The 288,358-nt window shown below is 43.0% G+C and overlaps 1 protein-coding gene across 1 annotated transcript; it reads right to left on the minus strand.

Moving 5' to 3' along the window:
* Positions 1-54,626: 54,626 nt before the first annotated feature.
* On the minus strand, positions 54,627-200,286 carry LOC134395323 (uncharacterized). The gene is made up of 5 exons (XM_063121482.1): positions 200,177-200,286; positions 199,769-199,997; positions 61,189-61,243; positions 57,902-58,111; positions 54,627-55,001 (listed from the first exon to the last, which is right to left on the minus strand). The coding sequence occupies exons 1-5, from the start codon at positions 200,284-200,286 to the stop codon at positions 54,634-54,636; spliced, it is 972 nt and encodes a 323-aa protein (XP_062977552.1). The 3' UTR covers positions 54,627-54,633.
* Between the last annotated feature and the right edge of the window lie 88,072 nt (positions 200,287-288,358).

The following is a 288,358-nucleotide window of genomic DNA, read 5'->3' on the forward strand; positions in this document are numbered from 1 at the left end:
TGCCAAGATCGGAGGGCTCTTAACAGTACCAATCAAGTTATTCCATTTTCCCCTCCATAACACTTTTTTGTTTGTTTATTTGTTTGTGGTAAGAAAAAGATGGGGAAACAGAGGAGGGTTACAAACGGGAGATGACATCATCTGGACCCCTCCTAGAAATCCATGAAGTCGGGCAATTTCACAATAGCAAACCTTGCCTGGAAATACCCCAATACTATTTGTAGTATTGAGAGGCAGAGAGATGCACAATGTCCAAGTGAAGTGGAACAGTGTGTACTTGAGGGGTGGAGGAGAGCCAGAAAAACCACTGCAAAGGCAAGGAATTGAGGGAAGGAGGAGAAAGTGAGTCTGGGGGGGACGGAAACCAGAAACTTCTGTCCAGGAAGGTGAATACGCTCTTAAGCAGGAATGAATTGGACAGGTGAAGGAGCATTGTGCTTTCCAGGAATTGGTTAATTACAACATTTATACGCCACCTTTCCTAAGTTCAAGGCAGTTTAGAAATGCCATAAAACAATGTGGACTAGTGGTCATAGGGTTGCCAAATCCACGCATCCTGAACAATCTCCTCTCCTATACTTCATTCATTTCTAAACTATCCTGCTCTTAAATCCAAAGGATTCCCAGAGCAGCTCACAGAGCAGCTCAAAATTAAAATGTAAAGGCAAGAGAATTCTGACAACATATTTCCTCTCAGTACCACAGCATTGTGGAGTGGAAATTTTAAGCAGCTCCTTCATATATTTTGGCATGTGTTTCTGCAGCAACAATGTGATATCTGGAGGTAGATACCTCTTGGAAAGCCAGTACTACAGGTGCTTAAGAGATTCCTCCAACCTAGGTTTCTGGGCAAGATATATATCCCATTGATTGCTTCATTGAATTTAAAGTAAGCACTGGACCACAGTATTGTTCTCTCATTCAATCATATAATACATTCAGTCTGGAATGAGGGCTATCTCTATCTTGTTCTACATATTAGATCTAATATGTAGAACATACTTTTTGAAATGCCAAATCTATAAACCATTCACCACTTCTTCTTCTTCATCATCATCATCATCATCATCATCATCATCATTTCAGGAAGGTAAGTCATCTTACCAATAACTTGCTGACTTTCTAATCCAGGACGTCCCCTCTGTGTAGATCTGGCCTCATTATATTTGCAAGTTATTCTGAGGGTTTGGTACTGCTAATTAACACCAGCCTCTGAGCAGTCCTACATGCTCAACAAAAGTGCATGCTCAGCTAAACTGCCCTCAATATATATATATATATATATATATATATATATATATTCGAACCAAGTCGCCCACCTTCCTCTCGGCCTCCCATTCTGTGGGATGGGTTTCAAGTAAAACACCAAGTAGGCGTACAATAATCTACTAGCTTGTCAAACTCATGTGGCTACAGATTCCGATGAATGCATTCACATGCATATATTTTTAAATAAAATTAGTTCTTCTTTATCTGGGAGAATAATACAGGAGAGTCTTTTTAGGTAGAACAGGATCACAAGATCTATGGATTCCCTGTACGTTCTACAGCATTTTCAGATGGCGGGTCCAAGAAGGTCATTGCCAGAACCTTGAAAGTGATTTGTGATGTGACAGACACACTCTTCAGCTGTGGTGACATCTTAAATTAGGGGTGGGCAACTTGTGATCCTTCAGAGGTTTGGCCTACAACTCCTATCAGCCCTAGCCAGGATAGCCAATGGTGAGAGATCATGGGAGTTATAGGCAAAAACTTTTAGAGAGCTACAAGTTGCCTAGTTTTTCTAATGGTGTTTTCAAGACTTCTTAAGGGTCAAACACACTCAAAACTGCTTAACAAATAAAAGACTACAACTCAATAGAGATAAGTATGAAAGAACATAAGATGAGCCCTGCTGGACCAGACCATGGGTCCATCTAGCCCAGCATTCTGTTCACACAGTGGACAACCAGCTGCCAAGCAGAAACCGATAAGCAGGACATGGGTGCAACAGCACCCACCAACCACGTTCCCCAGCAGCTGGTGTATATAGGCTTACTGCCTCCGATTCTAGAGGTAGCACATAGCCATCAGAACTAGGTAGCCGTTACTTCATACCCTTTCTGATCAAGTTCAGTGGCTTATGCCAGAATAAACTTGTTCGTCTTTAAGGTTCTTTTTGTTGCAAGAGGCTTACATGGTAATTGTTACAATGAAAATGGTTCTAGAATATCTTACAATAGGAAAAGGGGCTATTTGAAGGCCAAGAATGGTAGAACAGCTTTCATATCACTTTCATAGTTCTATATCCTGCTTGGTGTAGATCTGGCCACTATAGTCCCCTGGAAGGAATTGAGACTTTGGGGACAATTTCAAGGGTTCAGTTTGAAGTTCACCAACAGAATATGTCCATGTTTCCCATGAACAAAATCCTAGGGATATTTGGGGGTGAGGGGATGATTGAAAGAAACATTAAAAAATAGTGATAAGGATAGATCTCCTCCTGCCCTCCAGCAGAAATAGCTGATAGTTTCCTTGTCTCTTTTAGGGGTGTGCACGGACCCCCCGCTCCGCTTCTCTTCCAGATCCGTGATTTGCAGATCGGCCCGCTTCACTCCACCCCCGCTCCGCCTATGTCCGCTCCGCTCTGCTGCGGAGCTCCGGATCCAGATCTGAGCTCCGTTTCCCCCCCCATAGGCTTGCATTAAGCTAAAAAAGTATACAACTTTTTTTCTGTTAAAGTTAGAAACCTCAAGTTTGGCACCATGACACCTCATGGATGTATACACACGTACACCAAGACTCAAGGCAATCCCATCATCCCCTGATTTTGGGGGAATTTATGAAAATCGGGCACCCCATTCACACCCCTTTCGATAGCTCTGTCAATTTGCACGTTAAAAACCTCAAACTCACCACCATGATAGCTTATCCAGAGATACACATGCACGGCAAGACTCAAGGCAGTCCCATCATCCCCTGATTTTTGGGGAATTTATGAAAATCGGGCACCCCATTCACACCCTTTTCGATAGCTCCGTCAATTTGCACGTTAAAAACCTCAAACTCACCACCATGATAGCTTATCCAGAGATACACATGCACGGCAAGACTCAAGGCAGTCCCATCATCCCCTGATTTTTGGGGAATTTATGAAAATCGGGCACCCCATTCACACCCTTTTCGATAGCTCCGTCAATTTGCACGTTAAAAACCTCAAACTCACCACCATGATAGCTTATCCAGGGATACACATGCACAACAAGACTCCAAGCAGTCCCATCATCCCCTGATTTTTGGGGAATTTATGAAAATCGGGCACCCCATTCACACCCCTTTCGATAGCTCTGTCAATTTGCACGTTAAAAACCTCAAACTCACCACCATGATAGCTTATCCAGAGATACACATGCACGGCAAGACTCAAGGCAGTCCCATCATCCCCTGATTTTTGGGGAATTTATGAAAATCAGGCATCCCATTCACACCCCTTTCGATAGCTCCGTCAATTTGCATGTTAAAAACCTCAAACTTGCCACCATGATAGCTTATCCAGAGATACACATGCACGGCAAGACTCAAGGCAGTCCCATCATCCCCTGATTTTTGGGGAATTTATGAAAATCGGGCACCCCATTTGCAAACATGGACTGTTCTCTGACATTTGGACAGATTAAAAAAAGGGAAGTGGGCACACTCACAGATGCCATCTAGACCCACAATCATGCCAAGGTACAAGGCAATCCCATCATCCCCTGATTTTTGGCGGAGCTTAAACCTGCAGACATCTCAATGGGGCCATTTCAAAGGAAATCCCAAGATGCCATGAACTGGGGAGTAGAGAGATCAACCTAAATATGAATCTTCTTCCACACTGGAAAAATAGATTTGGAACTTCCAAAACTCTAAGTGAGCGCAGGAAGGACTTCTCCCCTGAGTCAAAGCCAGACACAAACCATCCCTGTGATGCGGGCAGGGGAGGAGGGAGGGAAGGCAAGCAGGCAGCAGACATTTCTGGGGGCATAAGGAAGTGAGCCAAGGATAAGCCAGTAATGCATATAAAATGGAATAAATAAATAAATAAACAAAGGAGGGGTGGAATTAAAAGCAGCAGTGTTGCTGAATAAACAACAAGAAGAACTTTTTTTTAAAAAAAAGGCTATATCTGTCTTTTACCAGTAAGAGGGTGGGTGGGTGGACATGCACAAAGGGGGAAGCATCAGCCATTTGACTGGTGCTATACATTGATGGTGCTATATAAATAAATAATAATAATAATAATAATAATAATAATAATAATAATGGTCCTGTCTAGGTATCAGTCTTTTAAGAAGCAGACGCTCACTTCAACTCATGATAGGCATTGCTCCACTGAGTTACTCTTTTGGAGGGCTCTGATGGCCCTCCAAGTGCAGGAGAGAGTGAGGGCACGTCCACATGCCCTAGGGGACCTCATCCCCTTGCACCACATCTATTCAGTTGTTCCCCAAAGTTAGGGTGGGCAGCAGTGCTGTGTTTTTTCTATCTCTTATTATTGGCTTAGTATATGATTTCAGGTTGTGTTTGTGCATTTAGTGGAGCTACTGTTTTAAAAAAAAACACTGGGAAAACTCCGTTCAGACTAAGAAAGAGAAGTTCCCAGAATCCCAAGTTACCCGTTTTGCCTATCCCCTCCTCCAACTTTGGGATCATGTGATCATGACCGGGAGTTGACTCTGCCCCTCAGCAATCGAAAAGGTAATCTTTTTCCCGCCTTTACCCTACTTTTTAAAAAATTCTAGCAAGCGAACTGCACCACGCAGAGAGCTGAGAGTAGGCTCAAAATGACCCCCAGCCATGACTCTCTAAGCACAAGAAGTTTCAGAAAGATAGCTTCAAAAACAACACAGTTATCTCCTTTTCTTTTCCACAATGCAATCCTATGGGCAAAATGTTTCAAAATGGCGATCGGAGCGGTCCGCGGAAAGAGGATCGCTCTGAAAATGGGCGCTTCTCTTCGCCTTGCTTCTAGGGGTCCGCGGTCCGCTTCTACTCCGCCTCTGGGCAAGGCGGAGCAGGCCAATTTGCTTCTGATTCTCCGGTTCTAATCGGAGCGGAGCACATACCTAGTCTCTTTCCCCATCAGTTATCCAGCTGTGAAAAGAAGATTATACTTGCACTTACAAGAATAAGCAAGTGTGTGGTGTTTGTAACCCCTGTATTTGCAGTTCTGGAATGATTCCGCTTTCAACATTCCCCAGAGATTTGTGAGCTGAGTTTGTCTCTTCAGCCTGGTAGACACGAAGGTGGTTTCCCCAGGGTGAGGCTCATCCAATGCACTCAAGGGCCAGATCTACACCAAGCAGGATATCACGGTTTGAAAACAGTAGATGTAATGTGTCCTGGGCCTGAATAGTTGTCAAAACTGCTATAAACCATTATAAATCAGTAGTGTAGATCCTGCCCAGGTGTGCTGACCCCAGCAATTTCCCCAAATGCGTGAAACTTGACTGCAAAATTTGTGTTAGAAAGTCAGAGCAGATGCAGGACTCCTGCTTATCCTGAATCAATTAATGCTTTGGTTATAAAAACAAAACAAAACAGAAGACAATATTGCTAAGTGAAGATTATCTAAAGCCAGTTTCATGTTTGGTAATTTAATCTGGAAATTGTCTTAAAATCCTATTATTTTATATCTTTAGCCATTCTTTACATGTCCTTTTATCTTCAGCCATGTTTTCCATGGATGGTAAGCATGAAAACACTCATGGATGAGCTATTAATATTGTAGCAAAATTGTATCCCCAGGTTGCCAAACATTCCCCGACTGGGTGCCCTCCAGCCAGTATGGCTTCTGCAAGGAAGGTGAGGGAGGCCTCAGTCTTTGCATTGCAGGGTTTCAGGCACCATCTCACGACACCTGAGGTTTGGTCCTGGAGAACTGGAAGAAGAGGTGAGAATGGGCCTTGTCCAAGAGTTAGTGAGGGCAAGCAGGAAGCACAATCCAGTGCCCATCAATGTGTTTGTATTAGGTGGGTTGCTGGTCTAAGTTACCCCAAGCTGTGTCAGGCAGGCAGGAAAATCCCTCTGTCCTAACTGCATGTGGCACTAAATTCGTCACTGCCAATCATATTAGGTTTTTTTGTTTATTTAATAATAAGGGGCCATTTTTATCAGGAATGTAGCACATGGAGAGGTTTCCATTGCTTCCAGAGGAAGCTCTTTCCTATCACTAATTGCCCCTCGGGATGGTGATTTTCCCCAGATTATAGCTGGGGAAAGAAGGGTACCCCCTCTTCCCTTCCTGCAGCAGTCCTGAACAACATTGCCGCCCTTTGCTTACTATTAAATAAGCAAAAAACAAAACAAAACCCCTGACATGATTGGCAGTGATGCATTTAGTTAAGTCCTTAAAAGAAGTCCCTGGTCATCCAAAAATGATTTTTTTAAAAGTTTGGCCTATGCAACAGATTTGGGTGTCTGTAAAGGAGAATCTTATTAGACTCCTGGGAAGCAGAAGCATGGTGCTACAACATAGCTGCAACTCAAGCCGTGTCTCGTACAAGAGGGCCATTTTGATAAACAACTCCAAGCTGCCTACAGCCACCTCCCATTGAGAAACCATAGCCAGAGGAAAGAGCTAAATTGGAAATGGGTCTGCAATTTCCAAAGACTTCAGGCTCCAAGGGAAATTTGCTCCCTAAGGTGAGGAAAAACAACTGCTGTCTTAAAGGCAGGAAAAACACAGCCAACCGTCAGCAAGATGTTTAGAATAGAAACTATTGATGGCCTAATATCACTGACAAGGCACGAAAAAGGTGCATTGGAAAGAGGTCAAGAGGACAAGTAGCAGGCCTCAGATTTGGAATAACATCACTAATAATCGCTCGAGACACTGGTATGTAAACATCAATGGCCATTAAGATCATTAACCTTGTCAGTGCTTGAAAAATGCAATATTTTAATCAAATTAATAAGGATATATGTTTACAGAGAGCCTGATATTTTAAATGTGTGCCTTATGCTGGAGCACGAAGACCCGAATTCTGAAAAGTTATTCTGTATGGAGAAAACAAATAAGGCTCAAGCTGAGAAAGTGCAAAAAATACAGCTCCAACACATACCTTTGGACCAACACATTCATGTATAGTTACACATTTATCACAGAGCCTATAGCAGCTGTGGATCTCCGCCACCGGTCATGACATCACTGTAACCAGACAACTCCCCCTAGCAACTGCACAGGGGATACACCATCCAGTAACAATCAGCCCTGTGTCCTTGGAAACACTTAAGCCATTCCATTCCTCTCTACATCCCTATCACAGCCAGTGAAAGCTGCACCCTTCCCTCATCAGCCTTGATCCAGGCCAGGGCTACACCTTGTGTCAAATGCTAACAATCCCATCATGGTAATGTTACATCCCTCTTGCACTTTATTTATTTATTTATTTATTACATTTCTATACTGCCCAATAGCCGAAGCTCTCTGGGCGGTTCACAAAAATTAAAATCATAGTAAAACAATCAACAGGTTAAAAGCACAAATACACAATACAATATAAAAAGCACAACCAGAATAAAAACCACACAGCAAAATTGATATAAGATTAAAATACAGAGTTAAAACAGTAAAATTTAAATTTAAGTTAAAATTAAGTGTTAAAATACTGGGAGAATATTTCTCTTCAGCTGAAATATTTCAGTCTTCAGCTGGCGACGAAAGGAGTACAGTGTAGGCGCCAGGCGGACTTCTCTGGGGAGCTCATTCCACAACCGGAGTGCCACAGCGGAGAAAGCCCTCCTCCTAGTAGCCACCTGCCTCACTTCCTTTGGCAGGGGCTCACGGAGAAGGGCCCCTGAAGATGATGTTAAGGTCCAGGCAGATACATATGGGAGGATGCGTTCCTTCAAATAACCTGGCCCCAAACCGTTTAGGGCTTTAAATGTCAATACCAGCACTTTGAATCGGGCCCGGACCTGGACTGGCAGCCAATGAAGTTGTAAAAGGACTGGCGTAATATGATCTCGCAGGCCAGTCCCCGTTAGTAAACGGGCTGCCCTGTTTTGTACCAGCTGAAGCTTCCGGACCGTTTTCAAAGGCAGCCCCACGTATAACGCATTGCAGTAATCCAAACGAGAGGTTATCAGAGCATGGATAACTGTAGCTAGGCTACATACCTCATTTATACCTCATAAGACATACAATGAGCTTCTTCAGACGAGCGTTTTTATCTAAAACACCACAAGAAATGGCATTGAGCTTTCAACAGGGGGGGGGTAGAGGGGATCGTGTTCCCTTACCGTTGGCTCTGAAGCTGCAACTCTTCTGCTTCTGCAGTGAGTTGTAATTACACAGAGGAAGAGAGCAGGAAGAGAAGCGACCATGTGGCCCATTCAGTGTAGTGGGATAGCACCCTCTAGTGGGTGTTTTATAGCAAAACTTCTCCTGCAGACAGCAGGAAATAGCAACAAATGTCGCTATAGCTCAGAAGAGTTGCATTTTTGGAGGATTCTTCATGGGCCATTTTGACAATGATGCATTCCTCCTGCTGATCTCCTGCTCCTTCTGCCAAACTTTTCATTGTAAAATAATCCTCCAAAAATGTGACTAGGGTTGGGGGAGGAAAAATAGCAATTGGGCTTTTTGAGTGGCCGTATCAAACACTCAGAAAACTCCTTCATGTCTTCTGTGTTTGACTGAAACATTACTTCATTTCTTATATTTGAGATGTCCACTTCATTTGAGGGGAAAGCCAGAGGACAACACCAAATATCTGCTCCTCTTTCAACAGGACTCATTTGCCTGTGGTAAAGAATCAAGGAGACAGAGAAGGAGGAATAAACAAGACCAGAATCTGGTCCTCTTTCATTAACTACCCCACCCCACAGGGCCATTTACCATCAATATCAGATGCTCCTGCTCAAGTGGAGCTGGCTGGTTTTGTCTTGTTTTCATTTTAAATGTGTGGTTCTTTGTATAGCCACTTTGTGTTTGTACATGTGAGTTGCTTTAAAGACAGTAGTAAAAAAGTGGGATATAAATCTACTAAATAAAAATAAATAAACCACATTCCTATTTCAGAACGCAGACAAATGCTTTCCTTGCATATAAAACTACTTCTGAAAACTGCACAGCACAGCACAGGACAGGTAGAACCTTCCTCCCTGATGTTTTTTTTTTACTCGCATGTAGTTTTAAAATGGCAGCCACCACCTGCGGCTTCCACTAGTATAATGTACTCTGCCACTTCAGAATTCTACTGCTGCATTTTCCTGCATGAAGATGGGCCATTAGTGTCACTACTGTCTTGCAGTTTCAGCCAGCTAGCATTTTCCTATCAATCTGTACTGAGGAAAACTGTTATCATAGATTTGATTGGCTATTTGGTGATGTCACTGTTCCTAGGGAGGAGAAGACAACGTTAAGAAGCAATGGTGCTGAAGCAGCAGCTGAGAAACATACAGTCTACGAACAGCATGTGAGCACAGTAAGCAAAGAATTTTAAAGGAACATGCATTTTGGGGATTCCAAAAACACCACGGTTCACCCTAAGAACCTTTGAGAGCAAACATTCAGCACATCTCCACTTGTGATATCTGTGCAGGCCCATAAAGGAGTGCCAGGACCTGTGGCCATTCTACCTAAGCAGGATCTACACTACTGCTTATAACGGTTTATAATGGTTATGACAACTGTTCAGGCCCAGGACACATTACATATACCATTTTCATAATGTTTTTAAAGTGTTATATCCTGCTTGGTGTAGATCGGGCCCACGTTTGGGAGAAGCAATCGTGTAGTGATAGAACACAAGAAACTTGAAAGTGCATGTTCCAGATCTCTGCCCACCCATATTCCACCTAGCGAACAAGGGAGTGAAGCATAGGATGGCAGGGAGCAAGAATAAGTTGCCCACTCCATGCCAGCCAGGTCCGGTCCGGCCCTACCACAAGGCAAAGTCATCTCAGGCAGTAGATGCTGAGAAACAGCAACAGGGTCTTGTAGGACACCTCTGTACACCATGTGACCTGCTCTGCATATCCCTTAAGTTAGTGTGCTCTCTTCTGGTACAGTGGGGGTCACTATCCTGTGTCAGTGTTGAATACCGATTTGTCTGCCAGTCCAATCAGTTTCGTACATGGAAAGGAAATGAGGTACAAGGGAAGGAAATCATTACACCAAGTCGCTTGGCCACTGAGTCCTTCCAGAATAAAGTGGGCAAAAAGTAAATAGTGATTCACTGAAAATGGGAATACCGTCCAAAATAAGGGAATGATTTTCATTAAAGGTGTGGTAGTCTAGTTTTTAGTGCCAGAATGAAATGAGCTGAGAATTCTTCAGTATTAATGAAAACCCGCTCAAACTTGGCAAGAACTGATAACCCTTTCCATCCCCCGCCACCCCCCAACTTGTTCTGGCTTCCTAATTATATTCAGCTGGCCCTTAAATATTCCAGTTTAGGCTTGGACTGTGTGCCCTTCTTGTCCCCTTGAATTAGGAATGCATTGTGTCAAAAGAAAAACAGTAACCAGGCTTTGTAAGAAGGAAAAGTGGCCAAGTGGGCAGGTTCTCCCAAACTCTGTGTGGGAGATGCTGATGGAGGGAGTTTTCAATTGGAAGAAGATACAAAATGAATAAGCTTATGCATCAGGCGTAGGCAGAAGGTAGATTGGGATCTACTGGGAGATCTCTGGATGATTTGCAGGAGATCTCCATAGGTTTCTCACTCCCAGTACTTAAAGAAGCAGAAGTAAAATTGCAAGGGGGAATCTGCCATGGCTGGCCTTGTGCTTCTGTCTCAGCCTGAGTGTTCCCCATCTGTTAAAACAGGAGCTTTTGAGCCAGGTCATTATCTACTGGTCAGTTTTAGACTGTTGTGTCAGAATCCTTGATCTAACTCACATGCAGATTTCTATATCTCCCAGTGTATGGTTCATGGGGTGGAGTAAATAATGAGCCACAATTTTGTGTCTGGTTCTGGTTTGTAGACTAGTGCGTCAGTAAAATAAATTAAAAAATGTACCCCATGCCTTAAATTTGACCACCCCTGGTATACATGTGAATGACTCTTATTCTTGGTCATTTTAGTCCAACTGCAATACTTTAGAAGGAGTTGTAGAAATCACCTTGGAGTTTGATATGCAGCCTGATTGTATTGTAATGTAATGTATTCCATAGTGAGGTTTGGGCTCCTTATTATGTATTTCATTTATTAATCAGATTTATATATCACTTTCCACAAAGTTTCAAAGTAATGAACATACAATGTCATACTATCAAAACAATACACTATGACAATGAAACTGCAAAATAATTTTTAAAAAGTAATCAGTAAAACTGCACTTTCCACTGTCTAATGACAATTTGTAATGCATTCCAGAGGGTGGGTGCTATGACACTAAATGCTCCCCTGCAAGTGACCCTGATGCAAATCTCTGGAGCATGTCAGAAGTGCTCCATCTTATGAGATGGAGATTGGCCAGGAACGTAAGGGGTGACATGCTCCCTACGATCTTCATGACCTTCAAGTTCCTTAAGATCTTTATGGTCTTCAGTGGCTGGTTGGCCACTGTGTGAACAGAATGTTGGACTTGATGGGCCCTTGGTCTAATCTAGCAGGGCTCTTCTTATGTTGATATGTTCTTATGTCATTGATTCCTTCTCTGCTGATGTTTCGACAGCATTTTTTTCACTTCTATAATTCGTTGGATCTGCAGCTCATTAATCCTATAAATCATGGATGGAGACTGTATTTAATATGTGAACTATTGACACTTTTTCCAAATACAAGCTTAAGATTCACTCCATTGATTTATATTTGATTGGGAACAACTCAAAGGTTTTATAACTTCAGATGCATTTATTTATTATTACATTTATATCTCACCTTTCCCCTCTCTTGCAACAAACTCAAGGATGCTTACGCGATCCTCCTCCTCTCCATTCTACAAGTGCATTGAAGAAGAGAACCAATTAAGTCAAAATCCTCTTTTGTTCACTTCTACATATGGTAGGGCTATTTCTTTCAGCAGATGTGAGTAATAATAAAAAATAGACATATTTACAATTATAGTTGGGCAAAGAACGGTGCACAGAAAATATACATACATGGAGCAGCCGTTTTCATCAGTGCTATTGCCATAATCATCTGGATTATGCACTGTGTTCTTGCTGCAATAACATTCATTTGCTGTCAGCGCTCCTGTGTGAAAACAAATTAGCCTGATGATTAATGAATATCAAAAACAGCATGTGGATTCTCCACAGCGATGCCTCAGCCCTGGGAGAAATGTGTTGCCGTGGGAGCTCTCTGAGCTTTTTTTTTTTTTTTGGCACCAAAATGTCTCCTCCGCACATGTTGCTAGAAGAGGTGTTATCTGTTCTTGCACTCCTGACTTGCAGGAATCTTATTTATTAGGGATGTCAACCAATTTACTCTAGTCAGTTAACAGCTTTAACTGATCAATCATACCAGTTATTTTATTAAAACTCAATACAGTTGAAACAGAAATTGATACTCCCACAAAGGGGGGCTTCCATAGACTTCCACTCCCCACTTCACCCCATCCAGCACAAACTCACTCACTGCAGGAGACTTTCTCTTCTGCTCCAGCTCGGGAAAAATAACACACAAGGGTGTTCTTACCAACATTTTTCATTACTGGGGGGGGGGGGGGGAAATGAAGGAAACTGTTGCCTGGGTGCAAGTAATTATCGCATTCACAGAGTTGTCATGGGGCAGAGAAGGACACAGCTTTTGGCACTGGAAAGATACAAGAAAGAATCAGGTGTGGGGCTAGGAGAGGCAGAGATCGAATCTAATTGGCATTAGAACCTTGGGGAAGTCAGGGTATAACCTTTAGAGAAGGGTTAAAATAATTTCATGGAAGAACTGTGATTGCAAGAATATTCATTTTTTTTTGTTAAAAAAAAAAACCCCAAACATCTGCTTGATGTGATCCACAGATGGAACAGATCCACAGGGATCTGTATTGGGACCAATACTTTTCTACTTCTTTGTAAATGCTCTGGAATTTGGAGTGAGCACTGAGGTCAGCAAATTTGGTGACTCTAAATTATTTCGGGTGGTCAAAACAAAAAGTCAAGCATGCTGGGGCAAAAAAAAAAAAAATCCAACATCACATATACACTGGTGGGAACTGAGCTCATGGTGACTGATCAAGAAAGAGGTCTTGGGATTGTGGTAGACAGCTCAGTGAAAACGGTAGCCCAATGTGTGGTTCCTGCAAAAAAGGCAAATTCCATGTTATGCATAATTAGAAAAGGAATTGAAAATTAAACTGCCATATCATACTTCCCTTATACAAATCTATGGAGCAACCACACTTGGAATACTGTGTACAGTTCTGGTCACTGCACCTGAAAAAGGATAGCGTAGAGTTGGAAAACGTGCAGGAAAAAAGCAACTAAAATGGTCAGGAGCAACTCCCCTATGAGGAAACGTTACACTATCTAGGACTGTTTAGCTTAGAGAAAAGCTGAGTGATGGGAGACATGGTAAAATTCTGCATATTGTGGAGAAACTGGATAGGGAGACATTTTTTTCTCCCTCCCTCACAATACTAGAGCCTGTGGTCATCCCATGAAGTTAATTGGTGGGAGATTCAGGACAGATAAAAGAAAGTGCATCATACAGTGCATAGTTAAACTATGGAATTCACTACCACAAGATGTACTGATGGGCACCAATTTGGATAGCTTTAAAAGGGGATTAAACAAATTCATAGAGGATAATGGCTACTAGTCCTGATGGCTAGATCCTGCCTCCTGGATCAACTGTATACCAGTTGCTGGGGAACACAAGCGGGAAGATACTCTTGCACTCATGTCCTGCTTGTGAGTCCCTGGTCAACAGCTGGTTGGCCACTGTGTGAACAAAATGATGGACTAGATGGACCCTTGGTCTGATCCAACATGGCTCTTCTTATGTTGGTATGTTCTTATGTCACTGATTGCTTCTCTGCTGATGGTCCAGAAGCATTTTTCACTTCTATTCATTGTTTCTTCTTCCTGGAGCAGTCACCTGACTGATCCCAAGTAATCAAGGATCACACGGTGTATAGGATGTAACTACTATATGTAGCCAATCAGATTTGACTGATTGACAAAATCAACTGAAAGAGAGAATAAATAATAATAATAATAATAATAATAATAATAATAATGGAGAGTAAGATGAATAGCTGAACATTTTCACAGGGACTGTCAAAAAAAAGCATGTCTGGTGATGAAACACTGCCAAAAAGTCCCCCCCTCCTCAACCCTCCCCCAAAATCTTCCAACCAATTAGTAGTTTAACCCTAAAAATAATGTATTTATTTTAAATAGCTTCACTGTACTAAATGTAATTTCAGCCGAACCTTCAGCTTCTTTCTATGTACCCTTGAATGCACTGATAGCCAATACCAAGGTGGCACAGAATCAGTGATGAAGCTGGGATGGGAAATAGACGATACGGTTTTGAATTAATTTACTTCAATTATATGATTTTGCATTAATTTTGCATCAATTGCTGCACTGGCTGGGGGTGATGGGAGTTGCAGTCCAACACATCTGGAGGGCACTAGGTTGGGGAAGGATGTTTTAGATCACCTTCAGACTTTTAGAAAATGAAAAGTGTAGACTAGCAGATAGAATGGGAAGAAGGGAATCTTCCATTTGTGCCCAGCTCTATAACTGGCAGGCAAATATACATGGGAAGTAAAACACTCCTTTTCCTATCTGTATGTATTTGTGGTTATTCTCACAGTAGCAAAGTCGTGCTTCCTTGATTTGCTCACTTATCCTGCTGTTAAAGGAGATCCTGGCCTCTGCCACTGGGAACTATTTCTCTCTCCTCACTCTTTTACTGGTGCTGGAATCCCCAATCATCAAAACTATTTGTCAGAAAGTTAAAACATGTCTCTACTTCTTCCTTCCCATTTTGTCTTGTGCAAATACCCTACAGTCAAAAAACGTGCTCATATACTTTATGCTTGAGGGAAGGTGACTATTGATGTCAGAAACTGTAATGTAAAAAGGTGGGGAGGTAGGGATCATCTCCAGAATTGCTTGGACTTTGGGGAATAATCTTGAAGCTAAAGATGGTCTTTTAGCTAGGTGTTTTTTTTTTAAGAGATACTATTTCTTATATACTCAGCAACACAAGGAAAACTTTTCCTCAGCAGGCAAGAGTGTGTTTCCCTAATGTATGTACAAAATAGTTGCTCAACATTGTTCCACTATGGGCTCCTTCATGGATTACAGATGGCAAATATGTGTTTGGCACTGCCGCCTGCATGAATACATTATGTATTGTATATGCATACATTAAAAAAAAAATGTAATGAGTGAAGCAGCCCTTTCCTAACATCTGGGAGGGAAGGACAGGAAAGGAAATCTCTAGATAGGATAGTATTCAGGAAAAAAGGATTTTACTAAAAGTGAATTTTCAAGGTGAATTGAACAATCAAGGGGATATAATAATCCAGATTAGCTATCACTAGGACATTTCTTTTCCAGAACAGTTTCACACATTCTTATTTTCAAATTTTGTATCATCAAGGTCTATCTTCAGTAGACTAGAACAGTTTCAACATATTGCTGAAAAATCTTGTGTTTATTTTTTTTAAAAAAATGACTAGTTTCACGCAATACACTAATCCATACTTAGTGGATGAGTGTGGGTTGTTTGTTGAACCATGGGCATGTTGTTTGAACCCAAGCAGTGTGGCTTATTTTTCTCGGACAAGCCACCTTGAACCCATGGTTTGTTGTTGGATTGTTCAGGGTGGTTAACAAGCCACACTGCATGGTTAACAAGCCACTCTGAGGGAAATGTCCTGGGCGCACGTAATACACCAACCCACGGTTCAACAAACAACACATGGTTCAACAACAACCACTGAGTGTGGGTTAGGACATTGTGTGAAGAGCCCTAATGTGGAGTGCAGTGAATCTTAGCAATGGAATCAAGCAGCTAGTATTCCTGTTGGCCAGTATTGTTCATTTATTTATTTATTGCACTTATATACCGCTCCCATAGCCAGGGCTCTCTGGGCGGTTTACAGAAATTCTAAAATTGAGATAAAAACAAGTATACAAAATTTAAAATTCTAAAACATAGAACATACACACATAAAGCATTACAAACCGTTAAAAAAAAACTAAACATGTGGGTGATTAAGATGTGCCGCCATACGCCTGGGCAACGAGGAAAGTCTTAACCTGGCGCTGGAAAGATTGCAGTGTTGGTGCCAGGCGAGCCTCATCAGGGAGATCATTCCATAGCCTGGGGGCCACCACCGAAAAGGCCCTGTCCCTCGTTGCCACACACCGAGCCTCTCTCGGAGTAGGCACCCGGAGGAGGACCTTAGATGTTGAACGTAGTGACCAGGTATATTCACGTCGGGTATATTTATAGGCCGAGGCATCCTGGGAACACAGGAAGCAGCCTTATACTGAGTCATCTAGCCCAGTCTTGTCCATACTGACTGGGAAGCAGCTCTCCAGGGGTCCAGGCAGGATGTTTTCCAGCCCTGCTGGGAGATGCTAGGAATTGAACCTAAGACCTTCTGTATGCAAAGCAGGTTCTCCACCACTGAGCTCTGCCCCCTCATTATGCCCTAAATTCCAATATTTTCCTCTCTACGGGTGAGCGAACTCCCCCACGCATGCCTTGGCAGGTGCTCACCCCGTCGCTGCGGCCACCACTGTCACCCCCCTCTTCTGATGACCCGTATATGGAAGGGTAAAGGTGCAAATGCTTCATTTGTGCTTTTACTCGTGAGTCAATGGGACCTTTATGGCTGCCATTGATGCAGCGGGAGGGAAGTGTGCAATTACGGTGCAAAGGGGCAGGTGGCAGCCACACACCTGCTTTGCCTTGCGGGTGTTCGAGAGAGGTCAGCGTTCATGTCAGGAGTACCCAACTAGGTCCAGTGGGGCGGATGTGGGGGACTGCCAGATTCGAGACAAGCCTACTCTCCAGTCTCTCTTGATGACCTTAAACTTCTTTATCTCTCATCGTCAATTCTCCATCTACCCAAGGTAAATACTAAAGATCTAACTCACAAAGTTGCAAAGTATGTAAAGCTCTTGAAGAGAGTTCAATGAACAAGTAATCAGAATAACTTCCAATGAAGACACAGTTGGAGTTAGTACAAGATCTGTCCTAATGAACATTGAAAGACTGTAAAGCTCTGTATCAGTTTCTTACCAGTCTTCCTGGTATCAAGTCTAGCTAATGATCAGCCAAAGTCCTGAAACCCGAAACCTCATCCATGAATATTCGGTTAGAAGCCAACCTTGGCAAACGACCACATCTCTTTTACTTCATCTTTGCTCTGCCTGGTTTCCTTCTCTCTCCCCCATCCATTGAAGAGTTTCCAAGCTTTCTGGTGGAAATACCCCCCTGGCTGGTTTTCCACCACAGGTTAATACCGGATTTGAGCTTGTTATTTTTTTCCCCCTGACATGTCGCCCTTCAAATTAAAATTATTAGAATTTTCTTTTGAAGAGTTACCTGAGGTGAAGTCTAATTGGACTTCAGGCCATTTCAGGAGGACGCCAGAGGATGGGAGGACTGCCAGCAGAAACTGAAGTGGCTCACGCATCGAGAGTAATCAGAGAAAAGAGCTTGATTTCATGCCATGATTCCAAATAAAGCTAGATATCAATCTATTGGGGGGGGGAGTGCTGGAGCCTGTTAAACAATTTAAAATTAGGAAATCTGCCTCATTGGTGAGGAGAGGGCAATGACATTAAGTATTATACATTTTAAGGTATAGCACGGACCCATATCAAATGGCAACATGTAACAAAGGAAAGACTGAACTGCTAGGTTTAGCTGAGCCCCTTTATCTCACGCATTATGGAAATTCAGGGGTTGCCAACAAATGTTGCAAAGCTCATCTATTCACTGTCTAAATCAAATTATGTGTTGCAAACTGGCGGTTAGATGATGCCGAGAAATGAAGTCGGTCCAATCTTGCCGCCGTGGACCAGCCAGTGTATTCTATGCACTGCCATGTTCATTTAGTCTTTTTATGGGGGCGGAATGCATCCCACTGCAGAATATATGCACATGTATGCTACATTTATTTAACATGGGATAAAAGGATACCTAGTGGTTACTGCATCAGCCTGAAAATGAGAACAGATAATCCGATTGACCTGCTAAGATTCAGGTTCAGTAAAAGAATGGCTTTGCATGTTGATGGAGTCATAACGTTCCTTCTTCGCACATAAAGTGCAGCGTAAAGTCACACTTCCTTTTCTGTGAACTTAGGAATCTGCGACCTGTGTATGTTTTGCACTGTGTTTCTTAAATTACAGGTTATGGGAATGATTGTCTCACTAGCACATGGTGGGATATCTGTATAGCTGTGTTTATTTATTTATTGTAATTTCAAACTGCCCAATAACTGAAGTTCTTTGGGTGGTGTACAAGTTACTATATGACTCTGTTTTCTGAAGCCATGTTTACATTGTTATTTCCTCACGACGTTTGAACTGCTGCATGAACACAATTTTTGTTCACCAAAGTTATGACACGTGTCCACAGCTCAGAGGAAGATGTCAAATTTACTTCTACTGCTGAAACCCCTTTGAAAACAAAACAGCACTACCACATATCTCATAATTACCCCCCTCTTTCTGTCTACTTCCCTCGAAAGGAGACGTTGCCCTCCCCAGTTTCTTTCTTTCTTTTTTCTTTTTGCTGTTTCCTTCCTCCCCCTGACTTTGTCCCTCTGTTCCTCTTGACTGGACTCAGCAAAAAATAATCATCAGATTACAAGTGGGACAAAACAGGCTGACAATATATGAGGACTCAGAATGTGCAAACTCCCCCCACTAACACACTGTTGAGTTATGCTTGGAAATTAAACCACAAACAACAACAACCCAAATTTACCTAGGAACAAGATAGGATTTTAAATCTGAATTGGGGACAGCAAAAGCACTGGCCCAAGACTTTTTGCTGTCTGAAGCAATGCCCAAATTGTGCCCTCCCTGCTAGGGCCAACACTTTAAAAAGTCTTGCTGCACTGCTCAGATATTAATTCCTGCAAGTATCTACTCTCGCCCTACTCTATAGTGCTGTCTCAAGCAAAAATAAATAAATGCCAGTTCTGGACAGCAAGCACACAAGATATTTTTCAGAAAGAGTTGGGAGAATTGACTCTGTTTGACAAGATATTCATCAAATAAAAAGCTGCTAAGTCAGGTGGTCACATAGTCTACAACATTCAGCTAATGCTTCATTGATACTACTAACTGGTTAACATTAAAGATGTGCCTACAAAGCAGTGGGCTTTTTATTTCATGTCTCTTCACAGAAGGCAATGCCTGGGTTCACACAACACACTAACTTATAATGGGTTATCATGTTGTTTGAATGCAGCACATTTTTCTGCAGGGTGGCTTGTTAGCCATGCCGTGTGGTTTATTTTTCTTCAACAAGCCGTCTTGAGAATCCATGGCTTGTTGTTGGGTTGTTTAGAGTAGTTAGCAAGCCACACTGCATGGTTAACAAACAACCCCATGGAAAATGCACTGTGTTCAGACAACATGTTAACTCCGCTCTATGGAAAAAGCACTGCACTTGGACAACACAATAATCCACCCTGCAAAAAATAATAATAATATGCATTGCATTCAGACAACATAATAACCCATAGTTGAACAGCAACCCACACAGTTGTGTAAACCCAGCAGCTCATTTAATCAAGAGGAAGGTGCTAACATGAAACAACGTTTGTGGATGACTCTAGAAAGCCACAGCCAGCCTGAATGTTGACTGTTCATGTGCAGGTTTTCCTTTAACATGCCAAGCCAGAGAAAAACATGTAAGGGAAATTATGCTTATTTAGTAATACATCCAAAAATTAAGTGCTACAGATGGACAAATGCACATTCCAAACCAAGTATGTGATAATGAAAACTGATGATAGCATTAATGTCTGTTGAAGTGCCTAATGTTACTTCTCTTGAATTCATTCAGCTGATGCCAACAAAGAGCATTCACATATTGGGCAGAAAATGGACAGGAAGAAAACAGAATTCCAGAACCCTCGTAATACAAGAACCTGGGATCAACCAATGAAGCTAAGTGATGGGAAATTCAAGATTGATCAAAGGAAGCACTTCTTCACTTAATATACAGCTACACAAAACACTATTGAATGCACTACCACAAGATGGCTACCAACTTGGATGGCGTTGAATGGGAATTAGACAAATGTACCCTCCTTGTGACCTGTCTTCTTATTTTGAGCAGCTTCTCCTTCCCCCATCTATAGTCCTAGCATGCTACCATGGGGGCTGTCTACACCAAGCAGGATATTGCACTATGAAATCGGCATGAAAACGGTATATGGTATGTGTCAATGGGCCCCAACAGTTGTCAGTGCACTTCAATACCGCTATAAAGCAATAGTGTGGCTCCTGCCTTTCATATACCGCTTTCATACTGTTTTCATAGTGCAATATCCTGCTTGGTGTAGATTAGGCCAAAGTCACATTATCCTCTCTAGACCCACTTATCATGGAGCAGTCCATTTAAAATTATCAGTTTGAATTGTCTTAACATGAAACAACTTGCAATTGACTAAACTTCATGGTACATTTTCTTTTCCCACAGAGGTGAAATTATTATTTTTAAATCCAATGTTACATTATTATTATTATTATTATTATTATTATTATTATTTATTTATTTATTTATTAGTAAGATGCTTAGTTATCTCATATAAATGTGGAAGGTGGGGAATCAACACTGCTTATTTTTCTGATGTCCAATCAGATGTTTTAGAGATTAAGGGAGAACTGTACGAGAGAGAAAAGAAAAGCAGAGCCACATTTACCCTCCTTTGTCTTCCCCCTTTTTTCCACCCCATTTCCAGCATCATGTAGTGAGTTTGACAAATGATGGTGTGTAGAGAGAATGTATTCTGGGTCTCAGACCATTAGCACATTATCACGAGAAAAACAGAAACTCGGTCGAGTCACTGGAGACCCATTCAAAATTCTTTGAAAGTGATGCATGGGTGAAGGTCCATCTCCAAAAAGAACTGTGGCATGAGTCTGGGTTAAAAACCCTGAGAGACCCAGGTGAAGACACTGAGCTTTGCATGAGAAATGGTTAGAAACAGCCCATTCTGGAAAGGAAAGAGGGGCTGGGATCTCTCCCCTGAGACATGCACACTAAATGATTTAATGGCTACCTGTAGGAAATGCCTTTTGCTTTATTGCTTTCTTTCCGTTTTATGAAAAAGAAATAAGATGTTGGCTCTTCCCCCTTTTCACCTTGCTTTCCCAACTCAGCAGGCTCCGCTCAGTCACAGCTTGAGCCCTGTCATCTTGCTGGAGACCTACCAAAGCCACCTTGCTAGCAAATGGTCTTGCAGATTAAACTACTGCAATATGACTGACTCCACATTCAAATAAAAAATAATAATAATAACTTCCCCCCCCGCCCCCAGTTCTCTATTCCTGCTTCCGTGTGCCTTCATCTCTGACGCTAGTTCAAGCAAAACCAGCAGGTTAAAAGCTGGGAATTGACTTCTGACTTTTTAAATACGTGTCAAAAAACATGGATCAGTTTCCCAAGAGGATTTAGCAATGGCCTGACTTGTTCGCATTTATGATATTTGAATGACAGCGGAAGTCAATGCTGACCTCTAGTGAAACGGCTCCTATTGCTTCCCAAACAGGCACAATCTCTAGATCAGCACAGAAAACATTAGGGGTGTGCACGGACCCCCCGCTCCGCAGGCTGATCCGAAAATTTCGGATCGGCCCGCTCCACTTCGCCCATAGTCCGCTCCTCTTCGCCACGGAGCTCTGGCTCCGAATCGGAGCTCCGCAGTGGAGGGGAGTGGTGCCAGGTAAGGCCGGGAGAGGAGGGTGGGGAGGTTTACCAGGCCCTGCCGCCGTCGCCGCCCGTGCGGCGACGGCGGCAGAGCCCGGTAAGGGACCAAGGGGTGGGGGGGCTTACCTGCCTCCATCCGCGGTCCATCAGCTTCAGGGACCGCGGACGGAGGCAGGTAAGGGAGAGGAGGGGGGGTTACCGGGCCCTGCCGCTGTCGCCGCATGGGAAAAGCGACAGCGGCAGGGCCCGGTAAACCCCATTTACCTTTCTGGCGGAGCTCTGGATCGAGGCGAAGGATCCGCCTTCACCTCGATCCTCTTCGCCACGCTCTGCCGGCCCCCCAATCCTCTTCGCCTCCGCCTTAAGGGGAGGCGAAGCACCCCGCTTCGCTTCTAATTCGCCGGTCCGATTAGAAGCGGAGCACATCCCTAGAAAACATGTATTTTCAGATGCTGATTCCCCCCCCCCCCTCATATGTGTTATAAAGGCATCTTCACTAGAGCTGTGTGTCACTATTTTTGGTCAGAGAAATTGGTTGGACAATTTCACTGATTTTTTCCCCACAGGGAGGGGAAATTCTCCAACAGCTTCTCACAGGTGGAACTCACCATTGGCAGGGGGTGTACACAGCTCCCTGAAAACATTTTCAGGGTTTTGTGCTGTTAATTATTGCAAATGGCGATAACATCAACTGTAATGGCAGCCTGTCCCCCATTTTGCATGCTTTACAATGCCCCATAGGTAGCATTATTCTGGGGGCATTGTGTGTTTGGGGGAGATGGAAGGCCACCACCAAGTAAAAAAATGTTGAATGTTTTTGGAGAAAATTCTGGCCTTTTTAGTTCAGGTTTGAGGGTAAGAAAAGGAAAACTTCACAATTCTTTGGAGAAAAAAATGTATTCTCAGAAATTTTGGCTCTGCTCTAGTTGTCGTTCTTCAGGGTTCAGCACCTTCCCTGGAGTCTTCTGAACATTAAATATCTGAGGGCTGACTGTGGATGCAGATGCATATAATAGCACTACTTCCCAGAAAGCTGTTAAGCAAGTGTGTGTGTGTGTGTGTGGGCAATGTTATGACCAGCTCCAGAGAAGTGGTGGAGGCGAAGCTTGTGCTATGCCACAACCTTCCCTTCAATTTCCTTCTGCCATGAAAGGGACTCTCAATTTTCTGTCTCATTCTCAAGGAATTTGATAATTTATCTTGAATTTCTTTTGGTCATGTTTTTGAGCTTACTTAACCACTGATAGATGGCTGAGGATGCTGTGGGTGTTTTTTCTTTCTATTACAAATCTACTCACTGCCCTACAGCCTCCCAAGCTGCCAGTGTTTCCTGAGCTGAAAAAGCGGTATGGGGGACTTCATGGCATCTTCCTCTGGGCTTTGATTGATGTGTGGGAAGCCAAGGAAGATGCAAGCTGCCAGAAAGTTGATTGTACATTGAAAGACAGGGCACTCATGCACACCCTTCAGCCGCCTCAAGTAAGGTAAGCACAAGAACCCTGAACACAACCCATGATAATTTCTCCTTTCAATTTCTTTTCAAAAGCACTTCCTTTTCCTTCAGATTGAATGCAAATGGTCAGGGAAAACGTGAAAGGATTTTTTGCCACAGCACTAATCTTCACCATACTATCCTATGGTAATCAAATTGAGAACAACTTAGGCCAGAGGTGCAGGAGTTCTGATATACAGCATTGGTACACCAGTGTGTTCTCTGCTGTTGCCATACATTAGTGCTACTAATGCCCACAAACACACCCATGAAAGACTGCAATCCTATATAGCACTGATAGAGAGTAAACCCCATTGAACACACTGGGAGTAATACATGAATAGGATGGCACTATAAATGCTGTTTGAAGAAGCCAATTCTAATGTTCTTCTGAAGTATGGAACAAGGAGCAGTTAATCTGGATGCAAGAAGGGCTGTTTCCAGAAATAAGTGACATAGAAGGTCCATTACACATGTGGAGTCAGTGCATCGTTCTTTCAGTGGAGGACTATGCCATTTTAAAAGATAGATCCTGCTGTATATCATAGGGCCACAATTGTCTCTCTATGTTAAGGGTGAGTCATATGAACTGCATTGCACCAGAAACATCACATTATTGATTTATTTTATTTTATTTTATTACGTTTTTATAGTGCCCCATAGCCGAAGCTCTCTGGGTGGTTTATATTATAACTAGAAATCATGGAGGCAGTAGGTTCTATGACTTATACTAATAAAATGGTTCAATGGATTGATCTGAAACTTAGCAGTGCAGGAGAGATCCTATGCTTATTTTAAGGTAGGAAGTGCACACAATTGCTTATTTATAGAAATTTAAAATATGATGAGTGACCTCCAACAGGTGTTGCTTTCTCATATACTTTTGGGTTAAATCAGCCAATTTCTCCATTAGTACAGCATCATCCTGGAAACAGTTTGTTGCATCAAGTTTGGGAGGAAGGTCTAGTATGCACTGTGCCCTAGTAGTAGCATAACATGTTTGTAGTGTTAATTTAAAATGTGGTTCCCTCCACCCCTGGCCCATTTTATCTTATGGGCACATACTCAGAATGACCCTGAAGGTGAGAGGGAATAGAATGGGAGTGAGTATGCCTATTTACCAAGGAAACGGAATAGAAGGGGAGGAGGGGTGTAAGGAGTTATAATGTCAGTTAAAGTTAGGCAGTTGGGAGAAAGTGAAGTTTTGGGTAAAATAGGAGCTGTGGAGCTAATTCTACTTTAAACATGTAAGTTATTTATTCTGCTATACTGCAGTGGAGGAGAGTCTTTTCTCTGGGCAGGTACATATATGCAGTGTCCCACTGCTGACATTGGACCCCCAGTCTGATTTTCCAGTTCTCATTCACACACACACACACACACACACACACACACACACACACACATTTCCCCACAACCTTCCATAGACAACATGAATACACACACACACACACACACAAATCTGAACTCACAAATGTACACATACACACCCAATGTACAGCCAGATAGCAGAATCACCACATTTAGGGCAGTTTATTACTGAAAACATTTTTGTATAGCAGACTGTGAGTAAAGTGAACATGGAGGTTCTTTTTTTTCTATCTTCCTTTCATGACTTCTCTCTTGAGGATACTTTTTCTCCCCTGAGAGGGGAAAAAACACAATGATGAAATGGGATTCACAGTAATCTCTCTCTCTCTCTCTCTCTCTCTCTCTCTCTCTCTCTCTCTCTCTCTCTGTGTGTGTGTGTGTGTGTGAATAGTGCTGGTATACCTGACAATTAGGTATCTAACAGTAAAATCACCATCAAGCACTACAGAATATAACTAAATCTAAGGCAACTACTTTTAGAAAGGCCACTAGTAATAACCAGCATTGGGTGTTTCTACTATGGTGATATTTAAAATAGTGAAGTTCTGGGGGTTGCTATGGCTGCAATTATATCTATCTTCTAGGATTTATGTCCATTTGGGGCTAAATTATTTACCCTACTGTGACTTTTGAATGCATTGCCAATGTCCTGTGGCTTCATCCCATTCTGCTATAGTACTGTACAAACCAGAGACGTTACCTGGGGTGGGCTGTGTGAAATGTCACTGTGAGCTTTTCTACACAAGTTTGTGAATTGGCTGTCAACCCACTGCATCCACTTAACAGAATGGAGATGGGAGACTGCATGAGGTGCATTTTGTTTCCTGCTTTTCCTCTAGGTGGCATTGTTGTGTAGTTGAATAGCGCAAATACACAAGAGGGAAACTTGCTTGCTTTCATTTTCAAAAGGAAATACCATATTTTCCCTGCTCTAAAATATCTCACCGGAAGTGCTGGTTAGACACAGAAGCAAAACAGGAGGTCCACGATATTGTCTAAAGAACCGATAAGCAACTGTGAGTAGGGAATGGCAAGTGCACGATAAATGCCTCATGCAGAAAAGCCCTGTGCCAATGTTGCTAGCTCCCAGAAGTGTGCTACACTGAGGTGTTGATGTCCCATGGGATCTGCCTCTTCCTCATGATTTTTCTATTCATATGTTACTACAGCAACATGTGTTTGAGCCACAGGGAAGCAAGAACTACTCCATGCAGGTAATGCATGAATTAAGTGTCTATGTTCATAGATACCTACAAAAAATCCTCTACATAAGCACTTTATTATCATTGTGTAAATTCCTCAGGATTACTGGCATGTACTGATAGCACAGTCAAACACATATGTAATTCTATTTACCTTTCTTGTTCTGTTTACCAAGACTGTATTTGGTGATTGCTCTTATAGGAAGCTGAATGAAAAGAAGCTGTTCTGTCCTTTCTCTCCCTGCTCATAGGTGTTCCATTTCAGGAGCACACCATAGTCACAAATTTCAAAGGCTCATTCACAGATACATTCAAAATTAATTTACAATAAAAGATAAAAATTAAAACAATAATGTATTCTGTGTGTTTATGAGAGAGGGGCAGTGGGGGCTTTATACCGATTTATTTAAGACATTTCTATAGTGCTTTTCCCTTCCAGAAAAGGAGTAGCTCAAAGCAGCTTACAAAATAGAAAAAAATGTCAAAATAATAACTAATAATTAAAACACATTTACAAACTAAAATCAGCAGCAAAGACAAAAATCACGAAGAACCGAGACATTTAATGACAAGAACTATGAGTGCCCCTGAGAAATAGTGTGATGTGCTTTGAAACCTGTAGGGAAGGGCTAATCCTGCCTCCTAAAGGATCACCCCATTGCTCTCCCCCTTACATAGTGAAACTGAGCAGGTGTCCAAAATTGCAAACAGTCCAACTCAGCAGATGTTTTTCAGAAGAAACTAGGGCTGTGCACGGACACCCACACACCCACGATCCGCTCCACACCCGATCCGCAAATTCCGGATCAGGTCCGCTCCGCTCTGTGTCGATCCGCCTATGGTCCGTTCTGCTCTGCTGCGGAGCGCCGGATCCAAATCGGAGCTCTGCAGCGGTGGCAGCAGCAGGTAAGGCCCCCTCCCTCCTCCCCCCTTACCTGCATCCGTCGCGTTCTGGCGGCTGCTTCAACTGAACCTGAGGACTCAAACAGGAAGCCCAAGCCACAGCCGCAGCCTGGTCTTCCTGTTTGAGTCCTTGGGCTCAGTTGAAGCCGCTGCCGGAACGCGACGGACTCAGGTAAGACCCTTCCCCCCTGTCCCCTTAAATGGCTCCGCCGCCGTCACCGCACGGACTGCAGTGGCGGCGGCGGTGACACCAGGTAAGGCCCCCTCCCTCCTCCCCCCTTACCTGCGTCCATTGCGTTCTGGCAGCGGCTTCACCTGAGGCTGAGGCTCAAAGCGGAAGGGCAGGCCGCTGTTGCGACCTGGTCTTCCAGTTTGAGTCCTCAGGCTCAGGTGAAGCCGCTGCCGGAACGCGACGGACTCAGGTAAGACCCTTCCCCCTGCCCCCTTACCTTGCTCTGCCGCCATTGCCACACAGACTGTGGCAGCGGCAGATAAGCCCCCACTTACCTTTTTTTCTGTGCTCCTGATCGATCCTCTTTGCCCCGATCCTCAGCCCCCCGACCCGCTTCATCTCTGCCTTTTTCAGAGGCGAATCAGGCTGCCTTGCTATTGCTTCTACACTCTGAAGCGGAGCAGAGCACAGCCCTAGAAGAAACTACTGTCCATTCAAGGAAGGTGCATTCCCCTCTAACAGTCTGTCATTATTTCAAATGTCTAAGATGATTTAAACCAGAGATAGGTAACATGGGAGGGGGGGTGTCTGGTAGCCACTTTCTCCCACACCCCCATATGGGTCACACACCTGCTGCCACCACCATGAAACAAACTAAATTTGTCACTTCAAACCTTCTCTATCAGTTTGCCACCAAAGTCTAGCACAAAATAAAAGAATACTGAGTGGTATTCTTTTATTTTTCTACATCTATGAGTAGGCCTGCAAAACATACCGAGTCAAGCCTCTAGCATCTCCAGGTAGAGTGGGGAAGACTCCTCTCCACCTGAAATGCTGAAGAGCTGCCACTGGTCAGGACAGACATAAAATTAAGACGTCTTCCTATGTTCCTAAAATTGGAAAAGATATTCCTGCCTGCTATTGTGAGAGGCAACGAAATGAATAAATTCAAATAAGGAATGCATATGATGTTCAGGTCAGTTTTTTAGCAGAATGGTCTCTTGCTCTCCTCTGCCTGGACAAAACAAGCCTGTGTTTTGACAGACACAGTTGTAATTGTGGACTGTTATATGGAAGGGAAAATAATGTGGTTTGTCATCAATCTCTTGGTGGTGCACACAAGGCCTGACTTGTTGAAATTTTGTAGCTCTGTATTTACAGAGAAAACAGAGGCCTGATGCTGTTCAGAGTCCTATCAGTCCCAAGGTAGAAAAGCGTTGCATTGGGGAGGGGGGAAAGAGCCTTGGATTGTAACCTTTTGAAATAATCTAATCCATAAGGGAATTCATATTAAGCACATGCAAGGAAGGACAAAATCCAATGAATTCAATTATTGAGGAATTATTCATGAAGCAATGTATAAACTGGCTTAAGGCAACCACTAGGATGCAACAGCGTTTACTGGCTCTAATTCGTGGTGCCATTAAGCACAATGGCTGCTCAGATAGAAGCAGATAATGGAAACTCACCAGCAACCCTCTACCCCCACCCACCCTTGGAACAATGCCAAATGGCACAAGCCAACTGTTTTCAAGGTAACTCACAAGGGATACTCACAGAATTAGGGGCTGGACATACTATAAACCAAGAAAATACATTCAGGGAAAACTTCGGGACAAAACATGAAGATGACAAAGGTCTTAGCAGCCCTCTTTCTTGACCAGACCTCCTTCCTGGTCAAGAAAGAGGCATTGTGTTTTATATCACCAGCACACTGATCAAGAAAAGAACTAAAATTCCACATACAAATAGAATGGAGCCTCCCTCTTATGGAAGGGTGGCAATGACTATGTTCACCAGATCTCGCTCCTCCTTGCAGCACCCTTTGCTTCCCTGAACTCAGCTCTGGAAGTCTGGCGGACCATCCGACACATCATGGGAGCTGAAGAAGCCTGCAAAGAGAAGGAGCAACAAACAAACAAAAATTCATCTTTTCCCCTTCCACGAGCAGCAGCCTCCAGCCTTTCCATGAACCAAAGAAGCCCTTCTATTTGCAGAAGGGCTACTCTGGATTTCAACTATGCAGTTGTACATGTTTAGGTACTCGAACTCAAACAGATATTTGTGTCATCAGAGACCATTGGTTTAGGGGAAAGGATCATGTCCAGTAGAGTGCCTTCTAAGCCAGAGTTTTCAAGCATGGATCTGTTGTCCACTTTGTTCTCACACTTCGTTTCTCCTAACTCCTTTAGAAGGAGGGTATATTTTGTATGTGCAATCATAGCGGCAAAAGCAGAGAGTTCCTGAAATGCCTCGCAGGGTCCGCAAATCAGCCAAATCTGTTTCCACCCCATCTCCACTCATTCATCCCAAAGGGCCTCCTGGGTCAATTGGCCGATGAAACTTCTTCGGTAGACTACGTTGCCCTAAGAAGGGCTGAGCTCCAACACCAGTGTAAGAAGTTGGGTCTCCGAGCCACAGGGAAGAATGCTGAACTTGTGGAAAGACTGAAAGCTTATCATGGAGAGCCCCAACAGAAAACAGCAGGTGATTGTGGTGCAAAGGAAGAAGCAAACAAAAATGAAGAGTGTCAGTACAATCCCAAGGCCCTTCCAGAAATCCCCTATTTGGATGTGACCAAAGATGTAAAAACTGGGCCCTCTGAAGAGAAAACCCCCCATCTAGCTGGGCTCCTCTGCTGCTCCAAAGAGGCTTGCTTTGCATCCAGGATGGAAAAGAACTTGTCCCCTTTCAACTGCCCCCACTCAACATCTCTGTCCCGGAGGGCCTGTCGGACAACTACATCTGCATAGACTGTGTGATCAGGAACCAAACCCAAGCAATGTCTCCTGTGCCAGCAAGTACAAGGGAAAGATAATGGGACCCGCTTGTCCCAGATTGCCTTAAGGAGCCTGAGCCCTGTTCAGAATGGTGCGTCTCAGCCATCGCTCCTTGCAACTGGTGCCTCTAAAGACAAAACACAGTCGACAGAGATTAGGAAATTGTACCAGCCCCAAGAAGACCAGGCTTATGCCCAACAGGTAGATGGGATCCTTTCCCAGATGGCCCATGGAGAGGTCAGAATGGACCGAGCTTTGCGTCCCCTCCAGCCCCTAGTTTTCCATTCCCCCGCTCCTTTCGATAGATGAGATTTGCATGTAGAAGGTGGTTAGGAACTGGCAAAAGGACTGAAAGCAAAGAGCCAAGAGAAATGCTGTCTCATGTTTTAAATGGATGTTGTTGCTTTTTTATACTTTTGGTGGTTTTTAAATTTTGTATATCTGTTTTTAATGTTCATTGTTTTTAACTTTTGTAAACCGCCCAGGGAGCTTCGGCTATGGGGTGGTATATAAATGTAATAAATAAATAATATAAATAGCTGCTTTAACACCTCTTGACCTATGCTGTTAAGTGGAGCAGGATGCAAGGAGTTCATAAGCCAAAACAAAAGACTAATATTGTTGCTCTTTCTTCTTGCTGCCTTTTTTGTCCTATCACTGTCTTTTCTCTCCTTCTATCCTACCCTTTTGATTTGTTTTTACACCCATCCAAGAAGCAATGCATCCACATGAAGTAGCTACCATGTAAACCTGTTCAGTTATTGAAGACATGGAAAATAATTGCCTTATTGCTTGTTGCAATGACCTGGACAGCTTGGCTACAAATGATAATGGAGAACAAAATAATTCATATCTTTCAAGTTGATTGTAACAACAGGAAGCATTTTGATCACTCATGAAAAATACCTGTGGTGGTTATAGCTTCCTTGCATCTACCTTTTTATGGGAGATGGGGGGTATTTATTTTTTTATTTATTGCAATGTTTATACTACCCAATAGCAAAAGCTCTTTGGGCGTTTTACAGAAATTAAAACCATATGAAATTTAGTTCAGTTTAATTTATGTTGTTTTTGCTATACCAAGATTGAATCTACTTAAGTGGCAGAATTTTCTGTCTCCTAACACACAGAACAATTAGTTGCTCTTGGGAAGTGGAAGTATTAAAATAACTGAACAACCAGAATACGAAAGAGTACGGGGTAAACCTGACCAGCTGAAAAAGTGCAGGTTGGGTGTTTGGTATCATCCAAACCTAACTCCTTTGACATGAATAGTGCCTTTCATGGGAAGCAGAGTGCATAGCTTTGCCAGCCATTAACAAGACTTCCAGCTCACTTACACTGGTCACTGGCTTCACCACGTCCGCTCAGGCTAAGGATGCTGTGCCCACTCCAATGCCAGCATTTAGCCATTTTGGATTAACAGTTGGCACACAATGGCATTTCAGCTCCCACCTTAATTTGAAATGACAATTCAAAACAGATATTTTTTTTATTTTCAAAGGAATTAATTTTTGTCCTAATGTTTTTTGAAATGTTCAGTTTTGGAGCCAAAATACATATCAGTGTTTCCAAATAAGTATGGCTTAAAACTCTTAATGTTATGAATATTTCCAGCATTTAAAGGTGGGCTTGTGACAAGTAAGGATGAAAACCTAGGCAAAGTGCAGGATTTTCTTCAGGATGGAAACCATCTTTACTGAACAGTTTGACTCTACCTATTTATACTGAAACACTTCTTTATATAAAGCAGAAAATAGGAAGGTAATGTAAGCGAAAGAATGGTATCAAAACTGCATAAGAACTGAAAAAGGCAAGAGGTGGACCAGAAATAAAAGTGAGAGATCACTGATATTATCAAAATTGAAAATTCCATATACTCTTTCAAAATCCCCAAGATTTTCATGCAGCTAATGTAATGATAGCATATTTTAACAATTGCTTACATTTCTGATGTGGAATAAGAATTAATGATTTATAGTTTAAGAGAATTAAATTAATAAATTCTTGGTCCTATAGGCATCATTTATTTGATAAATGATACTTTGAGTGAGCAGACTATACTGTAACTCATTGATTCCTGGAATCTTCAAGAAAGGAGATCTTTTTGTCCCACCGAGCATGCTCCATCTTGGGGCCTGTTGTTTCTCAGGTCTGCCTCTATTCTGTTTTCCTTTTGGAGCATATTTGGATACAGGATATTTAGAGATGATGGGGAAATAGGAAACACAAATGTATCATGCTTATCCTTATCATCTATAGCGTAATTTGCACAGCTCCTCACCATGAGTTGTATACATGAGTTGTATACATGAATTGTATATATATGGGCTTGCATATCTCACCATGAGGAAATTGAGAAAGCTCCACTTTAGTGTTTCCTGTTTTCCACTTATCTCTACAGCTTTGAAACTGCTTCATACAGAGATGGCATAGCCATGGAGTATACATGGTCAGAGATCTACATATCTTAATGATTATTAGTTCATGGAGATCAGAGCTCAATGCATCACCACTTCCATTTCATCCAGATTCCCTTTCATCCACATTTCTAGAAGATAACAGAAGCATATCCATAATTAAATCAACACATGGGACATGTAAAGGATGTGTGTGTTTATATAATCATACATATTGGCAGAAAATATTAACATTTCAATGCATTTTATTGCAGAACTATGTGTGCAAATTGTTGCCACCATAATTCTCAAATCTATGCCTGTTACTGAATGAGTGTTCAGAGGAGGGCAACCAGGATGATCAGGGGTCTGGAAATAACGCCCTATGAAGAGAGATTGAAAGAACTGGGCATATTTAGCCTGGAGAAGAGAAGATTGAGGGGAAACATGATAGCACTCTTCAAATACTTAAAAGGTTGTCACACAGAGGAGGGCCAGGATCTCTTCTCAATCATCCCAGAGTGCAGGACACGGAATAACGGGCTCAAGTTACAGGAAGCCAGATTCCGACTGGACATCAGGAAAAACTTCCTGACTGTTACAGCAGTATGACAATGGGACCAGTTACCTAGGGAGATCATGGGCTCCTCCACACTAGAGGCATTCAAGAGGCAGCTGGACAAACATCTGTCAGGGCTGCTTTAGGGTGGATTCCTGCATTGAGCAGGGGGTTGGACTCGATGGCCTTATAGGCCCTTTCCAACTCTACTATTCAACGATTCTATGATGCTCACACCATATTATATTACATTGTGGTTGTAGGTCATCATTGGTACCACATTTTATTTTCCCTATTCCACATCTTTTTCCCTTATGAATAGTTTCTATTTAGATTCTAACTCATTACGAAAGAGATTCATCTATTGCACTCCTTGCACAGTACTTTTAAGTACAATCATGATCATAGTAGTATTAATAATAATTCTCATTTATATTAGGCAAATTTCCTCATGAGAAGTTTATGCTACTTGATTCCAAAAAAAAAAATGTATTTGAAAGAAATGAGGACTTGAAACTTTATAGCTAGTCTCACGCTGATGTTCTTGAGTCAGAAGTAGACTTTCCAAATATCTGGCCTATAGAGTTTCATGGTGGTAAAATAACACATGTCCCACAACATCTGGATCTCATGCCAACAGATGATAACTTTGCTCGTTATATATGCCCCAGGAGACTAAAGCAAAATCCTGTGGAACAGTCAATATACTATAGGATTAGAAAAATGTAACTCATCCTTCATCCAGATTATATGTCTATCTAATCCTCTATCCTTTCTGCATGTTTCCTAAATTCTCTTTGCTCACTCCTTCCATCTAACAAATACCGCCCCCCCTTTTTTTTATAGACTGAGAGACATAATAGTTTCAACTCAGCAGAATAGCTCTTCCTTACTGGTGCCATTAGAAATGACTTCCACTATACCTGTCCCAACAGACTCATTCACTCACTGAAGTAAAGGATTGTATTTTTCTCCCTCCATCTCTCTGTATTTAAGAAGGTGATGAGATCATTTATTGTTCTTAACTTTTAATGGAGCCTGTCAATGATTTTTTGGGGGTTGGTTTTTCCGCTTGCTGCTGCTGCTGCAAGATCGGTAACAGCTCCAAGCCTACATGATGCTAAATCAGACCACACTTCACAGGAGAAAAAAGAAAGAAAGAAAAACTTACCACAAACGAAGAAGCAGTTTAAGCTGGTTTGGGTAATGGTGGTGGGGGGGGGGGGGGCGCAGGGGAATAACTTTGGATAGAAATTAGAAAATAACAAACTTCTACTCCCTGTGTCTTTCGTATATATTGAAAAGACAGTTTGGAAAGGAAATTAGTAAAAACAAACAGAAAGTGCCAGGGTTTCTTTATCATACCTGGAGTAGGATATGCTAAATTCCACAAGCTTTCGTACTGGCGCCAGGTGCTGTGTTTTGAAAAAGAGTGGCACCCATGTCTCTATAAAATGTTCTGTTGGGGCTTCAAAGCCATGGCAACCCTATGTGGCACAGGATGTACTCAATTAATTATGTGATTTTTAAATGACATGCGTGAGGAAAAGTAAAAATAAAAAAGTTAAAGAAGAAAAAATACATTAAAAATAAGAGAGAGGGAGAGAGAGAGACGTAAACTGAAAGGCCTTGTTGTCTGTCTGCCAAACAGCAGTAGCAGATAAGGCCTGGAGTTGCTGTGGAAACACAGGCCTGTAGGAGCCAGAATCCAATTTCAAAAACCACAAAATCAACATAAACGTGTGCAAAAATAAAAAGGGTTGTTTGGCAAGTAATAAGGAGAAGGCTACCAATGTAAAAAACAGATGAACCAGGGTGACCTTAGCCAACTTTAAGCCATAATAATGACAGCGTCCCACATAGATTTGGCACCTCCAAAATGAGCAGTAATGAGACACAGTCCACGTTGCCTACAGTTATCATATAATTGCTACCTTTTTAAACAGTGAACACCAGAGTGAAGTAGTGTAGAAACTTCATTAAAGCAACATTAGGAGATTTTATTTATGGCTCTAAGATTAGGGAAATCAGAGCAAAACTTTTCAAGCTTGTCATTACATTTTTGTCATTATAACTTTTTACTAATGACACACTTATATTTGCTAACTTTGCAATACCTTGATTATAACTGAGCCATACAGGAAAACTGATTTAGGTTCAACATAGAAAGCTTCTTAAATTCAAGAGAAGCTCACAGATTATTAAATAAGCCTCCTAGGAATGTTTGAAGATCCCCTTTCCTATGGTGATAGTGGCAAAGTCCCCCTTCCATCAGCGATATGGGGTATCCAGCGTTATGGCCGTGTATTGGACATGTGAGATCTTACTTGCCTTTCAACTCTTTGCTTTGGCTAAGAATTGCGACCACTCTCAACTCATCAGGAAAGTTGCCTGGCAACTTGTATATTATGCTGATGTTCTGTGAACCTTTGTAATCTTAACTTAAGGTTTAGGCAGGCATTGCTTGAAAGCTCTGCAAGTGGGAAGCCTGATTCTCACTTGCGGAAAGAACTATAAGGCCGCCAGGCACCCTGGTATTGTTGGAGGGCTGGGACCGTGTGCACAACCATGTCCCCGTAGCTCAGGTTTACTTGTGTTGCAGGTGATTGCCTAAATATACTTAGAGTTATTGTACCTGTGAGATGGAAATTGAAATATGAATCCACCTTCCTCGAGTGAAAACATAAGTAGGTTATTTAATAGACATTAACAGAATTTCTTTAAGAATGTTCATGTACTCTTAACATCTTAAATAGTATGAGTCTCTGTTCCTTAGAAAGGTACACAACAGGGCCATGGTTTGTTGTTGGCTTAACTCTGGATTGTTTGACCTATGAACAATCCAGAGTTCCTGGGTTCAGTCATCACAAATGGGTTGTAAATTGAAACCAGAAATCACTTGTGCACTGCTCACACACTCCACATGTTCCTGGTAATTCCTGGGTTAAACAACCCAGGAATTGACACCATGACATGTTAATCGTGAGTTTGCCTTGATGCTAAGGAGAGCTTTTTCTGTTGCTTTTGTCCTTCTCATATACCTACTAAAGGCAGAGAACACAAAAAGTGGTTTCCCTCTAAATTTGAATAGGTGAAATTAAGCGTAAACAACATATTTGTAGGGATGTTGAGGGAAGGTAAACATAATTTTGAAAAGATAAGCAAAAAAAAAATCAGGAGAATTGTGCTCATCTCTAGATGCCAAATTTTTATTTTATTTTAATTTAATTTCATGTGACATGATATGGAGTGAGAGAAATCATCTGTTTTTGCTACATAAACACAACACATTTTGAACACAAAGCCCTTGATTATAAAACTGCTTGACAAAACTGACATAATCCTAATTACATGATAAGTGCCGACCCAGCAAAATGAAGGAAAATAGGAAAATGAGTCTTGTTATGATGATTTTCCATTAACAAATGAAGTTACTGAGACACTTCAAAATGAGCAAACTTTCTGGAACCTGCTTGTGTATGTATACAGAAGTTTTCATTCCAAGCAATCTAACTTATAATAACACTCTTCAATTTATTCCTTGGTCATTGCTATGCTGGAACTGCATTGACCTCCCCACACCGCCTGCCCCACACCCTTGATAATTGAGGCTAAGTCTGATCCTGTCCTAAGACTGAAACAGTATATTACCTGTTTCACCACATTTCCAGTACTGTGGGAAGTTGTCATAAGGGAACCTGTCACGATCCCCTCCAAACCCCACATTTCTGGGTGTGTGATCTAAGCAAAGGCTAAAGGGGTTCATTTCCTGGTCCCAAAGCTCCAATTGGAAAAAAACTACAGAATCCCATTCTCCATACTGGTGACTGGCTCTGGGTGCTCCTACTCCCTAGTGATGCCATTTTTAATTCACATTCCCAAACTGCTGTGCCACTGTGACCAACCACCATAAGTAAGTAGGTGCTACCACCCTGCACTAGTTGTCAATCTCCCCGAGAATCCGGGTAAATTAGGCCAAGACATATATTTTTGCCCTTCTTTTGCCCTTCTTGTCAACAGGCAAAACATTCCAACTCAGGCCAGAAATCACTGGCTGGTGGGCCCTAAGGTGACCCAAACACCCCCATGCCTATTAGTTCTTTCTTGGTTTCACTCCATGTGGATGCAACATAAATCTGTATACTGTTTCTCTCCTGCACCCCATTTCCCACCTGGGCTGGACACAATGCTTTGGAGTTGGGTGAAGGAGCAGAATTCTCTGCAAAGATCATTCTTACATCATCATAAATCTTGAAGGGACTGGGTAGTATCGTAACCTAATAATCCCCCCTTCCGTACCTGCCCCAAAGTAGCATCACACCCATAGGCCATAGCTAGACAGTGCGAAATCCCAGGGTGATCCCCAGGATCATCCCTGTGCATCCACATGATGCATAGGGGATCCCGGGATCAGGGAGGGATGATCCCTCCCTTGCCCCGAGATCTCGCCCTCCCCTTTAGCCCCAGTTTTTCTGTGGTCTTGGGCTGAGCCCGAGACCGCAGAACGTGTGGTTGGGCACCGCGGGTTGACCCAGCTCTTCGCGATTCCTCGTGAGGAGCCGGGAGCCACACATGGGGCGCAGTGCTTCCCTCCTCCGTTGCGGGCTAACCAGTAGTTCTAGCTAAGGCCATAGATGTCTTTAGTGATTTGCTTACAAAATTCCATGCAGAATTTCCATCTCATTATTAAAATACACCAGGTACTACAGTACGTATTTGTTGCACCTTTGCTTCTGAGGAACACCTTCCTTCTGGCATTGTTTGCGCCATCCAATGTGTGGGTGATATCAGAGATGAATTTGAAGTCTTCTCCCTGATTCAGTTTGAGGAGAAATTAACACCTTGCCTGCCCATCCACCATCTGGCAATCCAGCCCATGAATCCAAAAATGTTCCCCACCCCTACTCCAGCACCAGCAAAGTCTGGTGCAAATCTGTATCTAACTCAATGGATGCAGGGGAGATAGTTGGTAAACTTCACCCATTTTCCAGGTTTTTCTTTATTCCTTCTCATGGCAACCGTTACCCAGGCCAGATCTACACTTTGTGTCAAATAATTACGAATGTGGAATAAATTGTATACCTGCCGAACAGCGCGGTTCATTGGTAAGACAAATGCCAAAACGCATAACTTTTGCTTCAAATTGTTTTTGGCTTTGCTAAGTAAAGACTCCATGTTTAAGGATTGAAAAAGCAAAGGAGAAGACTAAAAAGAAGATGAAAAATCCTGACAAGAGAAAATACAAGCAGCTGCTTGGTTCCTGCCAGACTAATCTGAGCCACTGTCTGGCTCTGCAGTTTATTTCATGAGCACTACTAATGTAAAGTCATTTTCTATTTCACTGGGCAAGCTTAATAAAAGATGACTATGTGGGACTAACCTACCGTGCTGGATGTACACTATATACGCTTTTGTGTGTTTCTGTATTGTCTAAATTGAAGAAAGCTGTTGGGGCTCAGCAGTCCTCAATGAGAAGCTGCATGGTTTTCATCTCAGACGTCCAAAGGAACTGCTGTGCCAGTTAAATCCAAAAGCGAGGTGGCCCACTTACAGTGTGATGGCCAGATTTATCCTTTATCCTGTGAGAGGCTCACGTGTTAATCATGTGCTTCTGCTATGGTACAGATCCAAAAGCTGAAGTGTCAATTCAGATGCATAGAGGGATGTGAGAATCAGAAAAACTCAAGGTTGTTGAGGTTCTCCAAATTCTACCTCAAAGCTCATTGTGACTCATGTCTGTATCAATTCTTTTTGCACAAAAATTCATGTGCATTTTAATGTGTCTTTCCCTAAATGTACGCAGCAACTGTGTGCATTTTTGAAATGTACATATTTTTCGAACACATTGTTTTTCTGTTCTGTGAACTGCATTGAAAGCTCAGAAATGTATGGATTTTAACTGCAGATTGCATTTGGGTCTATGTTCAGTTCTAGAAGGAGCAAGAAAGATAAATACTGATAAAAATGAACTGAAATAAATTTCTCATGCATGAAGCATACTGATTACAGATTGCAGTTTGCGCTTTTGGCTACTTTACTTGTGATATGTTTGCAAGGTTGGAGGAACGTAATTATGCGATCAGTGCTGTTGTTGTATTCTTCCTGTCACAACCTTTTCAAATTCATTGAGGTGGATATATATATATATATATATATATATATATATATATATATATATGAGAACATTCTCAGCCAGTGGAGATCAGGAGAGCGATGCTTGGAAGAAGAGGCCACACCAGATGAAATATTAACAACTAACACAGCTCTCTATGCAACTGGACAGGAACCCTCTTGCACCGCTTCAGGTATAAATTACTAACAGTGTATCCCATATACATGTCTACATGGAAGTCCCAATGAGTTCAATGGAGTTATTCCTAGCTAAATAGATAGGCCTGCGCAGTTAGTCCCACTGATTTCAATAGGACTTAAAATACATACTGTATTTGAAAATATAACAAGAACAGCAAGAGCAACAAAAACAAAAAGGCTGGGGGAGATAATTATATCATAAAACAGATCCATACACAGTAAATCATTTACATCACCCTTGATATAGAAAACAAAACAGAAAGGTGGTGAAAAAAGAATTTGTATGTGTCTTATATATATATGTATTAGGGCATAGCTAGACAGGGCAATATATCCCGGGGATCGCCCCGGGATCTTCCCTGTGCATTCACATGACGCACAGGGGATCCTAGGAGCAGGGAGGGATGATCCCTCCCTTGGCCCGTGATATCGCCCTACACTTTTAGCCCACTTTTTCCACGGTCTTGGGATGATCCCAAGACCGCAGAATGTGTGGCTGGGTGTCGTGGGTTGTCCCGTCTCCTCACAAGTAACCACAAGGAGCCAGGACCAGGGAAAGGAGCACAGAACTTCTCATGAACTCTGTGCCCATTGGAAGCGGGGTGGGGGGAGCAGGGATTTTTTTAAAAAAAAAATCCAACAACTTACAGTTTGCGCACGAACACTTGGTCTCCTTTTTAAAAAATGCCGGGCGCGATGTCCTCTTCCTACTGGGACGTCCCATGCCGCATGTAAACAGAGGGGGAGATCTCGCAATACCCATATTGCGAGATCCTCCGCCCTCCGTTGCGCTAGACCCGATAGATCTAGCCATGGCCTTAGATTCATTGTGCTGTCTTTTAGCCTTGCTAATTTGCTTTCTGGGAAATGGGTGCTTTGAGACTGGCCACACTTAACATGGCAACCATTTTGTGAATGGGCAAGCGCCTCCCGCTCTGATGATAGCCGTTGTTTGAGAGCATCTGTGGCATTCTCTCAAAATTCTACATGTGTCCACTGCCCCCAAAGGTTTGGAGAACTCTGGTCTGTCATAAGGCAAATAGAAAGAAAAGGTCTGTATTTTACTTTCCTGAAGTGTTACAATCAAGCTCACATTCTGGTTCGTGTGTGTGTGTGTGTGTGTGTGTGTGTGTGTGTGTGTGTGAGAGAGAGAGAGAGAGAGAGAGAGAGAGAGAGAGAGAGAGAGAGAGAGAGAGGCAGATAGCAAACCTAACTGTAGGCAATTATCCCCACATTCCAAATGAGGAGGGATGTGATCATCCATTTTGGTTATGTATCTTGCTAATGAGGGATGGAGAAATTTTAGCCTTGGGGGGATCTGCTTTGTTTTTGCAAGAAGTGAAAGGCCCACCAAATAGAACATAAGAAGAGCCCTGCTGGATCAGACCGAGGGTCCATCTAGTCCAGCACTGTGTTTACACAGTGGTCAACCAGCTGTTGACCAGGGACCAACAAAACAGGACATGGTGCAACTGCACCCTCCCACCCATGTGCCCCATCAACTGGAGCACACAGGTTCTTCCTACTTGACCCTCACCGTCTAGGTGCAAGTAGTAGCTTGAAGCAGGGTGTGTGGTGGGGGAAACATACACTTAAAAATATGGGACAGGGTGCCTCTGAGCACATGCTCAGCCCTGGAATTTATTTTTAAAAATAAAAAAACCCTGAGCTCATAGCCCTTCAACACAAATATCAATTCCTTTTTTTTTTCTCTCAAGCTTCCCTTCCACCCCTTTCATGTTAGAAAATTATTGGCCAGTGGGGATCAGCTTGAGATAGCTGTTGTTAGACAACTGGTAATTGAAGCTTGCAGATCTACTGCAAAACATTCAAGGATCTACTAGTAGATCTCAGTATACTTTTTGCCTACCCTGGTTGTAAGTGTATACTTGGCAAATGGATTTCAAGTTGTTGTTGTCCTTTCTAATTCCTTATCTCTACAGTAATGCCATAAGAATCCAGCTAATGATACGCAGCAACAGCTGGCAGCTCCTGATGTTTCAATATATTTCACTGTCATTATTTGGAACAGAGAATGCCACTATTTACACAAGTGCCTTGGTGAGCAGAAATGATGGGAAAGGAAGTAAAGAGAAAAACTAGAAAGAAAATAAATGGGGATTTGGTAAAATATGTTTCAAAGTTAGACCATGCATGACAAAAGCTCTTTAAACCTATCTGGATATATTGTTTTATGTAATGTGTCTTTCTCTTTCTAAGTAGTTTACCAGTCTATCTGCGGCTGATGGCAACACAGCTGCATTTAAAATGATAAATATTTTTAAATAGACCAATAAATCTTTCCAGACTTATGGCCTGTTTCTTACTCTCTCTCTCTCTCCTTTTTTAAAAAAATGTCTTTAGTAAGTTGATCGTGGACAGGAGAATTTTGCAGCCCTCAAGAGAACTAGCAATGTTAGCCCCTAGTCATTATCCTGCAAATACTTAGGCATTTGATTCTGCAAATACTTAGACAAAAGTAGCAGTCAGTCCTATTTATTTAATCTACAGTATATGGAAAGAATAGGCATTTTTGTGGCTTTCTGGGATGGGCCTAACTGTTGGCCAATGCCATAAGCTAGTGGGCAGAAGAACCCAACAGTCATTCAGGCCAAAGCTTCCAGACAACTCTTATGGACCCCAAATGCCCACAGACTGGCACATACGATGGAACTGGAGTGAACCAGTTGACTCCTCACAGAGGTTCCATTAATGCAAACAAATAACTTTGCCTGGTATTTTTTACCATGCAGTTGTAGGACAGGAAGCAAATGTACAGGACTGTAATCACAATTTGCAAGGTCCAGGTTCAGTCCTTGGTTTCTCCACAAAGTCTCCCAAGAAAGTTCTCCCTGAGAAGCACACAATACTTAGCTAGATGGATAAATAGCTTGACCTGACGCAGAAGGCAGCATCCTGTGTTGCATATGTACTGAAACTGGGGCAGAATCTACTTTACTGTTTTGTAATAGTTTATATTACAAAACAAGGTAGATCTGGCCTGGCTTTCACTGCATTCTTGGGCCAGAGTGGGATCCTTACATCCAGTCCAAATGTCCACAGGGCTTCTTGTATCAGCAGGCTACAAACTATCAGCCCTGGGTTGCTCTCACATTGAGAAGTGGGCAGTTTGTTCAAAGGCAGAGGAAGTCTTGCAAGAGCTGTGTAAACTGAACTGCTTGTATCCATCCCATGCCAGAATTGAGAGAGATAGCTCTATCTAACAGTCTTACTTGGACTTTGGTCAGGGTTACCTGGCAAGTGAGACAGATTAAATAGCTATGTCACTGTTTGTGCTACTATAGCTGAAGAGTACCTACCTAGAGGATTGTGATGAAAAACTAAAAGTGCACACCCTCCTCTGTTTCTTCCAAATATATTAATAAATGCAAGTTAGGGACCTAGAATAACAGAACGTCCCCTAAATTATAACTACGTAAACTAAAGAGAAATTGAAATGACCTATTCTGTGATTTATCCTTCCTCCCTTATTCTTATGTACATGAAGAATGTTTTATTATTTTTACATTAAATCTTATCTTGACACCAAGCACAAGAAAGAAAGAAAAATGTTTGAAAGCCACATTTTAAAACACTGGTACAAGCCTGAAAGTTTGCTTTTTTAACGTTTCGTGCGTATAATATACCCAGGCTCTGCAAAGTCATTTGAGGTCTCCCCATAACACATTTTGAGGCCCATAAAGCTATATATTTATATAATATATAGTGGAATCTCACCTTTCAGCACAGAGCCTTGGCTTCTTGCAGTTTTAATCAGATTTTGGCCCACAAGTGCTTTGGTGATTCCCACCCCCACCCTTCAATGTGTGTGTTTTCTTTCCATTCTATCACCCAATGCCAGAAACGCGGCTGAGAAAGCAGTCAGCATAAACGGGCTCTGCTTCTTGCAGCACTGATTAAGCAAGACAAAATCAATTAGCATTGGAGACCTCACAGGATCCTCAAGGTGAACTGTTCAAATTAGCCAGCTCCAGAGAGGCAAATTAGGAGGCAATTAAAAGGAGCAGCTGTGATTTTGCTGACACAGTCTTGCCACTGTGGTTGCCTCATACACTCCCGAAAAGAGTGTTTGGCTAGAAATTCTGTCTTTGTAATTATAAATGTGTGTAGTATGTGTGTGTGTACATACCTGTCTACGTATCTGTCTATTTACCTTCTGCAACCAAGCTGATGTCTGAAAAAAAAAATTGCCAGATATGTTACATAGGATTATAGCTGTTTATGGCACATGTATCTTCAGCAAAGCTAGGTATAGAAGTCCCTGCTGCTCTGTATATTATTGTAACATTCTGGATTATAGGGAATACACAAACAAACCAAGTTTACTAATGGGAGCCTAAAAGCAATTCAAATGCTACCAGGTAAAAGATGGAAAGGTTGTTTTACCTCACATAAAACCAAACAAAAATTCACCTAACCTAAACCAAAGACAGACATATTATTGAATATTTTAAAAATAAATAAAGAGAGAGAAACAGAAATAGAGAGAAAGATAAAAATCTATCAGGGTGCTACGAGAAACCTTCGAGTTCTAAGGTGAGGTCTGCCTATTATGTAAAATAAATAAATAAATGGTGAGTTGTGGCTGTTACATGGCAAAATTCCAAGTGAATTTAGCCCAGCAAATACCTGATCTTGTTACCCTTTATTAATGCTGTTTCTGTGTTTATTCCAGCTCAATTGTCCCATTCTCCCAAAGAAGCCTGTTGTACCTTCTGCCAACTAATTTGCAGTCAAATATGCTCTGTCATGCTTGGGACACAAGAAGGAAAGGAAAACCAGCACGCTCCAGCCTTAATAATTTTCATTACTCATCTTCTGAAGCAACAGAAGCCGTTGGGCTGGTGACGATGGGGTCATACTGCGTAGGGATGAGAAACACTCTCAGTAAACATGTCCCCACCTTTCTCCCCTAAACATTTACCTCTTACAAATAACAAGTCACAGATTCCACCCAGCAGCAGTCAGCTGGGTTAGTTGCTTGCTAACTCAGTTGTTCCCTTGACACGTATGTCCTACAAATTCTGCTCCTGAATGGGCAAATGGCTCCACTGAGAAGTTATATTTATCGATGGAGAGATGTACACATGCAAACAGAAACATATAGCGACACTGGGTTACATGCCTAGTAATCTGGATGCAAAAGGCTATTTTTTTATTATTATTTTTAGAAAAAGGGACTAAGCCACGGCACCTTGCCAAGTAAGCGGAGCTCAGCGGCGCGTTCCATTTGAGGTGTTGACAGTGCATAATAAATCCCGGCCCTACCTAGCATTTACAGGAACGTTATAAAATGAGTGAAACGGCGTGAGCTGGTTCCCCAGGCAACCAGACAAACATAATAAACAGTCAGCAGTGGCAAAAGTAACTTACACTGTGCACAAGTCGCAGGCCTGAAATATATCACTTAACCATTGCCCCTTCTCTGCTGTTGCAGTTCTTGAAAGATCTTTGTATTATTGTTTCTCTGTCATTTGGGGGAAGGACGCTTAGCCAAAAAAAGTATGTGTAGGTGGGTGGGGGAGGTCAGAATCTCATCTGAGTATACCCCAGACTTTATTGTTCTGACTTCTGTGAGTACTAATAAGAATAGTTATTTTCATTATTGGCCTATTGGACTTCCACCATTAGGGGCATCAGAGTAGCAATATGTTTCTTAGAAAGAAATTGTCATCATGTTAAGATTATGGATTCCATTCAAAAGGCAGCACTGAGTTACTCACCGATGTTTTGGTTAAAGATAAATATAACAAGTGTGATTGTGATTCTCAACAGATTCTAATTTTGTTTATTTATTAAAAATATGTATATACCATTCTGCATTGTCAAATCAAAAAATACAAAGATAAAACAAACAACCAATATATATATATATATATATATATATATATATATATACACACACACACACACACACACACAAACACACACACACACACACACACACACATACTAAGCTAGGAATGAAAATCATTAAATGCCTGGGTAAACAGAGGCCTTTTCAATAAGTACTGAAACACAGCCAAAGAAGGTGCCTGTTACCCTGCAATGGGGAGAGAATTCCAGAGGGGACAAATCACAACGGAAAAGGCCCTTCCTCCTGGTTTTCCAAGGTTCTAGATCTCACAGGGAGACCCCATGGCTCCAAAAAGGCCCCATCCCTTCTGCAGAAGTTATCCTGGGAGCTGGGAGGAGCCAAGTGGCTGGGGGGGGGGCAGTCATGTGGCCCATTTATATTTATTTATTATTATTGCATTTATATCCCGCCTTTTTTTCCTCCAATGAACCCAAGGCAGCATACCTCCTCCTCCTCCTCTCCATTTTATCCTCAAAACAACAACCCTGTGAGGTAGGTTGGGCTGAGAGTCTGCAACTGGCCCAAAGTCACCCAGCGGTTTTCCATGGCCGAGTGGAGACTAGAACCCGGATCTCCCAACTCCCAGTTCAACACCTTAGCCACTACACCACACTGGCTCATCACTATACTCACTCTTTCACTTGAGTCATGATTGCACAGGGAACCTGTGAGCCTGTGCATGCAATGCAGAAAGAGCTTTGAGGTGGGAGCCTCCTTCCCTGTGTGGATTATTCTTGTGTAATTGGGAGCTTACATTTGAGATTATTTCTTCTTCAGTTAATAATGACCTCCTAGGTGCTGAGAAAGAGGGTTAAAGTAAGTTGCAGAGCAGCAGCCATGCTTTTTCAAGTCAATGAGAAAGATTTTTTTTAAAAAAAAATCAAACATTTTTGCTAGTTTGGTGCTGGCCTTCCCCTTCCTTTCCCCCTCTTGTTTAGGTTCCCCCAACATCTGAGGTGAGATGGGGGATGACCAGACAGAAGGCCTTCTTGGTTGTGCTGCCCTGTTTATGAGCTGGGTTTCACCTGGTACCAACATTGTTCACAGAGGTGGAGAATAATGTGTATATCGACACCACAAACCTAGTTTGAGTTTTATCCAAAGAATCCTGAAACTGTAATTTGACCATTTTATTAGAGATCTCCCTTCCTAGAACTATAGTTGCAGCATTCCCTGTACATATCTACTAGGGCTGTGCAGAGACCCCCCGATTCAGCTCAGAGGCCAATTTGGATCCCCAAAACAGCCACAATTTGCCTCTGGGTGCTTCGGGGGTTGCCTGCCTCGCCTTGGTGCCGATGCCAAGGTGAGATTCGGGCCCTCTGAGGTGACTTGGCCTTTTCTGAGTGCCGGCTGTGGAGCCAGCATCTAGAAAAGCCTCCCTTTCCCCGCTCTCTCTGCTTACCTACTGCCATTGTCACAGCCTCCTCCTCCTCGCTCCTGCCACCATTGATGACACCGACGACGCCAACAAGAAGAACCAGGCCATGATTTTAAGATATTGCAGGGGCTCTGATTAGTACCTCTACGGTCACCATAGTTTTGACCATAGAGGTACTAACTAAACAGTTTACTACCTCTATGGCCACAAACTAGGGTGGCCATAGGGGGACTAAACTTAAAATTGTGGTGTGGTTCTTCTCAGATGCAGCATTGGCATTGATGACAGCAGCTGGCAGGAGCAAGGCGGCGGCAATGACAGCAGGTAAGCGGCCCAGTGCCACTCTGAAGTGGCCCGAGGTGCTCCAAAGCTTCAGAGCTAATCAGCTTCGGCTTAGGGGAGCCTCAGGCTGAATCAGAACCACCTCAGAACCGAGGCGAGCCAAATCAGCCTGCCTCAGCTCAGATTCGGACATTTATCCAAGGCGCTGTACAGCCCTAATATCTACTCAGCCCCATTGAGTGTGAATGGCTTTGAGCTCCTTGGGTGCTCAGAGGCCAGGGGACTGATACAGAATGAGAGGGGCAGAATTGGGCCAGATCTACACCTTGTGTCAAATCATTAAAAATATGGAATAAGAAGCAGGAAATAATGCTTTGAAAATAGTATATGGAATGTGTCCTGAGCCACAACCTTTATCAGTGTACTTCCATGCCACTATAAAGCAGTCGTGTAGATCTAGCCTCAGTCAAACTAGGGATCTCTTTGTTTCGGGTTTACAGATTCCAGGAAAGAGTGTGGATTAGCTTGGAAGAATACAATGGGGCTACTCTCACAAAAATGGATAGAGGATTACTAACTCAATTTAAGTCCGTCGTGTGCCTATGCCTGATGCATTTCCACCACACAATGTTCATCTCAAATGCAAGGTGGTAAAAGTGGTGATCAGGAGGCATGGCTTGGGGTTAATAGAGCTAGAACTTACTAAGCTTTCCAAGAAAAGCTGCACTACATGGAACACCTTCTTGCAAATTTCCTCCTTTGTTGTTTTCCTAGCCTCATAAATATTTCCTTTTCTGGAAGACTTAACACCCAGTCACAATGAAGGGGTGGGGTGTGTCACATGCCTCTTGCTTCTTGGCGGTATAGATGGGAAACTATTCCAGCCTGTTCTGGTTTATGGGCTTTGGCTCAGCGGCCCTGCCAAGTAATAAGTTGCTGGCCTGTGTGAGCTTCTGAGTGGACAGCTGTTATATAGGAACATGTCTATTCTCCATGGTATGAAAGCAGAGTCGTGAGGCCTCAGAATTCTCATGTTGAAAAGGGAGAGCTCAGTGAATAAGATGAAGGTTCTCACTAATAGCAGGGGGAAACCTTGCCTGGAGCATGACTAATTGGACCAAGTGGGGTCTAGAGAGCAGGTGGTCTCAAATGATGCCAATAAGGGATCCAAAAGTTTTCATGCAATATTCTTTTCCTAGAATGTCTGGGAAACACCAGGGCCTGGCACCCTTCTTATTCACACTCAGGTCAACTTGGTGATCACAGGAACATGACTATACACAGAGAATGTAAAGAAGGAAAGTGATGCACATCCATAAAGACGAACATGGTTAAAAATAAACTTAAAAAACTTCCTTCACAAATATTTCAAGGATGACATTATACTGTACAGTTGAGGTTAAAGGAATCATAGAGTTAGAATGGGCTATTGAGGAAGCGTTGCAAAGAGTAAAGTATTCAAAGTATGACTTGTGTGTGGAATATCTGTTTTCAGGGTATGGTCAACATTGTCCGAGTTGGGAATATGGATATATGAATCAGTCTATATCTGGTCTATATCAGTTTCATACATGTGTATTTAATCATAAGGTGGTTCCATCCAATTTTCACATCATGTTGTGAATTCTTAAAATAACTACATAAATAAATAAATAAATAAATAAATAAATAAATATGCATATTTATTTTCATAAAATGTTCCATAACATACATTTGTATGCACCATTCCCTAATATATGTATCATATGTATTTTCATGTATCTTTCCCTAATATATGGATTTTTTTGTACAGAATTGGGTAAGGTGCTTGCAAAAAATATGTATAAGGAAAGATTGTGTACAAAAAATGTATATGTTGGGGAAAATGCACAGAAAAATAACTATGAATTTTTGCATAGACTTATTTTTAAAATTCACAAACTGATACAAATATGGGATGAAACATATGTAAAGTTGAAAAATGAGAAATGGAGTGAAAATCAAATTGACAGATTCATCCATCATTGCCTACAGCTGTATCATGATTCTATTTCTATGATCTTTTACCCTTGTGCAGGATCAGTAACATAGAAGGGAAAATATACACATGAACTGAAGGAACTGAAAAACGTGGGCAGTTGTGGATGGTCCAATTCTGGAATTAAATTGTAGAATTGTTCCTAGTTAAACTGTAATTCAGGATGAGTGGAACATGGGTCAGAGTGAACAGAAAGAATGAGGAAAATATGCTCATTCCAAAAGATAAATCCTTTTCCTGATTACATAATGGGCAGTGTCACTCAGTTTTTCTTTTTCTTAATATTGGATATGTTTTGCTTCTCAATTGTATCTCTGTTCTTACTGTGGTGTCCACAACAAAAACATGTCCTTGTTCCAGGAGCCATCTATATGGTTATATACTATCTCTAGTATCAGAGGGAGTATGTCTCTGGGCCAGAACAGAAGTTGCATAGCTAGCAGCTATGCCAGCTTTTCATTTTTACTCTAGAGTAGGCATGGGGGTGAGGCTTGAACTGCATCTTAAAAGGTATCCCCCCTTCCATACACACACTATATATATTCTCAATCTGCACCTACTCTGTGGTACAAATAAGAATAAAAAAGCTATAGCAGCTAGACACACATTTAAAGTAAAGTTTGGGTCGTTGTCTCAACCCCCCTACTCCGCCCCCCAGTATACCAGTTGACTGGGAACATAAACAGGATGATGCTATTGTCCAAATTGTGGCCATCGCACAAGAGGTTGGTTGTGAACAGAATGCTGGACTAGGTGGAACCTTGGTCTGATTCAGTATGGCTCTTCCTACGATCTTTTCTGTGCGCATTTTAAACCTTGAGATCTGTGAACACTGCATTTGGGAATCAGTGTTGACTGATTGAGCAAAGCATAGCATGATCATATATCCACCAGCCTGATCCTATATATGTTCATCCTGAAGTAATTCTCTTAATGGGATTTACTCCCAAGGAAGGATGCACAAAATTGGAACCATAAGGTACAAGCCTTCTTTCTCCCTTAGTGAATTAAGGGGCTTGTCAGCATGTGCACTCCACATCTGTGCATCACTGTATTCTTCTCCCAAACTTCAAATGGAGGAAAAGAGCCACATGTCTATTTTCTCTCACTCCTAGTTAGTGATGGGCAAACTTACCATGGGTGAATTCATTATTTTCTTGGATAATAATGAACTCACCCATAAAAGCACAGACAAGATGAACTCTTGTCATCTTGTTAAAATGAACTCTTGTTCCATGTAAATGAACTTTTGCAAATGCACAATATCAAAGTGCATCTTGGGAGCTGTAATTTGGAAATATCTAGTGCATCATGGCATCATCACATTATGTACCCCCTTCTCAATTGGTTGTTTTTATGTGGTATGCCTATCTATGTGATGTGGTTGCTGGTATATGGAGAAGATGGACCACAGAATGCTCCTCCTTGCAGAGGCAGAGATGTAACAATGTCGAGAGAAGCCGTGACGGGCGGACCGGTTCAGTCAAGGGTTAAATTAAGCAGCTCAGCGCATGTGGAGAGATGCCATTGGTTAGATACAGACTGTACATGCTTAGAAGCTTGTGTTCCATTTCCAACTAGGGATATGGCAAGCATCCACTTGGGTCTGCAAGGGCAGCGGATGCCCCCACATCTGGCCTTCATGGACCCAAGCGGATGGACCCAGCACAAGGACAGACCCGTGCCCATGTGCTTATGAGCCCCCTAGAGCTCTCCTGCTTGGATCCTCCCTGGTATCCAGGATTACGCCGTTTCTCCCTGCTGTGTTAATGGCTAGGGAAATTATGCATTTTCCAGAGGCTCCGGAAAGTGCTCTTTGTCCCCCCTACACCCATGGGAGCCTTAAAAGCCCCATTAACACAAGGGTATCTGACATTACGCCACAATTTAGTATCTTGTACATGTCTAGATAAGTATGTCTGGTAAGTATGGAATGTTAGAACTGAGTGGGTGTGGTTTATAATGTAATAGGTGGGGGAGGAGTATATAAGGAGAGTGTTGGCATTTTGTGGGGGGGTGAGTTTGAAGAGTGAGTGAGAGAGAGTTGTTTATCTAAGTGTTTGGATTTTAGGGATTTAAGATTGGTGTGAAGACAGTGAGGTGGTTGGTGTGTGGAGAGTTTAGATTAGACAGGATTGAAAATATATTTTTATTTAAAGCTTTTAAAAAACAAACTTATTATTATTTTGTTAGCTACCAAATACCACGTGTCAGCTTGGCATTATTTACCTACCTTACAGTTATTAAACACCTACACCAGATTAAACCCACAGTATATTCAGAGAGATCCAATATTAAACTTGTTTCCCTCATAGCTAAGAGAAAAGTGTTATTTAACCTTCCCTCAGTTTTTCAAGTGGTGGTGCTTAGCCTGAGAAGAGTTTATGCGACGAGCCTAGTATAAGGGTCAGTGACGTCACAGTACCCTTAATTAATGGAGACTTTATGGCCTCCATTGGTGCAGGGCGGGCAGCCTCCGGAAAGTGCTCATTTTCCCCACTGCGATAATGGCGGTCGCCACTAACACTGCGGGGAAAGGGGCCAAAGTCAGGGCAGGCGGCTGCCAAGCACTGGTGAGCCTTGCCTGTGCTCACAGAGCCCAGTTCATTGGGTGGGCTGCAGCGGTGGCGGGGCAAATGCTCCCCAAGCTCACCCACCACTATTTCCAACTTAACAGCAAAATTGTAAAATGTTGTTCCAGGCTCATTAAAACAGTGAGCATTCAGCAAACTGACCAATTACAAAAATTGGCAGCATCACTACTCCTAGCCTGAGCACTGAACTGCTATATCCTGATTTGTTGTAGGAATACATTTTGTCTGACCAGACTTGAGACAGAAGACAACTGCAAACTTTAAACAGGGTCTTTACCCAATATTAACATGCATCTTCTTGTTATAGCTAAAATGGGCAATGTAAAGTAGGCCAAAATGTGAAACCAAGAGCAGCACCCCATCTCCGTACATGCATCAACCATTTAGGCTGCAATCTATGGGTTGTGCCCTCATGACATAGAAGCCACCGAACTCGGAGTGTATCCAATGCCCTGCTGACTTGTTGTTGACATGCATTTTTCAAAGCATGAGTAGCAAAACTCACTACATGTCAGTTCTCCCATGCAAGCACCCATTCTGGCAAACTGACACAGAATGCCCAAATCAGTGAGACTGCTTTATTGCAGGAAATCTTACGGCAAATGATTAATGGTTGCACACTTCAGAAACCATATAGCTGATGGTCAGTAGCTACAGGCTCCAAGAAATTTCAGAACAGTCAAAAGCTAATCGCTACTACCATGATGACATCCCATCAATGTGGTTTCCCCCTTGCTATCTCCACAGTTCTGAACACAAGGGAAGGTCAATCCATACATGGGTTCCAAACCTGGACAAGAAAGGGGAATGATTCCTACAGGAACAAGTAGACATACTTTAACTGGAGGTGAATGGATGAAGCCGAAGTATCATGCTCTATTGCTCTACATTTAGGTCTAAGAATAGTTTGTTCCTCAAAGAAACCCAGAATGGGAATGTCAATCCTTTCTGTGATGTATATACTGTACATTTAGAAAGGTCTGGGTGCCCTGGACTGAGTCAAACACATAATGAGGTTTGTGGTGTGTCTGTGTGTAATTACAGACTTCGTTGGCTATGTGAAAATTCTCAGACATTGAAGACTAATAGTTTCCCATTAAATGTATTGTATTTACATGTAAGTACTACTATGCATTCCCTAGCCAGCTACCTAGCATTCTGTGTGGCTTGGAGAAGAAAAGGCAGCTACTGTCATAAAATGGCTGTAGCTAAGAGCCATGTTTCTCTATGCTGTTGTGTGCCTGCTACATATGCTATCATATGGAATTACGGGTGAAATCCAATGCATGTTTATATACCTCTTACATACTACTTTCATACCGATTTCATAGTGCAATATCCTGCTTGGTGTAGACAGCCCCCATGGTGGCATGCTAGGACTGTAGATGGGGGAAGGAGAAGCTGCTCAAAATAAGAAGACAGGAGGGCACAAGGGTTTGGATAGACATGGGAAGCTGCCTTAGTGTTGACACTGGCAGTGGCTCTCCAGCATTTCAGGCAGCATTCTTTCCTAGCCCTACCTGGAAATGCCAGGGATTGAACCTCAAACCAAGCACAGGCAAAGCCTGTGCTCTATCACTCAGCTACAGCATGAGGGGCTTGTTGGAGATGGCAACAGGGGATTTGAATGTGGTTAACTAGACTCTCGGAGACCTGTGGAAACCTTCTTGGAGTGAGGAGAAGGAAGAAAAAATGGAAGAGAGAAAAGGTTGAAATGCAAATGTTACAAAGTGAAGATGATAAAGCGGAACTTTTCCTTTGATATCTGCAGTATTGTTTGCAGACCAGAATGCCAGAGTTACATATAGGGCTTGTTCTTTAAAAGACTGTGGATCACAAAGAATCCTGGCCCTCAATGTATACTCTCTTAAAGCACAGAAAGGCAAAGATAGGCAAACAACAACAACAACAAGATATTTATTTATTTGTTACCCACCTCTCTCTCTGGATCGAGGTGGGGTACAACACAAATGCAAACACCATAAAATACATATAACTAATTAAAACATTTAAAACTAATACATTATTAAAAGCAGCACATTATTTTAAAAAGGCATCTTAAAATTCAAGTGGGTAGGCCTGCTGAAAGAGATCAGTCTTCATGGCTTTCTTAAATTCCGGAAGACTGTTAAGGCTGGTGAAGCCTTGTTAGGTATTTTCTGACTACAAAATGATAAAAAAAATGTAGCTGGAGGAAAATAGGAAAGAGGATGCAGGTGTGTGGGGTTCTGGGAGACAAACTCATTCAAAAGGCTAGCATGATCTAACTCTTAGTGGGAAAGAATTCCTTTTTAAGACCTTGGTATAGGGAATGTGTTTTCCCTGAAGTGGGCAAGAGGATAACTAGAGTATTAGTGTTTTTGCCATTTGTGGATAGTAGAGGGCGATGTCCATGTACAAATTCTGGATGTAGGTTTTCAGCTGTAACATAACCTAGTGAGTGTTGCAATTACATTGCTGGCAGAGGCTTGGAATGGAACTTTCCCTCTTTAGGGCTCTGGATGGCAGATCAGGAATAAGCCCTGGATGGCTTGATTGAATTCGAAACTTGACAGGAGGAAGGCCTCTACATATTTTGGAGGTCCCATGCCTTCATCCACTGTATGCACCAAATGAGGTCAGCCCATGTACATTCACCAAGTTTGCACATAGTTTTAATTGGTTTTTACCACTTTTAAATGCTATGCTGGTTTTAGCTTAATGGTTTTATTTGTTTTTAGCTCTGTATATTTATTGTTTTATATTGTTAGTATGGGATACTAATGTTTTAATAAAATAAATAAATAAATTTGCTTTATTGCTTTAATGCAGTACAACCTTTTACTTGTCATATCTTACCCAGGCAATGTAGACATTTCTGAAGCCAAGGTGCTAGGAGCATATTTACAATGGCAGTTAGGCTGAGCTCCTTGGTAACAGTCCTTATGGGCACAAGCCTCTCTGTTCCCAAGATGGCACTATGTGGGGAGGTATCTTAATGGGCCCAATAAGGTAAGAAGGATTATGCTGACCATCTCTTGTAAATTCAGAGCAATCTGTGGAAAAACAACTGCAGAGCAAACTATGGTAAAAAGATTTCCCCTTTCCAAAGATGGATATAAGAAGGAAAGTGACATCTGTCTAGAGGCAATGACACTTTGTCACCACATAGAGCATTTAAATTCATAGGCATCACGTGAGAACTCTCTGGGATATCTCTAATTATTTTCTGGTACCTGATTCCATCAGCTTGATTTCTCAGAAATCTTGGGATCAGCTTTAATTTCTATGTAACTTTTGTAGCTAAACCAGATTTCCCTCCAGGATGGCCAATGGTCAGGAATGCTGGGAGCTGTGGTTCAAACCATCTGGAACAGGTTGGGGGAGGTTGAGCTAGGTTATAACCAACAGGGCTTTCTGTCATGTGCACTTTAATTCACCTTTGTGGAAAGGCAAGTTCCATTTTTATTTTTATTTTACAATGTCAAGTTTGCTGACTTGGACATTTCTGTCAACACATGATTGGCTTCTTCTATATACTGCTTCGAGAACTCTTTGGCCAGACGTGTTTTCTTGATATTTTCTCTCAGGTTTCCTTCTAGCCGGATCCATTCTAGGTGCTCAGGGTTTGTGAGTTTCACTGTCTCCATCAAGTTATCCTGGCTCTGAAGAACCAGGCAGATCATTTCCTGGAGTTTTGTTCCCATACTGATGACTCCTTTAGTAGCACGGTTCAGCTCTCCCACCTGCTTGTGAACCCGCTCCAGTTTCTCCGGAACCTCTTTCTCCCTTGCACTTAGCCAAAACCTGTATCCCTCCATATGCACCTGCACATTGCAAGCCCCTGAAAGACAAAGGAAATGATTAAGCTCAAATTGGTTTGAGTCCAAAGGGAAGCCTAATTGTTTTAGTCCTAAGAAAGCTGAACCTATGAAGCAACAAAGCTTCTAACAATGACCAGCTGTCAAAGATATTGCAGTGCCATGAAATCTGATTATTTCCACTTTACTTATCAGTGACATAGTTGTGCACATAAATATATGGCAGTGTGTGAGAGAGCTGTAATACAGTCATTTGGCAATATTATAAGCCAAGATTATCCATGCCATTTGCTTGTAAGAAACAAATACCTGGCATATCCCCACAAGCCACTCTGGTGAATTTCACGCATAATCCCATGGCTTTCCCCCCAGTACTCATTCAGCACAGAACTATCAGGTATTGGATAAGTCTCTCTAATGAATTCTGATCTAATCTGTTCACTTTGCCCTCTTGCCTGTCTTATTCTTGGTTTCACAAATGCTTGGCTCTTCTTTCTGAAGAGGGCATTGTTGGGCTTTTGGCATTAGTTTAGAAGGCTGGCATTACATCGGAAAGATTGGATTTAAAGGCACGTGAAGAGGTAATACACAGGAAGGCAAATTCTAAAGAGTGTGGAAAGTGTATAAGGCCCAGTGGATACTACATTCCACTATAATGTGCAATCCAATCAGGAGACTATTCAATGGAAAAGGAAGTCTGAAATCCTTTGCATTTTGATAACTTACTGAGACAAAAGCCCAGGAAGCTGAATCAATTAATCCAGCCATTTTTTTTTCTCACCAGTAACCTTAAAGCTAAATTACATGAGTGAATTACACTCATGTAATTCATCAAGCCTAAACAATAGCAGTGGCACGTCTGCCTAGGAGCTGTCAAAGCACACAGCAGTATTATCACAATGCCTGTTTTGAATTCCCCGATACAGGGCACTGGTTTGCAGGTGCAGTAAATTACAAACATGTCTGCCATCTTTGCTCACACTTTTCATTGCTACCTGAGAACAGCACACATAATATGTTCAAACCAAATATGTGCAGCATTCAAAATATGTCAGACAGCAAGTGATTCTAATCAAATGACCATGAAAAGGACAGCAACTTCTCTTTCTTTGAATGTTGTGGAAAGGGAGGCATTACACTGGATGAAGATTTTATCTTAACCAAATACAACTTGATGACAGATATAAAATATCTCCCATGTTCTGATGTCAACAAAAACAACAATGACAACAACAATGTCCTTCATTGTTTATTTATTTCATTTGTATCCCACCATTTTTCCTCCAAGGAACCCAAGGCGGCGTACTTAATCCTCCTCCTCTCCATTTTATCCTCACAACTAGGGTGACCATATGAAAAGGAGGACAGGGCTCCTGTATCTTTAACAGTTGTATTGAAAAGGAAATTTCAGCAGGTGTCATTTGTATATATGGGGAATCTGGTGAAATTTCCTCTTCTTCACAACAGTTAAAGCTGCAGGAGCCCTGCCCTCTTTTAAATCTGGTCACTCTAGTATAGCTCCTGCACCTTTAACTGTTGTGATGAAGAGGGAATTTCACCAGGTTCTCCATATATACAAATGACACCTGCTGAAATTCCCTTTTCTATGCAACTGTTAAAGATACAGGAGCCCTGTCCTCCTTTTCATATGGTCACCCTACTCCCAACAACCCTGTGTGGTAGGTTGGGCTGGGAGTCTGTGAGTGGCCCAAAGTCACCCAGTGGGATTCCATGGCCGAGTGGGGACTAGAACTTGGATCTCCCAACTCCCAGTCCAGCACCTTAGCCACTACACCACACATTATGATGGGCTAGATGTACATATAGCATATACAAGTAGCTGTTTCCTGCATGACCCCACTTCTTTATGAACATATTCCCCATCCCCTGCATCCCCAGCTCCATTTGTAGACAGTGCTCGGAAATGGTGGAACTCTAGAAACTACTATAGGCGCTAGAAACATGCCTACAGTTATTATAGCTGTGATATGTGTATTATAGGGATTATGAGAATTTTGTTTTTGCACACAAAACATGTGAGCATGCCTGATTCGAAGCTCTGAACATGAGCACATGCTCACTGAAAATACTCAAATTGCTGAATGTGTGCTTGCGTTCGTCTCATTCCTGGTTCGATTTGCACAAATTTCCTAATTTGCACAAATTTCTTCAGTGGACTGAATCATTAGACTGAAATACCTTTAGTAAAACGAATAGCTTACGGTGGAACTCTCTTGTTCAATCACTGCTCGATTTGCACAGGTTTCCAGTTCGCACAGAGCGAGCAGCAAAAGCAAGCAGCAAGATGATGTTCAGAGAATCCTGTTTGTTTGCTAATTCATACTGTATTATGGTGTGCATGTATCCTGCCAAGACCCTTGTAGTGTACTGTGTGTCCCTGTGCAACTGAGACACTGGTAGCCCTACTACAATCACTATGCAATCTTTGTTGTTGAAGCCAGGCCAACTAGTCCTGGGACATGTTTTGCTCTCACAACAACAGTGCCACCAAGTGCACTGCATTAGTTTTGTACGCAGCACTGAATGTCAACTATTCACTTACATAGGAGACAGCATAGAAATGACACTGAGGAATCCCACTAAGATACAGGTAAAGCCTGTCCTTGGTAACCCAGCCATTGAGAATCAAATCTGGTTCATTCTGCACAGCCTCTTGTTCTGTGAAGTCTCAGCCTGATATCCTGGTTTTGGTCACATCTGAAAGTTATGGAATGTGGTGTGAATGTAGAAAGGTAATGATGATGCCCATTTCTATTTTATTAACTTCGAGTTCCTGAGCACTCCAAGAACAAATAGGCTCAACCAGATTCCCACTTGCTGTCATGTGTGCACAGGAATGGAGCCTTCAACCTATTCTATTTTCAGACAAGCTGTTCTTCGCTTTCTTTCCCCACCAACTTACTATGTTCCTGCTGTATCTTCTCAATGCATACAGAAAGACTGCTTGCGGGTGAACAGTAATAGGTCTCTTTCAGGCCCTCGATGGCTTCCTGGAGAGCCAAGCAATCATCTTGCTGCTTGTTGAAAGCCTCAGCAATGTTGGCAAACAGCGTGTCAATCTCAGGCACATTGACCCGTTTCACAATGAGGGGTTTCTCTTTGCTGAAGTGAACTAGAAAGATGGAAGTTAATTAGCAAAGGAGAAAAGGAACTCAGAAACCACAACAGTAGTTACAGTATGGGCCTTGTTAGACAGAGGTTTAGCCCGGTGCTCGCCCCGGGCTTGATCCTGTGCGTCCAGATGATGCACAGGGGATCCTGGGGTCAGGCAGGGGTGAAACCTCCCTGGATGCGGGGTAAGTGAAACCCCATTTAGCCCGTTTTTTCCCTCGGGCTCAGCCCAAGACTGTGGGCGTGTAGCCGATTCCGCTGCTGTTCCTGGCTACAGTACTTACACATGAGTAGCTAGGAACAGCAGCGGACAGGCCGCAATGCTCCCACCACCACTGATGTCCCCCAGCCTGGGGGACATCGGCGGCGGCCATCACAGGCCGGTGGACATCGTCGTCATTGTGAAATGGAGGCTAGGGACAAGGGGGTGCGATAGGCGGCCGGCGACATGGGGTGGGTGGGAGGGAATTGGTGGCCAGGGGGGAATGGGAGATTGCGGGGGGGATTCGCGGTCAGTGTGGGGAACTTGGGGGCAGTGAGGGGTGGGAAACCCCCTTTTTTTTAAAAAAAAAAACACCTTACCTTTCCGGGTGCACGTGGCCCCTTTAACAAAAAACAAAAAAAATGGCGGATGCGACGGGGCTTCGTCACGTCTGACGTGTAGATAGGCGTGATGGCCCATGCTAATTGTAGCACAGCCTCACTGCGCCTGAAGCACCGATTTTCAGGTAGGTCTAGCAAGGCCCTATGATACCCAAAACTAACTAGCATAAAAAGAGGAAGTGCAAATTAGTGTTAAGATTTACAGAAATTCCCTTATTATTAGGCCCCCTCTCCCTGATTCGACTCGGAGGCCAATTTGGAGCTTCTAAATCAGCACTGATTCAACTTGGGGCACCTTGACACTGCCCTGGCCCAATTCAGATTCTCTTCCAAATCTGAAGCAGGCTGGAGGTTGCAGTTTCCTGGGCACCTGTGGGCATCTAGAAAAGCCAGGCGTGAGGCTGACTAGGAGTCCATTGAACTCCCCTTCCCTTCCACCTGCCTCCAGCCCTCCTACAGTAGATCTACAGCAGGCTAGAGTGGCTCTCATAGAGGATGGCCGGCTCACTGGTGCACATGGAGCTTCAGGTAAGTCCAGTGTGCAGGCTGAGTAGGCCAGAGCATTTTATCTGCTTCAGGCTGAGGCAGCCCAATCTGGTCCTGAACTGGATTCAGCATGAGGCAGGCCAAACCGGCCCACTTTGACTTAGATTCGGGGGTCGGGACTAAGGTGAAGCACTTATTATCTTATTTCCCTACTTATTATCATTTCCTTTGTACTGAAGTAGATGTTTTTGAAATACTATACCAGTTTAAAAATTTTCCCTTGGGGGCGGGGGGGGGGGGAAACTTGTATCCAAATTTAAATATTGAAGGCAGAGTCCTCCCCAAATTATTTTCATGGGGCTTGGCATTCATGCAATATGCTTCACGAATGAGGATTATGATCATGCTTTGCTGGTAAATGGGTCAAATGGTAGCCAATAAGGAATGGTACACTCTATTAGTGCTCTCTCTCTCTCTCTCTCTCTCTCTCTCTCTCTGTGTGTGTGTGTGTGTGTGTGTGTGTGTGTGTGTGTGGTTCTAGCCCATGTCAGAGATGTTGAATAGAATGAACCATCCGTCTGACCAAGTAGAATTGTTCTTCTTGTGCATTAACTATGTAGACTGAGACTTTCAAGTACCTCCCAGAAAGCTTCAGTGTCCAGCTGCCACTATTTTTTAATGGAAACTGCATTCCAAAACCCTTAAGCTGGCATTGAAAAAACACAACTATCATATCCAGAAAGCAGTTTCACCAGAAAAAGCACAGGAGCCATAATTAAATCTTGAATTATCCAACTGAAAATCAGACCAGTGGTTCCATGACAACATAGTTTAGACTAGAATTTGTTTTTCAAAACGGTAGAACCTAATTGCATCTTTCCAAGAGATGGAATACATGATCCATTTGCCGGTAGTATTTCCAGCAGATGTCACAGAGATTTAAAAAAGAAACAAAGAGAGAGTGAGAGAGAATGAAAAGGGGTAGAGAGGACAACTCTAGTCAGATTTTGCTCTACTGAACTTGGTTTTAGTATGGCTCTCTACTAGCAAATTAATTCTGAGAGCATTAATCAGTATCTCATTCCTTGGGGACAATCTTTCACAAAGTGTATGTGGGAGAGGGACATTTAATTCTACACAATTTTAGAAGGAAATGAACCATTTCATCCTGTTTTCTAAAATTATCATGTACATCATCTAAATGATCTCTACTGGGTTCAGTGCAGCATGCACATTAGAAGTGGATTTTTGAACTTATTTATGGTTCAAAAAGTAATCTCACAAATAAAAGAAAAGAAATACCAAATTTTAAGGGAGAGCTTTGAACAATTAAAGTTGCAAGATATATTGAAGATGTGGCTACTTATTCATGATTTCTGTAAATTTCACTTTACTTTCACATTACATTTGCCTGAATAATGGCACCAAACAGGTGTAACACCAAATTGAATAGTCATTCCCATAGTATTGGTTGTGGGTGTTGCTTTTGGGTTTTTGCTTTTTTGTTGGTTGTTTGCAAAAAAAAGAAGTCTACTCTTCCAAAATGGCTTCTTTATATAGCCTTATGTATTTGTGATTATTTTAGTAGTTGTTTATGTTGTGATGTAGTTTGTATAGTTTGTATTGTTGTTTTACTTTTCCTTATGTGTTCTGTTTATGTGGAAAATTAATAAAAGTATTAATACTGAAAAAACAAAATGGCTTCTTTCTACCAGAAAATTGAAGGCAGAGAATGTTTGTTGCAACTCTAATTGTAATTCGAGTACAGAATAATATTTATTTATTTATTTATTTATTTATTTATTACATTTCTATACCGCCCAATAGCCGGAGCTCTCTGGGTGGTTCACTTAAATTAAAAACATTCAAAGAATAAAACAACAGTATAAAACCATAGTATAAAATACAATATAAAAGCTCAACCAGATTGAAAACATTTGTAATACAAAAGAAAAGAAGACATTCAAGAAAGGTGATTTAGAGTTTTACCACTTCTGGTGTCTTGACTACGTCTTCTTGAGTGCTGTGAATTGAGGGGCTCCCTCTGTGAACAGAGCAAGGTACTTATAAATGAACGCATAATCTTTTCCAGTTTACCCCTCCTCCATCCCCACCCCCATTCCTGTGGCATTATAGATTGCAAGCCCCTCGGGGCAGATACCTGTCTTCTCATATGTTGTAAAATTGCCATGGATGTTAGGGATGATGTGAGTAGAACAGCTAATGAGTGAAACAACTGAACTTATTATTATTGTTATTATTATTATTATTTATTTATTTATATAGCACCATCAATGTACATGGTGCTGTACAGAGTAAAACAGTAAATAGCAAGACCCTGCTGCATAGGCTTACATTCTAATAAAATCATAATAAAACAATAAGGAGGGGAAGAGAATGCACCAAACAGGCACAGGGTAGGGTAAAACTAGCAGTATAAAGTCAGAACAAAATCAAGTTTTAAAAGCTTTAGGAAAAAGAAAAGTTTTTAGCTGAGCTTTAAAAGCTGCGATTGAACTTGTAGTTCTCAAATGTTCTGGAAGAGCGTTCCAGGTGTAAGGGGCAGCAGAAGAAAATAGACGAAGCCGAGCAAGGGAAGTAGAGACCCTTGGGCAGGTGAGAAACATGGCATCAGAGGAGCGAAGAGCACGAGCGGGGGAATAGTGTGAGATGAGAGAGGAGAGATAAGAAGGAGCTAGACAGTGAAAAGCTTTGTAGAACTGAGCACATTCCACAGTCTCATGGAGAATATGAAGATAATCTGTCCATGAAGAGTGAATTCTGGCTATTTCATGGGTCAATATATGTACTCTCCAACGGGACTAGGGGAATGTGCATATCGTGACCGGATTATTTAAATTCTCCAAGTGTTATGCACATTCTCCATGCAACATACATGCTTCCAAAGAAATATGCCTTTAGTCAGAAGTGGACATCCCGCTATCTATTTTTATGCAACCAGTGGCACCCCGTCTCTCAAGTCCACAGGAAAAATGCCTCCTTTTCTTTGTGAATGTCCTGTTCTGTGTTGATCGCTTTCATAATTCTTCAGCTCTTATAATTCAAGGCAAACGCTCTCTCCCAGGTCCTCCTCGGCAAGGTAGTTTCTTCCTCTCCTACATTGCTTAGGTCATAGGCCTTATCAGCAGCCACTGCTGGTGGCATTGTGCACTGCTTTCCTGCTGGACTCCTCCTCTACCCTCACTCTCTTCCCCAACATTGTTTGCAGCCAGTCTTTAAATGTTGCTCCTCCCACCTGTCCCTAGCCTTGCACCCATTTCCTCGCTAGGATGCTGAGGCTTATTCAGCTTCTGGGTCAGGTGGAAGCAGCTTGCCCAAGAGGATCGTGACTGTGACCTCCGAGCACTACCGCCAGTCCATGAGCAGCTTCTCGTTGGCTAGATTATCCTGACCTTCAGCCAAGCCTCTACCTCATTAGCTGAATTGAGGTGCTTTGCTCAAAGAATGTTGTGTGAGCTGGGGCAACATGTTCGCTTTTATGAACTGGAGGAAATTCCACACAACAGGAGCTCTTTACTGCATGCAAGTATATAACATTCCCCAATGCACAAGGAAAATAGGAAGCTTCTGCCTGTATATAGTAGTGTCCATTCCATTCCAGTGATGTTACTTAAGTCCATAATTGCTTGGTTTGGAATACCAAACTTCACCAAACTCATAAATACTTGTCTAGTATGCCAGAGAAAAAACATTAGAACAGAAGAGTTCTTCTCTAATTTGAATTGCAATCCAAGCAGGAGCACTTTTCCCTGCTGCCCCAGTGAAGGCAGATGGCTCTGATTTTGGTGGGGCTGTGAATTCACACTCTGATTCTGATTTCAGTCAGAATCAGCCAGAATGTTAAAGTAGCTTTACAAGGTGCTGAAGCTATGTTGCCGTAGGTTTCAGAACATTAGATAGCTCCCTTAGAGTTCTGGTTGGTTCTGACTGAAACCTAGAATGGATACACAGTCCCACTGAACTCAGAGTCACCAGCCTCCACTCACTTTCCTGGTGGGGTCAAGTGGATCCTATATCCTTGAGGAACAGGCAGCCAATACTATCCCTTCTCCCTGGTTTCTTCTGGAATGCTGTGTCAGTAGCATCCCTGCCACCAGGGAGCATGATGAATTTAATTTTATCAAGGGCAACTGATGACCAAGGGTACTGATGACAGGAGTTTTCACACATGTAGTTCATTAAAAGGATACCTGGTACCCTGGGGAAAGTAACATTTCCCAGGCTTCTGGTGGCAGGGATGCTACTAGTACAGTAACACTCTAGCAGGCACCAGCAATAAACTGAGGAGGGGAGATCCCTTCGGGAAGGCCTGCTGCTGTAGCCTGTTGCTGGCTACTACTACCATTGTCAATGGTGCCATAAGTGGGAAAAGGGGCCAATGCATGAATTTTTCCAGGGGGTGGGGCAAAGCTACACAGCAGTTTGTAGTTGTAATTCACGCACACGGTGTACACCACTACAACACACCTGTACACTTTCCTTGGGTGCGCTCTTTGTGCTTTAGCGTCACATGCTATAACATATAGAATAGCAGTGTGCCAAATTTTGGGCCTATTTATTTTCGACCATTCAGTGGTGGTGGGGAGGAGCAAAGCAAAAGAATTGTGGGAAGGGGCGAGAACTTCTGAGAAATTTCTCAGGGTGCAGCGCGTCAGTGGTTACCTTACTGTAAGGAGGGGCCTAAGAGAACAACATGTGCTCTTTCTTATACCACCACCACCACCCACATGCCCATTTATCCGCACAGCCTTTATGGCACCCTGAGCTTCATGGAAAGCCCCCTGGAGAGCTTAGCCAGAACTTCCTCCCTTGGGGCTTTCCAGTGCTGCTTCCTGCTCCGTGCCTGGAAGCTGAAAGAGACATTTTGTTTTTGCTTTGTTGTAATTAAAAGTCCTTTTCATAACAATAACAACAACAGCAGCAGCAAAAACTCCTCTCAGTGCTTTCAGGCATTGAGCAGGAACCAGTATTAGAAAGCTCCAAAACAGTGGTTATTGTTGTTGTTGTCGTTGTTGTTGTTGTTGTTGTTGTTGTTATTATTATTATTATTATTAATTGCATTTATATACTGCCCCTTAGGTGAAGCTCTCTGGGCAGTTTTCAAAGATTAAAAAACTGAACATTAAAAATCAATACTTTTCTGGCCTCCTCTGACTGGGCACTGCTTGCTTGTGTTGCAGGGAACTGAAGAGTAGAAATAAGATGGGGCAGGTGTGTCCAGCATGAGTTGCTGTTGCCACATAGGGTGACCAACTGTCAGGATTTCCCCGGATTTGTCCTGGTTTTTGTTCTTTCCATGGTGTCAGGGGGGATTTTCTATAATTTTCAATAATGTCCTGGAATGACACACCTTCCCCTTTAAGGCTGCCATTAGCATGGCAGGAGGGAATGACATGCTTTCTTGAGGCACATCATTCCCCCACCCCGAGCTCCAATTGAGGTCTTAAAGGGGAAAGTGGGTCATTCGTGGACATTATAGAAAAGGCCCCAATTGGAGTGGATGGTGGTGGTGCAGAATGAAATCCTTTCCCCTCCTCCACTCCAATCGGGTTCTTTAAGGTGGCGGGGGAATAACGTACTTTCTGCGGGACTCAGAAAGCTGCTTCCCCACACACACACTAGGTGTCCTCTTTTTTGGTTTCCCAAATATGGTCACCCTATTGCCACATGCAGAATGGAGTTACTTTGGCATGGAGGAGCCATTCTGCTGATGCCTGCTATTACCTCTGTGCCTTACAAGGAAGCACTCCCCCATTTTTACTTTACTGACCTCCTGTCCTCTCCTGAGCCTTGCCTATATTGCTGGGAAATGAAAGTACAGATAGATGGCACATGGGCAGCTGCTGTTGCTACTGTCAGAATGATGGCATGACTGGACTTGGAGCAGGGGGCAGTTGCATCCCCTTGCCTCTATCAGCAGATGCCCATGGCAAGTGGGTGTTTGGGACTCATATAGGACTGGAGAAAATGCAAGGACCTCACTGTGCTCCCAATGATTTCCTAGAGAGCGTAATTGGATCTGAAGGGGGATTGTAATAAACTGAGACATTTTCCATTTTTCCCCCTAAGGTTTTTAATCCTAAGGTTAGCTGAGCTCAATTTTGAAACAAACTGGGGCTGGGTTGAACCCTATTACTTGCCTGTCCTGTTTATAGCTCTAGCCATGTCTACATTTAACATGGTCAGTGCAATTTTAAACTTAACATTCATGATTTTATTGTTCTAACTCTGTATTTCAATCTTATATCAATTTCTGCTGTGTGGTTTTATCCTGGTTGTGCTTTTTATACTGTATTTTGAAATTGTGCTTTTAACCTGTTGGTTGTTTTATTGTGGTTTTAATTTTTGTGAACCGCCCAGAGAGCTTCGGCTATTGGGCAGTATAAAAATGTATTAAATAAATAAATAAATAAATAATGATTATTCACATACTATTGATTCTTAATTTTAATGGAAATGTTTCCACAATGCAAAATTTCATGCAGAAAGATCACGCCTCCCCGAAAACAGATTTTAGACTGGCAGAGCAACACCTTCAACAATGACCCCTGTCTAAGCATGTGCAGAGTGCCATTCCATCCATCATTCCTGAGGCAGAATCATGGCAGAAGTGCACTTTTAGATTCACCTCCAATAAAGCTAAACCTCTGTGGAGCAGGACTTCATTTCTGTAAATATGTTAGGAATTAACCAGCCTTACAACGGTATTTTAAAAGTAAGCAGTCCTTTTTGCAGTCAAATGGACATACTGAATCATGCGGCATTCATGTGATGAAACGCTTTAACCTTTCTTGAGCTTTAAAAACTCATGAACAATTATCTGGTTAGGATTTTAAAGTATTAATTCTTACATAAGGGTCCTGCAACCAAATGTTTCCTATATCTTCCATTCCTTGGACTAATACTGCCTCTCTTTGAAATCTGAAGAGTTCAGCCAATGGCATCCAGTCCAGAAACTCTTACAATCGAAGATGCTCAGCCAATTGCAAGCAGAGATTCTTCTGTCTGCCTCTCTCTAGATGCTTCATTGTAGCCATCAGCACAAAAGCCATCATTATGAACAATATAAATTAAAGAGTGCAAATTTAATTTATTATTTTATTTATTTATTACATTTTTATACCGCCCAACAGCCGAAGCTCTCTGGGCGGGTCACAAAAATTAGAACCATGAAAAGCATAATAAAATGACCAACAGTCTAAAAACACAAATTTAAATGTAGTTGCTAAAGGGTATGCCTCACTGAACACTGCAGGGCTTACTTCTGAACACATATGTATACAATTGCACCATAATTGTATGGTAATGAGATTTGGGGTTGGTCTAAATTGCCTTTCAGTAATCCCTTGCAACCTAGTGATTCTGATTGCAAAAAATTCAGAGTCAGTGGGAAGTCAAAACTGGTTGAATTACTTTAGCTTGGCATATCCCCATTGCTCTAGGCCTAGACCTGAGTCATATTCACCCAAAATGTGGGGTCTCTATAATCCTAACGTGGTTTGACTTACCCATGATGATTTTATATTGGCTTGTGTGGGGCTTGCTGTGGTATTATGATTTTATATTAAATTGTGTTTATTGATTGTATCCCACTCTGTGATCTATTGCTATAGGGTGAGTTAGAAAGATTATAAATAATAAATAAATAAATAAATAAATGGCTCTTTAGGGCTAGCAAATATTTGAAGGGATGCCTCTTCCCCCACGTTCTCTCCCCTCCCCATGGAACGTGCTAATCATTTATTTATTATTTATTTATTTATTACATTTCAATACCGCCCAATAGCCGCAGCTCTCTGGGCGGTTCAAAAAATTAAAACCATTCAAAGTATAAAACAACAGTATAAAACCATAATATAAAACACAATATAAAAGCTCAACCAGATAAAAACAGCAGCAATGCAAAATTACAAATTTAAAATACCAAGTTAAAATGTATTTATACACTGTTAAAATGCTGGGAGAATAAAAAGGTCTTCACCTGGCGTCTAAAAGCATATAATGTAGGTGCCGAGCGAACCTCCTTAGGGAGCTCATTCCACACCTGGGGTGCCACAGCAGAGAAGGCCCTCCTCCTGGTAGCCACCTGCCTCACTTCCTTTGGCAGGGGCTCGTGGAGAAGGACCCCTGAGGATGGCCTTAGGTACATATCGTCTGCGAAAATGCAAGCCACTTTTTGTGGAGTTGCAATTGAAAGAAACCGAGACAAGAACAGGCTGAAAGTGACTGAGCTTAGTTGGAGCTCTGAAAGCATTTGTTTGGTGCTCACCCCACAATCTAACGGGGAAACAGAAATCTCTTTGAGTATTAATGCTGTGAATCTCTACTTATTCACAACATATTTGTAAGCCATACATGATAAACATACCATAAGCCTTCTGTGACCTCATTCTACAGAAAAGAAAACTCTGGGTAATATTTGCACCCGTGGAGTTCTCACCGCTTGGAAAAAAAATTGAGTGCAAGGCATAACAGTATTCATTGATGACCTGCCGTAGCTATTATTCTTGTGTTCTTTTTAAAAACACATATACAGCCTTCTGGGCCTACTTGACCCTAATGAACTACTATTATCTTGAGTATGTAGTTCAATTAGATTATGAATGAAAAAAAAGCACTGCTTGTTTCTCTGTCCTTGTTAATTGTGGAATATTTGCAAGATACATGGTATTCCTTAAACCTGACCCACTTTCCAGTTCAGAATTCTCCAGGTATCTTCACGGATATTTAAGATGACCGTGCTTGCTTGACATCTCTGCCAGCAATCCAGGCTCTCTCAGCTTCTTTTACTCTCTAGATTTGCTAACAAGAGCTATTAACTTCAGGTACTTTTGCTTTTCCCGTCACAGTACAATAATGGATCTCTTACCTCTCTTGAAGTCACTGAGACACAGGGGCAGCAGCAGCAGCAGCAGAAGGAGAAGGCCATGCTTATCAAGAAAAACAAGACGAAGAAAAGACAGCACTTTTTTTTTGAAGGCAACAAATGTTTATGAGCCCCTGGCCTTTTAATGCCCCTGCACACCAACTTTGCTAGAATGAAAACAACAAAACAAGTGGAACCCTTTTCAAAATCATTGCTAGTGGCACTGCAAACGTGGAGGTATATAGGCATAACTCACACTCCTGTCTAGGGATAAGGCTCTTTCCGCATGTTTCTGGTTAAGGGCATAATTGTCTCAGGCAGGTCAGACTTGTTTCCTCAGCAAACAAACTCAGCATTGTCAAACAATTCCTCCTAGAATGTACCATTATGCCCAGTGGGGGTGAAAGGCAAAGAAGAGAGTGACAGCAGAAGTTGGCATGTACCAATATGCTGGCAAAACGAACCATACCATCTAGCTAAGCAATTCCTCAGTGCAAGAAAACAAATCAGCTCCTGATTTTAATAGTATCCATGTATTGTTTTATGTTAGCTGGATGGACTGATAACATGTCATAACAACATCATTGATATTTAAAAGTGTGCATAATAATTATTACTGTGGTCTGATTCACAAATATGGATGTTGCTGTTTTTATACTGTTGTTTTATGTCTCTGATGGTTTTTAAATTTTGTATATTTTTAATGTTTACTGTTTTTGGCTTTTGTAAACTGCCCAGAGAGCTTTGGCTGTGGGGCAGTATATAAATGTAATAAATAAAATAATAAATAAATAAATATTTGAAAGGACAGATTCTGCAAATCCCTCCCTAAATTTGTCTCAGGCATGATAATTACAATATTTTCATTCTGTTCTCAAAATTTTCTCTTTTACCAACATTTATTAAAAGTGAAAAACACATGCACAAACCCCCACCATTATAAGCCTCCAAATGCTATTGCTTGTAAATATGACAGCTGTTGATCTAGTAACTTGACTCATGGCTTCCATGATCTATTCAGCAAAGTCTACAAATGTGCCAAATTTAAAGTTTAGTTGAGAAAAGTGGCCATACATGCAGTATGTAGGGATGGGCGAACAAGCAATGTTTGAGATTGATATGATTCCCCGAACATTATCTTGCTGCTGATCTCATGACCATTCCTGTTTACATTTGCGATTGCTGCTTGCTTTGTGCAAACAGGAAACGAGCAAATCAAGCAGCGTTCAAACAGGAAATTTGCGCAAATCTCCCAAAATGTCTACAAATCTTTCCCAAATTGTGCAAATGTCCTAATATGCCAGGGGAAGGGGTTCAGGTCTCTGACTTCCCCTTCTGTGGTTGGAATGATGTCTTCAACCTTGGAAGGGGAAATCCCCAATATCCTACCCCCACCCCGACAATACCTAGGGCCATAGGATTACTCCCTTATTGAACTCTGCCTCTCCTAGTTGTTGTGAAGATGATAATGATGTTGATGATTTTTGTTGGAGAGAGAACAACTTACACTCTATGCAACCACACTTTTCTCTTGTTTGATTTGTGGTTTGATTTTGATTTTTTAGATTTGTTTTTTAATTTTTAATTTTAATTGAGAGTGTTATCTGCCTTGGATTTTTTTTCAAAAGGAAGGGCAGGATTCAAAACATCTGCTTATGCCCCGTGTCTTTCTTCTTCATTCTTTTCTTATTTATTTATTTATTTATTTATTTATTTTATTTATTTAAAATATTTCTTAAATATTTATTTCTGACTTTTTCAAACATGGGCCCTGATATACATTAACAGTTGCATTTCATTCACAGTTCTTGGTTAGCCCTCTTGGCCATATAAATGGGACAATTCATTTATTGCAGCCTCAACACAGTTGCATTGTTCATATTCTATCTTTAAGGCCACTAAAAAGTAGCCCCCAGAGATAATATCTTTATTATGAATGTCAGGAGAGAAGAGAACTCTGAATATTGGAGGGAGGACAGATGGAAGAGTATTGCTACAAACGTATTTATTTAGTTGTTATGAAATGGCCGAAAGAGTTCATAACATGCTCCAGTAAAGAATAGGGAATCTAAATAGAAGAGGGGGAGTTACCCTCAAATGAAATTGTCATTTATGGGCAAAAGTAATCCCCACCCATGTTTCTGAATTTTTTCAAAACAAGGCTGTGGGAAGAGCTGGATCATCTCCCAATATAATATCCAAACTCCCTCTGGCCACTGCTGGGACTCCTCAGATTTTATTTTCCTTGAACCTTTTCTGACTTCATTTATAAAAGGAAATATATTAGTAAAATATATACATATTCTCCTTCTGTCATCAATCATTATTCCACCTCTCCTGCTGTCCCCCTTCTTAAACCCTCAGATTTTATTTAGAAAGAGGCAAAAACCACTGCTCAAATTCAGAAGAAAGCACTACTGGGAAAGTATACGTGTGCAGTCATTCACGGAGGCCGAGTAGCATGATTATTTCTCTAATATGTTTAACTTCTATATTCTACATGCCGGTGCTGTAGAGTGGTAGCGTTAACTCATGTTAATGCACATACAAGTAATCAGTGTATTTTGTATTATTGTTTTTGAAAATCACTCCAAGACCTTAACTAGATGAAAAGTGATTGATAGAACTATTAAATAGAAATGAATAAGTCCCCTGCTATAGACAGCCTATCTATAGCAAGGGTGGGCAATCTTTTGTGGCCATGGGCACATTTGACAATTTGAGAAACTGTCCTGGGCACCACCACAAAATGGCTGCCATGAGACAAGTAACCTGTCCAAAAGACTGAATACAAGGCAAAGATGGGGGCTGAGCTCCAACACACCAAACAACTTCTTTGAACCACAGTTTTCAGCACCAACAGAAACCTATTTCACAGCAATCCCAGCTGCCAGTTAGTAAAGCTGTTAAAGTGGGAAGGGTAGGACACTTTGGTACGCATCAAGAAAGGTATCCAGGAGTGTATTGGTGTCCATCGTCTCCACATTTCCTACCCCAAATTTATAGGCTCTGGTTTTTCCATTCAATACTCATACTTTACTTCCAGTGGTATGCATCCTCCTGTTATCTAGGAGGCAAACTACTGAAAGATGCAGTATGCTAGGGGACATGAACCATGGAATGTGTACATGAAACAAACAGAGATGCATTTTTTTCTGCTCATCCTCCAAAATTGTCGTCCACCACAGAGAAAGTGAGAGGGCTCCATGGCGATGCCATCAACCTAGCAGAGCAAGGACCTTCCCTCCCCACACCACTCCCCATTTACGTTGATACTTCCCACCCAAGGAACAGGCCCTCATCTTCACCAATTTAATAATAAATTTTAAAAAAACTACCTCTTCCTAGGCAACTCTGAGTTTCCCACTTTACCAGAATTACAAACAAGTGTCTAGCAACCCATCCCTATTATCAATTATTGTTCACTGTAATTCATTTGAAATGTCCACATATACTGCCAAGGGAGTGGGGGAGGGGGAAGTAGCATCTGTGTGGAAAACCAAGTTGACATACAGAACTAGACTGTCGAACCAAAAGGTGCCAAAAGGTTGCCAGACTGTCATTAGAAAATATAGCTTGTGAGGAAAATGCTGCTGCCAAGCTGTGCCAGGAGATCCTGAATCCTTGCCCTCTTGGCACTGCCTCTGTTTACCACAATGGCATCAGCTTCATGAGCTGGGGACCATTTTGTTTGGGTAGCCCCAGCCAAGGTCATCATTGCGTAGAGCATCGGCCCACGAATAGCCGTTCCTTGCTATTTCTGAGGTGAATTGCTGGTTTCTGTTTGCATCAAAAGCTGTGAGGAATCCCTGCTACACTTGGGACGTGGCAGAACTGACTTAGTCAGAGTTTCTTGGATAAGGCGCTTAAAAGAAATTAAAAGAGGGGGGAAATCAGCCAGAAAGATGAGTCACTACTATATAAAACTCACTCTGTAATATCTCACAGAAGGCAAAGATTACCCACGATGCAGATCAAAGGCGAGCAAATTGTGGCCATGTAGCACCTCAGCCTTCATCTAGGGAGCCCCCAACATGCCCCATATCTGGGCTGCTGCCACTGTAAGGAAAAAGGCCCCATTGCAAAGAGAAAATTCACCAAAATTGTGCTGCTTCTCAGCCCTGTTTTAGATGTTCAGGGAAATGGGAAAGTCAATTCCCAGCAGTCAGGTGCTGATGCGACCCAGCTACAGATCATGGCTGCTGGAGCACCCTTTGGAATGATGCTGTAGGTGCTGCGTTCTGTGGTTTCTTCTCCGGGCTCATGCGTGTGCTGGAGAGCGAGGAGTTGAACTTCTCTGTTTCGCTGGCCACCCGATACAAAGACAAGAGAGAGATTTTGGCGAGCCTGCAACTGTAAGACCAGTTTGTGTGGCTGTTTGTTTGAATGCACAGTTACAAGATGAGGGATACTTGGCTCAGCAATACTACAAACGAGTATCTTGGAATTATTGTAGATTGCAAGCTGAATATGAGCCAACAGTGCGATATGGCTGCAAGAAAGGCAAATGCTATTTTGGACTGCATTAATAGAAGTACAGCTTCCAAATCACGTGAGGTACTGGTTCCTCTCTATTCGGCCCTGGTTAGGCCTCATCTAGAGTATTGCATCCAGTTCTGGGCTCCACAATTCAAGAAGGACGCAGACAAGCTGGAGCATGTTCAGAGGAGGGCAACCAGGATGATCAGGGGTCTGGAAACAAAGCCCTATGAAGAGAGACTGAAAGAACTGGGCATGTTTAGCCTGGAGAAGAGAAGATTGAGGGGAGACATGATAGCACTCTTCAAATACTTAAAAGGTTGTCACACAGAGGAGGGCCAGGATCTCTTCTCGATCCTCCCAGAGTGCAGGACACGGAATAATGGGCTCAAGTTAAAGGAAGCCAGATTCCAGCTAGACATCAGGAAAAACTTCCTGACTGTTAGAGCAGTACGACAATGGAATCAGTTACCTAGGGAGGTTGTGGGCTCTCCCACACTAGAGGCATTCAAGAGGCAGCTGGACAACCATCTGTCAGGGATGCTTTAGGATGGATTCCTGCATTGAGAAGGGAGTTGGACTCGATGGCCTTGTTGGCCCCTTCCAACTCTGCTATTCTATGATTCTATGATTCCTACACTGAACTGAGGAGAGATGTACATCTCTTTCCTTAAAGATGGTCAATGTAAAAGCTGAAGAAAGTTTCCCTGTGTGGACAGAGTGTGTGTGTGTGTGTGTGTGTGTGTGTGTGTGTGTGTGAGAGAGAGAGAGAGAGAGAGAGAGAGAGAGAGAGAGAGAGTGGATGGATGGATGGATGGATAGAAAGAGGGAAAGAAAGTGTGGCAGAAGATTTACAAGCAACAGCAAGCATGGGTAAATTCACAAGGAGATTCCTTTAGAAATACAGTAAGGTTCAGATGTTTCATAAAGCAGTATAGGAACTGCCATCTTGGCCCTGTGGGGAAGAAGAAGGACCGAGGGGACAGGAGCAGGCAGAAGTAACATCGGGGCCTGCTCCTGCTGGACTCTCTCTCTCTCTCTCTTTTTCTCTCTCCTCCCTCCCTCCCTCCTTGACTCCTTTTCCTTGTGTGTCATGTCTTTATTAGATTGTAAGCCTGAGGGCAGGGACTGTCTTTTTTTGCGAAATGTAAGCCGCTCCGAGAGCCTTTTTTGGCTGAGGAGCGGGGTATAAGTATGATAAATAAATAAATAAATAAATAAACATGGGGCATCTTTGCTGGTCCCAGGCATTCCCTCCTTCTCATCTGGAGTTGGGCCTGAAAGATCTAGGAACGGTAGGATGTATGGAGGGTAAATTGTAACCAATCACAATTTGTGACATTGCACAATATCATTACTGATTGTGGGCTCTTTCTGTTAAGGTGTCACTTTCCTGGTTTTGTGGCAGGTTTTTTTAATCATTGAATTCATATGATGGTTTATGTCATTATTTTTTGTTGTTTATTCGTTCAGTCGCTTCCGACTCTTTGTGACTTCATGGATCAGCCCACGCCAGAGCTTTCTGTCTGCCGTTGCCATCCCCAGCTCCCCCAAGGTCAAGTCTGTCACCTCCAGAATATCATCCATCCATCTTGCCCTTGGTCGGCCCCTCTTCCTTTTGCCTTCCACTTTCCCTAGCATCAGCCTCTTCTCCAGGGTATCCTGTCTTCTCATTATGTGGCCAAAGTACTTCAGTTTTGCCTTTAATACCATTCCCTCAAGTGAGCAGTCTGGCTTTATTTCCTGGAGTATGGACTGGTTTGATCTTCTTGCAGTCCAAGGCACTCTCAGAATTTTCTTCCAACACCACAGTTCAAAAGCATCTATCTTCCTTCGCTCAGCTTTCCTTATGGTCCAGTTCTCGCAGCCATAGGTTACTACGGGGAATACCACTGCTTTAACTATGCGGACCTTTGTTGTCAGTGTGGTGTCTCTGCTCTTAACTATTTTATCAAGATCTGTCATTGCTCTCCTCCCAAGAAGCAAACGTCTTCTGATTTCCTGGCTGCAGTCAGCGTCTGCAGTAATCTTTGTGCCCAGAAATACAAAGTCTGTCACTGCCTCCATGTTTTCTCCCTCTATTTGCCAGTTATCAATCAAGCTGGTTGCCATAATCTTGGTTTTTTTGAGGTTTAACTGCAACCTCCCTTGCATTCTTTTAAAAAAGTCTTAACTACTTTGATAGATTATAATTAGAGAGAAGGAGCATTAAATGCATAGGCAATGATCAAGCTATAGGGGCAGAGAAGTGGGTATTGGGGTCTCTGACAAAGTACTTGTGGGCCTTCTGGTGTGGATCTACACTTTTGCTTATATCAATTTTTTGAGCCTTTGTAACATTGTAACTTGTATCGCTACCTTGTATACTGTTGCTCAGTAGAGTTACTTACCTTTTCTTGTAACGTTGTTGCGGAGCACACTGTTCGTTCCCCTGTTGTCTGTGTTGTTTCTTCTTGTTGTTTCTGTGATCCTTGCAATTCCCAGACTGTCCTTTCTCTGCGCCTCCCACTTCCTTGTTTTTTTTATTTTCTGTGCCTCTCTAGCTAACATTCCTTTATGCGCATGCTTAAAGGAATTCACTTCAGAATCCAATATAAACTTCTCCTATTGACCTACAAAGCTTTTCACTGTCTAGCTCCTTCCTATCTTTCCTCTCTCATCTCACACTATTGCCCCGCTCGTGCTCTTCGCTCCTCTGATGCCATGTTTCTCACCTGCCCAAGGGTCTCTACTTCCCTTGCTCGGCTTCGTCCATTTTCTTCTGCTGCCCCTTACGCCTGGAACGCTCTTCCAGAACATTTGAGAACTACAAATTCAATCGCAGCTTTTAAAGCTCAGCTAAAAACTTTTCTTTTTCCTAAAGCTTTTAAAACTTGATTTTGTTCTGACTTTTATACTGTTAGTTTTACTCTACCCTGTGCCTGTTTGGTGCATTCTCTTCCCCTCCTTATTGTTTTATTATGATTTTATTAGAATGTAAGCCTATGTGGCAGGGTCTTGCTATTTTATTGTTATACTCTGTACAGCACCATGTATATTGATGGTGCTATATAAATAAATAAATAAATAATGCTCTTAATTTCAAATCTTTGTGGCGGGAGTTCTTCAGAGAGAGTGGTTTGTGGATTGTCGGAGTTGTCTGTCTCTTGAGTAAAGTGTAGGAATGCCTGGTGAACGGAACGTGTTAAATCTTTCTCATTTTTAAACATTATTTCCGTGGAATTACATGCAACCTACCTCGGGTAAATACTTTTTTAAAAAAAATTATTAAAGGATGCGCATAGCCAATTTCTAATTTAATTAATTTTTTAAAAAAAATTAAATTAAGGATGAGCATAGTATAGTTCTAACAAAGAAAAGGTTACTGAAGGAGCGTAGAGGAAGTTACATCAGACAGGAAGCCCGGTGAGGGATCATGTGACATTAGTTTCGCAATGCAACACAGAAAACATCATAACAACGGAGCACATTGAAAGAAGTCTAACGACGCAGAAGTGTTACAACGAAAGGTAGAACAGTACAAACCTTTTCTGTATAATGTTATAAGGAACACATCACATGATCACTGACGTCATCCAGCGCTATCTATAACATTACAGCTACAGTAATGTAGATTCGGCCCTGGTCTAGAGACCCAATTGTTCTGTTTTAATGTGCTAAGTATTGAACTGAGGCTGTCCTTATTAGGAGCGTGAGATAATGTTTTTGTTTCACCATTCCATTTTTATTGTTATTACAACTAAATTTCTTCATTTTCTTTTGTTTAAATAATAATAATAATAATAATAATAATAATAATATAATATTTATTTATTTCTTACCCGCCCCTCCCTCTGGATCAAGGCGGGGTACAACACAAATACAAAACACAATAGAATACATATAATTGATTAAAAACATATAAAACACATCATTTGTTTCAATACTTTCTGTAGCCTTTCTCCTCTGTACATCATCATCATCATTAGTATTATTATCAGCAGAAGCCACCACTTTTGGTGACAGAGGCCCAATCTACACAGGTGATTTAGGGCAGAGAGACAGCACACCAGAATCATTCATGCAGTAACAACACAGTTTCCCTTTCTCAAAGGCACATTTTTGCAAAGTCCTTTGAGTGCATCTTTTTTCCTTAAATGTGGCTCCCACACTATTCTGCTACTGTGTGCCCCATTCCCCCGAATTAAATCCTGCATACTGGACATGCCTAGGGATGTAGCTGTGACCTGGTCAAGGAGTGGGGCTGGTCAGGGGGTGGGGCTTTTCCCACCATTGGCAGTAGCCACTTTGGACACCTTTCCTGTTTATTTTTATTCTGCAGTATTTCTCAGTTGTGTGGTTTCATTTCTGCGTAGAAAGGAGGCATCAGCATCACTAGTTCACAGTCCTGTATTTGCACAATTGTGTAAATGTTGCATTTACACAATAGTCATAACTGAGTTGTACTGGGTGAGTAACTCATTCTCCACACTTACAATGACCATTGTCCACTCAGAATGGGAGGAAACTCCTCAAGTCGCAGTCACCAAAATCAAGTCATTGCCATTGCCAGAGAAAGGTAGCCACCCTCCCATGAATGCATGATGTTGGGTATGATCAGAGTAACGAACTCATTCATATCCATTCATTCTCCTTGACATATATTCTGAAACAAATGAAAATTGCATCAAATCAGCCCCATTACAAAATAATGCACATCCCTAGTCCACATGTTTTCATGATCCTCCTCCCAATTGTACTCCACTTTTCAACAACAAGCCCCTAAGGCAGCTTAGAGCAATTTAAAAAGACAACATGCAATAAAATCACATCAATAAAATACAATGAATAGCAGAGAGCTTTTAAAAAACACACACTAGAGCAGCAAAAAATACAAACCACAAATCCACGAGGAGGACTAGTTTTATAGGAATCTGTGGTTGACTTCTAAAGACTCAAAATCATATTCATAATCTCCACAGCATGGTTAAATCAATATAGGCTTAGTTGCCAGTGCCCACCCTATATAGAAAGAACCACACAGGCCCTTTGTACACCTAAGGGTTATCCCAGGAAAATCGAGGGATCATCCTTGCCTGCTCCCAGGATCTAGGGTGACCATATGAAAAGGAGGACAGGGCTCCTGTATCTTTAACAGTTGTATTGAAAAGGAAATTTCAGCAGGTGTCATTTGTATATATGGAGAACCTGGTGAAATTCCGTCTTCATCACAACAGGTAAAACTGCAGGTGCCCTGTCCTCTTTTAAAACTGGTCACTCTAGTATAGCTCCTGCACCTTTAACTGTTGTGATGAAGAGGAAATTTCACCAGATTCCCCATATATACAAACGACACCTGCTGAAATTCCCTTTTCTATGCAGCTGTTAAAGGTACAGGAGCCCTGTCCTCCTTATCATATGGTCACCCTACCAGGATCCCCTGTGTGTCATTTGGATGCACAGGGATGATCCCAGGAAAAAAGCGAGGTGTAGAAATGGCCTCAGGCAGCAAGTTCCCACAAAACTGGGAGAATTTACACAACTGTTGAAATGGGGTACAAGTGGGTTACTGATTTTATTTTACTAAAGTAGCATTTTATTAGCAATATGTGCTTAAAACATGTTGTATTTATGCTAAAGGACCTTGACTAATGGAAAGTGAATAATATGTCAAATATATTCAGAAAAAAAGTTTATTATTCCCTTATTCCCTTTCCCAATTCTGTAATATTATAACAGCTTTTTTTTTCACTAGTAAGTTTGTGGAATCTGAAGTATATATGATGGATAGATAGATTTCACAGCTACATTATGAGATTTAAAAGATTGACCAAAGTATTTCCTTCTGATCCTTCATATTGTTTGATAAAAGTTTATTGTCATGTGTGCGGAAGCCCTCACTTTACTGAAGGAGACACATATTCTCTCTCTCTCTCTCTCTCTCTCTCTCTCACACACACACACACACACACACACACACACAAACACACACACACACACACACACACACACACACACACACACACACACACACACACACACTTTCCTGCAGGGTCACTGCAGTATAGAAGAGACACCTCTATATAAAACACAGCTGCAAGCCATACAGACAATTTACAAGTCTCAATGTTCTTATTTAGGTAGAAGCCCCACAGCACAGATATTCTTAATGGTGGACCCCGATGGTGGAATGTCATTAATCAGATGGTAATGGACAGGAAGGTGGGTGGCTGCTGATAGTTTTGGACCATTTCAGATGGTTTTGGGAAGCTGCCAGCTTTTGTGTTAAAAAAATAATACTCTGACATGCTTCAAACAATATGGGCTTTACAATGTTATAAAATATGGCATGGTTGGAGCTGTTTTTAAACTGGACTGATGCCAGCAAGACCTTGGGATTCCAGTCAGCTGTAACCTAGAGTCAAATGTTTGTCTGAGTGTTTCAGGGTCATCTGTTTCTCCTGATTTGTTGCCCTGAAACTTATACTGTGCCCTAAATAAGATCTTACCTCTGTGCAGGAGATAGTAGTCATCGCTACCCCCCCTTTCTTTTCACCTCCCCAAATGCAAAATTGCAGGCTTCTGAACTGAACTGTGTATACAATCCTTGATATAAACTAGAGCACCCTGTACCAGTAACTGACAGTCTAGATTATACTCCCAATGACCTATTGTGAATGGGGATCAAAAGTACAGCTCTACATGCTGGACAATAGATAATCTCAGAATAGTGAGACTGGAAGATAGTCCAAAAGTCAAGAAATATGTGGAATGCACTGAGCGAAGTGGTGATACCTCATTAGTACAACTCACAACTATAGTAGGCATATCAGAGTGGAGAAAGAAGATGAAGAAGAAGTGTTGAAATTGGATATTACTGACAATCAGAGCAGTAAGTGAGGAGTCTCGGGCCTAATCTACACCTGCAGCCCTTTTGCAACAGAACAGGGCTCCTTCCGAATGTTCCCCGCTTCCGTGATATGTGATGACTGTGATACAAATCCTGCAATAAACGGCTGGTGTAGACTCCCCCAGGAGTGAGTAAGGTGTAAAATCTGAAGCCATTGCACACGCGACCAATGTTTACTGCAATTACAAGAGTGCCATTGTGGGAGCACGTGTGCCACGTTACGGTGCTTGTGCATGTATATCGGTAGAAGTGGGTGGGGCTAGGGAGATGGGTACGGGGTAGAGGCTTTTGTAATAACTTATGGGGGATGCTCACGAGTGTAGACATGTGGCAACACATGGGGGGATATGAACTCTTGTTGAATATGCGCTCCTGCGCTGAGATATGTTTGTATTTAAAAACAAGCACACTCGGCAGTAAAACACACCAATACCCATCTAAAACGTATAGTGAAAATGGCAGAAAGGTCCACTCCCACCCACCTTTGATTCCCATGCACATGCCCCTCACAGCTGATTGGCTGTTTGCTGAGCCCAGCTCATGGCGAACAGCAACGGCCTCGCAAAGGGGAGGGCACACCACACATGTTCTTTAGAATGGACGAGAGAGAGTCGGAAAACTTGTGACAGAAGCACTCAGAGATATCCCAGGAAAACTGAGAGGTGAAGCTGAGATCACCACAGGAGCAGGTGAACGTCATGCGGCCCATTAGTGATGACTGCGATACAAATCCTGCAATAAACGGCTGGTGTAGACTCCCCCAGGAGTGAGTAAGGTGTAAAATCTGAACCCATTGCACCTTAAATCAGAGCTATATGCAGCCTGGCTTGTTTAAGATACTGGGTTTGTTTGGTTGGTTGGTTGGTTTTTAATTGTTGAACCTTCTCCTTCAGTCAAACCAGAGATCCTTGTCATCATATTGCAGTAACATCTAATGCAGTGCACATGTATGGCACTGGATGCCAGTATGCTACTGGGCCAAGTTTAAAATTTTGCTATTGACCTATAAAGCCCTAAATAGCTTGGGACCTGAGAGAATGCTTTTCCCCTTATAGATCTGTCTGGGTGCTGCAGCCATCATCAGAGGACCTCTTGCTTTTCCCACATCATGCAGAAGTCCATCTGGCAACAACCGGGAAGAGGGCCTTTTCTGTGGTGGTGCCCAGCCTTTGGAATACCCTCTTCCTAGAAATAAAATATGTGGCGACCCTGTTACAGGTTAAGTGAGTGTTGAAAACATTGTTATTCACTTTGGCATATCTTGATTTATGACACCTGTCCTTTAATCTTTTAATTCAGAGCCACTGGTTTATTGTATAGTTTATTATTTTCATTATAATTGAAATCTGTATTGCAGTTTTGCTATTATAAACCACCTGGCTATGTTGAATATGACCAGCAGTCTAGAAATACTTCTAAATAAATAAACCTTTATGATGGGTATTACAGTTGGTGATCATTTTGACTGCATCAACACAAAGGTTTTATTTTTTAAATTATGCCATACTTTTTCCTGAGTGTATACTGAAATTATCATTATTATCATTAGTAGCAGCAGCAGCAGCAAATAAGAATTCCCCCCACATGTAATAACAGCCATGTAACTTGATTTGTAAGATACGTAAAATCTAATACCTGATTTTTCCCCTCCTAGATATAATTTGTCACAGCTGTTAAATCCCAGTAGAAATAGCCAATTGAAGAAAAATACTCATCAAAAGACAGATGATAATCCCAAACATCTGAAGCTGTGCTTCCAACTTGAACATGCTAATGGAAACAGAACATTCTGAGACTTCGTCCAGTTTGGTTTTCCTTTTCTCCCTGATGTTTCAGAAAGGAAGTGTCATGATTTGAAACTCATGATTCATGATGATTGCAATGTTTGACCACAGCACAATAAAGACAAGATGGGAGTTAACCATGGTGTGACTGAAATATCCATGTTTCCATTGCTTTTAGAACAAATGGTAATATTCACAATATGAACAGGGTGTTAGAAATTTTATTGCTATGGCCTTTGCTGTCTTCAATCAACTGAACCTAACTTTAAAGGACTGTTGAACCTACTTCTGCCTAGATATTAAGGCACACTAAATTGGCTGCAGTCCTATGAATCCACTCTCATTGCAGCTAATGTTAAGCCAGTTCACACTGAGAGGCTTTGAGGACTGAAACCAGGATGTGTTTGGTCCAATCCACATGGCAGTTTCCTGCTCTACGCTACTGGAAGTGGGTACTGCCTGCAGGAGCCCACACTTCTCCTATGACATTGCCTTGCTTCAGCCAGTCCAAGCTGCTGCTAGGAGCCATTGTCCATCATATTATCTCCCCAAGTGCAACAGTGGGAGCAAGCTGGGCCAATCAGACACTGCTTGGCATGCACACCCAATAATGGCACTGGAGTAGAGAGGAGGCAGCTAGCTAAGAGCCATCCAATGAGCTTCATGGCTGAGCAGGAGTTGAACATCCTGGTGTCCTTGGCAGGTCAAGGCTCACCACCTTGGCTATCACACTACTGTATATAGTACATTTCTCTTTCTATCTGGGTACTGGGCTGCTTCGAATGGAGCCCTAGAATAAGCTCCACTTACTCCCAAACACAATGCACTTCCTCCCCAGGGCTTAATTTGTGCCAATGCTCACCAGAGCTCAGCTCCAGCATCTGTTTCCAATTCTAAGGTTCAACCCCAGAGAGCATATAAATTAAGAATATATGCATATACCCAAAGCAGGTGAATGCATTTCTGTCATCACTGAGTAACTATACAGAATTGTCCCAGCCCATCAAGGATTGGTGGAATTGGATTTCAAGCCAGGGTGCATTGATTCCAGGCAGATTGGAGCCATAGCATTGTAGAAATGAATCACCATTTCTCTCCTGCCTTATATGACCTTGCCTGCCCAAACTGTGGCAGAGGTAGTAGCACCAAGGCACAGAACTTCTCAGGGCTACTTGTGAAGCCCATGTCTTATGGCAGGCCTGTTGGACCTCAGGCCATGAGCCAAATTGCACCCACCTGGCATCCCAATCTGACCCTCCAGGGTTCCACAGCTGGCCACACCTCCTTCCCCTAGCGCCACCAATCATTTGGTAGTTTCCTGTCTTTGCAGTTTTCCCCTCCATTATTAAAGCGTCTCCTATGGTTTAGTGGGCTTTCCCACACTAGAGGCCTTCAAGATACAGCTGGACAACCATCTGTCAGGGATGCTATAAGGTGGATTCCTGCATTGAGCAGGGGGTTGGACTCGCTGGCCTTAAAGGCCCCCTCCCAACTCTACTATTATAGGATTCTAGTTATCAGCAGTAAGAGCTTTAAGCTCAAATACGCTGGTATTATTACTCCCACCCAGCACTGGAATGTGACCCCTGAGAGTTTTTTTGGAAATTGAATTCAGGATGAAGGAAGTTCGATACCCCTGTCTTATGACATAGGCTGCCTCTGAGAAGTTTCTGCTTGGGATGAATTAATGCACAACCACTTCATTCACTGGTGATGTTTGAGAAGCAAAGGATGGGCATTTTGAATGGAATTTGTCAGACAGAAATGATAACTAGGACACTGAAGCACGTGTGCCCACTTTTGTACTTTTTGAATGTATTGTGTGACTCAGCTGACTTTGTAACTCCAGTGAACAGCTTAGCAGAACTCAATTCTTGATATTGAGCCAAGTGCCTTAAATAAGAGAAGTTAAAGGAGAAGGAGGAAGAGGAGGAGAGAGGGGTGGACTCTGAACTTCCATTCAGCTGAGAGGTTGCCAAGGCAGTTTCCCCCCAATTCTGTGCCTTGCCTGTATCCTGCCCCTCGATGTCTCATACTCACTTCATTAACTTTCCGACTACTACTGTGGGTCTCAGAAGTTATGGACTCTTTTCGTTAATATAAATTATGCTGCGATTATATAGGAGTTTAAGGGGCAGTAACATTAGAAGCCTCTTCAATTTTCCCATAAAAGTAAAATAAAAGTAAGATTCTTTATAAAGGAAAAAGAAATGTGGAATCTTTGCCGGGAAGGAAACACATGGCATATAATCGTATGGCTACTTCTCCACCCTTTCACTCCTCCTCTCCTTCGCATTTATGCTGTGAGTGACGTTTTAATGACAGAATAGGGGAATATATTGTGGTTTCACACATATACCGATTTTACGGTCACTTGTTCCTAACTAGGAGATAGAGAGATGTAGCAGAGAAGGATTCATTCTTCACCCCTTAGCACATTGGATACATTAAATAGTTCCATTAAACTTATTTTAAAGTATTTGTGGGTGAGTGTTTCTATCTTTCTTTCCTTTCTACAATCCCCCTCTGCCCCCCCAAACAGTAGCAAACAATTCATAAATTAAAAACAACCCTAGGACCTCAGTAGCAATAACACCATTGAACGTAATAGTAATTGGCAAGAAACTAAAACTGAGATTATCAGATTGGCCCATTCCTACATGCAACCAATAGAGCTTCACCCAGGCTATGCAGCATGGCTATATATACTCAGCTTTAGGTTAGACCTAAATTTGGCCAATTCAGGTTTTAGATCTGAATCCCTCTATCTCTCACAAAGTAAATTTAGGATGCAATCCTATGCATGTTTAGACAGAAAAAAAAAAGCCCTACAACTTTTTGCCTGGCTGGAGAATGTTGGGAGTTATAGGACTTTTCCCCCCTGATGTACATAGGATTGCACTCTTAGAAATGTACATATCCCCACCTGCTGATCTCTATCTTAGGGGTGATGTCATAGATGTTTCAGTAGCCAGTTCCTGAAACACACCTTTCTTAGTAGAGGTGTCAATTTCCATATTATCTGCCGAAGTCTAGTAGGAATCACGTCTCATTTTGGTGCAATATTGTTTTAAGAAAAGACATTTCAGTGTGCAATCACATGCACAGTTATCTGAGTAAGTCCCATTGAAGTCAGTAAGACTCACTTCTGTAATATAAATTATAGGTTGAATCCAGTTTCCTTGTTATGCTTGTGGAATAGATACCGCTGGGATAATAGGGCGTCTTTGGCCTCTCCTCCTAGCAGCCCACTGTGTGCCCTCCAAATTGGCTTCAGAGGATGGGGACCCTGTAGAGGAGACTTGGGGGGCATATGTGTACAGAGGAGAGGACATGGAAGTCTCATTCCAATGGCAGTATCCATTCTGTGGGCACAGCGAGAAAGCTGGATCCAACTCACGAGACCTGAACATAGACCACTGTAGGTCTGTGACCACAAATCAGTGCAGGATATAGGTAATTATCTGTGACATGAGAAAGCTGAGATGGGGACATAAAGAATGGGAAGACATTGGAATGAGTGTTAGTTTCCTGGATCGTCTTGATCAAACACTAGCCTCATTGGATGTGTGTGTGTGTGTGTGTGTGTGTGTGTGTGTGTGTGTATATATATATATATATATATATATATATATGCGAGAGGGGGGCGGGGAGGAGTTATTTATAGAAGGCAGTCAGAAGTCCTGAACATATTTGGGATGTGTGAGCAGAGAGTGTATTGCATTGTTAGGTAACAGGTTTGGGATTGACCATATAAGAGAGCAAAATTTTGGTTTAAAAAACAGACAGACATTAGGGAAATTATTTATTTCTAGACTGTGTGTAGTATACAGGATTTCAACGAAGCATGCAAAAAATAAAAAAGAGGGCGGGGGAAATCTTCATCACCTCCTGGCCACATTTTCAGCCTTAATGTGGCAAGGGGGTGATCTGTGTAGTTTGTATATACTTTAGGAGAGAGTTGGGTTACTCTTCCAAACAAAATCAAAAGCTAATGGTATTCCCCAGCACTCACGCCAGAGTGCGTTTCTGCCCTGCCCCTCCCCATTGGGAGAAAGACATAAGCAAGAATGGGGGGGCATGTGATGGGGTCAGACCAATGGGGAGGCAGATCCCTGAACCTCACCCAAGGCCTCTTTTTCCTGGTGCGGAAATGGGAGTCGAAGAGTTGGAAGGGGCCTATAAGGCCACCGAGTCCAACCCCCTGCTCAGTGCAGGAATCCCCCATAAAGCATACCTGACAGATGGCTGTCCAGCTGCCTCTTGCGTGGGAGAGCCCACGACCTCCATTGCTGTCAGGCTGTTCTCTCAAACGCCAGCACCAATCTGCTACTCTACATCCTCCATTCAGGTATTTGAGGGCAAAGCATTTCTGTTATACAGAGCAAACAGCAACATCCACAGAAATAAGACCAAATAGACTTGCTGCTGTTTTTCAGGGGTGGGAAAATAACTAAGAATTTAGGGAGGGCTTCCAAGTACTAGCCAAAATATTCTGGCAGTCACACTTGCATGAATGTGCATTATGTAATCTTGTGATATTTGCATTCCTGTCATATTTCAACTTATTTACACCCAACCTGAGCAAAACATAATACGTGCAAAACCACACAGGGTCCTGAATGGAATCAAAGTCTCTCATACTGTTGCTACTATAGCAGTGAAGCCTTACCACAAATAGCACATTTGTCTCCTTGGGAGGAGGAGGGGGGAAGAGAGACAATGTGACTGTCAGTGACTGAGAGACAGATTTAGTTACAGCCCAGCAACCACTCAGAAGTAAGTCCCATTGAGTTCATTGTTGTAGAAATCTGGCCAGGAAAGTGGAAGTGTGGCTGCAGGTTTTTCCTGAACAGAAACTATATTCTGGGCTTCTTCACAAGAGTGAAATAAGGCACAGTCATGACTGGCCACTCATGGAAGTTCACAGGTATTTTTGATAAGGTTGGCAACCTCCTGCACGTCTCCCACACCTTCCTCCTGGTAATTCCATATTTATTTATTTAAAAAACCTATGATGTCCCGGTTCTGCTGAAATACCTCAGGATTTCCTACCATATACAGGGGAAATTGCACTACAGATAACCCACTAGAGGCCGCTGTCCCATTCAGGGCTATGGGCAGCAAGAGGAGGGGAAGTTTTCCATTATAGGCCATGTGGTCGCCCCTCTCCAGCTGTGTAATGTAGCTCCATTATGACTGCACAAGAGAAGCAGGAAGCAAAGCCCTGGTAAGGAAACATGATTTTCCCTTAATCTAAAGAAGCCTTCTGTAAGCCATGTGCTTTTGTTTTGTCTCTCCTGGGAATTTAGACACATTGCATGAGTGATTCTATGAATATGTCTCTAATGAATAGTGTGTGTGAGAGAGAGAGAGAGAATGAATGGATGGATGGATGGACGAATATATCTGTTAACACAAAATGATCTGATCAACACGTTATCCTGTTTGGAAAAACAAGGTACAACATTAGTAATATGCATTCTTGTTCCCTCTGATGCTTATTTTTGCCAATAAAAATATGAGCCACGTATTCAGTGGCTTTAGAGACAATGGCTGCTTCCTCCCTTCTGCTTCTGGTACATATTCCACAGTGATCCTAAAGCTGCATCTGCATTTGAAACCATGAAAAAATGCCCAAGCTCTTCATAACTAACATTGCATAATGTATAAAAGCCAATAATTGCATGATATGTTTTTTTTCTAGAATCATAGGAACAGGAGTACCCTGAGCCAGTATCTGGACTATATGCAGAGCATTAGGGGATTTGTAAGAGTTGAGTGGGAGAATGTATTGTTTTGAATTACAGATTTTCAATTTTTCGAGGTCTCCAGAATTCAGGAAAAACGCACAGACAGGCAGCAGAAGTCTGTCAAGCCTAAAAGGGGCTGATTTTCTAAGTGACGGACATTCCTGTGTATGTGTAGAATGCACTGCGAGCTCAAAAGTTTATGGATTTCTGACCACAAGTTGCAATTGAGTAAATACACTTGGGGGGCGGGACCCCTTGATGGAGCAAATTTCTCACACATCCTGACCTAGAGCTTAAAAGTATGTACATAACACCATGGCTTTTCAGGTCTCTATTCCCACCATCATTGCTTGTATCCACTGAAAATAGACCTACTGAAAGCTGCTTGCATCTCTGACAGTCAGGGATCCTTCCAGAGGAACATTTCATGTGGGTTGAGAAGCTGCTGTCAGGAGGGCAACTGGATGTACCTCCATGTGTGCATGGGAGTACCGTACGCATGCACAAGGCTCATTGGATCCTATCCACTGTTCTTTGAACAAGCTTCGTGCAACTCAGCGTGGCATAAGTGTGATTAAGTTTCTATTGTAAAAGTAGTTCCAGACTTTTTAGGTATATGTACAGCTGTATGCTCTGGTGGACTATGAAGATCTGGCTGCCATTCAAAGGAGACATTTGGGGAGCAATCTAGAGAAAGCTACAGCCCCTAATAACCTTCTGATAGGCCCAAATTGGTGCAAATTGTACATAGATGTATTTGATTCAAGGCAAATGTAACCCCTGTGCAACAGACCACTTGAGGGTAGAGCAGAACTGAATCAGACATTTTAGTGAAAGTGGATAGTTTTAAGTCATTTCATAAGGACAGGATGTGGCTGTGGGGTACTTTCTGCGTTGCAAACAATTTAAGCAAAAGTGTGCTTAAAGTGAGTTGCTATTAAGATTGGACAGATAATAAGTCTATTTAGTGAAGGCCAAAAGGGCTTTTATGGCAGACACAATTGTTGGACAAGAGCTGTCAAGGAGAATTTCTATTGTTTTGCTGTGCAAAGCCAATAACTATATCAAAGAATGATAGCAAAGAATTAGCACCCATTTGCAGCTGTTCTCCAGCATGAAGTGTTAAGGGCATAGCTCTTTGGCATTTATCTCATTCGCAAGAACTGCACGGCAACAGCTGCTGTGTACAATGACAGCATCAGTGCCTTAGGACCGTTTGGGGGGCAGGAATCTTTCAATGTCTTGCAGCCTGTGGTTGAGTGGGCTTAGAATAAGGGCAGCCATAATAAGCTTGCAGAGAGCCCAGGCTTGTCAAAGAGCTATATCTGCTAGTTAGCATGCAATAGTATTTAACATTAGAAAGTGTTTGATTGTTGAAACACATAACATTTTCAAAATCCTATATATTTTTTTAAGTTAGCATGCAATAGTGTTTAGCATCTGACAGTATTATCTAGGTAACAAGTAATAATGTTTAATATCTGAAATTAAGAGATGTATTATGAGTCTGCCAAAAGATGTGAATAATAAAAAAAATCAATCAAAGGGATGTCAATAAATTGGAATTTTGCTCATTCAAAAATCTAAATGGTAAAACTTAGGGTGCAATCCTATGCATGTTTAGGCAGAAAAAAGCCGTATAACTCCCAACATTCCCTAGCCAGCCATGGTTAGGGGAAATACTTTTTTCTACGTAAATATGCATTGGGTTGCACCCTTAGGCCGTAACCCTCCACTCACTTACCCAGGAGTAAACACCATTGAATTTAATGGGATTTACTTTTATGTAAATATGTATAGTATTGCATGAATTTATCACCCAATAAATTCATCATGATTTATCCTACTCTTCTCCCCCACCCCACCCCAACCGAATTCTTTGATTGTGAATACTGTTGAAGACAAAATACTGGAGATTACTAGTTTGAACTGAGTCTTGTAGCCGTGTTGAGTTAGTTTTTGACATCTAAAAGCCATGCAAGAACATATGATTATTTAGGTCCTTACAGGTATCCTCATCTTAAAATCATGTCAACGAAGCCAGAATCTGACCCCACAAATGTTTACATTTAAATGGAAATACTTTTTTCTAACTCTTTCCCTCAGGTTATATGATCTCCTACTTAAGTTGCATGCAAGCCGGGATGCCCTAAACTTCCTCAGGGGTTCCTCAAATATGCCTATTAGGTTAGACAGACTTCTCTACCTTTTGTTTCTTGTGCAGTTGTGTGTATGTGTGTGTGATATATATATATATATATATATATATATATATATATATATATATATTCCCTCCTTCCCATCTTTTTCAACTTGCCAAAAAACCTCCTGAAGAGAAAATAGAGATTGTTTTACTTTTGCCTTAAAGGCTTCCTTGTCTTCATTGCCTTATTAAATAACCACCAGAATATCTAATAATCCGTGGACAGATCTGATGGAAATGAAGCATAACATTGGTGGAAGGAACAGGTTTCATGTGTGGTGTTGTCCCTAATTTGGTACTCAGCCAATGAAAATTTTCCATTGACCAATATGAGGGCTGCCACAGAGTTCACTGCATTTTAAGAAGATGTTATACCATAAAATAACTGGCCATTCTTCTTCCCAATGTGAGTGTACCCCATTAATATGAAATCCAATGACCCAAAATAGATATCTTTCACAACAACTACTGTTCCGTATATGTCATTCACACTAAATCATGCTATCTGAATGGTGGCTGGTATTTTAAGCCTGCCTGCGAAATGGATTATGGGTCCTTCCAATATTCACGAGAATAAGGGCATCTTTTTCAAATGCTGTTTAGGTCAAAATGCTGTTTAGGTCAAAATGTTTACTTTCACTGGTGAGCATCATGTGTAACCAGCAGACAGAGAAGACATCCTTCTATAGAAATCAGGTTGCATGTCAATTTCAAACGCATTTCAATCAACCTTAGATTTTGCACAATACAGTAAAAATGACACACAGATCCTATTCACATAGGCTGCTGCCATCATGAACACACTGAAGTTAAATCTAGTGGGATTTAAGCGGCCTGCCTGTATGCCAGATTGCAGACATAGAGATCAATGGAGAAACATTGGCAAAAAGGCTGACAACCCACGCTACACTCATTTTTACAGAAATTTACAGATGTCTTTCTAAGATATTACTAGGTTGCCTGGGAATCAACAGATCTCCAAAGTAGATCTGTCCATGATACATGTCAGGGAAGAGGGTTGCATGGGATGGTGGGGGAAATGAACAGGATTTATGGGGGAACCAATATTGATACTGCATCAGGTTTAGGACTGAGTGTAAAGACTATCTATCCAATAAAATAGATAGATAGACAGACAGACAGACAGACAGACAGACAGACAGACAGACAGACAGACAGATAGATACGTATGTATTGCAGAGTTAAAATGTATTTATTTTAAATCGTTTTAAATAGTTTAAAGGGCGGAGTTTTTCCATCCATGAAAGGCAGATCCTGGACCCAATCTATAGTTATAAATATTTTGATGGCATTTTACTAGTTAATAATTATAGTTCTCTTAGGACACAATCCTGTGCATATTTAGAGGAAAAGACCTACAACTCCAAGCATTACCTAGCCAGCCATGCTGGCTGGTGAATGCTAGAAGTAGGGATGTGCAGACTGCAAAATCTGTTCCGTCTGTGTCTCACAGATTTTGAGGCACCTATCATTCCATCATCCGCCCATCAATGGAATCAGGGTTTTGTTTATTTTCTAAATTTGTGCATGTGTGAATTTGTGTGGTTTCTCATGTGCATGAATGCCCCTAAATGCACATTTTCATGCTTTATGGGGGAAATGGACATTTTGGGCTGGGTGTTTTTTTAAAAAATTACATATCTTCCTACAACAAAATTTGCATGAAATTCCTGAAGGTTAGGGAAATGGTCCACAAGTCCACAGACTGACACCCAACAAGGGGAAATTTGGTCCATAGTGGGATCCTCAGCTCAGATTCATAAAAATCCGAATTCATTTGGTTCCGTTGTGGATTCCTCCGACATCCCTAGCTAGGACTTCAGGACGTTTCTTCTGTCTCCACATGCATAGGATTGTATCGATAAGTTACAATTCTATGCATGTGGAGACAGAAGAAAGGTCCTACTACTCCTAGCATGCCTTAGGACTTTTTTTCCTGTCTAAATATACATAGGACTGCAACCCCTCTAGTCAAATGACTTCTTTTCCTGACATTTAGGCAGTCCAACTATGTTGGCTTGTTCTCGAACACCTTTCCCTTAGATGGTTTATTTATTTATTTATTCATTTGTATAGACTCATTTGTATATCCACCTTTAGCACATATAGCTCATAAAACAACTGACTTGGTTAAAAAAAAACATTAAAAATATAATACAATTTTAACCACCACCTCCCCAAAAAGCAACATCCTGAGCGGCTGTTCAGATTTGCGAAAGGTGTAGAAGAGGGAATCAAATGGTTAAGGTGTTGGAGCATCCTGCTTACAAGGGAAATTTTGTGTGAATTTTGAGTTGAGGGTAAAAATTTATATAAAATGCTGAGAGTTTATAAAGGTGAGCATGGTATGAATAAAGTAAATACAGAGGAAACCACCCCACTTCCCCACCCCCACTCCCGGCCCTAGACAATGACCTTGATTGGCAGTAGATTTTGGACAGAGAGGAAGAGGAAGTGATTCATCACACGACACACAAAGAGTTGTTTGAGGAATCTGATCGTCATGTGAATTCTAATATGAACTTACTTGATCTGCATCTTCCAGACTAGTGTGCGGGTCAAAACATAGCTATCCAAAGATAATGTACCTCCCAAATTTTCCAGTGCAGTCCTTGATTCTGGAAATGTTTAGAAATGTGTACTTTGAGAGAAAATACTTTTGCACTTAGAGTGGCCACTTACACGTCACCCAAAGCTAGGTTATGCATCAACAAAAAAGAGGACACAGATTTGCATTAAAACTAACATGGGATAATGTGTATGTTTAGATGCAAATTTAGAAATAATTAAAAAAAAATACATCTCAGCACAGTACGGTAAGCTATGTCCTGTATACCTGGCTGCTCAGTCTGCCATGATGTATGTTGGACAACTTCATGGATGCTACTCTTCTTTCTTATGCTTCCTTATCTTTAAACCAGACACCCCTTCAAACAGAGGACTGTACTCAGTAAAGTAGGGAACCTGGTCTATATATTTACAGTGCAATCCAATACATGTTGACTCAGAAGTAAGTCCCACTAGGTTCAATAGGTCTTACTCCCAAGTAAGTGGAAGTAAGATTGCATTATTATTATTATTATTATTATTATTATTATTATTATTATTATTTATTTCATTTCTAGACCACCCAGTAATTGAAGTTCTCTGGCCGGTTTACAACAATTCATAAAATAAAATAAAATATAAAAATATAGCTTTAAAAAAACAGCGTAAAATTTACATATACAAAATTTAAAAGAATTTGATCAGCTTAAAACAGTTTTAATAAAATCCTAGGCCTGTTTAGATGAGTGGCATAAATGCACCATCATATGCCACTAAATGCCATTAAATGCCTGGGAGTGGAGGGCAATCTTAACCTGGTGCCAAAAAGACGACAGTGTTGGTGCCAGGTAGGCAGGCCTGAGTAGGGAGCTCATTCCATAGTCAGAGGGCCACCACAGAGAAGGCCCTCTCTCTTGTCGCTAGGAGTTTAAATATGTATTTAAATATGACTTTTGTGAGGGATTTTTTTTATAAAAAATTGCAAATGAGAACATTAAATGTAATTGACTAGGGGGTGCACTCATGCAAAAGTGACACAGAACTGAAACAACATGATTAATTTGCTTCTAAACATGCACACACACACAGCTAATGCAATTCATTGAGAGAAGATGTGGTGATGGTCAATGACTTAGATGGCATTGAATGGGGATTGGACAAATGAATTGGAATAGATTTTTCATTGGTCCCTGACTTGTTTTGACTTAGGGGTGGGGTGGGGGACAGTAGGGAAGGCTGCCGTCCTAGTGCTCTACTCGAGTTTTTCTAGAGGCATCTGATTGGCAACTGTTGGGATCAGGATGCATGGTTAGATACACCTTGGGTCTGGTCCAGCAGGGATATTATGTAGTAGATTATCATATTGTACCAATCCAATTGTACCAAAATCTAGTGGTGCAGTTCGGATAAGGCTTTGGGGCAGATGTTCAGGGCCCCACTCACCAGAATGAGCAGGAGGTTCCCCAAACAGTATATTGCCATCTAAAGATCCTTCCACCTAAACATGTCATTAAGGCCTTAGCTAGACCTAAGGTTTATCCCGGGATCAGCCCGGGGTCATCCCTGTTCATGTAAATGACACACAGGGGATCCTGGCAGGGGCGACCCCGGGATGATCCCGCGATAAACCTTAGGTCTAGCTAAGGCCTCAGTTGACTGTCTAAAATTGCCTACCAATTGACACAATCTTTCCCACCATATTAGTGAAGGAATATTAACCTATCAGTTCGTTACCCCGAATCATCAATGTACACTTCTCAGATGTCATACTTAGACTTTGGCTGCCTGGGTTAATTTCATTTTCCCACCATGTAAGCCCCTGAGCTCTAGAGACATCTGACAAGTCTACTTTGTGCCCATCTGACAAAGCCGCCCGGTGTTGCAGGCTCGCCAAGTCTCTTGGCTACGAAATTCTCCTTCTGGAAGGGAAGGGTTTTGGAGCGTGCAGGGGGAGGGGAGGTTACTTCCTTTCTGTTAAAACATCTCCTACCTGAGGCACCAGCATCCTGTTCAGCTCTCTGATCCAGAAACAGCAAACTCAATCTAGCTGTGGCAGGCAAAGGCTGGACTGGAATGCCAGCAGCAGACTGGGACTCCCAAACCACATTCTCCTGGAAATGAGACGAGACTTGGAGAAACGACACCAGCCTGAAGCCAAGCATTTTCACCCAGTTTGTTTAAAAGTGCTTTCAATTTGTCTGTGCATATTGCCAATCCTTAATATATCATCTTACTTTGCGCCAGACCCTCTCTAAACCTTAAATAAAAAAGATGTAGGTGGTATCCGTAGATTCTCTTTTTCGGTGTCCTACTTATGTCATCTGCTAGGAGGAATGTGGAGTACAACCAAACCTCAATTTTGCTCGACATGGTTGAGATTGAGCTTTTATCCATTATGTGATTTGTTCGTAATGGTAGAAAGAAAAGGGGGTGCACTTCAGTGAAAGAGGGCAGAAAATCTCATTCAAATAGAAGGCACTTAACATTTTAAAGGCAAATTATCAAGGGAGGAGCATGTAGTACTTAGGGACATAGATCCATAAAAGTAGGGTGACCATATGAAAAGGAGGACAGGGCTCCTGTATTTTTAACAGTTGCATAGAAAAGGGAATTTCAGCAGGTGTCATTTGCATATATGGAGAACCTGGTGAAATTCCCTCTTCATCACAACAATTAAAGTGCAGGAGCTATACGAGAGTGACCAGATTTAAAAGAGGGCAGGGCATCTGCAGCTTTAACTGTTGTGATGAAGAGGAAATTTCACCAGGTTCTTCATATATATAAATGACACCTGCTGAAATTCCCTTTTCAATACAACTGTTAAAGATAAAGGAGCCCTGTCCTCCTTTCCATATATGGTCACTGTACATAAAAGTGACAAGCAGGTTGGCTACTTGGCCGACACTATCCGTAGAAGCCAAGAGAAGGAAAGTCTGGAAAAAGTTGTTTATGACTGAATATAAGAACATAGGAAACTCCCTCATACTGAGTCAGACCTTTTGTCCATCTACCCTAGTATTTTCGACACTGACTGGCAGCAGCTCTCTAGGGTTTCAGACAGGACTTTTTCCAGCCCTATCTGGAGATGCCAGGAATCGAACCTGGAACCTTCTGCATGCAAAGCAAGTGCTCTCCCTTAATATGTAATACTTATCTAATCTATGTTTACGTATATAAAGAGCAGGCAGTTCTTTGTTGTTTTGCGACAAAGCAACTTTCATGTACTCTGGAACAGAATTAAAATGTAAAGAAAATGTGCAACAGCAAGTAATTCTGCCTGATATACGCATAAAATGTTAAGGAAGGAACATTCAAGAAAATAATGATTTCAGAAATTCAAAGCAAAATAATATATATCTTATATTTGCATGGCTATGCAGCAAGCATATAAAGATGAGAGTAATGCATTAAACATGTTGCCTGAACTTGAAGAAATAACATGGTAATAGTCTGTTGTTGTTGTTTACACCACCTGTCAAAAAAATCAAGGAGAATCAAATGTATCTGATTTTGTAACAGAAAGCACTCAGGAAGGGCCATCAATGGAGGCTGGTGACTCCAATGTCATTGGGGCAGTGAATCCGCTCTGGGTTTCAGTCAGAAGCTTGGATAGCTCCTTTAGAGTTCTGGCTGGTTCTGACTGAAACCCGGAGTGGATTCACCACTCCACAGACATTGGAGGCACTAGCCTCCTCCACTAGGGACAATGGCTCAGTGGCAGAGACCACATGTCTTCCATGCAATGCCTTGCATTTCCAGTTAAAATGAAGACAGCTCTGAGGTAGGAGAGATGGGGAAAAGCCATGACCCTAAATAACTTTTGCCAATTAGCATAGGCAACGCCAAGTTAATAGGCTGCATGTTGCCATAGGTTCAGCCTTTGCCCTTGGAAAAGCTATAGCAGAGTGGTAGGCCACATGTTTTTCATCTTCACTGAAAAGTTTCTCGGTCCCCTCCCTAAAACCCCAGTGAGTTGCTGCTAGTCAAAATGAATGGTTCCAAGTCCCTATCTGTAGGCAGAGAAATTGCGTGGGACTATTTAACTGAACTTCTTCTGGGGGAGATGGAATTCTTCAACAATTTCTCTAGGGTGGGGCTCACCATTAGCAGTGACAGTAACACAGCACAACAACAACTTTGCTGGCATCACAGCTAGCATTTTTCATCCTCCACAATGACCCCATCCTAGCATTGTTCCAGGGCATGGCCAGGCAGGGTGGGGCGGGGGGGATGGTGAAGAGAAAATTCTACGAAGGAGCCTTTTTTTTCCCAAGAGGATGAGAAAAAGACAATCTCAGCCCTTTTTTCTCAGAAAAATGTATTCTGAAACACGTTGGCTCAACTCTAGCTGGCACAAGGTAACATTTGTAAAACATGATTTCCAAGAGCTAATCTCTCAATGTAGGGAAATCGTAAAATCTTGCATGTGGTTAACACATGGCAATCACACATCTGCAACAAAAATGTGATTTGAAGCATTGACCATGCAGATACATTCATCCACATTCCGGAATTAGTCACAAATCCTAGCTGAATTTACACTGAGTTGCGAGGATGCATGTGCCACCATTTTGGTCCCAAAGCTGATAAAGCTTGTAATAACTAGGGTGACCACATGAAAAGGAGGACAGGGCTCCTGTATCTTTAACAGTTGCATAGAAAAGGGAATTTCAGCAGGTGTCATTTGTTTATATGGAGAACCTGTGAAATTACCTCTTCCTCACAACAGTTAAAGCTGCAGGAGCCCTGCCCTCTTTTAAATCTGGTCACTCTAGTATAGCTCCACAATTAAAGGTGCAGGAGATATGCTAGAGTGACCAGATTATCCTGAATTGTGGGCAATGTGTAAAATAGCTCTTTCTTGCATTCTAAGATTTGATCCAGGATCTGCTTTTCCCAAGAGGAGGGGCTTCTCTCATGAAAGGTCCCTCTGCTCAATGTTTGGAGATCCCCCTTCCCCCTTCCACAATTTGGCAGGGTCTCCTGACTCTGTGCATGGCATTGGCATGACAAGGAAGTCCACTTCTGCCACTGCAGTTGTTGCAGCTTAAATCTGGATTCAACCCTAGCTGTTCCGATGAATGGATTTCACTGTTAAACCCTCCATTTATTTATGTGTCCTGGGCCAGCGTCAAGGGTAGGTATGGTTGGGTACCTGCTAAAGTAGGGTGACCATATGACAAGGAGGACAGGGCTCCTGTATCTTTAACAGTTTAAGTGAAAAGGGAATTTCAGCAGGTGTCGTTTGTATATATGGGGAACCTGGGAGAAATTTCCTCTTCATCACAACAGTTAAAGCTGCAGGTGCCCTGGCCTCTTTTAAATATGGTCACTCTAGTATAGCTCCTGCAGGTTTAACTGTTGTGATGAAGAGGAAATTTCACCAGGTTCTCCATATATACAAATGACACCAGCTGAAATTCCCTTTTCTATGCAACTGTTAAAGATACAGGAGCCCTGTCCTCCTTTTCATATGGTCGCCCTAGCTAAAGGTTCACATCACATCTCATTAGGGATCCACTGACAAGAGCCCCCTGGCCTTCCTCTTCACCATTGCAACCTACCTCTCAGTCTAGCCCAGACACCAATGGTAGTGAGAAGGAGGAGTTACAGCAGATGCTACAGCCTATTTGTTCATTGGCTCTCTGCCTCCCAATCAAGCAAGTAGCAATGCTGAGTAAAGGGATGAGGAGAAATAGCAGCTGGTGACAATGGTGGTGAGAGGGTAGATGCACTGAGGGAGCCCCCCACCCCACCCCATTGAGGGTTTCTTGCCCAAGGGCCCTCATAAACCTGCAGCCAGCACTGTACGTGTTTGTACCATTGGAGGCCTGCCCTCAACCCATGCATTACGGTGCAGATTTCAGCTAGGTTTAATATTGATGGCGTCTGTCTGAGTGCTTTTTCTCATTGGCAATCTCAGGAGAGTTAACTCATGAGACTAGAAGAAATGAGATTGCCAAAAAACATGGACAAGTTGATGAACCTTGACACTTGATGTATTTGGGGAGCCTGAAATGGGTCCGACTGTGAGGTTTGGAAAATTACATTTATATCACACATGGAGGTTGCTGGTTGTGTGTGTTTTCCAGCAATGGTACAGCTTAAATGTACTTTTAAAAAACATTTTAAAAAAACCCTTCTGTTCATGGGAAGTGTTTTAAGACATTTTGTACACCTGCTAGTTCCATTTCCTTTGTTTAAACACATTTGTAGAAGCAGAGTTTATATATTTTCCCAAGAAAATTATATATGGTATTTGAGAGAATGTTTACAAGTAGATAGGTTGGGGACTGAATGATCAAGTGATTTCACACAGGTGTACGTTGCACTTTATGCCAACTATTGCACATCCATAATTAACATGCTACATAGGGATTACATCTCTGCACACACAGCTTTCTCCTCCACCCCTGTAAACACAGGCATAGACTCACATGCAGTGGCTATGTTACTATGGGCCTTCCTAGACCTGCTGGCTTACGTTAGCGCGCCTCCCCCACGCTTCCAGACGGCGGAGCCGCAGGGAGGACGCAAGCCCTGCGGCGTCCGCCATTTTTTGTTTGTTTGTTTAAAGGGGCCGTGGGTGGCCCGAAGACTCCGGGAAGGTAAGTGGCTTTTTATTTTTTATTTTAAAACGGGGGGGGGGGGGTGAAGGATGGGAGGGTGGGTGGCACGGGGGGAGGGTGGGTGCGATCGCGTCGCCGCCGCCCGAGCAAGCAGCCGAGCGGCGCTTGCCCGAGCAATGCCTGGGATGGGGCAGCATTGCCCGGGCAAGCGCCGCTCGGCTGCTTGCTCGGGCGGCGCACGGCGCGATCGCACCCGCCCTCCCCCCGTGCCACCCACCCTCCCATCCTTCGCCCTCCCCTCTCTTCCCCACCCCCCCGCCGATGGGCACAGCGCTCCGCGGCTTTTCACGGCTCCTCGCGAGTAAGCGAGGAGCCACAAAAAGCCGCGGAAGTCTCCACACTTCCTCCAGCCCCGGCCTGAGGCCGGAGCTGGGGAAAAAGCACGCTATATGACGCGCTAGACCAGGCCTCACTGCGGCCTGCCGCCGGATTCCCCTGTGCGTCATCTGGACGCACAGCAGGGAAACCGGGTTGGAAGGCGCGCTAAGGCCTGGTCTAGGAAGGCCCTATGTGTCTGACTGAAAGAGAGATCATACAGGGGTGTACAAGAGGCCCACCAGGCACAAGTGCCGCTTTATTGCTAATTACAATGTTTTCTTCGGCAAGGTGTTACCGCTATTAGCCTTGAAACAATTTTATGCTCCATTGGTAGGATATGCCTCAGCCATTCTTGGTGTAGTCATTGCTTTGGAATATGGCCAACAAAGCTAATTTCCACACAGAACACTCTCCGTTATTCACTGCCTCAGAAAAGTCCTCTGAGGTGGGCCCAGATAGAATTTGGTGAAAGAGAAAAACCTTCATATCATCTGCCATTTTAGTAACAAAGCATGCATTCCTTACTAATATCTACTTGACATGGCTGCATGATCGTACAGTATCAACAGCCATAGGTCATAAGGGTTGTCTGCATCCAGGGGTGGGGGTGGGCAGTGTTTTTCTTCTTCCTTTTCCATTGCAGAGCTTCTCTCTCTGTGTGTGTGTGTGTGTCTGTCTCTGTCTCTCTCTCTCTCCCTTTCAATTTTGTGCAGTTTCAAACTCGTTTTGTCCAGATGCTCTGGTATTTATTTATTTATTTATTTTAAAAAATCCTAAATCACAAAACTGTGGAAAGCTGACACATAGGCCTAATCTACACCTGCCACACAGAGGCCTAATCTAGACCTGCCACTTATCCTGGGCCACATGACGCACTGTTGATCCCGTGATGATCCAGAAATGACCACTCTGTTTTCCCGGGATATTGCTGGCTGCTTTTTTTCCTGTTCCCCCCACCACCTCTCTCTTGGGACAATCCAGAGGTCTGCGGGCGGTGTGCACCTCCCTCCTGATGTCATTGCTGTTCCTTGTGAGTAGCGGGGATCAGTGAACAGGTGCAGTGTGAGCCCATGGGTATTGCGAGTGAAGGGGAGAGCATTTTCACCATGTTTCAGGTGGATCTAGGTGTCTTCCAGTGCTGAGTGTTTTTTTTTTAAAAAAAAAACAGCTTTGCAACTCTGCTCTTGCGCAAGCATCAGAAGTAGTAAAAAACCCCACAAAAACACTTCACCTGGGGCGGCTCTCCTTTACTTCCAGGAGAGAACTTCCTCGTGTGTGGCCCCTGAGGGACAATCTCGGAAGCTGGAAACCCTGTGATCATCCCTCCCCACTCCCCAAAGGGCTGCAGGTGTAGATTAGGGGTTCATCTACACCAAGCAGGATATTCCGCTATGAAAGCGGTATGAAAGCAGTATGTAAAAGGCAGGAGCCACACTACTGCTTCATAGCGGTATTGAAGTGCACTGACAACTGTTGCAGCCCATTGACACAAACCATATACCACTTTCATACCTACTTGGTGTGGCTCCTGCCTTTTATATACCAATTTCATTCTGCAATATCCTGCTTGGTGTAGATGAGGCCTATAGTCACCATGACAGAATTGTATCCCTATAACCCGAGGTGTAGATCTGGCCCAGGACTAATATGCTGGTTGGAACACAGTTATCCTTTGGAATTACACTTGTATTTTAAGGGGAGATTCATAAGAAGCATGTATTTCTGGAGAAATACATATTTTAGGATAAAGTGTGTATAAAATGCACATTTTAGGCCCTAGAATGTATTGGAAGATGTGTATAAAATGTGTACTTCAGGGGAAAATGTGCTGAAGGGTTGGGTGCTGGTTATTTCCTTTATTTTTGTGTTTATAACTGTGTTTTTAATTCACTTGTTTTTATTTTATGTTTTAATTAAATCTTTGACTTTATTATTGACTTTATTATTTTTAGCCATCATGAGCATCATTTTGGGTGGGAAAGTAGGATATAAATCTAATAAATAACTAATGGTGTTCAATGAAAGCAGAAATGTTGTGGTTTTTTTAAATTTACAGACGGATGCAGGAACAGGGTGGAAAGGACTTGCAATTGAACACATGTGAAAGTGCCAGAGATACAGACCAAAACAGAGATTGTTTTGCCCATTTCGACCCTTTAGGCATTTGTTCCTCTTCAGTTCTTTAAAAGAAAACACAAGATAAATTAGCTGATATAATTTTATTTTATTTTTAAATCCCACACAAATTGGAACCAAACGAGAACATCTTTGCCTTTTCAACTGAAAGAGGGGAAAAAGTAGCCTGAAGACAAGGAGCCTCCCTGACAGCCAAAATGACTGACAAATTCTTGTGGTTTTCTCCAAAAGTCAAACCAAAATCCAGCCACCAGCCAAGCTCAGCTCTGGCAATTCTGCATTGCCTGGAAATGAGTGCAATCATATCCTAATAGCTATTTGGATAATTGTTCATAAGAGCAATCTGCCAACCCATGCTGCTGGACACGAGTCTTTATTACAAATATAGCATGTCGCTTAATCTGGAATATATTAAGATGTTATTTCTGTAGCTGCTTTTTCCCAACCTTTCAAGAATGGTGAAACCATTTATCAGTGATCGAGGAGAAAGGTTATGCGTATTGTATTTCTAGGCCAGATTTGGAGGGTGGAGAGATTAAACAATTTTAAGAGAAAATGTCCACTGAAGCTACACAGTAATTTTGGTTCTCCATTACACCATCTAGAAAGCAGTTCAGAAAGAAACCATCCAGAAAGAAATTACCCCCCACCCTTTCCTGCCAAGATGACTATGTTGCTTTAGCTGTGTTCCTTGAGGATTCCTGTAGATGAAAGGGGAATGAGGATCTAGAATAGCCTTCCACAACCTGGTGCACTTCAGATGTCTTGGATTTCAATTTCCCATCAGCCTCAACCATGATGGTCAATGGTCAGGAATGCTGGAAGGTGACATCCAATTTTTCCTAATTTCTTTGGTGCACATGTTTGTGTGCATTTTTTATTTTATTTTTTTGTATAAGAACTGCACTTCTTTTTAAAATCAGAACTGCAAAATTCAGAAGAATGGAAGAACCATTATGTTCAGATTCACAGATTAGCTTTGGAAGCACATATTAGGTCAGTTCATATGAAAATGCAATCCCAATGAATTTCTTTCTTTTTTTCCTTTGCCCCATGCCTAATCACAACCAGCTGGAGTATTGGGAAAACCTATGAGCACAGGTCTTAAACAAAAGGTCTGATCGGTGCGTGGAAATCAGGAGTGGGGCCAGTGAGGAGATCTCACTTTTTTATTCCCAATAATCCCAGAATTAAGGTCACCAGAGCCAGAGAATTTTCCAGAAGTGATGATCATGTAAGTCATTTTTATTCAGACACCTATTTTGAGTCTAGTGAGGAGTTAAAAAATATGTCAGTGATAATAGGTTGTGCTTTCCTGTGGAGAACCTCCTGCACCATAGTTAGTTGAGTGCCTTCATTTTTGCATTTAGCTTTTTCTTTTCTTCCCTTCTTCTTTTTAACTGCAAAAGCACCACACACACACACACACACAAAGTTGACATGTATTTGACAGAAATGAATTGTCTTTGGCTGCTACCTGAGCAAACAGGTACAAGGTGCAAGCTTTGCTTTGCTCTTACGTCTCTTGTATTCCCCGCGGAAGTCGTGCCAGTGAATCAATAAACCCAGTGTTTTCTGACTATGCCTACCAAAGGTGGCGCACAGAGAAAATACTCTTCTATTTATATCTAGAACTTAATGAAGTGAAATTATCACAGCCCGACAGGCACTTGGTGGTGTAACTCACAGGCACAGCATCGTTAAGTGAGATTTGCAGGCTGTTTTTATTCTATTTTTGTTGTAAAAATAATAATAATTAAAAAGTGAAATCCCAAATCCTTTAATCACTTCCAGTTTATATATTCATCATACTCATGGTCTTAACTCATCTAACTTGTGCTAAAAGATGGTTGATTTAATAAAAATTACCCCCTAAGGCCTCCAATTAATTACAAATAAGTGAAACAAACCAACCAGCCACCTTAATGCTAACCTGTAGACGCAAAACTGGCAAATGTATTTTTACCTGCAGCCCGATGGAGGTGTTCTGTTCCCTCTGGTCTTCCCATTGTGGGAGCGAAGGTTGAGAATAAGGAGACGTGACAATAAATAAGAGACGAGACAACTTTATAGCTGGATTTAAACAGGGCCACATTTTATTAAATGATCTGCAAGAGGGAATGAATCCTAACGGGCATCCAGTATGGCCTGTTGCCAGGCCCCTGAAGTTGGGCGAGCCATTCTCGGCCCAAGGGTAGGTGCTGCATCTTTTGCCTTCCCCCGGGCCTTCCCCTTGTGGGATTGGGGAACCTTCCTTTGTCACGCCCTAACTCACGCTGTCCAGCTCTGAGTGGATGAGTAGAGTCGGCCCCAAAGGTAAGTCGCATCTCCAAGGTAAGCCGTGGGGCTCGAAGCTGGGAGCCTCGGACTTACCAGTCACTGTGAACAGTGCCAAGTGAATGCTCACCATTCCCACACCACTCTGGATGCCCGTACCTAGCGCCAAATAGCAAAATGTGACCTAATTAGAACAAATTAGAACATTGTTATCTTTTCGGCGCCAGGTCAAGACTTTTCTCTTCTCCCAGGCATTTTTAACAGCATTTTAACAGCATTTAACAACGTTAAGTTTGTTTTTAATGGACCCCACAATTGTTGTTTTTAAATGGATACTGTTGTTTTTATACTGTTTTTATGTGTGTGTGTGTGTGTGTTTTTAAATTGTATACTTTTAATGTTTACTATTTTTAAATGTTGTAAACCGCCCAGAGAGCTTCGGCTGTGGGGCGGTATATAAATGTAATTAAATAAATAAATAAAATAAATAAATTAACCTATTAATACACCCAAGCTGTCTCACAGTGTGGAGTAGGCAAAAAAACTCCTGCACAATTCAGTACAGGAGTAAAAAATTCCTACTCAGCTCCGAACGGCAACCAGCAAGCCCACACTGTCTACAGGGAGGGAGGGGGGAGCCTCGCAGCAAAGAGGGGGAAGGGAGAGAGAGCCCCTTATTTATGAGCTCTCGGACCCCTCACCTCATGTGGCACCATACCAGCCCCAGCCACTCAAGGCTGGGTGCGTCTTCTCTGACCACGACCATAAACGCCTCCCCACGCCCAGGCTATGCTGGGCATGGCAGAATAGCCATTCTGCTTATAAGGGGCTCATATGTTAAATGAAGCATTGTAAATTTGAATTTTATTTTGAAGTTCTAAAGGGTAAACCTATTTTTCCTCCTCAGGCTGGAAATTCACCTTGCTGTTCATTTTATTGCTCAGGTAAAAGTGGTTGCAAACAGCAACAATAAAATGTTTCTAACCTGAACATACATGACATTAGTTGCATTCTGTTTATATTCTAAAATCCTTTCAGTGGGATAAAACTTGACATTTTCCAAAAGAGCTGAGACACACATTTAACTATAATATTTGCTTTTCAACAAAACAGGAAAAAAATGGAGGCATGAGCATTGATTTAATAGCAGCCATATGGGTAAATGTTGCCCAGTTTCTTTGGTTCCTGCTTTTTTTTAAAAAAAAAATACCATATTAATTTGCTAAAATGTATTTCACAATTTGGTGCAGGTGTACTGAACATTTTGCTATAAGTAAAACATTTTTTACCTTTTTGCTCTTTAGAAATCAACAGACTAAGGATAGACAGACAGACAGACAGATAGATGGCTCAAGGAATAGGTCATTAATAATAAACAGGGTTTGTTTATTTATTTATTTATTTAATTAATTCTGACCAGTCAGGTCCAAAACCAGGCAAGTGGCAACCCTTCCTGAAAAGACTGTTTTGGAAGATTTTTATATCTATATCATCCACTAAATCATACCTTTCCTTTGGTCACCAGGGAGGGCCTCAACCAACAAGGGACAACTTGCATTTGCCAATAACATTTCCTGTGTGTGAAATCTTGAACTTGAATGCACTCTGTCTAATTTCCATATGCAAAGTCAGGAGACCATTTTCTCCCAGGCGAGTAACCCTGTTTTATTTTGGTTTTGCCTCACCTTGCAGCATGTGGCTTGGCTCATGAGTTATCCAGAACGGTTTGTTCTTCGGGCAGCTTTCCGTGGTGTACCTGACATCTCTTTTTAGCACGTTATGATCCAGATTGCCTCGCTGGTGTGGTCCTGCCTTTTGGCAGGTTGGATGCTTAAACTGGAGGACCTTTTTTCTGTTTTCCAGCTCGGTTATTCTATGGCTGGGTTTCAAAGAGCTACTTTGGACTTATGCATGTCCAGTGGGCTTTTCCCTTCTCCTTTTTGAATGGCAGTTGGTCATGCCACATCACAAAAAGCATTTGAAACTCAGCATTCAAGCTTGTCATGCAGCAATGGCAGGGAATGCTGTCCAGAAAGCCCCCTTGACTGCACAGACCCATTTGTGTGGTTCTTTGGATCGAGGCCACGTATTTTACTCTACTTCATCACTTCACCCCTGACTACACTGAGTTTTATTGAGCCCTAATATGATTAAATACACAGGGAATAAAACCCAGACTTTTAAGAGTGAACCATTCAAATCCCTGAGCCTGGATGGACAAATCTTGTCAGCCATGGTTTTTCCTACATTTGGTGGTTTTTTTTTTTTTAATGTATCTCAAATTCTTTTTGTCTTGCATATTAAAATCATTATGAATTTTGGTAAATTCTTATCAAAACTGATCAGTAATGAAATACTCTCCCATTCTTACAGGGTAGGGTGACCATATTTTGGAAACCAAAAAGGAGGACAACATGGTCGCCCCCCAAGGGGGCGTGCCCAATACCAAGGGGGCGTGCCCACCCGAACATAGCCTTGGTCACATGTCTGATTTTACAGCACACATTTAAGACAAATCTGTTCTACATAGCATCTTAATGTTAAAATCACTGAAATAAAGAACAAATGAGAGATTCAGTGTATCTGAAATTAACTTCATTCACTCCTACTTTTGTAGGTTTTGCTGTACTTTGAAGCTTTTGCTATACTCTGTGTGTTACATTCTCCCCTTCCCTCAAATATCTTTTCTGACTGTATCTTCACTCATTGCAAGCTGGTGTTGTTGTTAACATTGTTTGCTACTGCCCCCAGATCTATTTCAAATTTGGTACGGCTAAAGCTCTACATAAAAGCTTTCATGGTGCCAACTTTCAGCTCTTTATCTTTAAAAGTGACAGTTTAAAAAATAATAATTTTAAAACCTCATTTTTTAAAAAATTCCTAAAAAAATCAATGGATGAACAGATCTGTTTCAAATTTGATGTGGCTAAAGCTCTACCTAAATCCTATCATGGTACAAAGTTTCATCTCTTTATCTTTAAAAATGACGATTTTAAAAATAATAATTTAAAAACCTCAATTTTAAAAAAATTCCTAAAAAATCAATGGATGAACGGATCTGTTTCAAATTTGGTGTGGCTAAAGTGCTACCTAAATCTTTTCATGGTGCAAATTTCATCTCTTTATCTTTAAAAATGACGATTTAAAAAATAATTTTAAAACCTCAATTTTTAAAAAATCCCTTAAAAATCAACGGATGAACGGATCTGTTTCAAATTTGGGATGACTAAAGCCCTTCCTAAGAGCTACCATTGTACCTAGTTTCATGTCTTTATCTTAAAAAATGACGGAGTTATAAGCATTTTTGTTAATTCCCATTAGAGCTGCTCTTTGAAAAAACATCCGGATTTCCCCTCCCAGATTTGCCATCAAAAACCCGGACAAATCCGGTCATATGGTCACCCTATTACAGGGGCCTTGTCATTCAGGCAACCTTTTACAGATATGGAAATTGAGCAAAGGGGAGCGGCTACTTGGATACTTTAACAATGGGCTCATCTACACCAAGCAGGCTATTCCACTATGAAAGCGGCATATGAAAGGCAGGAGCCACACTACTGCTTTATAGTGGTATTGAAGTGCATTGTCAACTGTTGGGGCTCATTGAGACATACCATATACTGTCTTCATATTTCTATATGCTGCTTGGTGTGGCTCCTGCCTTTTATATACCGCTTTCATAGTGGAATATCCTGCCTGGTGTAGATGAGCCAAAAAGGTGGCCTTTCTGTTCCATATGTATCTGAAAACCTTGTCTTCTAAACTAGGGCAAGACCTACACTACTGCTTTATTACAGTTTATTATGGTTTTGACAACTGTTCAGGCCCAGGACATATTCATTATACCATTTTCAAAACATTTTTAAAGTGTTATATCCTGCTGGGTGCCGATCTGGTGGATTCAAATCATGCTACTTGGAACTTCACCTTCAAAAATCTGAGTTCCTGAGGACAACATGTTAGTGTAAGAGAGAAATGCAGAAATCTTAATGCCTAGCCTCTTAATTCCGCACCGCACCCCACATATCCTTTTAACTACTTCTGTTTCTTTTACTTTCTAAAAAGGAGGATAAACTTTTCATTAGTTTATGGGTTTGACTGAAATGCCCGTAATTAGGTTCCTCTTCCTTCACTGCTTTCAGTGGCACATTGAGCTCCCCCAATGCACACAAAATTTAGTGCTTCTGCAGTAGCACTTCTCAAAACAAACAAAAGATTTGAGAACCAGCCATCAAGCCTTCAATGTAATAAAAAGGCATTTGCTTCTTCTTTTTACCATTTACACACAATCAGGGCCTTGTAGCAAGAAAGGTCTCTCTCTCACTTTCCTCTTCCTCCCTCCCTCCCTCCTTCTCTCTCTCTCTCTCTCTCTCTCTCTCTCTCTCACACACACACACACACACCACTTTAGTGATCATTTCTCATTTGAAGGGACTTGTACCAGCAACTACCATTCCAAATAACAGAAGCGCTTAATAAGCAGCAAATGGACAGTTGGAATCAGAATATTGTACGTTGGATTACAGGTAGATGGAATCTGTCAATTTTGTCATCTCTCCATTTCTATTTCCCCCCCCCCCCCAATCTTACATTTGGTTCATCTCAAACTCAGATTTTTTTTTAACTCCACATGAAAATGTCTACGCATTTTTTAATGCATTCTTCCTAATATATGCATTTTTATGCAAAAGTTGTACACCAATGGTCGGAATCCTTGGAGTTGTAGACCCAAACATCTGGAGGACATGTGGTTGGGAAAGGATGCTCTAGAGTGTCTTGATGTGCCATGTGGAGGATGGAAAATCTGGTGACTTAGAGCAGAGTTGCTTTATATAAATGAAGTGTGGTAACACAGCATTTAATATTAGAGGCAATAAACACAAGCTAGAGCCAGTTTAGAAGAAGTTCAAAACAACTTACTTTATTAATGCTTTTATATACATCGTCAAAGAAGACTATGGCCCTTTCTACACCTCCTGGCCTTCCAGGAAGGAACGGGGAGAATCTTACAATATTCTGCTTGCAACATCGTCCCCCTGGATTCACAACATCCTGGGAGGAAGGAGGGATGTTGCATCTGCCATATTTTTTTAAAGGGGAGATGAGCGCAACTGCGCTCCAACAAAAATGTATTTTTTAAAAAAAACATGACCCTGCTCTCTCCCCCCACCCACCCCGATGGGCACAGAGTGTCCAAAGAGCTTCATGCCTGTTTCCCACCTCCTCACGTTTACTCGCAAGGAAGCAGGATGAAGCAGGGGCAGGTGGCTACACATCTCTCACAGTCCCAGGATGGTCCCAGGACCGCAGAAAAACCAGGAAATATCCATTTTCTGGTTTCCCAGGGTCATCCCCAGTTGACCCTGGGATCCCCTGTGCATCATTTGGATGCACAGGGCCAACCCTGGGACAACCCTGGGAAAAACCAACAGTGTAGAAAAGGCCTATCTAACACCTTTCAACTAAAAGTGCTCCATAAAGCTGGGTGTGTGAGTGTAAGTAAGTGAAGGCATGAGATATGGGGCTGATCTACACCAAGCAGGATATAACACTTTTAAAACGGTGTGAAAACAGTATTTGTTATGTGTCCTGGGCCTGAACAGTTGTCATAACCATTATAAACCATTAAAAGCAGTAGTGTAGATCCTGCCACGGTTCCTTGCTTCCCTCGGGGAGACAACACAAGTTGTCCATTGCAGAGGCAAAGAGGAAAAGGAAGGGGAGGGAGTAGGAAAAAGGTGCCAATCAAGTTAAGGACAACAAGGTGGATGAACAAGACAAGCGGCTTTTCATGAATACGTTTTCAATTGCCGCCTAGTATCTGGAAGCTGTACCTCTTCAATTCTCATGTGTGGGACCATGTGTTTTCAAGATGGCACCCACCCACCCCCTTTTCATGTCACAATCTGTCTGCATGTGTCACTGGCACATAAGAGATAGGCCTAGGCTAGAAACCCTTTTCCTCAGGGTTTGAATCTGGTGTCACCGCCTCTTTAATAGAGGTTGTTGTTGTTGTTGTTGTTGTTGTTGTTGTTACTGCGGGGTGATGGTGGTGGTGTAGGTTGGTAAAAAAGCTTCCTTTTTAGGAAGACATTTATGTGGTTAACTGGCTGTTTTCCTGCACATGTATTAACTGTGCAGGATTTTGTATATTTCTTTATTTATTGCTGCTGTTTTTGAGTATCTCTTACTGCTATTTGGTGATGTGCATTATAGTCTTCGAATTTAAGTGAGATCTTAAACTATTAGTCTGTGATTTTATCATTGTTGTCAGCTGTCATCTTGAGCTCTTCTGAATGAAAGTGGGGTATAAAGTTGTTGTTGTTTTTAATTTTAAAATGTTTTGGGCTTCTTTTTCAGTGAAACAACCCAGGAAGCCCAACAAAGACATTTCTAGGGGGAGGGGGGAGAGGGATTCCTCAATGCCCCCAAGCTGTCATCAGATTTCACAAAAAGTGAAATTCAAAGTGAATTTTGAGCTTCCTGCTTACAAGAAGAAACATCCAAAGAATTTTGAGGGAAGCCAAAAAGAGTTTTGATAAGACTTGAAAAACATCCAAGGGGAAGTACATTCATATACTACTCTTGAGAAATTTCCTTCACGAAAGATGAGCCATTTGATAAATGCTGCTTGTAATATCCAACTGTACACTGGTCAAAATGGTAATTTAACACAGAGAAGTCTCTGCTGAACTGGAGATAAAGTTTGGGGCTTTCTTTATTTCCCAGGACTATTAACAGGCCAGTATAATGAGAAAAGAAGTGAAAAGAATTCCAAACATGGTGTATTTTCACTAAAAATACTGAATATGTCAGGAGGACAAGCCAAGAGGAGAGTTTAATATCTTATGAAAAGGAAGAATTTTCATAATGGTTCTTGGCAGGATCATTCTCTCCCTCCCTCGCTCCCTCCCTCCCTCTCCCTCTCTCTTTCTCTCTCTGCCACGGAAGCTGGTGATTTTCTCTTGTAAGAGCAGGGATCATTTCTTTTAAGCAAGCACTGAGAGCAGGCTGGGCTCATTTGCTCAAAGAGGAAACCAGGAAATTATTATTTTTAATATTTTCAAACACCAACATATTTAACTGCAAGATAGATGTGATATGTGTGGCTATATATTTAAGAAAGGTAGTCCAGCTAACTTCCTGTCCACCCCCTCCTCTATTTCCTCTGTGTGTGTGTATATGAAAATCAGAAGAGCCATGCTGGATCAGACCAAGGGCTCACCTAGTCCTGCATTCCATTTACAAAGTAGTCAACCAGCTGCCCCTGGGAAACCCTCAGGCAGGACCTGAGTGCAACAACACTCTCCCACCCATGTTCCACAGCAACTGAGGGACATAGGCATACTGCCTCTGATACTGGAAGTAGCATATAGCCATCAGGACTAGTAGCCATTGATAGCCTTCTCCTCCAGGAATTTGTCTAATCCCCTTTTAAAGCCACCCCAATATACCTTGCAGTAGTAACGTTCTTCAATAGTCATGTTGAAGGCTATACTGAAATAAAGGTTGGTATTCCAGTAATACTTCCATGCATCTGCCTGAACCAGGTTGAGAGGACCTGTGACTATGTGTTGACCTGTGGGGGGACCATTATTATTATTATTATTATTATTATTATTATTATTATTATTATTACTATTTGTTTACCTTAAAACAACAACAATTCTGCTGCTCCATTGATCAGGAGATGGTTGGTTGGTTTTCTTTCCAATACGTTGGATGATGAGCCATTCCAGAGTGTTGTGTGTGTGTGATGGAGATGTCCCCTGCCACAAAAAGAAAAAAGAAATTAAATTCTGGGGTGCAGAAGCGGCATCAGTGATGGGGGGTGTTTTGGGGGGTGGGAATTCCCTTTCAGTTTTGGGGTTTAACATGATTTTCATAATATCTTCCTTTTGTAAAATTTGCATCTCTATACAAGTCGATGAAGACAATGGGATCCTTGCTGGGATGGTTCTTGTCTCCCAGAACAGTCATTTTTGGTGCTGCAGCCTTTCCATTCCCATATGCTTTTCAGTGGAGGGACACAGTCTGTGTTGACTTGCGTAGGGGTAAAAAAAAAAAGGCTGCAGCCCTGAGGTTGGTTGGTAGGGAGGGATAAGCTCCCTGCTATCAAGGACCATTGGGGTAACAGAGTAATAGATGCATAAAAGGAAAGGAAAAACTTCAGAACCTTTTCAATGATAATGCTATCTCCAGTATTCGAGGCAGTAAGCCTGTTTGTACCAGTTGCTGGGGAACATGGGTGGGAGGTTGCTGTTGCACCATGTCCTGCCTTGTTGGTCCCTGGCCAATGGCTGGTTGGCCACTGTGTGAACAGAGTGCTGGACTAGATGGACCCTTGGTCTGATCCAGCAGGGCACTTCTTATGTTCTTATAAGGGGGTTAGCTTCATGCTGCCAAGTTGGTGCGTCATTTCCCCAAAACCTCGTACTTTCGCTCCTGCAGGGTTGTGCCAATAATCCCCATGCCAAGGAGTAAGTGTGGGGTTTATGGCTGTCATTCACCCCCTCCCCCATTTCTCCCTGAGACTAGGGTGAGGAGGAGGAGGAGGAGGAGGAGGAGGAGGAGGAGGAGGAGGAGGAGGAGGCAGCAGCTTGTGGGGGAGAAAATAATTTGTTTTAAGAGGAGGAAGCAGTGGTGGCAGCAGCTCGGGGGAAAGAAAATAAAGGCTTCTCCTCACAGCAAGGCTGGACGGGGCGTTCCAGCATCCATTCTGCTCGCCAGCCCACCCCCAGCCCTGTGCTCAAGCGGATAGCGACCAATTAAGGTTTGCCATCTACAAGGAACACTCCCAGAATGGCTCTGGAGTGGTTCTGTAGCGAGGACAGACCAGCGGAAGAACCGGGATGCCATCGCTCTGGCTGGAAAAGTTGGGGTAAGTCCCCGATTTTTCAGCCATGCACTTTCAGGTCTTTGCCCCAGGGTGGCTTCGAATCTGTGGCTGCATCATCTAACTGACACCGCACAGATTTGGAGCCACCCTGGGGCAAAGAAGATGTCAAGACAGCCCCAAGGTCAGTGCAGAAACAACACCAAAATAAATTCTATAGCACCCTGGGAATGAGTCAGAAAACTGCAAGCATCTTTCACAAAATGTTGTTATTTCTTATTTCATTCTACTGAACTATTTCAGAGCTATTAGGAATTGTCATTTGGTAAAGACATATATTTCCATTATGGTTTGCCAATTTGAAACATTGTCAGAGAGGGCAGACAGTTTTCTTTCAAAGAGAATTCACATAGTGGAATTCTTGCTTAGGGCTACAATCTTATACACTCTTGCCTGGGAGTAAGTTCCATTGAACTCAGTGGGGCTTACTTCCAAGTAGGCATGCATAGGATTACACTATATTTGTTTGTTTCATTTATATACCGCCCAATACCCGAGGCTCTCTGGGATTCACAAAAATTAAAACCATAGAATAAAGGTTGAAGTATAAAATATGGAAACTTAAATCACAATAAGTACAACCAGAATAAAACCGAGCAGCAATGCAGAGGTTTTACAGATTTAAAATATAGATTTAAAACATCAGAGTTAAAAGACTAGGATGACAAAATACTAAAATACTGGTGGGAAAGAGTACAATGTAGGTATAGGCACCGGAAAGGGTACAATGTAGGTATAGGCATAAAGCTCAAATTACATTTCTTTCCCATCAAAGTAACAAATTTTGAAACTGAAATAACAGTACAAAAAGGTTGACACACCTGAAATGTGTGTCATGTTTTGTGCTTTGACCCTGTCATATTTTCCCCCTTGTGCAATAAGAGTAACTCCCTGGGTATACAACCAAGTACATGTGGCCAGTCGAAGAAGGGAACCCTCTGTAACTGCACATGAAGGAGAATGTGGGGAAAGGGCTCTTGAGAAAGAGGCTTAAAAGGTTGTGCTTGGCAATGGATCTGGAGGGATGTGCCCTGGAATAACTAAGCTGCCAAAGTACTCACTGTGAAAAAAAGGGGGGGGGACCTGTTGACATTAGCATCATGTTCCCTGATAGTTTGTACTGTACTGGACTAGAGAAAATATATACCCCAGACCATTTGAGAACTTTAACTCTTTACATGAGAAGATAACACAGGACGTCTACATATAGATCTAAACGCATGTCTGTCAATTAAAGAGTCAAAACAAACCAGAACAGGAACTGAAACCTGGACAAAACCTTTATTTTCCCCTGAACTAGAACAGAATTTAAACCATTATTGAAAATCTAATTTCGACCCGAATAGGAACAGAACCTCCATCCCTCAATTTAAGCAAACACCAGGCTACAGATTTTTCAATACCTGTTTGGCTTACTGGTCTATTCACTGAACTCCTGAAACAAAATCTGGCAAGAAACACATCTGCTGATTAAAGGCTGCAGTCTAACATAGCACACTGTACTAAAGTGGTGGAGGAAAACTCAGAAGATAACATTTATGTTTATGAGTGCCTCTCCAGTAGCCCAGGATCTTTTCATGCATTCCTTGGTGGCAAACCTGAGTTTGTGACTGGATGTGCACATGACAGGGAGCTGTAAGCAATCTTGCCCCCTGATGAGTGTGCCTATACAATCCATAGGTTGTTCTCATTTCTTTAGGTATAGAGATATTTGGGTGTTGTTGTTTTTTAAAAAAAACCAACTTAGATGTGAAAGCCTAAAAGCACAACATATTAACCAGCCTTTCGTAGCATTTAACATTGTTCTTTCTCACTTTTTCGTTCTAAATTTCTTAACTTCCAGAGATTTAGATAATGGTCTTGATTTTATCCATAGCCGCACAAAAAGCAGTTTGGGACTTTCATGGATACAACCCATGTGATGCAAACTCTGTTTCTGGCTTTCTACATCCCTTTCCACTACCGAGAAAGAAATATAGGTAGTAAGAGGTTGCTGGTAGTATGATGTAGAACACAATATCAACTTGGCTGTTACTGCATTCCAGCAGCTACATATGTAGGGATAGATGAAGAAAATTTCTAGAACTCCACTGCTGGTTTAGGCCAGACTTTCTGCTCCCCACATGCCGTGACTGTGATGTCTCACCTGAATCCAGTAGCCTCACACACCGGTGAAGTACTTCCTGCACAGAAGAAAAGAGTCAAAGTGCTCCATCACACCACATTTTTCCCCAGGTTGTCCCCACACTATCCGCCTCTGTTTCAACAGCTAGCACATGCATCCTTTCACTAGTGTGGGCTCACATCGCTAACATACTGCCCTGTCTCTTCCCTTCTACTTCCCTTTGCAGTTCATTGGTTGTTGTGGCTGAGAGGGACTTTTAGATGAATGTGGGTTCCTTCCCCTGCCCTAATTCTTATTTTCATTATTATTATTATTATTATTATTATTATTATTATTATTATTATTATTATTATTATTTTCTGCGCAAATGCAATTGAATGCAATTCTGGTAGGCTGAAATGGTGCAATGGTGTATTTAAGGGATTAAGGGATTAGGGAAAATCAACCCCTTGCATGTCCACAGACTGGTCTGCCCATCCTAGTTTCAATGAAGTATTGTTGCAATGTATACTGTTAGTTTTACCCTACCCTGTGCCTGCTTACCCTACCCTGTGCCTGTTGGCATTCTCTTCCCCTCCTTATTGTTTTACTATGATTTTATTAGATTGTAAGCCTATGCAGCAGGGCCTTGCTATTTACTGTTTTACTCTGTACAGCACCATGTACATTGATGGTGCTATATAAATAAATAATAAGAAGAAGAAGAAGAAGAAGAAGGAGGAGGAGGAGGAGGAGGGGTGGGGAGAGAAAACGCATTCTCAATGCTTTCCCTAGGATCCTTAAAAACCGAGTTGGAGGACCGAAAGTACAATGGACCAACACAGTGAACTCCGTACCAATGATCCAGCAGGTGTTCCCAAGGAGAATGATGAGGAAAGGAAATTGAAATGGCATGCTAGAGGAGAACCACCCAGCCCTTTGCTTTACTCAGCGACACTGCCTTACACACATGCCGTTCCACAGACACAACCCCAGCAGAAAAAATCAGGACAATCTGAAATAGCATCAAAAAGAAAATTACACAGGAACAGAACAGTGATGTTATCAAGCGTGGCAAAAAGAACCAGACTTTCTCCGTACAAAAATAAAATGGAAGAGGAGGGAGAAACGACACGATCACAGCAGGATGGGTACGACGTCATGTGAGTGCTGCGCTGCAAAACTGGACACCAGGCATGTCGAGAGTGTGTTAAAATGCTGGTGTGATGGACCTCAAAACCTCTTTTGTAGACTATGGACTTTGCTAGACCTACCTGGGAATCTGGGCCTGTAGAGGGGCCAGACCATGCTAGAAGTAGCACAGGCTGTCACTCCTGTCTACACGTAACACATGACGGGGTAAAGGAAAGCTCCGTCGCATCGGCCATTTTTTGTTTGTTTAAAGGGGCCATGTGCGCAGGAGTGCACCAATGAGAAAGGTAGGTTGTTGTTTTTTAAAAAAGGGTTCCCCGCTCCCCTGCCCCTGATTTCCCCCCTGCGATGTCTAATGCCCCCCGCCCGCCCGCCATGTCTGATCCCCTGCCCGCCATGTCCAATGCCCCCGCTGCCCGCCCACCTGCCCGCCATGTCCAATCCCCCGCCCACCCGCCATGTCCGATCCCCCCACCCGCCATGTCTGACCAAAACAGACATTACTTGAAATCTGTATCAATAAGCCTCATCTTTTCTCTTCATTTTTACTCTAGAATAGGTGCAGGGGGTGCTGATACAGATCCTGAAAGGCGTCTAGCCCCAGACACTAGAGTCCCAATCTGGACTGTGCCCCTGCACACACTCTAGAGTAAAAATGAAAAATGACTGAGAGGACACAGCAGCTCTGTAGCAGGAATGAGTTTTCAAGGGACTGACTGAGAAACGGAACGTGAGGTATGTGAGCTCCTTTGGCTGTGGAAGCAGGACTTCCTTTCCCTGTTTACTGCCTTGGAGGAGGAGGAGGAGGAGGAGGAGGGTGGTTGGGTAAAGGGCTCTGCCTAGGGCTATTTGAAAATGGTTTTGAGATGACTGTTCAGGAAACATTTTTGCTATGGACCACATAGTAGTCAGAGGTTCTGGTTTAAGTTTACCACTTGAACACCACTTGAGACTCTCAGTACATTTATAATACTGGCAAATTTACTGATATAGTTAGTTTTATCCTACTTCGGGAAGGTATGTCTAATGAAATCCTTCCCACTCCCAACCATTGACATTTTACATTTTTTTTTTTTTTTTTTTGGTAATATAGAACACATCTTGTCATCCAAAGCCGCTGAGCCTGCCTGCCTGCCTGCCTGCCTGTGGGCTGCTTCTCCCGTGCAATTCTGTTGTCTCTGTGTCATTCTGACACAGTCCACAGGGTTGTCTCATGAAAATGGCACTATGCGGAGTGGTGGCAGACTTTGTCACAATTTCCAGAATTATTCCAGCAGAATGTTTTGGCACCACCGCAGCTGTGGAAAGCCACTTTAAAGAATACGCTTAGACCAACAGTACACAGCCAAAGATGACTGTGTGAACCGGCTTTGTATGTTGAGTTTTGTTGTATAACCCTGTGTGTGGTACTTTACATCTCGGCTGTCTTTGCTGCTGTAAAAAAACAACAACACCTTAGCTGCTACAGCCCCATGGAGGACTCCATTCCCTGCTTTGTTCACCCAAACCATTGATTCCCGCATTGCCCTGGCCCACCGTTCCCAGAAACAAAATATGTGTCAGAAGGAGGGCTGTGCTGTCTGCAGCCGCTTAGGTGGGAGAGACAGAGGAGTTCTCCGAGTTTTATGGAGTGTGTCACAGGGGAGGCGTCTCAAAATGAAATGAGGAGCCCCAAGGGAAAGGCAGGAGCGCGAGGCAGCCCCACCTGAGTGTGTCTTGGGAGGAAGCCCATTGCCTCGTATTTTTTAAAAGGGAAAAAATAATAATAGTAACTGAACCGAGCCAAGAATATCAAGCAGTTCATAGCTGTTAAAAAGCCAGGGAACGCTGAGTCGCGCCTGTCCAATGTTTTTCTTCCAAACAGGCCTGACCACCCTCCCTACATAACATCTTATTTATTAAAGCTAAGGTTGCTCAACTGGAACAAAACCTATGCATTAGCCAATGCCCAAAGATTTAAATATAACTACTCATGAGTAAGTACCATTAAAGTCAGTGGCACTTGCTAATGAGAGAGTGTATTTTAGGCTCACAGCCCGTATTTTTATTCATCCAAGCAATTTTTTTGGACCTTTAAAGGTAATCCTTTTGGGGGGAGAAACGGGGGAAGTTGGGGAATAAAGCGAAACAAATATTTATACTCTGAGGAGAGAAAATGGTTTTATAAAAAGGGTGAAAAAGTAACATTAGGCTTTCCTTTTCAGAAAGATTGGCATGTAATAGGTTGGAATGCCACTCTGGAAGCCATTTAAACCACCTTTTTAAAAAAAGTACGGAAAATCATACTGCTCCATCTGAGCAATTAGGCGCTGTCGCTAAATTACAGAACATTCTGGAGTATGAATTTAAGACAAAATGGGATGCCCAGGTAAAGGATGGTCCTTTCGTGTAACTCACATTCCTCCCGGTTGAAGCGCCTCCTCGCAGCACTGGCTTAATTCATAAAAATAAAAAACTAAGAAGAGCCCTGCAGGATCCGACCAAGGGTCCATCTAGTCCAGCATTCTATTCACACAGTGGCCAGGCAGCTGCCCCTGGGAAACCCACAAGCAGGACGTGAGTGCAACGTGTCCTTCATCACCATAAGACACGGTGATAATTGCCAGCTCAGCTGGATTTCCAAAATCTGATCTTTTCATGATATACCAATGACTATTAGATGTGATAACTGGACCTGAAAGGTTTATATTGATGGCATACATCTGGTTACCAAATGTTGATGCTTAACAAATGTCCTTGATGCTTATTACTATATTTGTGTGAGCTTCTCAGGGACGTTGGTTTAGCTATGGCCACCACTGGACACAAAAGCTAACATGAGCTAGAGGCCATTGTTTCAACCCTGTATAGCATGTGTGCCAAATCCATACCACTGGTGTTTCCCAGGCCAGATCTACGCCTTGTGTCAGTCATTAGTAATGTGGAATAAAAAGCAAGTTATAATGCTATGAAAGCAGTATATGGAATGTGGGGGGATCATGAGATGAGCGTTTTATCGCACGGTCGTTACTGACCACTCACAGATGTTCATGTGTCCTTTAGACAACGGGGTCCATCCCCCACTCCTTCTGCTCATTCTTCCATTGCAAATTTTTTTTAAAATAATCAGAACTGGAAAATCCAACTTACTTTTTTAAAACGAAACTTGCCCCCATTTCCAGCTGTGTGCAGGAAAAGAGGCACACTAAAAATGCCCACTGAATGGGCCATATGGTTGCTGCTGCTTCCTCTTTCTCTCCCTGTGTAAAGAGATCATCACTATTGTGGAACAGCAGTAGGAGCCCATAGTGTGATGGTAGGGAAATGTGAAAATCCACCCCCCCCCATCTAATGATGCTCTGGATTGTGCCCCAACAGTTATCAGTGCACTTCAATACTGCCATAAAGCAGCAGTGTAGACCTACCCCAGAAAGCTCTACCCTCATCCACTAGCAGCCCCCCCCCATTTCTCCCAACTGCCAATTGGTCATTTTATGGCTTTTGCGTGATTTTTCTCAAATTCTAAAAGGTTGGCTATATGAAGGGCTAGTTATTGGTGGTAGGAGCTTTAAGTTAAAAGACACTGTTATCTTTGGTATTTGGGGTTTTGTGGGGGGTCTGTCTTTTTGCCTTCAGCCCTCCCCACCACTGGAATGCAGCCCCTAAGACTGAATTTGGCCCTTGGGCTAAAAAGAGGAACGGCATCCCTGCTGTGTAGGATTCCGGCTAATGTGTTGGACTAGATGAATGTCTAGTGTAATTCAATAAACTGATTCTTGTACATTTGTGTGGTAGCTGAAAAATGGGTTTTCACCCCCACCTTTCTAAATAACAACCAAAAAAAATGCTTTAAAAAAAGTCAGATTTAGTCCTGACTTTTTTGTTTTGTTTCACTAATTTTGTACCATTTACCATTTTTATAGCTCCATGCTCCATCCTCACCCAAGCAGTGTTGGTGGCATGTCCGACAACCACGAGGGCTTTAGATCCTATTGGGTTTTTTTTCTTTCTCTTCACCCACACTGTTATTGTAAATATCAACAAATCAGAACAGAAAATACATCATGTAAAGAATTTTTTTTTTACATATATAGGGATATCATCATTTTTCATCACGTGTACAGTTCATTTAAAAAAGGGGGGAATCAAGTATCAAGAAAAGCAGACCAGTTATCCAGGTATTCATCCACTCGCAAATTACGCCTATATAACACCCTTTCAGAAATTGAGTGTTATTAGGTCCTCAGTCCAGTGTATTATGGGAGGTATCACCATCTTTCAATGTGATAGTGTTTTTGGCTGTCGTAAGGGCCCTGAAGATCCATCTACACTGACCATGTGTTGACTTCCAAGAAGCTGGTAGGTAATTTAGGAGGACAAAGTGTCCCCCAAAAGGCCCCCCCTTGCTCTACTGATACTGGAGCTACGACATGAGAGAGACAAGGGCCACAGATGTTTCTGCAGGAGCTCGGATGGTCATGTGATGGTGGATCTTCCCCTTTGGTGGATCTTCCCCTTTTATGATGGATCTTTTTCTCTGTCCTTCAAGGGGGTGATCTGAACTATTCTATGGCCCCTGGAATGCAATCCCAGAGACCAGGGGGTTGTCTGTATGTGGGGAAAGCCCCACAGTACCTGCAAATCTGCGCTGTGTCAGTTATATGATGCAGCCACAGATTTGCAGCCACAGCAGGGCTTTTCCACTAAGTTGTGCTTTGAAAAAGTCAGGGACTTACCCCAACTTTTTCAGTGGGAGCGAGGTCAGTACTAGGGGTGTGCATGGACCCCCCAATCCGCTTCGTGGCCCAATCCGGAATATCTGGATCAGGCCCGATCCTCTTCGCGCCGCTCCGCCCGTCTCCACGGAGACGAGATCCGGCTTCGCCGCCGTCACTATATGGGCGGTGGCGGCGACGCAAGATAAGCCACCCACCCACCCCACCTCCTCTCCGTCGCAGGCTTCAATTGAGGCCCCAGTTGAAGCCGGAAGAGGCCTCGGCCTTCACTTCCGGCTTCAACCAGGGCCTCAATTGAAGCCCGCGATGGAGGAAGGTAAGTGTCCCTCCTCCCTGCTCCCTTACCTGGCGCCGCCGCCACCACCGCATGGATGGCGGTGCCGGCGGTGCCAGGTAAGCCAGGGCCCTGCCCCCTTATCTTCCTCCGTCACGGGCTTCAATTGAGGCCCTGGTTGAAGCCGGAAGAGGCCTCGGCCTTCACTTCCGGCTTCAACCGGGGCCTCAATTGAAGCCCGCAACGGAGGAAGGTAAGTGTCCCTCCTCCCTGCTCCCTTACCTGGTGCCGGCGCCGTCGGTGGCGCATGGATGGCGCCGGCGCCAGGTAGACCAGGCCCCCACCCCCTTACCTTCCTCCGTCGCGGGCTTCAATTGAGGCCCCGGTTGAAGCCGGAAGGGGCCTCGGCCTTCACTTCCAGCTTCAACCGGGGCCTCAATTGAAGCCCGTGATGGAGGAAGGTAAGTGTCCCTCCTCCCTGCTCCCTTCCCTGGTGCTGCTGCCGCTGCCGCCACATGGATGGCAGCGCCAGATTAGTCCCCCTCCCCCCCACTTACCTGCAGGCGAAGCTCCGGATTGAGGCGATCCTCTTTGTCTCGATCCGCAGCCCCCCTGACTCTCTTCGCCTCCGCCTTTTTTGGAGGCAAATTAGGCCGCCTCACTCCTGCTTCTCTGAACCGAAGAGAAGCGGAGCACATCCCTAGTCAGTACAGCTGTTCTGACATTTGACCTGGCTCTGGGACCACTCTGGGGGTGATCCGGTGATTGGTAACCTTCCACTAGGAAGGGGCAGCGGTTCTGGTACCCGGATAACTACCAGAAACCTAACGCTCTCACCTCATTGTTGGGATTATGCCACTCCAGGTAAGAAAAATTGCAGGGGTTTGGGGGAAGCCTGCGCCAACTCGGTGCCGTGAAGACAGGGCCCATATGGTTGTGGCCAGAAGTATTCAATCACGAATTAATAGAAGTGAGGAATCAACAACATAAAATGTAAACAAACCAAATTCACAGATGACAGGTTTAGAGATGCAGAAAATGGAAGAGCAAATTGTTTGTTTAAGCATACAATGTCTTCTCCCTTATCAACCTACCTGATCACTGAAGTCATCAGAGGACATGCTTCTGATGGTTCCACATGGCCCAAATGGAGTCCACCTGGAGAAGAGTCTCCTTTCTATGGAACTCCCTACTTCTGGAGGTCAGGCAGGTGCCAACCCCATTTTGTTTATGATGCCTCCTGAAAACATCTTTATTTCAGGAAGCCTTCCTTGAGTGAGCAGCCACGGTTTTTGGTATTTTGTTTTTTAAAAAACTAATATTTTAATATGGAGTTTTATTGTTTAATCTTATCTTTTTATCTTTTATTTTAACTGCTCCAGAATCTATCTAGATGTGGAGCAGTATATAAATGTTGTAAACAAACAAATAAATATATAAAATAAACAAATGCTATATATATATATAAAAGAAATGAGCCAATGTAATGAACCAGTATAGCACCAAGGAGCACATTACCAAACCTAATATATTTTAAGCATTTTTATTCAAGCCTGAGAAACATTTTCTAAATTACTTCTCTAAGATATATATAGATATAGATATACTGTATTTTCTGGCGTATAAGACTACTTTTTAACCCAGGAAAATATTCTCAAAAGTTGGGGGTCGTCTTATACACCCAGTCGTCTTATACGCTGGAAAATACGGTAGATATAGATATAGATATAGATATTATTCCCATAGACAGGTGTGTGTGTGTGTGTGTGTGTGTGGGTGGGTGGGTGGGGGTGGGTGGGTGCGTGGGTGCGTGAGAGAGAGGAAGAGAGAGAGGGAGAGAGAGAGAGAGAAGTCCTTATTGTACAGGAACATAGTTAGAACGGTACATTACTGATGGAATTATGAACACTTATTCCTGTTTCTACAGAATTGAAAACAGCAATTATGGTAGGAATAATTGAATGACTAAATGACATTCTCTTCCATTTTTAGCAATATGGACATATTGCCTTTTCCAATCGTTTCAATAATCTAGAAGAGGTTAAAAAAAAAACCTTAAGAACGCAGTATGTGTCTTGTGATTTTAGTTTTAGGGAAGCCCTTTAAATTCATCACAGTCACGTGATTTATGACTGTGTTTTTTACAACATACAGTTCTGAGACAGACAGAAATGGAAGAAAATGGTGGTGTCAGAGTACTATAAGTGAGCATGTGTGTCTCTGTGTGTACTAATAACACTTTCATTGGGTGATAGGCTCTATGGCTTGGCTTGTATATACCATTTACCTCCTAAACCATTTTTAGCCGTGAACTGTCTAACACAGTTGCAGTTTTTATGGAGTTATTTTTATAGCTTCATCCTGAACTGCTCATTAAAAACAACCCATGCCTACCTGTGGGGATAAAACACATAGTTCATTTAAATAACTGAACAAATGTATTAGAGGATTTAGAAGAGCCCATTTTCATTTATTTCTGTTTTTGCCTAACGCTATTTGAAACAAAAGGACAGACGTGTATCTCTACCAGGAGTGTTCCATGCTCTGCTTTAGAGCAGAGCATGGAACCTCCGGCCCATGGAGCAGAACCAGCCTGTCATGCCACACCACCCAGACCTCCAAAGCCCTGCCCCTTCTCTGAAGTTCCACATAGGTGGCAACAGCTGCTGCCCGAAGGAGTCCCCCTTGCGTTGTGGAGGCTAATTGCGTCTCTCAATCTCTCTCTCTCAGGTAACAGAAGACATGGAAAGGCTCTTAGTGGTTCCTTTTCCTTACTTGCTTTATTATCTCCCCTTTTCCAATTTAATCAGCCCACAACTAGGCCAAAAACAATAAGATTGCTTTCACTAGTGGGTCGATTGTGGAAGGGCAATCTAGATCATTAGTCCTTGTTTTAATTCTTCTCCCTTGAAGAATTAAAACTATGGGTGTCATCAGACATCCGCCTCCCGTGCATCTCCCACTCCTTCTGGTCCTTTTTCTAATAATAATAAAAAAAAGACCTAGTAAATCCAGGTTTTTTTATTGAGTGAAACTTGCCACCATTTTCTGCTGTGTGCAGGAAAAGCGTCACGATAAAAACACCCACTGAATGGGCTACGTGATCATTGCTGCTGCTTCTTTCTTCCCTGTGTGAAGAAAGAGGGAGCTGTTTGTCGCTATTGTGAGCCAGCAGGAGGAGGCCAAAGCGACAGTAGGGAAACACAATTCCTCCCCCCCATTGAGCAGGGGGTTGGACTCGATGGCCTTGTAGGCCCCTTCCAACTCTGCTATTCTATGATTCTATGATCTGATGACACTTTATATTTAATTACATTCACAATCCCATTCTCACATGCTCTTTTGCACAGACTGGGAAGTGTCAAACACGGTAAAGGGGGAAATAGGCAGGCTGCAACTATCTACTCTAGCTTCTCTTTTCATGGAAGCATGGACATGAATGCTGTGTGCGTATAATGTGAGAAAGTGTGTATGCGTCATGTACAAATAGATGAGTCTGTCAATTTCACTTTTACACACATTCAGGGTTTTTAAAAAAATATCAATGACTTTCTATTCTGTTTAAGAAGATATTTGTGGATTACGGTACATTTTTTTTTATCAGAAACTAATTGACCATAATTCGTACCCATCTGCATAGGTTGAATTCAATCAGTAAAATTATTACTAGCATGGAGAAGACAATGTTATAGTTGACTGGCAAATAGCTATCAAAGATTAGGCTTCCAGGAATAAAGCATATCAGACCTGCGGATGGGTGGGAAAGAAAGATGACAAAGGTGTGTTAGCAATTCAGAAGTTAAATAACACTTTATGCATGTAAAAGAAGAAAAGTTTATCAGCGTCTCATTTCTCCTACTTCTCTCTCATGGATTTTTAACTAAAAACCATACTTTCCCCTATCCTTAACTGAAGAGATGCCATACCCACTCCTACTACCCACAGACACACACACACACACTCATCTGCACTATATGAGCAAGCCTTACTTTCAAAATCCCCCAAGTCAAAATGTTCTTTGCCCTATACTGCAGTGTAATACATTTTCTCCTATGTTCTGGAGCATAGAAAATCAGAATTTGAAAAATTACCTGGGTGGGTGGGAGGGGATGAGCTTCAGGTCTCGCCCAAACTCACCTCCCAACCACACAGGAGCAAGCTTTACAAATGTAAATAGACCCACTTGCTGTTGTTCGACTGCCTCTCCAGCTCATTCCATGCTGCTCCTCATCAGTCAAGATGTCACCCATCATATTTTCCTAGCCTACAACGTCGTGTGGTGTCATGTGGCCCTAAATGACTGACTGCTGTGTGTTGATTCTGGATGCCTCAGCAGCACTTCTGGCTGGCACCACAGCGGCTGGACGATGCCGAGGTGTGCCGGGAGACGAAATCCCACCATGGCTCTTCCTTCTGGAGGCTCCAGCCTGCTTCCGTCTAAAAAAGAAATGAATTATGCATAGAAGAGTCTACCTTCCACTACATCTTCTGGAAAACCTCATCCTGGGCTGCCTCTTAATTATTCGCTTTACACATAGCTGTCCTTCCATTCATATTCCTTGCAGAAACAGATCATTGCAATTCCTTCTGAAATACGTCCCTGACTGGGGAGAAGCAGCTGTTCATTTAAAGTTAATCATTTATTTACATCCCCTCAGCATGGCCTATAATGGCATAAAAGACCTTTCCCCTCTGCATTTTAATATATAGATTTAGAAAGCTCAAGAATTTGTAAAGATGCAAACTGACTGGATGACAGACATTGGCAGGATCTACACTCCTGCTTTAAAACAGTTTATACCAGGAGCAGCAACTGTTGGGGCTGAGGACGCACTCCAGATGCAGTTTTCAAATCATTTTCAAAGTGTTATATCCTGCTTGGTATGGATCTGGCCATTGTTGCAAAACCCACCTAGTTATGTGTGATTTTCTCTGGATCAAGGACACCATCTTTGACCTTCATATGGGTCACTGTAATTGATCAAGATAAGTATTCTGATTTTTTTTAAAAAATAATATCAGGATAGTGAACACCAGAAATTGTTACCTTGATAAGTTTAAAGTTCCTTAGACTGACCAAAAGTTCCTTAGACTGACCAAAAGTTCCTTAGACTGACCAAAAGTTCCTTAGACTAACCAAAAGTTCCTTAGACTGACCAAAAGTTCCTTAGACTGACCAAAAGTTCCTTAGACTGACCAAAAGTTCCTTAGACTAACCAAAAGTTCCTTAGACTGACCAAAAGTTCCTTAGACTGACCAAAAGTTCCTTAGACTGACCAAAAGTTCCTTAGACTAACCAAAAGTTCCTTAGACTGACCAAAAGTTCCTTAGACTGACTAAAAGTTCCTTAGACTGACCAAAAGTTCCTTAGACTGACTAAAAGTTCCTTAGACTAACCAAAAGTTCCTTAGACTGACCAAAAGTTCCTTAGACTGACTAAAAGTTCCTTAGACTAACCAAAAGTTCCTTAGACTGACCAAAAGTTCCTTAGACTAACCAAAAGTTCCTTAGACTACCCAAAAGTTCCTTAGACTAATCAAAAATGTACTCTGATACACACAGAGAACAACCCATAGCAGAACAAAAAAACAACACCCTGCAGCACAATAAAATATGGCTAAATCATGAATTGAGAACAGTGCAGTAGTGAACAGAAACGAATATGATGAATTCTAAAATTATATCCAAAGTCCTCTTCATCACAGGATATTAGTTAATTACAAAGCTGATCTTAAAAATGCAGCTGAGTTGTACAAATGAACAATATTCAAACAGGCATGTACATTAATTTTAAACTCACAATATGGAGACCAAACTCTTTCCCCCTTTTAACAAACTTCTTGCTTTGTCAATACTATCAGACACAGGAAATCCTATCAGTTGTCTAATTATTTTTATGTGAACTAGCATGCAGTAATTACATGAGTTCATTTGAAAAGCAATCTACATGATTTGGACTGTCTTAGAATAGAGCATTATCAGTTGCTCTATTCTATCCATAAATGCTTTCATTTGCTGCTCATTTAATACCTAAAATACTGACTTACTCTTTCAAGGTATAGCAGCTTTGGATATGATGATAAGTGGTGATTGTAGAGGACGGGAACAGGAAATGTAATTTACACGAGTCCCCCAAACTTGTATCCTGCATCCTGCACTTCACATTCCTGTATCCTGCACTTCACATCTTAAGAGGCACTTTTTCTAATTCATGGTAAGCTTGTTCATCTCTCCAAGGTGGTGGCTAGGTGGGTGGGTATAAGCATTCTCCTTTAGTTAAGGAAGTGAGATATGGGGATTGTACTTCCTGACCCATTTGCTTAGTATTACATTGGAGATGGCTTGATATGATTCTCCAGATCAAACAAGAGTTGACAGCTGCCCTGAGACTCGGGCCATAGCTAGACAGGGCGATATCCCAGGGTGATCCCTGGGATTGTCCCTGTGTATCCACATGATGCACAGGGGATCCTGGGAGCAGGGATGGATGATCCCTCCCTTTCCACGGGATATCACCCCACCCTTTCAGACTGCTTTTTCCATGGTCTCGGGCTGATCCCAAGACCGTGGAATGGGTGTGTGTTTGTCGCGGTTTGTCCCGGTTCCTCACGGTTATTTGCAAGGAGCTGGGTTTGTCCCAGTTCCTCACACATTAAAGAGTTTGGGGGTGGGAGGGGGGAGAAGGATGAACAAGTTGTATTGCTTCCCAAGTCCACTAAAATTGCTGATACTTGGTTTGCCCCTAAATGACACTGATTATGCATACAATATGCTAATATTTATAATAAAATATATCAAAAACAGAACTTACTCAATGGAAATGGTTCTTTAATGAAGTGATAATATCTGAATGTATCATCTAGATCATTTCTAGGTCCAGATAATGTTGCTTTGATAGCTGATAGTAGTAGTTGTGCTTACAGCAACGAAAAAGCTTTTATAGCCCACCATTTTTCCTTCAAGGAACTCAAGGTGCTGTACCTAATCCTCCTGTTTTCCATTTTATCCTCACAACAACAAACCTGTGCAGTAGCTTGGGCTGAGAGTCTGTGCCTGGGCCAAAGTCACCCAGTGGGTTTCCATAGCTGACTGGGGACTAGAATCTGGGTCTTCTGAGCCCCAGAACACCCTAACCACTACACTACACTGGCTCTCGACTTTAATCATTTACCCTTTTAAATACATAAAAATCCAGGTATGTCAACAATTTATGATTTTTTTAAAAAAAAACCAGCTAGGACTACCAGTGCATGTTGGACAGCTCCACACCAAAGACCCCGGGAGTTCCTTGAACTGAAGAGCCAGTTGCCTCCTTCATCACTGTAGAACCAGACTCGGCAAGCACAGGTCTAAGGGTTAATAGGACTGAGAAGTGATTTATTTGGTTAGACTGGGGCCACAGCTAGACCTAAGGTTTATCCTGGGATCATCCCTGCCTGAGCACTGGATCCCCTGTGTGTCACCTAGATGAACAGGTTTGACCCCTGGATGATCCAGGGATAAACCTTAGATCTAGCTATGGCCTGGCTCTGAACGGCCACCCACTCCTAACTCGGGTTCTAAGTATGGACCAATTCTGGCATTAGTTTTGACCGTTTTAATGTGTTTTCTTTACTCAGGGTAATCTTCTGCCTGTGTGATGGACTCTCAGATCTTCTGCAAAAATTGAAAGCAAATTTTGGAGCTATGGAAATTGAAGGAGTTGTTGCAGCTGAGGTGCATGAGAAGCCAGCTCACATATTATACAGCTGACACATGAGGAGATGAAAAGGAACAGCTAAAAGCAACATGTGAAATCTCTGACTTCCATCCCAATTTTACATGTATCCTATATGCTGTGAGCCTTTAGATGGAACCTGTACATCTCTGGCCAACAAAGCTTCTTCTAAGTAACCACCAAGAGAATAACTGTAGTTGGGGAAGAAATATTGGCTATTTTGGATTCCAAATGGGAAATTCTGAGAAAGCTAACCAAGGAAATATCCTAGACTCATTCTAGTGCTATTAGAGACATGAGATCACTGTCCCTACTTCACTGAAGCCATTCAAAGCATTTGAATGGAATTAGAGATCATAGACTTCCTTTTATTTTGCATGTCATGATTCTAGAGTTGAGAAGGAAATGAGCAAAGTCATTCAGTTGGGTGAACTTTGGAAAAGAATACATACAGCAAAATTAAAGAGAATATGTGAGGTAGAATTCCAAATCAACCAATTCACAGCTGCAAATTTCAACCACATATGTCAACTTTTGATTAATTGGGCTACTTTCAGACAAACATATCACATCCTAATACTGGCCAATAACATTGCAACTTCATTGTATTGTGTGCCTGAAATATCCATGGTTATTCCCCATATTTCCTTCTTCCTCATCATCATGACCAGTGATGTGTTCTGTCTGTACAAGATTTCCCATTTCTAATCATATAAAGAAAAGTTCATTGGTGACAAATGACCACAATACCGGGTTAGAAGGACATCTGGAGAGCTTCCATGAATTAAACATGTGACATCACTGGAACACCACAGTGTGGTTTACCACAGCTTTGCCATGAGGTAAATGTGCCTGCTAAAACTATTCTTTGTTCTGTCCAATATGTTAATCAACAGATTATTAGTTTATTTATTTTGCTTCATTTATTTAAATGGCTACCCCACCCCAAGTTTCCCCTCATTTCAATTAATAATAGTAACCATTTAGGTAATGTGGCTTATAATGTGTTGACTTGATTCACATTTCATGAATTTACAGTCATTAGTCAGCAGTTCTCTCATCAATCTGTCTCCATGGATTAACAAAAATCCATTAACAAAAATCTGACAGAATTTTTTAACATGCACCCTTCATAATCTGGGTTGAGATTTGTATTTATTTATTTATTTATTTATATCCACCCAAAAAACAATAACCCTCAAGACAGAAGTTACAGACCAACACAGGACCTCTTGTTTCCTACCAAGATTCAACAAAATGGATCCCAGTGTCCCATGTTCTTTTTTGGGTAAGCAAGATGCAAACTGTTCTGATGTAGCCCTAAATAATCTGTTGAATTTTTAAGGATCCCATCTCCCCACACACACCAAAGCTCATCCCATTCAGCAAGGTCTCCTGATTCTCTGTGTAGCATTTTCAGGGGGCTGGAGGGGCTGCCATAGGAAGGAGGGGAGCTGGAGAAGTTCACTTCCACCAGCACCGTTGATCCAGTTTAAAGCTGGATCCACTTTACAGAATGCTGTATCACATTTATTGTTTGCGGATTGTATGCAAGTGAGTCATAGAAGGCTGGCTTGAGTTTTTAAGTTCACATTGGGTGCAGGCTTGCACCATTCAGGTAGTTGGGTCCTTTGCTATTGACTCCAATGAGATCAAAATTGAACAGGTCTTCCCAAAACTTTGTTCTGTGATAGGATCATAGATAGACTGGCTATGTCCATCCAAGCTAAGGCATACCCTTGAATATACATTTTTCAGAACTAATACCAGTTGATATAATGAAAATCACAGAATGTTTGGGACAGTAACTGCTTCAGGTCATTTTGTAGTGAGAAAGAATTATATCAGATTGCCTTGCAAAGTCAAGCTCCATCCTTAACTCATTCATAGAAAAATAAAGCTCTTTGATGCTGCTGTTGCTGTATTAACAAGAACAAAGGAAAATAAGACATGGTCAGTGTGAATGAAAAATAGACCACTGCCACAAACTAAGAATTCTTTTTAAGGGTGGCTATTTTTTTTAATGATCCACAATTCCTGTCCTAAATCCCATTGACTTCAATAGTGGAGTTAAAAGTGCTTAGCTGGATGACTGTAAAAACAATCAAGTGGACGTTGTTGTTACAAATGGAGGGGAAAATGTGTCCACCACCTTCCCTGACCAATACGAGCTGGCAGGGCTTTATAAGTGGTGGGCAATCAACCACGTCACTTCCTTCCCTTTAGAATAGCTCTGCCCAATCCAAAACAACTTACTGCTAAGTAAAACCCATTAATTTCAAAATAGGAGTTCCTCCATCAAATTATCTTTAGGAGGGTCACATTGAACGTGTCACAAGCACACATTTTGGCTATTTCTTCGTATAATGCTCCAAAATTGGCATCTACCGATAATGGTCTAGTCAGCCATCTTGCAGGAAGGATTAATTCCAACCAGGGGGAGAAAAAGATTTGTCTTTACCTGAACTATCAAGTTTGATCAAGAGCTGCATGATATGCCAACAATAAGTGACTAGGAGAGGAAATCCCAGTTTATATGACTCAACGTTTTTGTGCAAATATTAACCTTGGCTAGTGAGCTCTTCTCCTTGTATCACTTTCCCAGATCTGAGGCTTTATACAATGTCTGAAAGCAAGTTAGCTAGACTATATTGGACTACAGCCTTTGGATATTTGGACAGCTTTCCTTTTTAACGATGTTTTGTCGATTTATTGTTTCTGAAAAATATATATTTTCCTGCCCTTGGAAATCCCTGTGATGAGGTATCAAATTTTAGACTATTGGACCATTGAAAAATTCAGATTGGATGCTGGCATGAAACAAAATGGCAGGTAATCAAGTGTGCTCTGCTTTGCTTAGCTAAAAATAATGCAAAACCCCAGCGTCTCACAGCTCGGAAACCTAATTAAAGCTAATACCCTTTTCATGCTTCTTCAGGCTCCTTGGTAGGCACCAAATCTCACCTTTCATCTGAATGAGGTTTTCTGTATTCTCCTTAAACAACTACTAAAAGTTAGTAATGCAACAAATTCAGAAGGTAAAAAGTGGTGGAGTTATGAAACTGATCTCGGGAATTCGTTGTAAGTCCAGACTAGTTTTTTCAGAATCAAGGACTAATTCAGCAACAAAGTGAGTTACAAAACGCCAGAGCAGGAGCAGGATTTGCCAGCACTTGCCCCCCACAGTACACAGGCACCCCCCTCACAAGCTCCTTGGAGCAGCACAGCCTGGCATAGGTCCACTCATCACAGGCTGCCCCAAGCCCCTGTTGTGGGGGTGAATGTCAACACAGCCGCCCCATCTCTCCCCCTCACAGGTTCCATCCCTCAAGACAAATCCCCTTGCCATGGGAGAGAGAGGCACCCTTTTCTCCATTCATGCCTCCCTCACCCACTTTGCTCACTGGCCCCAGGCCCCTCACACCCTTGATGCCCCTTCATCGTTGCATGCTCACTCATCCAGTCACCCTGGTGATGCCACCCTGCCCGCCCAGCCACCCCTCCTCATCTCCAAAACAACAAAAAAACATGGTGTGGGTAGCGGGATTTGTGAGTGGCAGGGGCTGGTGGGTGGGTGGGACATTTGCACGTGGGTAAGGGATAGCAGCAGGCAGGCTGCACTGGCTGGAAGGAAGGGACTTCAGCTGTGGTGAGTAGAAGTGCAGATGTGGGGCTGTGGTGGGTAGCAACAGGTAGGGGCTTCAGGAATAGGTGATGAGGGGCTTCTTTGGCAGCAGGTAGACAAGTTGGGAGAGGGGCTGGGGTGGTCAGGTGTGGGGTCTTTGGCAGTGGCAGGCAGGGGGTTCTCTAATGAGAGCCAGTGTGGTGTAATGAGAGGCAGTGTGGTGCAGTGCTAAAGTGTTGGACTGGGAGTCGGGAGTCGGTTCTAGTCCCCGCTTGGCCATGGAAACCCACTGGGTGACTTTGGGCCAGTCACAGACTCTTAGCCCAACCTACCTCACAGGGTTGTTGTTTTAAAGATAGAATGGAGAGGAGGAGGAGGAGGTATGCTGCCTTGGGTTCCTTGGAGGAAAAAAGGCAGGATATAAATGCAATGATACATACATACATACATACATACATACATACATACATACATAAAGATGGTGAGAACCATCAGTGACACCATGCTGATGTCCCCGTGGAGTCGGATGCCACCCTTTCCTCTCAGTATTCCATTACTGAACAGAACTGGATTTTGTTTCATGTCCTCCCTTGCATTATCCTAAAATATCCTCAAGGATTTCATTCCACCTGTATTTTTAAGTAAACTGACTTGCCTGACACTTCTTGTACAAAGATGTATCAAAATTCACACAAAACGCAAGTTTTTAGGATAAAATGTACACGTAGACACATATTTTGGGATAAAATGTATACGTAGATGCATATTTTAGGATAAAATGCATGCAAAAGTGGGGATCATGTGCATTATTTTAAAGTACCTTTTTCACATTTTCAGGTGTTTTTGTTTCTTAGTGTTTGTTTAATTAACAAATTGGTGTGGAAAGAGGATTGAATTGCCTTATTAATGAATACATGTGAAAGTAACATTGACTAGAAATAGACTGATCCATCCATCCTCGCTACAGCATTGCAATGTTCAATTATTCGTTTCGGGTTGAGTTATTCTTCTTCTTATTATTATTATTATTATTAAAATGGAAATCAAAAATGATAAGCAAACCTTCTCCCTGAAAAGCTCTGGGGAAAGTACGGAAAGAAAAGAATGGCCATAGAGCCTGGAAAGAGCCTTTTGTGCCATGGGATAACCTAACACTGTGTAAACATAGGAGTTGCTCCTAATTCAGCAGCGGTTAAAGGCATGGATGGTTAGATACAAACACAAATTACACAAGGCATATAAGCCGACATCACACAGATTTGAATTGTGGTACCATTCAGTTTAAATAAGCCCCAGGTCTTCCCCCACCCCCTAAAACGCTGAAGTTCCCAGATCGCTAAAATAAATGCTTACCAAGAGATAAGAAGGAAGAATGTGGGAAAGAACTAAATTGTTCCAATAGTTTCCAAATCTTGTAAATAAACATACAAATTATTAAGTTTAGAATTCTAAAATTTTAATCTAATGGTTTCAGCATTCTTCCTTCTACTTGCTATTCTTTCTATTGTTCCCCTTGATCATCTGTAAACTGGTATGGCGTTTACTAGCTATGACTCCTTGGCATTTAATCTAATCTTTTCCAGTTTCCTATATTAGGCAATGTCTGACAACTTTATTGCTAGATATACAGTATCTGGATTCACACAGTGGCTGTAGTTCTATGCTGAGTGATATGTGTGTTTAGCCTCTGTGAACCATGGGAGTAAAGTCAGCCGCCTCTTCCATCATCTTCCACGAGATTGGACAACTTTACAGTGGGAGATACAGCAAATGAATGGCAGTTATTTCAGATGTGCTCATTCAGTGCAGCAAATCCCTGGGGATGGATCCAGGATCTGCCTTCCATCGGTGGAAGCATTATGCTCATGGAAGGTGCCTCTCCCCCTCCCCCACACCACAGCTCACGCCATTCAGCAGGGTCTTCTGATCCTCTGCACAGCATTTCCAGAGAACTGGATAGGATGCCAGGGGAGGGGAGGGGGAGAATTCTGCTTCCACCTGCCAGGTTACATGAACTCATGCCCTGCTTGTGTTTTTTCCATGGGCAATGGGTTGGCCACTGTGTGCACAGAATGCTGGATTTGATGGAACCTTGATCTGATCCAGCATAGCTCTCCTCATACACCTAAATTTGGATCCAACCCCTGCAATCTAATACGTTGCTCTTTCAAGTCATATACTGCCCTATGAACTCCAACCCCAATGACAGGAGATGGTCATTCATCCATTGACATCAAGCCACAATGTGCTGTATCAATAAATTCCTAGCAGGAGCTCAAAGAATTCACACATAGAACCAAGTTGGACCAGGGCCCATTTGCAATGGACTCAAAACTGTCCTGTCTCCCAAACACAATTGAAAACTAGGACACATTAGGGGTGTGCGTGATACAAGACAATGAGGAGGTCACAGATAAGAAGGTCAGATTAAGGCAAGCTGGATGGAGCAGACGGTGGACAGTGACATGAAGAAGAGATTGCTTATCTGAATAAATGATATTGCTGGATATCAGGAGGGCTGCTGCGGCATACTCTTGGCCGGAACAGAGACAAGCAAGTAAAAACAGTGTCCTCAGAGCATCTGGAGAATCTTTCATCAGTGATAAGTCTGCAGAGGCTGGAGAAGGTATTTACCACAACCATCCAGGGATCTAATTGAAATCTGCAATTAGAAATCTATTTGTTGATTGCAGGAAGCCGCCCAGAGTGCTTCGGCTATTGGGCGGTATAAAAATGTAATAAATAAATAAATAAAATAAAATAAATAAATAAATAAGGAAGTCAATTAGGATAAATGACTGGATAATTGACTGCTGGCTATCAATTCGTGGTTTGCAAAGGGGATTCAGGGGATTAAGGTGCAAAGAAGCATATTTAAAATCTCCCACTTAGCTCCTTCAGCCACAACCATGAAGCAAAATTCACTTGGCAGGGATTCTCCCTTCCGTTCTCCTTGCAGCTTCCTCCTTCGACAAAGAATGAGGTTACAAAACTCCTAATTTTGGTCTCTTTAAATGTTTTTGGTGTGATGTCAATTGCAATGTAATGCTCTTTCTGAAAGACAGAGGGGTGGGCATGGGAGAGAGATGCTTGTTTTAGAAGCTACCTAGTTTATTTCTTCCTCTCCTTCAAAAAGTAAAAAAATAAAATAAAATGAGATGGGACATGAATCCTCTCATTTCCCAGATAGACATGAGCTGTAAATTGAAAAAGCTTCCTACTGTTTTTTGGATTATTGTAGTGGAGGTTGGGGGAGGAGGGAGGAGAGAGGCAAACACTGTGTTCCAGTTTAGATGAAAAAGTGAATCCAAGTGGCTGTCCAGACAACCTGTGGCTCTGTGTACAGGGTGGAAGCAAAGCAAGTTATTTTTATGTATGTTCTATTTTCTAATTATCCCTCTGTGCCAGCATCCAGGAACAGCTCATGTCCTCTGCCAAAACCAAGGCCCGCTCAGCCTCCATCCTCCGAAAGAAACACTGGACAGAGCCTCACTCATGATCACATAATCTGCCCAGCCACTCCAGCCTCCTCTTTAACAGCTGCTCCTAGCCATGGATGGATGCCCAGTACTTAAGAGCTGATGAACTGGATAACCAGATGTGTGTGGGTGGAATTCCTATCTGGCCCTGGGCATGCCATTTAATCTGTGCCTCGGCTAACCAAACTACATGTGTAAGAAAGCTAAACCGCAACCATACAACATGAATTGTGACAACACTGAGAAAGCATGGTGAGTTCCAAGGGCCCATCCCTCTGGATCAGGGGTGGGTAACTTGTGGCCTTCCGGATGTTTTGGCCTTCAACTCCCATCGTCACTCACCATTGGCTGTGCTGGCTACACCTGTTGGAGGTTGGAGGCCAAAACGTCTGGAGGACCACAAGTTGCCCACCCGCTTTAGATGGTCCAGCTACATAGTCAGACTCTACCTCTGTTTAAAGAAGGCAGCCTTTCGTGCCCCTGAGTTGGAAGCCCAACCCACAGTGAGGGTGGCCCCTGAGTCAGCTTGGAGGTGTTGCCAGCATTTGCAGAGTCATGGAGGGGGTGGAGCTAGCTCTGCTTATTCTCACAGGTTCCACCACACATTCAGAAGTGGCACTGGGAACACTGCAACCTCACCTGCAAATTACAGGAAGAGGGCAGTTTGGCATTTAACTAGTTAATGCATGGAAATTTTGGCTTAGCGTGGCTTCTGAACAGAGTCAACCTGTGTTACTGGTAAACAAGAGCAAAATGAAACAAAACCATGTAGATACAATGAAGGTCCAAAACAGTAAACAAGCTCCCTGGCCTTTTTGGGATCTAACACACCTAACTGGTCCACTATCCCTGTGATGGAATAGGTGAGTATGGATCCATGCTCACAAAAGATAATAAAGATGATGATATGGTAATGGTGCTTCCCTCACAAACACACAATAGTTTGTGTATCCATATCCAGCCCAATATTCAGATGAACAACACAGGCTAGTTGTGAGTATAGGACAAAGTTTAAAACATAAATCAGTGTATGCTATAGTGAAAATGTGTCCATGGAAGTGCAAACAGGCTAAGTGCAATCTTGTATTTATTTCAGATTGTTTATGCTAGTAAACTCCTTGGAGACAAAAGAGCAAAATTCCTCAGAGATCTTGTGGTCAGATCAATTTGTAGAACCGTTTCCATGTTTTCTGATGCAATCGAGTGTAACAATGTTGTGTATCCCAGTAAACATGGAAATGGAGCAAGGAAAACATTTCTTAGCTGATTTCCTAAAAATACAGTGCTGGCTGGGGAGGGGCTCCAGTTCTATTTCCAGACCGTTCGAGCCATTACCACTTTCCACAGTGTCTCGGATCTCACATCTTACATTTCATGTAGCTACAGATTGGGAAACGCAGAGCTGTGCAAGCCAAATGCCCACTAGCCTGACATGCAATAACCATTATGCATTCAAATTTATATATTCACGGGTGGAGGAGCGCCAAGCCTAGCAAGAAAGCAAACCTGATCTTTGGCAAGGAGGGCCGCCATTCTCCCTCAAGGCGAATCTCAGTAGGAGCTACCCTTTCTTAGTGTTTTTGTGTATATATATATATATATATTATTTCTAAAGGAGGGGGGATCTGCTTTTTTAATCTGACATCCTGGTTGAATCACCGAGCAGAATTTGAGGGGGAAATACCTCTTTATTGGTATTTACCCATCAGCATCAAAATCAGGATTACATGAGGAAGAAAATCCAGTTTATCTGCTCCAAACAGTCCAGGCTATTCATTGACAAGGGAGAGCAGGTAATAAGAGTGCTGATGTCCTTGTCTGTCTTTCTATCATTGAAAACAGCTACAATTTGCAAAGACAACTGGCATTAGTCCTCCTCTCCATGCTGGTCCAGACCTACTTAGGTCAGGGGCAGCTAAATCTTCAAGGTCCACTCTATTTTCAAATAGTGGTTAGGGCCAGATCTACAGCAAGCCGGATATAACACTTCCAAAATGGTTTAAAAACTGTATATGGAGTGTGTCATGGTCCCCAACAGTTGTCAATACCGTTTTAAAGCAGTAGTGTAGATCCTGCCCAGGAGACAGAGATATATTTTGCTACACACAACCTGAAGCACCATTCTAAGTGCTCAGACTCTGATGAAAGGCTTTTGGTTACAGGGCCGTGCAACTTACAATCCATGAAACTGAGTGCAGCACGACCAGTCGCATCTTGTGGCTTACAAGGTGCTTGACAACACCTCTCCTCCTCTGTTTTCAGCCTCAGGGGAACACAAAAGCAAGACATTGATCAAGCTCTCAGTTGGCTGCTATAAATGGTTAAAGGTCTCCATTAATCTTGGGGAGCCATAAATTAGGAGGGCCTGAGCTAGGTGATGGCTAGGACATTGCATGCAAACCTCAAGAGAGATGTAGGCGTGGAATATCTGTAACAACTTTTGAAAACAGTGCTTGTTTCTTTATAATTTCAAGTGAAATCATGGCCCTGCCATGATTAAAATGTGTTCGGGCGGGCCTGATAAAATTAGTTCTTGGGCAAAGATATGGCCTATAGGTCATCCAGTGGTCACACCTTAACTTTGGTGTCTCAGTTGATCATTAAAATAAAATACCAGTGCTATGATCATTCAAGTGCAATTCAGCTGCGAGCATCAGGGAGATTTCATGAACAGGGTGGTACCTGCTGCAGAAGGACAAAGAGCAATTGTGTCCTTGGTCATGTCACTCTCTCAATCTCAGTCCCATACTGACAAGCTTGTAGTGTGGGGAGGGACCAGCAGTGGTGATCCAATGGCCCAGAGATGCATAATCTGCCTTTTCAAGTTATATGTAATACCTAATCTGCGCAAAAACTACCCTAACTACATACACTGATGCCATTTTATTCATTCCTTAACACCCCCTTAAGAGAGTAGCCAATACTGTTCTGTTCACTATACACCATAAACAGAGAGATAAACAAAGTACTAGTTATGCTTTTTAAAACAGTCGATCCATAATGATAAACAAATTTGGCTGGATCATAGATATTGGTGTGAGAATATATGAAGTAGGGGAATACTCCAAAACACACTTCTCTCTTTAAAGAATTCCCTTCCATTGATAGCATATGGGGTGGGGGGTGGAATTGAAAGAAAGTTGTTTTCTTATATTGGTAGCATATACGAAAAAAGTTGGAAGTTGCTTTCTAATTACAAGTTTATCTTAATTTATTTATATCGTTACAAGCTAGGGATGTCGGTTGCTGGGAAATCTAGTCCTTTCTTTTTGCTCAACAGTTCCACAATATGTACGGCTCGATTTGCATTTGTGAGCTGCGCTGCAGGCTTTTCCCTGGACTCTAGGAACCTTTTTTTTTTTTTTTGCATCTTTTTTTGCAGGTTCTACAATTTGCGCAAATTGTTCAGAAATACTTATGTGTAAAAATGCCAAGAAAAATCCACAAACTGGCTTGACTCATTGCAGTCCAAGTCGGGTGCTGCAGCAGGAACCAGAACCAAGTCCAGGGGGCCAAACCTAGAAAAACGCCAACCCCCCAAAAGATAGATGTTTTATAAACAAGCAGTTGTTTTATAACCTTCATACAATATTGAATCAGCAGCACAAATAGGAAAAGTTAGACTCTGGACTCTGTTGATGCCTAGGACTTTTAAAATTGTTATGTATTTAAAATGTTATGAATGTTTTAATATCGAAATGTATTTAATTATATTTTTTAGCTTTGGTATAGTTCTGTTGATAGGTTTTAACTGTATACGTTTTAATTTTGTAAAGCTGCCTGGAGGCTCAGCATTGGGGAAAAGGAGGGATACAAATAAATAAATAAATAAATAAAGTGTATTACTTTGCTTTTGGAGTGCAGTGCTTTAACGTGAATGTAAAAGTGACGGCAGACAACCTACATGCTAAGTATCACTCAATGATTGTTCCCCCTTCCCTCATAGTTTTTCTTTCAATGCAAAGAAGCCATGTGTGGTCCCACAGGATGAGCAGAGGACTGGCATGGGGTATGAGAAGAAGCGTCTATTTTAAAAATCTCATTGTCAATTGTCTATCTGCTCAAAATCCCATCCTCAAACCTGAACACAGATGGGAGTAAATAATGGATCCAAAATAGTTTCTCCCTAGAAGAGAAAATCAGCAAAGGGGAAAAACCAAGCCGACAAATAGCCAGCAAAGAAAGGACACTGCTCTACATTAAGAAACAAACAAAGAGAAAAATGCAGACCGATATGTAACATGGAGTTTGGCCCTGAGTTTACCCAAAGATAATCTTCCCAGCACATTGGGGGCTTGTGAACGGTCATCTCATTGTTTCACCACTTGTCCAGATCACTGTTCAACACACAGCAAGAATTCCCCAGCTTCCAAATGATTTTCCTCATCCCTTATGGCTGAGTGTAGAATACTATAAAGTCCCTCTCGATTTATTTATTTTTAAATATATATTACCTTCCTATACTGCTCAATAGCCAATGCTCTCCATACTGTTAACAACAATTGAAACCATAAAATGCTAAATAAGACAAATAAATGTTTCAAAGTTTAAAATAACAGTTTAAAATAACAGTAAAAACCGTCAGAAACCCTTCAGCCAAACCTTTGCGCAAAATGGCTGGCGCTCCATTGGTTGCACTGGGGCTGGGGCTGGGGCTGGGAGAAGAGAGTGCTGTGCTCCTCCCATCCCTGGAACTGCGCCTCCAGTAGCAGAGGGATATCAGGGAGAGAGGGACGTAGCTCCCCTCTTCCCCTCCCCTCCCTGCTAGGGCATTGTCGGCAGAGACAGGTCGGTCTATATTAGGGGTGTGATCCGCTCCGATTAGGAGCGTAGAAGCAGTAGCAGATTGGCCTGCTCCGCCTTACCCAGAGGCGGAGTAGGAGCGGACCGCGGACCCCCTAGAAGCAAGGCGAAGAGAAGCGGCCATTTTTCGGAGCTCCTAGTTCAGGCGGAGCGCTCCGGTCGCCATCTTGAAAACATTTCGCCATAGGATTGCATTGCGGCAAATAATCGCGCATAACTAGGTTGTTTTTGAAGCTATCGTTCTAGAAATTCTTGTGCTCAGAGAGTCGTGGATGGGGGTCATTTTGAGACCACTCTCACCTCTCTGCGTTGTCTGGGTCGCGTGCTATATTTTTGTGAAAATCGGGTCAACCGCGCGGCTCAAACGGCGTTTTCGGCTTTTCGCCCATAGGATTGCATTGAGGGAAAGAATCGGGGATAACTGGGGGGGGTTTAAGCTATCGTTCTGAAAATTCTTGTGCACAGAGAGTCGTGGATGGGGGTCATTTTGAGACTACTCTCAACTTTCTGCGTCGTACGGGTCACGCGCTAGAAGTTTTTAAAAAATCGGCGGTATAAAGTATGAAAATCCAGGCCTATTCCCGTAAAGTAAGCGCCACGAATCTAAATAATCATTTTCTTTTACTAATTTATTCAATATAGTCATATTGTTCCTCTTTTCAGCATTAGTGGGATTTGACCTGTCCCTTTTATTATCCATAACCATATTAAAATCCCCAGCCAATAATGCATACCCCTCCTTAAATTCTTCTATAAAGCTGTTCAAAGAAATAGAAGAATTTAAGGAGGGGTATGCATTATTGGCTGGGGATTTTAATATGGTTATGGATAATAAAAGGGACAGGTCAAATCCCACTAATGCTGAAAAGAGGAACAATATGACTATATTGAATAAATTAGTAAAAGAAAATGATTATTTAGATTCGTGGCGCTTACTTTACGGGAATAGGCCTGGATTTTCATACTTTTCCCCAGTTCATCATACATACTCCAGGATAGATTATATATTTGTTTCAAAAGACTTTGCAACGAGGATTTGTAAAATGGAAATGGGGGTAATAAAAGTAACCGATCATGCCTTGTTAAGTTTAGAATTTACAGTTAAGAAAGATTATAAAGAGGCATATAGATGGAAGTTGAACACAAAGATATTGAAATACAATAAAATAGTAGATAAAATTCGGAAGGAACTGTCGGAGGCATGGGAAATTAATGAAAAAGGAGGAACAGCTGGGTCAGTCATTTGGGACACCATGAAGGCTGTAGCAAGAGGAATCTGTATTAGAGAAACATGTAGTTTAAAAAGACAACAACGTGTAGAACAGGAAAAGTTAGAGATAGAAATTAAAAACTTGGAGGAAAGATATTGGCGAAGTAAAGATAAATATAAATTAGTGGAAATACAAGCTAAGAAGAAACAATTAGAAAACTTAAATATAGAAGAGATTCAAAAGAATTTAATGTATATGAAAAGGGAATATTTTGAAAACAGTGATAAGAACTCGAGGTTGCTTGCCAAGCTCACACAAAAAGAAAAAGGGAGGAATGGGATAGAAATGTTGAAAGATAGTCGAGGGAATTATTGTCATGCAATGAAAGCTAAAATAAAAATTTTTCAGGAATTTTATCAGGAATTGTACAAGGGTAAAGAAATTCAACAAGAAAAGGTGGAGGAGTATATTGGAAGGTTTATAAAGAAGGAAATAAAATCAGAATATAAGGAGTTAATGGAGTCAGTAATAACTCAAAGAGAAGTTGAAGAAGTTATTGATAAGTTAAAAGTGGGTAAATCACCAGGAGCAGATGGTTTGGGTCCAGAATATTATAAGGTCTTCAAAGATTGTTTAGTTCCAAAATTAATGGAACTTTATAATAGGATATTATCAGGAGAGAAGATACCTGAATCATGGGAACATTCAGTGATAATTCTGATCCCAAAACCAGATAAAGATTTGACTAATCCTGATTCTTATAGACCTATTTCTTTAATAAATCAGGATGCTAAAATTTTTACATCTATTATGGCCAAACGATTAAATAAATTTTTGGCAGAATATATAGGAGCAGATCAATGTGGGTTTGTGGTAGGAAGACATATGCATAATTTAGTGGGTAGAGTTTTAAATGTAATAAATGTAATAAAAAAAGCAAATATTAAGGCAGGTATTATGGCATTAGATATTTTTAAAGCTTTTGATTGTGTGAGCTGGCAGGCACTAAAGAGTATTATAGATAAATTGGGATTTGGAAATAAATTTAAAAATGTAATAGAACAGTTATATTCCCAAAATACGGCGGTAGTGGTGGTAAATGACGGACTTACTGAAAAGATACGACTAGCCAGAGGAACAAGACAAGGATGTCCGCTCTCGCCGGTCCTTTTTGTAATGGTTATGGAAGTTTTGGCGAAGGCACTAAGGGAGGATAAAGAATTAGAAGGAATTGGAGAGGTAAGGGAGATAAAGCTAAACATGTTTGCGGATGATACTTTATTGACCATTAAGAATCCATTAAGAAAATTAGAAAGAATTAAATATCAGTTGAGGGAATTTGAGGAAATTACAGGGTTAAAAATAAATTGGTCTAAATCAGAGATGATGTTGTTTAACTATACTAAGAAGGAAGAAAAGGATTGGGAATTTAAGGGGATGGAATTGAAAGTTAAGAATGAGATTAAATACTTGGGAATTAAAATTACAAAAAATCTAGAGAATTTAGAAAGGGAAAATTTAACGAGGTTAAAGAAGGAGGTATTAGAGAAATTGGAGAAATATAAAAGATTAAATTTATCTTGGTTTGGGAGAATAGCTTTGATAAATATGAAGATACTAGCTAAAATTAATTTCGTATTTAGGATGTTACTTATAAAAATATCAGAAACCGAGATAAAAAGTTGGCAAAATATTATTAATAAATATTGTAATGGAGAAAAGAGAGCAAGAGTGAATAAAAATAATTGGTACCTAAGCCAAAAAAAGGGGGGAATGGGTCTCCCAAACATAAAATTATACTACGTAGCAAATAGATTAAGACATGTTGTAGAAGCAATTATGGGAGTAGGAGATTTATACTGGATGGAAGAAAAAATCATAAGTAAGGTAGAGATGAATCTGGAGAATGTTTTTTTTAAAGATGGAGGAAGAAAATGGGTTGGAAGTATAGATAATCCACTCCTGAGGACTCAATGGGAAATTTGGAGCAAATTTAAAGGGAAGCTGCTTCCGAGCAACTCTCCCTTAGCACCGATAATAATGTTAAAGAATTTCCCAGAGGATCTAAAGAGTAGATTATGTAAAATATTAAAAGAGAAAAATAAAATAAAATTAAAGGATTGGGTAAGAGATATTAAAACAAGAGAAGATATGGAAAATTTGTTAAAGGAGAAGAAGCTATCTTGGCTAGAATATGGTCAATTAGAACAATGGAATAAAAAGTGGATTAAAGATAATAGAATGTGCAGAAAGATGACGAGGTTTGAAGAATTAGTAGTAAGTAAGGAGAAAGGAAAAGGAGGTAGTATAGTTTCAAAAGGATTAATGAGTGAAATATATAAAATATTGTTAGAGAAGGAGTTTAGAGAGAATACAGAGAAAGTGATTTGGGAATCAGATTTGAAGATACAGATAGGGCGACAGAGCTGGGAGGGACTATGGAAACAAAGAGTGTTGAGAAGTTTATCAGTAAGAATAAAGGAGAATTATTTTAAAATTTTATGGAGGTGGTACCTAACCCCGGTTAGATTGAACAAGATAAGTGATCAACATTCAGCAAATTGTTGGAGAGGATGTGGGGAAAAAGGAACGTATTTACATATGTGGTGGCAATGCAAATATGTACAAAGATTATGGAAGATGGTGTTCTCAGAAATTGAAGAAATAGTGGGAATGAAAATAGAACAAACACCAAAAATAGCATTGCTGTCACTATTTGAAGATATAAAGTGTGGAAAAGGAACTATAGAGCTGATATCGAGTTTGTTGGTTGCAGCACGATTGATGATAGCTAGGAACTGGAAGATCCAAGGGGAATATTCTATTGAGGAGTGGTATAAAGTAGTATGGGATATAGCCATTAATGATAAACTGACATGTAATATTAAGTGGAGAAAAGGCGTAACTAAAATAAATGAGTTCGAAGGAATTTGGAAACAGTTCCTAGTGTTCGTGTTTACTAAGGGAAATGGGAAACCACCATCAGAAGAAACGATTAGATTTTGGACTCAAGAATGATCCCGAGGTGGGGGGTGCACTTTTATGTTAAGAATGAAAATGTTGTAGTGTGATAAGGCATATGTAATAGTTTTTGATATTTGTACTCAACAATTATTCAATATGTATGAAGCAGATATTTGATGTATTTCTTTTTCTTATTGTGTTTGTTTCAATTATATTTTGGAAATGTTCATTTATGTTTATATAGTGTTGAAAATGAATAAAAATTATTAAAAAAAAAAAAAAAAAAATCGGCGGGAAAAATACCTTTTTCAAAGGGCTGAGGGGCAGAGTCAGCTCCCGGTCATGATGATCCCAAAGTTGGAGGAGGGCATAGGCAAAACAGGTAACTTGGGATTCTGGGAAACTTCTCTTTCTTCATCTGAACGGGCTTTTCCCCGTGTTTTTTAACACAGTAGCCCCACCAAATGCACAAACACAACCTGAAATCATATACTAAGCCAAGAATAAGAGATAGAAACACAGCACTGCTCCCCACCCTAACCTTGGTGAACAACTGAATCGATGTGGTGCAAGGGGATGAGCTCCCCTAGGGCATCTCATCGTGGACGTGCCCCCACTCTCTCCTGCACTGGAAGGCCATTAGAGCCTTCCAAAGAGAGTAAAACGGTGGAGCAATGCCTCTCATGAGTTGAAGTGAATGGTCACTTTTCAGTGGTAGAGCAATGCCTGTTATGAGTTGAAGTGAGCATTTTACTTCTTCTCAGAGCTGTTGGTGGCTGTCTTGAACTGGCAGCTACTTCCCCCTCCCCCGGGCACGTCCCCCTATTGCTGGTAAAAGACAGATATAGCCTTTTTAAAAAAATTCTTCTTGCTGTTTATTGAGCAACACTGCTGCTTTTAATTCCACCCCTCCTTTGTTTATTGATTGATTTATTCCATTTTATATGCATTACTGGCTTATCCTTGGCTCACTTCCTTATGCCCCCAGAAATGCCAGCTGCATGCCTGCCTGCCTTCCCTCCCTCCTCCCCTGCCCACCTCGCAGGGATGTTGTGTGTGGGGTGCCCGATTTTCAAAAATTCGCCAAAAATCAGGGGATGATGGGATTGCTTTGAAACTTGGCGTGCGTGTGTATATCCCCATGAGGTGTCATGGTGCCAAACATGAGGTTTCTAACTTGAACAGAAAAAAAGTTGTATAATTTTTTAGCTTTCAATGCAAGCCTACGGGGGGGGGGAAACGGAGCTCCGGATCCGGATCCGGAGCTCCGAGCGGAGCGGAGCGGAAGTGGGCGGAGCGGGGGCGGGGCGGAGCGGCCCGATCTGGAAAATGGCGGATCTGCAAGTGAAGTGGAGCGGGGAGTCCGTGCACACCCCTAGTCTATATGTAAATGTCAGGCATTTACATAAAGGGATCAGGGCCTGTCTCCATTGCTGCTGCCACTGCCACAGTAGCAGGAATGGAGGAGGAGAAGGGGAAGGGAGGTGTGTCGTGTTTCTCAGAAAACTCCTGCTTTCGATAGGAGGCAAATGACGAGGCTTGCTAAGTAATCTACAAAGCTTTTATTAAGCAACAAACGTCTCTTCTATCTGAATAGAGTCTAACCTCTTGGAAACGTCCTCCTAGGCACAACTGTGCAAGCTAAGCAAGACAATTGTCCACTCAAGTAGAATAGGAAGCCACTTCCCAAACACCTGTAACTTCAGAGAGCCTGGTGCAGAGGCAGGTTCTGGTGTAATCGAACCGACTTTCTCACGCCTTCCTTCTGCCCTGTGCGTTTGAGCTTCTGGCGGACCCTAGCATCAGCTAGCTTGTCAGGATGCTCACCTCCAGAAGAAGGCTCACTTCCCACCAAGTGTGCAGGATTTGGCCTTGAGGAGATAAGCTCAGGAGAGGGCTGAATCCCAGCTGGGGAATCGCTCGTGAGAGCTTTCTCCCCCACTGGAACAGGCTGGCTGGTGTCTGGCACTGCGTCTTCTAGTTCTGAATCTGATTCTGATTGATTACTTGAAACATCTTCTCCTAAAACAGGGGCAGTAGGGTTAGACATGACATGGTGCTTCCCTCTCCTCCTCTTGTCCCCGCTATGGCAGTGGTGGTGGTAGTCAGCTCACCTAAGAAGCAGGCTGCTGTATTCTTGACTGACTCAGTGCGTGCCGAGTTGGGCAAACGCAGGCGGTCTTGAACTTGTGTCCAGGGGACTGAGCCAGCAATTTCTTGCCAGGCTTCGAGCCCCAATCAGACACCTGCACCCTAGTTAGTAATCCATGTTACTAATAGGTTGCTTAGCATGTTTCTGAACCTGGAGCACTGGGTTGTTTAGGGGCTAAACAACCCAGCAGTTAACTCAATAACAAACCTACTCACAAACTATGAAGGAGCCACTCGTGGCTTCCTGATTAAAAGTGGAAGTGGTGGGCACCCAGGAGGCAGTGTGCCTGCTCTCTCCCACTTGTGCACAGCAGCCCAAGGGTTGCTTAATCTATGGGCTATAGTGTGTGAACCAGGTCAGTGTATTTGTTTGGTTTCGAACAAATTTGTGCATGACGTGCACACTAGGGATGTATGAAAATTTTGTTTATGTACACAAATCATATGAACATGTCCCATTCACAACCCCCGAATATGATAAAGAGAGCATGTTCTCCAAAAGTGTTTGCAAATTTCCAAAATTGCTTTTGCATTTAAAAATGTGCACTTAAAAAAAGTATGGTTTCACACCTTATGTGCAGTTTCCTTATTCTAATAGTAGTAGTAATAATAATAATAATAATGAAATTAAATGTTTGGAAATGAGGCAAGCTAGCGCCAATGTGGTCATCGGAAAATTTCGGCGATTGCAAAAATCTCTTGTTTGCCTATCCCTAGTTTGGTCTCGTTGTTGTTGTTGTTGTTATAATTATTATATTTATTTGTATCCCGTCTTTTGACCAATGCTGGGCCTCAAAGCGGCCTTACAAAATTTAAAACATATACATTTTAATACTTATGAATAGAAATATACAAAAGTTTAAAATATATTCCAGTATTAAAACATTTAAAATACATGACAGTTTAAAAGATATTAGCACAGACGAAGGCCCAGATTAATCGACAAAAGCCTGCTGGAACAAAAATGGTTTTGCCTGCGTCCGAAAGCATATCAAGGAGGGAGCCAGTCTCGCTTCCCTGGGAAGAGAGTTCCAGAGCACTGGAGCAGCCGCCGAGAAGGCCCTCTCCCTTGTTCCCACCAGGTGCACCTGGGATGGTGGTGGGACTGAAAGAAGGGCTTCCCCAGAAGATCTCAAAGCACAGGCAGGCTCATAAGGGAGAATACAGTCTTTCAGATAACCTGGACTTGAGCCGTATAGGGCTTTATAGATCATAACCAGCAGTTTGAATTGTGCCTGAAGTTTCCGAACACTCTTTAAAGGCAGCCCCACATAGAGCGTGTTACAGTAATCTAATCAGGATGTAACTAAGGCATGTGTCACCGTGGCCAGGTCCGACATCTCTAGCAACGGGTGGAGCTGGCACACTAGCTTTAACTATGCAAATGCACTCCTGGCCACCACTGAAACCTGGGCACCTTACATTGTTGACACCTTACATTATTTATTTCTTTTCTTCTTTATTTTATAGCCATCCTGATCACCAAAAAAAAAAAAAAGGCTCCTGGTAGTTTCCAAGTGTTAGAGATTGGGGAGGGGGGGGACACCCAATAATTAAAAACTGTCCACCCTGCATTGTGCACATGGCCTTAGGAACAATATTCCAGCTAGCGTGCTCAGAGCCTCACAAACAGATTGTTTTATATGCAAAGAGTCAACATAAATCGGCCCATTTCTATCCCCCCCCCCTTGCTTGCATGATGCTTGGAAGAAACAGAGAATCAGAGATAAGTGACCCAACTTTGCCAGAATGAGTCATTTTTGGCCAGAGCTATTTCAGACTTAGTTCGATTAATCTGGATTTATGCACAGTGATTAAAATAGAGTGCATTTCTAGACATTGGGATCATACAGTTATGAGGGGGGAAAGCATGTCCTTTCCTTTTTTTCAAAACCATAGTGTCCCAGTTGAGAGATAGCTCTCCCTGGCCCTACGCACACGAGACTCTCAGAACTGCTCTCTAGGGGCCTTGCTAGATGAGGCCTTAGCGCGCTTTGAGGACCGGTTTCCCTGCTGTGCATCCAGATGACGCACAGGGGAATCCGGGCTCAAGGCGCACTGAAGCCTCCCTTAGCGCGCCATAAGCGAAGTCACTTATGGCGCGCCTTTTCTGCAGCCCTGGCCTGAGGCCGGGGCTGCGGAACGTCTAGGAAGGTCCGTGGCTTTTTGCGGCTAGTCGCTTACTCACGAGTAGCCGGGAACAGCCACGGACTGGACACAGCACTACGAGCGCTGTGCCCATCAGGCCGGGGGGATCCCGGGGGAGGGGAGATAGGGGGCGGAGGGCGACACACGCGATGGCGAGGGGGGGCAGAGGGCGACACACGGGAGGGGACGGGGAGGGAGGGTGGATGGGGAGGCTTAAGTAAAAAAAAAACCTTACCTTGTCCGGAGTCTTCGGGCCGCACGTGGCCCCTTTAACAACAACAACAAAAATGGCCGATGCTGCAGGGCTTCCGTAGTCTAGGAGGCGGGGCGGCACGCGCTAAAGTTAGCCCCGCCTCCATACCGGCTTATCCGGCAGGGTCTAGCAAGGCCTAGGAGAGACTTTTAGCTCTCACAAACCAAGCTAAGCCACCTAGTTTTTTCAAGTAGGATTTATTCGGGAGAACCTAGCATGTGTTTATTCTTTCATTTTATTTATAACAAGATGATACCCCACCTTTCTAGGAGGAAAACAAGTCTTCAAGGTGTTGTTGTTTTTTAAATGCAGTTTAAAATATCAACAATGAAACGAAACGTCCTAAAACTAATAATACAAAAGTAATACAGGAGAGAGAGAGAAACTAGAAGAATGGCATGAAATTTAAAAGACAGTTATTTGTTAAAAGCTCAGGTAAAGAGGGCAGAGTTGGCACTTATTCTTATTTCTTTGACTCTGCTTGCTGCCTAAATGATATAATGATGACACCACGGAAATCACTTTGGAAAGGGTATTCCAAAGCCAGGGTACTACCACCCAAAAGCAGCCACCTACTTAATCTCTCAACTGAAGGCAAAGACACCTGCAGGGAGGGGTGGAGGAAGGAGAAAGGAGGAGAGAGATTCCTCTCTGCCTTTTCTCTGGTAGAGCACATGCTTCGTACTCAGAAGGTCCCAAGTTCAATCTCCAACTTCTCCAGGTAGGGCTGGACACCTGACTGAAACACTAGAAATCCACTGCTGGTATAGATAATAGTGAGCTAAATGGACCAATGATTTGACTCAACATAAGATGACTTCTTATCTTGTGATAAGCATGTTACGACATTTCTCAAACTCTATTTGGTGGTTCCTTATCCATGTAGGTTGAACGCATGAGGAGGTGGAGCACCCTAGCCCCGTTTCCTTCTTGCACGTTACCTTCACCCTCCACACATGAACAGGGAAGTCTTATTCAGGAGTTCATTAAATACATGAGGAAGGAGAGTGTGATACCCCTGTGCCCTCCATCATCACTCTTGTCACCCACTACACACAGAGGGGGACTTTGTGAAGAGGAGAGCTTCCTCTATCCATGGAGTCTCTCCATACTATCTGGAACGCTGATTTTCCAGCATTCCTTTCTTAACAATGCCTGCCATTCTGTACCTAATTCCTATGCTACTGATTATTGTCTAAACATTGCACAGGCTCTAGTATATATTTTAAATGCATGCACAAATGCTTGGATAAGATTTTATGGTTTGTATTATATACAGGAGGTTACTGTAGATTAAACAGATTTGCCTATTCAAGCCATTTGAAATCTATGGATCTGTGACTGCTCTTTCCACTAAATCCAAAACATTTCCAAATGAGGTCACTTTACAAAGCACACTCCCAGATGCATCCAGGCCTCCATAAGCACCCATGTGTTGCTCAGCCACATCACCACCTCTGCAAAGCACCACAGGCAGTTACACTCTTATTTGCATAATTCAGTGCTAACAAAAATAAAGGCAATAAATTGCTGATAATTGCTTAAATGTCAGCCACATCGGGGAAGGGTCAGAGATGGAATGCATAGGCCTGTTTGCCAGGTGTGATGGGGTCAAAAGCAACTTGTTGTTGAAGGGAAACTTGTCAGGGATAATAGCTATCAGAGGGAACCAGAGTGAGGACTGTATAAGGTCATAGCCAAATAAATACTAGCCAAATGCTTCAAGAATTACAGACAGATTAACCATTAATTTTATGGTTCTTCAAATTATCACAATTCATTCTATTATTTAAGAGCATGTTTAAGACCCTTCAATCATAGAACAGGTCCTTGGGGGGTGGAAAAGACATTTATGGCTCCCCCCCACCCGCGCGTCAGTTCTAGAAAGGATATGTGATCCTATAAGAGACCATGATGCCTGGCTCTTTATTGCTAGCTGCAACCTTATGATCTAGGTCCTCGGCACATTTGTTTAGAGCATGGCTTCCATACATTAGAGTTCATTGACATATAAATATGTACATACAAATATATGTCCTGTTTCCCTCTTCCAGGTATTGCATGTAAACCAGGGAATATGTGAGCATTTTCCACGTCAAGTTCAGTATAGGTGAGTCTTTATATGTACACTGATGTGCCTGGCTTCTTAGCACATGTGTGCTGCCACCTCCTAGCATCTGCTGCCTAAAGGTAGGGACAGCTCTACCTAGGTACCATCCACAGCTACCATCCAATCTGTTTAGGAGTGCTGCTCTTAAAAGAGGAAACAACAACAACAATCAGTGTTGTCACTCTTGGTCAGAAATGGCAACCCCCTCCCTTCCGTGGTGGAATATGGAGCTCAGTATGCCTCATTTGAAGGCAGATGCCATTCCATAATGTAATCAGGACACATGCAAAGATGGCATTGGCACTATTCAGGCATTTGGATGACTCCGGACCTTTGCATCCTATGAATGTTCAGGTCAGCATGCTGAAAGTCCCCCATTCAGATCTTTGCACTGAATATGGGAAGGCCAAAAGTGCAGCCAGCAAGCCCCACCCCCAATGTCCCCATGCTTGCTGGCTGCACTTTTGGCCTTCCCATATTCAGTGCAAAGATCTGAATGGGGGACTTTCAGCATGCTGACCTGAACATTCATAGGATGCAAAGGTCCGGAGTGAAGGGGCCAGTGGCAATACACCCAGCCACATCGATGAAGGGGTCAGCATGCATACCCCACACATCCCCTGCACAGTTTGTGTCCGCATGCATTTGACTGAACACCCGAATAGGGCTACTGTCTATCACTGAAATGGGAGTAAGATGGGGGTCTTAATTTTATTATTTGCATGACACTGTTGGATTGCTACTCCCATGAGAACTGTATTATCTGGGACATGATATCGTTCTTTGCTATAGCACAAAATGATGGCTGTACTTAACAAAATCTCATTTTTTCTTGTAAAACTCTCACACACAGATTAATTATTTTAGTTTCACAATTTCTATTCAGTTTTTATTCAGCTATTTTTTAAAAAGAAGAAGAAATAAACAAGTTCAGCAAAGGCTGTTCAGAAACCAACCTCCCTTAATCAAAATTGCTTCTTACTCCTCTTATTTTTCTGATGTGCTGAACAAGCAATCTGAAGGTCTGTCAGATAAAGGTCCAGGACCCACTGAGCGCTTTGTAAGAATATGCATCTTCCTCTTCCTGCAAAGAATCTATCCTTTCTCTTCTGTAATTGTTTTTAAGTCTTTGCTGAAGGAGGGCTGAATGACAATAGTGCCATTCACAACTCTATATGATTCCCCCACCCTCTTTTTTGTATTTGAAAGCACTTCCTACTGAAGGAGAGACTTTGAAGTATCCTCTTTGTTCCTTCAGGCTGGTTATTTTTAGTCTAAAAAAGCTTTAGAGTTGTTCTGTAATATATGCAAAAGGATAAAAAATGCATAGTTTTAAGGGGCACCATCAAATCAAAAATAAATGATTCCTTCATTTTGTTCACTATAAAGAGGCATATATGATTGAACATAAAGGAGTGTGTGTGTGTGTGTGTGTGTGTGTGTGTGTGTGTGTGTGTGTGTTTCTTTCTCCTCCAGTTTGCATGTTTTCATTTGGGTATTTGAAGAGTCAACCTGAGATATTTATCTCAGTTTGTGGCCTGTACATCAAGAAAAGCATTTTTGAGTTTCCTCCTCCACCTCCATCAGACAATAGCCCCATTTATGCATTAATGATTTCAAGGGGGCTCTAGAGGATAACAGAAGTGGAGCCACACCACTGGCTCCACCCCTTGGTATTAGGTGCACCAATGGCCCCACCCCATGGCCAACCATGTGTCCATGCAGAGGTCTGAAACTGGAAGCCTATGAGTGGCTGCTCATACATATGCTTGCCTGTGATCATAAGCAATTCAGTAATACAGAGGCCGTAGCTAGACCTAAGGTTTATCCCAGGATTGTCCTGGGGTCAAACCTGTTCATCTAAGTGCCACACAGGGCATCCAGCACTCAGGCAGGTACGACGGGATGATCCTGGGATAAACCTTAGGTCTAGCTATGGCCTTACTATGTGAAGGGGACTAATCTGAACTCAATGTCCAACTAGTTTGATACACTAAACCAATACCAGTAATGACTTCTTAGCTCCAGTTTCAAGACAGTGGGTTGGATGCAGAATTCTCATTCCACCAGTGAAAAGATACTGCTTGTGAAACAGGACTTCCATGCCCTCTCCTCTTTACTGCAGCCTCTTCAACTGTGCATCCTCCAAATTCAATTCATTCATTCATTTATTTTTATTTATTTCATTTCTCTACCATCCAACAGCCAAAGTTTTCTGGGCTATCACAAAAATTACAATCCAAAAATGCAATATAATAAAACTTAATACAAAATCTTTAACATACAATTTTTTTAAAAAAATTAAACTGCTACACACACCCCTCCTAAACAGTTACAGTTACATACCAGGAGCTGATTAAAAATGACATTAAAAGGACCCATCACATGTTGTCAAGTGCCTGAGTCCCCAAGCCTCCAGAGGAGATTCCTAGGGTGCAAAGGAGGTACAGGGGGGAGGGAAAGATAGAATCATAGAAGAGTAGAGTTGGAAGGGGCCTATAAGGCCATCGAGTCCAACCCCCTGCTCAACGCAGGAATCCACCTTAAAGCATACCTGACAGATGGCTGTCCCGCTGCCTCTTGACAGCCTCTAGTGTGGGAGAGCCCACAACCTCCCTAGGTTATTGGTTCCATTGTCATACTGCTCTTAACAGTCAGGACGTTTTTCCTGATGTCCAGTCGGAATCTGGCTTCTTGTAACTTGAGCCCATTATTCTGTATCGTGCATTCTGGGATCATCGAGAAGAGATCCTGGCCTTCTTGTGTGACAACCTTTCAAGTATTTGAAGACTGCTATCATGTCTTCCCCCCCCCCCACCCCCGCTGCCTTCTCTTCTCCAGACTAAACATGCCCAGTTCTTTTAGTCTCTCCTCATAGGGCTTTGTTTCCAGACCCCTGATCATCCTCAATGCCTTCCTCTGAACCCCCTCCAGCTTGTCTGCATCCTTCTTGAAGTGTGGTGCCCAGAACTGGACACAATACTCAAGAGGTATCTTTGCCCTGGAAGATAAACTGGTACAGTGGCATCATACAGTTACCAGCCTGGTGAGTATAACAATTTAGCATTAAATTTTTGCTTCTTCTTTTTTGTATAGAAATATCCGATTGCTATTTCTCCTAAAATGTATGGAAGTTTTTTTTGGATGATGCTGGAGTAAAGGTCTCCTGGACAGAGTAAAGTCATGTCTCCCTGAACAAAAATTCCACCATGTTTAGCTCAAACTGCTTAACCGACATGGCTCAGCATGTTGTTTGAACAGGGTCGATGTTGTTGGACCTCAACCCTCATTAGCTTCAGATGTTGTTGAATCTCAACTCTCCTTAGCCCCAGCCAGCATGGATAGTGGTCATAAAGGATGGAAGTTGTAGTCAAACAACATCTGGAGATCTACAGGTTCCATACCCCTGGTACATGTTGTTCAAGGCCCAGGTTCAAAGCTAACTGGAAGACCAATTTTTGAATCTGTGCTAAAATGATTGCAAAGAGACAATATCCCATACAGCATGGATTTCAAATCCTGTTCCATGTTGCTGCAGTTATAGAAAGCCCTTGAGATTGTCAAAGTTCTCCAAATTGCATCGCACAGCTCATTCACTCATTTCTATATGTGCTTTTTGGTGGTTGTTTTCTCTTTGCATGAAAATCCGTATTTTATGCATATTTTCCCAAATGTACATATGAATTGTGCACATCTTTGAAATGTGCACATTCTTCTCTCATTGATTGAAGTATGTCTTTCAAGAGTATGACTTTTTCCCCATGAACATTTTTCAGATGGTTGCATGCCATTGAACACATTTGGGCCGGGAGGGGGGGGAGGTACAAATCAAGCTGCAAGCTTGGAAATGTACAGACTCTGCAGATTGCATTCTAGTCTGTGTTCACTCTGGAAGGTGCAAACTGGGTAAATCCTGATCAAAAACGAACCATACATCCCTACCTATAGCCTGTGGTTGCGGAAGGTGAGGGGTGGTCACTGCTAGCCCTGGGTTAAAGTCTTCTACTCGCACACTGGAAATGAATTACATGGAACACTGGATTCTCGAGTATCTAAAAACTTTGCCCGACTATTCCACCAATTGCAATGCCACTTTGAGAGAGAAGGAAGAGTAGGAATCAGCTGATTCCACATCTGGCATTTGACTAGGACAGAATGTTTAGTTGAGTGAGACCACAGACACTAGCAAACTATTAAAATGCCCTTCCTGTGGTTTGGTACTAATCCTTTAATGAAACATTACAGCATTCAACATGCGTTTGTATTTTATTTTTCATGATTACTATTCTCTTCTCACTATGCTGCAAGTAAAGAAGTCCACGAGCTGAAATTATTGTTATATTTCAACAGAAATTCCTCTGCATGAAGTGGAGCATGTGAAATATTAACTGGGGCTGGATCTACACTACTGCTTTAAAACGTTTTATAACAGCAGTGACAACTGATGGGACCCAGGACACACTCCATGTAGAGTTTTTAAAGTTTTTAAAGTAATCCTGCTTGGTGTAGATCTGGCCTTTGAGAGCTGCTTAGCACCTCCAGCTTAGTCCATGGCCTTAGCTAGACCTACCTGGTCTAACGGGATGGAGGGCTGAAGATCTCACAATATTTTTATTGTGAGATCTTGCCCTCTGTTCATACGTGGCATGTGACAAACTCAGAGGGAGAGGCATTGCGCCTGCCATTTTGGTTTTTTTAATTAAAGAAGATGTGCACAAGGTGTTTTTTCTAAAAAAAAATCCCCTGTTCACCCCCCCCCCACCCACGATGGGCGCAGTGCTCCTGAGGAACTGGGACAAACCGGTGATGGTGATGATGATACATGGAAAAGAGCTGTGAATCACTATGCCTGCTGTCACAGTTCTGCTACATGGATGCATTTTGTGAGCAGGGATAAGCATGATATTTTCCCCCCAGTGATCCTTTTAATAGCCAGTTTTTATTACTTCGTTTTTAAAGTGTCATTACTTGCTACGGTTGTGGGTTAAACATAAATTAATAAAATAAATATCCCATGGCGATTTTAAATTGGCTGTCCAGTCAAACGCAGCAGGATGTATTGAAAGAGGGCTGCCAACACTCATCCATGAAATATTTACGTCAAGAGATGATTTGACACATTGGTGCCCATCAAAGCAAATCGTCAAGCCAAATGTCCCTCATATATTGCAAACACCCAGGCAGTGCAATCGTATGCAAGTTTACTTGGTTCGAAGTAGGGCCCTCTGTGTTCAGTGGGCTTACTCCCCTCTGAGTAGGTTTCAGATTGCAGCCTAAGTTTAGAACATTCGTTCTTATTAGTAGCAATGGAACTGATTTGCAAACAAGTGCATTGAAGATAATAGCATAAATCTCTAACCCACTAGCAGTTTTCTACTGCTATTCCTATAGAAGAACAAAGCCATGGAAAAGGAATATGAGTTTCTCTATTTGTATGTTGTTTTTAGGTAGCAGCAAGGCTGTATCTTGTCGGTATGGTAACAAAATGTTTTAAAAGTCAATCTATTTAAAGTTCAGAAGAATATTGACTAATTTCTGCTTTTTTAATATAAAAAAGCAGTTACACTGACCATTTTTCTCTCTCTGCTGTTCAGCAGACACAACTGTTTATGTATAGTCATGGAAACTAACAGAGATTAAAAAATATTTCAATACATTGTCAAGACTTTTTTTAGGCTCCTTTCTGAAAGGGCAATTGCAAAATGTCAGCATTTGGTCCCCTTCCCTTAAAATAAATAAATAAATAAAATACAAATACAGTTATGTTTTCAAAATTAATGGAGGTGTAAAGCCATGTACTTTTAAGAATGGGTTACCTTATGTCAGATATCCATTTGTTTTCATTTTTTAAAGTAGTCAACACATTGTGAAATCATGTATACACATACCAAAACCTAAAAGCTGGCTTTTGCCTTGTTGGCTGGCTGGAGGCCTATCCACTTCAAGCGCTTGTAGGGATCAGTTGAGCTGCTATGGAGAAAGATGGGGTGTTTCAGAAATATTTGTATCCATCTGAAATGCATTCCCATGCCTTTCAGAAATTTTATATCCCCATCACAAAAGGATGTGAAAATATTTGTAAAGGGCTGGTTGTCAGAGTGGGTGTGAAGGTCGGGGAAGGGCAGTCATAGAGAGAACATATTCCATTGCCAAGGCAACTGAATCAATAAATCCTTACTCCAATTCACTTTTCATCATTGGCTATTTTGGTAAATGTGATTGGGTGTGAGGATTCACATATGTGTCTGAGTGCACATCCCAATGAAAGGAACACGGTGCAGATGGACAACATCCATGTTGGAATCTGCAACCAATGTGAATTATGCATCATGGTACATTCAATGGCATGCATGCTCAGATGTGTATCCAAATGTGCATTCCCAAATGTGTGTACTTCAGTTAGTCATGTCTATACATAAATATGGGTTAGTGCTGATCAAAGTGAAATAATGAAACTGCCAGTGTACTGTGGCAGGTTAGGAAATGTGAAGGTAGAAGTGGTGGGTGGTTTACCAAAACTTCCTGCAATGTAGGCAGGGACAAACAAATTCTAAGGTAGGCTGCCACCACCCTTTACCTCCACCTCAGGCTGAGCCAGGGGACTCTCAGAACTTACAGGACTCCCTTGAGGGTTAGGGAACAGGGGGTTCTTGGTCATCCCACCCTGTTCACAAGCCTCAAGCCTGAAAGATTAAAGAGCAGCAAATCACCAAGCAGAAAATTCTGGATTTGGTAACAAGGCTTACTTAGAAGGATGCACACATATCTCTTAAAATAGGGGTTTAATTTATTTACATAGAGTAAAGGGGAGAGGGATAAAAACATACAGGAATCAGAGTAACCTTTGGAAATAATCCTTCAGGCAAAGAAATGTTTAACTCTGTCCTATATGTTACCTAAGTATGGGTCTTCCAGTAGGACAGGGCCCAATTGAAGGATCCAAAGACTCACAAACCCAAGGGCATGTTGTAGTAAAAAAAAACAAAGACAAATGGGTAGCTCAAGCCCACTCCTTTTATGCCAAGACTCCTGACAACACAAAGAAGATCTCAATTAGCCAATCACAGGCCAACTGAAGCATCACTTCCAATCTTCATAAACTGGGCTGGGGGTGAACGTTCCCATACGAATGCAGCTTAGATCATTCAATCCAATTAATTGAGTCTTGTTTTGACCTCGAAGAGTAGAAGCCCCTCAAGATAACAGACATGATTGCAACACTATGACTCACTTTGGCCTGGCCCAATAGAGTTTGGGCTTTGCTAGACCTACGAGATAATCTGGTCGGAAGTAGGGGCGACGGCGCGCAACAGCTAGCGCGCGCCGTCGCCCTTTTCCAGACCTCAACACGCGACGGGGCAAGGGAAAGCCCTGTCACGTGCTCCGGTTTTTCTTCACTTAAGGGGCCATGTGCGCAGAAGCGCACTGCCGAAAAAGGTAGTTTTTTTTAAAAAAAATAAAGGGTTCCCTGCTCCCCCTGCCCATCCCCCGTTCCCGATCGCCATGCCCTGTCCCCCCCGTCTGCAAGGCCCATCCCCATCTCCGATTCCCATCGCCGCTTGCCAGGCCCTGTCCCCCGTCCCCGATGCTGCTCACCAGGCCCTGTCCCCATCCTTCTTCCCTCCCGTCCCTGATGCCCGTCACCGCTCGCCAGGCCCTGTCCCCCATCCTTCTTCCCCCCCATCCCCGATGCCCATCACTGCTCGGCAGGCTCTTTACCCCGTCCCTGATGCCCATCCCCGTTCTTCTCCCCCCTCTCTCCTGCCGGGTCCAGTCTTTCCCCCGGCCCCATCTCCCCCCCCCATGATTTCCCCCCCTGGCCTGATGGGCACAGCGCTCCTATGAGCGCTGTGCCCAGTCCATGGCTTCTCCCGGCTACTCGCGAGTAAGCGAGCAGCTGGGAAAAGCCACAGACCCTGCTAGACTTTCCACAGCCCCGGCCTGAGGCCAGGGCTGCGGAAAAGCCAGGCCATAACTGCATCCGGTTATCTCGGGTTGAGGGAGGACTTAGCCCGGCCTGACCCCGGGATCTGGATGCACAGGAGGGAGACCGGGCCTCACACTGGGCTAAGTCCTTGTCTAGCAACGGCCTTAGACACATAATAGTGAGCCCACCAAAGGAAAATGACATTTTTCACAGGATATATAAGCATGGACTGACTGGGCAACAGGGAAGCTTCTCCATCACACACTCCACTTCATTCAGTGAGGTATGACAGGTATGACATGGCCCTTTAAGTGAAGAAAAACCGGAGCACGTGACGGGGCTTTCCCTTGCCCCGTCGCGTGTTGAGGTCTGGAAAAGGGCAATGGCGCGCGCTAGCTGTTGCGCACCGTCGCCCCTACTTCCGACCAGATTATCTCGTAGGTCTAGCAAACCCTGGAATACATACTTTCCAAGTGCCTGACATCCATGGTAAAACTACAACTGTTGCAAAACGCTTTCCTCCCAATTTGCCAACCCATTCTTGTGGCTAAAATGCAGGAGAGCATTTTGACAGTTGGGGGAGGTGGTGGTGGTGCGTGGGTGGGATGTTTGTGGCCAAAAACATTCACAGTGGTTTGGGTAGGAGGCTGCATGTTTATATGTTTATCTTAGCTTTCTATGACATGGAAAGTGGTGGCGGCTTCCCCCTTTCCTTGTCCGTGGAGGGGGATGGAGAGGTGAGAAGCATGGACACAGGTTCCCAGCTTTCTTGGGCTGGTGGACACACTTGAAATATTGAGAGAGTGTCATTTTTCACAAAATGGCTACCATGGTGGGCGTGGCCCATCATAAAACACCCATTTCACAAAAGCGAACCTCATGAGACCAAATGAAAATTAACTTGCCCAAAGAACTTAAGTCCAAGGCAGAAGTGGAATCTGAGCTCCTTTGAAACCCAGAGTTTCCTGCTCCAGCACCCACTTCACAGAAGGCAAACTGATGCAGTGCAGAGACAAGTAACTTGGCCAAGAAACTGATTATAAGGCAGAAGTAAGGTTCATGTCGGTATGGATGGAGGGTATCCAGAGCTCAGTCAGATATTTAATCAGGACCCTGGTAGGATCTGAATTTTAGAATTTGGTTTGAGGCATCCTCATTATTATTATTTTAATAACCCATTTTTTTCTGAGCCCAGTTCCAAATTCAGTCACGTGGAGCTTCCACTCTGCATTTCTTTAATTTTAAATTGTGCCATGCTTATACCTTAAGGCTGCAATTAATAGAAAGGTGTTTTGTGAAACCATCCTGAGATTGATGACAGAAACAATGGAGAACCAAAGCCCACTGATGGTGTTAAATCGGAGGTACAGATTCAAGTGTAAGTGTGTGTGTGAGAGAGAGAGAGGGGAGAGGGGGAACAAGGGGGGAGAAAAAGAGACGCCTAAGCAAAATTAAACCTGCTTCCCTTTTCTGCCCATTCCACGCTTGTCTGTTACAGATTTTGTGCTGTCTGTCTTCCCTCCTGCTTGAAACCATTGCTGTGTGTGAGGAAAGGGCCAAATCAAACCTGGGCTCACAAACATGTCAGTGTTTTTCCTTGGCTCGTGGCATAAATCTAAAAATTTTCTGTTAGCATAGGGCTTAGGTTTGTTTATTTTTTTGCCAGCTGCAACATGCTACCCTCTTAGGGGATCACCTAAAACCATCGAGGGTTTAGGTTGGAGTGGCATGTCAAACCCAAGCTGTTGCTTCAGACCCTCTCCATGAATTACAACCTTGTCAGAAACCAAGATTTTTTTTAACTTCTTCTTTTTTCTTTTTCTTTTTTAAATCAAGGCAGGTTTTCTATCAAATCAAATACCTGCACACTAAATTATATATCTGGTGCCAGCCTGCCTCACTCACTCACTTCCTCAAACACACACACACACACACACTTCACTCACTCACTCTCTTTCTCTCGCCTCAACTCCACCTCCACATATTTTCCTCTCCTTCTTCCATGTTACTATACACGGTATTTTGTTCCCGAATAACTAACTTCATACTGATATATAAAAATGCCATTTGACTTATTCTGTTTCTATGGGTTTGCCTTTACCCATCCATCAAGGTAACTACAGTGATCAAACCACACCATTGACAGGTCTTGCGTATTAGCTGGGAAGAAAACACAAATGTATGAAAAACGACACTGTGAAGATTGGAGCACGTTGTTGCATACCTGGTGACAGAAATTAAATGCATAGACAAATAGTTTATGTCAGAAGGCCGTGACTGAAGAGATCCGAGTTCGGTTATTTCATGTGCCACAATTTCCTTGCTTGTTTTTTGGTCCTACTTCACCTCACAATAGTAGTTCTTTACCTCACAATAATGTTAAGTGCACTGGTGAGATAATTGGAGGGGGGGCGCAAGGTGAAGATTAATATAAATACTTGTATTAAAAGATTAGATTTCATTCAGACATGTAGCCAGACTTGATGAGTGACAGAGGTAATTTAAAAAGAATTACAAACAATACAGCCCTAACAAAACTAAGTACCCATATCCTAACATGTTGCACTCTATTTCTGAGTTGTTGTTGTTGTTGTTGTTCAGAGTGCTCAAAGTACTTCAAATGCAGTATCTCATGATTATGTTGTACTGAATTTTTACTTCTATTTTTTATTTTTATTTTTGCTAATTAGCAGCTGCACAGGCTTCTTTGAAGATGTTGAAGCCTTCCTCTGGGAGAGAGTGGTTAACCCTTCAGCCCTAAATGTTCTGTACTGGCTGTTTAAAACCCATGCAAAATATTCCAACGGGGTTAGGTCATATTATAGAGGCAGGTAAAGGAGTGACAGAAAAGGTGGGTTGCACGTGTGTGTGTGTGTAACAAAATATAAAATATACATTAAGGTCATTAATAACAATATTAACTCTGTGGAAGACTCAGGAGGATTGCAGTCCATTTCTTGTAGACCATAAGCCATAAACTGCAAATTTTCACTGTGTTTATTACAGATTTTATTATGGGTCAAACAACATGTTACATTTATTGCGTAGTCTGTAGCTGAGCCTGGTCATTTTCTTTACTATAGTGTAACTGTGCTCAGCTGATCATGACTGCTGTGTACTCTGGGGGTGGAAATTAAAATGCCCCCTAACCCTTTTCTTCTCAAATCCCCTCAAACACACATAGAAGGGGGTTAAAAGAAAAAGGGGGGAAAGTCATAATTCACAGCTTTTCTGTCTTGAGCAATGCTCCAATTTAGGATACAAGAAATTGTTTTGTTTATTGTGTGGGTATAATTTACAATCAGCACATCAGTTCACTCTTAACTCTGTCCTACCTACGTATGTTTGTCCTTCAGCCAAATGTTTGTGTTCCCATCCTTAGCTATGCTACATGGCCATTGATATTCTAAGAAGATATCATAAAGGATTGTAAAGTTTCCTGTAAAGGATGTGTGTATGAAGTTGGTCCATGGATCATCAGGCAGCTTTAACTTTACACAAATGCGCAACATATGGGAATATGCAATGATAATTTCCCTCTTGGTATATGTTTTATGTAGCCCCATTTTTATTGGCTTATTATGACCCTGTAGATACAGACACATGGTTCTGGAAAGTTAAGCAGATCCATCTATCCATTTAAGGAAACATTCCCCCAAACAATGTGGAGCTGTAGGAAAACCTGTAGGATCCCACATGGGACAGGAGGTGATCTTAACCTCTCCATGAATTAGGAGCACCAATGATAGGGTCTCCAGTGTGATGTCCATGGCCACCATGTTCTCACAGACACTTCTCCTGGAAGTCATGTCACAAGCTTTCTGCCTCTCCTGATTTTTGTTTTATTTCTTCAGATTGTTGGGGGGGGGGAATAAAACTAGGATGATGGCATGCAGCAAACTGAAAGACTACTATCCAGCTTTTCTTATTGAGGTTCAAAACAGAAGCTTTGTGTTTTGCAGCCAAGATTCCACTTGTACCTTGTACTTAGGTTCTTGGGGGCAAGTTATTTTTCTTTTATTCTCACCAGCTTGCCTTCACAGTATGTTATAGCTGACCATGCCTACCAAAATAGTTTGCCATTTTATGTATGGGCAACTCTTCCCATGGCAGCCATTTTGGGAGAATACTCATGACACTCTATCAAAATTCTAAATGTGCCCACTGACCCAGTATAGAACCAATGCCTACACTTCTGTTCAAAATCTGTATTTTCATTTTTCCTCTTACAGTAGATGCAGGAGGCCCAATGTAGATGTTAAAAAAAAGTTCTCGTCATGCTACAGTCCAGATGTGGCTAGGGACTCGTCTGCCTACTCTAGTGTAAAACATGGGGTTAATGATAGATATGGATTTGAAGTAACGTCTGTTTTTGCCCTTGTCTGTGTCCAGGCTCAGAATCTTGTGCTTCTTGACATGACATACAAAAGGAACTGGAAGACATAAGGCCACCCACACAAAATAGGGGCAACCCACTGCTGCAGATGGAGCAGAGCAGGATATAAATGCCAGACGGAACACTCTTTCCTAGCACCGTGCCAACATAGGGCTTTGCTAGACCTACCTGAAAGTCCGGTTGGTAGGATGGGTGAGCCCGTGTTGCAGTTAGCACAGGCTGTCACCCCAGTCTATACGTCAGACATGACGGGCTAAAGGAAAGCCCCATCACATCCACCATTTTTTTTTTCATTTTTAAAGGGCCATATGTGGAGGAGCGCACCAACGATAAAGGTAAGGTGTTTTTTTTTAAAAAAAGGGTTCCTTGCTCCCCCTGGCTCCAATGACCCCCGCTCTGGCTCTAATGTCCCCCCCCCTCCCCATCGCTCCATTTCCCACATCTCCTCCTGGCTCCGTTTCCCCCCCCAGCGATCTCCATTTCCCCCTCCCCGCGATCTCCGTTCCCCCCTGCCCATGATCCCCGCCTGCAATCTCCATTCCCCCCGCCCACGATCTCTGTTTCCCCCCCGCCCGTGATCCTCCACCTGCGATCTCCGTTTCCCCCCATCCCCCCTGACTCCGATTCCCCCCATCTACCCACCCTGCCCTGATGGCCACAGTGCTCCTATGGAGCGCTGCACCCCATCCGCCGCTTTTCTTGGCTACTCGCGAGTAAATGTGGTAGCCGGGAAAAGCAGCAGAATGGGCTACACGCCCACGGTCTCGGACTCAGCCCAAGACCGTGGGAAATATTGGGCCACAAGTGGTGCCGGTTATCCTGGGGCCAGGGAGCTTTGACCCCTGCCTGAGCCCAGGATCCCCTGTGCATCATCTGGACGCACAGGGATGAGCCTGGGCCTCGCACCGGGCCAACCCCTCGACTAGCAAAGGCCATAGTCAGCCCAGACCCTTTTCTTTGGTTTCAGGGAGGGAAAATGATTCTCACAGGTAGGATTAATCTCTAGGTGGGCAAATTTCAAGTGGGGCTGGGCTGACCATCAAAAATGGCCAAGGGTTTAGTGATTTTTACCAAAAACGGAGAGGGAGAAAAGAAAGTCCATCTAGGGACTGGCGAACGAGTGATGTTTGAGATTAATAGGATTCTCACCACTCGTCTCATGCCCGATTCCTCTTAGCATTTGCAATTGCTGCTCACTTTGCATGAATGGGAAACTTGTGCAAATTGAGCAGTGATCGAATGAGAGAGTTGCACAAATCTCCGCAACTTAGGGCAAATACCCTAATTTGCCCAAACTTCTTCCATAGACTAAAGCAGGACTGATTCAATCTACTGAGGAAATCGAACTGGAAATCAGGAAAGAGGTGAATTCAAGGATGTGTTCGACAATTTGCGAATATTTTTGGCGGATATGTGCTTGCATGTTTTGTGATCAACAGCAAAATTCTCATACAGCCCATTCATGCCACCATTTCTAGCAGTAGTATGGCTGCCTCACCAGTTCCTTTCTTAGGCCTAATATATACGAAGCAGGATATTGCACTGTGAAAGCGGTATGAAAGTGGTATATAAAAGACAGGAGTGGTATTGAAGTGCACTGACAACTGTTGGGGCCCATTGACACGTACCACACACTGCTTTCATACCATTTTCATAGTGCTTGGTGTGGCTCCTGCCTTTTAGAGCTTCATCACACCTACCCATTTCCCTTGAATTATCCCATAGCATATGAAAGCTGTTGTTGTTAGCTTCATCACACCAACATTATACAATCCACCTCTGCCCTGCCCCAGGAGGGCTTGGCCAGGCTCCGTGGCACTCGTTTGGGGGCTGCTGAGGCGGCTGGGTGGCCCTGCTCGTCTTCATGCTGTGACACACGCCCTGGAAGGGTTGGGCCTGCACCGGGCTCCGTGATGCTCACTTGGGGTTGCCGAGGGAGGCGGCCGGGCGTCTCTGCTCCTCCTCATCCTTCCACACCCCCAGTGGCCACACTTTCCACAGTCCAAAATACGTTGCTATTTTGGGGGTGGGGGGAAGCAGGACACATCTGAGTACTTTGCCGTAACAGCAGAATATAAGGCAGAAAACATCAGAGTCCTTTGCATGCAATTCGCAGTGATTTCACAGTATAATGCTGGTGTGACAGAGCTCTTACACACTGCTTGCATACCACTTTCATAGTGCAATATCCTGCTTAGATTAGGTGTAGATTAGGCCTTAGTTTGGGACAGAATGCTTCAATGGCTGTGATGCTATGGCATGACCTAAAAATTGGAGATCTACCCTGTTACTTGTAGTTACAGAATTAAGGAACTTCTGGCAATTATTTTAGTCACTGCCAGCTGACCACTGCAAAAACATCCGCAGTTGCCTGTGCTTGATATGGTAACAGGAGCAGCAACATCCTGAGTGAGTTGTCAAGGCTCTGGAAGGGCATTTGGCTTCGCTGGCTGATGCTTGAATCACTAGGGCTCCTATCTTTGGATTGTTACTGTATTTCTATAATGCTTTAAAGATGTGTATATGAGGCACACACACTTTGCCCTCAGTATTATTCCATTAAAACAGACGTTAATATGAGCCAATATGTTTCCCCTTATTTTACTTCCCCCCATTCCTGAATGTTTGTAGAAGCGAACAATAGGGCAACTATATAAGCAGCTTACTTGACTAGAAATTTAAAATCCTCATAACAACCAAATAAGATTTGTAAAAGCACTTTGTACATTGAACATGCTTTAGGAGTAACTTATGAAAACAGTAAATTAAAATAGCTGAGTGGAAATTTGAAAAGTTGAATCTTTTCAGTAACATTATTCCATACTGCAAATACAAAGGCTGTAGACTGGGCCCTCAGGTTGAGAGTACTATTATAGGTCTAGAGTGTCTTCAATGCAAACCAGAATCAAAGCACCCCCACTCACCCACTGACCCAAATGTTCCATGCTGGGGGAAGGAGACATATTGACTTGCCAAAAAACCTGAGCAGAGGGGAGCAATTTGCATAATCAGGTACATAAATTTACATACCATCCACATCAAAAAATAAAAACAGGCCAACTCAATGTTTTCTTCTACCTTTATTTAATAAAGAGATATAATGCAATTAAGCCAAATGCATACAATGGCCTCTATTTCAAAACTAAGTTTAAATAGCAAATGACAGTGTCTGAAGGGATCCAAAGATTACGCATCTAACCCACAACACTGCTCATATAGTTGGAGGGAGGAGGGTGAATGTGTTTCTATGTGTCTGCATGCTTTCAAAGTGACAGGCCAAATTTCCAACCAGAACTTACTTTGTTATTTGGCCTTTAGAGTTCTGGAACTGGAGGAATGCCTGCAGATTAAGTGCTTTATCACACCAGCGTTATACTGTGCAATCACTGTGAATTGCGTGCAAAGGACTCCAAAGTTTTCCAGCTTATGATCTGCTTTATTGTGAAGTACTCCCATGCATTCTGTTTTAATTGTGCTATAAAGGCAAAAGGCTCGCCGTATTTTGATACTAATTTCCGAGTGTATCATCCGAGCGGCCACCGGGGCGCAGGAGCAGGATTTGAAGAAAAATTAAACAAATGCTTACATCTGCGTAAGCTTTAAAGATAAAGACGTCAAAATTGGCACAGTAATAGATATTAAGGAGAGCTTTAAGCATACCAAATTTGAATCAGATTGGGTCATCCGTTGATTTTTTATGATTTTTTTTTTTACATTTCTCCCCTTAGCCCCATTTCCTGGTATGCAAAGGATCTTGCCGCCTGGTAGCAACAACAATTACAACAGCGACAGCTTAGCACTGTAGGGGATAATTCAAGGAAACAGGTATGTGGGATGAAGCTCTAAATTTACTTTGAGGAATGCCTCCCTTTTGTAGTACTGCTTAATACCTTTCTATATATATACATGATGTACAATGAAATTCAGTATTAAGGGTGGAAAGAGTACAGAACATTTTGTGAGGATAAGGGTGGTTCACTCCCTTTAAAGCCCTATTCAGGGGTTCCTAAAGTGAGTATAGGAAACATACAAGCAGAGGGACTGCAGTATGTCCACCTCTCGCTGTTGTCTCATTTGTTGTCCTTTATTCATGGAAGGTGACTGTCTGAAGTATCTGTCGATGCTCTTCATAAGATTCAGAATGCTGGATCCTATGGAAAGCCTTCACAGGCCATAGCTAGATGGGGCTTCATCCCGGGACGATCCCTGGGATCGTCCCTGTGCATCCAGATGACGCACAGGGGATCCCGGGATCAGGGAGAGATGATCCCTCCCTTGCCTTGGGATCTCGCCCTCCCCTATAGGCCCGGTTTTTCCATGGTCTCAGGCTGAGCCCGAGACCATGGAATGTGTGGCCGGGCACCACCGTTTGTCCCAGCTCCTCGCGGTTCCTCCTGAGGAGCCGGGACCCACGCATGGGGCACAGAGCTCCTCAAGAGTACTGTGCCCATGGGGGGGGGGGAATGGCAGGTGTGACGCCTCTCCTTCTGAGGTCGTCACATGCCGCGTGTGAATTGAGGGGGAGATCTCATGATGAAAAAATCGTGAGATCTTCACCCTTCCATCCCGGTAGACCGCTAGGTCTAGCTAAGGCCATAGACACAGCAGGCTCTGCTCTTCAGACAGTTGCCTTCCATCAATAGAGGGTGATGACCATGACAATAGAGAAGACAGGGCTAGTGCACTCCATCTCCTTACATGTTAGCAATTTTAGGAATGCCCGAAACAACAATAACAGAAGTGGTTAAAGACTTATTAACCACTTCTGTTATTGTTGTTTCTAAATCTTTGCAGGAATAATTTTGCCAGGTTGCCAAGAGGTTGTTTTGGATGTGCAACCATAAATGCACATGTAATTATGTGCAACTAGAGCTAAATTAGGGCAAAAATCCTGCATCATTGCACTAGTGAGAGCATTGTTCCAGTTGCCCAGACATTCACCCTTTTCCCTTCCCAATCAAACGAAAGGAGATGATAATGAGGCAGATTCATTTGCCCCGACTGATATCAATATCTGATTCACTGTGTGGTGATGTAGTTTTTGTTTATTTATTTAATTTCCATCCCTCCTTTCTGCCAAAGAGTGGCACTCAAGGCAGCTAACAGTAAAATCTGGATTAAAAACAAAATCTTAATTAAAACATAATATAAAAACAAATAAATCAAAAATACAGCAATAAAAAAGATAACCAGCTGCGACCAGTTTAAAAATGCCTTGTGCAACAGACTAGTTTTACATGCCAAAGGTCTGCCTGAATAAAAACAGTTTTGCCTGCTGGCTAAACATCTTCCTGTGTGATCCCTAATTCGCTGTGGGATCAAGCAGTGAAGGGGAAAAAAAACGTATTTTAAATGAAATAAAGAAAGAAAATGAAATGCTGAATCGGAGTAGATCCAGGAAAACAATGGCTGCAAATAGTCATCAAAACGGTCAGAAAAAATGACAAGTTTTTGTACAGAAAAATGCATGAAACCCCCCCCCCCTAAAATGCAGAGTTTCCTTACAGACCCTTCTCCACTCCTCAAAACAAGAACTTTCACACTGCAATGGAACCTGACAAAGTTTTCACTTGCATGCCAGGGCAAATCCTAGAGTGCACCCAGTATTGCATGTGCATTGGATTCTTTCAATCACACCCATTTTAACATGCATTTATATCTATAATGGGCAGAATCCAATGGGGTGATTGCACTCTCATGGATTCCTTTCTGCCCCGCTGATTCTGTTCTGCAAGTGGAAGGTCCCACCACTTACACAATGTAGATTTACATTTCCTAGAGGAAGTCCCTAAATGAGTCATAATGATCATTTCTGGAAGGAGGAATGTCGGAGGAACTCCCTCATGTGAGCTCCGCTAACCTGCCTCCTTCCAGAAATGAGCGCTTCTGCTCATTTTGGACTGTGCCAGGAAGTACTAAATTGCAGTTGCACAAATGGTGGGGGCCGCTTGAGCAACAGAACTGGAGGAGTGCAAGTGCCCCATTGGATTCTTCCCTACAGGCCTAGGAACTATGGATATGCACTGGGGAACGCATTAAGTTATTTTTCTTTTTTCAGCTTAATTTCCCCCCCCCAATCTCTTTTATAAAAAGGTCACAGTTCCTTTTTTTAAAAAAATTGTGTCCCTCCTGTGGCGTTACACCCCACAAGTCAGTTCCCAAATGTATATCTGCAGTTTGTAAGTCTGTGGTTTTTAGAATGTTGGCCTGAGTGGGCGGAGTTAGAATGTCTTGGGAGGGGGGAGGACTGAGGGGATTGTGAGGGACTTGTTAGGTACTCTTAGAGTCTTTAGTGCTCTCTGTGTTTAGGGTACTTAAGTTCTGGGAAATTTGAGTGTCAGTGTAAAGAGTGGTGTCTTTAGAGTGTGGTGTGCACGTAGTTGATGTATATTAATCAATACTGATAATAAAGAAAGTTCAAGATTGATTGTGTGAGAAAAAGGAAAGCACGTATATGAGTGAGTGAAAGGATTGTATGACAAGTTTCAAAAAGGGTTTTAAATGGTTTATTTGAAACAAAGCTTGTGTACTTTTGAAAATAAATTTTGATTGTTTTGTTTTTAAACTACCACAAAAATCCCACATGTCTGTTTGGCATTTATCATCTAAAGTTTACTTATTTAACACCCACTCTGACAATCATTCACCTAAGCACATATAACTCACAGTGTTTTATTTTATATATATATTAAAATCCTTCTCCATTTTAACCCCTTTCTTCACATAGTTTGGAGGAAGGTGGTTTTTATCCCTAGCCTCAGGCGTATCAAGCGGTGGTGCTTGGCTTGAGCAGGGAGTAGCCACGGCGGGGTCTGTTGTTCAGAGCCTGTGTCGTCCCCCCCCCCCCCTAGTTCTACAATGGCTTGCATTGTGGGGAGAAGTTATTCTGAGTTGAGTCAACTCATTGCTATTATAAAACAAACAGTTTCTATAAGTCTGTATTTTTCTGCCTGTGCAGGAGCCCTTTTCAAAGCAAGAGAGGGGAGAACCGTTGATCTTTGGCTTCTCTTGACATGTGATGGGTCTCAAGGAATAAAGCAAGTCCTGACTCATTAAGAGGGCATCAGTAAGCTGGTTGGGCCCTTTTAAGGAGTTCCAGCTGGTTAGGATAGGGAAGTCCTTCGTGGGTAAACCCAGCCATTTTGGGGTCCAATGGATTGCTGCAACACCTCCAGCTTGGCTTGCCTTTGCAAGCCGAGCTGGGGGGTTGTTTCTGAAATATAGGAACTTTATCAGGGTTCTTCCTCCTCAGTAAATTCCAGATCACACAAATTTCAGACATAATTTGTGCATATTGCTCAAATTATGACCCAACTTTGCATAATTTCAGCAAATTGCAACCGTAATTTGCAACCCACCCACCCCAATTAAGTACCCTCCCCCTCCCTGCTGCCCCCATCACCTGCACTGCGCAAACCTCCCTCTTTTCTTGCCGGCACCATCCCCATCCCAGAAAGCAGCAATGGCAGCAGGAGGGAGGGTTGTGGCATGGTGCTGCCTTCCTCATTGTCACTGCTGTTGCTGCTGCACAAACGTCCCTCTCTCCCTGGCGGTGCCAACTCTAGCCTGCAGAGCTCCTACTCTCCAGACTAGGGCTGTTGCCATCAGGGAGAAAGGAAGGATTGCATAAAGAGGAAAAATCGAAGAGGGAAACCCTGCCAGCTGGCCCGACTTGCTGCGGTCTGAGTCAGGCCAGCTGGTGGAAGTTGGAACAGAGTGGGGGGGAGGGGCAGGTGATGAAACCTCATCAAGCTCCACCCTCCAACTGGATTCCTCCAACATCCCTAGGCGAAGCCAGTCTTTGGCTTCATCTGAGTCCTTGACTCTGGGCCTACGAGGCAGAGAGACCTTAGGGTGACCATATGAAAAGGAGGACAGGGCTCCTGTATCTTTAACAGTTGCATAGGAAAGACAATTTCAGCAGCTGTCATTTGTATATATGGAGAACCTGGTGAAATTCCCTCTTCATCACAACAGTTAAAGGTACAGGAGCTATACTAGAGTGACCAGATTTAAAAGAGGGCAGGGCACTGCAGCTTTAACTGCTGTGATGAAGAGGAAATTCCCCCAGGTGCTCCATATATACAAATGATACCTGCTGAAATTCCCTTTTCAATACAATGGTTAAAGATACAGGAGCCCTGTCCTCCTTTTCATATGGTCACCCTAAACTTAGGATGCAGAAAGACTCTGCTTGGGAGAGGGATTCCTGACACTTGAAACTCCTCTCTCTAGCATTTCTTTTCCCTTTTTGAATTGTGGACACCTACACTGAGATCAGTCATAGCAGAACGTTTGAACTAGTGTTGTGGCGAAAAAAATATTCTCCCATGAGAATTTTGACCATTTTCATTCAATTTGATATAAAAGAAATTGTCTTTGAAAAGAAATTCAAAGGAGGAGAAATTTTGGAGAAACACTCATGGGTGAGGTTCAGGGTTCTTGTGCTTTCATTAATTATGAGACGGCTGAGGAGTGTCCTTTCTTTCATTGTACAATCATGACAGCCTGTAGTCTCCTTGGCTTCCTGCACTTCCTGCCCAGGGGAAGACATCATGAATTTATTTCTTCCATAAGGCTTTTTCAGCTACGGAAGTAAAGGCAGCCTGGGAGACTGTGGGGCAATTTGTAATATATATGTATATATATATATATATATATATATATATATATATATATATATATAGTACCCACATCCACCTCACAGAGATTAGTTAAGGTCAAATCACCACCAACACACATTCAAAATAAATTATACAATGCTCTGAGAATGAGACAGAAAAATAGAGGCCTCTTTCATGGGGGAAGAAGACTTTCAGGAAATTGGAGGACAGATTTTGGCACAGCGTTACCTCCACCCTTTTCCTGGAGTTGGATGCAACAATGCCCCCCGCCCCTCACAATTGCTACAGGCCTTTCAGGGAAGGAGTGGTGTTGCCAGCATCTGCATTGGAGACAAGACATATCCACATTCACCCCTCAGAATGCAACATTTGGAAGACCTTAAGGAAGGTGCTGAACCTTGAAGAATGACAACTAGAACTGAGCCAAAATTTCCCAGAATACAACTTTGTCAGGAAAGTCTTGAGATTTTTCTTTTCTTAACCTCTAGAAATAAAGGGACACTTTGCAGAATTTTCTCCACATTTTCTTCACCGTTATTATTTTTTGTGGTGGCAGCATTCCCTTCTCCATCCCCTGCCATGCCCTGGAATGATGCTAGGTTGGTGGGGTATTGTGGAAGATGCAAAACGGAGGGCAGGCTGCCAACACAGTTGATGCGGATGCCACTTGCAGTGGCAGTGCAAAAAACAAAAACAAAACCTTAGGCAAAAGAGAAAGAAGCTGTTCTACAACCCTTGCCAGTGGTGACACCTACCTGTGGGAAGTGCTTGGAGAATTTCTCCTCCCCACGGAGAAATTCGGTGACATTGGCCATAGCTAAACCTAAGGTTTATCCCTGGATCGTCCAGGGGTCAAACCTGTTCATCTAGGTGACACACAGGGGATCCAGTGCTCAGGCAGGGGCGAACCCTGCATGATCCCAGGATAAACCTTAGGTCTAGCTGTGGACATTGTCTCCACAATTGCTCTGCCCATGAATAGGCTGAAGAATTTTCAGAGGCCACTTGTGCACAGCTCTAATTTGGACGTTTCTGTGATAACATTAGCTAGAATGGAGCAACCTTCCATTTACCAACTTCAATTGAGGTCGTTAATGTTGGAGCTCAAATCCTTCGCACAACACTGTCTAATTATTTTCTTACACCACATCAAAGAAAGATGACAAAATACTGACTTGAGCATACATTTAACTTATTTAAAATTATTTCTGCCCTGGGATAGAAACCTTGAGATAAAACATCTGGATCTCAATTGTGTCCCAGAGGACAAGGAGTTATAGTTCTGTAGAATACATATTGTGTATAATGCTTGCTTGCTATTTCTGTATTAGCACTGTTCATGCAGGAGCTGACTGTTAGCATGTCATTCTCTTGACACATCATTAATAAACAGGTAATTTCATACCTGATTTCCACCGAGCGTAATGCTGAAAACCACCTGGGTTTCGGTTTTCATCAACATTAAAAAAAACAACGGCACAGACTGAAGCATGGTGGTTATTATTGAGCCAGGGCTGGCTTAATTGAATAATGGATCAATCAAACTGAGACAAGCACACATGGAAAGGAGAAATAAAAACCCCACAAGCCATCTCTCTGAACCCCCTTTTGGCTATAGGGGAAGAGAGCAGTATAATTACTGTAAATGGGGCACTAAAGTCATAGCCAGTTCATCAAGTTCCATATTTGTAGAAAAGACTCCAGAAGTTCCTCATCATGATCCACAGGGGTGCTGACAGGATTTTCAGGGCCTGGTACAATGTTCGGGAATTGGGCCTTCCACCCTACTCACCAACACTTTAGTAAGTCCTCTTGGACCAATGCTTTAAAGAATCCTGTTGCACCACATCCTCCAAGGCAAGGGGTAAGGAACTTATAGCAAGATTTGATATATTATAATTTAATTTGCTATGCAGCATATTTTATTTTTAACAATCAAGAATTTCTTTACTTCAGCAGCAGCATTGCCAGCCTCCTATGTGATAACCACACAAAAGTGCCATTCTTGATGCCTGCTGTTCTTCTCTTGTGGTCTGCCTCTCTTAGGGTGCAATCCTAAGCATATTTAGAAAAAAAAAGCCCTGGGTAGGATCTACACTATTACTTTATAATGGTTTTGACAACTGTTCAGGCCCAGGACACATTACATATACCATTTTCAAAACATTTTCAAGGTGTTATATCCTGCTTGGTGTAGATCTGGCCCTACAATTCCCAGCATAGGATTGCATAGATGTACTATTCAAGATGTACTAAAATGAGTTCACATTTCTAAGAATCCTTAGCAGACCAGCAGGGCTTTGGATAGATGGAGGGCTCAATCTCAGAGCCCTCTGTCTACTGAAAGCGTTGGACTCTTAATTACAAAACTAGCATTGGGCCAGATCTACACCTTGTGTCAAATCATTATGAATGTGGAATAAAAAGCAGGATATAACACTATGATAGCAGCATATGAAATGTGGATTGTGCCCCAGCAGTTATCAGTGTACTTCAATACCACTACAAAGCACTCGTGTAGATCTAGCCTTGATTTCCATAGAACTTGTGGACCATTTTTAAATTACATAAGCTGTGTAATTGTCTCTTCCAGTCTTCCATATTATTCTGGTAACTTACATGGAAACCTTGTGGGTAGATGCTGTGATAGGATTACTCACTACACCAGTGCCAGTCTTTCCTGGGAGTAGATCTTGCTGGCATGGGAAGTTTGTTATAAGCCTGAGCCATGCAATCAAAAAACTGAGAAGCTGACTCAACTATTATTTTAGACAATAAAATCAAACAGTGCTCAGCTGATCCATGATGTCACTGGTAATATGCACAAACAATCCCTAGATCAAGCTAGGAACTCTGGCCGGCCAGTGTTGGCAGCTGATGCTAGAGTAGAGGAATCCTTAGTGTGATCAAGAAGGGCTTTTCCTAGGGTCTTATCTTCATCTTGCATGGTTGGTTTAGTTGCTCATCCAACTAGGAATAAATGTATGAAATCCTACTGTTGCACACGGATGCCCCTAATTGCATTGGAACATATTATAGAGCATGGCAACTACTGTATAAAATGAATTAATCCTGTTGTAATTCATTGACAAATCCCCCTTGATTCATCATCAGTGAATACGTCAGGAAGGAGTATTGTTCTGTTGCATAGATAATAGCCAGCCAATGCCCCATTGTCAACTGTTTTTCTTAAATGCAAGTTTTCCGTTGCAGCACACTGCACCCCAAATTTGCATTGCTTTAAATTTCCAAGGAAGTGATAGCCCTAAAGCATTGGGTGAAATGTAAATTTCTTAAAATATTTATCCATCCATAAGTGGCTACATTTTTGACATTATTATAGGGTTTCTCAGTGTTCCATTTTATTAAAAAATATTTATTTGGTTTCTAAGATTACTGCTTCTCTGACCACAGAAAATTCAATTACCGAAAACTGCAGCTATCAAATTGGTCAAAAATAAATAGCCTTTTATCCAAACCTGGCACAAGCTGGTTTACTTTTAATATGTAGCCATAAAAAAAAAGAAAAAAAGAAGCTCTTTCCACAGAGAGCTGGTTGGTTACAGTGCAAGACGCCAAGGTATACTTTGCATCATCAGGTTTTATTTTTATTTTTGTTTCAAAGGTAGGAAGGAGGTTTTCAAAAAGGAGTCATTATTAGACTAATTAAGTCTTGTTTTTGTTCTTTTGTTTTAATAAGTGATAGTGCATTATAAAGCTTCACACTGAAGAAATTCTGTCTCCTTTTGCAGTGAAGCCACACTGAAAGACAGATACAGGTAACACTCCCAATGGCTATTGCCAAATTGTATTAAAATTCCAGTATCCTGTGGATCTGTGCACCATTTGATGCTTGTGTGCCATATACAATAGGGGCAGAGCAAAATGGTCATGGCCAACAAACAGGACTTTCTGGGCCCAGCAGAAATGTTGCCTTTCTTCACCGTGCTCTGCTTTTGGGAGGAATGATGGGATAAAACCTAACTAGCTTTTCAAAGTGTCATGGGGGAAAGGAATCAGCTTGCATGTGTGTCCACACTTGCACCCACAAACAGGACAAAGCAAGTCTCAAACCTTCCTACCCCAACCTCCATGGTCTTGTTGCAACTCTATAGCCACCAATCGCCCCTTGAAAGTTCACACACAAGCCTTAACTTAGGGTGACCATATGAAAAGGAGGACAGGGCTCCTGTATCTTTAACAGTTGTATTGAAAAGGGAATTTCAGCAGGTGTAATTTATATATTTGGAGAACCTGGTGAAATTTCTTTTTCATCACACCAGTTAAAGCTGCAGGTGCCCTGCTCTCTTTTAAATCTGGTCACTCTAGTATAGCTCCTGCACCTTTAACTGTTGTGATGAAGAGGGAATTTCACCAGATTCTTCATATATACAAATGAGACCTGCTGAAATTCCCTTTTCTATTCAACTGTTAAAGATGCAGGAGCCCTGTCCTCCTTTTCATATGGTCACCCTACCTTAACTAGACGGTGCTTTATCCTGTGGTGAACCCTGGGATCGTCCCTGTGCATCCACATGATGCACAGGGGATCCCAGGATCAGGGAGGGATCATCCCTCCCTTGCCCCAGGATCTCGCCCTCCACTTTGGCCTCAGTTTTTCTGCAGTCTTGGGCTGAGCTCAAGTCCACAGAATGTGTGGCCCATTGCTGCGGGTTTACCCGGCTCCGTGTGAGGCCAGGAGCTGCGCCCATCGGGGTTAGGGTGGAGGGAGCGAGAATATAAATTATTTTTTAAAAAACCCTTACCTTTAGCGCACGAGCGTTTGTGCACTCCTTCCTCTTTAAAAACATTTTTTAAATGGCGGACACGATGCCTCTCCTTGTGAGGTCATCGCGTGTCGCGCATCGCTTGTAAACGGAGGAGGGATCTTGCATTAAACACGAGTTTTTCCCTCCTCTGTCATGGGATAAATGGTAGGTCTAGCTAAAGCCATAGTCATAAAAGTGTGTGCTAGCAGCAGGCATGGGGGGCTCCTCCAATGAATTCCCTATATAGACCCACCCCTCTTTCTGCAATCCTAGAAATTATACTTTCAAAGTTTTAAGATTCAGAATCAAACATTATTCTGAGCAGCCTTTGGTTTCTTTTTGGGGTATTGCACCTTTCTGTGCCCACATTTGGCAATATCTAAAACATAGCAGGTTAGTCTTTTGTATCTGGTCACTCTAGGCAGGACTCCTGCAGCCTTAACTGTTGTGATGAAGAGGGAATTTCACCAGGTGCTGCATGCATACAAATGACACCTGCTGAAATTCCCTTTTCTATGAAACTGTTAGATACAATAGCCCTGCCCTCCTTTCCATGTGGTCACCCTATTTAAGGCCCTCATCAATTTATACTCCATAAACTGTTATGACCACTCCTTCTGCTTACGTCTCATTTTCTATAAAATGGACTTAACAGGATTAAGTTTGTTTGTGATGTATAATAATAGGTCTAGAATATAAACTCTAGATTTCCAGAAAATACTTGCTTTGAATAACATGATAACTAATGATGATGGCCTCTTATAGTGCAATCCCCTAAAACACGTCTATTCAGAAGCAAGTCTCATTATGTTGAATGGAATTTATTTCTAGGTAATTGGGTATAGGATTGCAGTCTTAGGGCCTTGCTAGACGAGGCCTTAGCACGCTTTGAGGCCCGGTTTCCCTGCTGTGCATCCACATGACTCACAGGGGAATCTGGGCCCAGGCCGCGCTGAAGCCTCCCCTAACGCACCATAAGCGAAGTCGCTTATGGCGCACCTTTTCCGCAGCCCCGGCCTGAGGCCGGGGCTGCGGAACGTCTAGCAAGGTCCGTGGCTTTTTGTGGCTACTCGCTTGCGAGTAGCCGGGAAAAGCCAAGGACTACGCACAGCGCACAGCGCTGTGCCCATCAGGCTGGGGGGATCCCGGGGGGGGGGGGGAGATAGGGGGAGGGCCGGACCAGCAGGAGAGGGGTGGGAAAGCCAGACATCGGGGATGGGATGGGGCCGAGGGACAGACAACCGGGGAATGGGATGGGGGGAGGGACAGACAACAGGGGATGGGATGGGGCCGAGGGACAGACAACCGGGGATGGGATGGGGGGAGGGACGGACAACCGGGGATGGGATGGGGGAGGGACGGACAACCGGGGATGGGATGGGGCTGAGTGACAGACAACCGGGGATGGGATGGGGGGGAGGGATGGACAACCGGGGATGGGGCCGAGGGACAGACAACCGGGGATGGGATTGGGGGAGGGACGGACAACCGGGGATGGGATGGGGGCGAGGGACAGATAATTTTAGGGAAAAAACCACTTACCTTCTCCGGAGTCTTCAGGGCGCACGTGGCCCCTTTAACAAAAACAAACAAACAAAAAAAATGGCTGACGCTGCAGGGCTTCCGTAGTCCCTGCGCTTCGGCCGTCTAGGAGGCGGGGCGGCACGCGCTAAATTTAGCGCGCCGTCGCCCCGCCTCCCTGCCAGCTTATCCGGCTGGGTCTAGCAAGGCCCTTAATTTCTACTAGTAGTACCTCCCTCTCTCTCTCTCTCTCTTTTCCAAACTGTTTCTTTCTCCTCTTTTCAATAAAGCTAGTTTCTGAAAGATTGTAATTAAAAACGAAAAGGAAAAAGATTAAGTCGCTGTTTTCAGTTCAGCACTAATTAAAAGTTAAGCAACTTCAAGCTGAACTATCCTCAGGTCTTACTTTTTCTCTGCTTCCCATTAAGAAGATGGGAAAACTTATTTCAGTTTTTTTGTTCTGCAATGCTCTTTCTATTCTACCATAAATAACTTCCACAGTGGAGAAGAAGTGGTAATTTCTTTTATCGGAGGGCCCATAGAGTATCAAAGGCAGGAATGTTGAACATCTTTACCATCCAACACACCTACAGTTTGTTGTTAACAGGTTCTGTTAGCAGAACTGCTGAATTACAGCCCTCTGCCACTATGGATCAAGAGCTTGTGTTGAAAGACAGTTTGATAGGGAATGTTGTGGTTCAGGGATGGGCGGCAATGACGGGCCCTCTCCAGTTGGCAGAAGGATGAATAACCTCGAGATCAAAGCTAAGAACTCTGCAAAAGATAAGGATGCAACCGGCTTGACAGGCTTGAAGCTCTTAAAGGGAAACCTCCCTATTTGTTTGGCAGCATAGAAATATCGAATATCACCTGAAGGAGAGATCAAGTAGGAAAGCCAAGGAAATGTGAATGAGATAGCTGTTTGCAATAGTAATTATTTTCTCATGGAATAAAGACATTTCAGAAATCATCCTCCTAGTTGATTTCAGCCACCCTCCTAGTTAATTCTAATCACTCCAGGCAATTTTACTTTGATCTTTTGGCCAGGAACTGACTAGTCTGCCAGGCTGATCAATTACCCTGTAACCTGAGTGGTAGCATTCAGATTCCACAAGATCTGCCACTGAATTTCAACATGCCAAATGGGGAAATTCTGGCTTCTTGGGGAAAATATCTGGGGAAATGAGAGAAAAGCAAAAATAGTTCGGATAACAGTATAGCAATGCAAAGCGGGCGGATATTAACACATGCTTCATTTCCTTACTCAGCTCATCAGTAGACCTGGGTGAAGGGGATTCACATCTTCAGTTCTCTTCTTGCAGCAGCATCTTTGAATATGGCATGACTGCTGTAGTGTGGGCCCAATGGATTTCAGGTTATGATAGTCACTGTTCTCAGGAATGGCCTCCCATCAGTGGGATTGTTATCTGTTGTGGTCATAATGAGGGTGGTATTTATACCCAATGAAGCAGAAAATCAGTAAAGAGCTAATGTGTGGTTTATTCCTTTAAAAAATAAATAAACAGAAAAATAGCAAAGTCTTCCATAAAAGGCTTACTTCATTGATGTTCATGTGGTAAAGTGAACTTGTGAAAGTGTCTTAATCACAGGAAGGATACAAATGACTGCATCCTGAAAATATGCACACTTCTCTAACGATTGTCCTAATATTGGGTACTAGAAATCACCACCAGCAGCAGCAGCAGCTCTCCCCTTAGTTCCCTGGAAAGAAGCTGCATCTAGGGAAAGTACAAGAATTTTGCAAATCATCCAAACGTATCCCATTTGCAACCCCAAATGTGAACGGTAGTGTGTTAAAAACATGTCCACACATTTCCAAATTTGTGATCGTGTTTGGGAAATAAATATGCATGCTCATGCTTTAGCCAATGGGACGGAAAGTGGACACTTTGGAAAAACGCTCACAGAAATGCACCCTTTTCCCATTTGAAAAGTGCGCTTGACCTGGGCGGGGGAGGGGGGCACTATTTGCTCTTCCACCTTAGTCAAAAAAAGGTTTTACACTGGCCCAGCTTCTAGCTCTAATTTCAATGGAAACAAGGTATATGGGGAATGTACCAATAATGGACCTTTCACTCTGGGCCAAACAGACCAGTTAGATTAGCCATCAGCAATCAGCCTATAAAATCTATGACTGACTAGTTTTTCCGTTGCCTCTGCCCTCTTTTTAAAGGGGTAAGGAAGATGCTAATGGATTTGGCAGAATTTTTAAAAATAATAATAAATGAAAGTAAAAAATGAAACTCAGGTTTATGTCACTATTTATAACTGTAAGCAGTGGACTCTCTCTCTCTCTCTCTCTCTCTCTCTCTCTCTCTCTCTCTCTCTCTCTCTTTTTCTTTCTGCTCCTCCCCACTTCTTTATTCCCCCACTCACTTTCCTCCCTCAGGCTTGATTCTTAGCCTAAACCACCTCGCTCTCAGAGTTGGTAGGTGTTGCTTGACGGGTAATAAAATATAGTTTGTGCTACTATATCAATCTTTCTCATAAAAAAAGCACCTTCCACTCAGCCTGAAATATGATTATCTGTACAGCTTTTGTATATTTGTGTACAATTAGGTCATGTGTTGTTAGACTGCACTCCCTGGCTATTCCTCCCCTTTCCTACTGACCCACTAGTGGAGACAACAGCTTTTTTGGAAGCTATTTAGTTGACAAATACACTTCCCTCAGTATGGGAATATTCTCCGGTTTTCTGAATGCACAGCAATGCAGACAAGTAAAATGCTGACTACTCAAGATGGATTTATCCCCTCCCTCAATCAAGTTAAAGATTTTGAGCCCATTTCAAATTAATTCTGTGGGTGTTGGGTGATTTTGTCATGGGCATAACTGGTTTTGAGTTCCCTCCAAGCTTGCAGCTCCATAGAAAATATATGAATTAAAAGTGGAGGTAGTTGGGGCTTCCTCCCATGGTTCATGAAAACACACAAATGCATAGCTGGGCACAAACTCTGGACTGTGTGTGTGCATGGGAGGGAGGGGTATTTTCATATTCTTTAGAAAAACTCCTGGCCACCTTACTTGAATCCTTCTAAGAATTATTCTAAGAACATAAGAAAAGCCCTGATGGATCAGACCAATGGTAAATCTAGTCCAGCATCCTGTTCCCCACAGTGGCCAACCAGATGCCTCCAAGAAGTCCACACAGCAGTACATGAAAGCAATAACACCTAGTTGTTTTCCCACAAGAAATTGGTATTCATGAGCATACTGCCTCTGAACATGGAGGTTGCAGAGGCATCATGATGACTAATAGCCATAGATAGGCCTAGGCCATAGCTAGATGGGGCGAAGTCCCATGGCGAAATCCTGGGGCAATCCCCGGGATCATCCCTGTGCGTCCACATGATGCACAGGGTGTCCCAGGAGCAGGGAGGGATCATCCCTCCCTTGCCCCGGGATCTTGCCCTCCTGTTCGAGCCCGCTTTTTCCACAATCTCAGGCTGATCCCAAGATTGCGGAACGTGTGTGCGGGCAGTGTGGTTTGTTCTCGTTCCTCATGGTTCCTCGCAAGGAGCTGGGACCCATGCATGGGATGCAGAGCTCCTCAGGTGCTCTGAGCCCATCAGGGGTGGGGTGGGGTGGGGTGGGGGAGTGGAAAAAATAGTAAAAACACACAAAACACCTTACCTTTTGCACATGAGCGTTCGTGCGCTCCTCTTCTTTAAGAAAAACAAAACAAAATGGTGGGCGTGACGTCCTCTCCCTCCAAGGTTGTTGCACACCATGTGTAAACAGAGGGGGAGATCTTGCGATAAAAATATTGCAAGATCTTCACCCCTCCATCGCGCTAGACCCAGTAGGTCTAGCTGAGGCCCTACACTCCTTGATTCTGCCTAGTCCCCTTTTAAAGTCACCTAAGTAAGTAGCCATCACAGCAAAATCTATAAATTAATTATTCACTGTATGAAGAAGTACTTGCCTTAATACTTTTCTCTAGTACTTCCTAGGGCTGTTGAAGCTTCTCTTTCTTGGGGAACTGGGTGAATAAAGATGTAAAGTGGGTCTCCAGTAAGGCCTGGTTCCCTCAACATTGAAGTTGAGGTTGCAGGACTGTTTCTGGGATGTGTCTTCATGCTGCATGTTAGAAAATTAGGCTGCAAAGAAGGCCAGGCCAGATGTAAAAATCTGCCTATATCCAATCCGTGGGATATCTGTCATGGAGTAGTCTACCCCCACCCCACCCTGGTTCAGCTTACGTTTTTTTGGCTTTATTTTTATTTGCTATAAAAAATGGCAAGAAACGCAAATTGCAGCCACAATGTGCATACCATGCACAAATTATGGCTGCGATTAGCATAATTTGTGCAAACTGCATCTGTAAATTCCTTAGTTAGGCATAAATTGTGTCTGCAATCAGAACAAAAGTTGCTGTGGAATCCACAGGTTGGATTCATAGAAATCTGAATGTGTTTGAATCTGTTGTGGTTTTCTCTGACATCTCTAACTGGGGTCTGATGAGCGTTAAAGTCCAAAACATCTGGAGGCTGGGAAAAGCTAACTCATACACTAAATTGTCTTATTTCGACAAAAAAAATATTGTTGCCTTATTTGAGCAAAATAATTCAGTCAATTTGGCTTGCTGGTAGTGATCCTCCTTAGACGCTCCGAGTGAAGTGTTTGTTTTTCTTGTCTCTGTGAGCATTAGTGCTTGAATTCACAAGAAGCATGGTCTTCATTGCATTTCACATAAAACTACTAATCTCCTGCTGTTTTATTATTAAGGATAATCTAGTCTTCAGATGTTGGTGAGAGTAAAATGGATCTCTCCCAGATTTTTTAGCTCATAGACAATATTCTATCACACCGTGTAATGTCTTGAGCTGTTTTTTGCTTGGCTTGTTTGTTTTGAACAGCTTGTAAGGCCAAAACAGACATTAATATAAATCTGTATCTAACAGGTATGTCTCCCCACACCAGTTTTTAGTCTAGAGTAGGTGCAGGAGGCCTAATTTGGATCAAGTCCCTAGCACGGGGAGTGGGGGAGGGGAGCTTTTAAGATCTGGATCGATGGCCTCCTGCTCCTACTCTAGAGTAAAAAAAAAGTTGCTGCTATATACAAAATGATGTTTGTTTTGGCCCTGTGTATATATACATGCAGAGATAACTTATGAAAGCTGTGTTAATACTCGCAATGTGTAATGCATTTGAGATTGCCTGTCTATCTGGATATGTAACACTCTACATTTCATTTCTTAACTAGTGAAGTGTCCATCATTATAATGGATGGGGTGTGTGAGAAGCCTGTACATTTGAGATACGTGTGTGCGTGTGCAACGCAGGCAGTGCCTTATGTGTAGGCCCATGAAATAAACACACGTGCCTAATTTTCATGAATGTACCATTCTATACTTGCACTTTGAGTAAATTAAGATTAGAGGTATGTGTCAAATGTAATAAAATTGTGGTTTGAAAGACTTAGACAGTGAGGCTCTGATTAAATAATTAAATATCCTTTATAACTGCAGCCATTGTCGAAATGGTAAGAAGGTTTGCCTCACAAATGTCCATATGGAAATCTAGCTGATGGCAGGGTTGTTCCCTAAATTTATTAATAAGGCATGTTCTTGCTGTGTGTCCTTATAGCCAGAATTCCTCCAATATTTTAGCCTTAGGGACACACCGAAACCAAGACAGAGCATATGCACACACACGCTACACCAGTCTACTTAAGATTGTGTCAGAAGCTTCTTTTGTAAGTCAAAAAAACATCATGCAGCTTCATATGGATAAGAACTTTCGCAGAGGTGGAGTAAATCAGGCAGCTCTATCAATTTGTGTGATTCCTTAATTATAGTTGTTAATGAGCAATATCTAGGCATTCAGATTTCATTCCTTTGAGAATATTCGGCATAAGATATTTGGAGCAATATATCTTGAAAATCAATATGGTAATGACTCATTTATCTATATATTTTATATGAATAAAAGCTCCTTCCACAGGTTTTTTTTTGGAGACTTGCCTCCAAGAGTGCCATCTTTGTGGTGAGAACTAGATGCACAGTCTTGCTAAACTGTCATGTGCTGTTGCATGCCTTGTGGTTATGTCTACTCATGCAATGTGGCCTTCCTATCATGTATTAGTGTATTGTTATTTTGGGCTACCATTTCTCCTTGAAGCAAAGTGAGGTTTTGGGTTGATCCCGAGGGCTATTCAGGTCAATCAAGTTTTTTAATTAGTTTTCCTGGAAAATAATGGCCAATCTCAACATGGGGAACCTGATAGGGCATATAATATTTGGTTCTAGGTAGGTTTTGCAGGTCTTCTCTAGGGTGACCATATGGAAAGGAGGACAGGGTTCCTGTAGCTTTAACACTTGTATTGAAAAGGGAATTTCAGCAGGTGTCATTTATATGCATGCAGCACCTGGCGAAATTCCCTCTTCATTACAACATTGAAAGTTGCAGGAGCCCTGCCTAGAGTGACCAGATACAAGAGAGGGCAGGACTCTTACAGCTTTAACCATTGTGATTAAGAGGGAATTTCTCCAGGTGCTGCATGCATGCTTTTCAGTGGCATCCAGGGCCAGATCTACACCAAGCCGGATATGACACATTGAAAACAGTTTGAAAACTGTAAATGGAGTGTCCTAGGCCCCAACATGATGCACAGGGATCCCGGGAGCAAGGAGAGATGATCCTTCCCTTGCCCCAGGATCTCACCCACCCCCTTTTTTCCATGGTCTCGGGATGATCCCGAGACTGCGGAACATGTGTGCGGGTGTCACAGTTTGTCCTGATTCCTCCTGAGGAGCCAGGATCTGTGCCCATCGGGGGTGGGGTGGGGTGGGGGGAGCGGGGAAATTAATTTAAAATTTAAAAACTCACCTTTTGCACACAACTGTTTGTGCACCCCTCTCCTTTAAGAAAAAAAATGGCGGCCGCAATGTCCATTCCCTCCGAGGTCATGGCGCGGCGCGTGTAAACAGGGGGGAGATCTTGCGATAAAAATATCATGAGATCTTCAGCCCTCCGTTGTGCTAGACCAGGTAGGTCTAGCTGAGGCCCTAGTGAGTTTCGTGGCTGAGTGGGGACTAAAACCTGAATTTCCCAACTCCCAGACCAACATGCTAAAACCACTACATGACTGGCTTTCCTTTTTTATATCCCTCTTTACACTATCTCCATAAGCATTTATTTTTTAAAAAAACACCCTCAAAGTGTCAAAGGGGAAAAGGTCTCTTCAAATACCTTGCTTCCTCCCACTACACACACACACACACACACGAAATCGCTAGGTAATTCAACCGGCCTTACCTCCCACCACACATCTCCATTAAGACATATTCTGAAGAAGGTTATATTTAATTTAAACAACCATCTCAAGGGATTGATGTCCCTCCCCACTGCACCCCACCCCCAACTATTGTTATGACTAGACAGAAGATCATGCTGAATACATTAGCCAGCTAGTGACTCGGGACACCTACTGCTTGGAATGCCATTGCATTCTGAACGGAGAGGAATAAAAATGTCTACCCTTCGGCCCTGAACCCCAAGTACACAGTCATATTTCTGCCACAAAAATACTTTGCTGTCAGTTCCAGCAAGGCAGGACTGGATAGCTGTGGTGGTTTGTTGTCAAAATGAAAAATGGTTCAGTGCAAAAGGTCTCATGGCTGGGATGCTAACAATCAAGGAGCACTAACTCAAGCATTTGACAAGGAACTTTGGTCTTGCTGTTAAATACCACTTAATATTGTCCTGCCCAAGAATCCCTGCTGTTTAACAACGGTGCAATCCAAGGCTCGGCTATAGCTTTATGCTTTTTCTAAAGGGAAAACATAGACCATATGTCATGTGTTTGCCTGCATCAGAAGAGGAAAATAGGAGGACCTTTTTAACTTCCAAGGAAATTGCTGCAATTATTACCAATGTATTTGCCAATCAATTTGTCCATGGTACCTGTGTCCTGGATTCCGGCATGTGTGTGACATTCCAGCGGATATGTGAGAACTTAAAAAACCAAAAGGACTTTAAAAGAGCATACGACAGCCATGAGCTGCTTTAAATCTTCTTATGGTTGTATTAGGGGTATGTGGGAGAACTCAAGGCAGCTAAGTATTGGGGCAAGCTTTTATCCAAATCTCTAGACATGACAACAAAAATCTAAATCCCACCTTATTAGAGTCTAGCATATCATTGATTGGAAGACTCCTAAAGTGTGTGTGTGTGTGTGTGTGTGTGTGTGTGGTGGGGTGTGGGGTTGGAGGTGGCACAGCAGCTAGTCATTTCATAGAATCATAGAATAGCAGAGTTGGAAGGGGCCTACAAGGCCATCGAGTCCAACCCCCTGCTCAATGCAGGAATCCACCCTAAAGCATTCCTGATAGATGCTTGTCCAGCTGCCTCTTGAATGCCTCTAGTGTGGGAGAGCCCACAACCTCCCTAGGTAACTGATTCCATTGTCGTACTGCTCTAACAGTCAGGAAGTTTTTCCTGATGTCCAGATGGAATCTGGCTTCCTTTAACTTGAGCCCATTATTCCATGTCCTGCACTCTGGGAGGATCGAGAAGAGATCCTGGCCCTCCTCTGTGTGACAACCTTTCAAGTATTTGAAGAGTGCTATCATGTCTCCCCTCAATCTTCTCTTCTCCAGGCTAAACATGCCCAGTTCTTTCAGTCTCTCTTCATAGGGCTTTGTTTCCAGACCCCTGATCATCCTGGTTGCCCTCCTCTGAACACGCTCCAGCTTGTCTGCGTCCTTCTTGAATTGTGGAGCCCAGAACTGGAAGCAATACTCTAGATGAGGCCTAACCAGGGCTGAATAGAGAGGAACCAGTACCTCACATGATTTGGAAGCTATACTTCTATTAATGCAGCCCAAAATAGCATTTGCCTTTCTTGCAGCCATATCGCACTGTTGGCTCATATTCAGCTTGTGATCTACAACAATTCCAAGATCCTTCTCGTTTGTAGTATTGCTGAGCCAAGTATCCCCCATCTTGTAACTGTGCCTTTGGTTTCTATTTCCTAAATGTAGAACTTGGCATTTATCCCTATTAAATTTCATCCTGTTGTTTTCAGCCCAGCACTCCAGCCTATCAAGATCACTTTGAAGTTTGTTTCTGTCTTCCAGGGTATTAGCTATCCCACCCAATTTTGTGTCATCTGCAAATTTGATAAGCGTTCCCTGCACCTCCTCATCCAAATCATTAATAAAAATGTTGAAGAGCACTGGGCCCAGGACTGAGCCCTGCGGTACCCCACTTCTCCCCAGTTTGAGAAGGTTCCATTGATAAGTACTCTTTGAGTCTGATTCTGTAGCCAACTGTGAATCCACCTAATAGTTGTTCCATCTAGCCCACTTTTAGCTAGTTTGTTAATCAGAATGTCATGTGGTACTTTGTCAAAAGCTTTGCTGAAGTCAAGATATATGACGTCCGCAGCATTCCCACGGTCCACAAGGGAGGTTACCTTATCAAAAAATGAGATCAAATTTGTCTGACAGGACTTGTTCTTGACAAATCCATGTTGGCTTCTAGTGATCACCGCATTGATTTCAAGGTGTTTACAGATTGACTTCTTTATAATCTGCTCCAGAATTTTCCCAGGGATGGATGTCAGACTGACTGGTCTGTAGTTCCCAGGTTCCTCCTTTTTGCCCTTTTTGAAGATAGGGACAACGTTAGCCCTCCTCCAGTCGTCCGGCACCTCACCCATCATCCATGATTTTGCAAAGATAATAGACAAAGGTTCTGAGAGTTCTTCCGCTAGCTCCTTCATTACTCTAGGATGCAGTTCATCGGGCCCTGGAGATTTGAACTCATTCAAGGAAAGTAGGTGTTCTTTGACCATTTGTTTATCAATCTCAAACTGTAATCCTGCCCCCTCAACTTCTGCTTCACTTTTTCTAGGGGGGTCATAGACCCGCTTTTGGGAGAAGACTGAGGCAAAGTAGGAATTGAGCACTTCATTTGAATGCTCTAGTACATCACAGGCATGAAGATTAGTAGTAGAAAACATGCTTTGCATTCCAAAGTACCCAGGTTCATTTCCCAGTATCTCAAGTAGGGCTGGAAGAATTTCTGCCTAAAACACTGGAGAGATGCTGCCAGTCAGGGTCCACAATACTGGGACAGATGGACCAATGGTCTTACTTCGGATAAGGCAGCTTCCTATATTTTTATGATGAGACTGCAGTGAACCATATCTTTGAAAAGACTGAAATATGGCTCTACTAAGTTTGCTAATGGCAGAAGTAACTATATGTTACATGTGCAATGCATATGATTAGTGCTTGCATGCATTACCAATGCAATACAGAATCTGGCCATAGAGAAGTGACTTTTCAGTTGCATCCAGAGCCAGACCTACACCAAGCAGAATATGACACTTTGAAAATGGTTTGAACACCGTATATGGAATGTGTCCTGGGTCCCAACAGTTGTCACTACTCCTATAAACTGTTTTAAAGCAGTAGTGTAGATCCTGTAGGGTGACCAGATGCACTGGGAAACCCTGGAGACTTCCAGAAAAATGGAAGTCTCCAGGGCAACCGGGACTGGGCCCCAATGGAATTCAACTGGGGCAACACTAGCATAGGCACACATGAGATTTTTGTTTCAGCTTACCTTTGATAAAGATTTTCCAGAATTCACAAATATTTCCATATTCAGGACAAAAGGAACTTGTCATTTATTTATTTATTTTAAATTAATGTGGGAGAAACCAAAATGAACAGATTTGTCCAGCTGGGCCCAGGGCTTTGAGTGCTTTGCCCTTTAAAGTCTGGGTTAGAGTCGTGTATTCAGCCATGTTAATGCTTAATTAGGGTTGCCACCTCTTTTTACTTATAGGCTCCTCATCTTTACCAGTTCTATGGTAGGTAGATACAACATGGTCCTCTCCTTGCTGTGAAAAGCTGTACCTGTAGAATTTGCCTGGTGCTGATGGGTGAGAATTTCATGTCAGTTTGTTCTTGATAAGAATTTGCTAAAATCCACAAAGTTCTTCATGTTTGGGAAAAAGGAACTTCAGATTTATTTATTTATTTATTTTTTAAAAAAATGATGGTGGAGAAAGTAAAACTACCAGATATGCCCATCCCTACACTAGCATGGAAAGGAATTTCAGTTTGAGCACTTCCCACAAGCTGATGTCTCAAGTTATGGGGAAGAAGCTGTGGCACACCATCTCTAGTCCTGCAAATGTAATATAAGAAGTAAAAATAGAGGTGTCAGAACAGTTGAATAAATAAAGGGGGGGAATATTCTGTTGCAGTGGCAGTTCATAAGACATGTACATGTAATCAAGAAAACATAGGATCTTGTTCCAATAAGAACATAAGAAGAGCCATGCTGGATCAGACCAAGGGTCCATCTCATCTAGCACTCTCACAGTGGCCAACCAGCTGCCGACCAGGAAACTAAAGAAGGACAAAGGTGCAACAATACCCTCCTGCCCAAGTTCCCCAGCAACTAGTGTATATAGGAGAGCTTATGTTTTTGCTCTCTTAAGCTTTCCTTGTTCAGTTCTTGGCTACGCTTTCAATGGAAACAGCATGTGATGTGCGGTTTCTTCTGTTTTCCCCCACATAAAAAAAAAAAAAAAAAAACAGCTGTGGGAGGATGAAATCTTGAGTGGAAGATGGACAAGGAAAGAGACAACCTTAACCAAAGATCTGCTTTGGGATCAGTGCTTTTTAACTTTTTTAATTAATGATCTGGAGTTCTGAGTAAGTAGTGAGATGGCCTAGTGTGCTGACAACACCAAATTGTTTAGGATGTTTAAAATTAAAAAGAATTGTGAAAGGATTTTTCAAAATGGGGAAAATGGACATTAAAATGCCAAATGCAGTTCAATGGCTTTTCCAGCTACAAACATAAGAAAATAACTTCTCTTTTTTGCATGACTGTGGGAGATGTGGGTGGTGGGGAGTGCATTTAATAATTTTATGAGAAGAGTTTTTAAAAGATCTACATTTCCTAACATTACATGTTTTGAATCATAACAAAGAAGGGCAGTACTTGATAACATCGACCTAATGCCTTTTTGTGTATTTCAATATCTTTAAAATGTCATTTATAAAGATATCAACATTTTTGGTGTCCAGCTTCCCAATTACTATTTTGAATTCCATTTTTTTAAAGAAATGAAACCAGTTTCCCTTGAAAGAAAATCTGTTTTTAAATGCTGCAGTTAAAGGAAATCAGGCATTCAAAACGAGGCACCAATAAACAGATTTTGAATGTAGGCCTTTTAAAAGATTTGCTGAAGCCCTTCCTTCTAACTTTCAGTTTCATGTAGTGAGCTACTTTTTTCAGGAGAAGTGAAGAAGTATCAAATAATAGTTGTAGAAAGGCTAATCTGTAGTCAGAGGATTTTCACAAACATAACCTTTTTTGTGCTATGCTTGCCGAGTTTGAGTCCATTGGCTCCAGCCAGCTCTTGTTTCTGTTTCAAGTGTGCACCACTTGATGAGCAAATCATCGTTTTCGTTGTTCAATAGCCCCAGAGGGGATTGCTTAAAATGGCTCTACAAATTTATTACTGAACTTCACAGAGAAGTGATAGTCTGCCAGAGTGAACAAAGGAGAAGGGAGATGTCAAAAGGCAGGAACATGGCTACTGGAGTTGTGTTTCTCTGTTTGCTGTGGATATGGAATGGGTGTCGTTTTTAAAGAGGGATTACTGACTCATCCACTTCATGTTCAATAGTAGAAACGGAAAATAACATTGTTTCAAAGTTTCCCCCTTGTCAGCTATTTCTAACCAGCCATTTCTCCTCTCTTATTTGTGTATGAATGCATGCCCTGTCAGTAACTGCGCAGCAACTACTTTAGAATTGCACCCCATAAATAATGGCTTGGTTCAGATGTACATATCTCCGCTTAATAAGTCAAGATACGCATAAGCCTTGTGGCCATATGCTCTGTCTTTGCTTCACCCCTTATTTATTTATTATATTTTTGTCACCCTATAATCAAAAGCTCACAGGACAACATGCATAATAAAAGCAAACACAATTTAAAAAGCCGCAAAAACAACATTGTAAAAGTAGAAAAATACCCACCACGATGGAGAAGGGCAATTTTAAAATGCAACTTTAAAACATACTATGGCAGGATCTATACTACTGTTTTATAGTGGTATTGAAGTGGCTTGACAACTGTTGGGGCCATATACCACTTTCATACCACTTCCATAGTGCTACATCCTGCTTGGTGTAGATCTGGCCCATGAGGAGTGAAACAAGTAGCAAGACAATAAGAAAAAATATAAAAAGGCCCAGGAGAATAAAAAGGTCTTCACCTGGCACCAGACAGTCAACAAAGATGGTTCCAAGCAGATCTCTCTAAGGCCTTTGCTAGACATACAGGATATCCCAGGATGGAGGAGACGTGATCTCGTGTTGTCAATAACACGAGATCCTGCCCTCGTTTACACGTAAGGCGAGGCGACTCAAGAAGAGAGCTGTCGCGCCCGCCATTTTTTAACTTTTAAAGGGGACGATGCACACGAATGCTCGTGCGCAAAGGTAAGTTTTTTTTAAAAAAATTAAATTGATTTTCCCGCTCCCCCCACCCTGCCACTGATGGGTGCAGCACTCCTGGGGAGTGCTGCGCGTGGCTCCAAAGTCCGTGTGAGTAATCACACGGAGCTGGGGAAAGCCACAAAAACAGGCCACATGCTCGCGGTCTTGGGCTCAGCCCGAGACTGCGGGAAAAAGCAGCTTGAAGGGGTAGGCTATATTCTGGGGCCAGGGAGGGTTGATCCCTGCCTGATCCCTGGATCCCCTGTGCATCATCTGGACGCACAGGGACGATCCCTGGTATCACCCCGGGATATAGCCTGGTCTAGCAAAGGCCTTAGAAGGGTATTTCTCAATAGGAGCCTACCACAGAAAAGACTCACTCATGAGTTGCCATCCACTAAATCTCAGTACTTAGAAAAACTTATAGAGCAGGGTCTGAGCACAGGGAGGAACGTATTGATACAGTGGATACTTATTGCTTGTATTTGTAAGATGCCTGTAGTACAGGTTCTCCCCCCAAACTGGAAAGTATCTTAATATTTTCTAAGCTTAATTTTGAATTTGGGCTCTGTTAACCACAGAGAGCTACTTCTATTGGCCACTGGGAGCTATGGGCTCTGCACATTTCTCATGAGCCCCCTTCTATGTTTCATTTGAGCCCCATGAGTCCCCTTCCATTCCCATTTACTTCTCACCTTCCACGTGCTCTTTTCTCCAGTTTCACCTCAGATTCTACCACAGCAATAGTCCAGATACAGTCGACTTACTGGTACCTCAGGTATGGCCATTGCATTCATTACATTTCCCTCTTCCTTGATTGATTGTACCCAGCTTGTGGGCAGCTACCCGCATAGAGCTGTGGTGTGCTTTTTGAGGAACCATGTGTATGTTTGGGAATGCAATGCTGTTAAGTATCCAGTAGAATTTTAGGATACTTTTAGTATGCTTTTAGTATGCTTTTAGGATGTTTTCAACAGTGTTTTTAATCAGTATTTTATGTATTTTATGCCTGCTGTTATTCCCCGCCTCGATCTAATTGGAGAGGCGGGTAAGAAATAAATTTATTATTATTATTATTATTATTATTATTATTATTATTATTATTATTATCTGAAAGAATATTGAATATTATATAGTGCTGGGTGGTTAAATATGTGAAAGCACGTAGTCTGAATGCCACTGTTGTCTTAACTGGTGATATTCTGATATTTTATAAAAGTATTGAAAGGCAATACATTTAACTTTAAGAGAATCACATGGCATGCCTGACAATATAAATATAGAGAACAGGTACAACTATGTGAGCAGCATTGAAACAATAAACAGTCCAGACATTGGAAATTCTTACTGCTAACTGGAGAGCAGAGCTCATATTAGGGAGATCTCCAATAAAGAAACAAACAAAATGGGTTAATTAATAGAATCTGGCATCCAACCAAAGTATACTGTGTCAGCCTGATGAATGTGAGGTTGGGAAATTCAGAGTAGTGGGTATGCAGGAAAACATCTCTCAAAATTACTCTGGCTGCAGAACTGTGAACACAATGAAGATTCAAGGCGCAGACCTTTGGAATGACAAGCGCCAGCACTTTATGTAACAGGATATCCAATAGGTAATAACTTGATGGTAACTATAATCACAGTGTGGACATTCCCATTAAGACACAAGTATCACCGAATGAGCTCCACTCTGGCTCTGAACTGGAAGCAATTAAATCGCTGCCCCGTCTCATCATCACCACCTCATGGTGTGTTGAGGGAGGCTGTACTTAAGTTACATCCCACCTATCCTCAGGCCAGTTAACTCTGGGTGGGGTAAGTCAGGCATGCCCCCAAGGTGGCAGATGCTGGGGGCGGGGGCAGCAGTTTCATTCTGCTCCACTTCAAATTCTCATGTGTTGGAGGACAGAAATGTGTATGCCTGTACTTTTGCCCCTAAACTAGCCTGCTGCCCCAGGTGAGTGGAGGACACCCTCCCATCACAAATGTGGAAATTTGCTCCAACTGGGGATGAGAAAGGGCATCATCTTGTCTGCTTCAGATGGCAAAATGTCTTGGACCGGTCCTGCCCAACGGTGTTCCTGTCTCATCCTCTTGATCCTACCCTTGGTCAGATTGATCTGACAAGCCCTCATGCACCCTACATTTGATGCCTCAGGGCTGTCCTATCTTTGCCTTCACTGCATTCCTATGGCAACCTACTTATGGCAGCCATGTGCTAAGATACCAATCCACAGTGCAGAGTAAGCAACCCCTCCCCACTGCCCCTAAATCAATGTAGATTGGCTTTGCCTCTAGGTCCACCCAAAACAAGTATGCAGCCTCAGAGATCTTGCCCACAGGGGAGTGCAGCCTTCAGGCTCAAAATGCTCCCAGACCTATTATATTATATCGAAGTCATCTTTTGTAAGTTTATTGATTTATGTATTATGTTTCTATACCACCCCATAGCTGAAATTTTCTGGCAGGTTTACAAAAATTAAACCTCAAAGTACAGCATAAAACATTATAAAATATAAACGTTTAAAACTACAATATAAAGGTACAACCAGAATAAAACCAATCACCAATGCAGAGATTTAAAATACAGATTCAAAACAGCAGAGCTTAAAGACTGGAATACTAAAACGCTGGGGAAATGCAAAGATCTCCATGTGGTGCCAAAAGGAGACCTACATAGACATGCAGCAAACTTCTCTAGGGACCTCATTCCACAGCCAGGCTGCTACAGCAGAAAATACCCTCTTCCTGGTAGTCACCCACCTCACTTTCTTTGGCTGGGGCTCCCGGAGAAGGATCCCTGAACATGATCTTAGGGTCCAGGCAGGTACATATCAGAAGTATATATGACGATCTTTCAGATAACCTGGTCCCAAGCCATTTCGAGCATTAAATGTTAATACAACACATTGAATTGGACCTGGACCTGGACTGACAGCCAGTGCAGCTGGAAAAGTGTATGACTTTCCCTCGTCTACAGTCAGAGAACATTCTGGCAGGGCTTAATTTGTGCCAGTGCTAGGGCTTAACCTTGGAGCATGTGAAGTACAAATGGAAGTGCCCTCTAGCAGATGCAAAGCCATTTCTCACAACAATGATAGAAGATCTTCACACATCAGAGGTTAGGAGGAAGGTCTTTCAAGCCAGAGAATGTGGTTCTGACTCAGACAGTCCTGAGCCCTTTTAAGCGCTGCTTTCTGATCGTGTACATTCAAGAGTCGGTGTGGTGTTATAGTCACAACTGTTTCACCACATCATTAAGCTTTTGTTATTTATGATGAAACATAGGAACTAGGAACGGAAACTCAGCAAACTACAGGTACATATTCTAGTTGAGTAGAAGCACTGCCGCACACCTTTGGACATGCAAATGAGATATTCATGAGGGGAAGGAGTTAGGGTTGAGAAGGGGCATGGCACTGAGGCTGTTCAATTAGAGGAAATACCTGTAGATTTCAGTTTCTATTCTATAAATTACTCATCACTCAATCTAAATCAAAAGGCTTAGTCCATATGCATATCACCACTCATAGGCTTAGTCCGTTGTTGCCAAGGAGAAGAGTATGTTGCTCTCTGATTGGCTACAATGCATGCTGGGAGCTGGGTGACTTTTCCCCCTCTTCACACTAGGGCTGTGCAGAACCGCCCAGAGAGCTTCGGCTATTGGGCGGTATAAAAATGTAATAAATAAAATAAAATAAAAAATAAAATAATATGGTAGATTGTACAGAGAATGGCTGCCGTGCTTCAGAATTCTGAATCTGAAGCTTGCACAGCCCTAATAGGAAGTTGCTGTATTCCAGGTTCGAGTATTTGTCTACCTAACACAGCATTGCCTGCCAAGTCTTGACTCCTCTAATTGGCAGTGGGACCCTGACAGATATCTTTTTCATATTCACAAATTGAACTGGCATTTTCTAGGGATGTAGGAGTCTGCATTTTAATATGAACTTTGCACTACTCCAAATTATGCAATGTAATTCTCCAATCAAAAAATGTCCATAGAAATGCACCTATTTTTGATATACCCAAAGGCATAAATGACACTGCACTGAGTGCTAACTAAGTTAATGAAAGCATGTTTTAAAAATGCATTATATTAGGGAAATGGCTTGAGGGGGGGAATTGTGTATTGGGCAAAATGCATACAAAATGTATGTATCTGGAGAAATGAACATAAGTATATTAAATATATTAAAAAATATATTGTTCAGGATGAACTGAACTTATGACTGGAAAAATAGAAAAACAGAGAAAACCCAAAATTGATAGATTCATTCAGTCCTAGGATATTTGCATGTAAAGTAGCATTATGTGCTGTACAAGTGAGCTTCAGACTCACTTCCCATTGAGCATATTCACCCCCATAAAGGTAAGTGGGTAAAAATATTCAGCATTTCATCCACTGCTGTTTTGCTTCTCCTCTCCTTTCCATATGCCTTTCAGGCCTTTGCAACTGCAATTAACACAAATAATCATCCCGACATTTATCTGAAACCTCTAGTTATCTGAAGCCGCTGTACCTATCCCCACGCCTCCCCTGCCATGGAGCCTAATATTAAAAGAAAATAGCTCCCCTGGGTAAATAATAGCTGTGTTGATCCAAACCTCTGATTAACGTAACATTTTTGATATCCCCAAAGGCATAAATGACACTGCACTAAGTACTAACTTAATGAAATACGATTGAGTGAGGCAACTGAAGTACTGAGCTAGAAACTGATTTAATCTAAGGTCGCGTAAGGTTAGAGCTGAGCTCCTGATTTTCTATCGTGAGTCTTAAATTTGCAACTATCCCTTGCTTGCTTGCTTGCAGAGAAGGAATGAAATGTTTCTACGGTAAGCTTGCCAGTTCTTTTGTTTGCCCAAAACCAGAGGTTTGGAACTCCTTTATGCTTTCCTCATGTAGCTTCCAGTGATGTTTCTTCTCAAGATGGGAGATGCTGTGAAACTGGAATTCAAATTTATTATTAGGCAATACTTTAGCCTTCAGCTCTGCTGTTTTGACCAGGACTGCCATGTTTTTCAGAGCTCCATCCCACTGAAAATTCTTCCCTCCAAATGTTTAGGATGTTCACACAGTTCCCTGTTCTTCCCATCTGCTTTAACAACTGCAGCAACAAAACCACAGATAGAACACAGTTTTAAAATATCTGAATTATTTTCTTTTCTGATAAATGTTCTGAAAAAATATATATCTTTTTTTTCAGGATGCCATTGAACTGAGTGAGAATTTCAGCCTCTGCCTCCAACCCTGGAGAATATTTGATAGCAGGTTGCAGCAGAGGGAGAAATATTGGAGGATATGTCATCCCCCTGCTCTCTTGCTCTCTCTGAAATTTAACACCAAAGAGAGTTGTTGTTATTGTTGTTGTTAAAGAAACCACAGTGTATTGTATTTGTGTGTTTTCTTCTTCTGTATGTCCAGCAAATCTCAGTCTAAAAAATCTCCACAAAGATTAAAGAGAAACAAGTTCCCCACATTTTGTTTTTATATGAAATGCCATTATTCTTTTTGATCCTGCCTCTAGCTTTCTTTTTTTAGCTTCCTTCCTTCTGAAGCCCAAGTCAGAAGAAACAGCATGTGCTAAAACATGGTCCTCTTCTTCATTCCATTCTGTGCTAGCAAGTAAAGAGAAGAAAGAGCACTTCCTAGTTGTGGAATTGTTGTGTTTCTGCCAAACCATTGGAGAGTGAAGGGTAAAAACAAAATCATTTATCTTAGGAACTATGTGCCCAAGCGCTCTTAGATAGATGCCTGGTTTCACATTTTGAATGGAATCTGGCAAGGGATATCTGTGGTTCCAACTCAGATGGAACCACAGTGCAATGAACCAAAAACTTATTGAAACCGGGAGCACTTCTGTCCCACTTTCAAAGACTTTCTGTATGGAGTAGCCAGCTGTTGCTGCAGATAAGATGTCATCACCCTGTATTGGCACAGGAAGCCTTTAGTGCACGTGAGAGGCCTAGTGCATTGAACAAGGCTGTGGAGCTATCAAAACCTGAAGTCTTATTCACGTGTTCTTCCTCCCATGTTGAATGAACGCATGAGAAGAGAAGCGTTCCAGCTCTACCCACCCTCCGTCACCACATCCATCACCCTGTACACATGGAACTTGAGAGTCTGAAGAGAAGTGCTTCCTGTATCCATGGAGAGTCTCCACACAATTAAGAAGTCTGGAAAATCAGAGTTCTTAATAGTTTGGAGAGCCTCACAGTTAAAGGAAGTGTTCCTGTTCAGACTGTCACTTTGCGCATACAGGGCAATGCATGTGATGATGGCGGCGGCAGGCTTCTCTCATGTTTATTCAACATGGGAGAAAAACACATAAACAGGTCTTTACTCTGGTGGCAAACCTGTAGCTTTCAGAATACATAGGGCAGCAGGAGTGGGGGAAGGGCAGAGGTTCAGTGGACATTAAGATGAAAAATGTGGCTTCCCTGTAACAGAATTAGGTGGTTCCACCCATCTCCACCTTTGCTTTGTAGCCTCCTTTCACGGTCATGTTTAAACAGCTGGTTTCCAAATGTTTGTTTTGTTGGTAAGGTAGATATAAATAAGCATCTTGTAACTTCCTGTGTTGTTGGTCACTGCCTTTTTTGTGGCCAATCATCACTTGTGTGTAGCAAACTGATTTTTTTTAAGGGAATTATATTTCTAGGATTGTTGTTTGTTCTTGCAGTGGCACTCATGACAGGGGAGTAACAGTTCGCTTTCCTAGGTAAACTTTCCTAAGACTATAAGAAGACACAGCACAGTGACAGTTGCAATAGATTTCCCTAGGAGTTTGATTTAACAACATAGTAACCACATTCTTCAAATCAGTGTTGCAGACTTGCTTCCCCTTGAATTCCAGTTCAGATATCTGATAACATGAATTGACTAGGAATGGGGAGTGCGGGACTAATAACCCTCAAGCTAGGTTTTTTTTTTTTTTTTTTTTTGTATTTTGACTAAAAGAAATCTAGACTTTATAAAACTACTAGTACTCTGGGTTTTCTGTATTGTGGGTATTTGGAGATAGATATATCCCATCTGATTACTATGCCAAAGCATCCACAGAATGTATCTCAGCTGACAAAGTTGTTGGAGCTAAAGATACTTCCAGTGAGCAGTATGTTTAGCTCTTCGCCCACCTACACCAGTTTCCCACTGAGATAAATGTACTGTTATTGAAGTGGGAGCCCACTTACTGTGGAAAATTAGGAGGAATTCGCACCAAAATTACACTGTTTAGTTGGGGTATCATTGTGGAACACTTTTGCTGACATGTTTACCTCAAAATATTGAATAATTATTTTGGAAGCAAAGGATACACCCACTTAAGAGTGGGTTTGCTCACATCTAGAAAATTCTCTTTGCAGTGTACTGAAACAACAACCCTCCCTACTTTTATACCAAAATAATTTGATCTGATTACAGCTATATTGTGGCCTATTTTTCTCTTCCCATAGATTTATGGAATAGGTCAGTACAAGCTCAGTTTTTATAAGTAAACAAGGCTCTGGAACTCTTTTTATGGCCATGCGTTAGTATTCAAATGATTCATACCAATGGAATTAGGGATGTCGCGAAAGTCCAGTTTGGGGGCTTAAGTTAAGTGAGTTTCCAGCTGCTCAGCCTCCCAGACAAGTCAGGCAAGCACAGGGATTCCTGCTTGTCCACAAGCCACCATTTTACAGAAAATTGTGAGTAAGCATTTTGTGCAAATGGTGGTCATTGTTGGGAAGGCAGCCACAAGCGTTATCTGCTTTTAAGTGTTTTATTAGGCAATTCCAATTACCCGGCTAATAAATCTCTTAGCCAGTACAACAATGAGATAAGTGGGAAGCAGGGTCAGGTTTCAGAGTCTTGGTGTGTGAGAGTTCAGGTCAGCAGCAGCTGGAACAGGAGCTTAGCAAGGGATGTCAAGTCTGAGTCCAAGATAACAAACCGGATCAGGAGCTAGGAAGCGTGGTCAGCCGGTCCGGGGTCACAGGGAGGCAGGAGCAGGATGGAGAAGCGATGTCAGTTCAGTCCGAAGTTGAAGGCAGGAGTGAAACGGAGAAGCAATGTAAATCAGGCCAAGGATGATTGCTGGATCCAAACGGAGGAAGCAAGGCCTGGTGAAGCGAAGTCAGAACATGGAACAAGCTGGCTGATAGGAATTACCCCAGGTGTCTGCCAGGAAGCGCAAGGCATCCCGCTTCCTCCTTTTCTAATCCAGGCAGATGACCTCTGTCCTCTCCCCCAGCTGTGCCTCATCAGATCAGCTTGCTATTTAAGCACGCACACACTCCTTCTGACTGACTGCAACTGTACTACTCGCTTGTGCCGTCGGCGTTCCCAAGGACTGGGCGGCTCCACCTCCCTAGGAACTTCAGGTAAGGACAGGTCCTGGTCAACCTGTAACTCTGGCACCTCCTCTGTTCTGGGATCTTCCTCCCTCTGCGAGCCCATCTCTGGCTCGACTGTGGGAGCAGACACTCCCTCTCCTGCAGGAGTGTTTTCCTCCTCATCCTCATCTAAGGAGGCCTCCCCAAGTACATTCCTAACAGCCATAAATAGGGTCATTTATGCAAAGTTTTAGGCATAAATGGTGTAGGTTTGCATAAATGGTCCTATTTATGGATGATATTTGTGGGAAATGATGATTTACGTAAAAGGCTAGCCACATCTTTTGGCAAAATGGTGGCTACCGGAGTAGTTGGACACCCATGCGCCACTCACCAGACACCCACAGACCATCTGGCGGCTTGTTGCACACAGCGAACAAGGTCAAGTGGCTGGTGGGCATCCAGCAAGCAGCGCACGAAGCAGTCAAAGATGAGTTCGCCCATTCCTAAATGAAATTACAACGTTACAGTAGGAACTCCTTTTCCACATGAATTGCTCCACATGACTTACTTCCGAAACTTCACAGGTTTTGTACTGCAAAGTTTCTTGTGGACTATTATCAGAACAATGGCCCCAAGGAACATGGGGGGTGGGGTAACTGTGTCCTGTTTTGGAGACCCTCAAAATTTCAGTGCTGCTCTTGCACAAAAGCCCCCTGCAGCTGTCATTCTGAAATTTGGCAGGCTTGATCCCAGCAGAAGGAGAAACTTTTCCTGCAATTTTCATCCAATTCGACCAAGAAATGAGAAAGTTATTGGCAGTTCCTTTAAATAAACAAACAAAATCAAAATATTTTTCTGACATTGGGCAGGCATAATCCCCTCTAAAGGGTGGCTGCTATGCCTGCAACTATTATTCAATTCTGACCAAGGGGGAAAAATAGCTGTTCTTTAATTTCTCATGATAGTTAATGGGACTCGCAAGGCCTATGTTTTCTGACGCTCAACTCAGGTTTGGTACTGAGTTGAAGCAGACAAAGTCCAAATCGGTCCAAACAGAATTACTAAATTGGTGTCCAAGTTGAACTGGGGAGGTCGATGAACACTTCTAGTGTGCATAGGGGTCAGGAGCTGCTGTGAACTAGGGACAACTTGTGAGCCACTGAAGTGCAGGTGGTAGCTTCTCAGAGAAGTATCTTCAGGTCCTGGGCTGACTCTGTCCACCCAAGATGGCCATTGGCCCTCCTGTACACGAAAGGTATAAAAGTGATTCCTGTTGCAATTGAGCTTTGCCAGAAGCTCCAGTGTGTTCCTGTTCTTTGGTCCTGGCTTGTTTCTTATTTATTTACTACATATTTATTCTGCCTTTTTTTTCCTTCAAGGAACCCAAGGCATTGTACATAATCCTCCTCCTTTCCATTTTATCCTCACAACATCAACCCTGTGAGGTCAGCTGGGCTGTGATGGACCCAGTCAGCTTCCATGATCAAGTGAGAACTAGAACCCAGATCTTCTGACTCTCAGTCCGACACTCTAGCCACTACATCACACTGTTTCTTGACTGTACCTCCTGGGGGCTATGTTCATGGCACCAAGTTGGCACCGCCTCCCTCTTCAAACCTGCACTTTCCCTCTCCCAAGGCGACGTTGGGTGATCACAACATCGAGGAGGGAGCATGATGTTTCTGGGTGGCCATTTGAGTCCCGGAGCAGCCTCCGCCCTCTTCCTGGTGGGAGGAGACCAATCGCTGGTAGCCTTCCACCAGTCTCCACCCCCAGGTTGGCCCCAGATTGCACACAAAGCAACATTACATGGTGGGAGTGCCATGTTGATGTCACTCCCTTTGAAAAAGTTGGGGGTAAATCCCAACTTTTTCAAACTGAAGCATCACGGGGAAGCCCCATGGTGGCTGTGAATCTGCACTTGCATTATCTTACCAATGGGGCACAGATCCATAGCCACCATGGGTCTTTCCTCATGTGCAGACAGCCCCCCTGGTTTAAAATAATAATAATAATAATAATAATAATAATAATAATAATAATAATAATAATTAATAATAATAATGTTTTCCTTTGGTTCTGAGTATTCTTCAATTCTGACTATGGTCTTGGCTTATGGTTCATATCTCAGACTTCTGCCCATGGTCCAGAACTGGCAATATTGCAGCTTCAATGGTATTAATTCAAAAGAGATAGAGAAATCTCTCCCCTGCCCCACCTCCCACCAAGGATAATTTTGTTACCAATATGCTTGTTATGTTTCAGAGCCATTATGAAGCCATCAACAATCCCCAGTATCCGAGGCAGTAAGTCTGTATAGACCAGTCACTGGGGACATGGGTGGGAGGGTGCTGTTGCACCATGTCCTGCTTTGTTGGTCCCTGGTCGACAGCTAGCTGGCCACTATGTGGACAGAGTGCTGGACTAGACGGACCCTTGGTCTGATTCAGCAGGGCCCTTCTTATGTTTCCTACGATACTCTGACATATTCTTCAGCAGGCAATCTTCTTCTTTTTGGTGGTGGTGGTGGGAGTCTCCCATATACACTTTGGCTATTTTCTCACAACTATTAATATTTCAGTTGCTGATAATACAATGAAGCTGAATTAATTTCCCACCCTGTTAAAGATGGGTATGCATCCAATGAGTACTCAAAGTAAGTCAGGTGCTATCCAAAGTTTCTTGGCATTTAGCTTTGCTCAGGTGAGAGATGGCGTCACTGAGAACAGCTTACTGGGAATTTCCCATGGATATATGTAGTATTTGCAGATGATCTGAGATAATATATAGCACTAAGTAGCACAGCCAGTTTACTTTCTATATCACTGTCAAGTACCTATGCTTGCTATGGGGAAAACTGAAGGTGTAGATGAATGGTCTCAGATTGGAAAAGCAATAAAAAACAGGACAATGGGGGCAGCAGCAAAAGCTAGGTCAGAGTTCAGAGTGAGGTCACTTTGATCAATTTGCAGAAAGTAAGCACTGAACAGAGAAGCTTAACTTAAACCAGTGGTTCATGTTGTCTGATATCCTGATCTGCCCACCGGTAAATGCTCAAGTGTATAAAAGTGATGGAAACTGATAAGAGAACATTTCGTATTGATGGCCTTATAGGTTCCACAGACTTGGAGCTTTGTTCTGTTTTCAACTAAGTCCTATGCCCACCAAGGTCAATTGGCGACCCTTGCCACAGTCACCATAAGAAGGCCAACTAATAATTGGAACCAAACTGGGGTGACAATGTAGGTTGTGCCAGCCCGTGTTGATTTTGGATGTCCAATGAAATGGTCATGTGGTTCTTTAGTGTTCAAAGAGCCCAAATTTCAATCTGTGCCTAGGGCCGGATCTACACTAGTCTTATAACGTTGCTAGTGTCCCTTTCTAACGTGGTTCTCTGTATCAGTTCTCTGTATCACGGGGCACACTAGCGTGACTTACGTTTAGCTGCAACGGTACTTCAGGGCACACTGTTCATTCCTTTCTGTTCTTCCTCTTCTCTTAGAGTAAGCAGAGCTGCTTGGTTCGGTCCGCCCACTTCCTGCCTCGTTCCTAGCCAGCAATAGTCATAAACACACACAAACTCCCTCCCAAAACATCTTAATACAAGTCCCAGGGAATAGCCTGAATGCATAGGAGCCAGCCACTTTGCTGAAGCTAAGAAGGTCTGGGTTTGGATGGGTGACCAAATTGAAAAGTTTTAGCAGCGCAGAAGGGGAGGCCTGTTTTTGGCAGCCCCAGCTGTTGAGATTATTCCTGCATGGAGCTACAGCGATCCTTTGCTTACCAGGAAGTGATTTGAGCGCTCCTCAGCTCCTTTGCAAAGAGGGGGGAAATGTTAAAAAAAAATCATAAAAAATCAACGATGACCCAGTTCGATTTAAATTTGGTATGCTTAAAGCTCTCCCTAATATCTATTAGGGATGTGCTCCGCTCCGATTAGGAGCGTAGAAGCAGTAGCGGATTGGCCTGCTCCGCCTTACCCAGAGGCGGAGTAGGAGCGGACCGCGGACCCCCTAGAAGCAAGGCGAAGAGAAGCGACCATTTTTCGGAGCTCCGAGTTCAGTCGGAGCGCTCCGGTCGCCATCTTGAAAACATTTCGCCATAGGATTGCATTGCGGCAAATAATCGCGCATAACTACGTTGTTTTTGAAGCTATCGTTCTGGAAATTCTTGTGCACAGAGAGTCGTGGATGGGGGTCATTTTGAGACCACTCTCACCTCTCTGCGTGCTGTGGTTCACGTGCAATATTTTTTTAAAAATCGGGTCAACCGCGGGGCTCAAACTGCGTTTCGGCTTTTCGCCCATAGGATTGCATTGAGGGAAAGAATCGGGGATAACTGGGGGGGGGTTTAAGCTATCGTTCTGAAAATTCTTGTGCACAGAGAGTCGTGGATGGGGGTCATTTTGAGACCACTCTCAACTTTCTGCGTGCTGTGGTTCACGTGCAATATTTTTTTAAAAATCGGGTCAACCGCAGGGCTCAAACGGCGTTTCGGCTTTTCGCCCATAGGATTGCATTGAGGGAAAGAATCGGGGATAACTGGGGGGGGGGTTTAAGCTATCGTTCTGAAAATTCTTGTGCACAGAGAGTCGTGGATGGGGGTCATTTTGAGACCACTCTCAACTTTCTGCGTGCTGTGGTTCACGTGCAATATTTTTTTAAAAATCGGGGTTTGGGTTTTTTTTTTTTATTATTATTATTTTTTTGGAAGCGATGACAGGCACATTCAACTCCCAATCCTGATGAGAATTCATCTCCTCAGAAAGCATCCTCCTCCAATCCCAGCGTTGGAGGGGGGACTAAGGCAGACCCACCCTGAGAACTTTCTGTTTTGTGTCTCTTTGTGGGTTGGCGTTCGTGGAGGGAACACTTACTTAGCTAGTGCTCCTGCTTTGGAGATAGATTAATTTAATATAGGTTTAGTTTGGCGCGTGTGTGTGTTTGTTTGCTTCTTTCTGACTTGTAGCTTAGTTTGCCCTGTGTTTTCCCCTTACTTTGATTTAATATAAACTTTATTTTTGAATTTTGGAGTGTGTGGTTGGGTTGGTTGCCCCCCCCCTTCCCTGTATTAAAGCCTGACTGTTCTGCTTTTGTGAAAGCTTTCTTTTGAAAGCATACACACACTTTTTGTCCCATTTCCCTACATTTATATTCTTAAACATATTTTATTATATTCTTTCACATAGTCCATTAGTATATATTCTCATACATATTATATTAGTATTCATATTTTGTTCTTCTTATAGTAGTGGTTGGTTCTTTTTCCCCCTCCCCTCTCTTAAATCCTGATTGTGTTTCCTTCTATCTTCTATATACCAAATATACCAAAAAAATTGGATTCTCTTTTTCTTCTCTGTGTAACTTCGACGGAGTGGGCTGCTTTTGTCAAGTTCAACAGGCAGCCACAGATTGAGCATTTTGGGGAAAGCATACGCACACCATTTCCCTATTCTTAAACATATTATTATTATATTCTTTGACATAGTCTTAGTAGTCTATTAGTATACATTCTCATACATATTAGTAGTAGTATTCATATTTTGTTCTTCTTATAGTAGTGGTTGTCCCATTTCTTGTCCCATTTCCCTACATTTATTAGTAATATTCTAAAACATATTATTATATTCTTGTAGATATTCTTAGTAGTATATTCTCATACATATTAGTAGTAGTATATTTTATTGTTCTTGTCCCATTTCCCTACATTTAAACATATTATATTCTTCTTATACATATTCTTAGTAGTACCTTATACATAGTATTAGTAGTATTAATATTTTGTTAGTCATCATGAAAAGAGAAAGCAGGCGTGCTGAAAGCAGCAAGGCTCAGTCTGCCAGCAGGGCTTCCTCTCCTCCTGTGAAACTCAAACGGGCAACTCCTTGGCTGACTGCTCCAAAACAGAAGCAGGACAAGCAGCAGGCAGAGCCACTCTCTTCTGCAACTTGTGCCCGGCGTTCTCTTTTTGAGGGTGGGAATGGGAAAAGTGCCCGTTTGCAAGAGGCACGTGGCAGCAGTGCCATTAGAGGAGGAGGAGTATCCCCAACTCCTTCATTCTCCTTTCAGCCCACGAGCCCGCTGATGGACCTAGACGAGGTCCTCAGCACAGTGGAGGGGGGGGAGGAGGAGGAGGCGGTGGGCCTCCAGGATGTGGGGGCTGAGGAGGAGCAGCAGCAGGCCGAGGCTCTCTCCCCAGTCTCATCCCACACCCCTGTTTCTGTGGCAACACCAGAGAGCTCAGGCGGGCAATTGGTGGTGTCACCACAGAAACGAAAGACAAGCATCGTGTGGGACCACTTTGAGTTGGGAGCGGATCCCCGCTTTGCTGTCTGTCGCCACTGCAAACTCAGCCTAAGCAGGGGTTCATCGACAGGGCATTATGGAACCAGCAGCATGAAGATGCATCTTCATAGGCAGCACCAGGCGATCTTGCTGGGGAAAGAGGCGGGCAAGGCGACTGGTTCCAGGGGAAAGCCGAAGGCTGCTGCTGGCACTGCCACTCTAAGCTCTCCATCTCCCATCCCCACAAGGGTTAGGCAGGCAACCCTGCAGGACATGGGGTGGGGGAAGTATTGACCCACAAGATGGCGTTTTCCAATGCCCACCCAGGGTGCTACTGTGTTGGGGCATCTGCCGGGACTGACTCCTCCCCAATACTAGATCTATGACATGTCACTCTGCCTGCCCCTCTGCTAGCCTGTCCTCCTCGGTGACCGACTCGCTGGGATGGTTTGCGTTTGCAATGCGTGACTAACTGCAATGCTGGCTTAGAAACCAGCCATCACTTCCTTGTGCCCCCAGAAATGCCCGCAGCCTGCCTGCCTGCCTGCCCGCCTCCCCCGGGGTGCTGCTGTGGTGGGGCATCTGCCAGGACTGACTCCTCGCCTACTCTGCCTGCCTCTCTGCCCGCCTGGTGCCTGGTTTGCTCCCAATCGTCCTCCTCTGTGCCCCTCAAGGCGTAACTGCTGGCTTAGAAAGAAACAACCAGCCATCTTTGCCTCACTTTGCGCCCACTTATGGGTTGGTTTGCTATGCGTTAGTGCTCAAGCCATCCTTGCGGCACTACAATGCATGCTGCCTGCCTGCTTTCCATTGATGGTGCTATATAAATAAATAATAATAATAATAATAATTCTCCCCTTCCCGCCTTGCAGCGATGGTGTATGTGTCTTGCTTTGACTAAGGGGAGAAGTCCTTCCTGCGCTCACTTAGACTTTATCAAATTCAATAATCCCTTTTTCAAATGTGCCAGAAGATTTAGGGTTATCTCGTGGCATGTTGGGATTGCCTTGGAACTGGCCCCATTGAGCTGTCTGCAATTGCAACTTTAAATCCCTGACATACTGGAGTGTTCAAATTTCAAAAGTTCCCCTAACATCAGGGGATGATGGGATTGCCTTGAAACTTGGTGTCCATGGGGACACATGGGTAAGCTGTCATGGGACCAAAGGATAGGTTTCTAACGTGCAAATTGACGTAGTTGTAGAATGGGACTTGATTTGGGGTGAGTTAAAAAGTTTAAGCCGCGCCAAAAATCAGGGGATGATGGGATTTGCTTGCAACTTGGCGTGCATGTGGACACATGGATAAGCTCTCCTGGTGCCGAGTTTGAGGTTTCTAACATGCAAATTGACGGAGCTATCCCAAGGGGTGTGAATGGGGTGCCCGATTTTCATAAATTCCCCAAAAATCAGGGGATGATGGGATTGCCTTGAAACTTGGCGTGCATGTGGACACGTGGATAAGCTATCATGGTGCTGAGTTTGAGGTTTCTAACGTGCAAATTGACGTAGTTGTAGAATGGGACAATTTGGGGTGAGTTAAGCCATGCCAAAAATCAGGGGATGATGGGATTTGCTTGCAACTTGGCGTGCATGTGGACACATGGATAAGCTCTCCTGGTGCCGAGTTTGAGGTTTCTAACATGCAAATTGACGGAGCTATTGAAAGGGGTGTGAATGGGGTGCCCGATTTTCATAAATTCCCCAAAAATCAGGGGATGATGGGATTGCCTTGAAACTTGGCGTGCATGTGGACACGTGGATAAGCTATCATGGTGCTGAGTTTGAGGTTTCTAACGTGCAAATTGACGGAGCTATCTAAAGGGGTGTGAATTAGGGTTATGGGAGGTGCGTTAGAGGGTAGAGCCGCGCCAAAAATCAGGGGATGATGGGATTTGCTTGCAACTTGGCGTGCATGTGGACACATGGATAAGCTGCCCTGGTGCCGAGTTTGAGGTTTGTAACATGCAAATTGACGGAGCTATCCCAAGGGGTGTGAATGGGGTGCCCGATTTTCAAAAATTCGCCAAAAATCAGGGGATGATGGGATTGCCTTGAAACTTGGCGTGTGTGTGTATACGCCCATGAGGTGTCATGGTGCCAAACGTGAGGTTTCTAACTTCAACGGAAAAAAAGTTGTTTACTTTTTTAGCTTTCAATGCAAGCCTATGGGGGGGCAAAAACGGAGCTCCGGATCCGATCCGGAGCTCCGGGCGGAGCGGAGCGGAAGTGGGCGGAGCGGGGGCGGGGCGGAGCGACCCGCTCCGAAAAATGGCGGATCTGCAAGTGAAGCGGAGCGGGGGGTCCGTGCACACCCCTAATATCTATTACTGTGCCAATTTTGGCGTCTTTATTTTTAAAGCTTACGCAGATGTAAGCATTTGTTTAAAATCCTGTTCTTGCGCCCACAGCAGCGGCTGGGGCGAATCTTTTGCAAAAGGAGCACCATTAAGGCTGGATGCATGGGACTACTTCACAATCAAAGCAGATTCTAAGGTGGAAAACTTCTGAGTCCTTTGCATGCAATTGTCAGTGATTGCACAGTATAACGCTGGTGTGATTTATCTGCCGTAGCAGATAAGATAGCAAACGGGGCGAAGGAAGGAGAACAGGAAGTGGGCGGAGCAAACCCAGCAGCTCTGCTACTCTCAGAGAAGAGGAAGAGGAAAATTACCGGTAGAACAAGGCACATGGATCAGTAGCAGCACTACAACTAAGCAACAGCGAAAGGGAACAACAAAATAGAAACAGTAAGTACAACTCATTTACAACGTTAGAGACCCAGGGTCACGTGACGCTGTGCGTCACAGTAACCCATTCAAAACGTTAGAATAACATCAGTGTAGATTCCCACTGGATTTAACTGCACACAACAACTCGTTGTTGGCAGTCCTTCATGATGCCATAGTGTGCAAAGGGAAAAATCTGTCTTTGGGAGACGAATGCTGCTGAATAGCATTGCATGTACCCAGATCCCCCCATGCTCATGTTCAACACTCTATTCCAGAAGTCCTCAACTAGTCCAAACCCGAGACCAACATGAAACCCACTTTCACAATTTCCTCCATGCCCAACGTGGTGGCAACAATTTTGCCGTGACCCATCTGCACTGACCTCGTGATCCACTTTTGGATTGTGACCCACCAGCTGAAGACCACTGTTTTATTCAGTAGACTATTACCAGATCTCTTCTCCTGTAATATTTTGCAGCTGTCCCCGAATGCTCTGATTCATTCATGGATATATACCTAAAGACCCAGGGACCTATTGTCTCTAGTGATCCCTTGAAGATGCCAAAAGATGTGATGTCTGCTACAAGATGAACACAGCACAGACTGTTCAATTGGACTGTGGTTTAAATGTCAAATGTTCAGGAATGTACAGATTAGAGAGATGCAGGTTTCATTCACCCTGAGGGAAGTGTGGGAGGGTGGTGTATGTTTGTATGTATCATAATTTTCCATATTGGATCTCCCCTCTCTCTGAGTTTCATCCCTTCAGGTCTGGAATGAATATATTAACTGATTAAGGAAGTGTTTGGATCAGAATCCAATGTTTGTGGTATGCATAGCTATGTTAATGGTCTGCTACTGTTGGTATTTTGGGAATGTTGAATGTGGGTGGGAGAGCCTTAGGATACTGTGTGAGTTCTTCTCTCTTTCTGTGACTGTCTATATGTACCCTCTGCAGGCTCCAACAAGGTGTTGTGTGAGAAGTCCCAGCAGAACACTGGAAATCCCCACTTGAAACATGTTTTCTTGGCAGCCTAGGTAATGAAGTCATCATCTGGAATATCTGACGAAGAGGTTTTCCTCTCGCACACTTTCTAAATAAAATTAAAAGTCCAAACAATTTCCCTGTAAGCCAGGGGTAGACAATGTCCTGGACTGAAACTTCCACCATCCCTCACAATGGGGAAAGCTAGGGTTGATGAGAGTTGCTGGCCAACAACATCTGGAAACCTAGGGCACATCTATACCAAGCAGGATATTCCACTATGGAAGTGGTATGAAAGCGGTATATAAAAGGCTGGAGCCACACCACTACTTTATAGTGGTATTGAAGTGCACTGACAACCATGGACACATACCATATATCGCTTTCATACCAGTTTCATATAGTGTTATATCCTGCTTGGTGTCTATGTGTCATGGCCCCCAACAATTGTCGGTGCACTTCAGTACCACTATAAAGCAGTAGTGTAGATCCTGCAGCGCAGTTCAATGCTACTATAAAGCAATAGTGTGACTCCTTCCTTTTATATATCGCTTTCATATCACTTCCATAGTGGAATATCCTGCTTGGTGTAGATGAGCCCCTACATTGGCTGGCCTATCTAAAAGGAAGTGTTCTGATAGACCAGACCAAAGGACCATCTAATTCAGTATCCTTTTCCCAAATATGGGTCACCAGGCATATCTCAGAAATCCACAAGCAAGTCATGAAAGCATATTCAGTCTCTTGACTATGGAGATCATCAGGGCTTATATGCATTGGTAGATCTATGCTACAGGCACTGAAGCTTCCTGTGAGCCACTTGTACCTGCAACTCACTGTCAGAGTACATACTTTGCAAAATCCAGGTTCCATCCTCAGCATCTCCAGGTAGGGCTGGGAAAGACTCCTGTCTGAAGCCGTGCAGAGCTGCTGCCAGTCAGTGTTGACAACACTTAGCTAAGTGGACTAACGGTGTGATTCAGTAAAAGGCAGCTTCCTACAAATATGGAATGCAGAAAAATAGTGCTGTTCCTTCGGGACATTGCAAAAGAGCACCAAAATTGTCAATGGTTGTTTTTATTGGTTCTGGCTAATTGCAGCACCATTTATTTATTTATTTATTTATACCTACACTAAATTTAAAATAACAGTATATTCCTCTGTTTAGAACATGAGGAAAGACCTAGGAAGCACACAGTCTGGTTCGACAGTGATCTGAAGAGAAGGCAACCATCTAGTCAAGAAGCCTAATAGTGCAATCCTATGCATGTCTACTCAAGTGTAAGTTCAACGGGGCATACTTTCAGGTAAATTACAGGATCGTAGCCTAAGGGAATACTATATCAATGATGTTTTTAAGGAAGAGCAAGATTCTAGACCCAAATGAGTCTACTTTTCCACTACGGCTGCTTGTTACCAAGAGATGTCATCACAGATCTCCAGCTTCTTTGGATCTTAGAGCCAGCACTGAATGAAAATATATTTGCAGGTCACAAAGCTCGCCCTCTTTTGCTGTTATATCATAGTAACCTTTGAAGATGGGCACTGTTTGCCCATTGTACAGGAAGAAGGGAGAACGTACCTGTGTAGCCTCATCTAGGTAGGTTTGAAAGGGTAGGGATAGGAAGAATACTTTTCAGTTCAGATTTTAATGCACACCTGCCAAATTCACACTTCCCAAACTGATATGTGAAACAAAATATTTATTTATTTACTTATTACATTTTTATACTGCCCAATAGCCGAAGCTCTCTGGGCGGTTTACAAAAATTAAAACCATAATAAAACAACCGACAGGCTAAAAACACAGATACAAACTACAGCAGTCCTTTGGTATGTGATGCAGTTCTCCGCTCAAAAATGTGTATATTTGTGAAATGAATATACAAAATGGCATTATATTAGGGGAAGCACATGCAAAAAATGTGCACATTAGGCAGAATTGCACACAAAGTCATGTATATTAGGAGGGAAAAAGCATCAACAAAAAAACAAACTAATTTTTCAGTGAACTTTTTTCTTTTTAAATGCAAATTGATGTGGAAATGGGATTGAACAAACTTAATTAACACCAAATTATGGAAAGGGGGAGTTGTCATGTAAGCCCTCCAGCATTTTCCCCTCATGCAATTAAGAATTTAGAATTTTGTGAGTGGGGGAACAGGTCCTTCTTGGTGGTCTCTCCACACACTGGTGGTGAAGGTAGGAAGAGGAGCGCCTGTTCTACACGCATAGCCTCCCCAAGTGATTTAGAACCCAGCATAATCTGTGTTCTAGATCTCATGGGGATCCTGCGTGTCTAAAGCAGTCTCCTCTCTCCCTACCTTCCCCTCTAACATTTGGTGAAAGTTGGGCCCCGCTCTCACCTGTTATAATCACAGGAGTGGAGAATATGTAAAGAGGGCTCTAAAGACATCTTATCAATGTAAGTTAATAGGGGGGAAATACATTATGAAAAAAATCACACACAGTGTTTTCGTTCCTCCCCAATTTTCCCTGTACCAATTCATTTTTTATTTTATTTTTTTTATTATGATTTCATGGAAACAAACTGTCATTTTCCCTCCAGAGAGAATAGTATAAAGTTAATGAGTGAACTGGAATTCCAGGGTTTTATGAACTTTTTCCGTATACCATTTGCATCATTTTCTTCACACTGAACATTGAAGTACATAAGGTCCCCAAACCCCATCGTCCCATTCATTTGTTGTATTAACTTATGGCAGGCTGTGTTTACACGTGTATTCTCATTTTTTACATCTCACTCCACATTATAGAATTTTCTGATAACTTTCATTGATATAACTATATTGGCAGGGGGCTATTTTCCTCCCAAATTCTCCTCTGACTTCATCATATTCTGCCTCCAACTCAGGTTGCCAAATAACCAATATTTTACCTCCTCATTTGCAGATAATAGATATTTTGGCGGAGAACGGGGTTTACTGCTTCATCATCAGACCCTACTCCAAAATTGTCTAAATCCATGCTCCACCCCTTGGTGTTCAACACCCCCACTCCAGACTCTGTCCATTGATCCACCCATGGCTCCACTTGGTCCAGTGTCCCCAACGTGTCATCTGCCACATGGAGAGATGCTGTGTTGACCACAAGGCTTTCTGCATATCCAGGGTGGAGGCAACAAGGTAATAGTGGCTGAAGCTGCCTCACCTGGCACTGTAAAAACAAGTGCATAGTGAGGCAGCTGCAGGTACCACCATCATCACTCTCTGAACTCTGATGCCTCTATGCTGCTGCCACCCACAGCATATGCATCAGGGCAGGGTGCACAGGCACTGGGCATCAGGAGGAAGGCAGCAGCAGACGCAGCGACTTCCTTAGTAAGGCAGCGTCAGGCAGGGCACCAGCCACTGCCGCTGCCACCCTCCCGATCTCATGGATTTTCATGAGTTTTTATATGGGACGCCAAGGAGCAGCTGTCAAATCACAGAACGTCTCTGTGAACGCAGAGGTGAGCAATGACAAAATCACGAGGATCCATAAGGATGGAGCTTGGGGTCCATGCTTTTGTGCGAGGGTGATGCTAGATCTGTGATTTTTATTTATCTATTTATTTAACTGTGCAGACATCAATCTAATCTTTAATCTGATGGTGGGCTTTTAGGGAGGGGGTCCTAATTAAAATCATGCAAATTCATGATGATCTTTTTTTTACTATCTCTGAGATTTCTTCCTGTCATCATAGGTGTGTGCAAGGGGTGTGCCAGGTAGGGATGTGCTCCGCTTCTAATCAGACCGGCGAATTAGAAGCAGAGCGGGGTGCTTCGCCTCCCCTTAAAGCGGAGGCAAAGAGGATTGGGGGGCCGGCGGAACGAGGCGAAGAGGATCGAGGTGAAGGCGGATCCTTCGCCTCGATCCGGAGCTCCGCAAGAAAGGTAAGCGGGGTTTACCGGGCCCTGTCGCTGTCGCCCATGCGGCGACAGCGGCAGGGCCCGGTAACCCCCCTCCCTCCTCTCCCTTAACTGCATCCGTCCGCGGTCCCTTGGCTTCTTCAATTGTGCCCGCAGCTCAACCAGGAAGTCTAGGCCGCACTTACGGCCCAGACTTCCTGGTTGAGCCACGGGCTCAATTGGAGAAGCCGAGGGACTGCGGACGGATGCAGGTAAGGCCCCCCTCCCCCTTGGTCCCCTCCCCCTTGGTCCCTGCAGGTAAGGGAGAGGAGGGAGGGGGGCCTTACCTGGCATCACTCCCCTCCACTGCGGAGCTCCAATTCGGAGCCGGAGCTCCGCGGCGAAGAGGAGCGGACTATGGGCGGAGCGGGGCGGGGCGGAGCGGGCCGATCCGAAATTTTCGGATCGGCCCGCGGAGCGGATTGGGGGGGTCCGTGCACACCCCTAGTGCCAAGTGTGCCCAGGCACACCCTAATGTCTCAAGCAATAAGCACCGAATTGAGGGGGGCATTGAGTAGGGATCCATAGGGGGATCCAGATGCAGCAGAAATGGCCCTCCAGCTGCTCTGCTGCCCCCAACAGCACGCCATTGCCCAAGAAGCTGGAGCAAAAAGGAATTGCTCTGCTGGGAGCCTCTCTGCTGGGAACTACATTTCAAAGAGGCCAGGAGGAAGACCCCTGAAGGCTAATACCACCTCGTGAGAATCTCCTCCGGCCAGTGTCACCAAAAAGCCCCACCAATACTGGGGCTTGAGGAGCGTCTCCTCATTCCACCACCACCACCTGCAATGGCACTCCCGTGGTCAGGCAAGCTGAATGCAGAGTGGGGCATCAGTCTTTACAGTATTTAATAAATGAATGAATAAAAACAATGTCCTTTATGAATGAGAATTCAATAAATATTTGCCTTTAAAAATAAATAAATAAATAAATAAATAAATAAAATTCCCTGGGTGTACACCAGGCCCATCTAGTGGAATTTTAGGATGTTTTTAGGATGTTTTAATAATATATAATATGTTTTTAATTCAGTTTTATGTATTTTATACCTATTGTTGCTCCCTGCCTCGATCCAAACGGAGAGGCAGGTAAGAAAAAAATTATTATTATTATTGTTATTGTTATTATTATTATTGAAATGTGCTGCACATGCCTATGCCTGTCATTTTGAGATTCACCATACCCTTTACAATAACCATCTTGTGGTGGTTTCTTTCATGATACTTTCTCAAAGTTCCACATGTACCAATGGGGCCAGAAAGACTGGAGGAATCCTGGACTAGGTATTCTGAAAATGGGAAGTTGAAAGCAGCCCTCCCTTTAACCCTGACCCTGATAGGTGGGGGAAAGAGTGTGTGTGTGTGTGTTTTTGGGTGGGTGGGTGGGTGGGGGAGGTTAATGCCAGAATGCATAAAGGTTGACCTTACAGATTGATTTGCCACTCTAGCAGATTTTAAGATCTCATCCTATTCATACATCCACCAAAGGATATTATAAACCTAGACAGTTGCTTTTAATTTCCTGAATTGGGAGAATTTATTTTTGAATATGTATCCCTCTTTTTTGCTTCTGTGGTTGGTGATATGTGGCTGACACACTCAGATGCCCACGCCTGGCTGCTTTTCTGTCTTGCTTTGAAATGAATGATTTTGGCAGCACGGACGTTGCATCTTCTTTTCCCCCCGTTGCACAGAAGCAAAATAAATATTCAATTCATACATATGAGTCTGCTTACACAGGATGCCAACAGATGGCAATATTTTCTCATCCTTGCACAATATGGGGCCGTTTTCTCACATGGCTCATTGGAAAATTTGCATCCAGTTCTTCATTGTGATCGAGGGGTTACTGAACCTTTTCTCATCTGCAATGCCTCTTTGATGTAACACCCCACCCCCTTTTGAAGGTAGCAGGAACCATATATTGCAGCATATGTCACACTGGTGACTGCTCTAACAGTTCCTTTGGGAAACAGCATGTTGCATATTATGAGTCCTGTAAGGGTATGCTCATGGAAAAATAAGCATTAGATTATTATTATTATTATTTTAAAAATACTGTAGGGTATGGAGTAAGGTTTTTAATGTGATCTACTCCATGTACTGTGTACTATCTTAGTTTGATGGCTCTAAAGAAAAGCTGTATGTGTGTATATATATATATATATATATATATATATATATATATATAGACAGATAGATAGTCTATATTTCTTATTGATAAAGCAGTAGCTACATGTTTCTTCCAGTTAATGTTGGATTAAAGGCCGTGTGATTTGCCACTGTATCATGTCCTCAGTTTGTACCTATATATTACACTCATTATATATTTTCCTCTGAGGAGCTTGGAGGAGCATACAATGAGTTCCCAGACAGGTCGTTGTTAGACGAGGAGTTAGCCCGGTGTGAGGCCCGGGCTCCCTGCTCTGCATCCAGATGATGCACAGGGGATCCCGGGGTCAGGCCGGGCTAAGTCCTCCCTTGACCCGGGATAACCAGATCCAATTGTGGCCCAGCTTTTCCACAGCCCCGGGGCTGAGCCCGGGGCTGCGGAAGGTCTAGCTATTTCCGTGGCTTTTCCCGGCTGCTTGCTTACTTGTGAGTAGCCGGGAGAAGCCACGCACTGGGCACAGCATTCAATAGGACCGCTGTGCCCATTAGGCTGGGGGGGAATCACAGGGGGGGAGATGGGGGCCGGGGGAAAGAGTGGACCCGGCAGGAGAGATGGGGGGGAAGAACAGAGCCAGGGTGGGGAGATCACGGACGGTGGGGCGCGGACGGGGCATCGGACATGGCAGGCGGGTGATCGGGTGGGCATGGCGAGTGGGCTGGCGAGCGGGCAGGGGGGCATCAGACATGGCGGACAGGGGGAGAAGAATGGGGCCAGAGCATGGCGAGCGGGGACGGGCATGGCGAGCGGGGGACGGGCATGGCGAGCGGGGGACGGGCATGGTGAGCGGGGGAGGATGGGCGAGCGGAGGAAGGACGGGCAAGTGAGCAGGCAGGGGGGCATCAGGCATTGTGGGGGGGAATCAGGGGCAGGGGGAGCAGGGAACCCTTAATTTTTTTAAAAAAACACTTACTTTTCCATTGGTGCGCTCCTGTGCACATGGCCCTTTAAGTAAAAAAAAAAATGGAGGACACGATGGGGCTTTCCCTTATCCCGTTGCGTGTTACGTGTAGAAAAGGGCAACGCCCTGTAGCGCAGCGTCGCCCTTATTCCCCACCGGATTATCAGGTAGGTCTAGCAAGGCCCACAGTCTCCCAGTCTATAGGGCCAGATCTGCTTAGCTTCAGCAATAACATTGTGTATTGTGACCAGAACATTCCCTTGGCCATCCAGTAGGCATCATAGCTGCTTTCTTACTAGGAGTACCAATTGCTGATGAAAGCATTGTACTTGATCCAGATGTGCCTACTCATCTATAACATCAGCCATCTTGTTTTCTTGGCTGGCCAAATCCTTTGATAGTCTAGCATGACTAGTCTAACAATGTCAATGTGCAAGGGTGCTCCACTTTCTAGTTAATTATGAAGAGCTGCCCTAACCATAACATAAAACAAGTACTGGAGACAAATGCTACCTGTTATATGCAATATAAAGCAGCATTCCCCGGGCCAGGCACAGTCCAGATACATTGGACTGCAAGTCCAATCATCCCCAGCCAGCATATCTGCAGCCTTCAGCCAAGAATGTAGGAACTGTAATCCAGCACATCAGGAGGGCATCAGGATGGGAAAGGCTGGCTGTAGGTGCCTGGTGAAATCCAAGCTTTTCAGCCAGGTTGTGGGGCCTGGCTAAGGCTGCTTCTCTGAGTGTGGCATTTCTTTTGCTGCTGTAAAAGCTGCTGTAAAAGCTACTGTTTTTTATCCCCTCTGCTTTTGCTGTTATGTGGCTTTTGATTCAGTTTCAGATTCCTCTGTTTGCATCAGCCAGAGGCCTTTGCATTTAAAATATAATGTACAAATGATATAAACAGGATTACAATTAGCTGAAATTACCTGGGTTATTCTAAAAACCTATTTCAATCACGTATGCCAAAATTAGTACACGTTCCTTTTCACATACAAAAATACAAAAATAAACATCTGGTCAAATGGAGGAACTGCATAAAATTAAGACTCAGATAACATGATAGATCTTATTTTAATTTAACATCTTTTGCAGTCTTTGTTGTCACCAGCTTATTTTGATGACACAGAAGCAATAACTGACCACCCTGGAGTAGATAATGGTAGTGGAGTAAATCACCTGTTTCCTCAAATCTCTATAAAAACTGCAAAATAATAATCCATGAGCTACTGTTTCAATACTGCTATGTCCACATGGGCACACGCGATTTTGCAATGAGATTCTTTTAAAACAGCCCTCAAGTACAGCTAATGGAAGTATATTCAGTCTTGCATTAGTAAAACCTCGTCTGTATTTTAAAACTGTTAAATTTTGCAACCGAGATGCCAGTAAGGCTTTTGATTTTGCATTAGTTCTGTAATTTGTTTTAATTGTTTATAAGCTGTCTTGGATTCCTTTATAAAGAAAGGTAGTGTATATATATTCAAGGGGCATGGGAGTGCCCCCTTTAGTTAAGGTGAGTCACAGACAAAAAGGTTCCATCATTATATGCCTCAATAGTCTACAAGTAACTGACACCTGTTCAGCTAATACTATGGCATTTGCCACCCATGATTTGCCCGATGAAGACTACAGTTGTGCAGAATTTCAAAGTGATCTAACAAAAATTGCAACAGGGATAGCAAGTTAAACAGTGCAAACAAATTGAGACACTTGTCCTTTTTGTCTCCATACTGTGGCTTGAGATATCATATATTTATTTCAAATTTTGGTGAAAACTACTGATGTACTTTATTCAGGTTTGTTGAAGGTTATTGAGTTTTTCTGCCCCAGGAAAGCCGATGGTAGCAACTGCTGGCAAAGTTACGTTGGGCATGCTCAGTTTCACCTTGAAGTTAGAATGCTCTCAGAACTCCAGTGTTTTGAAAGGAATTCCTGTATTCTGACAAGTAGGGAAGGGGTAGCATGAAAATGTCAACTAAGATTAGAAGGCTGAGGGAATCACTCTCACTGATTGATAGATCACTAATGAAGAGGGGATAAGAAGACACCACTGATTATCATAGGAGGCAATCACCTTGCTAGAAGTATTTCTGCAGGCATCTTTTAACAAGTAAGGATTTGTACATTATACTTTTGTTAAAAATGATTTTTATATGATTTTTGTATGCTTTTATCATTATACATGTGTAATATAATGCCTTCATGTAAAAGTTTTAAGACTTATATAGGGGCATAGGCCTTTGTGGCAACGTGCATAATTAACCTTAAAATATAAATACATTCTAAGGCCTTAGCTAGACCTAAAGTTTATCCCAGGATTGTTCCGGGGTCATCCCTGCCTGCTTCCGGGATCCCCTGTGTGTCATTTACAAGAACAGGGATGACCCCAGGACAATCCTGGGATAAACCTTAGGTCTAGCTAAAGCCTAAGTTATGTCTTGCCCCACAAATGTCACCTAATGAATTTTAAATATTACACCCCCCTGAAGAAAGACTTTGAAAGAATCTAGCCTGAAATGCGTCGGGCTTTGAAATAAAGAATTTCTTGCATCCTGAGAACCTGTTTTTCCTTTTTACTGTCCTGACTTTGATGCTCTCCTCCCTTGGGTTTTTTGTTTAAGGAAATGCACCTAACCACACATGGTGTTTTTGCTGCAGAAGACATTGGTGTTCTTTTTTTTCTTTCTTTTTTATGGTGCTGCATAGATTCAAAGCCATTCTGAACTTCACAGCTGAAGAGGAATTTGAACCTGAACCTTGCACATTTGAAATCTAGTCATGTTAGCATATGGGAGCCCCAGAGATTCCTTTAGCAATCATGCCTATTCAGAATCAGAAAGTTCCTTGTCGGTATTAATAAAGAAACAAAAGGTAGGTGGTTCCTGTCAATCTCTATACAATTAGCACTGTCTGTTACCAACATTCCTGCACTGATGCTGGAGACAAGCTTTCCAGGAAGTGTAAATCTTCTGATGCCTCAGGAAAACAAGTTTATGACTTGACAGAGCTCCAAAATATGGAGTTTAAGATCTGATGTGGGCTTGGTGTTATAAGGAAGTGGCTGGAAACCCACCCAGAAAGTGGTGAAAAGTTACAAACCACTAATGTGAATGTGCCTTCGACAGAAGCTGTATTTGTCATCCGACTTTAAAAAAACACACAGAAAACTGATGACAAGTTCCTGATGTGTTCTTTCCTTTCATTTATTTGTGTATGTGCTTTATATTCACACATACAGGGACCAAACTTAATTTTGGGGGGCACACTACAAACTTGTGACATGTGCCCCTACAACACACATACCACAATTTCATTACATATATACAAACTCAACAGTTTCTATTTTAATTTTGAAGCTACACTATGGTGAACACTGGGGCTTTCCAACCCCTTCCTTTTTGCTAGTTTTTGCTTAACGTAACATCCAGCCTGAAGAAGAGTCCTAGAAAGCTTTTTGCCTATTTTATACCATTTTTGCTCGCCTTGTGCAAAAACATGACTGACCTCCATTTTTGTATTTAAGATATGATGGGGTTTAGGGTGACCAGATGACCCAGAAAACCCCAGAGACCTCCAGAAAAATGGGGCTCTCTGGGGCAACCTGGGCTGGGCCCCAATTTACCAAGGGAAAGCCTGGAGGATGCATTCCTGGATCGCACCAGCCAAGCGGAAGGCCTGGATCAGCCTCCTGGTGGGGGCTGCAGTATAGGACAGAGGAAGAAGCAAGCAGGAGGTAAGACTGAGGGGTGTGAGTGTGTGTGTGTGTGTGTGTGAGTGAGTGTGTGTGTGTGTGTGTGTGAGAGAGAGAGAGAGAGAGAGTGAGAGAGTGTATGGGTGAATGGTTGTTTGAGTGAATGGATGTGTGTGTGCGCGTGTTTTGGAGTTGGTGATCCTGTGTGTGTGCATGTGTGTGTGTGTGCATGTGTGTGTGTGTGCATGTGTGTGTGAGTCTATTGATGTGATGATATCTGAATTTGATGCCTGGTTGTTTGACTATGAATGGATGCATGTGCATGTTTGCAGTGTGTGTGAGGCGGAGGGCTGTAGTTTTCTGTGTGTGAGTTGGGGAGTGATTTGGAAGTGATATTCCTATTACATAATCCACTTTGACCCATAGACCCTCCTCTCCAATTTGTTTGATATAATTGGCATGACATATATTTTGTAAAAATGGCTGATAATTGTTCATTCTTCTTAAACATCTTTTTAAAAAATTAACAGGGTTGCCATCATCATCATCATAATCATTTATCTTTCTTTTCTTGCATGTGGTGGGTTTTTTAGATGAACATGATGGGCTTTGCCAAGTCATGCTGTCTTTTACTAATTCAGAAATTTCCTATTGAACATGTTTTAAGTATGACTGCTTTCTGGATGTTGGTGTGCATGTATTTTGGTAGGCCTAATTTCTGAAGGTTTTCTGTAAAAATAAATAAATTAATGTGATGTTGGTGACTGATGTGACTACTGGAATAATTTAACTTTTTCTTGTTGCCATAGTTCTTTAACTTTCATAGCCAATGATGTATATTTTCCTCTCTTTTCCTCTTCCCTTTCTGCAGCATTTTTGTCATTAGGTATTGCTATTTTAATGAGGTAGGTATGTTTTTCTTTGTTGTTCTTGACTGTTATGTCTGGTTAAAGTTGAAACAAGCTAAGAGGTGTTAGCCTTTAGTCCATTTTGTTCCATCACTAATGTTTGCAGGGTAATGATATTTTATACTCTTTCTGAATGCTTGGTTGCTTGGTTGTTGTATTAGATTTTTCTGTACTTGTCAACTGCTTCATTTGTTCAGTGGTAGCAGTATACTGAATGTGTGAGTATGGATATGAGAAAGGTGATGGGGAAAGAGTGTTAAATGTTAGGAATGGTGAGACTATGGTCATCCAGTGAAGGATTTGCAGTCAGAAAAGATATTTGAGGGAAGTGGAAACTGTATATATAAAAAAGAGTATAGCAAAAGCTTCAAAGGACAGAAAAAGCTACAAAAGTAGGAATGAGTGAAGTTAATTTCAGATACATTGAATGTCTCACTTGTTCTTTATTCCAGTGATTTTAAGATGTTATGTAGAACAGGTTTGTCTTAATTGTGTGCTATGAAATTAGACCTGTCACCAAGGCTATGTTTGGGTGGGAACGCCCCCTTGGGGGCTGGGCATGTTGGTGAGCATGTCCCCTTGGGGTGGCCATGTTGTCCTCCTTTTTGGTTTCCAAAATATGGTCACCCTGTGTGTGTGTGTGTGTGTGTGTGTGTGTGTGTGTGCTAGTCAGCCCAAAGGTTAATAGTTTAGAGGTCAAATGTTAAGTTAGAATGTAAAGGTCTGGAAGCATACCCAGGAAGCCAGAAGGTTATAAGGTTTAAGAGAAGGCCAGAAAAAAGAGAAATTCAACTCAGGAAATAGAAAAGAAATGAACAAAGAACTCCCCTCTTGATTGGTTGGAGTTGAGGAGAGAAAAAAGCTTTTTTAAAAAAGATAAAAGCCTAAAGCAAAAAGACTGAGGGTAGAAAAGGAGACAGACATAGAGGGGGAGGGGAAAAAAGAAGGGAGCCAGGAATCGGAGAGGAAAGAAAGACCTGGAGTTGCTGGAACTGGAGAACTGATTGAAAGAACTGGACCAATGATGGTAAGCTTTTTTTGGAAGAGACCTGATTCCTTGGGGAAATAGTTCCCATTTCTGGTATGTGTTTATAGACTCTAAAAATGTTAGAAAGGCATGCTAAATTCAATCATGTATGTATGTATGCACCCATGTATGTATATGTGTATGTATGTATCTGCATGCGTGCATACATATGTAAAGACATGATTGATAGATCGATAGATCGATAGATAGATAGAGGATATGTGTTTGTGTTTTATTATATTGTGTGTTATGCTTTCAATAAATTTGATAGGTGACAATTTGTAAGTGAAAATTAGTGGTTATGTTTGAAATACGTGCTTCATGTTATGGTTATTTAAATGTTGGTTAACATTTTGCTCTTTTTTAATTATTATTTTTAATGGCTAATTAAACTGTAGAGTTAAGCCACAATATCATTGACACATTTTGTAAACATATCCCTCCACCCACATGACGTGCATGCAAAAGACCCCACCCACCTTTTCAGCGATGTGAACAGAGGCAAAAGTGTTCACAGTGCTTACTTTCTGTCACCCACTTAGAACACATTGCCCTCTCTCCGATTTGCCTCTGTGATGGCACCATGCCGTCTGATTAGCTCCATGTGATGGCACTATGCTGGACATGTTAATCCTGATTGGGTGTAACAAGTAGAATGAAGTTTTAAAAGAAAAAAGAATGGCACAAAGCAAAAGCCAAGAAGGGTTGAAATTGCAAAAGAAAAAAGAAAAGAAAAAAGTGAACCACATAAGGCGTTTATATTTTGAGTCGTACAAAAGGCATCTTGTTATTCTGGGTTATATCTAATATCTGTCCCCCACTGGAATGGGATCCATTAGTAAAATGGATTATCTCGCCCTCCTGCAGCCCCTTGAATGCCCTCCAATTCTGCTCTGGATGGTTGGGGGTGAAGTGGAAAGGGAAATCCCATTTCATGAGCAGAAGTCTACTCACATGGCATTGCATTCTACCCAAAGTTAAGTTCAGTTTGTAAACATTTGGTGCTGCCCAAGGACATTGGTCCTTCTTTATTAGGATTGTGACCATGGAGTGAAAAAGAGCCAGGCAAGACTAGGAAATTAGTGAAATAGGAATCATGCCCCTCTTTAAAGTGCTGAATAACACAGCAACCTCTAAATTTTCCTAATAGTGAGTTTTGTCCTGGTCAGACAAAATATATGTAGGAATTTCAAGGGAAGGCACAAGAATTTTGATCAGGTTACTGACATTTTTCAAGAGAGTTTCACACACTGATGCTTGCCTTGTCACGGTGTGGATAAAGAGTCTGGGCCTTTAACAGCTATATGAGAGATGGCTTTCCACATCATCACATCTCTATAAAGCTTTACCTGTTAACTTGTGTAGTAACCAAATGAAGTCCCTCTAAAGCCAAATTCAAGGTAAATTTGGAGGGTGAAGCACTGTTGTCTGAGAGAAACGAACACATTTCTTTAAGTGTGGCACATTTTCTCACATCTCTGGCAGTACACTCCTAATATACATCTACTCAAAAGTAAGCCTTGTTAGTTCAGTGTGACTTATTCCTGAATACATGCGTATAGGATTGCTGGTTCGATCACATAGCTTGTGTGAAATTTTCTAGAGGAGATCCTTTTACTATCTCTCCTCCCTACTCTCTCTCTCTCTCTCTCTCTCTCTCTCTCTCTCTCTCTCTCTCTCGTTCTCTCTCTCGTTCTCTCTCTCTCTCGTTCTTTCTCATTACCATTTGTGAAAGCATTTGTGTTTGTTAAAATGACAAAGAATTTTAGAAACCCGTTCCTTTTTGTTCCTGCTAATGTAATGCTCCATCTTTGCAACAGAACAAACCACATATGTGGGGAGTTGGAGAGAAGGAGCGCCCAACTTCAAAAAACAACAACCCACAGGCAATAAAATTGAGACCACCAGAAGATCGACTGCCTTTCCCCCCTTTTAATCGTATTTTCTCTCATTCTCTTCCCCACCGCACCCCTCCCCCTAGTCAATTTTGAAAAGATCCGTTGGTCAAAACTCAGCAGGAAAGGTTGTCGAAAGCTTTGATAGTCAGTGAAGTAGAACATAACTACACAAAGCAGTAGCATGCACCGATGGAGTCACCTTGCTGGATGGACCTCCCTCCAAGAACAACTACTGATCATTATTCATCTAGACCCCCCTCTGGTCCATAGTACCATTGGCTCCAACAGTGCCTGATTCCCTGGTTGCCCTTTCCACAGGTATTGCTAAAGCAAATAGCACACGGTATTTACTAGGTGTGCAGTGCTTTAAATCATATTAATCTATCCAATAAAGTATTTACAGCCAGTAAAAATTCCACACTGGCGCAGCCGATCTGCAAGAAGGATGAATGGCGGAAAACAAAGTCAGGGCTGGCCCTGCCCCAGACAGAGATTGTCTGAAGTCCTGGGAAAAGAACAGAGGGAACGGGGAGAGGAAGCAGCAAGCACCTGGACCTCATCTGGGGAAAGAAAACATTGGTACATGTGACACGTGCCAGAGAAGCAAACAAACAAGTGTGGGATAGAAGAACAATGAATGATTGAGGGGTGGAACCAGAAGAAGCTTCAGAAGGTGAACAAGATCCATGTCTTTCTTTCTTTTTTCAAGATCCATACATTTATATGATCACGCACGTACACGAGGCAGCATTAACTTTAGGGATCAGATATGCCGTTTCAATTTTCACTCTCAGATTGACTCCTGAGCCGTAACTGAAACCCGATTCCGACTCCTTCTGTCCTCTGGCTCAGACTTTCTCCATACAGGTTTCCAGACTCCAACCCCTGGCATGATTGCTTAGCAGTGCTGACAGTTAATCCTTGTTGAAGTGTCTGGTTCCTGAAAAAGACTCACCCACAAGATCCAGGAGCCCTGATCCTGTAAGTTCCACAGACATCTCAGTTGTCCAGAAAGGGTTTTAAAAGGCAACCAATTTTTTTTTCAAGGCTGAATTTTACTCTCCTCCCACACACATTACTGGATTTCCCTGGCTTGTAACTCCTTTCCCATTTTTAAGGTCATGAAAACAAGCTGAGTGCTTTTGCTGAGACAGGGACTATTCAAGGAAACTGAGGAGAAAACAATGAAATGGCAACAACACTAAGCATTTCCCTTCTATGCTACTTAATGTGACCCATGCTTCAGAGCATAACTTCAATTTTGACTCAGCCCTAACATATCTTTTTGGGTTTAAACTAAAGCCCAATCGCTGAAATACTGAGAAGTGTTCAATATTAATAGGGATGAGTGTTCCCTTGATCATGCATGGTGTGTCTTTTCTTGACTGCTGAGTAACTGCAAAGTGGCTATAATGAGAGGAGGGCATAAGCCTCCCCAATGGCAGAACAATGGACTGGAGATCCGCTGGACTCATCAAAGACAAAAATGAAGTATGAATTCAGGAGCCGAATGAAGAAAAAATGTGGTCCCTTCAGGCATTTTCCTTGTGTAAGCTGTACACAGGAAGAGCAGGAATGGGAGTGAGTGCACTACCTTCCTCTATTCCCTCACTGTCACCCATTCTACATGTGGACAGCAACTGTCTGCAGAGGAGGGCCTTCTCTATCCATGGATGTGCACCATTGAGATTTTAGAACATGGAAAAACCAAGATTCTAAAAGCCAGATAAAAGTGCTTTTTATAAACATTTTTGGATCCCTGTGATACATTCTGCTGTTTCCGTCATTTTTTTTCCGGGGGCCCTGAAAACAGTGCTAAAAGTATTGGCAACACAGCAGCTATGTTTCTCTCTACCTGGCACCCAGGGAGTAAGTGAGGTAATTGATCACACTCTGAAATGGCTTTGTGATATTGTCCTGTTGACAAATCTGATTGGCTGTGTGGTGTCCTCCCAAAGAAGGTTCAGAGCAGAGGCAGGAAGCATTGCCCTCATGCAGAACAGGCTTTGTGACATCACCATATAGCAGATTGAATTGAATTGAATTGGTGGCATGTGACACCATCACTTTGGCTATGTGATCCCTGATTGACTGGGATCATGTAGCCAGCAAGAAAAAGGTGTGTTTTTAAAATATTCCTTAAGCAGCTGCTGATTAAACAGCAAACGGGCTACACAATGGCATGGATATAGCTATGTAGGCATGGGAAGGAGAGAGACTGGTCTCCCCACAAAAAAACCTTTCATTCCCTAAATGTCCAGCTGTGAGCATCCAGCATATCCCTAATAACTAATTGTGCAGCTCTGCCCTGTTCCCTTCCTCCCCATTTCTTTTTCACTATCCCCTCTTCAATAGCTCAGTCCACTGGATATTTATTTACTTAGCTTAAAGTGTGTACTAGCTGGGACAATTGATTATTTGTTCTGAGTTGAGTTGTATGGGATGAGAGGATTGAATGTGCTTGTATGTATAAACTGTGAGGTACGGGGTGAGGGTGGAGTTTAAAGAGCCTATATGTATCTGGCATTGGGGAGAAAGTCTTTGGAATAGAACGATGTGGCTTTCAGGTATTACTGTATTTTAAAAAATGTACAAGCCACACATTTTCCCAAGGTGGCATACTCCCAAGGCAGTTCAGGGAAACAAAATAAAATCACTTTAAAACAACATACTTTGAGCATCTCCAGTTTAGAAACTAAGGACAGATCTATTTGTGAGCCTTAAAAGTGATGATGTTAAGATATGCTCCTTGTCAAACAATGACAAATATGAATGGGTGAGGAAAAGATGGCTCAGATGACATTCTCAAGCAACATATCAGTTGCCAGTGGTTCTCTTCTCTTAGAAACAGAGGTTGTTGAGTTGTAAAAAGGCTTTACTCACATCCAGGACGGAGATGACTAAGCTGACATTGGTGGTGTTTTTTTTTTAACATATTAATTCCTCTGCTTCCCAAACCAAGGCATTTGCCACATGATCCATTTGGTTCCAACAGCCCATGTGATTCCACTGCATCTCCTCTGAGTGGGCGGAGATGACTCAAACGTTTGCAAATCCTGCTAGACCACACCTGACACCTAAGTAGGAGAGGGTTATTTATTTATTTGTCTTGGAAAGAGTGCACTCAAGAGAGGTAAGCATCAGACTGGTGACAGCTTGACCCTGTCGAGTAGGAATAGCCCCGTCTGCACTTCTTATATATGTCATTGATAAAGGATCTGCTTAGAGAGACTATTCCAGGACCTGATTCCAGGGCAGGCAAATCTCTTCCTGGACACTTTATTCCAAACCAGTGGGACAGTAGCAAATGGATGCCTGCTACTATTTTTTTTAAGCCCTCCTCCTAATTTTATGTAGGTAGATGGAATTCAGAAAGAGAGAGAGAGAGAATGGGGGCCAGAGAAGGAAACAGTGGGGAGGAGCTAAAACAAGGAGGGAGAGAAAAGCTTGTGCATGTGGTCAGTTCAGTTCTCTAGCAAAAATTATCTGTTCCTTCCCCATCAGTGGATTTGGAGGAGAGAGAGAGAGAGGTGTGACCCTACCAACTTTTGGTTTTGCCCCATTCACTACTAATTTCAGGATACAGCTTCTTCAGCTTTCCAAAGTGTAATTCTTCTTCTTCTTCTTCTTCTTCTTCTTCTTCTTCTTCTTCTTCTTCTTCTTCTTCTTCTTCTTCTTCTTCTTCTTCTTCTCATAAGAGCCCTGCTGGATCAGACCAAGGGTCCATCTAGTCCAGGGCCTAATCTACACCAAGCAGGATATTGCACTATGAAAGCAGTATGAAAGCAGTATATAAAAGGTAGGAGCCACACCAAGCAGGATATAGCAGTATGAAACCGGTATATGGTATGTGTCAATGGGCCCCAACAGTTGTCAGTGCATTTCAATACCACTATAAAGCAGTAGTGTGGCTCCTGACTTTTATATACTGCTTCCATACCGCTTTCATAGTGCAATATTGTGCTTGGTGTAGATTAGGCCCAGCACTCTGTACACACAGTGACCAATCAGCTGCTGACCAGGGACCAACAAGCAGGACCCACAACGGGGCACAAATCATCATCTTTAGCCTTCTGATCTTATTGCCTGGTCTTATTCACCTCTGACTCTCTATGCCACCGAGTGGCCTACACCAGAGTCTAGTGACATAGTAGCATCTACTTGTGCCTCTTTAGCCAAGCCATTAGGCACAGTCATTAGGCGGCTTTCTGCCTTAGCTGCTAAAGTAAGTTGGCTGGCCCTGGGGATTATGTACCTTGACTTGGAGGAAGGGTCCATTTGCTCTTTCCCCTTAGGCCACAAAATGTCTTGGATATATATAATTCTTGATCTAGATCATTAATCACCTTGTAGCTGCTCCTCCCACCTTGATCCTACCTTGTTGAGGGTGTGTGTGTCTTATTGTAGTGTTAATGTAATGAATTAGATTGAAAGACATTTGAACACTTATCTATTTTCCTTTATATATGCATGTGCGGAAGGCACACAAAAAGTACATATCATTTTTTCTGTGTGACTATCGATCATCAGAGGCATTGCTAGGGCGAGTCCACGGGGCATAGGTCTAGGGCCCCCAAATGGAGCTCTGCTCACTCCCCTCCCTCAAAGTGCTCCACTTGCTCTCCTTCAGCACTCTTCCCTTGGCATCCCAAGGAATAGCACCTTTTCTTTCTCTTCTTTTCTTCTGTCTTTCAACTTTTTAATAGGTAGGTATGCTGTGGAGGAACCTGGAACCACTTCATTTTTTCAAATGGCCTTTAGGCTGCCCCACACAGGCACAGAGGCATGCTGGGTAAATCAATATGCAGTGAGTGACTGCAGCTTCACTCTGCAGCATGCCTGAGTTCTTTGAAAAGAGAGAGAGAGAGGAGATCAAAGGTGATGCTGTCTAGTAAGGGGTGGGGAGAATTCATTTGTTTACTATGGCCAGATCTACACCAAGCAGGATACAACACTTTAAAAACAGTTTGCAAAGAGGTATAGCAAAAACGAATTATTTTGAGGGGATTTGGAAAAAGTTCCTAGTATTTGTGTTTTCTAAGGGAAGTGGGAAACCTCCAGCAGAAGAAACTATGAGTTTTTGGAAACAGGAATGAGATCCCGAGGTGGGGGATGCACTTTTATGTTGAGTATGATTATGTTAAATGGATTAAGCTAGGGGTGTGCACGGACCCCCCGCTCTGCCCCGCTGGCCGATCCGAAAATTTCGGATCAGCCCGCTCCGCGCCGCTCTGCCCATACTCCGCTCCTCTTCGCCGTGGAGCTCCGGCTCTGAATTGGAGCTCCACAGTGGAGGGGAGTGGCGCCAGGTAAGGCCGGGAGAGGAGGGCGGGGGGGGGTTTACTGAGCCCTGCTGCCATTGCCACCCGTGCGGCGACAGCGGCAGATCCCAGTAAGGGACCAAGGGGAAGGGGGGCCTTACCTGCCTCCGTCCGCGGTCCTTCGGCTTCTTCAATTGAGCCCACGGTTCAACCAGGAAGTCTGGGCCGCAAGACTTCCTGGTTGAACCACAGGCTCAATTGAAGAAGCCGACAGACCGCGGATGGAGGCAGGTAAGGGAGAGGAGGGTGGGGGGGGTTACCGGGCCCTGCTGCCGTCGCCGCCCGGTAAAGGACCAAGGGGGAGGGGGGCCTTACCTGCCTCCGTCCGCGGTCCGTCGGCTTCTTCAATTGAGCCCGCGGTTCAATCAGGAAGTCTGGGCCGCAAGTGCGGCCTAGACTTCCTGGTTGAACCATGGGCTCAATTGAAGACGCCGACGGACCGCCGACGGAGGCAGGTAAGGGAGAGGAGGGTGGGGGGGTTACCGGGCCCTGCCGCTGTCGCCGCATGGGCGACAGCGACAGCGGCAGGGCCCGGTAAACCCCACTTACCTTTCCAGCGGAGCTCCAGATCGAGGCGAAGGATCCACCTCGATCCTCTTCACCACACTCCGCCAGCCCCCCAATCCTCTTCACCTCCGCCTTAAGGGCAGGCAAAGCCCCCCGCTCCGCTTCTAATTTGCTGGTCCGATTAGAAGCGGAGCACATCCCTAGATTAAGCGTAAATATTTGATATAAATGTTATTTTGAGTTTTTGTAATATGTATTATGTTTTTTTTCTGTTAAAAATAAAATAAAAACAAAACAAAAAACATTCCTAATCCAAAGTAAAAAAAAAAAAAAAAACAGTTTGAAAACTGTATCTGTAATGTGTCCTGGGCCTGAACAGTTGTCAAAACAATTATAAACCGTTATAAGCAGTAGTGTAGATCTGGCCAGAAATCTACCATGTTTTTCAACAATACACTCATTAGCACATCTAGTTACTACATGGGGGTTGTCTGTACACCCCATATACCCCATTGTGGCAGCAGAGTGCCAACTCTCATGGTTTTCTGGTGAAACCATGCAGGAAAAAATAAGCTCAGCTTAATGCTGCTTTCCCATTTAATGCAAGTTCATCGCTTTCTTCTATCTGTTGGGGGTGTCCTCTCTGCACCTTGAAGCTGAACGCAGATCAAGCCTCATGGTAGGTCGAGGGGATGCATGGGAGGGCTGGGCAAAGGACAAGTTCAGTGACCACTGACATGGCCTGGAAAGCCCCCACTCCCTTCTTTCATGGGGATTTCCCACCCCCACCCCACAGCAGTGAAACCCCAGGGTTTTCTCCAAAGCAGCAGCAAAGCAGTGCCATGCAGTCAACCGCATGGACAATTGTCTCTGGTGGATAAGGTCCCTGGAATTTTCAGGGTTGAGTTGGATTCTACAGTGAAGTTTGAGTTGGATTCTACAGTGCCCACCTCAAAGCATATGGGAATATAGCCAATGCAGAAGACAAGTTCCTCTTATCTTAAGGACTCTTCCCTCCAAATCCCACCATTTGATATATATTTGAACAGCTGTTGATAAAGTACTTGCTAAGCAATGTCTGTCTAGATTTTTTAAAAAAAACACCAGTGTGCCCTTGAATGGCAAGGGCTTATTTTTAAATGTCACCAAGGGGAGAAAGAAGTGGTGGAACAAGACATGAACTCATGGAATGGCTTATGCAGAAGTCTGCTACATTACGTTGTTCATTTGAAGAGCAAATCTTTTTTTAAAGAAAAAATCCATAGGTGGCCAGCGCTTTTCCATGTTACCACCTAGTATTATGCATTTAGATGTCAAGGAGTTAAAAAAACAAAACAAAAAAACCCATCTTTGCCGTGAATACAGCCAGGGCAAGGACAATGAGGCATGAGCCCTAAAAATCCCAAAACATAAGATATTCTGTTTTGTGTTTGGGTTGATGTTGGCTTTCTCTCTTCCTCACCTCCAATTTGCTGATCCTAAAACAAGATTTCTGGCCTCTTAATGCAGTCCTGAAGGGCAATCACCTCAAATGATGCTTGCACCTATAACATGCCCCCCACCCCTTAAATCAACAAATCCCTCAATTTGTGCATTATTATTTTTTACAAGCCTGACATGGAATGGCATAGAAATGATCAGAACCAACACCCAAACTGAGCAAGGCAGCCTTTGCAAACTGTGTCCAGAGTCAGTCAAGGAGAAAAATAAACATTCATGGCATAATTGGAGTATGGATTTGCACAGGCTGGAAACAAACTCCTCTGTTAATTAGCTACTCCAGATTCAGTTGCTACATTTCCAAGAAAATCAGTAAAAGTAGGAATGAACCCTTAAACTGCCATCCACAAGATGGTTCCAGCAAGCCACCACGGCACAACAACACAGCCTTCCCTAGGCTGGTGCCCACCAGATGTTTTGCACTATACCTCCCAAGATTCATAGCCACTGGCCATTCTTACTGAGACTGATGGGAGTTGTAGTCCAAAACACCTGGAGGGGAAAGGCTGTGCAGTGTTGGATTAGGATTGAGGACAACTTCAAATCATGAAGCTCATCCTGTTCAACTCACAAGTTTGTTGAAGGATCAAATGGAAAGAGACGCCATGCATGTCATCCTAAGCTCCCATGGAGGAATGGTTTGATGATGATGATGATGATGATACAGTATATGCACGGAGAGAGAGAGAGAGACCAACAAATAACAACAACAGCAACAATAATAATAATACCCCAAAGAGGTTCACCTGTTACCTACATAGCATTTTTTTCTGCCCAAATCAAAAACAACTTTATTTGCTCAAGCATTTTCATTAGGCATGTGCTCCACTCCGATTAGGAGCGGAGAAGTAGGGATGTGCTCCGCTCCGATTAGGAGCGTAGAAGCAGTAGCGGATTGGCCTGCTCCGCCTTACCCAGAGGCGGAGTAGGAGCGGACCGTGGACCCCCTAGAAGCAAGGCGAAGAGAAGCGCCCATTTTTCGGAGCTCCGAGTTCAGGCGGAGCGCTCCGGTCGCCATCTTGAAAACATTTCGCCATAGGATTGCATTGCGGCAAATAATCGCGCATAACTACGTTGTTTTTGAAGCTATCGCTCTGGAAATTCTTGTGCTCAGAGAGTCGTGGATGGGGGTCATTTTGAGACCACTCTCACCTCTCTGCGTTGTCCGTGTCGCGTGCTATATTTTTGTGAAAATCGGGTCAACCGCGCGGCTCAAACTGCGTTTCGGCTTTTCGCCCATAGGATTGCATTGAGGGAAAGAATCGGGGATAACTGGGGGGGGGTTTAAGCTATCGTTCTGAAAATTCTTGTGCACAGAGAGTCGTGGATGGGGGTCATTTTGAGACTACTCTCAACTTTCTGCGTGCTGTGGTTCACGTGCAATGTTTTTGTGAAAATCGGGTCAACCGCGCGGCTCAAACGGCGTTTTCGGCTTTTCGCCCATAGGATTGCATTGAGGGAAAGAATCGGGGATAACTGGGGGGGGTTTAAGCTATCGTTCTGAAAATTCTTGTGCACAGAGAGTCGTGGATGGGGGTCATTTTGAGACCACTCTCAACTTTCTGCATCGTACGGGTCGCGGGCTAGACGTTTTTAAAAAATCGGCGGGAAAAATACCTTTTTCAAAGGGCTGAGGGGCAGAGTCAGCTCCCGGTCATGATGATCCCAAAGTTGGAGGAGGGCATAGGCAAAACAGGTAACTTGGGATTCTGGGAAACTTCTCTTTCTTCATCTGAACGGGCTTTTCCCCGTGTTTTTTAACACAGTAGCCCCACCAAATGCACAAACACAACCTGAAATCATATACTAAGCCAAGAATAAGAGATAGAAACACAGCACTGCTCCCCACCCTAACCTTGGTGAACAACTGAATCGATGTGGTGCAAGGGGATGAGCTCCCCTAGGGCATCTCATCGTGGACGTGCCCCCACTCTCTCCTGCACTGGAAGGCCATAGAGCCTTCCAAAGAGAGTAAAACGGTGGAGCAATGCCTCTCATGAGTTGAAGTGAATGGTCACTTTTCAGTGGTGGAGCAATACCTGTTCTGAGTCGAAGTGAGCGTTTTACTTCTTCTCGGAGCTGTGGCTGTCAGTGTCTTGAACTGGCAGCTACTTCCCCCTCCCCCGGGCACGTCCCCCTATTGCTGGTAAAAGACAGATATAGCCTTTTAAAAAAAGTTCTTCTTGTTGTTTATTGAGCAACACTGCTGCTTTTAATTCCACCCCTCCTTTGTTTATTGATTGATTTATTCCATTTTATATGCATTACTGGCTTATCCTTGGCTCACTTCCTTATGCCCCCAGAAATGCCAGCTGCATGCCTGCCTGCCTTCCCTCCCTCCTCCCCTGCCCACCTCGCAGGGATGTTGTGTGTGGGGTGCCCGATTTTCAAAAATTCGCCAAAAATCAGGGGATGATGGGATTGCTTTGAAACTTGGCATGCGTGTGTATATCCCCATGAGGTGTCATGGTGCCAAACATGAGGTTTCTAACTTGAACAGAAAAAAAGTTGTATAATTTTTTAGCTTTCAATGCAAGCCTATGGGGGGGGAAACGGAGCTCCGGATCCGGATCCGGAGCTCCGGGCGGAGCGGAGCGGAAGTGGGCGAAGCGGGGGCGGGGCGGAGCGGCCCGATCCGGAAAATGGCGGATCTGCAAGTGAAGCGGAGCGGGGGGTCCGTGCACACCCCTACGGAGAAGCAGTAGCGGATTGGCCTGCTCCGCCTTACCCAGAGGCGGAGTAGAAGTGGACCGCGGACCCCTAGAAGCAAGGCGAAGAGAAGCGACCATTTTTCGGAGCTCCTAGTTCAGGCGGAGCGCTCCGATCGCCATCTTGAAAACATTTCGCCCATAGGATTGCATTGCAGGAAATAATCGCGGATAACTGGGTTGTTTTTGAAGCTATTGTTCTGGAAATTCTTGTGCTCAGAGAGTCGTGGATGGGGGTCATTTTGAGACCACTCTCACCTCTCTGCGTCGTGCGGGTCGCGTGCTAGAATTTTTTACAAATCGGGTAAACAAACGGACAGCACGGGTCAAACGGCGGTTTTCGCCCATAGGATTGCATTGAGGAAAACAATCGGGGATAACTGGTTTGATTTTTAAGCTATCATTCTGAATATTCTTGTGCACAGAGAGTCGTGGATGGGGGTCATTTTGAGACTACTCTCACCTCTCTGCGTGGTGCGGGTCGCACGCTAGAATTTTAAAAAAATCGGCGGGAAAAATACCTTTTTCAAAGGGCTGAGGGGCAGAGTCAGCTCCCGGTCATGATCACATGATCCCAAAGTTAGAGGAGGGCATAGGCAAAACAGGTAACTTGGGATTCTGGAAAACTTCTCTTTCTTAATCTGAACGGACTTTTCCCAGTGTTTTTTTAACACAGTAGCCCCACCAAATGCACAAACACAACCTGAAATCATATACTAAGCCAAGAATAAGAGATAGAAACACAGCACTGCTCCCCACCCTAACTTTGGGGAAGAACTGAAAAGATGTGGTGCAAGGGGATGAGCTCCCCTAGGGCATCTTATTGTGGACGTGCCCCCACTCTCTCCTGTACTTGGAAGGCCATCAGAGCCTTCCAAAGAGAGTAAAACGGTGGAGCAATGCCTATCATGAGTCGAAGTGAGCGTTTACTTCTTAGTGGTGGAGCGATGCCTATTATGAGTTGAAGTGAGCGTTTACTTCTCAGAGTTCTCGTGGAGAAGCAATGGCTTTCTTGAGCTGAACTGGCAGCTGCTTCCCTCTCCCCCGGGCACGTCCCCCTATTGCTGGTAAAAGACAGATATAGCCTTTTTAAAAAAGTTCTTCTTGCTGTTTATTCAGCAACACTGCTGCTTTTAATTACACCCCTCCTTTGTTTATTTATTTGTTTATTTATTCCATTTTATATGCATTACTGGCTTATCCTTGGTTTTTTTTTAACGTGCAAAATTGACGGAGCTATGGAAAGGGGTGTTGGAATTTTCATAAATTCCCCAAAAATCAGGGGATGATGGGACTGCCTTGAGTCTCGGCGTGCGTATGTATCCCTGGATAAGCTTTCACGGTGGCGAGTTTGAGGTTTCTAACGTGCAAATTGATGGAGCTATGGAAAGGGGTGTGAATGGGGTGCCCGATTTTCAAAATTTCCCCAAAAATCAGGGGATGATGGGACTGCCTTGAAATTTGGTGTCCATGGGGGACACATGGGTAAGCTGTCATGGTGCCAAGTTTGAGGTTTCTAACGTGCAAATTGACGGAGCTATGGAAAGGGGTGTGAATGGGGTGCCCGATTTTCAAAAATTCCCCCAAAATCAGGGGATGATGGGATTCCCTTGAAACTTGGCAAGCGTGTGTATACGTCCATGAGGTGTCATGGTGCCAAACGTGAGGTTTCTAACTTGAACAGAAAAAAAGTTGTTTCCTTTTTTAGCTTTCAATGCAACCCTATGGGGGGGGGAAACGGAGCTCCGATCCGGATCCGGAGCTCCGAGCGGAGCGGAGCGGAAGTGGGCGGAGTGGGGGTGGGGCGAAGCGGCCCGCTCCAAAAATCGCGGATCTGCAAGTGAAGCGGAGCGGGGGGTCCGTGCACACCCCTAATTTTAATCTGTATGAATCCTTGAGTGTGTTTCAAGATTGTACCTGCCTGTCCTATTATTGTTATTTTGTATGAGAGTATCAATATTGCCCTGAGAGCCAAATAGGATGAAGAGCATTTTAATTCATTAATAAATAAATAACATTATTTATTTATTTATTTAGCACCAACAATGTACTTGGTGCTGTACAAAATGTACAAATAAAACAAAATATAACAGATCTTGTCTTTCTGCTTAAGTAACAGGACTACCCTGGGATTCATTGTGAACCCACTGTCATGAAAGGCAACCTGCCCCAGCCCCTTGTACTCTATTTGAGACTTAGTACAGTAAACTAAGCTATTCTCTCAAAAGATCAGAAAAATGGGTTGTTTTTCTGAACCTAGTAGAAGCAAAAACAAAGGAACTGGGACAGTTAGGTCATAATCAATTATGCCCACCTGAAAAGAAATGTGATTATGGTTATAGGTCCACCTGAAAAGAAGAGGGATGGCATCCCACCCCATCCCAAACACTGAGGAGTCCTTTCTGTGAAGCCTCCTACATTTCCTGGCACCTTAAATGCTGTGATGGCATCATTCATATGCAAGGACTCCTGGGACATTGGTCCTGGGGCTTCTTATACTCACACTAAAGACTTGGGTGCATTCTAGATTACTACATTTCCAGGTGTCTCTGGTGCCTTGGGTGCTGCTGCCATTGCAGAGCAGCCTTTAGGGTGGTCTTCCCATCACTGGCACTACCAATTGATGAATGGGAAGGGGTGATAGAGCAGGGTTCAGGTGGGAATAGAGGAGAAGAGAATTCAGACTCCATTATGCTCATTCTTATGTTATTGGTGACACAACAAGGTCCATATTCTGAAATAAGGCTTGTGTGGGGACGGAGGTGGGGGGCACAGTCTTTTCAAATATTTTGGAAAATTGCTTGACACTGAGTCTATTTCCAATAGAGCCTAGTGGGCTTTGCCCATCAGAAAGAAATCCTCTAAATCTGGGTGAAATAGTCTTTTCCAATTTCAGTAAACTACTAGTGAAGTAGCAGATTAAATATAGGTGCCCCACAAAGCATACCAAACTCAGCCAATGAAATACTTTCCCCAGTGAGTATTCGGACAATCCTGTTCTAGAATTCTATTCCAATAAGAGATTGAAATAAATGGAGCTGCCTTTTTTGGGTTACATTTACAGAATCCCCTCTTTATTCAGTGATGTGCACTGTACACTGTGGACCATCTCTCCCAGACAATTTGAGAAAACTTTTAATTCCCATCAAATGTGCATTCTCTGTTTTGTTTTTTAAAAAATTGAACATAATGAAATACTTTAATATTAGCCATCACACTGTGCTGTTTTTGTTCAGCCAGCAGATTCTATTTTGCAGATTGTTTGAAGAACTTCCTTAGCAAAGGCAAAGAAGAATTTTGCAGGCAACCAAGTAAGAGCACACATCTGTTTGAGGTTGGGTTTTGTTGTTGTTGTCGTCGTTGTCATTGTCGTTGTTGTTTTTAAATCTCTGTTCAGGGCTGGTTCCACAAGAACATCACTGAATAAACAGCTGAATGTGTGAACTTACTCTATTGAAAAGTATCCCATTAGAAGTGTTACAATATGGTGTTCCACTTTTGATGGCTTATTCACATAATATTGCAGTCACCAAGTGATGACTCTGTGTGAGTGAACTAGTCTGTAAAAGGTGGCCCATCCCGAAACAGAGGATACAAATTTATATGTTCAGATTTAATCATTATCACTATAAATGGGATGAGGGAATCCTTGACTTTGATCCTCTTTGGATTAGGCATTCAAATAAAAAGGAACAGACTCTTCCATGAATATTTACTCTCATATGCTTTTTATCTTCCATATCGGTCAGAGATTCTGTTATAGGTATTGCATGTTCTTGCAGAGCATGACGTGATGGAAACTAACATCTTAATACACATATATACATGAAAAACAGTTCCAATATATTACTTTTTTTTTTAGAGTGCTTCCGTTCCTGCTGCTTATGACTAAGTGTGGGTAATTAAGTCTGGATCACTTTTTCCACTCCACCCATACTTAGCAAAAACCTGTAACAAGTTTTCTCAACCCTCCCCCCCCCCCCCCCTGGCTAATGAAAAGGTTTCCAGATTGGCACACATGACAGTGACTTATGGCTTCGTAGTCTGGGCAAAAAAAAGGGGGGAAAAACCCACACATGAAATACTCTGATGAGGTAACCCCTTTGTGCTGTTTGTTTATTAATATAAATGGTGAGCATAAGAGGTCAAAGGAAATACTGATGCTCAGCTCCTTATCTATAATACCCCCTGCAAGGTCTATGACAAACTGCGAATGGAAACATTGTCCTTTGATTTCCTACTGCAGCAGCCTTTCCTAACCCAATGCCTTCTAAATGTCTTAGAATACAACTCCCATCATCCCCGGTCAACATGGCCCTTGTCGTTGGAGTACAACATCTTTTGTAATACAACTTCTGGAATTGTGGTACAACATCTGGAAGGCACCGAGTTGGGGGAGGATGGCATGGGGTGTGGCATCGTGGATAGTAGGTCAATTGGTCAAAATGGCAGTGCAGTAGGGGGGAAAGAGGGCCTCCTTTAGCAGCAAAAGGATGAATTAAGAAGGGATAGAGGCCAATGTCCTTAGCCAAAGAGGCCTCAAATATTTCCTTTTTGTTAAACGTTCATAAAATTGTGACCCTTGTTAACCCAGTGTCAAGTGTTCAGCCTCCTTATTCCAAGTGTGAAGGCAAGAAGGTTTCTGGGACCAGCAGACGGGCCAGAAAGGAATATTATCTGCAACTGAGCCTGTCTAGACAAAAAAAGTCTGTATCTTTATATGGGTTGTGGTCCAAAAGCTAGTGAAAGTAGCAGAAAGATTGCTATTCGCTGTGGCAAATTTTGGATTAGCTCCACGTGCAGTTCTATATTCTTATGCTTTCATTCTGTATTAGATGCTAATGTAATTTAAGAAAAGAAAAGATAGGCTTGCATTGCATTCGAAGGGAATGCCGATGCCTTCCAAAAACTGTCATGCTTTTTTCAAGGCATCTTTGGGATCTTCATTAGCTGTACCTTTTAAACAGCCCACACTTAATACGGGCAATGGAGATGTTAAATAGGCTGGGGCAAATTGAATTAGAAGAAAAAATTATATCAAATCTGCCATTATTTCCAGCTAGCGGTAGCTGTTGGCAGGGAGACAGGAAGGTGGTTAGAACAAAGGGGGAACCTCCACAGTCAGAGGGAAATAGGCTTCAGACCTTTGGGGTTTTGTTTTTGGTTTTTGCTGTTGTTGTTGTTTTTAGACTTTATGCCTCTGAAAATGATCTGCTATTCTTCATCCAAATCCTTCAGCCCATTCAATTGATTTCAACATAATTTCTCAGTATTTAGTGAAAGAGCCAGGCAAGAAAACGTGGACAAATGCAGCGGGAAATTATCAAATAAGACCCAGCATTCATATAACAAACCTGGCCCCCGTGGACAAATCCGTCAGCCTCCCAAGCATCTAGGCTCTGACCTCCTAAAGATCTATCATTAAACCAAAAACCTATGGCTTACAAAACAACTTTAAGGCTCTACAGTTTTCAACCAAGCACCAAAAAGCAGGGAAATTGGAAGTTAAGGCTCACAAGCCTTAACGCCACATCCTCTCAAAGGAGGCAGAAAGTGCCAGTGAAATTCTCATTCTCCCAAAGCAGATAAACCATGAGGACAGGATGGAGAATATGATATCCAGAGGTGACTGTGGGGTTGTGGAAAACTGATGACAAACAACTTAGGGCCACCTACTACTCTTTTTTTGTTTAGAGCAGCCCTTCTCCAACCTGGTACCCTCCAAAGGTGTTATACTACAAATCCCATAATTGGAAGTCAGTATGTCCCATGGTCAGGAATGCTGGGACTTGTAATCTCAAACATATGGAGGGCAGCAGGATGGGGAATGCTGTTCTATATCCTTATCAAATGCAGCGTCTGCCCAAACACACATCTCGCGTGTAGCAGCATGATTGATAACAAAAGGGGGACTATTTGTTGCAGATGTAGCACCAGAGCATGCGCTCACACTTTCAACTTTTGGTCAATATCCTGCCCTTCAAAGAACCAATGTTTTTTTTCCCTCCCCTTAAAACATGTTTATACAAAATATACTGTTCACTCCCCACAATCCCTCCACAATACATCATCTCATCAGAGTGAAAGAGGACAGAAAAGGATTAGTTTGGGTGTCTTGAACTCCTTTCAGATGAGATTAGTTTGCAGTCCTATATCACTTGGGAACTTGTGAAGCCTTGGTGAACTCAGTGGCACTTACTTCTGAGAAGACATGTAAACCAACCTTCTCCACCCTGGTGCTCTCCAGATGTGTTGCACTGCAACTCCCATGTTATGTGTTATGGGGAAAACAAAATTCATTTTCAACAATAGTTTTAAAATAATCCTTATGCATTAAAGTATTAGGCGCTAGCTCTGCCTTTGATCTCACACTGCTGAACATGTAAGAAAAATCCTCTATGTTAGACCCCCAACACCATATATCTGATAATCAATAAACAGACAACCTATGCCATGTGTTGAAAATTAATTTTGATGTCTGAAGAACTATCTGGATTAAGTATTCAAGATTCATTCATTGTCGCTTCATTTGGCTTAAGAAAGTTTATTTAAAGTGATGCAGCACTTTTGGAGTTCCTTAATGCTGGAAAACATCACACTTTAGAACAGATGTGGGCAGAAAATAATCTATCCTTATGTTTTGGACATGAACTCGCAGCATTCCTTATCACTGCCCATGCTGATAGATATATTTATGAGTTGAATTCCAAAACATCTGGAGATCTGCATTCTGCCTGCCCTTCCTCTAGAATAGCGTTCCCCAACCTGGTACCCATTAGATGTGTTGGGTTGCAACTCCCAACATGAGGGATGCTCTAAAAAAAAAGAGAACTGGCCTGAAGTTGTTCATGATCAGTTTTAACAGTAACACGTCATCACTGTTAAAATCATTATCTTATTACATTAAGTATAGCATAGTTAAAGTTATGTTAAGTACTGCTAAGACATAGAGGTGTTTTGGGTTTTTTTTAAAAAGGGGGGGTATGACATAACTTGGGCCACTTTGCTAGGGAACAGAAGTAGCAGAAATCCATAGTGATTGTGCTGAATTTGCATTTTATAGCCAGAATCCAATGTCCATTTGTGTGCCCCCGCCACAGTACTACACCCCTTCAAAACATCTATTCTGTAGTGTCCCCCCGACCTCTGGGGCAGATGTTGAGGGTACATTTGGGGCTGCAGGGGAAAAGGGAATTATTACCCCTTCCTGATTCCAAAGAAGCATTTCCATCAGAAAGCAGAAAGATTTAAATGGATTCCACCCTAAGTTTTTATAGCACCACCTGGAATGCCAATTGTTGTCTGCTCTACAGGCAAGCAACAGGGGTGAGGGTGAGGGTGATAGGTTCAGCTTAGGGATGGGAGAACCAGCAAGGCTTGAACTTGTCAAGGTTCCTGGAGTTCTACCTAGAAACTCTGTCCAGCACACTCCCATCCCTGGTTCGAATCGGAAAGGAAAGCATTCAGCTGTGGGTTGTTGTTGTTTTAAGTGCACATCTGAACATTGTACTTTTCCCCATTGATTAAAGCATGAAAATGTACATTTTGTGCAAACAAGCACTGGAAGCTCCAGAATGTCCAAGCTTTTCCCACAAAATGTATTCACATCCAGGGGTGTGTACATGGTAAGTTCTCATCTCTAGTTCCGCTATGGATCCGCATAACTTGCAGAGTTCAGATATCCGACATGAAGCACATGAACTTAGTGATGGGAAGACCTGGTGGATTTTCACCCCAATGCAAGGGTGCAGGTCAGGGTGGACCTGCGCCCTTTGTCCTTTCCCCCAGCTGCATTAATAGTGGGGGGAAATATGCAATTTCTGCAACTTTGGGGAAACTGCGTTTCTCTCTCTCCCCCCCCCCCAATGGGGGCCTTAAAGATCCTATTAATAGAGCCTTAAGGCTGCCATCAGCAAGGGAGGGAAGAAATGCAATTTCCACAGCCCTGGAGAAATTGTGTCGTGCCCCCATGCCAATCATGGTCTTAGAGGCCCTCTTAATAGGGCCTCTAAGGCCATGATTGGCATGGGGGGAGAAAGTGTGCTTCGCCGAGTACTCGGCTGGGCTGGCTCCCGGAACAGGGCCAACTGAGCAGCACTCAGCAACCTTGCAGGGCAAGCACCCTGTATGTCCTCTAGCCCCTACATGTACTCTGCTAGCCACTAGGAGGACTGTAAAGACTTGTACTTGTCAGTTGGCCGATGCGTTTGGGATTTTAGCATTGTTATAACAACTTGCTTATGTTGGGCTGTTGCAATTGGGTGTTATATCTGTCTTCTGTTTTTAACAGTTGTGTTTGAGAGCCACCCCAGGGGTCTATTTTGTGGTCAGAAAGGCTGGCTTAGGAAAGATCTGAAAAACAAACAAATAAAAATTCTGTGCTTTTGTGTTCTTAAGAAAACACACCACTTACATTGATTGTGATCCAGTTCTGACATTATTCTTTGGTGGAACTTAGTCCTAGGAAATAGGAGCAGTGCGACCAGGGTGCTTTCCCATGCAGTGCTACCCACATAGGTGTTCAGTGCTCTTAGCCAGTTACAGGCTAGAGTATTTGTCCTTGGGAGCTATGCTACTGGATTCCACAGGGCTCTATTTATCCCACCCATTCTGCTCAACATCTATGTGAAATCACTGGCGGAGGTCATCTGGAGGTGTGGGCTGAGGCGTTACCAATGTGCGGATGACATCCAGCTGTATCCCTCCTTTTTACCAAATCCAAGTGAAGCAATGGATATTCTGAATCAGTGCCTGGGTGTGGTAATAGACTGGATGAGGGCCAATAAAATAAAACTCAATCCAGACAAGTCAGAGGTACCTGTTCTGATGGGAGTTTCACTCATGATCAGGTTCATAGTTTGGGGTGGTCTTGGATCCTGAGTGTCACTGCAGGGAATGGCACTTATTCCATTGCAAAGAACATGTGTGATGTTCTTTGCAATGTGCCCCCCCCTTTGCGATGTCATTGCTGTTTGCTGTGCATTCTGGACTTAGCAAACAGCCAAACAGCTGTGAGGGGCATAATGGCACTCCTCTAATTGTGATACAGATCAGTTGCGTGTGCCCCATGAGGGGCTATCACAGAAGCAGGGAACCTTTGAGAGCATACATCTTCCGTTGTGGAAGGGCTACAGGGGTAGATTAGCCCTATGAAAGCAGTATATGGAATGTGAATTGTGACCCAACAGTTATCAGTGCACTGCAATACTGCTATAAATCAGTAGTGCAGATCTAGCACAGGATTTTTCCTTAATGTAGAGAAGCCCCATATCCCAGATTCGTCTGTTCACTGGAATAGACACATAGAATTTATGCAACTGAAGCTACCCATCTACCTTAGAAGTACCTAACTGGCAACTGTCGGGGGTGACAGGATCCTTGGTGTGTGTGTGGGGGGGGGGGGGCGGGTAAGCTTTGTCTCTCTCCAGTCAATTTCTGACAGAGGGACATTTTCGCTCCTTATACAAAATTATTGCATGATTCAACATAGGTGTGTGTAGGAAGCAAACCCGCCCCCTGCCTAAAAAATTGCTGGATAAGAGGTGAAATGCACCCCCCACCAAGGACCTTGGGGAAATAGGGTCCTTGGCAGAGTGGACTTTGCCCTCTCTCCAGCCAATTTTCAACACAAGCCTTTTTCTCACCCCATGCAAATGAATGGAGAAATTGTTCTATTCAGTTGCATGGAATGAGAGAGAAAGAGGAGCCAGAAAGAAGAAGAAGAAGGAGGAGGAGGAGGAGGAGGAGGAGGAGGAGGAGGAGGAGGAGGAGGAAGAGAGAGAGAGAGAGAGAGAGACAGAGAGAGAGAGACAGAGAGAGAGAGGGGGGAGGGGAGAGGGAGAGAGAGAGAAGAGCCAGAGAAAGAGGGGCCAGAGAGGGCAGGAAGTAAGGAAGAGGAACCAGAGTGAGTGGGAGAGCCAGCGCTAAAAAGAAAGGAAGAGTAGCCATAGAGACAGAAGGAAGGAAGGAAGGAAGGAAGGAGGGAGGTACAGCTAGAGGGAAAGAAAAAGCAGCCAGCTGGAGAGATGAGGAGAGAGAGAGAAGCCACAGAGCAAGAGAAGGGAAGCAAGGAAGAATAGCATCCGAGAGAGAATAAAGAGAGAGGCTAGAGTGGGTAGCACATAGATAGGGTAACATTCATGCACACATGCATGCACACGCACACACAGAGATAAGGAAGCACTCCTAACATTTTTGCAATTACTCCTCACCCCTAAGGCAATCAATTTGTGGTGGTACCCAGAGCACTTCCCCCCCCACCCAAAAAAATGACAAACATGCCCATGATTCCAATAAGGTTGGAGCCCCCTGTTTTAGCGGGTTGGGATGTACTGTACATTGGCCTTAGCTAGACCAGGCTTTATCACGGGGCAAACCCCAGGATCATCCCTGTGCGTCCACATGACGCACAGGGGATCCCGGGATCAGGGAGGAGGGATCCTGGGATCAGGAAGGGGGGATCCTGGGATCAGGGAGGGATCATCCCTCCCTTGCCCCAGGATAGAGCCCTCCCCTTTGGGCCCGCTTTTTCTACGGTCCCAGGCTGAGCCCGAGACTGCGGAACGTGTGGCTCTTTGCCGCGATTAGTCGCGTGGAACCGCGCAAGGGGCCCAGCGCTGCTCAGGAGTGCTGCGGCTATCGGGGGTAGGGTAGGGGGAGTGGGGAAATGAAGTTATTTTTTTTTTTAAAAAACTTACCTTTAGTGCACAAGCGTTCATGCACTCTGTCCTCAATAGAAATAAAAAATGGTGGGCGCGATGCCTCTCTTCCTGAAGTCGTCGCGCCTCATGTGTAAACGGAGGTGGGATATCGCATTAATCACAACGTGAATACTTCTCTCCTCCGTCGCGGACTATAAGGTAAGTCTAGCTAAGGCCATTGTATTGCAGGTCCCAATTGTCAGTGCTTAATTTTAAAAAATGAGAATAGCTTTGCTGTTGGCTGTCTAGAAATCACACCTTCTGACCTAAGATTCTATTATTGCTAATCCTGAATTTGTGTGTGATTATATATAGCCCCTCTCTGCCACAAGTTGTATGTCACAACTTTTCTTGAACGTCATTACAAAGTATTGGAACTTTGAGCATATTAGGAACGTTGAAGTCAGATTTTTGAACAAGTTTAAATGTACAACTATATGACATAAAAACAGCGATGATGTTTGCAAATATATCTTGGAGGAACCACTAGCTATATGGAAGCAGCACTCACATTTTTCACTATGCTGCAGGACCCTGTTCTTCATGAAGTGATCTATCTATCTTCTGTTGAATTGAAAGCTATGAATTCCTTTCACTAGAATATTTTCCAGCAGAAAGTAAGTCATATCCTTTGCAACACTGAGGCATCTCTGAGGTCTACGGTACTTGACTGAGCATGCTAGTTTTCCTGAAGTACGTTTTGCCGTGAGCTCTTCTATCTTGTCAAATTGGGCATGTTCTTTCCTGCCTTCCACTATAATAATTCCCACAGACCGAACCACCCAGGGGAGAGGGGGAGATTAAAAAAATGCAGGTTCAGAGATAGGTTATAGACTTTTAGTCAACCAGAAATGAACAGAGAGCCCTTTGGTGATGTCTGCTTTATTATGAATATACTTAAAGAAATTGCTTTAGAAAACAGGAAGAAGCTTTTGAGTGTAGTTTTTCTCTTTAAGAGCCCTCTAGTGGAGCTCTGGCATCATACAGACATTGCATCTGCTGACTTACTGTGATGATTCAAACCAATTTGCCACACAAGCAAGGAAGTTCATTTGTAATTCATCTACAGGTAGCAGTGGGGGATAAAGAGAACCCCCCCCCAAGATTTCTAGTTGGCTGGTAAAATCTCAGATCGTGCGGTTTAAGAGCTACAAAACTCTGGTGCTGATCTTCATGAGACTTTGAGCATCTCTACATTAAGGAGAAATTGTGCTGCCTTACTTTCCTTTGCACGATTACGATGCGTTCCATTACATGGGCAGACAGGGGCGACCACATGGTTTTAATTGCTGACCATGCAGTTTGTAATTGAAAACTGCCCCTCCTTTCAGTGCTCATAGCCTTGAATTGGGCAGCTCCCACTAGTGGGTGCTTTGCAGTGCAACTTCCAAATGTGTAGTGCACACATTTGGAAATCCTGGGTATATTTCAGAAAAATCAGAATATCCAGGTTGTTGTTGTTGTTGTTGTTGTTTTTAAAAAAGAATGGGATAACCAGGGAAGGGCCTGGGAGATGTGCAGGATGTGCAATATCATGTAAAGGACTCGCAAACTTCCATGAGTGGCCAATGATAAACATACCATATATCACTGGTATAGAGATGCTCTTTGTTGGAAAAGACACTAGGGGCGTTACTAGACGAGGCTCTAGCGCGCGTTACCTTCCGCAGTCACGTCGAGGCTTCCAGATGACGTTCACGAGGATCCGCCGTTATCCCGCGGTGAAGCCTCTTTCTCCCGACTTTAAAAAAGTGAGTTTTAGGACGCCTTTTCCTGCTGTCCCGCGGTAATTCGGAGTACGTGTGGGAGGATGTGAGGTCACTGCGGTCCGCACTGGGCAGGAAAAGGCGTGCTAAGGGGGAGTGGTCAGCGGCTTCGGTCAAGCCGCCTCCGCCATTTGCGCGCAGTCCGCCAGCTGGGGCAGCGCGGCGGAGCGGCTTTTTTTTTTTATTTCCCCAGTGACAGTTTGCGCAGGACCGGAGGACCGGAAAAGTGGCTGGTGACTCCTTGCGGTGGGCAGCTACCGTGGCCGCATAATGGCGGTGCTGTACGCTGCCTGTTAGTGTGGGTACCAGGCTGGCAGAGGGCAGAGCTGTTTGTGGGCTGCTGCCATGGCTACGGCCAGATGTGGGTTGGCTCCTTGGGATGGGGCACAGGGCACAGAGGCGGTCATCGCCGCCGACACCTCAGAGGCATGATGGGAGATGTAGGCACAGAGTGGCCATGCAGACAATTGACCTCGGGTCATATGACACCCGCCACGACCCCCATCAGGAAGTGAGCGCATCAATGTTGACCCTCAACAGCACCAGCAGCACTTCGGCTGGCACTGGCACTGCCGCCGCTGCCGCCGCCAGGGCCGGCGGCGGCATCGCTGACGGCTGCGCAAGTTTGCGGTCTTTCGGACGTGCGCAAACCGTGCAGCGAGCGAAAAAAAAAGCCGCGGCAATCAGGCCGGTGTGGCTGCGCAACCGTTCTCGCGGCGGCAGCAGCACAACCGGCGCAAACTTCCGCCACAAATCGAAGGCAGGTGTGGATGATGAGGCGTCACGGCTGAACGGGAAAAGCCGCTTTCACCGCTCCTCAACGACGGAACACCCGGTACGTCTAGCAACGCCCTAGAAGTGACTAGAAGTCTATCACGAATAGACTAGAAGTCTATTCATGACTAGAAGTCTATCATGTAGTCCTGTACTGTGAATAGGAATGTTTGATGGACTCCCCCATGTCCACCCTCCCCCACCCCAGACTGAGCTCACTAGGCTGCTGCATGTTTGTGGACCTACTCCTTGAGTGCCCTGCAGCCCAACGAGCACCCTGCAGCTGTCTGCCCTGGTCTGGAATCTCCATTGTTGTGCACAATGGAGGTTCTGGAAATTATATTATTATTATTATTATTATTATTATTATTATTTGCATTTTTATACCACCCAACAGCCGAAGCTCCCTGGGTGGTTCACAAAAACTAATATATCTCCAACCTTGCATAAAAGGCAGCTGTAAAGGCCCCATTTATGCAAGATTAAAGGTGTGAATAAGTGTTCACACCTTTAAAATTGACTAAATGGGGCTTTTATGGCTGCCATTTATGCAAGGTAGGAGGTACACAATTTCCAGAGCCCCCATCGTGCACAACAATGGAGGGTCTGGACCAAGGCGGGCAGGCTTGCAGCCTTGCGGGCACTTGAGCAGGGTGAGCGGCAGCGGCAGCAGCTTGGCATGCGTCCAACAGAGCCAGACACGGGTGAATCTGCCCATCCCTAGTGGCAAAAGGCAGAGTCTTCAGAGCCAAAGTAGCAGGCAATCTTTCCCAGTCTTGCTACCTGAGATCCTTGTTCCTGAAGATATCTGAGATTGAATTGGGACTTTCTGAAAGCAAAGAAGCTGCATGTGTTCTATCACTGAACTTTGGGTTCTTTGATATCATGGGTGGTTCAGGCCCAGCCAGCCTGGCTAATGATTGGGGATGTTGCGAGTGGTCGTCCACTATATCTGGAGGCCAATAGGTTCCCCATCTCTGTTCCATATAACAGAGAGCTAAAATAATTAAATGCAAACATTTGTATACTAATGCTAGGAGCCTATATAGGTGAATTAGAGTGCCTGATATTAGAAGGCAACATAGATAAAATTAAAAAAGGAAACTTTGATGGAATGGTGCTCATCAAGGAGATACAGTTATCCCTAGATATAAACTGGAAGTACAGGAAACACTTTAAAGACTTACAAATTTATTATGCCATATATGTTGGAAGTACAGGGGGCCTCTATGAGTGAATTAAATTTGGTGGGATATACATGTACTAATTGAATCAATAAACAATAAAATAGAATGGATGCCAAGTTACAAAGTGCTTTCCTTATTGGAATGAAGGAATGAAATGGAGTTTGTGCAGGAATGAAATGGAGTTTGTGTCTGCTGACTTGATGCCTTCATCACCTGTCACTCTCCGGGTGGTCATCTTGGGAGAGGTGCTGGATAGGAGCACCCTGGACTTTGTTTCCAAGGTCCAGCCCTAGCTGCACCACTGACAATGGCATACCCCCTAGCCCCTTCCCCATCTCTCTCTCTCTCTCTCTTTCTCTTTGCTACATGCACAAGACAAGGAAGAGCCTGCAAATATTCCTTCTTCCAGAGTCTAAAAGGGCTGCTGCCAACAAGGCATTTTGTCAGTTTTGACATACTCTTGGCATTCAAGAAGTGAGCAGGTGGGCAAGAGGAGGAGGAGGAGTGACAATGGTACGAGTGTGAGCTTGTCCAATGGAGGCAACTGATGATCATTGGGTGTAATCTTTCAAGCCTCAACAGTGCGCTGTTTACAAAGTGTAGGGCTAGGAGGCCTAACACACCTCTTCACCCAAGTCAGAAAAAGAGTGGTGCATGGTTGTGACACTCAACATGCCAGAACTAAGGCCTAATCTACACCTGCCATTTATCTCGGGGTGGTCACAAGGTCATCCCTTCACATCCAAATGCTGCACAGCTGATCCAGGGGAGAACAGGGAATGATCACTCAGTTCTCTTGGGATAGCTGGGACTGTTTTTCCCCACCGTCTCAGGACCATCCCCGAGCTCTGCAGGTGGTGTGGCTCCCTCCCTGGGTCCTCCTTCTTCCCCATGAGTAGCAGGGCTCAGGAAACAGGCACGGAGCTGTGCAGGGGAAGTCCATGGGGAACAGGAGTGAGCATTTTCACCATCTTTGGGGTGGCGCTTAGTGTCTTCCAGCACTGAGTTTGGTGTGTGTGTGTGTTTTTAAAAAACTCACCTTTGCGCAGGATCGTGCCTGCGCAGTTGCACAGATGTCTCCTCTTTTTTAAAAAAATAATAATACCGTATTTCTTCGATTCTAAGACGCCATCAATTCTAAGACCCACCCCATTTTTAGAGATGTTTATTTGGGAAAAAAGGGCATCTTAGAATCAAAGAAATACTACTTCCCTCACCGCCCAGCCAACCTCCTCCACCCCTCCGCGCTTTCTTCTAATGGTTGTGTCCTTTTCTTTTTTCCCTCTGTGAGAGAAGAAACTGCCGTTTGCGTGGGAAGAAGGGGGGGCGTTGAAACAAAGAGTAAACTTAACTCTCCAGTCCCGCTCTTTACTTGTCTGTGCACCAGGGGACGACAACACCCAAGTAAGTCCCATGGAAATCGATGGGACTTACGAATAAACTTGCCTACCAAAAAACCAGGCGCTTACCCAACCAGCTCCTCGCTCGCATGGCTCGTGGCTGCTGCAGGAGCTTCCTCTTTTCCTCTTACTGTTTTACTTCGATTCTAAGACGCCATCGATTCTAAGACGCAGTCCATTTTTAGAGCTGTTTATTTAGGGGAAAAAGTGTGTCTTAGAATCGAAGAAATACGGTAGTGCCCTGGAACGTCCCTCTGTACTTCCAGGACAACTCGCTGTGTGTGGCCCCTGAGGGATGACCGCAGAAGTGGAAAACTCCATGATCATCCCTCCCCACTCCCCAAAGGGCTGCAGGTGTAGATGAGCCCAAAGTGAAGGAAGCACAGGATGAGGAGCACAGAGGCTGGTGACAAGGGCAGTGAGAAGATAGACTTACTGAGGGATGAGACCCACAGAGGGCGTCTTGCCCCAAAGCCCTTCAAAACCTGGACCATTACTCTAACATTTTCAGAAGGTAGTGAAAGTGTGACACACAACTCTGACTAAATGAGAGAGGCTTGTGCCTTTGTAAGAACTATAGATGGCATAAAACCTCTTATCTTAGCAAATTCAATGCACTAGAACAGCCTTGACCAACCTGTTGCCCTCTAGATGTTTTGGACCACTGCCCAAAATATCTAGAAGGCACCAGGTTGGGGAAGGCAACACAAAAGTAGCTGTCAGGGTGGGTCTGCTTACATTCTGCTTCTCCAGCCTGGTTATAAAACTGATGGATGTTATTGAATTCAAAGAGGCAATTGTGGTAAATGGTGTTGCAATCACAAAAGCCTTATCAAAGCAATGAAATTTGAAGGAATTGTGTGCCCTGTTTCTGCAGTGGAAACCTCTGACAGAAAGAGACAAGGGGATGGGAAAGAGAGAGAGAGAGAGAGAGAGAGAAGGAGATGGCAGAAAGAGAGAAAGGGGGTGCCACCCAAGTTTGATTCTGGCCTTGCCTACCACCAGTTTCAGGCCTGTTTACCACTGACACGCAGCATTCAACAGATTACCCCATAGGGAATGTGGCCCTTGAGAGAACAAAGGTCCTCAACCCCTGAGCTAAACCCAAATAAATGGCATACACTAAGTGTTCAAAGTTCTGAAGAACACAAAACCTGGAGTTGTCAACATGGTTATTAGATTAGGTTAATTTGGTTATTAGAATTTTAGTTCATCTCTCAGCCACCAAGTAAAGTTTATAGAATTGTTGTTGATGATGTTACTTAATTTATATAGTGCATTCAATTCTCCTATGTGCTTTATATGCATTCTCTAATTGTATTCTTTACCCCGCAGGGTAAGTCAATGATATTATCCCCATATGCAGACTGAAGCTGTATGTGTGAGGTGAGGGCATTGCCTGAGGCCAGCTAGTGAGTTCGTGACAGAAGTGATATCAAAACCAAGGGACTTCTTGAATCATAGCCCAGTTTCTTAGCCGCTGTAGAACATCAATTCACTATACAGAAAGTTGACCACTACTAACACTCACACACTTCTCACAACCAAATGTTGACCTGTGGCTCCTTGAATCTGCTATTCCTCATTTCCCAAGGCTGGTAATCAAAGCTGGACTAAGATCTGATTTAAATGAAGCTCTGGAAACATCACAGGACATTGGAATGATATTAGTGTGTTGAGGAGACCAGATCAAATCACTTTAATTGGACTTCCATTGTTTTGTAGCTCCTATCCACGCACCGTCCAAGTGTACAACTCAGCAAAAGAGAGATTTCATCATTGGCTGATCAATAAAGGAGTCTGCAAGGTGGTAAATAGAATTATTACTTTCTCTGGGTAACTTGTTCAGACCTGCTGCAGCAAGTTCATTGACACAGAGATGAATGTCGATTTTTTTTGTGATAGGAAAAGAGAGTACTAATCCCACCACCACCACCACCACCCCACAATGGGTGTCAACGCTACTAAGAGTTTATAAGCAGAGTCATGTTTGAAATATGTTACTGCTACATTGGTGGCCGCCCCATCATGCTCTCTGCCTGGCTTATGATTCGAGCAAGTCTCTGGAAAACTCTCATCACTTTCAAAATCCGATAACAATCAATGTACCTTTTCACAAAGCAAAAGTCCCTTGCAGTACAAATTGTGCATATTTTTCAGCACTTAATTCGAGAATCTCGTGCCTATGAAATCGTAAATATCTTGACTATTTGAGAAGAAAATATTGGGCACATGGTTTTTTTTTTCTAAATTGCAACACTGCAGGATGACAACAGCAAACAAATAAATAAAGCTAAAACTAATGCCTAGATAATAGCCTTTTAGTAGTATATAAATATTAATAACGAACGGACAAACAAATAGTAACTCCCTACACCTGGTAGCAAATATGTCTATCAATTCCCATGGCTGGGCAGTTTGAAGGGATAGATCTTGTTCTGGGTAATCACCTCCTGGGGTTGCTGCAAGTACTTTAACTACAGCTTTACAGGTATTGCCTTCATAGAGAAATAGCCATGATGGCTTTCTGCCTGTAAGTCAAATGAATAGTTCCAGTCCAAAGAGATGGGTGTGTTCTTTAGGAGCAGTTATAGGAATCCTCTTCCAGAGCCTAGATAGACTAGGGAGGAAGGGGTCTATATAGCCTATTTACCCTGTCATGGCTGTGCAGTGGTACTGCATTGTTTATATGACGCAGCTGCTAACTCGAAGCCACGTCAGTCTTTTACCCCTGAAACTGCTTTTTTGTGGTGTGGTTTTACTATTTTTCTTTTCTTTTGGTGGCTCCAAGGTCACTACATTGTTTCCTTGTCTGACGGTGGTAGCCTCGGTTCGGGTTCAGCACAGTGGGCATTGCTGGGGGAGGATCCAAACCCAATTGTGATTTCCCTCCTCCCCCTAGCCAGGATATGTGCAGGAACACAGGGCAGGGGCAGGCTTGATGAGCCAAATGGCTGCCAGTGCTGCGTTTTTCCAGTTGGATAGTCCACACTCTCTCCTTCCAGCTATATTTGTCAATTCCGCTTCACAGCAGCGATGCTATGGCGCTTTGAGGGAATCGGCTACAAAGCGGCGGCGTATAGACAATCCCTAGGACAGGGGGACAATGCCATATACTGCAATGAAAACTGTTCTGGTGTCCAGTAAACCCAGTTCCAGCCAGGTTCAAGCTGAGCAGTTTCCGGTGGTGGTGGGGACTGCTATATGGAGGGAGCCACTAGCAAACCACTTCTCTACCTCTCCTGGCTGCTTGCATTTTGGACAGCACAAGGGCTTGCAGTGCAGGCATATGCGGCATGAGTTCAGGATCAAACTGGCCAGACATGCTTCCCATATTCAAATGTAATGTTCAAATCATCGCATTTGAATATGGGATGTATAGCACAGCACAGATAAAAGGGATCCACATCCACAGAGAGTCATCAGTGCAAACCTGATCTCTGACAGCTTTTGCTTTTTGGAGATATTACGGTAGCTTTCATTGAAGGCAGTGGGATTTAAGTCACCTAATAGCAAGCAGGAATGCAGCATTCATGCATAATAAGGAAGTCTGAAACATTTTCAAGTTGCTTTTTAATTCTAGGGATTCTTTGGCTTTCCGACGACTTTGCCACCTAGAACTTGCAGCTATAAGAAGAATGATTAACGTGCTTCTATTTTAAGGAAACTTTTTCTCTAAATAGGTTATCTGAATTGTGTGAATCCATAAGTCTACGAAGACCATTGATTTGATGCATGTAAGATATTGCTCTATCCAAAACTACAATATTCCTGGGGAGTTTCACCGATGATCCAGTCACTCCTAAAACAACATACATGCACATATGCATAAGTGTAAGATGTGAACCCTGATCCAAAGGTCCAAAAGGAGTATGCCATCCATCAAACATACCCTGGAATTTTTCTAGTGCTGGTAATCTATTTGATGAAGTCTGATCCTGCCACAACTAACTGAATACTCTTTAGTGTCAAAAGATTGTTGATTGCTTTTCTGATAATTCCTATTCCACAAACTACCCATACAGATATTTCCAGGTACTTGTTAAATGTCCCCGAGTTCCCCCCTCCCTTTAAAATCACCTTTATGTGTAATTGCTCTTAGTTTGGTAGAGAGCTAATTAAGGTTGATTTTGCAAAATTAAGTTGCTCGATTGATTGGTCTTAGAAGTTGATTTTTTGCAGAGGAGCGAGCTTAAAATTCCTTCAAAGACCATATAATACAGATTAATATTGCCATTCAGTCATAAGGCATGTCAATATGAAACATCTAATATTTAGCATAATGTTAGAAATACAATCAGATTGAACGTAAACATTAAAATATAAACCTAGATTTTCTTGGTTTTGCTTACATCATGAGTAATAGCAATGGGACATAGGGGACGAGAGAGAAGCCTCAAACTCCTATTCTGAATTATATATTCATCACATCTGAAACCTGCATTCATGGATTTCATTTCTCCCATTTTATCCTGACAACACCCCTGTGATGTGGGTTAGGCTAAGAGACACTAGTTAATGCCCAAAGATCAGTCAGGGAGCTTTATGGCTGAACAGGGATTTGAGCCCAGGTCTCCTGTTCCAAGTGTCTTTATCCAGTGCGCTACGCTACACTGATTCACCCAAGTAGGCTCAAATAGCTCTGCCAAAGCAGGCAGGCCCCATTTATGAGAATGATGCATAGTATTTGAGTCCTGGACCCAGGCTTGTCTACACTGAAAGCTTGCTGCTTGCAATATGCTGCTTTTAGTTTCAGCTAATACTTCACACCTGTTTGCAGTTGTTACAAGGGAGTGTAGAATCCAGAGGAAATTACACAGACACTGTCCACCCCCAGATCTAATATTCCCCTTCCATGTGGTTTTGGGATACATGCAGGTTTTGAGTTGTGCTTGGAAGACATAATGCATGTACTGACATCTGGAAGTATCATAACGATTGCTGTAAGAATTATTACCATAGCTGGGGATGAATCTACAGCTCTGTAACACAGTTGGTCTAGCAACAGCTTGCTTTGGTTATTGGAAACATACTTTCAACCAGATTTTACCGAAAGGAAAAGAAAATAGAACCTAATCTAAAGATTAGTGTAATAAACTGGGCAGCAAATTTTTAAAACTGATGACTGGTTTGAATTTGTTTGCTTGCTTTTATTCATTAATTGCAAAGCAAAAATCAAGAACTCTCTTTTAGAAAGCTTTGAGAATGGTGGTGGTGAGTTACTACGTCTTTTAAAACAAAGTTTTGCCTTCCCCGCTGTTTATAATTTTGCAAGAGTTTGAACTTTCCAGTTTTAAGAAATCCAAATAAAATTAGAAAACAACAGGACCCGGATTCAGAAAGTCATAGTGATGGGGAGTTTCTGCTTTGAGCCTCTACCTGGTTCTTAGGGTGACTTTGATATGGTGCAAACAGTTGTGAATCAAAACAGAAAACCAGGGGAGTCATAGAATGCACATGGCAATATGTATGCATGTTGGCTTCACTGGATCTTAGCCTTGACAGTCAGACAGCTCAGAGTTTTCCAAGTAGTCCAGGTCAAAATAAAACCACTGGTATCTGGGGTGGACACAATGTAATGGTTTGGATATGTCTGTGCCATTGGAGACTTGTTTGAGTTGTCTTGACATTAGGCAGAATCCAACACTTATCTCCCCACTGATGCTCATCTCCCAACTGATTCTCTTGCGCCCCATCAATTCCCAGCTGTAAGCAGCACCTACTATTTGCAGAATGGAGGTTTAGCATTTCTAGTACCAAAAATGAGTAAAAATGCTTGTTTCTGGAATGGGGAGGTTGGCGCAGCTCACATAAGGGAGCTCCGCCAACCTGTCCCAATCCAGAAATTAGTGTTTCTCTTTGTTTCAGTGCATCCTCTGAATCTCTGTTGGGCAAGTGGTGGGTCCTTCTGCTTGCACAAGAGAATCTGTGGTTCCACCCTGACCTGTGCCTTTTATCCTTCCCACCCACCCCCGCTGCTTCAATGGCAGTTGCCATTAACGCAACAGGGAAAAATACTCTCTCTCTCTCTCTCTCTCTCTCTCTCTCTCTCTCACACACACACACACACACACACACACACACACACCAATTGGGGCCTTTAAGGCCTTATTAACAGGTTCTTTAAGGCCCCTTCAGTGGGGGTGGAGACACAAGTTCCACAAGGGTGTGGAAATCATGTATTTCCCCCCTCCAGTTCTAATGGTGGCTGCCATTAGAGGAGGGGGAAATACGTGATTTCCCCACCCTTGGAAATACATAATTTCTCTCAGCATTAGATAAATTGTTTTTGCCCCCTGCTGCTGTACACCAGTTGTGGCCTTAAAAGCCCTCTTAAAACTTTGAATTAAGCAGGCCTTTACTGCCCTAATTGGTGCGGGGAGGAAGGCAAAATGCAGTTTCTGGGGCCTCTGGAAGTGTGCAATTCCCCTGGGATGCCATTAGCATGGCCCCAACACTTAGCAAGCCAAGCTTCTCAGAGGACAGCTGGACAAGCAGAGGTCAGTGAACTCATGGGGCCGTTCCCACCACAAGTTCTTTATTTCCTATTCTCTGCCCTTCCCTTCCCATCAGCCATTGTTGCTGAAAATCTATCCTGCCAGCTGGACTAAAGTGGCAGCCACCACTTTGACCACTCTTACTTTGCAACTTTGTGGCTGATGAAACAACTAACTGTGGCAAAGGAAATAACCAACAGTGCCCTCCACAGAATATGAAAACCAACAGTAGTTCAAATAGCCAACTCTGCACAGTGTTGATTATTTGCATTGGTTATTTCAGCCAAATAACAACCATTGGTTAAAAAACTCCCTCCACACAACACAATAACCCATGGTGGGTTAAATAATCCACTGTGGGTTAAATAACCCTCTGTTGTCTATTTAAACCCCTGTTGGTTATCGTGTTGTCTGAACTCAGTCATACTGTAAATAGTATGTGGCATATCAAAGTGCCAGTGAGCATAGTATGAAACTCACTTTTCCTTTGATATGAAGTTCACAATTGAACCCCATTAAAATCAATAGGAGGAAGATAGCACTAGAAACTTCTAGCTTGTAGCTGCAGATATAAATGTGATAATGTGACCAGGGCGGCGATGGGGGAGGAGGAATTTAGGATGGGAGAAACTGGCGAAAAGCCATATGTTAATCAGCTCATGGTTGCAATGATTTCTGTGTTGTTACCCAACAACATTCTGTGAATGACAACTAGTAAGGTAATCATCACCATACTTTTTGCATTTCAATATGGCTTCCATCTCCCACACACATACACCCCTCCAGAATGTAAGTATAAATCTGTCAATTTGAGGTTAACACTTTTTGCATCTGAAAGCTTATGCCAGAATAAATATCTTAATCTTCAAGGTTCCAAAAGTCTCTTTGTTCTGAAAAGCCTAGGTTCACTAATTTGCACCATCTATATGGTTCCTTCCTTACACATGTTTGGGTTCAGTCCATGAGGAAGCAGCACCTACATCATTGCAAGTAACTGAATTCTGTGACTGTCTGCCAACCCAGACAATTGGTCTCAGTGACATTTCTTCCTTTTCCCATTTAGCATAGTACATTTTGGTCCACTGACCTGAAAGATGCTGACTCTCCATTTCCTAGCCTCGTAAGAATTATTAGGTATGAAGAGTCCTAGTTCCTGGGATGGACTAGATGCCCTTCAGAGATGTGCACCTTGATGATTCAGAGGAAACCTGTTGACAAAGCTTCACGTTGCCTCACTCCTGGACAGGTGCCATTCCAAACATGCTGCAGGCTAAGGAAGGTGGGTGTTGTTGGTTATCCGAGACACATCTCTTCACATTTCATAATAACAACCTTTCAGGAAGAACTCTAATTAAAATGATTCCCAGCGTCATGTTTTCAAAACACGGAGTGCAATGAGGCAGGCTTTGAAAACGGCAAGAGGGTGATAAAACGCCTCACTCCGGCCATGCAGAATGAAGAACAGGAAGTAAACCTTGAGGGTTTTTTTTTCCGTTCCAGCAATACCATGAGCCGACATGGTGTTATCTGTTAATTAAAACATAATAGCATTTGTGTTAAGTTAAATCCAACGGTTCTTCTCATATTGCAGGAACTCAAGTTAAAGCCAGGTGAACTGGATGTCTCCCCCCACCCTTTTGATATTGTACATCAAAACAATATACTTGGGAACAAGTTCTTTGAAGTCGGCTGTGAAGACAAATTTGTTTTCTGAATGGGAATGTGGCAAGGCGTACAAGATTTCTAAAAAGAGGTTAAATCTCTCTGTGTGTGTGTGTGTGTGTGTGTAATTGTGTGTGCGCACGTGCATGTATTCTCTTATTCCCATGGTTAATAGATACCTGTGCTCAAGCTTGAGAGAAGTTGGACTATATATGTGCATAAAGGAGGCCTCCTTCACTCTCTTCACCAATGTTGATCCAAGTGCATGAAGGCCATTCTTTCCCACATGTGGTCAGTATGTGCCCCCCATACAGTAAGCTACACATCCATTCCCTCATCAGAATATTGGTCTCCAAAGAAGAGAAGGATGGGTTAAATAGGAGGAATTAACTGGCCCCCAATTACTTGTCTTCTCATTGAGGAACCTCTAATAACCATCTGCCCTTACCCAGAATACAATTTTAAAACTCACTGATTGGCTATATTAAGAAATAAGCATAGCAAAGAATATAATCATTGTGCTTTGCCTCGTGCGTTTGTACGTTTGAGCATGTTTGAGCATGTAGGCATACTGGATACATGGCATACACCTTTATGATCCCACTCCTGAGTAGTGCATTCATCAATCACCGGGGCTGACTGGTGCATTGACCTCCTGCCATATGAATGATACATGGTTCCAAAGACATGGGAGATACGTGTGAGCTTCAGGCAAACCTAGCTGAGCTTAAATCAGTTTTAAACGTAAAGGATCCAAACTGTAGTACAGCAAAGCTTTTGACATACCGGGGGTCTGCCAAACAGAGCGCTTATTTTGGCCGGTGCTCCCTGAAAAAAGTTCTTTACCTTGAAAACATTGCTCATCAGTTAATCCTATAGACATATATTTCTTCATCAGCATCTAGTGAACAGAGGAAGGAGCAAATCTGGCTTTGGAAATGAGGCCAGAATTTAAAAGGAAAAGACAAAGCGAGGTTAAATAAGCAAAACTTTATAAATGGTGTCTGAACGGCCGCACGTGCTTGAACACTCTGTTCATCCACTCGCTCCTAATACAGGCAGGAAAAATATTGCTTCTCATAATTTGACATAACTTCTAATTTCCAGTTCCCTCCCAACATCCATCTCTTGTGTATCTGCTCCTCGGTCAGGATTCCTTTGGAAATGTCAAACCTGGCCTTGCGTGGAAAGTTATAGCTGCAAATGTCGTATACTTGCAAGACATTCGCAATGTTTACTGCCAGTGTGTCTCTGTTGGAAATGTCTTCTGAGCTCTCCCATATCATTTCCTAAGTGGTACCTGCTACCTACTCAAGATGCGGCAGCTCATTGTTGCCTTTCACTGTCAAACCGGGCTGCACATTTTCAAACTGTACTATAGTGAGTTTGAAGCACTGGGGGTTGGATCGAGGCAAAGTTAGTTGCACTTTGGTTCCATCAGGTGAGTTTCCTAATAATTCTGCTTTGTCTGGAAGCTAAATACAGAAACTTGCTGATTTCCGTCTTCATCTCGTCTTATGCAAAACGTGTCCTATTTTACAGAGGACAGTTCTCTCTTTGAAGAACTATCAGAGGACAGTCCTTTATTTGAAGTTGTCTTCTATTTGAGGGATTTCTGGTTTAAAGTTGAAGAATTGTAAGAGGGTGATGTTGCTCATCAAGAGTTTAGGACCTGAACAGCAAACTGAGCAGGCAACAGGTCTCCTGGACCTGATGAATTGTATTTCTATTTAAATTTAAGCTATTCTCTTCACATGTTCATTTATGCACAGAAATTAGCAAATGCAATGCAATGCAAATTGGTGTGTCCTTTTTCGTTCCCCTTGTTGGTGATGCGTTTCCTCTCTTTGGGTGATGCGTAAGTGGCCAATCAACTTGTACATCCCAATGTGTACTACAGGTTACTTTCACATATAGAGTGAGTGGAAGATGGCATTGTTTTATTACAGAATCCTTCCATAATTTCCCAGTCTTAGGAGATGGAAATGCATAAAGCCAAAACCTATCGCAACTCAAAGCTGCAAGTCCTTTCACTTAGGGATAAGGCCAAGCAAACTCATGGGGCTTTTTTTGTTAAGTTAGCATGCATAGCATCAAGATAAAAGTGCCTTCACTTGATCAGCTACCATTTAGGACTATAAAACTATCTTGCAATATAATCAGGAGAGGGTTTTGGTGGGGTTTTTTTTTACCATAACTTTTAAATGCATATTTTTTGGTAGGGGTCTCTAATCTTCATTCATGTGCTTGAACAAAAAGTCAAGTGTAAGTAAGTACCAACATGAACCTACCCGTACACTGCGCTCAACATCCAAGGTCCTCCTCCGGATGCCTACTCTGAGGGAAGCTCAGAGGATGGCAACAAAAGAAAGGGCCTTTTCTGTGGTGGCCCCCCAACTGTGGAACAATCTCCCTGACGAGGCCCGCCTGGCTCCAACATTACTATCTTTTTGGCGCCAGGTTAAGACTTCTCTCTTCTCCCAGGCATTTAGCAATATGTAATTAGCCTGGGTTTGTTTTTGAATGTTGTTGTGGGTTTTTTAAATTGTATGTTTTTGTAATCTTAAATTTTTGTATATTGTTTTTAAGTGTTTTTATCCTATGTAAACGGCCCAGAGATTCTCTGCTATGGGGCTGTATACAAATGCAATAAATAATAATAAATAATAAATAATACTCATTCACAGTGCAATTTGTCCCATGCTTGCTTATTCAGAAGTAACCCTGGCTACATCTATTCTGACCATATGGTAAGATCATTTTTTGCTGCTAAGGGATAACCAACCTTGAGACTTACCCCTGGTTAGGCAGCCTTAAAATGGAGTGGGGAGTGTTTGGGGTCTTGCACATGGAATTGCCAGAGTCTAACCTTCAGGACTTGCCTGTTCCTTTAAGCTAGGGCTGGGCATCTATGGCCATGCAAACAAACCCCCTTACTTTGGACTCCAGTGCCTATCAGTCCCAGCCAACATGACCAATGCTCAGGGGTGATGGGAGTTGGAATACGGCAAGGAAATAAAACCCATTGGGAAGGGGTAGGGGGTGGTAGAGGGCTCTCATCTTCACAGGAAAAGGGGAGCAAGGAGCAGCAGAGGTGCACTCTGCACTCTGAGGTAGTTACCATTCAGAGCTTTAAAAAATCCTTAAAAGGATTCACTTCTAAAAGGAACTTGAGAGATGCAGTTTTCACCTTAAAGGGATACAACCTGTACTGTTGGGACTTTGTTCCTTGGAGTCTGCTGCATAAGGGCATGTTGATGCAGATAAGGCCTATGCTGGAATTTGGTTAATGCCATGCTTATCAGAAGCTTATACATAAGGCAATTAGCCAAAATGGATTTGTGGACACCATTCCAAGCCAGTATGAGTTAGCTCAGCAACCAAATAGGAATTATCCCTATCTGTGTATGCATGGAGCCTTGAGAACTGTTGAACTTGAAATCATATATCTCATGGGGTTGAAGACCAGCATTACAATTGAACATTATTTACTCTATGTATTCATTGTTCATTCATAATGGACTCAGGGTACAACTACATGAGACAATAGGAAATTTGGTATTTGTTTACTTCTCATGCTGGTTTAAAGGATTTTAGTGTTAAATTTGAATTTGATTTCATTATTATGTTTTTAGTTTCATTGTACAACACCTAGGGAATTAATTTTATGAGCCGACTAGCAAATATACATAATAAATACATGACTAAATATCCAATTTGTGTTTTGTTTTGAAGGCAAATGCAGTTGTAGGTAAAGACTCCCAATTTGGAATGGTGGTTGGGGTTTTGCCCATCTGATTTGAATTCTACACACACACACAGAGAGAGAGAGAGAGAGAGAGAGAGAGAGAGAGAGATGGGCAGTCTATATGCAGGGAAAGCCCCTCTGTGGCTGCGGATCTGCACTCCGTCAGTTATACAGTGAAGGCACAGCTGCGCAGCCACCATGGGGCTTTCCTGCGAAGCTGCAGATTGAAAAAGTCAAGAACTTAGCCCGACTTTTTCAATTGGAGCAATGTCAGTACAGTTCTTCAACCATCTGACATTGCTCCAGGGCCAATCAGGGGTGGTCCCTGGTGGAAGGCAACCAGTGATTGGTTAGCTTCCACCAGGAAGAGGGTGGGGGCAGCTCTGGTATCTGGATGGCTGCTGGAAAACCCACGCTCCCTCCTCGATGTCAAGATTACCACCCCGGGAGGGGAAAACCGCAGGGTTTTAGAGGGAAGCAGTGCCAACCCAGCACAGTGAAGAAAGCCCCACAGAGAGTTGGTCTGTACCTTTTATTTATTTTTTCTCCAGGTGGAAAACAGAACCTCTGAAAGGTGGATGGGTGTGATTCAGATTGGGAAAATGGCACTGGGAAAAAGGATTTACTCCCTCCCACAATGCCACAGCCCCAATCTATATTGTTGGCACAAAGATTCATTAGTCCCCCCTTTTTAAACGGCAAATTACCCGATCTTGGATTTCCTAACATCCCAGCATTTTGTGTTATGACCTTATTATAGTTGCATCTTGCATTTTTTTAAAAAAAATATCACAATTATTTTGCACATTTTGCTGTGTGATTGTGTTGAATGTTTCACTCAAAAGGGTTGTTATTAGGGGTGTGCACGGACCCCCCGCTCCGCTTCACTTGCAGATCCGCCATTTTTCGGAGCGGGTCGCTCCGCCCCGCCCCCGCTCCGCCCACTTCCGCTCCGCTCCGCCCGGAGCTCCGGATCGGATCCGGAGCTCCGTTTTTGCCCCCCCATAGGCTTGCATTGAAAGCTAAAAAAGTAAACAACTTTTTTTCCGTTGAAGTTAGAAACCTCACGTTTGGCACCATGACACCTCATGGGCGTATACACACACACGCCAAGTTTCAAGGCAATCCCATCATCCCCTGATTTTTGGCGAATTTTTGAAAATCGGGCACCCCATTCACACCCCTTGGGATAGCTCCGTCAATTTGCATGTTACAAACCTCAAACTCGGCACCAGGGCAGCTTATCCATGTGTCCACATGCACGCCAAGTTGCAAGCAAATCCCATCATCCCCTGATTTTTGGCGCGGCTCTACCCTCTAACGCACCTCCCATAACCCTAATTCACACCCCTTTAGATAGCTCCGTCAATTTGCACGTTAGAAACCTCAAACTCAGCACCATGATAGCTTATCCACGTGTCCACATGCACGCCAAGTTTCAAGGCAATCCCATCATCCCCTGATTTTTGGGGAATTTATGAAAATCGGGCACCCCATTCACACCCCTTGGGATAGCTCCGTCAATTTGCATGTTAGAAACCTCAAACTCGGCACCAGGAGAGCTTATCCATGTGTCCACATGCACGCCAAGTTGCAAGCAAATCCCATCATCCCCTGATTTTTGGCATGGCTTAACTCACCCCAAATTGTCCCATTCTACAACTACGTCAATTTGCACGTTAGAAACCTCAAACTCAGCACCATGATAGCTTATCCACGTGTCCACATGCACGCCAAGTTTCAAGGCAATCCCATCATCCCCTGATTTTTGGGGAATTTATGAAAATCGGGCACCCCATTCACACCCCTTGGGATAGCTCCGTCAATTTGCATGTTAGAAACCTCAAACTCGGCACCAGGAGAGCTTATCCATGTGTCCACATGCACGCCAAGTTGCAAGCAAATCCCATCATCCCCTGATTTTTGGCGCGGCTTAAACTTTTTAACTCACCCCAAATCAAGTCCCATTCTACAACTACGTCAATTTGCACGTTAGAAACCTATCCTTTGGTCCCATGACAGCTTACCCATGTGTCCCCATGGACACCAAGTTTCAAGGCAATCCCATCATCCACTGATGTTAGGGGAACTTTTGAAATTTGAACACTCCAGTATGTCAGGGATTTAAAGTTGCAATTGCAGACAGCTCAATGGGGCCAGTTCCAAGGCAATCCCAACATGCCACGAGATAACCCTAAATCTTCTGGCACATTTGAAAAAGGGATTATTGAATTTGATAAAGTCTAAGTGAGCGCAGGAAGGACTTCTCCCCTTAGTCAAAGCAAGACACATACACCATCGCTGCAAGGCGGGAAGGGGAGAATTATTATTATTATTATTATTTATTTATATAGCACCATCAATGGAAAGCAGGCAGGCAGCATGCATTGTAGTGCCGCAAGGATGGCTTGAGCACTAACGCATAGCAAACCAACCCATAAGTGGGCGCAAAGTGAGGCAAAGATGGCTGGTTGTTTCTTTCTAAGCCAGCAGTTACGCCTTGAGGGGCACAGAGGAGGACGATTGGGAGCAAACCAGGCACCAGGCGGGCAGAGAGGCAGGCAGAGTAGGCGAGGAGTCAGTCCTGGCAGATGCCCCACCACAGCAGCACCCCGGGGGAGGCGGGCAGGCAGGCAGGCAGGCTGCGGGCATTTCTGGGGGCACAAGGAAGTGATGGCTGGTTTCTAAGCCAGCATTGCAGTTAGTCACGCATTGCAAACGCAAACCATCCCAGCGAGTCGGTCACCGAGGAGGACAGGCTAGCAGAGGGGCAGGCAGAGTGACATGTCATAGATCTAGTATTGGGGAGGAGTCAGTCCCGGCAGATGCCCCAACACAGTAGCACCCTGGGTGGGCATTGGAAAACGCCATCTTGTGGGTCAATACTTCCCCCACCCCATGTCCTGCAGGGTTGCCTGCCTAACCCTTGTGGGGATGGGAGATGGAGAGCTTAGAGTGGCAGTGCCAGCAGCAGCCTTCGGCTTTCCCCTGGAACCAGTCGCCTTGCCCGCCTCTTTCCCCAGCAAGATCGCCTGGTGCTGCCTATGAAGATGCATCTTCATGCTGCTGGTTCCATAATGCCCTGTCGATGAACCCCTGCTTAGGCTGAGTTTGCAGTGGCGACAGACAGCAAAGCGGGGATCCGCTCCCAACTCAAAGTGGTCCCACACGATGCTTGTCTTTCGTTTCTGTGGTGACACCACCAATTGCCCGCCTGAGCTCTCTGGTGTTGCCACAGAAACAGGGGTGTGGGATGAGACTGGGGAGAGAGCCTCGGCCTGCTGCTGCTCCTCCTCAGCCCCCACATCCTGGAGGCCCACCGCCTCCTCCTCCTCCCCCCCCTCCACTGTGCTGAGGACCTCGTCTAGGTCCATCAGCGGGCTCGTGGGCTGAAAGGAGAATGAAGGAGTTGGGGATACTCCTCCTCCTCTAATGGCACTGCTGCCACGTGCCTCTTGCAAACGGGCACTTTTCCCATTCCCACCCTCAAAAAGAGAACGCCGGGCACAAGTTGCAGAAGAGAGTGGCTCTGCCTGCTGCTTGTCCTGCTTCTGTTTTGGAGCAGTCAGCCAAGGAGTTGCCCGTTTGAGTTTCACAGGAGGAGAGGAAGCCCTGCTGGCAGACTGAGCCTTGCTGCTTTCAGCACGCCTGCTTTCTCTTTTCATGATGACTAACAAAATATTAATACTACTAATACTATGTATAAGGTACTACTAAGAATATGTATAAGAAGAATATAATATGTTTAAATGTAGGGAAATGGGACAAGAACAATAAAATATACTACTACTAATATGTATGAGAATATACTACTAAGAATATCTACAAGAATATAATAATATGTTTTAGAATATTACTAATAAATGTAGGGAAATGGGACAAGAAATGGGACAACCACTACTATAAGAAGAACAAAATATGAATACTACTACTAATATGTATGAGAATGTATACTAATAGACTACTAAGACTATGTCAAAGAATATAATAATAATATGTTTAAGAATAGGGAAATGGTGTGCGTATGCTTTCCCCAAAATGCTCAATCTGTGGCTGCCTGTTGAACTTGACAAAAGCAGCCCACTCCGTCGAAGTTACACAGAGAAGAAAAAGAGAATCCAATTTTTTTGGTATATTTGGTATATAGAAGATAGAAGGAAACACAATCAGGATTTAAGAGAGGGGAGGGGGAAAAAGAACCAACCACTACTATAAGAAGAACAAAATATGAATACTAATATAATATGTATGAGAATATATACTAATGGACTATGTGAAAGAATATAATAAAATATGTTTAAGAATATAAATGTAGGGAAATGGGACAAAAAGTGTGTGTATGCTTTCAAAAGAAAGCTTTCACAAAAGCAGAACAGTCAGGCTTTAATACAGGGAAGGGGGGGGCAACCAACCCAACCACACACTCCAAAATTCAAAAATAAAGTTTATATTAAATCAAAGTAAGGGGAAAACACAGGGCAAACTAAGCTACAAGTCAGAAAGAAGCAAACAAACACACACACGCGCCAAACTAAACCTATATTAAATTAATCTATCTCCAAAGCAGGAGCACTAGCTAAGTAAGTGTTCCCTCCACGAACGCCAACCCACAAAGAGACACAAAACAGAAAGTTCTCAGGGTGGGTCTGCCTTAGTCCCCCCTCCAACGCTGGGATTGGAGGAGGATGCTTTCTGAGGAGATGAATTCTCATCAGGATTGGGAGTTGAATGTGCCTGTCATCGCTTCCAAAAAAATAATAATAATAAAAAAAAAAAACCCAAACCCCGATTTTTAAAAAAATATTGCACGTGAACCACAGCACGCAGAAAGTTGAGAGTGGTCTCAAAATGACCCCCATCCACGACTCTCTGTGCACAAGAATTTTCAGAACGATAGCTTAAACCCCCCCCCAGTTATCCCCGATTCTTTCCCTCAATGCAATCCTATGGGCGAAAAGCCGAAACGCCGTTTGAGCCCTGCGGTTGACCCGATTTTTAAAAAAATATTGCACGTGAACCACAGCACGCAGAAAGTTGAGAGTGGTCTCAAAATGACCCCCATCCACGACTCTCTGTGCACAAGAATTTTCAGAACGATAGCTTAAACCCCCCCCCCAGTTATCCCCGATTCTTTCCCTCAATGCAATCCTATGGGCGAAAAGCCGAAACGCAGTTTGAGCCCCGCGGTTGACCCGATTTTTAAAAAAATATTGCACGTGAACCACAGCACGCAGAGAGGTGAGAGTGGTCTCAAAATGACCCCCATCCACGACTCTCTGTGCACAAGAATTTCCAGAACGATAGCTTCAAAAACAACGTAGTTATGCGCGATTATTTGCCGCAATGCAATCCTATGGCGAAATGTTTTCAAGATGGCGACCGGAGCGCTCCGACTGAACTCGGAGCTCCGAAAAATGGTCGCTTCTCTTCGCCTTGCTTCTAGGGGGTCCGCGGTCCGCTCCTACTCCGCCTCTGGGTAAGGCGGAGCAGGCCAATCCGCTACTGCTTCTACGCTCCTAATCGGAGCGGAGCACATCCCTAGTTGTTATATGATTTTGTTTTCCAAGTCATAGCAGTGGGGTACTTCTCCACCCAGACCGGTCCTTTGCTGCCATTATCATCATGGCTAAATACCACCACGCCAATCACACACACACACAAATAAAGATTCCTCCTGATGATAGCCAGGCTCATCCACTACCCCCCTTTTCTCTCTCTGCAGTAAGAGAGCACCACTCAACATGTACATTTGCTGCCGCAAATGCACTACCAGATGCTTTGAAAAACCAGCATTTAATTGGAAAAGAGGTAAGTGCAGACTTGCCCGCAGTATTCCTTTCTGTGCCAGGGCTCACAGACGTTTCGAGTTAAAGCAAGAAAAAGCCAGAAATATGCACATGCCTAATTCTCTGCAGGATTTATATTATTATACGGTAAGCATTTGCACTCTATACAATAAAAACCAAGTTGGCTTTACTTACATAGAAAAGGAAACACAACAAAACCAAAAAAAAAAAAATCACAAGCTTGATAGTAATTATAGTGAATAGACATTTATTTTATCCTTTTACTAGCAGGACCAATTGTGATTTTTATGCTCCAAGAAAGCTCACTCTTAAATTTTATGTCTTGCAATGCACTGCCAAATCTAAGCCTAATGTTGTTGTGTTAAATAGATGGCAAAATGTGTTCCTAAAACCTCCATCCTGTAAAGAGGCTGGAGTCTGCAAACGCTGGCTAACGAGACACAGGTCTCAAGAGAACACCATGTGCAGGCTTGCAAACAATAAATCTCAATAACATTTTATTGATCTCACTGATATTCCACTTTCCTCCACGGAGTTCAAGGGGGTGTACATGGTCAGTACCCTTTTATCCTCACACCTGAAGTGGTAAGGTTGGGGGGAGAGATAGTGAGTGACTGGCCCAAAGTCACTCAATGAGCTTCGTAACTGAGTGGGGATTTGAACTCTAGTCTCACTCATCCAAGTCGAGCACTCTAACCATTACACCATGCTGCCTCACAGCCAGAATCTTGGCTCAGTAACCAAGACTTCCTTAATTTTTAATTGCTCAAAGCCCAGATGGTCTTCTCTATTATCAGGGGCTGCTCCATTCTCTCTAGATACTAGTACACAGGAGTGAGGGAAGAAACATCTGGACAGTGGCCTACCTTACAGTAAAGCTTTAACACTGCATGAGCGTGGGTGGTATGACATCCTTGAATGGGGTGTGTGGGGAGTGCTCAGAATTCAATATATTTCTTGAGAGCCAGTGTGGTGTAGCAAGAGTTTTGGACTGGGAGTCGAAAGATCAGGGTTCTAGTTGCCACTCAGTCATGGAAGCTCACTGGGCCAGTTACAGACTCTCAGCCCAACCTACCTCACAGGATTGTTGTTGTTGTTGTTGTTAGGATACAATGGAGAGGAGGAGTATTATGTACACCGCCTTGGGTTCCTTAAGGAGGAAAAAGGCAGGTTATAGATATAACACATAAATAAAATAAAGCATAAAAAGATTTCCTCGGGTGTCAGATTGGAAACACTCATTTGCCTTTCCGAAATACCCATGAGAGAGCAGCAGAATGATATGTATATGAAATACACAAGGAGATGCAGTGCTTCTTTTCCATAACAGTGAGGGCCAAGTTAGACATGACTTTAAATTTGAGTTTGTATTTAATGTTCAGGTTCTTTAAAATGCAAACAGCATCAGCTGACGGCCCCATAATTATCAGCCCCATCCCACCCCAGCTCAGGCTATTTGCATTTTAAAGAAGCATTTCATAGAATCATAGAATAGCAGAGCTGGAAGGGGCCTACAAGGCCATCGAGTCCAACCCCCTGCTCAATGCAGGAATCTACCCTAAAGCATCCCTGACAGATGGTTGTCCAGCTGCCTCTTGAATGCCTCTAGTGTGGGAGAGCCACAACCTCCCTAGGTAACTGATTCCATTGTCGTACTGCTCTAACAGTCAGGAGGTTTTTCCTGATGTCCAGCTGGAATCTGGCTTCCTTTAACTTGAGCCTGTTATTTGATGTCATCTTGTTTCGCTCTGAAATGGTGAGCATATGGTTTGATGGTTTTTGCTACACCTTTATTAGAATTTGATAGGACCTTTCTTGGATGGATGAAGTTCCTTTGGGGCAAGGTTCTACTTGCCTGTGACATTGGGTTTCCTTATGAACTGTGGAGCATGAGTATCACAAGGCTGCAGGTATGCAAGATGAAAACACTGGCCAAGAGGTTCAAGAGTACTTGGCTAGGTAAGGTGACCACATGTCCTCTGACATGTTTTCAAATAGAGGATTGTCCTCAGTAAATTAGGATACCTGACCATCTTATAAGGGCTCTGACGAGACAAACAATCCAGTTTTCAATTTCAATTTCTTCTATAGCCTAGTCCATGGCACACTTGTCAATTCTAACACTTTGTGTAGAAAGCTCCAGGTTATTTTCAAAGGTGATATGTTACCCTCCTACTCTGACATCTGATCTATTGACTTTCCTTTGCTGTGGTCAACTTTGTCTGTATTTATTTATTTATTCATTTATTTCTTATTCAATTTATATCATGCCTATATACAGAATACCCTAGGTGGCTTGGTTTCATAGGTTGCTTGACTATGAAGAAACATTACTGTAAACCATCTGCTTAACGAGGAGCTTTCATATGTTTAGAAATAACTGCCTATGAATTGAAATGGTGAATTAGGTTGTTTTCATTATTTGTTGTCATCCTCTCTTATGGATATACTTATATATTCAAAGGTGCCACTCACATGCCATTGAAAAGCCACTTAAACGCTTCCCTCGATGTTAAGGGATCAGAATTTCCTTACTACCATTTAAATTCTGATGGGTGGTGCTTAATGTAGGCTAACTTAGTCTCTAAATGAGTCCTTGACACCCCAAATCACTGTGCACCAGACCCACATCCTTACCTGAGCAAGTCTACCTAGCCTTAGGGTGACCACGTGAAAAGGAGGACAGGGCTCCTGTCTCTTTAACAGTTGCATAGAAAAGGGAATTTCAGCAGGTGCTATTTGTATGCATGCAGCACCAGGTGAATTTTCCTCTTCATCACAACAGTTGAATATGCAGGAGCCCTGCCCTCTTTTGTATCTGGCCACTCTAGTATAGCTCCTGCAGCTTTAACTGTTGTGATGAAGAGGGAAATTCACCAGGTGCTGCATGCATACAAATGGCACCTGCTGAAATTCCCTTTTCTATGCAACTGTTAAAGAGACAGGAGCCCTGTCCTCCTTTTCACGTGGTCACCCTAAGGCTAGGTAGACTTGCTCAGGTAAGGATGTGGGTCTGGTGCACAGTGATTTGGGGTGTCAAGGACTCATTTAGAGACTAAGTTAGCCTACATTAAGCACCACCCATCAGAATTTAAATGGTAGTAAGGAAATTCTGATCCCTTAACATCGAGGGAAGCGTTTAAGTGGCTTTTCAATGGCATGTGAGTGGCACCTTTGAATATATAAGTATATCCATAAGAGAGGATGACAACAAATAATGAAAACAACCTAATTCACCATTTCAATTCATAGGCAGTTATTTCTAAACATATGAAAGCTCCTCGTTAAGCAGATGGTTTACAGTAATGTTTCTTCATAGTCAAGCAACCTATGAAACCAAGCCACCTAGGGTATTCTGTATATAGGCATGATATAAATTGAATAAGAAATAAATGAATAAATAAATAAATACAGACAAAGTTGACCACAGCAAAGGAAAGTCAATAGATCAGATGTCAGAGTAGGAGGGTAACATATCACCTTTGAAAATAACCTGGAGCCTTCTACACAAAGTGTTAGAATTGACAAGTGTGCCATGGACTAGGCTATAGAAGAAATTGAAATTGAAAACTGGATTGTTTGTCTCGTCAGAGCCCTTATAAGATGGTCAGGTATCCTAATTTACTGAGGACAATCCTCTATTTGAAAACATGTCAGAGGACAGTCCTTTATTTGAAGGTGTCCTCTATTTGGTGGTCTGTCCACCAGACCAAGTCTGGCCTAATTATTTTTTTAAAAAAACAAACAAACACAAACACAAACACAAACACACACACACACACACACACACACACACACCAGAAGCAAGAGGAGGGGCCTTGAAGTTGCATAGCAAGAGCAGTGGTGTCTGTCGCCAGTAAATCAAGCCCTTTTGGGGCTCACCAGATTTCCATGACACCCCTTACTTGGCTTGCATTTGCAAGCTGAGCCACAGGCTTTTCCTGAAATCCAGAACTTTTTTCCATTTTTTTTTAAAAAAGTCGTGAACAGAAATGTGTGCAAATTGCAGCTGTAACTTGAATAAACTAAATTTGCGCCAATTCCACAAATTGCACGTGCAATTTGTGCAAATTTCTATTTACATTTTTTTAAAAAAATGAACAGAAAAACTGCAATCTGGCCTAATTCAAAGCAGATCGAGTTGGCCCAGCTCGCATCAAATGAGACAAAGCCCTGGATGCTGAGCTGCTGAAAGCCTGGCAAGCTCCAGCCCCAGGATGGATCCCTCCAACATCCCTAAACAAGAGTTCGCACTTGGACAGCAGACTGAACAGCCCCACAGGCCGCCTGGTCGATCTTCCTCACTATGGTGGGATGCATTTTATTCCTATTGAAATTATAGTTATTACCTTCACATTTTCATTTATGTACATCAGTCAGCATATACAAATGTAATGCAAATTGTTATCCTCTTTTCTACTCTTCTTTGGCAACACATTTGCTACTTTTGGAAGAACCTCTGATGAAATTTGGATTCCAAAGATCTTTGAATGAAGTATCACATTCCCAAATACTCTTTGGAAATCTGTTTGCATGGGCATTATCAGAAAGACAGAAAGTAATTAGCACAGGATTCAATAGGGAACAGTGAACCTGATCGTGACAGAGGCCTTGTTTCCCAACATTAGGAAGACTTAGCTTGATGGCCTGGATATTATTATTATTATTTTTTAAAAAATTGTCGTGTATGGATCCAGTCCAGACAGATGATGGAGGGTGTTCCATATAGTTGCCTGCATTAAATACCACTTTAGACCAAGGGGTTTTGAAATACCAAAACAGGTTTGGTAGTTTATCTGGCTTAGGAAAAATGAACCAGTTCCCAGGGTTACAAATAATACCCGCACATGATCACCAAGCTGTAAGAGAGGGTGTGGTGTCCTTCCCACATACACACCCAGCATGTTCAACTTCACAATCCTTAATGAGACCAGGAAGTTATATTAACAACAACAAAAAAGCTTTGAGCTAAGCAGGGATAATTGTTGAGGAAATATACATCCAAACAGAAGTTTGGATGTTGCCTAAAGACAGCTGAGTAAATGTTACGGATGCCAAAAAAGCTTCATAATGCGATTAGCATTCTTTTAGTCTATATTGCAGCATCCAAGGTAGAACAGCCTTGCAGGTCAAACAGAGGTCCAACAAATTTGGAGTCAGGCCTCTCATGGACATCTTGGGCTAAACTTGTCCCATGTAGATATGTGTGACAGATTGAACTTCTGTGAGTTCCAACAGAAACTGACTTGATCTGCTCCTCCACAGTTCTTGAATGTTCTAACACAGTTCTAAGCTCAACATCATCCTCATCCTTCTCCTCATCAAAATACATTTAATTATATGTATCTTGAGAGAAAATAAGATGATGATGATGATGATGATGATGATGATGATGATGATGATGATGAAGAATTACATTTCTTTACCGCCCCAGAGCTGAATCTCTCTGGGCAGCTTACAAAGATTAGAAACCATTAAAAATACATGATACAAAGTGTAAAACAATTTCCATAAAAAACATATAAAGAGACAGGACACAAAGAGGGGAGCAGAGAAGAAAATCTGCAGATTAATGCAGAAATGGCCGCAGACTTATGGATGAACACATGAAAAAGAGACACAGAATGGAAATAGACTTATTCACTCATCCATTATCTCATGAGAACCTTGTTGCCCTAGTTTGTGAAATCAAGACATATACAAGCCACAGAGGCTTATCTAAAGGTGGGTGGGTGCAGCATGTAGGAAGAGACCACCACTGCTAGTTGGCAACCTGGGGAGCTGTGCCTTTCCCAGCAGGTGTTCCAACACAGTGATGGTTGGATCAGCACTATGCATGTGTGCAGTTGCTGGTTGGTTAAGCATGGGTCACTGATATCAGTGGTCCATAGCTATGCTGAGGAGCACATCTAGCCTGTTAGAAGCTGTACACTTCTACTGTGCTGCCCCTGGCCACCACCAACCCCATGGCCACCACTACTACCCAACATCTTCTGGTGAAGGTGCATGGACCCTCTGTCCCTAGATTGGTACTCAGTGGTGGCAGCCTCTTCCTTCAGGCTGCACCTCCTCATGCATTGCTACTACATAAAAGCTATTGTTCATCTTGCAATGGATTGAAATCAAACAAAAGCAACGTGGCATTGCAATAAATCTCACCAGGTGGTGCTATTGCACATGGTGTTTCAAATTGTTTTGCTCAGGGTGCTGCTATACACATCTCGTTGGAAAAGATCACATGCAGTTTGCACAGGTTGCTTCCTGACATCACAGAAAGGTGACCACAGGTTCATACAGTTTCTCTCCCACAGTTTGTTAGTTGTAGAATTCAAGCTGTGGATTTGCTCCACTGGTGGTGTTCATTATCCTATTGCCATCACCATTAGAATGAAGGGGGAAAATACATGATTTCCCCAGGCTTGGGGAAATTGTAAGCCTCTAGGCAGGGTATCACTGTTTTATTTGTATATTTTGTACAGCACCAAGTACATTGTTGGTGCTATATAAATAAATAAATAAATAAATAAATAAATAAATAAATAATTGTGTTTCTCCCCCCAGCCCCACCAATAGGGTTCTTAAAGGCCCCCATCAGCATGGGGGGGGGGAATAAATGCAATTTCCCCAAAGTGTATTTCTCCCCACTGCATATTTTCCACACTGCCTTAATAGTGGCCACCATTAAGGCAGTGGGGGAAGGGGCAAAGGACAGAGGTCAGGGTGGAACAGTTCTGCCTTGACCTGTGCCCCTACTGGCATTGGGGCAAAAATCTACTGGACGCATCCAGCAGAGCCCATGATGGCTGGACATGGGGGCATCCACTGCTTTCATGGGCCTAGGTGGATTTTTGCTCCTGTGCTATTCAGCATGGCCGCATTTCCCCCTTATGTGTTCATCCAACACAGGAAGGAAACTCTGAATAGAGCCTAGCTCTAGCTTATGAGTGATCAAGGAGAAAGAGAGAGAGAGAGAGAGAGAGAGAGAGAGAGAGAGAGAGAGAGAGAATTGATTATGACAGGTAGGTCCATCCCCGTCCGTTGGTTTCTGTTCACCACTCTGCTGCTAAGATCATCTTCTTGGCTTGCCGCTCTGACCATGTAACTCCACTTCTGAAATCTCTTCATTGGCTTCCAATTCACTTCAGAATCCAATATAAACTTCTGTTGACCTACAAAGCTTTTCACGGTCTAGCTCCTTCCTATCTCTCCTCTCTCATCTCACTCTATCGCCCCGCTCGTGCTCTTCGCTCCTCTGATGCCATGTTTCTCGCCTGCCCAAGGGTCTCTACTTCCCTTGCTCGGCTTCGTCCATTTTCTTCTGCTGCCCCTTATGCCTGGAACGCTCTTCCAGAACATTTGAGAACTACAAGTTCAACCGCAGCTTTTAAAGCTCAGCTAAAAACTTTTCTTTTTCCTAAAGCTTTTAAAACCTGATTTTGTTCTGACTTTATACTGTTAGTTTTACCCTACCCAGTGCCTGTTTACCCTACCCTGTGCCTGTTTGCATTCTCTTCCCCTCCTTATTGTTTTATTATGATTTTATTAGAATGTAAGCCTATGCGGCAGGGTCTTGCTATTTACTGTTTTACTCTGTACAGCACCATGTACATTGATGGTGCTATATAAATAAATAAATAAATAAATAAATAAATAATAATGAGGAGGCAAGATTCAGAGTATTAAAACTGAGCAAGAGCCAAAAGCAAGCAGGCAATCTGTACATTAGGACAGGAGTAAACATCACGTTACACTGCAGCCATGTATAATAAGGGCTGTGTGAAGAGGCACTTCCTTTTATCTGTACAGAATCTCCCACTAATCAGTTTCATGGGGTGACCCCGGGTTCTAGTATTATGGGAGAGCGAGAAAATTGTCTCCCTTGGCAAATTTCCATCAGGAAGGGTGGTTTGCATTGGGAAAGTGAGTCTATTTATTTATTTATTGAAAACATGTATATCCCGCCCTATATCATTAAGACCTCAGGGCGGCATACAGTCTAACAACTATGAATATCTGTTGTTCATGATAAGGCCCCTCAAGACATCCAAAGTACATGTATTTTAAATTCTACACCCATACCAATGTTTTTGCATTCTGAGACAGGCAGCAATATCAGGAGGTTTGCCTGGTCCCACAAGGGCCATACATGGCACTTTGGCTTGGTGAGTCACATGTTTTGCAGGCCGACGCTGGAGATAAGACTACTCTTAACTCTGTGCCCTCAAAGCTCACTTGCCTTCCAGCATTCCTTAGGCTTTCTTTCTTCATAAGCATCAGTCTGAGGGCTGCAAAAAATTAAACAGCAACTTCAAGGATGAGGAATATTCTTTCATCACCCTGGCAAATCTTTATCCTCCTAACATTTTTTTCCATGAGTTTATATTAGGACAAGGGTTTAAAACAATTAGTCATCCCCAACCACCAATTCCAATCCCATTTTAAAAAAGAAAGAAAAAAGGAGGCGTATTGCAAGACAGATCATCACATTTTTGTTAGTAATCATGCAGATGCAACCGTTTTATCATAGTGTTCTGCCAGTACTAATATATGTTATGCTTAATCCTATTTATGGGCTGGAAATACTCTGGGAAATACACAGATTTTGTACGATTTAGTTTTAAGTAGAGTACCGAAGGCCACTTCAAACCAGCTTTGGCCAACATTATTTCATCACAGACTCACTGAAATTATTTGAGCTATTTTACTTGCTCAGCAGACTCTTATTATGCAATTGTTTCTGACAGCCTTAAATGCAAACAGCAAGGCTGCAGCAACGAGGAAATGTAAAATATATTGGTAATGCAACGCCAAAAGCAAAGGGTTGACAATATTTTATTGGAAATGTAACATATATATATATATATATATATATCTCACAGTGGTAGAGGAGCACAGGATCAGATGCAAGGGTCTTATCACGGGGGCAAGAAAACCTCCATCCCCTTGACCTAGTGCTGTACTTCTGACACATGCCCATGCATGCATGGGCATGTGTACACCAAACACTTTTGTGGAGAAGGGTGGAGAGGGAGGCAGGGCAACTAATGGCTCCTTGCAGCTTGAGGACTATCATGACGGTTCTGTCCCATTTGTGAACTAGCAATTTATGCAAGGGAGGATTAATTCAAAGCTAGATAATGTAAGGTCCTGTTTTACTTCCCCTGTCTTCCTATCAAAATAGTTAAGCCAAAGGTATCTAATAGTGGTATCTAATACCTGGTATCTGGTATCAAATAGTGACCCTGTTCAGAATGATGACATGCTAAGCCATGGGGGCTAAGCATTTTAAGCTAAACATTATGGCCCAGCGTGTGCTGGGCTGAAAACAACAGAATGAAATTTAATAGGGATAAATGCCAAGTTCTACATTTAGGAAATAGAAACCAAAGGCACAGTTACAAGATGGGGGATACTTGGCTCAGCAATACTACAAACGAGAAGGATCTTGGAATTGTTGTAGATCGCAAGCTGAATATGAGCCAACAGTGCGATATGGCAGCAAGAAAGGCAAATGCTATTTTGGGCTGCATTAATAGAAGTATAGCTTCCAAATCACGTGAGGTACTGGTTCCTCTATTCGGCCCTGGTTAGGCCCCTGGTAGGCGCCAGACGGACCCAGAGAGGTCCGCCTGGTGCCTACACTGTACTGCTTTCATCGCCAGCTGAAGACCTTTTTATTCCCTCAGTATTTTAACACTTAATTTTAACTTAAATTTAAATTTTACTGTTTTAACTCTGTATTTTAATCTTATATCAATTTTGCTGCGTGGTTTTATCCTGGTTGTGCTTTTTATACTGTATTTTGTAATTGTGCTTTTAACCTGTTGGTTGTTTTATTGTGGTTTTCATTTTTGTGAACCGCCCAGAGAGCTTCGGCTATTGGGCGGTATAAAAATGTAATAAATAAAATAAAATAAAATAAAATAAAATAAAAAAATAAATCTAGAATATTGCATCCAGTTCTGGGCTCCACAATTCAAGAAGGACGCAGACAAGCTGGAGCGTGTTCAGAGGAGGGCAACCAGGATGATCAGGGGTCTGGAAACAAAGCCCTATGAAGAGAGACTGAAAGAACTGGGCATGTTTAGCCTGGAGAAGAGAAGATTGAGGGGAGACATGATAGCACTCTTCAAATACTTAAAAGGTTGTCACACAGAGGAGGGCCAGGATCTCTTCTCGATCCTCCCAGAGTGCAGGACACGGAATAATGGGTTCAAGTTAGAGGAAGCCAGATTCCGACTGGACATCAGGAAAAACTTCCTCACTGTCAGAGCAGTACAATGGAACCAGTTATCTAGGGAGGTTGTGGGCTCTCCCACGCTAGAGTCATTCAAGAGGCAGCTGGATAACCATCTGTCAGGTATGCTTTAGGATGGATTCCTGCATTAAGCAGGGGGTTGGACTCGATGGCCTTGTAGGCCCCTTCCAACTCTGCTATTCTATGATTCTATGATTCTATGTGACTTAGCGTGTCGTGTGAACCACCCCTAACAATGGTGGCTACATAACCATAGTTTAAACACACTCACTAACCATTTGCTGCAAAAGGGTTAGCATCCAAACCATGGCTTAGTGTGTTGTCTGAACAGACCGAAGTCTTCTAATCAGTTGTACCATTAGATATAGTGTTATACAGCGATGCTCAATGGCACCCTTGACACAGCCCCTGCCATAGTTAGGGATGTCTGAGCATTTTGTTTCAATTTGCAACTCACTCGAAAATACCCGTTTCGCAATCTCGAATGCGACCGGGAGCATATTTCTCTGAAAATGTCCACAAATTCCTAAAGTTGCCTTCACGTCCATAAAATGTGCACTTGCAAAATGCACAACTTTTGCAAAATGCGCAACTTTCACAATATGGATAACCTTCATGAAAAGTGCACATTTTAAATCACTCACGCTTTAGTCTATGGGGAACATTTTCACAATTTTGGAAATTGGTGTCAATTTAGGAATCGCTTGCCTGACTTCCGCATTAGACACCTGTTTGTTTTGCGCAGTTTTCCCCTTTGTGTGAAATGAATAGCAAGCGCAAATGTGAGCGCAAATCAAGGAGAGATGAGCTGATGTTCAGGGGCTCTTGGTGAGCTCAAAAATCACTTTCACTCATCGCCACCTTGCGATGATAGTGCACCCCTATAGCCCCTTTGAGGTAAGTGTGTGCCCATTCTATTCCCATGAGGGAACTTCCCCACAGTAGGGAGAGGAACAGCAATATAACTCTGTCCCAAACTGTATTGGCTGCAAAGCTATGTGCTGGTTAGGGAAATCTGCCTCCTAGTGACTGAAGATGGTACTACATACATCAATCACATTGAAATCCATTGAAATTAACTAATTAATTTTAAAAACCAGATAACCCTGTCGTGCACACTCCTAGTCTTTGTATGCATGCCAAGTTCCAGGTGTCTAGGTCATCATGCTGATGCTGACACACACACACACACACACACACACACACACACACACTTTTTTATTATTATAAAAGATGGGACAGAAGGTTATACAGTGAGATAGTAATGTATACAAGGCCACTGAGTAACTTTATGGTATGGGCAAGATTTGAAGCAGGGATTTCCCATTCACACGTCAGCCTAATAGGCATTAGGTACACAAGCTCTCTATAACCAAAGGAAACTGCATCCATTAGTTTTATTTTCATTTCTACTTCATTTATTTCCTTCACAGTCTGAAGGACAATGCAACACAAGGAAGCACCTCATATTCACACAAACTCTGGGCTTGTCAGAGCCACATGGATGTATCGTATCAGTCAACTCTTTATTGGTAGGTGGCCATCTGACTTGTCCTGTGAAACTGCACCCCTGGTGCCACCACATGATGTGCAAGAATGAATTGGCATGATAACAGCTACACACAAGCACAGGAAAACAGCACCCATTTCACAACCTATGTGGCTTGTAAGAATTGTCCCTAAGTAAAGAGGATTTCTGGTCTTTGGGTGGAAGCTGACAGATAAAGCTTAGGCAAAACGTAAAAAAATAGATCCTTTTCTTATTTAAGCAATGATTTATCTAATCCATTTCTTCCCTTTCGCCCTCCTTTTCCCAAACACATCCTTCGTGAATAGCTACTTAGAATGTATATGTAGGAAGGGATGTAAAACAAATCCATTGTTTTGCATTCGTGGCCTTTCGGTTTAACAAGAAGGAGAGTCCCTGGCAAAATTCAGCTGGCTGTCTCGGAAGGACTATTAATATTATAACCAAACATTAAGATAGTGGCAAGAGCTTCTTATTTTCAGTAACCGCTCTTGAAGTTCATAAAACATATTCTGCTTCCCAGATTCAGTCTTTCCAATTTCATTTACTGGCTGGCTATTAGGTCATTGGACCATTTTTTTCCCTTGGAAAATGACCAATGATTCCCAAGAGCGCTAAAAATAGAGAGCCTTTTCAAAAGCCTTTGTTAGCTTCCCTTCTCCTTTTGTCTTTTTTACATTCTTATTTGATATTAGTTTAGAGCAGCCTTGGGGAGGGTGGGGAGGTAGCTAGATTGACAGCAACAACCATGTTCTACTCAGACTGTTTTATCAAGAAATTAACTAGAACTTGGCTGAAACATGAAGATTTTGGGGTGAGTGGAAGGGTTGCCTGACCTTTCTTTCCCCAACCTGGTGCCCTTCAGATAAGAATATAAGAACAGCCATCCTGAATCAGACGAGGGTCCATCTAGTCCAGCACTCTGTTCACACCGTGGGCAACCAGCTGTCAATCAGGAATGCACAAACAGGACACAGATGAACCACCACCCTACTGCCCATGTTCCCCAGCAACAGATATATATAGTATTAGGACCTTGGATAGATGTTTTGGTAAATTCTTATAAAAACTGAAATGAAATGAAATTCTCACTCATTTGCACCTGCCAAGTTCAATAGGTACAGCTGTTCCTAGCATAGAGTGGACCATGTTGTTGTACTGCCTGCCATGTAGTTGCCCCTCAGATAAAAAAGGTTGGCAACCTTATTTCAATACCACCAATGTGGTTGACTACACAGGGATTCAAACCCAGACTTTTAAGGGGTAAGCACTCAAAACCCCAGGTCTGGATGGGTGAATCTGTTAGTTTCACTTCGTCCCACATTCAAATGTTTGAAATCTTAAGTTCTTTTGCGAATTTCTGATCAAAACCAGACTCAAATGAATTTCTCACTTCTCCGTACTCCAGGATCTCCCAAAAAGTGTTCTATGTGATGTGAAAATACCAAACATTAAATGTTATACAATTTGCTTTCCTCTAGCTTCCGTCTCCTTCAGTGGTCAGTCAGCCTTAAGAACATAAGAAGAGCCCTGCTGGATCAGACCAAGGGTCCATCTAGCCCAGCACTTTGTTCACACAGTGGCCAACAAAGCAGGACATGGTGCAACAGCACCCTCCCACCCATGTTCCCCAACAAATGCAGGTTGTTTACCTGTAACCGTGATTCATCGAATGGTCATCTGTATATTCACACTTTATGGGGCTCTGCACAGGCACAGAGCCCCATAAAGTGTGATGCACAGAGACCACGAAGAAGAACTAGTCTATACAGTCTTACTGCCTCTGATACTGGAGGTTGCATTTAGCCATCAGGACTAGTAGCCATTGATAGACTTTTCCTCCAGGAATTTATCCAACACCCTTTGAAAGCCATCCAAATTGGTGGCCCTCTTGTGAGTGGAAATACAATGTAAGGCCCTACAGCTCCAAAAACCTAGCCCCACATGCTACGTATAGCATCGATAGGCAGGTTTTCATCACTCTGTTATTGCTTAATAGTGTCAGTTCTAGACACTTCAAGGCTGCTGGAATGTAGTGAGGGAAAAGGAGGAGGGCAATGATATTTTAAACCACAAATGGGGTAATAAACTGAAGCCAGAAGCTAATTGTCTTGAAACTTGATCTTTTATAACATGTTACTGCTGTAACGGGACTAGTCAACATTACTGTGCTGGGGTTTCGTTTGCCACAGCTTGAACAGTATGCACACTTTCAGTATCACACACACACACACACACACACACACACCCAAATGCAGATCAGACAGCTCGCTCCCCACCGTAGACCACATCGGTTCTCAATGCATTCGGTATGTTAAATTAATAATGGCTGGCGATCACCCCCACATAACATTTAATGGCTCGCTCTGGGGATTGTTTCCCACTGACTTGGCTCCACCCATGAAGTCCCTCCTGTCAGGAGAAATGAATCATTACCAGGAGCCTGCCAGGCCAGAGGTGAATGGAAAGAGGCACCCTGGGACACTGGCACTACAATGTTATTATTTTCTTTTTACACCAGTATTAAATAATATTTGAGCTCAGGGTGGCCATGCTGACGGGCTGCTTTGCAGGCCGATGCAGCTGGGGAAAGTCTCCATCCATCAGAGCTTCATTTCACCATTTTTTCCCTAGTTGGTTCAACAGCATTTCCTTCTTATGCAATTTTAAATGAAAATTAAAGGGAGGGAGGGAGGGAAGAGACCCTTGTTTCTTGTCCAAGTTAAATGTAAACAAACTAAAAAGATCACTGCAGAGACATCCCGCACCCCCACCCCAAACTTGAGCCTTCACATTCTTCAGTGGAAACAAGGAGAATCTGTTAATTAAAACTGAGTACAGCTCTAGGCCCTGTTAAATTGACATTATGTAGACATTTTATTGCAACCGTTCTGTAGAGATTTTAATATAAACACGGTTTTATTGGTCTTGTGTTTCTCACAACAATCCCACGAGGTGGAACATTATTACTCCCATTACATAAGTGGGAGTACTGAGGGGTGGAACCCACTCTTATTAGGGTGGACCTGTGTTCTGTTTTATAGAGGTGGGGAACCTCAAGCCAGTGGGCCATAACGCTGAGCTCTTAGAGACTCTCCTTTACCCCCACCCCTGTGTAGCAAAGTAGATTTTCAAAAACCTCCATTGGTGCGAATCCCAGCTTTTTAAAAGCCTAATTGGCTTGTGGGGGAACATTTCTAGATGGTGCTTCTGGGAAAGAGAAAGGCTACCCCCCCTCCAAAGACTGTCAATTCCCTCTGAAAAACAAAAACAAAAGACATCCTCTTTTCCTAACTGCAATTAGGCTTTTTAAAAATAACTCTCTCCATTGGTGGCATCAGCCTTTTAAAGCCAGATTGCCATGTGGCAGGGGCCTTCCGTGGTGGATGTGTAGGTGTGTAGCCCTGCTCAGGCGGTTCAAGCCATGTTGTTTAAGCATGTGAGGAAAGGGAGTGTGGATAGAGAAGGCTCTCCTCTTCACACAATCGTCCTCCATGCACACGGCACAATGAGAGTGACAATGGAGTGGGGAGGGGCTGACATACTCCCCCTTTTCATGCATTTAAATAACACTTTTTAAAAGAATGCCTGAATAGGGCTTGTGTAAATATGTGAACATGTGTGTGTGCGTGTGTGCGTGCATGCTTGAGTATCTGCCATATATACATTATGTGTGAGAATGTGTGTGTGTGTGCATGCGTGTATAAACTGGAGAAGGTGCAGAAAAAGGCATAGGATAGATAGATAGATAGATAGATAGATAGATAGATAGATAGATAGATAAACTCAAGGGACTGGATAAGCTCAGTTAAGAGGAAAGGTAACTATGTTTGGGCTGTTTAGCTCTGAGGGGGGGAAAGGTGAGTAATGGGACATGATAGAGGGGTAAAAAATATGCATGATGTGGAGAAAGTGGATAGGGACCAGGCTTGTGTGTTCCTGCATCTCTCTTCACATGTTCAATATCCCTCTTTACATGTTCACATGTTACAGGAAGCCAGATTCCGGCTGGACATCAGGAAAAACTTCCTGACTGTTAGAGCACAACAATGGAACCAGTTACCTATGGAGGTGTCTCCCATACTGGAGGCCTTCAAGAGGCAGCTGGACAGCCATCTGTCAGGGATGCTTTGAGGTGGATTCCTGCATTGAGCAGGGGGTGGGACTCCATGGCCTTATAGGCCCCTCCCAACTCTACTATTCTATGACTCTATATGATTCTGATATGAATGCCTGAATTTGACTTTAGTTATCAGATTTTTAAATGATGAGGTAGCCAAAGTAAGCCTCTTGTTTTCCACAATAACAAGAAGCTGGCACTTTCCAATATTTCTTATAGCTTGGATTTCAGAATACCTCAATATCCTATTCTGAAAATACAACTACAGTCTGGCTCAGGGTGTCAGGCTCTTTTTGAAATGTTTCAGACTTGGATTCACTAAGAAAATGCTATTTTGGTTTTTTATACAGTCGTAACCACACATTGAAGAAACGGGCTGTTTTAAGTTGATTCTGGCCATGCGCTAACAAAACTGAGGGGTACTCCTGTTAGTCTATACAGAGCAAATTAGAAAGTAATGGCATTAAATCACTTAAGCCCAATACAGAAGGAAGGGAAAGTTGTTGATAGTTTGAGCTGTTAATCTATCATTCTAAGAAAACGACAGCCAAAGAGGAAGAACAGAGCTTAGGCCAAGCTAACTTGAGAAATGCTTAAACTTCTTTAAAGCTACGAAAAGATACTCTCACACAGAAGTGCATACGCATGCGCGCGCACACAGCCATTAGGTAGCAGATGTGAATTAAATTATGTAGAGGTTTTGCAGCACGGGAGAGGAAAGGAGGCTTTTGACTTCCAAAGCTGTCTTACTAAAACTAGGTTCTCCGAGGAACAAGCCGATATCCTCAAGGCAGCATCTGGGGGACAGAGGATTTTTCGGTTTTCTGGCTCCACGCTCACAGAGAGCACCTCGAGCTGGTAACTACAAAACTCGCTCCCCCTTCGCAGCCAGCATGGAGTGAACTGCGGTGGCTACCCCTTGGAGAGGGTGAAAATGGGACAGTCCTGGGGATGGAAGGGGATGAGACCTCAGAAGCTGGTTTGGACAGCTTCCTAAGTGCCACGCAACCTCCCACCTGCTCCAAAGCCCCCAGTTATACAGCCAAAATCAGCGTCTGGCCGAAAAAGCAGGGTGGACAGAGCACAGAGGAGAAGATCCCCTCCATGCTGCAGCCACCCTGCATTGGGATACTTGTAAGTCTCTCAGTTCAGGGACTTACAAGTACCCAGGGTGCAACCCATAGGACTGTGCCCTAAGGTAAAAGGAGTTTTTGTTTTGTTATGTTTTGTTACATGGAGGATCGTACTCCTAAAGTTATTGGATCAAGTATGAATCTTTCTATGGAAATAATAATAATAATAATAATAATAATAATAATAATAATAATAATACATTTATTTCTTACCCACCTCTCTGTTTGGATAGAGGCAGGGAACAACAATAAGTATAAATGACATTTGCACAAATTTTCACACTTTTTTGTGATTTGCGCAAATTTCCTTGATGGGCTGATTTGCACACATTTTGTGATTTGTGCAAATTTGTGCGGCTCATTCAGTCTATGGGGAAAACTTTGCAAATTAGGAAATTTGTGCAAATCAAACAGGGAAAGTTGAACAAATTGAATGCAAGAAACATGTTTGCAATTTACGAACATTCTTGGTGGATATGAGTTTTCGAACACAGTTGGCGCTGTGAATAGGGCGTGCTCAAATGTTTTGCTTCCAAAAACAATTTCAGCAGGTGTCATTTATATGCATGCAGCACCTGGTGAAATTCCCTTTTCTATATAACTGTTAAAGTTACAGGAACCCTATCCTCCTTTCCATATGGTCGCCCTAGCACAGGAGGGAACAGCTTGTGGCCCTCCAAATATTTTAGCCTGCAACTCCCAGCATCCCCCACCATTGGATATGCTGACTAGGGCTGGTGGGATTTGTAGGCCAAAACATCTGGAGGGCCATAAATCACACACCCTGGGATTAGTATGATGTTAAGACTAGAAACGCTGGCTTATCTCTCTCCTGACAAGCCAGTGTCATGACCCACTGGCTCACTCATGGTAAACAAGAACTTCTTTTTTAAAAAAATAATCTGACTTACCATGGCATCTGAACAGAGTTTATGTTTAGTGACATTAATTTAGTTGTATGCACTGCTAAAATATCATATACTTGGATTGGGTTTGGAGCTTTCTGCATTTATTTTTAACTCCATCATGGGAAGAGGTCTGTATGAAACCAGTCCAGAACAGATTTCACCACCATGACAGTCACAGGGCTGAATAAATGTATTGCTTGACTTTGGTTGTAAAAGATCTAAATTAAGAAAAACATTAAAGCCTTTCCCCCCTATGATTGTCACAGTATTTGGTAACTTCTGTTTCTCTATAGCAGTGATTTGAGAACGTTGGCCCCACCTCCATGACAGCAATCGCTAGTTGTAAAATAATAGACCATCAGCCAGCAATAATTTGCAATCCAAACAGACTTGACGTTCTCTGACATTTATTGAAACCTCAGCCCCTGTCCACTGGTTTCAGTTTTCCTCCCTTTGCTCTGTTTTTACAGACAGACAAGTGCTTAGACTTGGGTTTAATAATGAGGAGAAATTTTCAATTGGCCTGACTTTGCTTGTGTTGGCTGAGCCGGGGGTGTGCAGCAGACAGGCGGTTGGAGTTAATTACACTAAATGGTGAGAACATTATTTGACCCCACTGGTTTAGCACCAGATGGTGTAGCTTGTCTCTACCTAACCAGCATGGGCAGGATGCTTTTAGGCCAAGGTGGGGAATGCAGCTGACTCAGGGCAGAGTCACATGACCTGCACAAAATGGTAAACAATCAACATGCCAAGATGCGCAGGATCCACATTAGTAGTTGTCTGCACTGGGCTGGAGCTGGGGAGCTTCCATGTGAGTGACAGCAGGATTGGGGCCAAAACAGAAGGATGCACGGGATCAGGTCTACAGCAGAGCCAATTCAGCAAAATTACCAATCTCATTTGTTACCAATTATTATTATTATTATTATTATTATTATTATTAATTAATTTATTTATTTATATAGCACCATCAGTGTACATGGTGCTGTACAGAGTAAAACAGTAAATAGCAAGACCCTGCCGCATAGGCTTACATTCTAATAAAACCATAATAAAACAATGAGGGGAAGAGAAAGCAAACAGGCACAGGGTAGGGTAAACAGGCACTGGGTAGGGTAAAACTAACAGTATAAAGTCAGAACAAAATCAAGTTTTAAAAGCTTTAGGAAAAAGAAAAGTTTTTAGCTGAGCTTTAAAAGCTGCGGTTGAACTTGTAGTTCTCAAATGTTCTGGTAGAGCGTTCCAGGCATAAGGCGCAGCAGAAGAAAATGGACGAAGCCGAGCAAGGGAAGTAGAAGCCGAGCAAGGGAAGTTTATTTATTTATTTATTTATTACTTTTCTATACCACCCAATAACTGAAGTGAGTGGTTCACAACAATTAACTATTAAGGTAAGCTAACCAAGATCTCGGCTTGCTAAGTTATTTTAGGGTGACCATATGGAAAGGAGAACAGGGCTCCTGTATCTTTAACAGTTGCATAGAAAGCAGAATTTCAGCAGGTGTCATTTGTATGCATGCAGCACCTGGTGAAATTCCCTCTTCATCACAACTTAAAGCAGCAGGAGCCCTGCCTAGAGTGATCAGATACAAAAGAGGGCAGGGCTCCTGCAGCTTTAACTGTTGTAATGAAAAGGGAATGTTACCAGGTGCTACAGGCATACAAATGACACCTGCTGAAAGACCCTTTTCTATGCAACTGTTAAAGATTCAGGAGCCCTGTCCTCCTTTCCATATGGTCACCCAAGCTAAATGAGAACAAAGCACTTTGCAGCTTAGTTGTATTGCTCTAGAAGCAAATTAGCTTATTGTTTTCTTGGCTACAGGACAAGTGCTATCTTGCAAATTGCTTTTCTTTGATCCTCAGGTTCAGATCTTGTACAGCTTACCTCATTACTCGAGGCAGCTAACAATAACATCCAGATTAAAAAGAAAATAGTAATTAAAATAGCATAAACATATACATTAAAAACTCAGTTGCATGTTACAAGCAAGAGGTGGCTGCCATGGATCAGCATCTTCTCTCTGAATCTCCCCAGTAATTTGAATTTAAAAAGACCCATGATGAAATGATGAGAGGTCATTGTGCACAGAGTCCTAGACACACACATTGCACCCGTCACTGCCACTGAAGTGGAGTGGGAGTGGGGGAATGCTGAGAGCCCAAAAGGCACATCATGGTCCTTTCTACACTTCCCAGCCTTCCAGGAGCGAGGGGGGATGATCTCGTGATATTCTGCTTGCAAGATCCTCCCCCAAATTCACACAGTGCATGACATCCCGGGAGAAAGGAGGGATGTTGCACCTGCCATTTAAAAATAAATAAATAAATAGGGGAGATGAGCACAATTGCATTCTCAACAAAAATGTAAGGTGTTTAAAAAAAGAAAAGCAACAACACCTGAGCCCGCTCACCCCCACCCCCGATGGACACAGAGTGCCCGAACAGCTCTGTGCCTTGTGCCCGTTTCCCACCTCCTCAGGTTTACTCATGAGGAGGAGGGATGAAGCAGGAGCAGGTGCCCACACACCTCTAG

Source organism: Elgaria multicarinata, chromosome 3 (assembly GCF_023053635.1).
Source record: "Elgaria multicarinata webbii isolate HBS135686 ecotype San Diego chromosome 3, rElgMul1.1.pri, whole genome shotgun sequence".
In the NCBI taxonomy this organism is placed as follows: Eukaryota; Metazoa; Chordata; class Lepidosauria; order Squamata; family Anguidae; genus Elgaria; species Elgaria multicarinata.

Bases quoted from the DNA above. Each gene is read 5' to 3' on its own strand.
- LOC134395323 (XM_063121482.1), bottom strand. From the start codon at position 200,286: ATGGGCGAACTCATCTTTGACTGCTTCGTGCGCTGCTTGCTGGATGCC. The intron at 199,998-200,176 runs GTGAGTGGCGCA...TATGGCTGTTAG, and splicing joins AGATGGTCTGTGGGTGTCTG to GAATGTACTTGGGGAGGCCT. The intron at 55,002-57,901 runs GTAAGTTGGTGG...TTTGTCTTTCAG, and splicing joins GAAGATACAGCAGGAACATA to GGGCTTGCAATGTGCAGGTG.